Raw genomic sequence first — 245,517 nt, 5'->3', positions numbered from 1 at the left:
GGCTGTTAAGTGCACTGGCTCAAATCTACCAGCGAGACAGCAAGGGATTTAGACTGGCTCATTACCTCCTTACCTTCATTAGTAGCCTTCTCCAAATTCTTAGCAGTCAAAAAGAGGCCAAGAGTATGAAGCTCCGTTACTCAGCTGTACTATCACTGATTACACATGTTCACTATTGAGGATGTGGTACCCCCATCCCCCTCCAAGCTCCAGTAGGGATACTCAGAATAGAGCTCATTATTAGGCTAGTCCATGGAAGAGCTCATAACACTGTCATGTAGAATCAAAGAATTACAGGAGAGCACTATCTACTCAGAGGTCAGCCTTATCTCACCGAGCAGATCTTCATTTCTTCAGCATGCCCAATTTCCTAAGGGATCAAATCCTAGAATTCAGGAGGCTAAATGAAATTCACACAGGAATTCAGCTTCTGCCTAAATACATAGATTTTTGACCACTGATGTCTCAAAGTAATTTCTAAGTCACTTAAAGCCAAAAGCCAATATGTATGATTTCATTTTCAGTTTTATAAATGAGTGTAAAACATAATAGTGCAGTCATATATTTGGCATTAACTCTTACTAGCCACAGAAAATATGGATCAATACTGGATTTCCCAAAGTTGTCTAAGTAAGACTGGGTTTATCAAAACTTGTCGGTTGCTTTCAAGTGAACACAGCATGTTGGCGGAAATGAAATGTTTAAAAGATAGAAAATAACTCAGTACTATGCAAAAGTAAACTTGTCAGTGAGATCAATATGAACTTACAAGTTAATAGGGATAGCAGAATTTCCTTACAATAAAGGGTTATGCAGGGTAGAGTCGGAATACAACTGTAGCATTTATTCACTTGTGAAAAGCAGAGAGATGTATTTAAATATTATTTTTTGTATCCTTAATGAAAGGCACTGCTTTTTAATATGGAATATTTATACATAAGCACAGTTTTAATTCATAGAATATCATATTAAATTTGCTTAGTTTTTACCAAATGGAAAAAAAAAGGAGCAATGGATCCAGCATCATAAAATTTCAAAAATATCATGAAGTTCTCAGCTTTCTCTATGTTGTGTTTCAGAGAATTTGACATTGTGGATGAAATCAGTAAAAAAATTTGAAGAAGAAAACAATAGCAGAAAGAACTTTCTTGGGGCTTCCCACTGCATTTATTTAAAATTTTTAAAAACATACATCACTGTTTGAATACATAAAATGCCAGTGCTTTGCAACAGTTTTGTTACTGCATCTCTTGACTTAAAAAGAAGAAGGAGGAGGAGGAGGAGCAAAGGAGGAGGAGGCGGAGGCGGAGGAGGAGGACGAAGAAAAAAAAGAAGAAAAAATAAAATAAAAACAGGAAAAATACATTCAAAAAGCCAGGCTGTTCTGCTTCTGCACGGGCAGTGGCTTTGGAAAGCTGCCGTGTACACTGTGTGTTCAGTGGCACTGCTAAGCGTCAGTCAGCTATCAATGAAAAGTTGCACATAAAGCATTAAAGGATACAAAGAACAACTGAGTAGGGAGCAGCAGAGGAGTGGTAAATGAAGAAAAATGCTGCATATGCTATTGGGGTGGTAGGTAGAATCAGGAAGACATAAGCAGGAAGACTAATGCATTTGGGAACCAGACTTATGGAAAAAGATGGAGGAAAATAAAGTGATGTGTTTCACAAGCTATACTGTGTGTGTGTGTGTCCACTTCAAATTTCTACTTTCCAAGACAAATGTAATAAAACTGAGGTAAAAATGAATGTAGGATCAATACAGCCCAGATTTTAAAATGAGAAGCAAAATTGCACTGACAAGAGAGGAGTCAAAATGAAGGAGAGGGGATGCAGGCATTCTTTGTGGATAAATATGTGAGTTGGTTGTTTTTTGTTTTTATTATTTAATTATTTGTTTGTTTTGGTTGCTATCTTCTGCATTCTATCAAACAGCACGGCAAACCTATAAGCTAGATTAGTGAAAAGAATGACACCATTCCCAGCAGTTTTAAGACAGAACTTGCAAACCACCACCACCACCACCACCACCACCACCACCACCACCACTACGACCTATGCAGTATAAAATGCAGTCCTAGTTTTTAGGTACTGTGACTCTCAGGGTCCTAAACAGGTTTTGTGGCTGACTGTCCAGACACTAACACAAACGGAGTAAGTAGCTTTCCATTAACCAGTGTACCTTTTAAGAACATTTTCACTTCATTATCAAGGAGCAATGTATGAAGAACTCTTGCAGTTATTGACATAAAGAATTACTCTGCTCTGGTTAATTCCCCATAATTAGTAAAAGAAACAAAAAAAAATTCCTTCCATTTCTACTTTAAATTGTAAATATTCAGTTGTATCACACTTCATTATTTTTCTGGATACATTCAAAGTAATTTTTCTTGCTATTTTCCAATTGTTGAGGTAAACATACATTTTTATATAAAGTAACATTGGAGCCTATCCCATTACTCTCAGCAGTACATAGTGCTTTCAACACATTCCTTTGAGGTACTGTACAAATCACAATCGCTTTCCTGAGTTTTTGCAGACAAGAACATTAAAAGAAATGAACTGCAGAAATTAAGGTCCAGATTACCGTTACCCTGTTTTACCTGTTCTTAGCTTAGTACTGCAGAACAGACAGGATTGAGGAATACTGTTGCTCTTAAAATGGCAAAAATCTGGTTTTCTGTCATAACACAACCGTTCATCTCTTTAGTCCAATAATGTTTGAAGTTAAAGCTCTTTATATTAGCACATGCCACCAATGTAATTGTGAGGCAAACAAAAAAATAAAGCACCACTCCAGGCACTTGACAGCAACTAAATCTCGAGAACAGCAGAATGGAATCAACACACGAGGTTCATGTCCTTCTGAAGTCAACACACTTGCACCTTGCTCCTTGGTGAGTGTTGTCTAGCTTGAACCAAACTGAGCATCAACAGATGCTTTCTGTCATCTGGGGCTTTTGAATCAGAAGCTCTCATTTGACGCATTTTTTTTTCCTTCAAATCTACCGTGACTCTAAAGTTGCAACTTAATCGTCGTCTTCCCCAGTACCCTTTGCAATTTAAACACTACTGGAAAGGGGCTCTATACCCTATGTAGCAGGTTTTGTGTGTGTGTGCCAACATTCATTATACTTTTTAAAGAAGTTATCATTGACTGCAACCAAACATTTTGTTCCATTCAACGTACGTATCAAGCTCTTTTTGAGATATGCTAGGCTGAATCTTGCAGAAAGCATTTTCAAAGTCTTGATATGTAACAGGCCTCAGCTGGCCGGGCATAATGGCTGAGAGGTCTGTGGCTGGCATGGCGTGGAGGGGGCCCACCGCTGCTTCCTGACACAAGTGAGCCACATCTAGTCCAGAAAAGCCTTCTGTGCGCTGGACGAGCAGTGCAAACTCCTTGTCATTGAGACAGTAATTGTGCTGTGAGAGCAGTTGAACTATTATCTGGTGCCTCGCTGTGCTGTCAGGAAGTGGGATTAAAAGTCGTTTCATGAAGTACCTCCGAAGAGATTCATCTATTTCTTCTGGTTTACTGGTGGCACAGATTACTACGATTTGGTCCTCAGCCGATGTTAGTACAGTGTCCAGCTGCATCAGAAATTCGGTTCTCATCCGACTGACTGGACTGTGTTCCTCACTCACTTGAGAGGAGAGAAGCATGTCAATGTCACTGACAAAAATCACCGACGGCTGGCGACACCTGGCCACAAGGAAAGAGGCATGGATAATTTTCTCAGCTTCTCCTACCCACTTGGCAACTAGTCCAGAACCAGTGATTTTAAAAAAGGTGGCCCCCAGCTGACTAGCGATGCATCTGCCCAATAATGTTTTGCCTGTTCCTCGAGGTCCAAATAAAAGGATGCTCCGAGGTAAGGCCGTCAGTCCACTGAATGCATCTGACCTCAACACTGGCCATAGAACCTCCTCTTTAATGACAGCCTTTACCAGGTCAAGACCAGCAATGTCATTCCAGTCCACTGGTGGTCCTTGGGTGATGATCTCATTGGTTACCAGGTCAATGAGGTGCGTGTCAGTATTCTTCAGTTGCTCGTCCACAGAGTGGTTGGATGAGGTAGCTGCACGGAGTCCAGCGCCTTGCATTGGGTGAGAGAGGAGCTGCCTGTGCTCATCCCCATGCTCACTCATTACTGGCGACGTGTACTTCCCAAAGGATTCACTAGATCTTGATCCCAATGAATTTTTAGCAGTACTGTAGGAAGGAGGGGTCAGAGCCCGACTGGACTGGCTGCTGAATTTTCTTTGCTGTTCAGAGGACATTAGCTGCTTCGTTGGCTTAAATGCTAAGGATGATGTTTCAGCACTTCTGTCAAAGCCATTCCCCCGATTTGAGTTTGAAATGCTGTTGTCGGGCATTCTGTACATAGGACTCTGTGTAGATCTCTGTTGGCCATAGCTGTAATTTCCATAACTGGAGTCCATGTCTCCTTGCCCTGCCATATAGAAAGCTTTTCTTTTGAGAGAACTTGCAGAACTGTTTGTCAGGGCCGAGGGTGCGATCGGTGTCAAACCATGACCCTGGTAGGTGTAGCCAGGAACGGTGGTGGGGGGCAGGGGGGTAGGAGCAGGAATTCCTGAAGGCAGGTATGCTGAAGGAGGAGGAGGTGCACCCCCAGGGCTGTACCCAGATCCCACAGCAGTCTGAGGAGGATAGCTAGCAGAGGGATAGCTATAGCTGGAGAGGTTAGAAGTCCCATTGTAGCCTGGGACCAGGGCTGGTGGCGGAGGAGGTGGTGGTGGTGGCTGTAGGAGCCCAGAGCTATGCAAAGGAGATGGATGTGGTGAGGGAAGTGCAGGTGCTGGTTGGCTACTGTACGTAGAATGCAAATATGATCCGTTGTATCCTGGGGCATATTCCTGAGATGGGAGCCCTGCATGAAGACTAGGTACTGTGTGGCTTCCACAGGTACTACTTGAATAACTAGGTTCTGTCAGGTTGCTGGCCACCCCGGGAGAGCTCCCTATACTTGCAGAGACATCTGCTGGAGGGAGGGCTGAACTGACTCCAGCTTTGCTGGCAGTGATAACATCTGGAACACAGTTCATGGGATAAACAGCTTCTGAATTCAAGGAAGGCTGCCAGGGTTCGCTTTCATTTTTCCGACCATTCACTAGTCCTGATGGTGCATCTGAGTAGTTGCTGAGTACGGGTCGGTCCACTGGGCCTTCCAAAATGCCAGAATACTTCTCCGCATACTTTTTTAGTAGGTTGGATGCAGTCAGAGCAGATATGTCATCGTTTGCCCAGGCATACTGATAGGTGCGCTGTAAATGACCTCTGTAGGCTTCGACTTTGTGGGCAGGAGATCGAGTGGTCGAAGTGATGTCAAAGTGCTGTTCTGGCCACTGGGCATGCTCTGGCGTCCACTGCATCTTCAAGCCTAAGAAATTGGAGGGAAAAAGTTAAATTATTTAGATACTCAAAAGAACTATTAAAGCCTCCCCCCACTATAAAAGCTTCTTTTATTTGTTATTTTCCACTAATAGTATCAATGTTAAAATATTCCCCACATTATAATACCTATTATAATCTCTATAATATGAATATTTGAAAATGGATTGAATTTCAGCCCTGTATAAAAAATAAATTCAAATGAAAACTCTGTAGAACACCTAATTTTTTTTCTATTTTTAAGTCATAAGCAAATCTATTTCTGGTAAGCCTATTAAGTCACTTGCTACACACATAGAAACACATATATATGTACACACACATTCCTGTCTAGTTAAAATTCAATCAGAGGTTCTTAGAATAAAACATGCACACATTTTAAATATCTGGCCAGTGATAGTATTAATGCATAATGTCTAGCTATTCTGTCTCTTTACATCACACTTTCTGTTTTATATTTTGACCAATATAAGAATAAGACACAGCTGACAGATCACATCTAGGATACCTCTCTTATTTGGTACTGAACACCTAGTTAGCACAGTATAATGCTCCCTGCACAGAACAATATGACACAGACATAGCAGGTCATTCCATAATCCAACTCTCATCTAAAGTGGTCCACGACAGTTTCAAATCTGCTCCGTGGAGTGCAGCAAAGCAATCTCCCAGGCAGCGCTCCATCGCTTTCATCGCACAAAGCCTACAACTCGGTATGAATTACAACGGGCTCCTTTCTGCCTCTCAGTTCCGTTGTTGAGTCCCTGAAAAAAAACAAGCATCACTTGTCTGTCAGTCTTCTAGCTAGCATTCTCCCTCCTTCTTTTACAATCCCTCTCTCTGCCTTACAGACTCCAGGTTATTAAGAGGAGATATATATGTGGCGAGAGAGAGAGGAAGGAGAGAGAGAAGGAGAGAGGAGGGGGAAACAGGTGAAAGGGAAGATAAGAATAGGTAGAGAATAAGAGAATCTGGATTCGAATTCTGTGTTTCTATGGGAAGCAATGTGTGGCAGTAACTCAAATAGTACAACCAGGTGATGAGATGTAATGGTATGTCTATCGTCTGTTAGATTACTAATTAAAGCAAGGTGACTATGTAGCAAACAATAAAGAGTATTTTTTCATTTAAGAGAAAGTACTAAGAAATTAGCATCAGGGTATCATTTAATTTGTACAGTTTAAAGAGACCTTAAAAATTTCCTTCTTTCACGGATTATAGAACCAGAACCCAAATGGATTCATACGCGCCCTCGAAGACTCACAGGCAGTTAGTTACAGACCAGCACTGGAACCCTATTCTGTTTCCCAGTGCTGGCTTATCCCATTCTGATCTCTGCTTCCCTGGAACACTTCCTATTCTGGTAAACTATATTAAGCAAGGATCCTTAATCTCCTTTGTATTACCCAAAGTGAACTTCGCAAACTGTCTAGTCCTCCCTGGCAGAGATTCTTCGATAAGGAGGAGGCTTGGTCTAAATCAGCCGTTCTCAACCTGTGGGTCACGACCCGGCGGGGATCCAACGACCAAAACACAGGGGTCGCCTAAAGCTATCGGAAATACATATTTTATTTAAAAATGTATTGTATAATAAATATGTATTTTCCGATGGCTTTAGGCGACCCCTGTGTTTTGGTCGTTCGACCCCCCGCCACGGTCGCGACCCACAGGTTGAGAACCGCTGGTCTAAATGAAGCATCTGTGACATCAGCTCTTTAGACTTCCCCAGTCTATTTTGACAGCTCCTACCCCTTCTGCTTTCTTCTTCCAAACCCTTTAGCTCTTCACTGCCTGACTCTGGCTTCCGACACGGCCAGCTTTGACTTACTGAGCTAAACCGAACATAGCACAGAGTTTGGTAACAGAATGGCATATTGATTCCCTTCTGACTCCCTTTTCCTTGTTTGCAAAACCATTGCACCAGACACTGGAAGTTAATTAGCAGGATGATGCTGTGCTAATTGTGTTAATTTACAAGGTTTTAGTCAAAGAGAATCATGCCAGGGCTGGCACTGCTGTCATGCTTCCGACTTAATGATTAAAAAATACTGAAAACAAGGTAGGAAGGATTGCAGTAATTACACAATAAATGAATAAAGCAACAGGATTCATTTGCAAATATATTTTACTTATTTACATTTGAATTTTTAAAAAGGATCCATGTGGATATTCATTTGCAAATCACCATCTCAGTTAAATTGAGTCTGAAAGCTGCACAGTATAACTTAATCAAGCTTTACTTTTTTTAAAAAAAATACTAAAGACCTTGCTTCTCTTTCACATGCATTCTTTATTCACTTTTCCTTACTCCCCCTTAATTTTCATGTTTCTCTTTTCAATTTTCAAAGTCTGTCTTTTAAAAACAATCTCATCAAATTGCAAAAAAAAAAAAAAAAAAGAAAGAAAGAAAGAAAGAAAGAAAGAAAGAAAGAAAGAAAAAAAGGAAAAAAAAGAAAAGCCTGGATGGAGTGCAGCTCGCATTATCATTTCAGTTAGAAGTTCTGGGTGTGTGAGTGCTAGGAAGAACTAAAGTGATATTCTCAATTGTTTCTATTTTCTCAATCATTATTTTTTTAAGGGGGGAGGAAAACACACCGCAAAATGGGTGAAATGACCGAAACCACACTTAAAGGGAAAATATGCAATTTTAATGAAGCAGCATTTCAGGAATCATACTTTCATTAAATTCAACTGGAAATTATTAAGAGCAAATCACCAGGAACCAATCGCAAGTAATCAGTATCTAAATTCTCCCGGTGTCATGGGATTTACTTCAAGCCTTATAAAAAGGAGAGAATATTAATGTGACTGTAATGTAGAACTGTCTAAAAGACCTACAAATTCATTAGGCCTGTAAATTATTTCCAGGGAATTTCTATTAGGATTTTTATAAAGATTATCAAAATACAGAGTTGAGAAAATAAGAACACATGTATGTTATGCATAAGAATTTGATTAGGTTGATACAGTAGAAACATTTAAATAAATGCCTTGAAACATGATTTCAGAAAATAATGTATGGGTCACAGGGAATGGAATTTACTACAAACACAACAGGACACGTTAAAGGGTTTGGCTTCCTTTTAGTTAGCTGAGCTAAGCCACCGTTGGCATGCGTTTAACACACACACAGAACACGAATGATTTTTTAAACTGCCCACTGAAAAGAAAACGTAACTACTGTAGATTTAGAATGATTATTTTTTTTAATGGTCAGTCTTCCACCTGTATTAGCTTAAATTTTTTTCTTATAAAATAATTTTTATAAATATGCAAAAATTATCTTGGTAAGTTATAATCATTATAAGAGACAGGACTAGAAAGTTTAAATAAAGTAGATTGACTGTTTTCACTGGGTATTTCTGCATAGTTTAACTCTAGCAAAACTAATGAAATCTTATAAGATTTCTATTTCATCAAAAATTAAGCAAAGATCTTATCAAAATTATTTATTTGGAACAATTATGGGAAACACTATTGCCTTTTGATTCTCATGTTATTTTTGGATGTGCTTACCAAGATAACTTAAAGTTTATGTATTGATGCATACTTAAATAACAATAACCTGAGCAGGACTGCAAAAGGCAAGATTGAGCTTTGATTAAATGAACTCAAGGGAATGGAATTATTCGCATCCCCAAAACATAAGTACTTACCCAGTGCTTTGAAATCATTAATATTATTTTAAAATTTAAGTTAATAGTTTACCATAAGCTAGTTCTTAATATCAGAAGCAGAAGAAACCAGCATTCGGGAGATTGTCCTAGCCTTGGAAAAACAAAGAGCTTTTTCCTCAGTTTCTTGAATTTTAATACTAATTGAAAGTAGTGCCAAACTTGTTTTTGTTGCTATTATTATTGTTCTGTTTATTGATGGTGATATTTCTGATGTGAAATGAATAGAAAACGTAGAGTCAAATGTTCTTTGTCCAAAAAAAGCATGCTTCTTTTGATTGCCTTGCTGTTATCTGTAAGAAGCAGCAGATGTGTGTCACTTACCTTGGCACCCAAATAATAAGATGGGTTTTAAAAACAGCTTTTATATGGTTTCTCCCTGGAACATGAAGAGAAAAACCTCAGAAACAATACTATTTTAAACATTATTAGAAACGTGACTCCAGAAAAATAACTCTCACTGTTGTTTAGAAATAGCTTAAATAGGTACAATAAAGGTTCAGAAAGCAGTGGAAAGTAAGAAAAAAATAGTTTTTAAAGATAACTGAAGAACTGCTCCAAAAACATCAATTTTTCTTTTTTATGTGATCAGAAAATTCTTAATACAGCTGGCAAATTTTATACTGCAATGTGTTCATTTAAATAAAAAAGTGCAATAGAAAATTGCTTTTAAGATACTTTAACATGTTATACAAGAAAGACAGATAGTAAAAAGCCTGAACATTTTATTGTTATAGGATTAATATATGAATGTATAAATGAAGAATTCTATATTTCCGATAAAACTGGACAGTTTGGATAACATTGTCCATTGCTATCCTTATGACCATTTCATAGTTTAGGTTTAATTACTAAACAGTTGTTCCCGCACTGCATTACTTCCTCCATTGTGCTCTTCTACTAGTTTGAAATGAAACAACTGTAGCATCCTTCAAAGCTTCAAAATTATCAAGAAACTATTGTAGAGGAAAAATGAAGAGTGTAAAAACAACTTTCTGAATGGGAGGAAACTGGAAATAAAAGACTAAGCCTTCTAGACTATTTTTAGAACACATTCCTGGAAATATTAATCTAAGGCACTCACTACTCCACCCCCACCCTTAACACACACATGCTATTCAGCAGTTCATCAGGTCTAAAAAAGCTGTTCTCTTCTTCTACAAGGTTCCCATGGGGTAATTCTGGCTGCTCGGGACTTTGCCTTCATTTGTAGGTTTTCCCAGACTTCCTATGGTCAGGGCCCTGAGGCAAACACCTGCAGCCATGGTGGGCTGCTGGCCCCAGGACAGCTTCACCCCACTCTCACAGGCCTACACAACATCACTACACCTATTACTTTCTTTGGGCTACTGTACCTCTGAAAGTTTTATTATTTTTTTAAACCTATTTTATTTTTTGTGACAGAGATAAAGAGAGAGAGAAAGAGAGAGAGAGACAGGAAGGGAGAGAGATGAGAAGCATCAATTCTTCATTGTGGCTCCTTAGTCTCCTTAGCTGTTCATTGATTGCTTTCTCATATGTGCCTTGACTGGGCTGTGCTAAAGCAGAGCAGAGTGACCCCTTGCTCAAGCCAGCAACCTTGGGTTTCAAGCCAGTGACCTTTGGGCTCAAGCCAGCGACCATGGGGTCATGTCTATGATCCCACACTCAAGCCAGCAACCCCACGCTCAAGCTGGTGAACCTCGGCTCAAGCCGGATGAGCCCAGGCTCAAGCTGGCAACCTTGGGTTTTCGAACGTGAGGAGTCCTCCACATCTCAGTCTGATGCTCTATCCACTGCGCCATTGCCAGGTCAGGCTAAACCCTTTTTTTTTTTTTTAATAATACCAGATTTAACCAAGTATCTCTCTAGAAAATAATCACTACTAGGGTAGTTATAACAAAGTAATAAAGAGTTTCCAACCCCCTCAGCCTAATAATGCAGCAGACTTATCTTCTCCTAGGTAGGAAATGGCAGAACACATAGAGCTTTCAAAATTTTAATTAGAGAGTAGCAAATTCATTGGTTAAAAATACAGGTTTATGCAGTGATGAGCCTTCTGAGAGAGGGCCTACAAACTTCCTGCTACTGAAAATGGGCGCAGTGTAGTGTCTACTTACCGTTATTCAAGGGGACTGCTGACCAAATGGAATGTCTGAGCAGCCTATGCAGTGTTCACCCTCTGTGTACTGACCCTCATAAGCCAGGAGGCTGACAGTTGTATCTAGTATTACTTGAACTAACCCATTTGATCTGAAATCTTCCCCAGAACATTTCCTGATAAATCCTAGCCTGAAAACATGATGTCATATCAGAAAGTAACAGGGGAGAGCGAAGGAAGAAGCACGGAAGTTACATATTCTCTTTAATCTATTTAATTTTAGGTTCCACACTCAGAACACTAAAATTAGAGAAGTCTTTAATAAAATGAATTTGATGTAGGGATTGTTAATTTAGTCGACAAACTGAGTGTCCACTATGTGTAAAGCTTTGTGGGACAATTCTAAGAAGTTAAATCCAGGGGAATCTGTTTATAAATTATCTTTATAATTTTACATTCTAAATTCTCTAAAATTAGACTCTTTTAATTTTAAAGATTAAGAAAACTTCAAAGTGACCTCACCCTCAATACACACAGCCTCAATTACAGTTTGCTACTGTGGGGTTGAATACTATTTTGTCTAGCAGAGTTTTATTTGGGCACAATGCTAGATTGTTGAGATAGAAAGAAACCAGAGAAAACATAAAAAAGGCTCTAGAATTTTGTTTGAAGAGTGATTATGCTAAGATTGAGAACCAGACCACTATCTTTTCTCATCCCATCACTTATTTGTTCTAATCTTGGTGAAGTCAAGCACATCATACTCATGTTTTTCAGCTATGAAATGTGGACGATAATGGTAATATGTTACTAGAATAATAAGTCTATCTAAAGTAATAATATTTGCAAAAATAGTTTGTAACTGTGAACTACTATACAAATATTTTTGTTATTCTTTTATTTGGAAAAAAAAGACAGAGGTGCATTAAAAACAAAACTGACTTGAGAGAGAAAAAAGTAAAATTACTCTTAGAATTTATATATCACTCTTTATGATTCCATGTCAGGACAGCTACTGAAAAGGAATTTTCCAGTGGGAGTGTTGGTTATAAGAAAGGTAGAGAAATTCTTTAATACTCAGCAAAGCACAGAGCATGATCTCTTTAATCAAAAAGATGTCAAAAATTCAAAATTTTTTCATAGCATTTTACTTATTTTTAATGTTATATTTGACTTAACATTGTAGAAACCACAACTAAGCAACAAAGTACTTAGAGGTTTAAAAACAGTTAAAAATTACCTCAAAACCCGCAGTCTCAAATAAGATATTCCAATTATATTAGCAAGGCTGTCAAATGACTTTTCTCTTTAAATCATACTTTTACACCTCAAGACTCCAAATTATAATATATTTTGCCACAAATTGCTCTCTCCCCCATTCTACCTTATTTGCATAAAGCTATCCTTTTTAACAATCATGAAGGCCTTTCTAGCTAAATGGTTCTTAGTAAATAGAGTTCAAATAATCTCACTCTCTAACAGAAAAATTGCCACCTGACAGCCTGAGGGTAGCAGCGTACAGCCGGCCACCATGTTCTGTTTGGCCAGCATAGCATCTCCAAATTAGTCAAGTTTGTAAGAAAAAACAACAAAACACAAAATACTTTATTCCCATATTTGCCATTTTTCAAGACAAGTTGAATGGTCTCATAATATGAGGCCTCATTCCAGCCGGCAACAGTTGGCCAACTCTGCTAACCACCTGCCACCTTTGGACATGGCATGCTTGCCCCTTTTGGTCACAGTGCTCCCCTCCTTATTACAATATCAGGTATTTTTATGGTCTTTACTGGTCATGTAAGCAACTGAATGTATGACTTCACTGTGAAGCTTCAAGCTCCAGTTTTATTACTTAACTACATTTTCTTGAAAACTAGCTGGTGCTCTAAATCTTTAAAAAAAAACGTAGTATTTTTAGAAGACAATTTTTCCAAATATTTTTTATTATATGCATTTCTTCCCTCTTAATCAGGGCACAGAAAAAAATAATTGATATTTTTCTTGTTGATTCAGTGTCATTAGTAAAACATTAAAGAATGATAATGATTAAAAACAACAACAACAACAAAACTGGTTTCCAGATTGCTGTCATTCAGTATTTCCCCCTTTGTTGTGATCTGACAGATACTTTCTCTACATATTTTCCTTAGGTCAATCCATGCCATCCCTAATATGCTCCTTTGAATTTGCCATAGTTTCTGATGCCAGAAACCAAAGCTTCATTTAATAGTAAAGCATCTATTAGTTAATTATAAGCTTTAGTCCAACTTTTGAAGGACTGTTAAAGTTACTCCAAACTTATACTTCTTATTTCCTACAGAAAGCTGTTGGGTGGATGGTACCTGGATGAGACACTGATCTGTGGGCTCGGGCAGAGCCTGGATTCAATGTTACAAGTACCATGACCTGGACTAGACAAGAATATGCCCTACCCTTCAATTAAATTTGTGGATATCTGATACTCTGAATTAGTTTCCCTGAAAGGCATTAAATTTTATTCACAGCAACAAGATATTCACTCATCAAAACGTGACTAAATATAAAAATGACTATTTTGCCAATATTTCATACCGAGGATGAAACTTGGTATGCATGGGTCTGATGGGTCATCATTTTTAACATGCAAGACATATAAAGAAGATGGCTTGCATTTATGAGGCTGAATGCATAAGCACTTATGCAAAGCAAATTACCCTGATGAACGAAATATCACTTTTAGACCACTGAAGTCATATTCAATGTAAGATCAGGATAGATTGTCTATCACTTAAAGCAACCCAAGAAAGCATAATCCTAATTCAAATAAATATATTTTGTTTCTGTAGAGGGTCTTAAAATCTCCATTACTTAAACTATACAAATGAATATATAATCACTCTCATAAAATCTTTATATTTTAAAATTATAATTTAGAATTATGTTAATTTTTTGGCATAAAAAATTGTAGGTTTTACAAAAGTTTATCTGTAAATATTTTTTTTCCTTCTTTTTCCAAGTGAGAGGAGGGGAGGTAGAAAGACGGGATCCACCCAACAACTCCCATCTGGGGTCATGCTTGAACCAACTGAGCCATGGAAGCAGGAGGGGAAGAAAAGGAGAAGGAGAGGGAGAAGGAGAGGGAGAGAAAGAGAAGGGGAGGGGTAGAAAAGCAGATGGTTGCTTCTCCTGTGTGTCCTGACCAGAAATTGAACCTGGGACATTCACCTGCCAGGCTGACATTGGCTAGGGTCTATGCATAAATATTTTTAAATAATAATCTAAATCAAGTAAAAACAGTGTCCAACAGTCTGTGTATATCCTAACAATTAATTCAAGAGAATACACAGCTATGCATATACATGCAATTTAAAATATACGAGTGATTTATACCCACAAGCTTAGTATTTAGTGTCAGGTATCATCAACTATTGCAAGGGAAGGAATTTGAGAGTAAGTAAGAGGACTGATCTTTTTCCGCATTAAGTCAAATGTTATTTTGTTTATCTATGAGAATGATTTTAAACAATTTACAATCAGTTTAATAAGTGGTTGGTAGTTACCCTTTAAACTTGTTACTTTATGGCCTTTCATTTCTCAGGCCTGTCTTCCTTTTTCCATATATGTTTTCAATCCATTACAGCTATATTTCCTTTCCCCTAGTTCCTTTTGTCATACAAAAATCATCAGGATATACCGCAAATGTCCATAGGGACTGCAGTGCTAATAAATATGTATGTTCTGTGTCACAACAGAGCAGTTCCTTGTTCTGCAGGATCAGCCCTCTTATGTGTGTAAATAACAGGTGAGCTGTAGCGTGCAGGGATAAATGGGGTTAAAGCAACCTGATACTAGATTCACAGTATCTGGCCTGTATGACTGATCCAGAAAGAGAAATCCAAATGCCAAAAGTATTGTGCATTTTCTGTGTTTTGCATCTTAATTTTTAAAAAGGACTCTGCTAATATTACCATTGCCTTAAAGTTTGAAGTTTTTCCAGTTGATTCTCATGATACTGTTGTGACGTAAAAAATAAATTTGCACTTTTAATTAACACAACCTAGGCATGGTACCAACCTCATTTATGGCAAGGCTCATTAATTTCCTCATTCACAATCTTAAAATGTTATAGTAATCATTATATGCACATATAACTATTTGCAAATAGTTATTTGTGTGTATGTGTTTGTGTGTGTTCTGCTTTAAGTATATAAACGCAAACCTCAATTTAGTTATATTTAAACTGAACTATATTCACTTTTGCCTAACACATTATGCTGACATCAGTCAATAAACAAATTCAGAATCTCCCAAGCCCTGTGACCTTGTGTTAGATGGAATTTGCATTCGCCCTTTTTCTGTGCTCCCCTGGAAACTTACTCAAAAAATGACAGTTTATATAAAACAAAATAGATAATTAAGGATGCTTAAGATTGAGGACTCCCTCATATAAATTAGACAACGGTGAAGAATACTGTTTAGATATAAGTATGTATATAGCTCTTTAACCATTTTCCTTAAAAACACTTTGCTTAATGTGACTCTAAAGTATGCCAAGCCTCACAAAATTTGTTTGGCTTTTTTTATGCATTTTTCTCTTTTTGGCAACTCGTGCATGAATTTTTAGTGCAGTAGCAAAATAGTGTCTTGGACTTTGATAAGAAATACTCTATAGTCAGGGCTGGGTGACATAGTGCATTAATTCAGTGTCCTTCACTCTTGGGACCTGTGTATAATTTAGTCCAGCCTGAAGAAAATAACTTTGATCTGAAGGCAGTGGAAATAGCTACATATGAAATGAGTCTTGGTAGGTTTAGTGTTGTTTCTTCCATATAAGACAACATATGAAGATAAACTGCCTTAGAATACAATCAACGTGGTCCAGGATTAAAAGTGAAGAGTTCTCAGTAACAGCAGTAATTTCCTTACCTCTCCATTGTCTCCCAACCTGGCCCCATGCTATGGTCTGGTGAAATAAACCTCAGCATCACCTATAATTGGGATGCTCTAATTTCCCGATAAACAGAACAGTGTTAAAGTGCAGTGTGAATGACAGTCCAGTCATTAGTGTGCTGGCTCTTCCATTTATAAAAACAAAGAATGCTGCATAATGAGACAGAAGCAGAAGATGAAGATAGCAGCATCCTCAAAGAAAGTGGCATTTCCAATCCTGGAGAGGGTGCCCAACAATCTCACTCTTTGGGAAATGCTAACAAGAAATTGTTTCTTCAAATTCCATTTTGATTGCCCTTTCTATGACAATATTTAACTGCACAATTTCATCTAATGTTATAATAGACAGTGTCATGTTAAAAAATAAAAGTATAAATCTTTGGCAGATTTGAATAAAATGTTTAATCCAGTTGCATTAATCACAAGAAATATAGATTTCCCCTTCTTCTTGTAATTCTACAATTCATTTCAATCCACTGTCTTCTACAGTGAATAAACATGCCTTACTCTGTCTCTAGTATAACAAACTTAAAAATACAGTTGCTCTCATACTGTCAATAGAATTAAAGGCCATATGGATGTTACTTGTATGTGGTTTAAACTATTCTATAATTTTATACGTACTGATGAACATGAACTATTTTATTAGCTGCCTTAGCTATGGGTAAACTCGGATATTTTTTACTAGTCTTCTCCAGTCACATTTTTTTTAATTAGCAGGTAACTTGAAGGAGATTTAATTCTCAAGTTTCTAGTTTCAATTGCTCACATGAAAAGAGTAAATAAGTCATATCTTCCTGCTACTTCTTCAAATTGTGTGTATTCTATTTACACAAAGTCCCTAAACAACAGGAAGACCAGAACTCTGCAAGTTATGAGTGTAAGCTACACAGTAAAATCAAATCTTGGTGCCAGCATATGTGTATGCAAGTGTGATGTCTGTAGCTGCAGAAAGGACATAGAAACAAGTGAGGTAAAATTGATAGAGAGAAGGAAAGAGATTTTTAAATTGCTTTTATGCTAAAAATAATCTGTTTTACTAGCTTTATTATTAATAATCTCAAAATTCAAAGCACATTCTAAATTATTTAACTAGATGGTACACATATTTTTTAAATCAAAAGTAAGCATTACTTGAGGTTTCCTTTCACTAAATTTTATTATTTGTGGCTTGAGCCAAGTTATATACTTCAAAAAATTTCTATACTTATAAAACTTGTAAATCTATGGCCTCAAAATATACTTTGCACACTCATTTTCTTAATTGAGTTTTCTCTTTTAGTGGGTAAATGTTACATGTGTAAAGATTTTTTTCTAAAAAAAAAACATAAAAATTTCATTAAGTACTAAAACATTCTTTTTTTTCTTTATTAATTTGAAAGAGAGAGGGATGAAGGGGAAGAGAGAGAAAGAGAGAAAGACAGAGAGAGAGAGAGAGAGAGAGAGAGAGAAACATCAATTTGTTGTTCTATTTATTTATGCATTCATTGGTTGATGCCTTGCCAGGGATTGAAACCACAACTTTGGTGTATGAGGACAAAACTCTAATCAACTCAGCTCCCTGACCAGGAAACACTTTTTTTCAATTGCATACACAAAAAAACATATGAAATCATTTGAGTTGAAATGTTTAAAAAATTCTTGAAAAGCAATTAACTTATATAATAATACTTAGGAAAGCACCCCAACTGTTAATTTAGAACTTTTTTGTTTTGTTTTTACAAAAAAAGAATTTTTCTTTAAAGCAGAATAGAGAATTCATAGACATAATGATGAATCACAGGCCTAAAAGTACATTCCTACTTACTGAACTGACATACCTAGAACTGGTCTTTTAAAGCAAATCTTTTGAAACTAGCTGAATGCCTATAAGAACATTCGTTTATATTTGAGTTTCATCCTTATAGCCACTACACGATCACTTAGCTAACTTGTAAAGTAACTGGCGAGGATGTTTTATTGTGCCCTCTTTGTTTCAATGCGTCTACATCCAGCCACTGTTTTCATATATTACCTTAAAAATTATTTAATCCTGTTCAGTGTCAAATGACACTGTATATTTAAAAGAATCCACTCAGAAAATAGAGCGCAAAATAGTGGATTGCATATTTGGCCATAGCTCCAGTAGCATTAAAATGTTACTAGAGTACCCGAATGACAGCAATGACAGCTTAATCACTTAAAGGCTTTTTACATTAACAGTTTTTTCTTTCAATATGGGCAGTAATATTCAGGCATGATTTAATAGGAGGTTAGCTGTTAACTGTGGCTAAATAACATACTTTTCAAAATACCAAAATCAAGTTTAGTGTCCAACAAACATTCTTTTACACTTTCTGAAACATCAGTACACATTTCATAAAGCTCGGTTTCTTTTTGTCCCCTCCTAAAATGTATATTTTAAAAAAAATCTGATAATTAGCATGCATAGTCCAACAGCTTCCTGTATTGTTATAATTTTAAGTAGAAGATCCATGGATAAAACATAATTGAAAGGTGAGCCTATTAATCTGGAGAATAACCTCCACAAACCAAATAGGAATGAATCATTTTTTAAGTCTCCAATTCATTTACAGCTTTATATTGCTAAGGAAAAAAAAAAGAAACTAAAGGTGACCTTATTTAGACATATTAGTCAAGGCAGCCTTTGCTGTTTTTAAGCAAACATGATTGTGACTCCACTCTGTCCATCCAGTTTCCCAGTGTGTAAATTGGATGATGACTTGAACAATTCTCTCTTCATTAGTGAACCGTGGAAAGGAAATATAGAGGTGGCTTTTTATTTTTTAAACTGCAGTGTCTTGTGGCCAGATTCCAAAGCATCAAGGGAAATTTTTTTTTTTTTTTTTTGTCTAGACAAGCTGTCGTAATTGAAATGAAGTCTAATCAGACTCATTACTGTTTTCAGCAATTTGCACCACCAAAGATGCTTATTAGGTAACTGTGTTTAATAAACCACTCTTTAGAAAAATACCAGTAATGAGCTCTTAACAGCCAATCTTTAGTATGAATGTAATGTGAAAAGTGTTCCTAGCGCTGAATAGATTTTCACATTTAGTAGTGTCATAATTATGTTCCATGAATTGGTTGCTGTGATATTAGATTTATTGCAATGATCTTATTTTTTTTTCTATTTTAAATATACTTAAAAATACAATCATCTTCTATTAGAGTTGGGATTATATTCATTGCACAGCAAATTTTAAGCTAGTGCCAAACTGGTCAAAAGGTTTCTTTAACGGAGCATTTTTTAACAAATGATAAGCAAAGATTTTATAACCGATAATTGATGCCAGCTATCAAGTCCTTCCTCACCAGTGTCCCCACACCTCGGAAAAAAAATCTTCCTGTCATTTCATTATATATGAAAAGTCACCCAAGATATAAATATATTGTGATCATTAAAAAAAACTGCTTTTTTATTACTAAGTTAAAACATGGAAAAAAATGAATATTCTGAAAGGAATATTAGAAGAAATGTTGCCCTACCATTAAGAACAGTACTGCCAATGTACATTATTTATAAGCACTAAGGGTGATTATGAGAGTTAGCTCGGCTTCTTATTGATAAGGGAAAAAATATTACATACTTCTAAGGACAGGAGTTAGTTCCATATAAGATGATGAATATGCTAAAATAAGTATATACTGATTAATCCATCAATAGAGTGTAGCCTACATATAATAATTATATAGAAGGAATTGAAAATATATTTTGGGAACATCTAAATAAGACATAATCATGAAATGTCTCACAAAAGATGATACAGAGTTTTGTCTGTAAAACACAACCCAAAAGATGGTACAATCAGCTGTGAAATGAAATTCCAGACATTCTGAAAGAGATCCATGAAGATAATCCAGAAATGAAAAAGTACAAAAATAACATGAGACCAAGAGTTTATACTCATTCATGATAAAATGATTCCTTTCCCAATACACTCTCATTTTTTTCTAACCTCAAGCTTCACAATCCCTAATTGAAGCCAATAAGTCTCCATAACTGTTTTCAGCTTTCTGAATCAATAGGGCTGTGAGAACTGAGACTATCAAATTAATGCTTGTTTCACCTGATTTTCTGAAATGCACTTCTTTGCATTACAAGGTAGAGAAGAAACCAAACTCATTCCCTTGTGAATTCATATAGCTTTTATATCAAAATATCTTCCTATTTCTTTAAGTCTTCACTTAATTCATACTCAGAACCACAGGAAAAACCAACAGTATATAAAACTGAAAATCTAAATCCTGCATTTTTAAATGACTCAAAAACAAAAACTAAGATGGTCCTTTCATTGCTTTTGGAATGTCGTATCACAGTGCTGAATAACTTGATTTATGAATCATATAATTTATCAAGGTTTTATAAAAGAGAACACATGTTTCACACAGTTGAATTTATTACAACTGAGAAGCTCTGAGATTCCAAATAATACACTAATAATAATGATAAAATCATTCTTGGTGAGCTTTTAAAATAACTTCAATTAATGATAAAGCCATAGTTTTACTTATAAATTTTAATTAGGAATTGAGTACTGAATTGAAAGAAATTAAAGCCAAGACAAATTCTGCTAACCTTCTATAACTCAGGGTTAAATTTATGTAAAATATCTATTAATTTGAAGAAACACAAGCTAGGGAACATACATATATGCATAGATAAGATTCCAGTGCACAGATTTAATACATAAATACTTATATAAATATAAGATACAGTTAATAGGGTATAACAAAGTGGTAGTGGTAATGGGGAGACTTGTATTTATTAGGGAAGAAAGACTTTGGGGAGAAAGGTGGGTTTTAAACTTTAGTTTGTGCCACACCATTTAGTCATTGGTCTAAAGATGCAGAGAAGTCATATCCTAAGCTTGTAAATGATTTTGAAATAGAATCAGGGCTTCTTCAACACATCCTGCCCCTTCTCTCCACCTTTTCACTCTGGCATATGGGCCCATGAGTTATTTTTTCTTTTCTTCTTTCCTTCTTTTTCTTTTCAAGTAGTTTGTCAGTTATGAGAAAGTAGGTTGCAGAGAAAATATATTTTAAGTCTCAAAACTAGAATCTCTTAAAAATGTTCCTTAAGCCCTGGCTGGCTGGCTCAGTGGTAGAGTGTCAGCCCAGTGTGTGGAAGTCCTAGATTCGATTCCCAGTCAGGGGCACACAGAAGAAGTGCCCATCTGCTTCTCTACAATTCTCCTTCTCCTTCCTCTCTATCTCTTTCTTCCTCTCCCGCAGCTCCATTGGAGTAAAGTTGGCCCGGGTGCTGAGGATGGCTCCATGGCCTCTGCCTCAGGTGCTAGAATGGCTCTGGTTGAAATGGAGCAATGCCCCATATGGGCAGAGCATCACCCCCTGGTGGGCTTGCCGGGTGGATCCTGCTGGGTGCATGTGGGAGTCTGTCTGACTGCCTCCCCACTTCTAACTTCAGAAAAATACAAAAAATTAAAATAAAAATTTTCTTGGAACCTCTGAATTTTGATAACTTTTGCTATCACTAGAAAAAAGCGAGTAAGACCAATTGGCTAATCTGTTGAAAATATGATAATGGCATTCATGCTCTAATAACATCTGAGTGTCTACTTGATGAGCTTAGAAAACATTTGAGGATTGACTTGAAGGTTTCTTCCCTAAGTGCTAGGGAACCCTGACTGAACTTATAGTCTGTCTTTAGTCGTGATTTACCAAAGAAAATATTTAGTTCTAAACTTGTTAGGGACAAAGGACTAAATAGAGGAGTTAAAAGTTGAATAGAATTTTACCAGTTAAAATAGAAAGAGATGAGTTTTCTTGCCTGAGACTAAACTTAGTTAATACCACACATGAAGCAAAGAGTACCTGTCACATTTGGGAAATGGTATCTTGATATGGTTAGAAAATAGGAGGGAGGTATACATCTATGCATAGGATAGGATGGAAGTAGATGAGGCTTGAATTCAAACTGAGAAGGGACTTGAATGTACTTGAGTATACTAACAACATAAAGTGTTTCCCTCATTGGTGCTGCAAAAAAATATTGATAATAATAACAGAGAGAACACAATAGAGGGGTAAGTAGGGCCTGAACTTGAGCAAAAAGAAGAGAAAAATCTTAAACAGATTTTACAGAGAGTAAAAAGGATAAGATGACCAGTTAGGTTTGGAGGAATGAAGAAAAGGAATGGATACATTCAAAGGATATCACATTTGTTAAATATCTGTCAACAAATGAATAAAGAGAGTATGGTGGATATGATATTTAACACACCAGAAGCTTAGTGAGGGATCATTATTCCCTTTCATATATACTGGAACATATTCTACAAAACTAAGCAGTATTCCCAAGGCTACCCCAGAGTCAGTATGGCAACTTGGATTATGTGACACAAATTGCAATATTTTTGTCTCGTCTTGAAGAACCTCCAAGGCTTTTAGCTTGAACAACTAATGAGTTTCCTTCTTTAAGTTTCCTTCTTTTGAAATGCAAGGAGTCAATGCTCTTCAAGGACATTTGGAAGTCGTGCACATATGAGAATTTGCTGAAATTATGGTAATGGAAGACACAACAGAAAGGGTGCACAATGAAATGAGAAGGAAACTCTTGAGTTAAACCAACACTTAAGATGTATGCAATGGGGAGTGAGAGGGCATTTATAGAATAAAAAGAGAAATAGAAAGAGAAACAGAGCCTGATCAAGCGGTGGCGTAGTAGGTCAGACTGGGACGCAGAGGACCTAGGTTTGAAACCCTGAGGTCACCGGCTTGAGCGCAGGCTCATCTGGTTTGAGCAAGGCTCACCAGCTTGAGCCCAAGGTTGCTGGCTTGAGCAATGGGTCACTCACTCTGCTGTAGCCCCCCAGTCAAGGCACCTATGAGAAAGCAATCAATGAACAACTAAGGTGCCGCGACGAAGAATTGATGCTCCTCATGTCTCTCTCTTCATGTCTGTCTGTCTCTATCTGTCCCTCTCTGTCTGTCACAAAAAAAAAGGAAGAGAAACTGAATATGCTGTTGAAAAAGGCAAGTGAGGAATGGTTTTCAAGGACAGTGTTTAATCATAGTATATGCATCAGAGAAGTCAAATAAGATTAGGAGAGAAAATAGGCAATTAGAAGGCTAGAAATATCTGTGAGTGAGCAATATTAGTAGAGTGGTGGGGTCAGAAGCCATGAGTGGGTTATGGAGGAAATGGGTTGTGTGAAAGTGACAATGGAAAGCCTGGAAGAATTTTCCACATTGATAAACACCCTAATAAAGATGAACAGCAGATTATGGGACAAAGAAAAATCGTGGCAAGAGATTTTCTTTTTAAGGGATATGAGGAAACATGATCATTAACAGAGAGCAAACTATAGTAAGTAGGTGAAATCCAGTGTTTCATTTTCTCTGGAAACTATAGTAGTATCGGAACACAGCCACACCCATTTATTTAGGTATCATCTATGATTGTTTTCTACCTACAGGCAGAGAGAAGACATTGGCACAGAGATCATATGGCCCACAAAGCTGAAAATCTTTACCATATAGCCCTTTATAAAAATGCTTGTTAACTCCTGCTTAGGTCAAGTGGAAAGAATTAGTGCAAAAGAAAGAATAGCACACAACACCGTATGGATGTGACAGGAGTGGGAACAGATAGATCAAGGGAATAGATAGATCAAGTGGGAAAGGGAGAATCAAGGGCACACATTTTCAGACATCTAATGGGGGAAAAACAGAAGGCTACTTCTTCATTTGAGATGGTGCAAAGTTTAAGAACAGGTAGAATATATTTTATCTCCGGATCCCCTTTTGTTTCCCTGAAGACACTTGTAGGAGTCAGTATCTTCTATCCTCTAATCAGACAGACGGTAAACCCATGTTCCATGTCTTGTTTCATGGTCCATCAGCTGTACCCCTATTTCAAGTTAGGTGCAAACCCTGAATGTAAGGAGGGACAGGATGAACAAGAGTATGGAAGAATTAAGTCAAATGCATCATCACCATTAGAAAATCACAGGCAAACCATAGTGGACAAGAGTACTGTTGTATATGACAAGAAAGAACAACCTTGAAAAATCAGGCCTAATTGAAGACTGTGTGTCAATTGTAGCAAAGATTTATGTTATCAGAAGGGTGGATAACTGCCTGACCTATGATGGTGCAGTGTATAAAGCATTGACCTGGAATGCTGAGGTTGCCTGTTTGAGAACCTGGGTTTGCCCTTTGCCCTGTCAAGGCACGTATGACAAGCAATCAACAAACAACTAAATTGAAGCAACTATGAATTGATATTTCTCGCTCCACCTCTCCCATAAAATTAGTAAACAAATACATAAAAATCAAAGGTGAAAACTGATAGTCATTACTGAAATATAACATAAGACTTTCAACTTTAAGAAAGAATAACTTTTGAAGAAATATATGCAACTATATGGAAAGAAATGATTACTGCCTAAAGAATCCTTGTCTTTCCCCCAATAAAAAAAAATCTCATTCTTTTTATAATTCATTAAAAATCAGAAAAATGTATCTACAGTACTAAGCAGGTATCTGGTCTTCTTCACACCCTGCTCTGTGCCAAACACAAATAAATTGCTCTCTTTTCATCATTGTCCTCTTCATTTCATAAAGCACATAATTATTAGGTGCCTAAGAATTCTGCCTCTTGTGTAGCTTTGGGTCTTCCTCTTCTGTGAGTTTACTATTGGGCTCTTTATGGTAGGAGAGTTGCACCAAGAGAGTAACTATGTGTGAACCAGAGCTCAAGTTAGGAAGCAACTGCACTAGATAAATGTGTACTTCATATTCATTTTACATTTGAACTTCTCCTGGTTTATTTGTAAAACAAAAGATGGCATTATGCTTTAGTGACTAATTTTTAAGATTAGTTTGATTTTAGTATATTTTTTATATCTTATGCTTACTATAATTATATGATATATCATGTATGCATACATTTGCATAATGCAAGTGTTTTAATAATTAAAAACATGTAATTTTGTTATTTATGAAATGTGCAAAGTTTATTCCCCAAGTTTATCATCCATATCAATCTTACTCAGAAGTTAAAAGTTAAACTGTCCTGGTTTGGGTAGGAAGATACTTTATTCCTAAGATAATCTATTTTTAGGTGTCAATATTTTACTCTTAGCTTAAGGATTCTCATTCTTACTCTTCTTTTCACTATTATTATGGCTTCATCTAGGAAGACTCCCCAGATATTACAGCCTTCCCTACTCTTTACCATTTTTCGTATCACCTGGTACTTACACTGCATTTTAGTATATATATATATTTTTTCAATTTCATCTGTATCATTTAATATATTAATCTTTTGGGGACTAGAAATCTATACTATTAGAATAGGACAGGGACCTTGTCTGTATTGTTCATAACTACATGTCCAGTGATCCAGTGATAGAGTATTAAGACAAAGTAGGTACTTCCTGGCAGGATGGATCAGTGGGTAAAGAGTCAACCCTGCATGCCAAAGGTCGTGGGGTCTACCCTGGAGTCAGGGCACATACAAGAAACAATCAATGAGTACATAATTAAATGGAACAACTAAGTGAAACAAGTTGATGCTTCTTTCTCTTTCTCTCTCTTCTCCCCCTTCTTCTTTCCTCTCTCTATCAAATCATTGGAAAAAAAAAAAGACAAAGTAGGTTATATATCTGTATCTGTAGGTATAGATTACATCCATATCTGTATATTTATCTATATATTTATCTGTATCTATTTAGAAAGATTTGCTTTATGCAGGCTTTAACAAATACCATATGGCTAAATATTTAAGCTACTTATAAAGTTATAATTTATTTTGAAAGTTATAAACAACAGAAAATGTTAAATAAAATAGGTTTTTCTTTCTACTTTGACAATTATATTTTGGAAAGCTTGTTCAAATTTAGAATTTTCTCTCTTTCTTGCATCATCAGAGCTGTTTCACAACAAGAAAGGCTGACCTGTGGCTGGCTCTTTTATTCTTGCTCATTAGCATCTCACGATAAGGGGCTTTGCGTGCAACATGAACGTTCCATCCATTCCTTACTATTTCCCTACCCGCTGCTTCTTGGCTTTACATTGGGCCTAGAAGTGCACACACTGTGGGCATTTTTTTACTTGGGAGAGGACAGATCCAGAGAATAGTCTTCCATGCATTTTGGAAGTAGACTTAGGGAATGTCAGATGCTTGGAACATGGTCTAGAAGGACAGCGTGGGTTCCATGTGGGCATGTTCCCATGACCCATAGAGTCCTCACAATAAAGTAAGGGTAAATACTAGACCTTCTAAAACAGGTAGCCCTTCTTGTTTTAGGTTAAAAGATGGTTGTAGTGACTTGTATCAATCATTTTGTTGTCTCCAAAATTAAAAGAAACATTAAGTTCATTTTACCTTCTTTTAAACATAATAAACTATGTAAGTTGCAAAAAGACATACATTTTAGTACTATTTCCCTAGTCTAAAGACCAACCTCTGAATTTAAGATTTCTCACTATTCAATTCTGCACAATTTTATGTATGCAATGAATAAATTATTACATAGTTAGCGGTTGGCAGAATTAGAGCCAGACTTAAGTTTATATTTTTAATTTTAATGGTATTATTACTCTATTCCTTTTTACTAAAATCATCTATATTTTCCACACATTGGCTTTGGTACTGCCTTCCAGGCCAACAATGAACAAGTTATTTCCCATATACAAAACTGTCTTTCTAGCTTTACCACCCAGAACAAGTTGATCTTAGTCACTCTATTAGGGCTTGCTGGTGGCCATTTTCATGAGTACTCATCTCTGAGATGAAGGAAGTATAACCAAGAAGTACGATTCTTGCCCTCTCTGTATTTTCTGGATCTCTTACTAACTTCTACCCATATAATATCCATTGTCATTTTATGTTAAAAGTATACCTTTTAGAATAGGTATATAACTTATAGGGTATAGAAAACAGTAGAGGGCCTCATGGAAGAACAACATATAATTTGCTATATGATGTGGTTACTTGCATTTGTTGAAAGAGCATAATAGAAAATGAAGTCTTTATTTTAGATATCTTACCAATATCATTTTATACTGTTTATAATGTCTTATTCCTCTTATTTTCTTTTACCAAGAAAATGACCTTTAAAATATCATTTTTTATCATATTAAGGATTTTTAATTCAGAAGCAAAACATGAAACACCCTCTGACCCTTCCCCTATTCACTTGTGATTAGGAAGTTTAAATTCCTTTTCTGGCCCTGCCAATAACTTACTGTGTTATTTTATTACAAATATATCCTTTCTACAAATACCTAGTGTTAAGCTCTCAACATATGCAAAGAAAATACACCAATCACCCTTTAAATATACTACCTCTTCTTTTACCTTACATTCAATTAGTGATAAAGTCTCCTCAATTCATCTTGTGCTTTTGTTTTTTAAGAAAGAGAGAGACGGAGAGAGGGACAGATAGAGACAGACAGACAGGGAGGGAGATGAGAAAAATCAGTTCATCATTGCTGCATTTTAGTTGTTCATTGATAGCTTTCTCATATGTCTTCTGACCAGGGGGCTCCAGCCAAGCCAGTGACCCCTTGCTCAAGCTGGATGAGTCTGTGCTCAAGCCGGTAACCTTGAGGTTTTGAACCTGGGTCCTCTGTGTCCCAGGCCAATACTCTATCCACTGCACCATTACCTGGTCAGGATCCTCAATTCATCTTTTAAAAACACTAACATCTAATCCTTCTTCTTCATTCCCATGCTCTTGTTTTAGGTCAGCCTCATATCTCTGTTTGTTTTTATTTCCTTCTAGTTCTTCTTATTTTGTATCTATGCACATATGTATATTTTGATTACTTTTAAAATAAGAAAAATTAGTTTTCCTGATTTAAAAAAATATAATTATTCAAAATATGGAAAATAGAAAAACACAAATAAAAAGTGACCATTATCTGTAATTATGTAGCAATAACCTCCATTAAATTTATTTTTTTCTCTTAAAGTTTTCATTTTTCTGAATATTTGAATATTTGCTTTAAAATTTTCTACATATTTTTAGTTTTTATACTGTTTAAGAGTATGGGGTATATGCACTACCAACATTAAAGCAGTATCTTAGACTTTCTCATTCCTTACATCTTTATATGTGCTGTTCTTTCTGCTTATAATGCCCTTTCTTGCCCCACACCATCTTTTCCTCTGGGCCAACTATGCAGTGTCTGTACGGCTCTCCCACTAGACTGTGCAGCCCTTGCCACCAGTTATTCTCTTTCACTCCTTTCAGTACGTATCATTTTCCTATGAGTGTGCATGTATCAACATTTTATGAACTTATAAATGTGATGCTACAGTGTACCTTTCTCCAAAAAAACATTTATGATAAATTAGTGTGAATGTCATATTGCACAGTGTTCACTGATTAGAATGACATCTAATTACCAGTTACTCATAGTCAGGAAAAAAAAAAAAAGAAAAAAATGATGTTTTGGGAAATTAAAAGGAAGATGTATAATGGTTCATTATAAATTCCTTGTAAGAACCATTCAGTCAACTTTGACACTTTCTTGTACAAAATTGTTTATGAGTTAGTCTTTTTCAGTAGGCTAAGATGTATCTTATTCAACTTACGTTGCCAGCACTTCCCACTATACTTTGCACAGAGCGTGTACTCAATAAATAAGAAAAAAGCTTGGGGAGGGTGGTGGTGGTTAAGAGCACAAGCTCTGAAACCAATCAATAAATAAGAAAAAGAATAAAATGAGTAAAATGATAAAGTACTGATAATACCTTCCCTACTAAATGCTTATAAAAACCAGAGCTGTCAATATTTAGCTAAATCATACCTGTAACTTCTTAAGATAAAATCAGAATAATAGGTATTCCTACTAGTACCTACTACATGTATATGTAATATCAAATATATTTGATAATTATATTTTTAGTTCTCTCAAAAATACATAAAAAACAAGATTTCATTAAAATATGTTACGAATGCTGCTGAAAAAGACTATAATGTAATAAAATTACTATAAATACTTAAACTATATATTTAAATATTATGTTTAAAAAGTTTATATGAGTAACCAGATATCAGAAATAAGCATTATAAATAGACCCTAGGTGGTTGGCTCAGCGGTACAGCATCAGCTTGGCATGTGGAAGTCCTGGGTTGGATTCCCAGTCAGTGCAAAGAAGAAAAGTGAACATCTGTCTTTCTACCCCTCCCACTTCTCGCTCTTTCTTCTCCTCCTACAGCCATGGCTCAGTTTGAGTGGCTTGGCCCTGGACGCTGAGGATGGCTCGCAGCCTACTCTCACTGAATTAGCTCATTGCCAAGCAATGGAACAGCAGCCCCAGATGGACAAAGCATTGACCCCTAGGAGGCTTGCTGGGTGGATGCCGGTCGGGGCATATGTGGAAGTCTGTCTCTCTGCCTCCTCGCTTCTCACTTAAGTAAGTAAGTAAGTAAATAAATAAATAAATAAATAAATAAATAAATAAGATTTTAAATTTCTAACAGTTGAAGTCACATCATTTGCATCCTATTTGTAAAACTTATTAAGAGAGTTTATTCCATGACTATACTAAATGATATTTGATAACTAATCATTAGAGAGCACAGACTAATATTTAAGATACAAGGTTGAACCATGGTAACTTAGATGGTTTATTTTATATTGAGGATAACAGCTATGACATATCTAAAAAGATCTAGATCACTAAAGTGAAGAAATGAGCAATGGGAACTGCTTGTTAGCATAGCTTAAAATATATAGATGTATCTGAAGGGAGAGATCTAAATGGAGAGAGAGAGAGACAGGAGGACAGACACAGAGAAAATGTTATTTTTACCATTTGACAAGAGTCACACTATAAGTGTTTTTCAGTAAATCTAAAAAGAATAGTGGGTACTTCTGAAATCAGTTGTGCAGCTTACTCTTACAATGATGACACAGTCCCTTCAATGTGGTTGATACATTACGATCGGTTCTGGGTTGCTTTAAAACATCACTTGCCCTTTATACAAGCTTGACTATTAGTGTACATTTTCTCTTTTGTGTAAGGTCACTTAGTTAGATTAAACTGTTTGCTACAACACTACTTCTCAAACTACCCATGCCTGCTTTCTAAGGGTGATATTATAATGAAGGTGGTATAAACATACCACTGCACAACAGCTTGTATCCAGTAGACTTCTGAATAGATATGTGTGGTTAGGGTAAAAGTACTTCCACACATTTTTCCCCCAAATGCAATTCTGAGGATGTATGTAAAACTTGTATCTGGAGAAAAATAACAACAACAGTATGTAGAATTTGCCAAGTAAAGCACAGAACACATTTTAAAAAATCAGGTATTAGGGACAAAAAAGCAAAATAAAGAATTTTTAATTTTAAATAAAAGAGAAATACTAAGTATCATTTATTTATCCTATTGATAAAGATTATTGAGTGCCTACTTTGAACCAAGCACTTTTTAAATAAAACAGAAAATTAAAGTGAAAGAAGAAAAATCCACCAGTAGCAATCACAAACTCAAAACTGACAGTTGTTGAAACATGCTTTGGTTCTCTGGGACTTGGAAAGAGACCATGTGGTCTCAACTTTCATCTCCTAAATAGGTTATGTTCTTCCTGAGGTTTTCAAATCTCTCCTCACAAATCTAATTCTGACGGGTTTTAGCTTTGCCCAATAAATTAAAGCACAGTAACATCTCCTATGATAACAGGGGAAATCAAACTGAAGAAAACATCTTCAGTACTGACTTTTGGCATCTGAGATTTAATGGCAACTCTTGTCTCTTTAGTGCCTCTCGTTTAGAAGAGATAGTGCATTTTAGATAGACAACATTGTGGGTTCAGTAATATCAAAATGAGATTTATGCCAAAATAGATCTGGGAATGTCAATAATTGCAGAAAAAATGACAAGTTTTAAACACCTCCAAAGAGGAGTGAATTCAGTAGTTATATAACTTTTTTTTTCTACCACAATGTGGAGCACAATCCTTTCTTACAAAGCTTTAACATTTTATTTTCTTGAGAAAGCTGTAGCTATCCAATAAAATGCTGTAACTCCACAGACAAACACATATCTTGGTGGTTTTTATCCTTCTAGCATATTTTTAGCATGATTTGACTTTTGCCATTAAAAAAAATTAAATGAAAGTGCCACTGATAGAATTTCAAGTAAACAAAGCATCCACAGAAGCACTGCGCCTCAGTGTGCTGAGAGCTCCAACAGACAGTCATCTGCAAATGGCCAACTTTAATTCGATTCCTGGCACCATTGGCCGTGCTGAGAATTCTCCTATCTCTTCACACCAGGGGTTTGCTCTTTTAAGCATTGCTCCCTGAAGGGAAGGAAAAACTAGAGAGAGAGGATTTCCAATGACCCTGCACAGATGAATGGATATGTCAATGATGAATATTGGTTCAGCTTTGAAACAGGGAATCCTGCAGTGGTCTCGCTTCTCCAAGCCCTTCTATGCTAGTGTGATTGTCGCCAAAGACTTGTGTGAGCAGGAATCTTTAAAAGATCAAGACGGAAAATGAGAAAGTAGAAACACAAGCAAAAGAAAAAAAAAGACAAAATGCTTTTAAAAATTAATGATAATTTAAATCTTTGGAAAATTCCATTCTCAAGAGACAAGTCTGAGAGTATTCTCTTGTGTTACTTGCGTTTTACATTTAAAACTTGAGGCTCTGAATGGCAAATTCTGAAACACTGTTTGCTCACAGAGTCAATTAGTAATGTGGTGTCCATCTGATAAGTCTTGAGAAACAAATAAATACTGAAGTAAGCGCTATGTATCCTCTTATTATTTTCCCTGCCACTATTATAAAGAAGGCAAACACAGACACAGCAAAAGGAGGAAATATCAATTCCACTTTGTTGGAAGATGAGCATTTCAGTTACTCATTTTGCAGTGGCGTAGATGCAAAAATTCTGCCTGAGTAACTGTAGAACATGCATTTATTTTCACATACTTTATGGTTAGTTTTCATTCAGCTATCAGTCAATCAATTATGCTGTGACATGATATAATTTCCTAATCAAACTAATATTCCTGCTTTTATCACTATCAAACCTACAGCACATATATTTCAATGAAACAGAAGTCTAATTATTTAAATATGCTAGAGCATATTACATCTCTAAGGCTGTTTTTCTTATGAGTTTTTCTCCCCTAAAAAAATATCTAATTTGATTACAAAGACAAAAGTATATTAAAAAGCATTATACTCCTCCAGTAAGCAAAACTGATATTTTACAGATTCCCATAACTATAGAATTTTTATGGTTTCTTATTTTAAATTAAAGTTTTTGTTTGATTCTGAAAATAACAAAATAGAATCTATGTCACAAAAGAAATGATAATCATACTCAAAGTGAAAGATAAAATACTTTCATTTTATTTTTCAATGCTCTTGACCCCCCAAAATTATAGGGATTAACTACAAATTGCTTTATATCCTAAAAATATGATTTTGCATTAATTCTTAGGACTGGTTTAGTTTGCAAATTTATTTTCTACACTTAAAATTTTTATACTTAAATAATTATATCAAGGTGCCAAATAAAAGTTTATAATTTTTTTAGCAAGACTATATCCCTTATGCATATGTTGCAATCTATTATTACAGTCTCAACTATGCAGATTACATTAAAGGCAATAAATAAATCATCTATATACAGTTAGGTTACACAGGGCAAACATACACACATTCCCTCAGATCTTTATAAGAAAAATAATCAGGCCCTGGCCGGTTGGCTCAGCGGTAGAGCGTCGGCCTAGCGTGCGGAGGACCCGGGTTCGATTCCCGGCCAGGGCACACAGGAGAAGCGCCCATTTGCTTCTCTACCCCTCCGCCGCGCTTTCCTCTCTGTCTCTCTCTTCCCCTCCCGCAGCCAAGGTTCCATTGGAGCAAAGATGGCCCGGGCGCTGGGGATGGCTCTGTGGCCTCTGCCCCAGGCGCTAGAGTGGCTCTGGTCGCAACATGGCGACCCCCAGGATGGGCAAAGCATCGCCCCCAGGTGGGCAGAGCGTCGCCCCTGGTGGGCGTGCCGGGTGGATCCCGGTAGGGTGCATGCGGGAGTCTGTCTGTCTCTCCCTGTTTCCAGCTTCAGAAAAATGAAAAAAAAAAAAAAAAGAAAAGAAAAATAATCAGACTCAGTTGCCAGTTATGACTCCCTACAATGCTCAGAGGCACACAGTCCACTCAAACCATGAATACAACAGACACATTTTTAATAATACAGCATGTATTTTCAAGAGAGCCATGGAAATTGTGTTATTCTCTTTGGTGGGGAATGAGTATACAGTAGATACATTAAAACCAAATAGCCTGACCAGGTGGTGGTGCAGTGGATAGAGCGTTGGACTGGGATGTGGAGGACCCAGGTTAGAAACTTCAAATTGCCAGCTTGAGTGCGGGCTCATCTGGTTTGAGCAAGGCTCACCAACTTCTGCCCAAGGTTGCTGGCTTGAGCAAGGGGTCACTCGGTCTGCTGTAGTTCTCTCAACCCCCAGGTCAAGGCCCATATGAAGAAGCAATCAATGAACAACTAAGGTGATGCAACAAAGAATTGATGCTTCTCATCTCTCCCCCTTCCTGTCTGTCTGTCCCTCTCTCTGTCTCTCTCTGTCTCTGTCACAAAACAAAAACAAAAACAATTAGGAAAGAGTTATGCCATAAACAACAACTAAAACATCTAAAAGGCATTATTTTTCAACCCATAAAAGTTGTCTTTTCTAAATGTCTCAGGGAAGATAAAAACCCACTAATTTTCCTTTTGTACTTAAGTTGTTTGTTTTTTACGGTTGATGTGATGTTTTAATATTTTAAGTTTTTGTAAATATAAATGTAATTTAGGTTGTGTTTCTTAAATAACTTATTGTTACTATTGTTATCCAAGTGTTGTCTTAGTGCTACAGTTACTTCTCAGTATGCTGAAAAACTATTTCATATGAAGCTACTGATATATACACACACTTGTACATGTATACAGGAAGTGATTCCTGCCAAGAAGTTTTATATTACTTTTTTATTCCCTTATAAAACTAAAAGTTTGTGGAGAAAATTTCCACTTGCTTTAGGATTAGCACAAATTTATAAAATAGTTAATTATGAAAAAAGAATATGTTTAATCAAGTAAATATATACAGAAAATATTGAACTGGCAAATTTCACAACATTGAACAAAGGAACAACAATTCAGGAATTAGAAGATTCCATTCATTTTCAATCATTTTCATGAAAACCTCCTCCTCATTATCTTTCACCAGCACAATCTCTTACCCTGTTACCGTGACTCATTTATCTAGTTATATGTGTGTCTACACATGTATCCCTAAACTTACGTTTCAATTGTTTTTATTTTATACATTTCTGCTCAAGAAACAAATAATCATTTGTAACAACTGACTAAATCTCTTTTACACTTTAAAGAGTCTGTACTTAGAAAGCCATTTGATTCATTTCTATGGAAATGAAGTTTTTGCTATGAGGAACAGCTTCCTTCTGTCCTAGGGTTCCACAATAAATCAAGACCTACTCACTGGGGAAAAAAAATCTAATTGTTTTGAATTTAATGCTAGATCTTTGAGCTTATTTAGTTGCACAAAAGATAGGGCTAATAAAAATACCTGGGCAGAATGGCAGCATCATCTTATGCAAAAATAAAGAATCAAAATAAAATCTCTCAAAATGTACTGGATCAAATATTTAGAATAAAATTGGTATATATGAGTCCTGGAGCCTTTAACCTCAAGTCTCCCAACTAGTGATAAATACCAGGGCTCCCCAAAGAGTCTCTTCCTTTTCCCTGAACAGACTGTTTGGCATCAAGTGCTCAGTGGGCCGGAAACCCACAGCCAGCTAGGGAGGAACAGCACAGGCGGAACCATGTTTACTCTGTCAGAGGCAGCTGATTCGCGTGACACCAACTCTTCACATTAAACCTGCTAAGCAGCGCTTTACCCAGAAGGCATTCTTAAACTCGGAGCATTCACCAATGAAGTTTACCAACTATAATATGTTAATAATAGTAGAGAGTGGGCTGTTTTAGCTTATCTGATGAAGGTGAATTAAGAGCTCTCTGAAAGTGGATTTCCCTCAACGTTCATTTTGAGAAGCTAGAATTGTGCAGTTTGAAGTTATTTAAAGAGAGTATCTTCGGTAGCTTAACCATCTTTTCATGTCTGAGTTATTTTAGAGTCAGGGATTCCTAAAGGAGAATCTCAGAATCAATGGAAAAATTAATAGGAAAAGCTCCAGTTTCATATCACTGAATCATATAGCTTGAAGGGACTTTGGAGGCCATGAGTTCAGCACTCTCATATTATAGTACAGGGGGTTGCGGTCCAGAGTTCCTGCATCTCAGTAGCAGCCCAACAAGGATTAGATAACCAAGACTTCCCCACTGGTCAGGAGCTTTCCACCATCCAATCCCAGCTGCCTTAAATCTTTTCAGAAAATTAAAATTCCACATACTGGAACATCATAATAATTTCAAATATAGTCCTCTAGAGGCAAAGGGGTTGAAAATCTGATGGGCAAAAAGAAAATAGGATTGGTATAGGGTTATAATAGCAGTAAATCCCTTAAAATAAATCAGGTTCACTTGTTACAAAATATTTTCCTCCAAATTATACTATGACCTGTGTTGGTAACAAGTAGGGAGGAGCTTGTTGTTCATGATTCACTTAAAATCTAGTAAAGTCTAAGGTCCATGTATTGTAGAACTCATGTTTTTTAGTTCATTCAGGCTCCAAATAGTTCTAAAAGAATTAATGTTATGTATTTTGATGCTTTTCAGTAATAAAGAACACTTGTTTGTCAAAAGTGCATTATTAATCTGTTATAGTATAATCATATACCAACCTAATCTGGTAGAATCATTTGTTATCCTTTGGGGTGAACAAAATATTCTTTCTCTGTCACTAGGAATATTCTGGCTTAGGTCACCTGGGAATGGCTGAGTCATGACTCCCAGTATGAGAAATACCCATTCAAAGTTTATTTTCTGAAAGTACATTTACTCTCCAGTCATTATGGTATAGTTTCACATACTGTTAGACTAGATTGATGCTAATGATTCAACAGAAATGACTGTTTCCAAAAGCTTCTAGAAATACTTGTAAATCCTGTGGGACAGTGACAAAATGCTAAATTTATAAGTAAAGAAGTCTGAGTAATTAGTCTCAGCTCTACTAATTAGTTGTATTCACTTAGCCCTTTGATCATTTGTTTTCTCATCTACAAATGGAGTTAGCTTACACTACCCTAAATCCTTCCTTAAACCTCTAAAACATCATGCTAAGAAACTAATACTAGGAACTAGAGAAATGGAGAAGTATTTGTATGCTTATCTAAGATAACCTAGAAAGTATAAAACATGCCTGACCTGTGGTGGCGCAGTGGATAAAGCATCAACCTGGAAATGCTGAGGTTGCCGGTTCGAAACCCTGGGCTTGCCTGGTCAAGGCACATATGGGAGTTGACGCTTCCAGCTCCTCCCCCCTTCTCTCTCTGTCTCTCCTCTCTCTCTGTCTCTCCCTCTCCTGTCTAAAATGAATAAATAAAAAAAAAAAGAAAGTATAAAACATTATGGATACTTAGAAAAAAATGCATGTAACGATGTAGAGTTGGTTAAAGATTCTACAAGAACTCTTAAGTTCTCAAAAACAGACACTGAATATAATTCACCTTTATGTCACCAGGAGCTAACACATTTCTTGGCACATAATGGGTCCTCCTTAACTGTATATTAGATGCATAAATAGTCTGAATCTTGTAGTATGAAAAAGTAGCATTCTAGGTAGGTGGAACACTACATGTCAAGGCTTTGCAGGTCTGAACAGATATGGTATGTTCAGGGAAATACATCATGAGGACTGTGTTATAAAAGTGATAGGAAATGAGATTGGTTTCCCATTTAAAAAGGGCCCTTGTATTAGCAACCAAAACACTTTACATATGAGCAGAATGGGGAAAACATTCTCCATTTTGAATGCTTGGCAACATCATTGCAAAAAAAAAAAAAAAGGCTAACAATATAAAGAATATATCTACAGTGCCAAGATATGCCAAATGAAGTGTAGTTGGTGGAAGTAGCACAGCAAATTAAAATGAGAAAAAGGGAATCGGGCATTAGGCTTCCTGGGCAAGATTCTGCACCTCTCCCAAGCTTAGACTGAGCTTAGCCATGGTTAGTAAAGGAGTCCTTTGTATCCTTGACACTGAGCTGCTGCACCTGTTCCCTCTTCCCCACATTCTAGTAGGTATGGGGCAGGTCCTTGTTGTCCGAGACACTTCCTTTTCCTGGGAGATGACACATGGTCGTGTTTCTTTTTTTTTTTTTTTTTTAATGAAGCTGGAAACGGGGAGAGACAGTCAGACAGACTCCCGCATGCGCCCAACCGGGATCCACCCGGCACGCCCACCAGGGGGCGATGCTCTGCCCACCAGGGGGCGTCGCTCTGCCGCGACCAGAGCCACTCTAGCGCCTGGAGCAGAGGCCAAGGAGCCATCCCCAGCGCCCGGGCCATCTTTGCTCCAATGGAGCCTTGGCTGCGGGAGGGGAAGAGAGAGACAGAGAGGAAGGAGGGGGGGCGGGGGTGGAGAAGCAAATGGGCGCTTCTCCTATGTGCCCTGGCCGGGAATCGAACCCGGGTCCCCCGCACACCAGGCCGACGCTCTACCGCTGAGTCAATCGGCCAGGGCCCTTCTAAGTGTTTCTTTACTAATTTCCTCTAATGAGTCTACTTTAAATAATGAAACTTGAGTAAAGATTCTAAAAGCAAATTAACATCTGAGAATAATTCAGACTTGGCGAAAATAATTAACTAATTATAAAAGGAATTAATAAGTAAATTGGCCCAAAGAACCAATCTATTATTACAATACTAGTCACTATGTATGGTACAGCAAACTTTGAAATTGAATGTAAACTGTAAGCAACACTAAATTTATTAGTGCAATCATTAACAGAAATCATTAATTAATCATTAGTTAATCTCCCTGGTTACTACCCTTATCTCTGATGATCCACAACTTTGTGAAAATGTCTCGAGATACAAAACTCATTTATATAGTCTTAGCTTTGGAGGGAAGTTATTTTAAAACTTATTTGTAATAAAGTTATTTTAAAACCTATTTGTAATATTTTTTTCTCCATTTGCTATGTTCTTATTGGTTAAAAAAAAAAACAAATAGATAATGTGAATGTAATGTTTTGGTGTGACTCTATAGTTATTTACATGGAAAAGTTGGCCATTACTAAAAAGGGATACAGTATGCTGTTTCTTCTTTATCCAAGTGTGATGTGGTTTCATTTAAAAATTTAATGAGACAATTCTGTACTTTATGTTTAACTATAGGTATTATTTCAGAAATAAAATATTATACTACTGTGATGTCACTAGCTTATGATACAAGTTAAGAATTGTTTGTCTTCCAAGTGTTCCTTAGGTAGGTCTTCTCACAGAGTTTTAAATTTAATTTAATTTATTATTTTGTGACAGAGAGAGAGGAACAGATAGGTACAGACAGACAGGAAGGGAGAGAGATAAAAAGCATCAATTCTTTGTTGCTTCACCTTAGTTGTTTATTAACTGCTTTCTCATATGTGCCTTGACTGGAGGTGAGGGGACTACAGCAGAGTGAGTGACCCCTTGCTCAAGCCAGCACCCTTGGGCTCAAGCCAGCAACCTTGGGCTTCAAGCCTTTTGGCTCAAGGTAGCAACCATAGGATCATGTCTATGATCCGAAGCTCAAGCCAGCGATCCTGTCTGTGCTCAAGCTGGTGAGCCTGCACTCAAGCTGAATGAGCCCGTGCTCAAATTGGCAACCTCGGGGTTTCGAACTTGGTTTTCTGTGTCCTCGTCCAATGCTCTATCCACTGTGCCACATTCTGGTCAGGCTCAGACATGTCATTTTAAATGCAGTAGTTATATTTGCTTGTGAGTTCACGGAATGATCTATTAAGTACGTTACCTACAGTATTAAGGTTTACTCTAGCTACGCTTGCTCATATAAAAGCAGTGCTTGCATGGAATAGGAGGTCTGAGTTACTATTACTTATGCCTAAAAGATACATGTGATGGAACCCAATATTCAACAGCTATGTAAAAAAAAAAAAAAAAAAAAAAAAAAAAAGGTATATGTCCCGGTCAGTCATTCTCCAATTCCTATAACCTGGAGGGCAAAAGTTTCTTGTACATGTGAGTTGACCCTTTAAACTTCTAACTATAAGAATAAATCATTAGTAAATCCAGAACATGTACAGTACTTGTATATTTAAATTGATCACTGTTATGTATCAATTCCACTGCAAATTAAGGATGGAAATTACTTATCACTTCTGTTCATAAGAGTATTAAAATATATATAGTTTGTTATATGTAGCTTTTGCAAAATAGATGGAAAGCTTCCTTTCTGACTGGAATTTTACTTTACTGTCAAATCAAGAGCAATAAAAGTTGAATGAATTAATCTGCTCCAAAACCTTCAGTGATGTTATAGAACTAATATAGGACTACTGTCTAAAGAAATGCCTTGGTTTTATTGCATTCCTTTTTTGTTAAAAAAACTATATTAACTAAAGTATTGTAATGGGTACCTTAAAGTCACAGTCATTGTTGTCATATTATTAAACTGTTAGAGACTCTAAAGTATAAAGTCTTGGGAATTTATGCATTTCATTGAAAACATACACTGAGGTTATAGGCTGAAAATATATTAGGACTTTATAACCATCAAGCCATAGGAGTCCTGGTATGCCTGAAATTTTACAATGATAAATCTGAACACTTGATCTCATTTCATTTTTTTTATAAAAATAGAGCTGTAGTGTGTCTCAATGAAATGATAAAGTGAAAGTAGTAAGAAAATAAACTTTATTATTGTTCTTTAAGGATTAGCATATGTATGTGCCACTCAGCCAGATAAATATTTCATTATAAACTTTAAGTCAGTTTATATACCAATCTATTGGAACAGGATAAAAAGGGACTGCCACCATCTCTGTTGACAATACACTGATCTCACATTAATTTGATTGAAGGTGGCTTGCCAACACATCTCACTTTCCCCATTTGAGAGCACTCAGATAAGAAAAACACAGTGATGTTTAGCAGATAGGCCTGGTGACACAATAGAACACAACTCATTGAAGAAGTGTAATTATAGTGATTACTTCAGAAAAGAGAGCAGATACACATGATGGGAAGAAGTAAACATTGCCACAATTATGGGAGCGGGGTTCCCTTCTGGTGTAGATACAGGCATCCCAGACGACACCAACCTAGCAATAAGAACACAGAAAGCTCTCCAATTTAACAACATAAAAGCACTAAAGGTTACAAAATGGCCTAAGCCAATCTGCCAAAGTGCTAGAACAAAGGCTCCCTCTGTTTTGTATGAATTCAGTATTTCAAATAGATTAGTCAAACAGAGAAGTCCAAACTTCCACAATTAAAACTAAGTATGAACATCAGGAATGTTTGCCATCCCCCCCCCCAGGAATGTAATCTGCAAATGCTTTTTCAAGCTGTTATTTTGTTGGCTGTAAAAAAAAAATAACATGAGGTATCTATCTAGTTCTCTGAAGTCACAGTCCCATGAGAGCAGCTGTAGAGGCAGGGAGGGTTCATGTATGCAATCAATTAGGCATATAGAAGCCACTAGCATCAAAGCACCCAGGAATTGTTTCTTAATCTGACAAAAACAGGGAAGAACCTCACCTCTCCCCAGTTCATGAGATTAGAGGTACAAATAGAAAAGCAGAGTTTAAAAAGGGCCCCAGAGCTCACCTAATGTGACACCTGCCTGCCATTCCTGTGGAAATGCACTCCAAGAGGTTCCAGGCCTGGCTTCAGACTGCACAGCGAGGGAGTGAAGAACTAGAACCCGAGTCTCCTGACACCCGAGTCCTGTGTTTTCCCACTACAACTTGACTATTTTTCTAGAACAAATCTTATAAATAAGAACAACTGTTTATGTAAATTTATACTGTGAAAGTTATTATAATGTAAAAACCCTAAAATCATCTTTTTTGATTGTCACCAGCACTCTGTGAGACACACAGAAATATTTTTTATGTCCGGTGTGTATGTATACTTGTATGTAGATAAAGAGCCAACATGGGAGAGAAATATATAGAGAGGCTAAGAGAGACAAAGAATGTGGGAGCCTAAGAGACAAGACAATGTGATAGGTGAGTCCAAAAGCCAAAGAAAAAGTGGCAGAGAGACGCACACTGACAGAAACACACACACATGTGCACACACATGTGTGCACAGGCAGACAGAAAAGAGACAGTGAGGGCTTAAGTGATTTGCCCCAAAGAGCTGCACCTCAAACCCAGTTTTGAAATTCAAGTCTCCGTGCTCCCTGCACAAGCCTCAACGAAGGCTCCAAGCCATCAAGAGCAAAAGTGAACCCAAATATAACTAATGTTGGATTTGGGTCTCAAATGGAATGGGTAGAATCTTATTTATTTATTTAGTTTTTGGTGACAGAGACAGAGACCAAGAGAGGGTCAGATAGGGACAGACAGATCAAAAGGGAGAGAGATGAGAAGCATCAATTCTTTATTGTGGCTCCTTAATTGTTCATTGATTGCTTTCTCATATGTGCCTTGACTGAGGGGCTACAGTAGACCAAGTGGTGCTTTGCTCAGGCCAGCAATTTTGGGTTCAAGCTGGTGAGCCTTTCTCAAACCAGATGAGCCTGTGCTCAAGCTGGCAACCTCGGGGTTTCTAACCTGGGTCCTCCAGGTCCCAGTCCGATGCTCTATCTACTGCACCACCACCCGGTCAGGTGGGTAGAATCTTCTTAATAAAATCAAAGTACTGGCTATTGTCTTAGCTGAGTGTCACATTTTTAATTTTTTTTATATACCATCATCTAAGCCCTGCCTTAGGAAATAAAATATCAAGAAAAACATCTTTTTCCTGTCATTAGGGATGCAATGACCTCTATGACATGGGATTCATGGGAGCATTTGACTGTATCTTTAAACCCTTGATACTGTATGCAAAATTTAGAACATATATTCAATTTCTAGAAAGAGGGTCTATCTGATTCACAGAGGCCCCTTTCTCATAAATATCAAGCCATTGCTTTATAAGTTTGTGAAAGGACCAAAGAAATGTATACTTTTATTTGTACATCAAAAATGGTCCACCTGAATAATCTAGACAAAAACAACTCAATTTAGAAACCAATTGTAATTGATATTCAGCATTCCCACACCCATTTTAGATTAGTTTTGGGTTTAACTGCAAAATACTTTCCCGTTCTTTTTGCTCCAGGCACTTTTAATATGGAACTCTGTCTATAGTGATAACATCCACCCAGTAGGCTTCTTCTTAAAAAAAAAAAAAAAGTAAATCCTATATAAAAGAAACGCAATTAATTTAAGTAATTCTTAATGGGATACTCTATCCATCAACATTGGAACAAACTGTGTTTTACAACTGGAACAAATGCAACCATCACATATGTCGATACCTATATAATTGCCAGCATTCTTTGCTTCCAAATTTAAGGAGAATTATAAAGAGGACTCTCCCAGACTGCTAAAGTATAATACAACACTACCTAAGTCATGGGATAAAGAATTATAAAAACAATACTGTGGTAGCTAGTTTCCAAAATGGCCTCCAATGCATCACACTTCCCAGACTTCTTTTGGTTCTTCCCACAGGGGCTGAGTCAGATCCTTATTCCCTTTCCCCAGTAGAATGAACAGAAGCAGCCCTGAGCCAGTTCTACCCACAAGCTTTTCTAGTTTGGGGGGCCTGATCTTTAACGTAAGAAGTCTGCCACCTCATTGAAGAGGCCACTAGGGAGGCTATGTGGAGAAGACAGAGAAAGGGGCCCTGAGACGGACACAGAGAGGTCCAGCTGTGCAGTTTCACAGCTGAGCTCAGCCTCCCTGCAGCCCTGCCAACGTACCAGACATATGCATGATCATAGTGGATATTACAGCACATGAATTTTGTCATGGCTGCAGCTTCAACCAATATCATGTTGAAGAACTCCTCAGTTTTGCCCAGTCAACCCACATTATCATAAAAAATAGTAAACTTTTATTGCTTAAAGCTACCAAGTGTGGGGGCAATTTGTTAAGCAGCAATACCAAAATCGAAACTAAGGGTTATAAGGCATGAATAGTGGGTGTACAAGAAAAAATTTAGAAGATGATAAAGTATAACTCCAGCTTATCCTTGTTCGCACCCATTTTTCTCATTAAACCTCATCATTTCCCTGACAAAGAGAATCTGAATAACACTGTTACCCAAGTTCATGAAGCTAGAAAGGGGGAAAGCCAGAACTTGAACACCTGTGATTTCACGGCTTCCTGTACTCACTCCATGTACTCACAGTCTATTTTCCATGTAGACTGTGAAGAGGGAGGGAGGGAGGGAAGAAGAGAGGGAGACTGACATGCAGAGAGGCTTGACAATTAATTATGTGTGATGAAAACCATTCTGAAACATAGCCATACTTTTAAAATAGAGTGTGCACCATTATTTAACCTGTTTTAATGAAGATTCACCATTATTACTTCTATCTACATTGCAATGCATTGTGCTGTCATAGAATAAGCACTTGGAGACATTTAGGATTACTTGATTCTATATTAAAATGATCCCCAAATTTTACACATATACAGAGATGGACAAAAGCAGGTTTATAGTTGTGAGTATGTGAAAAACAGCTTATTCTTGTATTTAATATTTATTAATTATTGCATTATTTTCCATATGAACTGTAAAGCTGCTTTTGCCCACCCTGGTATATTTATTTCCTTTCTCTAATTTTTATTTATTTTATTTTTTTGTTTCTCTCTTACAGTTAGCCTGTCTCTTGTCTCTAGGAGGCACAGACAAGGAAATAAACAAAGCTTGTGTGATCTCTGTGAAAAGAGAAGATGGCTTCTAAGTGAGAGCTTGCAGGCTTTTCTTTACGTCTTCTAACATAAAGTTTAATGTTCTGGGTAGCTGTATAAGTAAATTCTAGATGAGAAAGTTTCTATTTAATTACTAATTTCCTTATAACATTATTAAAACAGAACTAAAGGATTAATTTCTGCTCTAAAGAGCTCTTAGGCCCTGTGGACAGCCTGGAGATTTTCAAACTGGGCCCAGGTGGGAACGTAAGGATCTGCACCGACCCAACAAAAGATATTTTACAGATACCACAGTTAAGTATTTTCTGGCAAATGCTAAAGACTTAAAACTAATCTTTCATTGCTTTTACTCATTTTATAGTTTGGGGTGGGTTCTGAGTTTGAAAACAAAGTTTCTATTATTCAAATACTTTTAAAAGAGTGATTTCGGGAGATGCATTGTGGTTGTAGAAGGGTGATGATAGAGCTGTGGGTCACCTGGCCAAAAGGACTTAATATTTTGCCTATTTTTATGTTCTCTATGCAGTAAAAATATAATGCTTGCAAAAATGAGAGCTAACTTTTACTAAAAAATATTTACATGTTAAAACTCTGCTGGTGACTCCCTGACTCACACAGCTACAGTGTTTGGCAGCATCTCTAAGCTCAATTTATTTTATTTAGGAGATTTAAAAGACTTTTGATGGCAAGTCATTACATCATCATAGGCAAACGTTTACGAAGTATGTATAACAACACTAGGCCATGTTACTGTTAGCATAAGACATTCAGCAGGTTAAAGTTCCCCAAGAAGTTTCTAAAATGCCAATTTTAAAGGAATCAATTCAAACAAAACTTATACCTAGTAATAAGTGCTTCTTTCAAAGTGAACTAGGGTATTTATTGATCAAAATGTGTACAGGTATCCTTTGAGTTCATACACAATTACTGTTGTCATAACCTCCAGTTAGGCACTTCAAATTACTTAATACTTTGGGAAATAACAACTTGGGTATGTTTGAATGAAGGTCTCTTGCCCCTTCATTCACATCTCATATAGCACCTTTTATACATCTATCTTGGAGTCCTTTACAAAGAACACTAATCAAGACACAAAATAACATTATAGCAAATAATCTTGTCACAAATTCCATTACTCAGAAAAAGCTAAATAAAAAATAACAGCTTTTCAGCCCACATTTAAAAATTTGTATCACTTAGTGTCAAGCAATTCAGAGAAGAGAATTCTACAAAGAAGAGGAAGGTGACAGGAAAAGAGCTATTAACTACACACACTCTCTCTCTCTCTCTCTCTCTCTTCACCAAATAAAAATGTTAAGAATAAACCTAAATAATCAGTAAAGATAGAATTTTCCTTTATTGTTTTAATATAGTTTATCAAAAAATTAGATTAATTAATAAACTGACTATGCTGAAATGACCATGAGCAAATTTAGGCAATAACACATCTCAATTTAAATTTACACATTTAAAATTCTTTCTTTGGTTAGTTAGCATGTGTTCTGATAAAGAAGTTGATGTACTTCTCCTTGTTAAAGAAGAAAAGTATGAATTATTCCCACTTATATCTCATAGGCTTCACAAATACCTTTTGAACCTCCATAACCCTATAATCTACAATTTAAAAAAAAAATCTGTATTTGGTAAATAATTTTCACTGGTTTCCATACAAACTAAATTCTAATGATCATTCCTGTTTTATAGATTAAAAAGCTAGGAGCTGAAGAAAAGGAATGATTTTAGCAAAACAAACAACAGTACATGTAGGAATGGACTAATATTACTAGGGCCCCAGAAATATTAATTGATTTTGCCTGAAACTTAAATTCTTAAATTTTAGATATAAAATTGAAGGCAATATCTGACTTTATTTAAAGTTTCATATATTGCTGCTTCTCTTACAGATAAAATTGTGTGACAATAACATTATCAATTTTTCTAGAACCAAATTATGGCTTCAGTTTACTTTATGATTTATTGATTACCTTAAGGCATTAGTATTAATATTTTAAAATATCCTTGGTAATGTTTTATATCAAAGTTATCTATTTTAAGCGTATGATTTTAAAATATTCATGTGATCTTAGTCCATTCATAGAGTTCCTCCCCCTCTCTGATGAAGAGATCCCTAAAATGGAAGGAAGTCAGTGCAAAAGGCCAAATATATAGATTGTGTGCAGCAAAAAGTTACTTTTTAGGTTTTTCTTTTTTCTATATTTTCTATTTATTTTAAGGACTTTATTTTTTTTGCGAGAAAGACAAACAGACAGACAGGAAGGGAGAGAGATGAGAATTATCAACTCATCGATGAACTTTAGTTTTTCATTGATTGCTTCTCATATGTGACTTGATGGGGGAGGAGTCCAGCTGAGCCAATGACCTCAGGGTCAAGCCAATGATCTTGGGTTTCAAGCCAGTGACCTTTTGGCTCAAGCCAATGACCATGGGATCATATCTACGATCCCACACTCAAGCTGGTGACCCTGTACTCAAGCCAAATGAGCCTGTGCTTAAGCCGGTGATCTCAGGGTTTTGAACCTGGGTCCTCGGTGTCCCAGGTCAATATTCTATCCACTGTACCACCACAAGTCAGGCTAGGAACATTTTTTTACAGATACTTTTTTTCTTTGTTTTAAAATAACATAAAGGCAAAAGATGATTTTAAGGTCTATGTCTAATATTATCTAAACAATCTATGGTTGAGAATTTAAGTTACATAGATAGCTTCTAAACTAAAGTCAAGAGCTAATGTAAATATAAGAAAAACCTGAATGCTGCAGTGTCTACAGGTCTCATTCTGAAGAGGTGAGAGTACTGACCTATGAATAATTAGGAGGATTGGGAGAACGGTGGAAAATAGGAGCTTTCCCATAATTTCAGTAACTGCCATTTTCATTCCCATGAAATTACTGATTTTATTCCATTTCTAGAATTATCATAGAGATTATATTATTGAATCCTGAACAGAACATTGTAAAATATTTCATACCATATAATAATTTGTTTGTAGAGGGAGAGTATATTTGAATGATCAAAAGTACCTGTTAAATTGTAATTGTTTATAAGCAAGAACCTCCTGTTATACGGCTTTAACTTTGGCACATTACTTAGTACTAGATGGGCTAATAGATGTTATTGGCAAAGATAATGACATCCTTAGGGATCAGGATTTCTCTCACCCTCAAGAGCACTAATGATCCATTCTAGATAACTACTTGTTTAGGGTAGTTGGGACCCACATTTGATCCACATTTAATCTTAGTAGTATGAATTCAGGTATAATTCAGTGTTGTATTTAACATCTAAGCACCAAGTAGATCAGCAGGAAATTGATTAGAGTAGCTTGGTAAAGAGAAAGGGGGAAGGCAGGAGAACAAGCCTCCATGTGCTGGTCTCCATGCCTAGTTATTTTTCACAGGCCCTCACAGTTAATCATTTTACTTACAAATGTGAAGAAAAGAGAGAGGTAGGGATATTTTATTAATTCACAAAGGAGAAGAGTTCCAGCAGGTGACTAATATATTATAGATGGCATTCCATTCTGGGATGAGACGTTGAATCTAGATATCCACATGAGAGTTTACCTCTGTTATATGACTGTATGCTGAAACATGCCACATGTTAAAAATATGTACATATTTACACATACTCACACATACATACATAGTATATCCTCTAGATACTTTTTATTCTTTTCAGAACTGGCTTTCAACTAGAAAATACAGTATCTCAGGCTATTATCTTCTCTTAAGCTGAAGTAGCCTACACTAAACAAACCATGCTTCAAACCATGGCAGCTCCAATGACTCCTAAATATTTATTTTACAAACTTCATGTATATAGAGCACCAATATTTGCCAGGTTCCAGAGATACAGAAATAACTTTAAAAGCTTCATAGTCCAATTTTGTAGACAAGATCACAATTAATTATTAGATGATGTTGTAAGAGGTGTAGCAGAAATTGATGACTAATAGCCTTATAGCATGATAGGCTGTTAGTTGACATTAGAAATACAAATACAGAGTTTGGAAACATCTTTATACCACATCCCATCCATGTTCTTAGCCTCCACCATCATATGCTACCACCAGCTTTTCTAACTAATCAGATTCTTATCACTGAAAAGGGTAATCATATTTTTATGATTCATGACTGATGAATCCATTTGGTATGTTGTATTGGAAAATCAAGACATTGTCCAGACTCTGGAGGTTGATGCTATCCATAGCTTGGTTTCTCAGAAAGAAATATATGATTTAAGGTCTAATGTTTATAATGACTCCTTAATGATATATACACACCACACACAGACACACATACACTCACACACATTCTGAGATCTAAAATTGCAAAGATATTGCCTAAACACTCTAGGTAGCAAAGACATTTTCAGGACCTACTAATATTCTGGACATAGTAACACAGTAAGTGACCTGAGCTAAGAAAACTTTCATTGCTTCTTTGACATCATTTATAACTCTTTCAACAATGTCAAATTAGATCAAGGCTAAGAACACTGTTTTGAATTACATGATTCATATTAAGAATACATAGAAGTTTCTTTGAAGAAATAATGGTAAGACTGAGGTAAAAAAAAGGATACATAGTTGTAGTTTTCCTTTTGCAAATAATCAGACACATAACTAGTGTTACCTACAAAATATGCCATATCATCAAGATTATTCATATAGAAAATAAATGTTTAAGATTATTAATATAGATAGTTGATTAATCAATTAATATTTACTGTCTGCTGACTTTTACCCATAGAGATATCCAGAGATCATTTTGGAACTGCATAAATTTTTTCTTGATGCTGATGATCACTTTATAACTGTTTGTTGAATATCAAGAGTTCTGAATACCCAGAAACTTTAAGGCAAGCATTGTGTCATGACATCTAGTTCTAAATAAAAACTAGATTAAAAGTGAAATTTTTATAGTTATAATTAAATAGTGATAAAAATAGGAAGGTATTCCATAAAAGCATAAAACAGAAGACTAAACTTGTGCTTAACAACTACAATTCAACCCCTGGCTGTTGCCCACCAAGTCAGGCCTTACTCCTACAGGGCTCATCAAGTCAAATTTCTGTTGTGTGCCAAGCCTGTGAAGATTAGGCTGTCTCAACCTGCCCAATCTGAGACACTGGGACACTAGATCTGATATGAGAGTTGGATTAAAAATCTACTGAGGAGTCAGAAGCTAAGCTACCAAAATTAAAATCGCTTCTAACGGGTATTATTTTTCACTGTTTCATCAATAAGGAAGCAGGTGCCTCTGTACTAATTCACAGGGTGGGAATGCTTTCTGGAGTTAGATTGTCAAGAGCTGCTTTTTAAAATAGCAATACTCTTATCACAGTGAAACTTGCCTGCTGAGTCCAAAGGAAAGTTGGCTTCATCTACCTTTAGAGCCCAGGAGGAATTTAAAATGTAAAGAAGCCTAGCATGATTCCAGCTGTTAGCTACTACAGATACTTTTAAATATCCACGCTTTTATTGATCTGAAGGTACATGGGTAAGCAGGTATATACTGCAAATGGAAAACAAAAAGAAGGCCATCTGTAAAAGTCCAATTTACTGAAAGCAAACAATAAGAAACCTGTATTTTTCTTCTGTCCACCCAAAGAATCTGGCTTTACTAGACCCCATACAGGGAGAAAAAAAAGAAGCACACGAATGAATGCCAAGGCAGATTTCATTCCTTATGATGATGAAGGGAAAAAAAGTTCCAAAAAAAGAAATAATAGTACCAATGATGATGTTAAATCTTCTGCTATTTTGATGTCAAAACCACCTTTCACCTAATCCCGTTGATTTTTATTCAGCTAAATTTGAAGCCATTCTAGAACTCAGCTTTATAAATTCTCCTCATCTCAACACATTTAATTAGCAGGGATGATACAATAGCTTCTGTAGTGGTAAATGGATAGCCTGGAAATGTAACCATTGACAAATTCCAATGGAACATTATGGCATAAAATGCATAAACAGTGCCAGAAAAGGCATATCCTTGCATAATATCGGAGTATGTCAAGGATCAGGATGTCAGACAGATCGGTATATGTCTGTGTGTGCGTGTGTGCATGTGTGTCTGTTGTCTGGAAATTCCAAGAGGACTTCTATATAGAAACATAGACAAAGGAGAAGACTAGTATAATTAAGGGAAGCCTATAAGGCCTTTATGTAACCAGCAATGAGTTCTTTCACTTAGCCAGACTACAGTAGTAAGAGGAAGGTACAACTTCTTATTACATATTTATCACAGCTCATGACAAATAATGTATGAAATAGATAAATATTCATACTGCAATAAGTTTTCCCAAATATGTAATAGAAATCACAGTGCACAATGTATTCAACTTGAAAGTCTGAAAATTTTAGATATCTATGGAAGTTTGTGATTTGAAAGCTTAAGAATGAAGTGAAAACTGAGCTCATTTTCCAGGGTTAATATAAACTTCCAAGCTGGCAATAACAGCACTATTTGCTTATCCCACGAGTTGCCTGCGAGGAAACGACTGTAGGAGCTACCAAAAGACTAAAAAATCACCATTGGGATTTTTGTGTTTTTTTTTTTTAAGTGAAAGATCCTGGTACACACTTTCTTGGAAAGAATAATTTGTCTTCTGGGGAAAAGATATTCCTGAGGTAGTCTTAGGGAGCCCATTACTGGTAGCCAGTAACTTGTCCCTTAAAAAGCAGAGAAACTCTCGAGTCATCTCACAGGGCCATCTGGGAGATGTTTGCCTCTGTGTATGGGGACTGAATGCTAGGACCCAGCCTGTGACAATCCAAGGTTCTGGCCTCCGAGGCATATGGGCACATCGAGCATATTAACAGCCATTTTGGGGAAACATCTCCCCTTTTTTTTCCTCTCATTTGTCCTTATATGCCACCGGTGAGAAAAGAGTGAGCCACTCTTAGGTGAATCAATTTTTTCAGGCTGAAACACATTATGCTGTGAGTATTCTTGCACATTCAACAACTCCCTGTGCCCAACACATTGCTTCATAGCTTAGAAAGAGGTCAAAACAACCACATCACCTAAACCACATCCCCTATAGCTGACTCTGAGTCAAATTTCTTTTTCCCTATTAAATACCTAAAAAGTCTATGGGTCTATGGTAATTACGCAGATAAATTAATAAATAAATAAATAAATAAATAAATAAATCTAAAGATGGAATGAGAAATAAATTGAACAGATTTTTTTTAAAACCCAAATTAGGTTTTTGGAAACAAACTGAAAGACAAGATGAAAACCAGAACAGAACCAACTAAGAAGAAATATTTTGCATCAGAGCCCCTGAAAGAATTTGGAACGTACCCTGGCTTTTGTCACAGCCATCATTTGTTCAGTAATTTGAGATGAACTCATATAGCAACCCCAACTGCTAACCTAAATTTCTAGGATATTCTGTCTTCAGGAATATTCAAAGCATTTTTTAAAGGCATTGCCAAATGCATTTCTATATGCGAAATCGAACTACATACTCCTTGGACTCCAGAGTCCTCATGGTCACACAGAACCTTTGCGGAGCACAGGTGTGCACCTAGGCTATTCCCAGAAGTTGAAACAAATCCCAAGTGTAATAAAATAAAAACTGTTCCTTGAGTTAGTACCAGAACAGCATCTCAAGTGGCCTGAATACTTTGGTCACATTATGAGGGGGAGAAATCCCTGGTTTCTGGGAAAGTAAAAAGAATAGACTAACTTTTAAAAGGCATTTGTTACCATGGTAATTAGATGATTATCATTAGTTGAGTATCAAAAATCAAATTGAACATTTTCTTCTCCTAAATTAGCAAAATTAGCAAATTGTCACTGAAACTCCTAATATGTCTAATAACTCTGTGCAGTATTAAATCCCAATTTCAGTCATGTTATCAATACACCAAGATAGAAAATAAACTGCAGAACTCCTACTGGCAATTGTGCATGTACTAATAAACAAGAAAATCACCAGTAAAGAGAGCAGAATATTATAATATTTTTAAAAAGAATCACACAAAAAATAACCTGTCACGGTTTGATCTTATTGTGTAAAAGGGGTCCACTCCCTCCTCAGAGATTTATCACTTCTCTCAGGGCCTCTGGGTGGCCAAATGGTTCTGTAGTGCTATATTACTCCAAACTTCCATAACTATATTCAATGCAGCATAATGCAATTTAGACGCAAAGAATTGATGTACCTCGTAAGAGTTGCTTCACTCTCTTTTCACTGATGGTATCTGATCTAATAGGTAGAGAAATGTGCTGAATTGTCACAGCATACATTTCAATGAGAAAAATCACTACAGCATAGAAATATTTATGGAAGTGCTGACAACATATCAATTAATAATGCCTGCAAGATACAAAGAGAGAATATTCTATCCTTTACAAGTTGAGAAAGAGCCAAGTGAAGACTTAATTTCATGCAGCCTCTCATATTGCAACATAGCAAATAATTTCACCTCTGGCGAAATAGTCAGACCTGACTGAGATTTTGCTAATAGGTGGAATGAAGGAGAGCAATAAGAAAAGCTGGGGGTGTTGTGTGCTACAATCTGTGTAAATCAGGAAAGTGAGGAGGATATATGCAGAAACATTTGTGTGTCCCAGGAATGTTTACCCTAGGAAGAAAACCTAAGCTACTGGGAAAATAGGTACCACCAAGGTTGGATACCAAGGTCAGGAAAGGATGTAGAGTTATTTGCACTATATACTCCTTTCTGCTGTTTGAATTTCTTCTTCTTTCTCTTCCTCTTCTTAAACCATGAGTATGTTTTAAGTACGTTAGAAATATTTCTTTTTAAAGAATGGCTGAAGAACATATGAAGAATAAATACATTATAGAAGAGTAAGGTTACAGCTGTTAAAGAGCAATTCTGATTTCAAATGTCAGAAAAAAGGAGAAGATAGCATATTCTTTGTCCTATACACAAAGTGACTTCTGAGTTGTAACAAAGATATTTTAATGACTGAACATGACTTGAGAAACCCCAGTTCTGTCTTTATTAGTTGTCTATCCTTAGGTGGGATTGCCATATATGCCCTTATCTGTGACTGGGGGTAGTTAGCTGCATGTGCATGTGTATCTGTGTAAGGCAGGGGTCAGGCTGGGTATAATCAGGACTGGCTACCTGGAGGAGGGGGTAGGTCTCATTAACTAAAGGAGTGCATCCCCTGCACTCTACAACAAGGGACTTACACTCTGGTAGGATTTTGAAGATGGTAAATGCCCAGTTTAAAAAGCAAACAGGGCAAGGAGAATTGCAGATCTCTATGCTATGATGTTTCCTTCCTCTAGTCTCCTTCAGCGGGGTGCCAGTGCTGCTTCACCTACGTACTCTTCTTCAGTTATGGAGATGTTGAATACTTTTGTATATTTCCATGGGCCCATGTTTCTGAAAAGTTATCAGAATTGTTTATTGTTGAATAAACTCCAATATATACATTTTACAGCTAACTTACAATTTTACTGACATAAAACCTCAACCAGCCATTAGCACTTCCCCCCTACTTATTCATTATAGATGTCCTTCCAAAACAATCTAAATTTCTATTCATTTTATCTATACAAGCAGGCAGTAGTAAAAAAAAATCATTCCTTTTCCTGTTTTCCTCTGCTTAAACCAGCTCTAAATCTGTCTCTGGGCCAAAGAGCTGCAAGTTGAGTTCATAAAATAGTGCAGCCCCAGCAAAACTCTACTCAACCTGTCTTTAATCTTTAGGAAAGATTAACTGTTACCTCAGGTTTAAAAATTAAGCTATGTGAGTCAACACGATAACCACAAAGATGAATCAGACAACAGATACCTTTTTGAATGAATTAGGTATTTTGTAGCAAGTTCAGCAAACCAACTACGTGAGCTCTCACACTGCGCCACACCAATCCAATGGCCAGTTGATGGATGTAACCTGAAAGTAAATTGAAACAACTCCCCAGTCTAAGCTGACTGTCTCCTGTGTGGGCACTTTTCCACTATAGGCTGGCAAAATGAACTGTAGTTTTTATAGTACTTCAGAAGATAATTGATTATTTGCCAGTAGTCTGTTTTTGAGTTGCCGCTTATTATGATTTGTTTTTTACCCACTCTAGGGACACACTTTCAATTTCACAGTCTTTTGCACATTGCGGACAGTGGCTTTAATTTCTTACAGGAAAGTATGCATTCTCTATTACAGTCTGCCTCGTGGCTCTGCAAAGAGCAGGCAGGGAACTTTCCATCCAGGGAGGAAATGTCTATGCTCGTGTTGGCATGCTCACTCCATCTGTAGAGTTGTGGCTTAAGAGCTGGGAAGGGAATCAAGTAAGATTTCTTCATCTAACGATGGACACCTCTGTGTCTCACAATCTTAGACGTTCTGTCTAAGGGATAGTAACATTACTCAAAGTACCATTCTTTAAGAGTTTATGGATTATTTCTCTTTTTTCTCCTATTAAAATAAGAGTTTCTGGCACAGTTAAAGAAAATCCTATCAGGAAACAGTTGTTTTCCTCCTGCAGACTAACATTCCTGCAGGCAATGCAGCAAATTAACCAATATAAATGTTTCCTTCAAAACACAGAAATCTTTTATCTATTTAGGAAGAGATCACACAATATAACATGTTGAACTATTTCTATTAAGCCCAAAGATGACAAAAAATTGAAAAGAATAAATCCATTATAAAGAATTCATATCTGCTGCTTTGTGAGCAATCCATAATACACCGCATTGTGCAAACTATAGGAGATGATGACCTAACAATACAGAATGTAGAGAGGGCTTTTGACAACAGAAAAGCATAAGAGAGAGTATCATTTAATGGAGAGTGAAAAAAAAAGGATCCTGGATTCTTTTTCCTCCTTTATTTGTTGTGTCACTTTGTAAAACCTCTCTATGCTTTGCTCTCTTCATCAGAAAAATGAGACCTATGGTTTTATTTTTTATAAAGTGCTTTAGGATTTAGGAGAACCCCGAATGCATTCTAGGATGAAAGCTGCCATGGTGCACATCATGTGACTACAGCAGAAAGGGATCTAGAGACCAAAAGCAAAACATGAATCAGCAATGAACACTCATTTTGTTTGTTTAAAACCCCAGGAGGTGCAAATATATGTCAGAATTGAAGTTCATCCTCTTCCTTTATAATCACACATTACTATATCTGGGTCTGGTTTTGAAACTTGAATTTAGTAGAAAGAATATGAATGAAGGAAGGAATAAGGAGCAGGGTTTCTCTCAAGCAAATGCCAAGTCACTAGAGATGTCAGCAAGAGCTATACTAAGCCATGCTCAGTTCCCCCAAAGGACCAGAGATACAGGGCACTGGTTTTCTCTCTTCCCTCTTCTTCAGCATACTGTTATTTCCAACAGAGTTATGCACTGGAGAGACAAATCAACAAAGGAGAACCTGACTCTTCAAACTGGCCAAAGTTACATGAGTTTTTAGGACCACAGGAAAGTCAAAATGAGGAATAAAGTGGATCGTCGCTTTGAGACATACGTCAAGATAGTGTTAGAAATTAGGAGTTTTAGGTTCCAATGCTTATTTCAACATAAACATAAGGCATTATCTTCAACAAGCCAAACTCTTCTGACTTCTGTTTTCTCAACTGACATTAAAGGTGAGAAAGGTAGGGGGTTGGAAGGAAATCATTTAAACCAACCCCCTACAAATGATTTCCTTCCAAGACCTAGAATTCTTTTATTCTTTGAGTGCATGAATAATGATTATAGACCTGGAATATATAATTGAGGGGTAAATGTTGAAAGCATCAAGGTAACTTTCTCTGGAAATAAAATCTTTTTGGTATCAGGATGATAGATATGAGAAAACAACAAGATAGAGAAACACCACAATCATACAGTTAGCTAGTAGCAAAATTAGGACTAGAGTTTGAGGTTTGAACATGAATCTTGACATTTTTTATAGCACAATAGATTTCCTATAAGCTTCCCAACTTGAGACGTCTAAAACTGAGTATATATATAAAAAGAGAGATTCCGAAGCACATAAACACATATTTTCTGTGTGTGTGTGAGTCTTTGTCTGTCTCTATGAACAATGTGGGAGTTTTGGGGGCATTGACTCCTCACAGAGTGAAAATCTGTGTATAATTTTTGACTACCCCCAAAATTAACTACTAATAGCTACTATGGACCAAAGCCTTGCCAATAACATAAACACTTGATTAACACATATATTGTACATTATGTGTATTATACAAAGTGGTGCCTTGACACATAAGCACTTTAAATCACGAGCAATTTGAGAGATGAGCAGTCACTCACGGGATTTTTTGCTTTAAGTCATGAGTGGGTATTTAAATCACGAGCTTCTACCTCCTCCACTAGATGGCCTGTTGAATGTTCTGAAAGGGAGGAAGAAACAAATTTCCATGGAACGGTTTTTTGTTGAAACGTCCTCTAAGTAAAAGTGAGGAAAGTGTGGTGAAAAAGCCAAAAAGTCAGTGAAGAAAATGTAGATTTTTGGGCAAATGAGTTTGTAAAATTTGTATTTTCTGAGTTTGCTCACTTTTATTGTTAAAAATGGTACTGGGCAGCTGTCTGTGAAATTGCTAATTACCTTCCTGCTTGGGAAGGGCCATTGTTTTGCTAATATCTCCTCCCCCTCCACCAGCATCTTTTCCTGACCTGAAGGTAAATACACTTCATAAACCAGTTTATTTCTTTACATTCTCTCATTATATATGTATATTTACATATATGTATTTGTTATTTATAAAGTACATATTTTTATTTAAAAGCATATAAAACAAATAATTCATGTGGTTTTGGGGGGCCGGAGTAGATTAATTGCATTCCCATTAATTTAAGTGGGGAAATTCGATTTGACACACGAGCACATTGAGTCACGAGCTCGGCCATGAAATGAATTAAACTCATGTGTCAAGATATCACTGTACTATATTCTTACAGTAAAATAAGCTAGAGAAAATAAAATTATATGTTACTAAGAAAATTATAAGGAACAATCATAAGGCAGAGAAATGCATCTGCAATACTGTACCTAATTTTTTAAAAATAAAATCAGTGCCTAAGTAGACCTACACTGTTCAAACTTGTAATGTTCATGGGTCAACTGAACAATATATATAACAATATGTATTATATTAAGCAAGAGTATACTTTCCCATATAAACCTGTTCTCCTTTCTGTACCCTCTGTTCTGGGTATCACCCCATAGGCCTAATATCCAAAGAAGAAAGAAACAATGACTTTCTCCTGTTTCCTTCATTCCCACCCTGAATCACTTTGCATTCTCACAGACCACCAAATACAACTGACTTCCCCTCTGACTTTACACTCTTTTCTTCATCCCCAACATGTTTGCATCATTCAGGCCTTCATCTGTTGTCTTACTCTGCCCTTCTAACTGGTCTCTTTGACCATACATAAATCTCTCTTCCATACATGGGCTTACAAATTCTTTTAAAATTAAAATGTAAACAAAACTCTTACCTGCTTAAAAACTGTCACAATTCATTAGTTTATCCCTAGGATGAAATCTAAGCTTCCTAGTAGAAAAAACCCAGGCCCTGCTGCCCACAGCCTGACTTTCCAGCTCAACTCCCTCCATTCTCCACACACACTGCATGCTTCAGTGAGAACAAATGCTGGCAGACACTCCCCGGGCACTGCACAGCCCTGTACCCTGGCATATGCTAGGATCTCAGTCTGCAAATCCCTATGCTTTTCCATTGTTTACTTGAAAAATCCCATTCATCTTTTTAAAATCCAAGTAAATCATTCCTCCATGGGGATCCTTGCAGCTCTGCACTTTCTTTATAATTAACCATATCCTGTTCTAAGCAGCTCCTGTACTTTGGACAGGCTTTCACTGTGCATTCTTCACACTGTATTATAATTGTTTACTTGTACAGCTCCTCCATTACTAAATGTGAAACTTTTGAAGGCAAGAATGTATCTTAATCACCTTTATCTCCTTAGCACAGTGTCTAGAACACGGAAGGTCCTCAATATGTATTTAGAACTATGAGTGAATAAACAAATGAGTGAACATTCACTCGACAACTATTTTACTAAATGTCTCAGAGTTCAAGGAGATAAAAAAAAAAAGTCCATTAATGACCAACAAGAAAAAAACCTGGTAAAGATGAAAGCTATTCAGACCATTAAACTGGTATGACAGAATGGAAAATGACTGGGTGTTGAAATTGGTTCACATGGTCAGGAAAGGCTTCTTCAAACCTGTGAATGACAGAACTGTCTCACATGCTTTGCCAAAAGAACAGCTATTGTCCTGATGGATTAGCTGCAGCTCAAACCCAAGAAAAGAGAGTAATCAAGCATACCTCAGAGGGTTTTGGTTTTAGCAACTGAGTAATTAGGAGCACTATAAACTCTACTAGGGTATACTTGGAGAGGTGCAAGTTTGGAGGACAAAATTAAAAGTTACCATTTGGGGCCCTGGCCGGTTGGCTCGGTGGTAGAGCGTCGGCCTGGCGTGTGGAGGACCCGGGTTCGTTTCCCGGCCAGGGCACATAGGAGAAGCGCCCATTTGCTTCTCCACCCCCCCCTCCTTCCTCTCTGTCTCTCTCTTCCCCTCCCGCAGCCAAGGTTCCATTGGAGCAAAGATGGCCCGGGCGCTGGGGATGGCTCCTTGGCCTCTGCCCCAGGTGCTACAGTAGCTCTGGTCGCGGCAGAGCACCCCCCCCCCGGAGGGGCAGAGCATCGCCCCCTGGTGGGCAGAGCATCGCCCCTGGTGGGCGTGCTGGGTGGATCCTGGTCGGGCGCATGCGGGAGTCTGTCTGACTGTCTCTCCCCATTTCCAGCTTCAGAAAAATACAAAAAAAAAAAAGTTACCATTTGGCCTCTTAAATTTGTAAATTCCTACTGGACATCTAAGTAGAGTCCAGTAGGCACTTAGATATAAGAATCTGGTGTTTTAGAGGGTATTGTGACCAGAGAAAAAGATACGAGAGCCTTCAGCTCCCCCAAAATGGTATTTAAAGATACCATCAGGCTGGCTAACATAATTTAGGGAAGTGTGTAGATTAAGAAGGGCCAAGCCTTGCCTGACCTGTGGTGGCACAGTGGATAAAGCGTCGACCTGGAAATGCTGAGGTCGCTGGTTCGAAACCCTGGGCTTGCCTGGTCAAGGCACATATGGGAGTTTATGCTTCCAGCTCCTCCCCCCTGTCTCTCTCTCTCTCCTCTCTAAAATGAATAAATAAAAATAAAAAAAAAAGAAGGGCCAAGCCTTGGGAGACATTCTAACATTTAGAGCTCAAAAAGATGCACCAGTAAAGGAGAGAAGAAGGATATATACTAAGTCAAAAGGAAATCTAGGAGATCATGGTCAACCATGAGAAGAAAGTATATAAAGGAGGCAATCAATAGTCAACTTTATTGAACTTTGAAGATCAAGTAAGATGAAAATGTTCAATCAACAACATCCAAGGAGGTCCTGGCTGGTTGGCTCAGTGGTAGAGTGTCGGCCTGGCGTGCGGAAGTCCCGGGTTCGATTCCCAGCCAGGGCACACAGGAGAAGCGCCCATCTACTTCTCCACCCCTCCCCCCTCCTTCCTCTCTGTCTCTCTCTTCCCCTCCTGCAGCCGAGGCTCCACTGGAGCAAAGATGGCCCCGGGCCCTGGGGATGGCTCCTTGGCCTCTGCCCCAGGCGCTAGAGTGGCTCTGGTCACAACAGGGTGACGCCCTGGAGGGGCAGAGCATCGCCCCCTGGTGGGCAGAGCATCGCCCCCTGGTGGGAGTGCCAGGTGGATCCCAGTCGGGCGCATGCGGGAGTCTGTCTGGCTGTCTCTCCCCATTTCTAGCTTCGGAAAAATACAAAAAAAAAAATAATAATCCAAGGATATTGGTTCACTAGTTAACACGCTAAAAGTTGAAATAGGCATGAAGCCTTAATTTAAGTTGAAATTCAGCTCTGTGAAAAAAACCATGAAAAGATATATTACACAGTAATAAAAAAATGTTTTTTTTCTGTATTTGATTAAAGCAAAGCTTAAAATGGGTAATACTTTTCGGAGAGAGATGAGAAGCATCAATTCTTCATTGCGGTACCTTAGTTGTTCATTGATTGCTTTCTCATACGTGCCTTGACCACCAGTGACCCCTTGCTCAAGCCAGTGACTTTGAGCTCAAACCGGCAAACTTGGGCTTCAAGCCAGTGACTTTTGACTTTTGGGCTCAAGCCAGAGACCATGGGGTCATGTCTATGATCCCACACCCAAGCCAGAGACCTGCACTCAAGCCTCAAGTTAATGAGCCCATGCTCAAGCCTGCAACATTGGGGTTTTGAACCTGGATCTCCTGGGTCCCAAGCTGACACTCTATCCACTATGCCACCACCTGATCAGGCAAAATGGGTAAAAGTTTGATGAGATTTAGGATCAATTGCAGGAAGAATTTCTTAGCATCACAGTTAAGAACAACAACAAAATAATAATAATATAACTTCCTATCATATATTTCAAGGAAAGGAGAGACTCTCATCCTTTTGTACTAATCAATTTAATCACTTCTTTTGCTATCTCTATTTTCAAAACTGAAAAAATAGGTAAAAAATCACTCGAAATATGATTGCCACTTTTCTCACATTAGGGATAAATTCTCTTATAAATCTATAGACCTAATAACAACTAAACATACACTTCAGAAACCAAGAAATAAGGGTGATGTATTTGACTTCATATACTATATTATGTGAATTAATAATTGTTAAATTAACTGGTTAGAAAGAAAATCTATTTCAAAATTTGTAGACTGAAGATAAAATGAATTGGCACATTCTACAATTAAGCTGTCAGTAACAACAAAGCTGAAGGAAATAAGACTATTTCCTTTTACAAATTCTACATTTCAAGTTATTCTTGTGGCTTTCTTCCAGAGATGACAAAGTTTGCACAAGTCATAATCTGCTCAGTAAACTCCCCCAAAAAACAAAGTTAATTCATATCAAGGTGATACCCTCTACTTCTCTAATAGTAAAAAAAAAAAAAAAAGTGTTCTTTATTCTCTTCTAATTACTTATGACTTCTAAGATTAAAAAGTGGTTATCTTTACAACATGGACATGTATTGTGTAATAGAAGAAGGAAACAAATTTATACTCATACCCTACTTGTGTTTAATGAACTATTGACACCCTACTTTTACAGGGAGCAAAGGATGTGCAAACATTTTCTACATTAATAAAATATCTAAGTGAAAACAGGAATGAATATCATTGGCTTATCTTATTATATAGAAAAAGATGTGCAAAAAAGTAATTCTGATGGACAGAAAAGCTCGGCTTTAGCAAAACTAGAGTGATCCACTTGGGTGCACCACAATAATTTTATAATTATCTTAAAATAAATGTGATCTCTTTTAAATTTTAGCTGCCACAAAGCATTATGTCAAATATTAAAATGATGCAGTGTTAATACTACGGCACACAACGTGGTTGGCACCTTTGCGTTACAATATAGAATAAGATGGCTTTTCAAAATGAATTTTGATTGTTTAGAAGCAGACAAAATAAAACAAAACCTTATAAAAATAAGTGTCTTAATTGCACAAAGTAACTACTTAATTGTTTTTACTGATAGACAAACAGTGTAATGATGCCAGCATGCATATTTATTTTTTATGAATGAAACATTTTCAGCAACTTAATACCTTCCTCCAATCAGACTAAAAGGTCACCTACTATATGGGCACAATTTAGTAAAACAAATTTATCCAAGAAGTAAGATTTTTGGCCTTTATGACAAGACTGCTGTCTGTAGTTCTATTTATTTTTGGAGAGTTTTTAACAAATGCTATTGGTTTATTTTAGGAATGTGATTAATACATTATCCAGTGTATCATCAATATTAGACTGTAACAGCAATACATGATGATTTGCATTATCTATCCAGCTGGCCTGACTTGGCAAACAGTATTTTACAAGATATTGCATCAGCTTGAGATCACCTGAAGATGCAATGTGCCCACTCTTTGAGTGCTGAAGGCATGGAATGTAAACTCTGTTAACTGCCATCATTCATTTTTCTGCACCCTAGCGATTGGCAAACATTCCATGTGTAGCACAGTTGGGGGTTTATTAATAGAAAACTGTAAGGAAAAAAAAAAAGCAGAGACAAAAGGGAATCAACCTTCATAGCATACTAAACACCAAGCACATTGGAGGCTCCAAGTAAGATACAGGCAGTGCTATGAGATGTGTTGCATGCTATAGACAACAACAAACAAAACATGCAGAAAAGAAACTTATGACCATGAACATAGATCCTCAAATAAGCATTTAGTGTGGGACATTTGTATACTTTGAACTCAGAGTTGTATACAGTTCTACTTTCTGACAAACTGACCTATTGTTTGGCTCATGATTTCAGAACAGAATTGTAGATTTATACTATTTATGAAATTAACTATCACCTGTCTATGATGAGTCAATGTCTCAGCAAATGAAGGGTAACTGCCAAAATGAGTCAAGCAATTTTCAAAGGTGAGCACCCACGAGCATTTTCAGGAAAGTAACCAAGAATCAAACCTTCACTTATCTAAATTTTCTTATACTTTTTATAACTGAGGAAAAAATAGTTTAAGCATCATTTAACGTGGTAAGTATCCCAAAGAATTACTCACAGCTTCTGACTCACATTAATATGCATGGGCTGATATCAAGCCACAAAATAGGTGAGTGTTAACACGACAAGGTTATGAAACATGAATATAATAATTCTGAAGTTTTCATCATTACTTCTCTCAGATAAATTTAGTATAAGTTCTTCATAACTCTGTGAGTCATTGGCCAACTCATTACAATAATATAATCAATATATTATTGAGACAGAAATATCCTGGCAATACGGCAAGACTCTAGAGAAGCCAGTTTCTAAATTAATGTCAAAGCATTACACATGTGTCATAAATGGCTCACTAAGGGATGCCAAATCATCCCTGTGGCTGAGATAATTGTTATACTTTGAAGTTTCTTATGATCGATTGTGTTAGTTCCCAGGTCAGAGCTATCTCCCTCTCTCCTTTTTTCTTCATTCTTCAATCATAATATAGCATTAAAGTTATTTGACAATGAGATAACTGAAGTTATTTCAATGGTTCTAATGTTGCAAGGTGTTTTTTTTATTGTACTAGATTGCATTTGTTAAAGAAGAATCCTTGATTTGCTTGCCAAGATTTATTATAGGAATTTTGCATATCTTATGGTTCTATGCTAACCTTCAGAGAGCTAAGACACTAAAGAATGAGCTACGGACATATTTATAGAATGAAGTGCCCTATTAAAAATCTGTGAGAATGACTTTATGCCTTAGTTATACTTTCAAGTATATATTCCGTGTCTCCTCAAATTAGACTGTAAGCTCCTACAAAGATTTAGTACACTGTCTTATACACAACAGGTGCTTCACAAACATTTGAAGATGAACTTATTGAAAAATCATCCATATATGACCTCATGGAAATTCAAGAAAAAACACTATGTGGAAAAACAAAGTGTTGTAGTCACTGTTTCATTTCCCTGCTTCTGCCAGCCAGCATAACAAAGCAAGAAAGTAACAACAGAAAAGAGCAATGATGATTCTTACCATTAAGCTTAAATTCTTCCATTGTTCCTAGAGTCAAATATTATACATTTTTTCTCTTGGGTGTAGACTCTTCAGTATCATCTTTGTACGGATCAAATACATTTGGAGAACTAACTTGTATAAACTGGTTTATTCTCTCGGATTTTGCATATACCCTTTTTTTGAGACTTTTCTTTTATTTGTCCTTTTTTGCTTAATTCCTCCACCCCCTTCATCACCCTCCCCCCTCCCCCCATGGCTGTAGGCCTGCTCTCTATGAGTCTGCCTGTTTTGCTTGTTAGTTTATTTTGTTCATTAGATTCCTTGGATATGGGATTTATTTATTATTAATGACTTTAAATCATCATCTCTGTATCTTACTGAAGTGGAAAGAGATACAGTGAAATACAATAGGGGAACCAGAAAGTTACATTTTACACTGTTGCTGTCTTTCAATGCCAGTGCATACCTGGTTAGAATTTCTGGTTAGAAAATATAAATATGTGTTAAGGACAGGAATGAAACCGCTTATTATAGGGAAACATTATTCAAAATAAAACAAAGCCCTTCAGAGGAGATGCAAGTGGGCAGTACTAGAATTAATTTGCCCATATGTGGAGCTATGGAACTGGATCTGCAAAGTGTAAATAAACATCTACTCTGGGATGTGGGATTCACTTAAGGATTTCTTCAAATGGAAATGTACTTGTTGTGAGACACTGAGTCCCTGAGGAGAGAAAGCTACAGAAACAGACTTCATTTCTACTGTTTCCTGTAGTAAGTTGAATCTGACAGCTGATTTTCCTCTAGACAAGGAAAATTTTTCAGCCAAGAATATAAACATGGTCCATTTTTCTGTCTTCGTCTCATCCTGGATGGTGCCTTATCCCGAGATTTCACTGCATGAACTCAAGTTCAATGACTGTCCAAGATTACTATGCATTTCCTAAAGAGACGTTCAAAAATTACTCTGCCAATTCCATGTACTAGTTTCATTAAAGTCTTTATTTAATTGCCTGGGATTTATGAAAGATTTTGTGACAAAGCCATGCTGTGCCATAACTTATCCCAGCCTGCAAAGAGAAAACTGAAGCTCAGATACGTTAAAACTATATGCTCTCCAGGGCAGGGACTATATCCTTTTTGCTCCTCATTGTATTTTCATGGCCCTGCAAACTGTACTGAAGTTGCAGTATAGGACGGGAGTGAAGAGCTTAGGGTCTGCAGTCAGACAGACCAGGCTGGAAGACCCCAATCCCAGCTCTAGCAATTTCAAGGGTGACCTTGGAAATGTTGTTTCACCATATCTGAACCTCAGTTTCTTTACCTGTTAAAATGGATATAATAATAATATTTACCTTATAAAATGTTGGATAATTAAAAGAAGTAATATACATAACATAATTAAATAGTGTCTTCTAATTAGGTAACACTTAATATATTAATATATTGTTTGTTTGTTTTTGTTTATTTATTTATTTGAGGGTGCAAAGAAGGGAAATAGAAAGATAGACTCCTGCATGTGCCCCAACCAGGATCCACCCAGCAACACCCCCCCCATCTTGGGCCGATGCTCAAGTATCGAGCTATTTTTAGTGCCTGTGGCTAATGCACTACAACAGAGCTATCCTCAGCACGCAGGGCTACGCTCAAACCAATCACTCAAACCAACTGAGCCATCAGCTGTGGGAGAGGAAGAGGGAGAGAAGGGGGAGACAACGAGGTGGAGAAGCAGATGGTTGCTTCTCCTGTGTGCCCTGACCGGGAATTGAACCTGGGAATCCACATGCTGGCTGACACTCTATCTACTGAGCCACCACCCAGGACCATTAACATGTTATTAATAGCATCCTCATTTTCATTGTCTGGCACATAGGAGATATCTGATATTATATGGAATGCATGAGTGAAAGTAGCTATTAAGCACCAAAATGGAGCTGTGATTTTCTCATTTCCCTCTCAGTCCCTTTCTCCCTAAAATCATATTATATATGTAAGTGGAATTGTCCTATAAGGTTTGATGAATTTAGTTTTACTAACTCAAATTCAGTATCTCTTGCAGGTATGTGGGAAGGAGGAAATTTTCATACTTATATTTGGTACCAGCTGAGGGTATTATTTCTTCAGTTTTTTTTAAACAAATGAATTAATCTTTTCTAATATAGAGATTTACTAATGAGAAGATGCCCCATTTCATGACTTCTCCATCATTTTTAGCATTCAAGAAATGTTATTGCTGATATCCTGCAGAGTTTTTATACGGAGAAAAATCTGGATAAAAATAACATTGTTCCAAAGCTGTTTTCAGTCCTGCATTGCTACTAACTGCTTTAAGAAGAGACTGAGTATGTTTACTGTGGGAACCCTTCCCGCCAACCCAAGCTCCCACCCAACTTTAGAACACATGAATAGAGACCCTAGAGAGGGTTGATTAGGTCTAGAACATTCATAAAGATTTAATCAGCTTTGGAAAAGGGACTAGAAACTGTTATAAAAGGAAAGTTTTTCGTGCACAGCAGCACTTGACTAGGAGATATCAAAATTAAATGCTACTCACTAGAATGGGGCCTACTTTAAACAACCACACACAGATCTACAAAGTCATTCCCTCCTATCCAAAATACTAGTCTTCAATTATTAATTAGAATAATTACCATTCCCATGCTTTCTAGTACTAGAAAACCAGACTTTCCTTTCTTGATAATCACTGAGTGAGTTTCTTTACTATGTATCTTGCCTGGCATATGAATAAAAAATTAATAAAGCCAGGTTTGTTGGTTTGTTTTTTTTTAAGAGTTGCCCTGACATTAAAATGGCAACTTTAACCAAAAATCAGAGTAATGTAGGCAATTGTTTAATTTTACAAAACTGAAATGATTTTGTGGGCTATGGCAAAAAGACTTGGAACAATTCAATGAAGTTGAAGAATATTTAATTTTTTAATATAAACAAACCTTGGGAGAGCTGATGAATTTTATAGGATACTAAATCTCAAGACATTATAATGCAGTTCTTTAGATCTCTTAAGTGTCTTCCTATTCATAGTGATGACCAACACATGTACGGTTGTTCTATACAACATTCCTGACAAAAATTAAGAAGACTATGATCTTTTTATATATAGAGAGAGGGATGTAGATATAAAAGTTGAGGCACTGAGTATTTAAATGGTTTTCTGAGAAGTACAGTTAGTTCCTGAAGAGGGTTGAGTAACTAGAATCTTTGGTTGAATTCTACTACTCCTGATGGATTTATAGTAACTTCTGAACATGACCCGTTAGGGTACCTATAATACATTTTCACCTTAAACTCTGTTTACATAAGTGTTCTTAGATTAATTCTTAGAAAATTTTATTTACTCTTTTTTTTTCTTTACAGGAAGAGAGAGAGAGAGGGGTAGACAGGGACAGACAGACAGGAACGAAGAGAGATGAGAAGAATCAATCATCAGTCTTTCATTGCAACATCTTAGATGTTCATTGATTGCTTTCTCATATGTGCCTTGACTGCAGGCCTTCAGCAGACCGAGTAACCCCTTGCTTGAGCAAGCGACCTTGGGTCCAAGCTGGTGAGCTTTTTGCTTAAGCCAGATGAGCCCGCACTCAAGCTGGCAACCTCCGGGTCTTGAACCTGGGTCCTCCGTATCCCAGTCCGACGCTCTATCCACTGCACCACCACCTGGTCAGGCAATTCTTAGAAAATTATATAAAGGCAAGGCAATGAGTTCTTCTTCATGATACATTTGGTTTCTTCTTATTGGCCCAAAAGAACTGGGGCAATATAAATAGCAATGTATATAATAGAGCCTGAATAAACCCCAGTTGCTCTGAATGAACTGAGAGAGTATGTTTGTAAGTGATTTGTAAGATATGAGTCACAATTTTCATACAGCAGAAACAGTAAGACATCACACAGTAGGACCTAACTATTTATAATCTATAAATTCTTATAACAGACCAGTGATTCTCAGTATATTCCCAGCAGCAGCAGCAGCAGCAGCAGCAACAGCAGCAGCACAGGGAAACTTGTCAAAAATAGAATTTCTATAGAGCCTTACTCAAGATCTACTAAGTCAGAAATTCTAGGTGGAGCCCAGGCATCTCTATTTTAACAAGTTTCTGGGTTATTCTGATAGTATCTAAAGCTTGAGAACCACTGACCCAGACTCAGAGCTCCTTGATCCAGACAGTTGCATATTTGCATGCCCAGCAGCTGTTTCTAGCACCACTCTTTCTACTTGCCAAGTGCTATGCTTGAATGCTTTATTTTTTTACTTGCCAGTGTCAGCCTGTTCTTCCCAAATGTATGGAACCGCTGCCATCTGTATGTGATAGGACGCAAGATGGGTAGGAGATAGTCAATATAAATATTCACATAGATGTGCAGATTATTGCTTTTAGAGTCAGTATCAAAAAGCAAGGATACACATGAATAGAAAATGTTTAAGATGAGAGTATTCAATGATGTTGGAAAGTTTTCCTAAAGATTAAACTATTCACAATTATAACCCCCAAATTAAATGGCAGTTCACAAAATATCTCATGTCTCCTTCAAGAACCCTGCCCTTTCCCCATGAATCCCATCCTGTAAGCACCGATCAAAATGTCTAACTTTCATCTAAGAGTTGTTTAATATTATGGTCTTACAGAACTATTTTTTACTTAAAAAATAATTCAATCTCTTATATTCTGAAGGGAGTATGAATACAAATCACCAAGGCAATACTGTTGATTACTATGAAAAATTCTGCAGAGCACTTTGTAATACAATAAACTATATGACACTGAATTTCTGACTTTTTTTCATTTCCTTTTCTATTGTATTACATTAATATCATCACCATGTTTACTTCTTTGAGTCTTTTTTCTGTGACAATGACAGACAGAGACAGAGAGAGGGACAGACAGACAGGAAGGGAGAGAGATGAGAAGCATCAATTCTTTGTTGCGGCAACTTAGTTGTTCATTGATTGCTTTCGCATATGTGCCTTGACCGGGGGGCTACAGTAGACCAAGTGACCATTTGCTCAAGCCAGTGATCTTGGGCTCAAGCTGGTGAGCCTTGCTCAAACCAGATGAGTCCACGCTCAAGCTGGCGACCTAGGGGTTTTGAACCTGAGCACTCCGCATCCCAGTTTGACGCTCTATTCACTGCGCCACTGCCTGGTCAGGCTGCTTCTTTGAGTCTTGACTCAAAAGGATACCTAGATTCTGCCTTCATTTTCACAGGATTAGAACTGTGATATATAAAATATATTTTAAAATATTCACTCAAGTTTCTTTTTGCCAGTGGGCCTCAGTAGCAGCAAAATCTTGTTCAGAAAAGCACATACCTGGGAAAGTTAGATGGAGTGAAGTTTGTTTTATAAAACAAAAGGTTATCAACAGACATAATCCACAAGACCACAGTGGCTTCAATGTATGTGAACAAATGCATTAAAATAAATACCAGAAGTTTATACCAGATTGTAATCAAATTAACATTCAAGATAATAAAAGCTGAAAGTCTAACTCTAGATAAATCGTGCTGAAAAGCATGCATATGAGTTTGCTTTCTCTTGTTTAAATTCATTTTATAAGGTTTCTAAACTTGGTAACATATAAATTCATTTTCAAAGGAAAAATTATTTTGAAACTATCATGGGTTACAAACCTAATGACCCTTGGGGAAATACTAACTAAATTAAGTAAAAGTTTATTTTTAAAAAGTTTATTTCCTTGAAAACTTTATCAAATTTTATGGGGCCCTGGCTGGTTGGCTCAGTGGTAGAGCGACAGCTGGCTTGTGGATATTCTGGGTTTGATTCCTGGTCAAGGCACACAGGAAAAGTGGTCATCTGCTTCTCCAACTCTCCCCCCACCTCTGTCCTCTTTCCCTCTTGTGGCCACAGATTGATGGTTACAGAGATTTGGCCCTGGGTGCTGAGGATGGCTTCATGGCCTCTGCTTCCAGCACTATAAATAGCTTGTTTGCTGAGCAACAGAGCAATGCCCCAGATGAGCAGAGCATTGCCATTAGGGGCTTACTGGGTGGATCTTGGTCGGGGCACATGCGGGAGTCTGTTGGCCTCCTCTCCTTTCACTTTTTTTAAAAGAAGAATTAAAAATTTTTATGTATATTCCAATAAAGAATTTTTTGTTTTATCATTAAAATAAAAATATATAATTAAAAATTCTCATGGATTTCAGGAATACAGTTAAACTAGAATCTGTGCAACCCAGTCTGAGAAACATTGCTTTATACTAATCAGTGCCATCCTTCTCAGTCATATAAACATCTAAAGTAAAATATATTCCCAATAATATATAGTTTAAAGTAATATTACTTTGCATGAACTATCAAGAAATTTAAAATTATTTCAGTTTACATTTTGAAGACAAATATCAGCTGTTTTAAAAAATAAACCCCCAATTTTATTTATACAATCAAATTCATGTTTTTATGAAATGTATTTGATCAATACTTGAGGTCACCCTTTTGAGAGCCCTTAGCTTAAATTATCCAAGATATGCACTCTTATCCCAATATAGAGGATATTCAGAAATTGAAATTTCATTGGTTACAATATAAAAAATTACACTCAAAATATTTATGCAATGAAATATTTATAAATACCACATCTTATAATATATTGATGACCAAGGGAGAATATATTTTAATGGAAGGAGGAAAAGACAACTTTCAAATTCTTACAGACAGTGTCACTCACTCTGCTTGTGTGCTAAATTTTGTTGATAGCAGTAATATCTTTGTTGACTCTTGCGGCTCTACTTTAAGCCAAACATTTGTTCTCAGGAAGACTATGAACCCTCGAGGTTGCAGAATGAACATGGCTGTCAGAGTCTTAACCTATCTGAAAAGATGACAAAGCTTATTCCCTGCATAAAATAGGAAATAAAAAGTACGAAACAGAAAACTTGAAGGTTTCAAAGTTTGAGTTTCTTGAATTTCCAAGTAAAGCATACAGATAACATGACTATAGGTACAACATCTAAAACCAAATATGAATAATTACATCTCAAATTACTTAACTCCAATAGCTCCTTAATTAGCACAGAATTCAGTGCTATCCAATAGAGTTTTCTGTGAGGATGTAAATGGTCTGTATTTGTGCCATCCAATGTGGTAGCCACTATCCACACATGTTTATTGAGCACTTGAAATATGGCAAGAGCAAATTAAGAACTGAATCTTTACTTTGCTAGTCAAAATGTGCATTTTGATATTAAATCTACTTCTTATTTAAAAAATATTCTTTCTAAATTAAGTTATCTCCATTTATAATTCAAGTCAGTTTCCTTTTGTTTTTCTATTTCATTACCTATTTGTGAAAGCCTATCATAAATTTAGAAACAATTTTCTAAACTTTTCACACTATTCTCTTTGTTAACCAAGATAAGTTTAACTCATTAGACATTGTTTGAGCAAATTTATGACTGAGTTGTTAATAGTTGAGAGAATAAAAATAAAATTAATTTTAAGATTAAAGGGATAGTATTTCACCAAAAAGCCTGGTGAGCATACCTTGCCAGAGACCATTACAAATAACACCAATTAAGCTGAACCATAGCTTGAAATATCCCTGGGAGACTTTCTTAGATACATGTAAATCATGGCTAACTACCCAAGGGAGCTAACCATGCCCTCTTGAGTGAGAACCAACACAACAATAAAACAGTCTCAAAATTTTATGTCCAGTTCATTGCTGACATTCTGTGAAATTCAAGATTACTATGTTATACTTTCTCACCCTCTACCTCTCCCCACCCCAAACACACAAAAAATTACCTGTCATTTTACTATGAATGGGAATTGAATTTGTCTGGATTAATTTGTTCTCAAAAACTATTCTGTGCTACATAGTAATTTATGTTATTCTATACCACAGGTAGTCAATCTTTTTATACCTACCGCCCACTTTTGTATCTCTGTTAGTAGTAAAATTTTCTAACTGCCCACTGGTTCCACAGTAATGGTGATTTATAAAGTAGGGAAGTAACTTTATAAACTTTATAAAGCAGAGTTACAGCAAGTTCAAGCATATAATAATAATTACTTACCAAGTACTTTATGTCGGATTTTTGCTAAGTTTGGCAGAATAAATTTTTATAAAACAACTTACTATAGTTGAATCTATCTTTTTATTTATACTTTGGTTGCTCTGCTACCACCCACCATGAAAGCTGGAATGCCCACTAGTGGGCAGTAGGGACCAGGTTGACTACCACTTTCTATACCATTGCAAACAGCAATTGGATAGTGTATTCTTATGTATATTTTTATACATTTAAGTTGAACATTGAGCTTTTGTAAAACAGTGGGTATTTACAAAGACAGTATCTAACCAACACATGACAAAAGGGAATATAGTTTAATGGAAGGAAGGAGAAATGGCTTTCAAATTTTTAAAGACAGCATCACCTATCTTGCAATCCCTGTGTGACCTACAAAATCAGTTACTGGCTATTGGATAAAAAGTAGAAGCTTGAAAAGAATCTTAGATTGTATCCTCTTATTTGAGCTAATTTGTTGATTCCCCCTTTTAAAATGCAGCTTTAGTCTAACTTAGTTCCTCCCTGAAGGTGGTTTTACCTTGCTCCCTCTTTTATAATAGTTTTATTCTATATTTTTATACCAACGTTTCCATGTTATTGGGTGTGTATATGAGGAGATAGGAGGTTTAAAGATTCAATTTTTCTTGGTTCCTTGCTATCACTGAACATAATTTTTTTAATGATTTTAGAGAGAGAGACAGACAGAAACATCAATCTATTTCTGTATGTGCCCTGACCGGGAATCAAACTCGCAACCTTTACATATTGGAACGCTTCAACCAACGGAGCTATCTGGCCAAGGTAATCACTGCACATAAAGGTTATTTCCCCACACCTCTTAAAATGCCATTTCTTTCAGTTTCTCAGACCTTAATAAAGGATGGGATTTTTCATGTATCATCTGCCTCAATTTCTATGTTCAGTGAAAGATCCAACATGCTATTGTTTTTCCTTTTTCCTTCTTTCCTTCTTTCTTTCTTCCCTTCCCTTCCTTTCCCCCCCTCCCCTCCCCTTCTCTTCCTCCTCCTCCTCCTTCCTCTTCCTCTTCCTCTTCCCCTTCCTCCTCCTCCTCCTCCTTCTCCTCCTCTTTTTCTTCTTTTTCTTCTTCTTCTTCTTCCTCCTCCTCCTCCTCCTCTTCTTTTCTTTTCTTTCTTTCTTTCTTCTTTCTTTTAATAATTTATATTTAAGAAACTTTGAATTATAGAATTTCAGAACTGGAATCAACGTCCCATTATCTGATGCATGCCCTTGATTGACACAGGAGAAATCTGAGGTTCAATACTTATGGAAAGTCACAAAGTTTGTCAGCAGAAGAGTCAATTCCAGATCCAAGGTATCCTAAGCCTAAGGTATGATGTATGGAATGATTCCTTTGCAATACACTCCTTCTTCATTTCATCAAAAGCAAGTTTACTCAAAGGGAATTCATTCTTAAAATTCCAAGAGCACTATGCTAAAAGGGTACAATCTTTGAGCCTCAGTATGGTCTCTGTAGGCATCAGGAAAAGATTGTGGTGAGTGTAACTATTAAAATGTGTAGTATAGCTCCAAAAGTAAGGAGGAAGAGTCTCCTTCCACATACTATCTAACTCCTTTTGTCCTTGCATTCAGTCTTTCCAGACCATTTCTTATAAAAGCCATCCTCTCTTGAGGTTCTGCATTTTCTTTCTTGTGGAAATAAATGATACCACACACAACAAGGCCTCACTTTCTCACTGCTGCCAATAGCTCTGGACTCCCTTTCTTGGCTTATTTACATGTTCTTTAGCAGTAGCAAGTCCTGGAAGACAGTTGAGGGAGCAGACTGACTTTACTACAGGCTCAATGTCATCTCCCATCACTCCCTCACACTACAAGCATGTATGCTGACTTGCTCTTCCTACATTACAGCACTTTCCTTTGTGCTTCTGGGCCTTTGCACATGCTGCTCATTCTCATTTCACCTTACAGCCTTTTACTTGCCAACTACCTACATGTTCTTCAAAATTCAGATAAACCATCACCTTTCTGTGCTTTCCCCTCTCCAAAGCTGGATTCATCACCCTCTTCTGACTCCCACAGCGCATTGTTTGTAATCTATTATGGTCCTTGTTATACTGTATATGGTAAGAACACACCCACCTAGATGTCTCCCCCACTGGTCTTGGAGCCCCCTAGCAGGCTACCTAGCACAGAAGAGGCTATAAAATAATTCAATTTTTGACTACATACCATGTGCCATACACCATGCTAAGTAATTTCTAGGAATTATGTATTCCTCACAATGGTCTTAAGCATAGCACTGTTATTATGATCACTTTACAGGTTATAAAACTGAAATCTGAAAATGTTGAGCAAATTGCCTCTATTCAAGCATGAATTAAATTTTAAGACCTTAAATATAAGCTAACTCTAAGTCTATTTTCTTAAATATTTTCTTGCTTCTCGGGAGGGGGGTGTCAATAAATAATTGTTGAATGAACTAGGGCATGAATGTCAATGAATAAATGAAAAAATACTATCTGAAAGCAAATGATGTCAACAATCCTAAATGTTTTAGCTGCTTGTCATGGACTCTTAATGTGTTGACTGGAATGTTCTCCCCCAAAAAGAAAGGGATATTTAGTGGGAAGGCCATCAGCACGTAAGTTTCTATGGAACACTACATGCATCTGAATATTTTTCCAGGGAAAATGATAGACTCACTTTTCCTACAGGCTTGTGAACAACTCTGTGGAGAAGGCTAGAATGACTGCTGTGAGGAACAGAGCCTGAAACCAATCCAGGAACACTCTTGTCTTCAAAAGAAAATTCCAGCTGATCCAGCCAGGAAATGTGGCTTTGAACAAGGAAGGCAACTGTGAGTTGGCTCACACAGGATTGGACATTTCCCAAGTTGCTTTCCCATGAAGCTGCAGTTTGGCCTTGCTTTAAGGGGTTTGAATGCCAAGTGACCAGGACTGAGAGGACTCAGAGACCTCAGGAAAAAAATTTCTGGCAGGCAACAAATTATTTAATCTACTTTCTTTTCCTGTTGCAATGTTTGTTTAAAATTAAAAAAAGGTAAAAAATGAAAAGAATGTGAGTTTATTTTAATGGGAAAGGCATTTTGTGGATATAAAGATTCAATTTATATAATTTATTAACCAAAGGGCATTTCTTATACTTAGTAAAATTTCAAACTTCTTATTTTCAGAGATTTGATTCTACTGTGTTTTAATTACTTATCAGGCGCACAGAAACGAGGCTATAGCTTCAGGGTAATCCAGTAATCCAACTCAACAAATATGTACTAAGCTTTGTCTATGCTGAAAGACATAGTATATGCAACAAGGGTCCTCTACTTTAAGACACAGACATACAATACTGTTAAGGAAAAGAGACACATCCAGAAAACAATTAGAGAATAAGACAGTAAAAAAAGGGCTAAAATGTAATCCTCTTCATTTGCTTTACAATCATGGGTGTAGGGAAAGATTCTGAGGTACAAGTAGGATGAGACATGCCTTGAAGGATTGATTTTATAGGTGAAAGAAGAATTTACAACGAAAAAGGGAAAGGTTTTCTTTCAGTAACTATGGGAGCAAAAACAGAAAAATACAAAATATCATTCATTCAAGTGTTCATTCAACAAATATTTGCCAAACACCTGTATGTATAAGGCTCTGTGTCAAGAGCTAGCATGACATTAGTTCTTATTTTTCAGAGAGAGTGAAGAGATCACAGTAGCAGAGACAAAGGGCAAATTTCAGCAATATGATGTTGGATGAGTCACTTAACTTCATCCTGAGTCTTAGTTTCCTGCCATGTGAAATAAGATTAGCTTGCAGTAGTGTTTTTTGGGGGTTTTTTTCTCCTCCTTTTAGCAAAGAAACTGTTTATGGTTCTAATAAAATCGTAAAAACAACCCCAATAGATTAAGGAACCAGAATGGACCTGCTCTGGCTGCAGTAGGAGGAAGGGGGTGGGAATCCGAGCCCTGATGGGCCTCTGGCTCTGCACTTCCGGTCTGCACTTCCGTCTCCGTCCCACCCAGTGCCCTCCCCAAGGCTCCTTTTGAGAATCCCAGGATGACAGGAAAAATTTCTCAAACAGTCCATTTCATGATCCCTCAACTCTGTCCCAATTATAAATGTTTCAAGAGGAAATATAAGCAACCAGAAGATCCATTGTTAAAAAATAGTTTGGTTATACAGGATCCTGGATTCCAGGATGCCAAAGCAGTATAACTTCATAAGTGAAATGACAAAATTGTTGTTTGAAAAGCTGTTCTTTGGAAGTGTCTTGTAATGCCATTTAGGAGGGACTGGAACAAAACAAAACAAAACAAAAAACAACACTAGATATTAAGCTAGGAAGGCCTTGGCGAGACTAGCATTACTGGGGACAGTAAGGGTCAAACCAATACGATGAAGGGAGAATCTGCAGAACTTGGTAAGATTAAATAGGGAGGAAGGAGACAAAGAAGGAGTCAAAACAGCATTCGAGTTGTAAATCAAATATGGGACTACAGATAGATATGGGGAAGTGCATTTCAAACTTAGTGTACTCTGGAATTACCAGGGAAGCTTTAAAAAATACTGATAACTTGTTCTCACCCGCAGAGATTCTGAATTAAATGGTTACGGGTGCAGCTTGGGCATTGGAATGTTAAAGCTCCCCAAGTAATTGTATTTAGCTGCGGTTGAGAACCACTGAATTAGAAGGACAGGGAATTATGGCAGGCCTGAAGGATATGCTTTAATGAACTATTTCTGTTGTTTTTATGATACAGGTAATTTTTTTTATTAAAGTCAATTTTTAAACTTCCTTGCCTAATATTAAATACTAACCATGTAATTATAGAAGTAGCATTTTTTCTATATTATGTCTATGCTATTTTGAAGGACACTAAACTCTATGTTTTTTCAATTTTTAAAATTAATTATTTAAAAATCTCTACTAACAAAAAAATGTGTGTGCATTTAACTATGTGTGTAAAGACTGTCACTTCAAGAGTTTTCCTTAATAACAAATTGTTATTACAGGATCATAATTGTGCTTCTCCCAAAATTAACTTTCCTTAGAATACATACAAACAGAAACATACACATAGAATGCAGAGACTTATAAACAGCATAATATTCAGGCACCTTTATCTTGAAATACTGCTTAGTTTCTATAAGGGTATTACTTAAAGTCAAAAGCAAGATAAATGAAAATTTAAGTCACAGCAATTGTTATTATCTGCATAGCCTTTTTAAGTATTTTAAACCCTTCTACAAACATCATCCAGATAGATCCTAACAATAATTCTATTATTCAACCATGACAGATACTGTAATTTTCTTTTTCTACATGAGAGTAGGTAGGCCCAGAAGTTAGGCAGAATCTAACATATTAAACTGCATGCTCTTCCTTTCTTTTTTCTTTTTCTATTCAGTGAGAGGAGGGGAGGCAGAGACAGACTCCCACATGCACTCTGACCAGGATCTACCCAAAAAGTCCACTAGGGAGCGATGTTCAGCCCATCTTAGCAACTGAGCTCTTCCTAGCACCTGAGCCAGAAGCCATGAAGTCATCCTCAGTGCCCAGGACCAACTTGCTCCAATTGAGCCATAGCTGCAGGAAGGGAGAGAGAGAGAGAGAGAGAAAGAGAAGCGAGAAGGGGAGGAGGAGGGGGAGAGGGGGAGGGGGAGGGGGGAGGGGGGGAGATGCACATGGGCGATTCTCCTGTGTGCCCTGACTGGGAATCGAACCTGTGACATCCAAATGCTGGGCCGACTCTCTACCACTGAGCCCACTAGCAAGGGCATCATTTTCTTTTTCTTTTTAAATTTTATTTAGAAAATTAACAGGGTGACATTGATCAATAAGAATATATAGGTTTCAGGTAAACATTTCTATAACATTTGAACTGTTGATTATTTTGAACATCTATCACTCAAAGTCAAATCATTTTCTGTCACCGTATATTTGTCCCTCTTCCTTCTCCCTGTCCCTCCCCCACACCCCCCTCCCCCAAGTAACCACTTCACATTTATCCATGTTTATTAGTCTCAGTTTTATATCCCACCTATGTGTGAAATTATACAGTTCTTAGTTTTTCTGATTTACTTATTTCATCCAGTATAATGTTCTCAAGGTTCATGCCTGTTGTCATAAATGGTAATATTTCATCATTTTTTATGGCTGAGTAATATTCTATTGTACATATGTGCTACATCTTCATCCAATACTCTATCGAAGGGCACTTTGGCTGTTTCTATGTCTTGGTGACTGTAAATAATGCTGCAATGAACATGGAGGTGCACATGTCTTTACAAACCAATGTTTGTTAGTTTTGGGGGTAGATATCCAGTAGGATTGCTGGGTCATATGGTAGCTCTATTTTTAATTTTTTGAAGAACCACTATACTTTATTTCCATAACGGTTGTACTAATTTACATTCCCACCAACAGTGAATAGGGTTTCTTTTTCTACACAGCCTCTCCAACACTTATTACCTGCCTTATTGATAACAGCCAATCTAACAGGTGTGAGGTGGTATTTCATTGTAGTTTTGATTTGCATTTCTAGAATAGCTAGTGAAGACGAACATCTTTTCATATATGTGTTGGCCATTTATATGTCTTATTGGGAGAAGTGTCTGTTGAGGACCATTTTCTAATTGGATTGTTTGCTTGTTTTTTTGCTGAGCTTTGTGAGTCCTTTATATTATATATTTTGGACATTAATTCCCTATAAGAGCTGTTTGCAAATATCATCTCCCATTTGGATGGCTGCCTATTTGTGGTGTTGTCAGTTTCTTTTCTGTGCAGAGGCGTTTTAGTTTGATATAGTCAGGTGCACATCCCCCATTTAGGTTCCATGTCCTACAAGGTTTTATCAGTACAATCTATAAAAAAATATTTTCTACTTTTATCAGGACTATAAAAATGCTTATTTTCATTTTTAACTATAAGCTTCTTGAAGGCTGGGCCCATGAATGATTATTAGGGTCTTGTTTCCTATCCCCCAAGTACCTAATGCACTTCCATGCCCTTAACCAGCTGTGGGGATACACTTTCTCATGGCTATATCCCATTTTAACACAATTTGTTAGACTTTGAGTTCAGAATCAGAAATATGATTTTCCAAATTAATGTCCACTCCTGTGCCATTCTCATGTAATGCATACAGAACCTGTCTACTATCCTATATGGCAAACAGCTCTTCAAATAAGGAAACAATTATTGCCATATCTCCCTAAAGTCGTTTTTCCGATTGCGGTGCCAAAATTTCCCAGTTTATTTAATAATTTAAAGTTAGCAAGAGTTTTTTAGATCATTTACTTTTTCTGACAATGTCCCTTGGACAAATTTAATGTTTGGCATGGGGACTCCAGGACTAAAGTGACACGATCCTCGTAGGGCTCAGAGGACCCCGCCCTCCCTTGGCAGGGACCAGGATTTTTAGATCAAGGTTATGTTGGCTTTCACCGCCATGACCACTCTTCACTTGCAGGCTGAGCCGGCTTTCCTCCTTGGTCAATATTAATGATCTAACAGTGTCATTATCTGAAGGAAGTGAGAGAATAATTTGTGTATCTGAGCCCTAAAATGTTTTTTCTTGAGATATGAAATCCAGTGGCACTTGATAGAAAACTAGGAAGCTAAATCAGTGTTTGCTCATGGGCAGCCTGGGTCTTCCTGGTGACTATTAGAAAAGGGTTTTACCAACAATGAGTTTGTAGTACTACATTAAAGACACAGGACATAAACTACCAACTGAAGACCATCATGCAAATATAGAAACACAACAATACTTCTTTTAAAACAGCTTTATAAAAAAAATCATGTGTCAAATCTATCAAGGGAACAAAACTACTATATTTGAGAGAGTCATCAGGTTTGGACTTCTTCAGTTTGGCATTAAACCTCATAACTTCTCCATTGTTAAGACCAACGTGATAATTAAAACAGTACAAAAGCAGTGACAGAAATAGTGTCACAACATTTTAAAGTGATGGAAATTCTAACAAGTTATATGTGAAGTTCCAAATATATTACAACTCTAAATCCTTCAACTAGAAAAAGATGAGTAACCATCCCCCCACCCTAATTTATCCTGACATAAATAAAAGGAGGGTGAATTTCAAATTACCTCTACTCATGACAGTTTTATTCTAGACAAAGTTCCTGTCACAAAACAGAGGGTGAAGGACTTCTAGAAGAGCTGTAATTGCCATAATGTTGATTAAATGTACACTTAACTCAGAGGAAAGCTATTCTGTGGCAGGGCAGAGCAGTCTTTCTAGTGCCATTAAAAAACCCTTCAAGTACAATCTTCTAAAAGTGGTACTTTGATGAGCAATACAACAACATACCTGAAGTTTCATTGCTATGTAAAGCGGAGGTTGGAACTCTAAAGCAGCAGGAAAGGTGGGGGAGACTGCCTTACTTATACTATAACATCACACATATTTCTAGTTAAGAACCACACGAGAAAACAAGGTTTATTTTATAGTTATAACTCTTATGAGGCCAAATATCAATCTCATTTGATCAATTCTCATCATACCTCAATTACTAGGCTTGGCTCCAAGGGACAGTTAGCTATTTCCCCAATTCATATAATATATATTCTTAAGGGACAGTGTTGCCAACACTAAAGATAATCAGAAGAAAATACATGGGAAAGAATGTACTCCCTAAGCAAGAGGGACAAATGTCCTTGGAAGGGCAGAATACATATTTGCATTTGTTGGGTATGGGCTGAAGCATTTGTTATAATTTAAAATCATCTGTCATTACTTAATCATTACACATTTCATATTATGATGTGTGTGTGAGATTTTTTACACACAACTTAGATGCAGTCAGCAAGATCTTTTTGGGTTAAGCAAAATGATATTCCCAAAATGAGAGACAAAGTTTATGATTCTTAGAGGCATTTGTAAAGCTTAGAGAAGAAGAGAGAATGATTTTCTGAACAGTCAAGATATGTGAGGGGTTTCCTTCACTACTGTCCTCTGAGCCTACCCTACATCCTTTAGACATAATATTGAAGGAGTAGCATTTGCATATCTTAAACTAGTGTCAGTCTGAGCTAGCAGGACAAGCAGAAAGCCTCCTCCAGAGCGGTCATGAAGGAATGGTGGCGGTAAGCTAACCCACTAGTCTTCAAGTGCTAGTTTAGAGAGCAGAATACTGTCAATTGACACTTGCCTTTTACAATTTGAACACAGTCAGGTCACCTGACCCCCCAGCCTCATACACCGCTTAGTAAACTGCATTGCTCCCCAAAGAATAATTTATCTTTTCTTTTTCAGAGTGCTAGACTTCACTCCAAAATGAGGTAACTGAAAGTGGTCAACTGACTTCACATCATAGCACTACTCTTTGACAAAGAGAGTCAAGAATAGAGAATCTAGTCAGAAAAGCAATTAGTTTACATTTTTTCCATTTGATTAAGTACCTGTCTACCTTGGGAACAAAATGTTTTGCATTGTGACTAATGATGCAAACTTAAAATGTAGCAAAATATTAATTCTTTATTCTAATACTAGTTTTTCTTTTTTTAAAAGATTTTTATTTCTTGATTTTAGAGAGCAGAGAGAGACAGTTGGGGTGGGGGAGTAGGAAGCATCAATTTGTAGTTGCTACTGTATGTGCCTTGACCTGGCAAGCCCAGGGTTTCAAACCAGCAACCTCAGCATTCTAGGTCGATGCTCTATCCACTGCACCAGCACAGGTCAGACAATACTAGTTTTTCATCATCTGTTTTTAGTAGTAGTCCTCTTTTTAAAGTAGAAATTAAAAAGTAAATAACATGCAGAGTTAAATCGAGGCTAAGCAGTCCTCACAAAGGTTTAGTTAGAAAGACCACCATGCCTAACCAAAACCAAAATCAACTCAGATCAGTATGTTAGGAGTAGGAAACAAATGTCTGTCAGGTATCAACCATTTTAGTGAAAATTACATAATGTTACAATTATACTTCACAAAGTAAATGTTCAGTAAATTTTTAAGGATTGGATTTTTAGTATTTACTAGTCTCCAAAAATGAAATTTGTCATACTATCTTTGAGCATACAACTCCACTTTACAGAGAAGATATTTACGTGATGTTCTCTTTCACTGAGATGAAACATTCTAAAACCAACGTTTTATGCTCATGCCTGCTTATTATAGCTATTTCATGTTAAAGAGCCAGATCAATGACCATGAAGTGAGCATTTAGTGACCTACTGTGTGCTTAACATGTGTGAACCTTGTGGTAGAAGACACGGTCCTAAGGCTGGCAGTGCAGTTGTAAAAGAGCAAACAAAAATAAGACATAGGCTCACGCAGAACTAAACTAAATGTTTCAAAGAAAGAAAAAGATTAGAAGTGAAAGATAGCAGCAGCCTGAAACAGTTTTATACAAGAAGACCCTTGGTGTTGGCTGTAGAGAATAAAAAGGATTTGGAACATAAAAGCAAAGGTAAATGGAGAAAGTTTGTATATTATGTCTATGGGAATGTTAAAAAAAAAAATCCCTGCTTAGAATGGTAGACTGGATGAAATTTTTGTGGATTTAGAAGTTAGGGAAATTGTGACTTAGCACAGTGAAAGTTAGAGGCTTCGGAAGTCTCCCGACAAAGAGGTAGACCTGTTGAAGGTAGTGTTCATCTGAATATTCAGCCAGGATAATAAAAGTGGGAAGGGGAACCTAAAGCCAAAGCTAACGACTTCAGAATCTTCTTTCATTTAACAGAATAGTACAGCAAATACGAGGGAGTTTCTGTCCATGTTTTCAGAAAGGTATAAGCAGGGTCTAATAACTGTTTGTGAAAAGAGAAGCAGACTATTTGTGGAGCAAGAAACAGAGAGAGCAAGTGGCATCCAATGATGAATACAACAGTGAGATTATGAGATGTTGGAAAGAAATCGTTGCTCTGGCACCAAGTCTTTCAAATAACATGTCAGAGACAAGGCTGTATCTTAGAAGTCTGAAAGTGATACTCATCCTTTTATGACTGGTTTCATGGGTCCTACATATCTATCTTGGTCTCATAAAGAGTTTAAATTTCCTACCTTATAAATTATCAGTAAATTATCACCCTTTCTTTTGCCTAGTCTTATGCTTGATTCACCTCAGACATGCCTTAGACAAATCAGAAAAACAAATTTAACTAAGAAAAAGTATGAATAACTAATATAGAGATTGAACAATACCATAAAATGGAAATGATGAACCTTTTTTAAAAACAATAGAGAATTTCAATCGACTAGTGTTCAAAGTATTGAGTCACTCTGAATTATACAGAGCCTTGACCAATATTTATTGCTACATGTTTTAGAAGCAATTTCCATTTTGATGGGTTGCTTCAGAAGTGGTATTCTGAAGCAGTTAGGTAACATAAAAATATAGGATCAAGATTATGTCTGTCAGATGAAAATATAGCATTTATGTAGCATTATATAATCCATTCGCTGGGTTATGAGCCCAAGGTCCCCATGGGAGTGCCACAAACTCACATAATATGCTTCGGGGTTATATTTTGCATTGAAAATCCAAATGAGCAGAAAATATTTTCTAAAACCACAAGTGTTACTAAAATACTTGTACTTGATACCATGAAAGAATTCCTAAATTACAAATAATTTCACTTTGGCAGCTTAATATGTCCTCAATTTGGGTGACCCAGACATTAAATGCATGTACTTTTCTTCAGTATATTAGTACCCCTCAATTGTTAAGATACATAGCACATAAATCAGATGGCCAAATTGGGCTTATGAAAGAACAGTTACCAATGATTCAATGTCAAGGAAGCCTACTACAGTGTTCCCCAAGGATGAGGCCAGTATTTCTTAAACACTCCGGCTAACTGCCTTCAATAAAGAAAGAACACATGATACTTAATTTCAAAGATGACATCACACCAAGGATAGATAGCTGGTGTGGCAAACTCAAAAATGGACGTAACTAAAATTCAAAACAAAGGGTTCTATCATGAACATAAATTGTAAAATAAAATAAAGTCTAGAGACAAGATTATACATTTATGGGAGAAAAAAATGCAATGATACAGCAATCTCTAGCAGCAGAAACAATGTATAAAACAGATGTAGAGCTAGAAAGAAACCAAAAACTAATACTGATTTGTAATAAAACCATTTTCAAAAAGTATATCTAATCTGGATAAATATACACAATATGTAAAATTAGTAAAGCAGTTATGTAATTCTTTAATAAGTATGCTTATTATTAATACCAGTTCTGTCAGGAAAAATACAAAAAAATTAAAGTGTGTAAAACAGGATTGATGGAAATATTAAAGAAGTTTGAATTATTTAATCTAGAGAAGTACAAACTGAAGGTGGTTCGGTGAGTTTTGAATATATAAAAGATTATTTTGTACCTATTTAGTTGCTTTATATTCTCAAGGAAGAACAGAAAGAATGCAGTTTATTTTGCAAAAACAAATTTATACTAAAAATAAAATTTTATACCTTTAAAGTTTTGAAATAGGTGACAAAAGGTAAAGTTCTCTGGGGTTCTTTATAGACTCCATCCTAATTTACGATTTTTAAAACTGTAGAGTTACTCTAACACTGACGATTTCACTAGACAATACTAGGAATTGACTTCCAAGTCAACATTTTCCAACATGCTTTTGGGTGACCTGTCAACCCAAACTGTCTACCAGTCTTTTGCTTAGACCATGGGACTCAAAATTAAACATTTTCCCAAAGGAACTGAACTACTGACCATTGACCACAAAATTAAGAATACTGTGCACATTGTTTTCAATATAACACTAAATTTATTTTTCAAATTGACAGGGTTTTCAGGTCACAAACTGACAGTCCATGTGCAAAGTGCAGATTGTATAATGTTTATAAAATCTTTTACTAGTTACCTAATAATTTAAAACATTGATACAACCCACAGAAAAGTGGGTATCTGGTATATCAAGAAAAGGAAAGGAGAGAAAATCTGGCAACCACGTGCCTTTATTTTCACAAGTCAAAAATCTGCTACTGAGTGCTCAGTGGCGACAAAAAAGGAAGGATCTTGATGTCTGTCCTTCTGCACTCATTTCTAACCCATCTGGTCTAGGACTAATTTGAGTTTGTTGTGCTGGGTTTATAAGCGTGAACATTGTCTTACTTAGCTACATGATGGGATCTATTTGAAACAGTGACTTCTGGCATGCCTAGCATATAGTGCAGCACATCCATTAATGCAAGAGTAACTTGACACCAGGAATTCAGTGAGTGGCAGCCTTTAATGAATGGTTCAGCAGTTTTTCTATCTAGCCAGATTTCATCTGTTTACCAAATATTTTATTTTACCTACACTAAAATAGGTTATTGACAATCAAATCTCACTCTCTTTTCAAGAAGTGAGGACAAAAATTAACCCTGTTAAAAATTAAAAATAAAGAAATCCAGGGTGGGTATTGTGGAATAAGGAAGAGGGAAGTACATCCTGTAGCCAGGGCCAGATGAATCTGCAATTACAATAAAGAACAAAATGTTCTGTCCAAGGAAAAGACAAATCAAAAGGCTTATTAAATTTGTTTCCAAGGATTCTCTCCAAGATGTGAATAAAAATCCTAAACAAGCTCTTCTTTTTTTTTTTTTTTTTTATAAATTTTTATTAATGGTAATGGGATGACATTAATAAATCAGGGTACATATATTCAAAGAAAACATGTCTAGGTTATTTTGTCATCAAATTATGTTGCAAACCCCTCGCCCAAAGTCAGATTATCCTCCGTCACCCTCTATCTAGTTCTCTGTGCCCCTCCCCCTCCCCCTAACTCTCTCCCTCCCTCCCTCCCATGTCCTCCCTCCCCCCCCACCCTTGGTAACCACCACACTCTTGTCCATGTCTCTTAGTCTCATTTTTATGTTCCACCAATGTATGGAATCATGTAGTTCTTGTTTTTTTCTGATTTACTTATTTCACTCCTTATAATGTTATCAAGATCCCACCATTTTGCTGTAAATGATCTGATGTCATCATTTCTTATGGCTGAGTAGTATTCCATAGTGTATATGTGCCACATCTTCTTTATCCAGTCTTCTATTGAAGGGCTTTTTGGTTGTTTCCATGTCTTGGCCACTGTGAACAGTGCTGCAATGAACATGGGGCTACATGTGTCTTCACGTATCAATTAAACAAGCTCTTCTTTACAAATTTTAAACAGTCAATCAAATTCATCTTAAGCGTCTATGGCAATTGTTTTGTTATACTTACAAAAAAGTAATGCCTGTCTTAACAAACAAGGCCATGATTTACAAAAATAAAATGTTCTATTTTGCATCATTACTAGAAATTATGAAAAATAAAATTTTTGAATTCGAAATATAAACTGAACTTTTAGCAGGAAGTTCTAATCATGTTTAAATTGGAGGATGTGATATTGTCAGTAACTTGTTCAGATACATAGTATCATATTAGAATGTGATTCAATAAGGAGGGAAGGCAGGCCCAGAGCTGGTCTTTTAGATGCATCCAGGAGATTAAGTGAAGTACCAGTAGAGGTTGGTGCCTTTCATAAGGTAAAAATTGTCTACGGCCATACCACCCTGAACGCACCCGATCTCGTCTCATAAGGTAAAAATATTTTTAGCTATGCTCTTTAATATGGTGTTAGAAACAAGCTCAACAATATACAGTAATATGATTTCAAATGTATTTTCTTTTAAGGACCTAGAAGCACCTCACATGCTTAAAATATAATCTATGTTATACATGGCAAGGAGGCTAAAATACCTCTTCAATTAACAGAAATGGCCCAAATTTGAAGCAATGAAAAAATCAGAAGAAAAAGGTTTAAAAAAATGTCAATCTACTATACAGGCCTTTCTACCAAAGATTATAATTCCTCAAGGGGTTGGAAAGTCTATCCTGAAAGGTAGAGGAGACCGACTTTTATTAACGTCGTGTCCTCTGACATCTAGCCTAGTCTGTGAAAATAAGAGCAGAGAGCATTAACTTTCAGTAGTGGACATGTTAAAAAGAAAAATAAGAAAAACCAATGAGCAAATTCTAAATAGCTATGTGAAACAAGGTGACCCAGCCTGGTTTAACAGAGAACCAAAATGTAATCGAATGAAACCTACAACCTTTGTACCAGAGATAGTGAGGGAGACAAGAAGGCAAACACAATTTAAGAATCTGTGAAGAAAAATTAAAAGATGTCACGTATGTGTACATTTCACTGACTGTCTGAACAATAGGCAGTCCCTGAAACAACTTCAGATCTGAAAAGAGCCCACAAGCCCCGTTAGTACTTCCTTTAACCACAGTTGCAGCATCTTCCCATGATCCATATTCATTTCCTAAGCAAACTGAAGGCAACTAAAAAACAACAGGGCAGAGTGAACCAGAGCTATGTGAACTCAACACGAACCACCTGAAACCACGCCTCTAGTTTCCAAGTGAAAGCGAATCCCAGTGACTTAGTTTCTAAGCAGATTCCACAAGTGGCACAGACCCTCTTATCTAATCAAGTGTCAGTGCGCGTGTGTGTATGTGTGTGTGTATGTGTGTGTGTGTGTTTGTGTGTGTGTGTGGTGTTTCTGTCTGTCTGTGTGTATGTGCTCAGGGGAGCAAGGGCTAGCCAGGGAGATCAGAAGAGGAGGAAGGGGTTGAATCCTGCAGCAGAACCACAACAGCAAGAAGAATGAAAACAAGAAAAGGACATAGACTGTGTCCCATTCTCTCTCTCCAGTGCCTAGCACAGCGTTTAGGTACTCAATAAAAAGACTAATGAATGAATCAACAAAAACGATGTATTGTTTAAATTTGCATGTTCACAAAGTCTTACACAATATTAGCTATTATGGAAGAAGTCCACTTGGTCATGATAATCACGGCCTAAAGCACCCAAAATTAGAGTGGTTAAGTCAATAAATAAACCTATACATACAGAAATTAATAATATGGAATAATCACTCAAGTTATAAAGGAGAACTGAACCCTGGCTGGATAGCTAGGTTGCTTGAAGCATTTTCTGGAAGCACAGAGGCTATTGGTTCAATCCCCAGTCAGGGCACATACAGGAACAGCTCAGTGTTGCTCGCTCTCTCTCTCTCTCTCTCTCTCTCTCTCTCTCCCCACCCCCTTTCTCTAACACTAACGTCAATAAATAAAAAAAGAAAATTGAAAAAGAATATATAAGAAATACTACTAAAAATAAAAATAGTTTTATTTCTGGAGAGATGCATTATTGCCAGAGTACTTTTCTTTTTTGAACAATAACTAAATATCATTTTATATGTAACTGAAGTGATAAGAAATAAAAACATTAGATGATATTGTAGACTACAATGACCTAAATATTATATAAACAAACTAAGGCACATTATTCCATATTCCTTTCCTTAGCTATTTCATAAATTTTGAAGTTACACAGGTAACATAGGACCTGTAATGGCGGCCTTCCTTATAAGCACTTGATAAGCTTATATGGCTTTCCCTTCAGTGTATCTAAGGGAAGGCGAGAAGGTCCAGGAGCAATCTGCTGTCATCTCAAATCAATAATGCCTAGACCAGGCTGTATGCTTTATTACTGCCAATATTCTGTATGGTCAAGTTATTTTCTTCTTCTTCTGATATTGGAATGAAATAAATAATTTCCAAGCAAACATCATGCTCACTAGAGACAAGAGCCATTATGCAGTTAGTCCTGTTAAATTAATATGGGTTAAAACTTTTTTATAAACAATTTGGAAGAGTAAATGCCTAGATTAATGTTTCCCATAGTATGTCCCATGAAACACTAGATTATAGAGCTTGGAGAATGTTTATAGTATAATCTTCTTTTCGAGATTTTCAATACACATTGGCATTCTAGAAGCTCTGATAGGTCCTAATGTAAAGAAATCTGTTTAACTGTAACCGAAACTTATTTGACCATGGCACCATCTCATTAGAAGGATTGGCCAGGGTGGGAGGGGTACGAGGAACTGACTTAGTCTCATAACATTTTGATAAAATGCAGAACCATGACTGGATGGAAACCAAACTGGATTAGAATCTCAATCCAATCCCTCACTTTAGACTTGCAGAGATTGAGGTCAAGGACAGTACAATCACGTGGCCAGAATTACCCATCCATTGTCCACACTGAGAGCAAAAGCATTAGCCATTTCCTTTCGCTGCTGTGCTTGATCACTTCACAACTTCAAATAAAGAAAACGTCAGGGTAGATGTGTCCACAAGCCCATGCTGTAACTTCTTCATCTTCATCATCTCCTTCTTTTTCATAGGTCAGCCCTTCTGAAAACTGAACTGCATCTTTCCCACCCCCTTTGGAACCTCAGGCCCTCATTTAGCCACTTTCTTCTGTGCTTTTTCTCCCTTTCTCTTGTTTCAGCATCAATTTTAAGAATGGACAATTTCAGCCTGACCTGTGGTGGTGCAGTGGATAAAGTGTCAACCTGGAATGCTGAGGTCACCAGTTCGAAACCCTGGGCTTGCCTGGTCAAGGCACATAGGGGAGTTGATGCTTCCTGCTCCTTCCCCCTTTTCTCCCTCTTTCTCTAAAATGAATAATAAAAGAAAAAAAGGGAAAAATTCTATCTATCTTTATGTCTAACTACCTCCTTAGTCATTCATTCCCTTCTTTGCCAAATGCCTTAAAAGATGTCTATAGTTAACATTTCAACTTCTTTAAATTTTATTCACTCCTTAATCATTAAAATCTGGTTTTATTCTCTTCTATTTTTCTACTGTTCTAATTTTCTCCCCTACTACATAATCCCACGCCCTGCAGTCTTCCAGAGACCAGGGAATTTTCATTTGCCACTGCCTCCTGAATACTTAATGCCCTTCTACCTCTCATCTCTAGCTTAAGTAAAATGCACTTTCTTCTTTCTTCTGCCTCCCTTGGCTGAAATGCAACACGCTAAGCATTTACCTCAGCTCAAATTCACATTTTCTAACAAAATTTTCTTTGAGTCCTTAGAATTTGCCACCCTTCTTTCAATATACATGCAAAACACACATACTTTAACTCAAGTGAACATAAAATTTGTGTTCAAGTAGGACACATTTGAGAATGATAGGAGACTATTAGTAATCATGCCAAGACAAGAGGTATAAACTGTTTCCATCCCAGGCAAACTAGGATCAATATTCCCCACAGTGACAGCACTTACCAGTTCATACTATAATTTACTTGTTCACATGTGTGAACAGACTACAACTTCCCCGAGGACAGAAACTTTTTCCCAGCCATCATAATGCTTAGTCCGTCTTAGATTCTTAATAAATAATGTTTCTTGAAAAAAGAAACTGAATAAAGATACTAAAAGAAATAGTGTTCTAAAAAGAGGAGGACAGTTAAGGATCACAGTGGTTCCTTTAGCAGGAATGAATTCCTAATAAGAGCAGATGTGAAGAGACATGCATAATCTTTCACAAAATTAGCATGAAACCTGGCAAGGTATTTCTGAAACGCAGAATACTTCCTGGATACCCTTGAAATATACTAGAAAACAAGGAAACTTAGCACCCCCTTTCCATCTTTTCTTCTCGCCAGTAAATCTTTTATCATTTTAAGACCGAGCTTTAGTGCCACTTTCTTGATAAAATAGTCCTCAAAGTCTTCAAGTAGTTAATTGCCTCCTCTTCCATGCTCCCCAAACACTTTGTTCAGATTGAGCAATTTATTGAGTATCTATCATGTGCCAGATTGTTTCATGCACTGTATCATTTAAGTTACCTAATAACCCTGCGAGAAACTATTATACTCATTTTAAATGTAAAGAACTAGACACAGAGGATTAAGAAAATTCCCTAAAACACAAGGTAAATGATGGAACCTATATCCAACATTAGGGCAGCTGCTTAAGCCCTGTGCTTCCCCTGATACAGCGCTAAGCACATTTTGTGTCATGATTATGCATGTCTATTTCCACCATAAGCTTGTCCAAGATCTCGGAGCAGGGGATCTATTCACCAAAGTCTTCTAGCACTGCACTAGGCACATTAGCAGATACTCAGAAAAGGTTGGGGCGAGTGAGTAGTTTAATAGAATCAGTTTGACCTCTGATACCCTTTAAAAAAAAAGAGCATCATACAAGCCAGGAAATACTTAATTTTGTGACAACAGGAAGGTAGTTTTTAATTTATTCATTTTAGAGAGGAGAGAGAGAGGAAGAGAGAGGAGAGAGAGACAGGGAGAGAGAAGGGGGGAGGAGCTGGAAGCATCAACTCCCATGTGCCTTGACCAGGCAAGCCCAGGGTTTCGAACATGCGATCTCAGCATTTCCAGGTCAACGCTTTATCCACTGTGCCACCACAGGTCAGGCAAAATTATTTTTATTTATTTATTCATTTTAGAGAAGAGAGAGTGAGAGAGAGAAGGGGGGAGGAGCAGGAGGCACCAACTCCCACATGTGCCTTGGCTGGGCAAACCTAGGGTTTTGAACCTGCAACCTCAGTGTTCCAGGTCGAGGTTTGATCCACTACGCCACCACAGGTCAGGCAGGAAGGTAGTTTTTAATGTTGTATGAACACCACACAAATAATATTGCAAGAGTTTGAATTCATTCAACTCTTTTTTTTTTAAATTTTTTTTTTATTTTGAGAGAGAGAAAGAGAGAGAGAGAGAGAAGGGGGGAGGAGCAGAAATCATCAACTCCCATATGTGCCTTGACCAGGCAAGCCCAGGGTTTTGAACCAACGACCTCAGTGTTTCCAGGTCGATGCTTTATCCACTGCGCCACCACAGTTCAGGCAGGATTCATTCAACTTAAGTCAGCAATGGGTGGTGATTTACTCAAACATTCTAAGAGTCTTAAACAGTGAGATTCAAACATAAAAACCATTTAAGATTTCACTGGTTTGTTTATTAATATCTAATGCCCATGTGGCTGGATTCTATCTTCCTGAGTCTATTTGCCTCACACTTGAGATGTGTTTATTAAATAATGAACTAAATTTCACAAAGCACAGACCCATTACTTGATAATCCCCTCTTCCTAATTAGCCTCATCCATCCTTTCTCTAGGTCCTGTTTGTAGCAGATCAATTCCATCTCTGTTTATGCTTGTATTTTGAAAATATTAGGATTACTAGTAATGAGTCAGCCCCCAATCCCACATACATATTTCTCATATATGAAGAACTCCCAAGCCACTGGGTGGGTTTCCCATGCAGAGTCGAGACAGGAGTCCTCTTGGAGGGAAGTGGGAATGTCTGGGTTTAACATTGGCGGGAAAAATGGAAAGTAGTAAGTAGATAAAAAAAGGATATACCAAGCTGCATTTTTCCTAACACATGAACACACAGACATTCTTCCTGTGCCTGTCACCTTCCAGCCTGGGTTGGCAGAGATGGAGGATGAGAGAGGGGGAGTGAGAGAGCAGTTACAGAACTCAGACTTAGAAATCTCACAGAGCTGGGTGTGGAGCATTGGTTCTACTACAAACTAGTCAGGAGATCTTGGGCAAGTTACTCGTCCGGAGCCCAAGGGTGCCTGTGCATAAAATGAGACAATAACTGCTTAACCTCACAGAGTTGAGGTGACTTGTACTAAAATAGCATAGGTGAAAGCATTTAAAATTGTGTTAACCAAATCATATGTGGTTGTTTATTATTAATATTGTTTTCCCTTCTCCTTCACCTGCAATCTCTCCATTTTCATTGTTACTCCATTTCCTTAGCATCTTCTTTAGAAGAGATAAAGAGAAAGAGAAGTAGAAGGAAGCGGGCATTTTTCCTGCTCCTGGTTTAAAGCCACGTAGCACGCCTGAGAGAGCGTAAGCTTTTGAATGCGAAAGACATGCTTTTGAATCTTGCTTCACCCCTTACTAGCTGTGAAACTGTAAGCTGCTTATTTAACCTCCTGGAGGCTCATTTTCAAGTTCTATAAAAGGGATCTGTTCATCCCCCCAACATATAGGGGCTTGGGTTAGGATTAATGTTATTCTTGCCCTCTCTTGGTCTTTCCTGGGAGATTCTCTAACAGCCCATCCCAAACCTTTTCAATAAATTGAGAGAATGGGATTGAGAGAGGATGGCGAAGTAGGGAAGAAGAAAGATAGGAGGCATGGACAGCCTGTACTCGTTACCGACCCCTCCCTCCATTGCTGTTTACACACATCTCTCCTCTGCTGCCTCTGCAGCTTCCCCACAGCACTCTGAATCCCTGCCCAGGAGAGGGGAGCCCAGAAGCTGAAACAATGCAGGTCTTATTTCCAGGGCTCGCCCCCCAAGGACACAGTGAATAAAATTCTCCCCTCTTGTCATTTGGAATGGAGAGGAAAAGGGTCCACACTCCCTGCTTGCTAATTGCTAATTTGAAACTCAGAATACGCATGATTCATGATAGATGGTGAAGTCTCTGAATACCATAATTCAGGCAAACGAAGCTTTTGTAGACAGAACAGGAACCCTAACCACAGTGAAAACTGTTATTTCTGTAGGATCTTGCATTTTACCTTTTAATCCCATGCAAATAAATTGTTGGAACATGTTGAATTTTCACCCAGAGCCTGACCGTAATGTGGAGTTAAAACAGTGTAAGTTCTTGTCAGCATGAAGGATGCTTTTTCAGGGAACTTAAAAAGAAAGTTGTCTTGTTTTATCAGAGAAGAAACAAAATACACTGAAGGAAATTTGGTTCGTTTTTGTCCCTGTAGTAGAGGCAATCTGATGTTGACAAAGTAATGGAGAGTTTCACTCAAGCCCTAGGGAGGTGAAAGTGCTCTAGAGGTCAGGCAGTCCCTCCCCTGCCTCTAGGAGGGATGTACCTAAACTTGCCACAAAGAACCCTTCAGGCATAAATGTGTTAAAGCACCATCTAAAAATTTAACAATAGCTATGTCATGGAAAATGTTTAAATTAAAGAGCTTTGTGAACACAAATATCACAAAGCACAAATGAAGAAAGAAGACAAAAATAGGACAGAATGAGATAAGTATGAAGAAATGGTTTTGACAGGTATTTTCAGTTTTATAAAATTAAAACACACTTTTAAAAACCAGAATAGTTTTGTCTACCCAGGCAGTGATACAGTGAATAAAGCATTGGCCTAGAATGCTGAAGACTCAGATTCAAAACCCTGAGGTCACTAGCTTGAGCTCAGGCTCATGTGGCTTGAGTGCAGGCTCACCAGCTGCTGTGTGGGATCACAGACATGACCCCATAGGTGCTGGCTTGAGCCCAGAGGTTGCTGGCTTGAAGCCCAAGGTAACTGACTTGGCTGGACACCCCCCCCCGTCATGGCACATATGAGAAAGCAATCAATGAACAACCAAGGTGCCACAATAAACTGATGCTTCTCATCTCTCTTTCTTCTTGTCAGTCCCTGCCCATCCCTCTCCCTTTACCTTTCATTAACAACAAAACAAAACAAAACATAAAACACCAGGACAGCTTTTAAAAAACCATAAAAAAACAAAATGCCATCTTATACCAGTTTTTCTTAAAAAAAAATAAAAATAAAATGAAAGGATATGTGAACCATGTACACATTCAGAACCACACAACTATTTAATTCTCCTTTAGAAATATGTGATCTAAACATCAAAAATTGGCCCTGCCAGTTGACTTAGTGGTAGAGTATCAGCCCAGCGTGTGTATAGTTAGGATTCAATTTCCAGTCAGGACACACAGGATAAGCACCCATCTGCTTCCCACCCTCCCCCCTTTCATTTCTCTCTCTCTCTCTCTCTCTCTCTCTCTCTCTCTCTCTCTCTCTCTCTTTCCCTCCTGCAGCCATAGCTCAACTGGAGTGAGTTGGCGCTGGGTGCTGAGGATAGCTTCATGGCCTCTGCCTCAGGTGCTAAGAAGAGCTCAGTTGCTAAGCAATGGAGCAATGGCCCAGATGGGCAGAGCATCGCCTCCTAGTGGGCTGGCTGGCTGGATACCAGTTGAAGCACATACAGGAATCTGTCTCTGCCTTCTCTCCTCTCACTGAATTAAAAAAAAATTGTGGAGCAGATAAAATGATACAATTTTAGCTTAGTGTTTTTTCAAAGATAGGGCATTCTAAGTACATTGGATTCAACATATGTTCACGTTTTACAATTAGAACATAAAAAAATAAAAAAATTACTGTTTTTTCTAATGGTCTATTTTCCCTGGGAATAAGGGTTCATGAAAATCCTATTCAGGAAGAAAATTAAGATTCAATTAAAGTTTTTGCATTAGTTTAAGAAGGGAAACTTAACAGAGTCTATAGTGCAATTTTTTGAGGAGTACAGCTATTGCCAAATAGGTGTACATAATATTTATCAGTAAATCTGATAACTTTAGTACACTAGAGACACATGATATTCAGAAGACTACAAAAATTATAAAATTAATGAATGATGTATAATATATGACTATGTTTTGTCATCCACTTAAACATTGGTTTATGTATACTGAATTTTCAAGTGTATAGTGTGAATTCACCTACTCTTGGAAACATGCCTTTTTTTTAGGCATTACCCTCTTTGACTGTAGAAAATTAAGCAAAGGGTATAGGAAGAGAAAAAAATAAGAGTAGTAGAAGGAAAACAAAACAAAATGTAGCACTGGGCTCAATGCAGGTTATAGAAACTTTACAGCCAGACCTTGGTGGTCAGAAACTGATGCTAAAGTACGGGAAACCATCATTCTTTATACTCTCATCTTGTAATAGACACATACCTAGTAAGCTGCTGATTCTGTTTTAATTGTAAAGCTGGGAAAACGTTTTTTGTTCTTTTTGAAACAAAATACAGAAAATAATGACACTAAATTCATATCAGGAAGGTAGACTTCCCCATCTAACTGACAAAGAAGGGCAGCTGTTCGAATCATTTGGAATGCTGTTCAAGGTGCAGATTTGGAAGCATGTGAATAATGAGGGCTCTGAGCACTTTCCCTTGAAGAAGAACAAGGAGGAAGGGGGACACTGGGGCAGGGATCTGAAATTTAGTTTAATAGGATAATAAGAAGTGGAGTTTATGGCAGAGTGGCCACGGTGAGAACTCAGAAGAGTCTGGAAGCTCTAGTTTCTGAACACATCAGCCGATGAGAGAGGATGAAATCCAGAATTGAGAGACTGGGTTACAGCAATGTCATAAATAGGCTATATTGTGGGAGTGGTGACTAGCAGATTTATAGAGAACACAGAAAGGGAAGAGTTCAGTCGAGGTTACAAGCAATGGAGGCAATTGGAAGAGGAAAATGGAACAGCGTGGTTTGTGAAGATGTTCCATTTAAGGAAAAAAAAATGCTTCTGAGTCTGGGATCGCATTTTGTGAAAGCAGAGAAGTAGAGAATCGAAAACTGCTGATGGCTTTTCCTCTGATAGTTCTATCTTGTCACTGAAGTATGGCCCAAAACAATGCAGTCATTATCATGAATTAATACAGTGCTCTGATACAGGACCCTGCCCTCTCTAGGTGCTTGGGAGATTACATATATATATATATATATATATTACATATATATATATAGATTACATATATATATAGTATAATATTATATATAGTATATTATACTATATATATATATAGTAACCAATTCATATTTGTGAAACACTGATTAGATACACAGCTCTTCACTGGGTCCTTTTTTTAGATACTTGCTTAACACTTACAGTATAGTTATTTGGGCAATATATAACTATTTATAGATGTATGTATATTTAAGGGAAAAAATATATATTTGCATTTCTTATCTCGCCAATAAGTTGCAAGCTCTGTGTGATGATTAAAAACATCTCTATTGAGTCAGCATCTCAGAGCTCAGGTCTTCATCCTGCCACTTCTTTATTGTACAACCTGTCGCAAGCCCCCAACCTCAGTTTTATCATCTGTAAAATATAAATTATAACATTTACACTGCTTACCTCTCAGGTTTGTAAAAAGTAAGAGACATAATGGATACAAAGTATTTTATAAATTATAAGCAACTACGCAAAAGTAAAGATGGTATTATTATCATCTTTAACATATTTGTATACCCTACAGTTAGTCAAAATATATGTGCTGATAACAAGAGACACAAGAGAGCACAGACACAGCGAACAACGAGCAGAATGAATGACTGGTACAACTGGATGCTAAGAGTGTGAAATCACCTACACACCAGAGCGCTCGCTCATGATTCCCTGGAAACCAAAGTGCTACAAGAGAAGCTACTCTAGATATCAGAGGCTTTATTTAGCATTCAGGTTCCCAGAAGACTGAAAAGTGGCAGGGTCCTCTGTGACCCTGAGGAGCAGAAGGCAGCCAGATGAAGGATATCACCCTGATTGATATTTTTTAGTTCCCACTAGAATGTCAACACTAACCAACATTTCCCTGCCTTAATTATTGCTACTAAAGCCCACATTTTCATTAATTTTCCAACAACTTGAGCTGGTTTTGTCCTCTCTTTCCTGTATGACTGACTTCTTTAAGATGAGTTCCACAGAATTCAGTATGTGTGATCAAAGAGTTTAGCACCTTTGGGTAGAAACATCATCTATCAACCGGGGCATAAAAATTTCTACTGTTGGAACTGGGTCATTCAGATTTTGTTACCTCACCCCCAATCCGTGTGATAGTTAACATCAGTGCCAGAAATAGAGAGTAGTACTTGCTAATGTTTCTAAAAATAAAACCAATCCTATCCTCTCACCCACAAACATCTCCCAATACAAATTAACGAATACGATCAAAATGAAGCCTTCAAAACCCATTCTCAGTTAAAACATATGAAATCAGCAGAGGCAGTTCTACCATGAATCTTCAGGAATCTTCACTAGCCCTGGCCCCTTCCAACTCTCATACCTACTTTTGTATTTTTCATTTGGACTATTATTCTTAAAACAGGGCCCCATGTTGTGTTAGCTTCAGGCCTTACTAAACTGGGATATGCTCCTGATAATCAATACATAAAGAGCAACAGATCACACATCACTTGTTCAGACATACCCTTCAGCATCACCTTCATATACAAAAGGACAAAGTCTGCAGAGGGGGTAAATTTCCAAAGCAGCACAGAACTATTAACAGGGTCACATTTCACATCACCACCATTCATAACACTGTGAATCTCTCACTGCCTTCTCTCTCTAGGCCAGTGCACGTGAGGGCAGCAGTCCTGGTCTCTATTTCTCAAAGAAAGTCTATGGTTGTAGCTCCCAATCAAATGCTACTCTGAAAAAAAGAAAAAGAAAAAAGAGAAAGGAAAGAAAAATAAAAGGCCCCTATAATGCACTTGTCAGAAACAAAGCAATTATGAGCAACATATGATTAAAAAGAAAAAGAAAAGTCATTTAAATAATGAACTCTGACTTGACTATTTAGCAATTCACTATTTAGCAAGTTGCTATTTTTATTACATTTTAAATCAATCCATCTACCACAGAAACTCTCTCAACCTCACATAGTCCTAATTCATTGCTGTATACCTATATTTCATGGCAAGACAATATCTTTCTATAATAAAATGGTAATAAAAAGAGTACCAATTATCCCAGTATTTTCGCAAAATAGGTAGACTTTCTTCATGCCTTAATTTTATGTTTTCCTTTGCCCCATACTAAAAGCTCGGCATAATTATCCCTGAGCAGGTTGAGCAAGGTCTCGGCAAAATCTGCTCAGGGTGATTATTTAGCTTTTTTTTTCTGTTATTTGCAGAATTTAGCTGAGAGTGTTGGAAGCAGTTTATCAAAATAAATGCTTGATTGGCTTTAGCAGTTTTTCGTAATTGAAAAAATAAAGAAAGAAGAGTTTTCTAATAAATGGAGGGAGAGAGAGGTTAAACACTTTAATTACTAACTTGCAAAAAGATTTCCATTTGAATATGGAAACAATGTGATGGGGTCCCTAATTTTTATGGGACTGGAATGACTCCAGAGGATTTAATGATACTGCTGGGAAACGCAAACTGTACAACTGAATAATGTGATTTCTAAGCATCTTTCCTTAAAATTTAATAGTGCTAGGGAATATTTAAAACAGGTCCTTTTAAAAGGAGAATTGGGGATGCAAATTTGTATGAGGGGGGCTGAAATTAAGAAAACTGACTTTTCTTTTTAATGTTGCATTTCTATCTTAAAATGATGAACAGTTACCTCTGAGTCAACAGGCATGTGACAGAGTTATGGATGGATTTTCCCACCCATTATTGCTAGGCATTAACTGAAGAGCTCAGGTAAATATGTCTATCTCTTCTAAAGCATACTTGACATTTCTGATCTTTGAACTCTGATTTTCACTATTTGTAGGGCTTCTTAGTAAAGTTTTGAGAAGCAAAGGTCTTCTTGAGTTCAAATGCCCCACATCACTTCCTGACACTAGTCATATTTGGGCACTGTGTTGTGGGAAAGCCATATTAACCAGATTTCAAGGATCTGTCCACTTCAGCTATATATTGTACTTCAACAGATTTCATAAACAAAGGAATCTTCCTTCTAAGTATCAGCTAATTCCACCTAATCAGATCTATTATCAGCACTAATCTGAACACAGAGATTACCTGCATTACAAAGCAGCCATTACTAATTAGCCGTCCTGCCTAATACCACTAGCCCAGGAAAGCCAAGCCATATTACTATATTAAAAGAGAGGCAATTCTGAATTGCTATTTTGTTTGGAAAGGGAGAAAAAAAATCTGTGTTCCTTTCCAGCTGGCAGTTTTCCTAAATTACATTAACTTTTAATTTAAATTAAAACAATTTAAAAGCCTTACACAAAGAGATAGTAATTGCCCATTTGAAACACCCAAAAAAAAGTGATTGAAGGGTACAGTAATATGCTTACATGAATAATAAATAATACTTAGCATTTAGATAGAGCTTTCCCCTCATCAAGTCACTTCTTCATGAGCATTAACTAGTTCACAAATTATCCTAGCAAGAAAATTAAATTAAATGATAAAATGTTTTTCTATTTCAAAGTTGGGTAAACTGAGGCAAAGGGGGCAATTCTGTCCTAATGATAACATGTGGGTTTCAGAATGTGGACCATATTGTCCGAGTTTTCTTGTGGGATCTTTATGTGCCATTAAGCTTAATCTGAAATTAATTACTGCCATAGGCTCTATGTGGGCTCTGATGATATTACACAGGCTAATTTTGATTCCGATCTCTGCCAATGGCTCTGATGAGTTGGACAAGATAGCCAAAATCTTTTTGCCTTAATATCCTCATCTATAAAATGGAAGAAATCATTTACATACTCTCTATACACACATGCAAACACACATACCACACATACACATGCATAGTAAACACTCAACAAATGGCAGTCACCATTCACCATTAGGAGGAGTTTATAACACAACTACTATCAGTAAGCTAATGAAATATTTCAAGTATTCAAGGAAGTTCAGCATAATCCCAACTAGGTATTCAAATGGAATAAACCATTCCAAAACTCTTGGAAAAATACTGATGCCACAACTTTGAAGGCAATGCTTAGTAGTTCTTATTACATAGAGTTAAGGTCCTGCCACATTCATCTCAAATTACTGGTTTCCACCCCTTAAAATGTTTTTTAAAACCCCATAAATTCAAGATACTGATGTCACTTATAGCATCCACTAATGGAGAAAATGACTAAACTACAGTGAATTTTGTGACACTCGTGTGACATTTCTAAACGTGTATGTTTTATTCTAATCACAAAAAACACCACATATACCAAAAGCACCCACTGTGGAACTTGTGTGACAGATATGTGTTTGATGCACATGTGAATGAAATAAATCTTTACAAATAGTCTGAGCTTCATCACAGGTTTGCAGCCCACAGTGTGGGAGCCTCTCCTACAGGCTACAAAATAACATTATGTTCAACATTCTGTGTTGTACAGCTGATATCTATCAGAAAAACTGTGTGGTGCAATCAGTTTCCATATTTTTAAATTTTTCACACGCAACTTTGTAGAATGTTCTTCCTAGTGGTTTAAAGCTGGAAGATAATTTAGAAATCTTCCAATGCAAGTCATCCATTTAAAGAGAAAAAACACTGAGATCCAGAGAGCCTGTTTTTACCTCTCTGACTACCAGATAATGGCAGAACTCAATTCTTAAAGCTTTAATTACAACCCACTGTGCGTGTGTGTAAACTCCTTGGTTGTTTTCCTCCCCTAATCCCAACAGATGTGATGCAAGATTGTTCCCCAGGACTCTCAAGAAGCACTCAAAATCTTTCATTATAATGGTTTTCTTTTACTCTTCTTTATCTCTTCAACCTTTTCCCCATTAACACAGTGACAAGACAGGGGCACTATGTACATGTCTGGCTTTTAACATAACTGGTTTAACATAAAATCCAGTTAAGATATGCCAACCTACACTACAGAGAAAATACAAACTTTAAATTTATTTTCATTACACTCACAAATGTGTGCATTTTGAAACTGCTGGAATTTTAAAAAATATTTTCATTTCCCTTCACCTGGGGAATTTACATGGTTGCAAGAAAACCTTGTAGAAACCTTATTTTGGTGTACATGGAACATAATCTCAACATCTCAGGCAGCCCGAAGAATCCTGAATTACATTCGCAGCTTTCACTGGGGCTCTGCGAAGCTGTATTAGTATTGCATATTACACATATGTTACTTTTAATACTCTTCCATGCCCTATTAAATGCTACACAAACTTCTTCGTGTTCTAATGTTTAACTTACCTACCAGTAATTTTGAACCCACATACTTGTTCATGTTGGTGATTTCCACTCTTTATTATTTCAAAATGAGTTGTGTTTTTTTTTTTAGAACTTGATTTTGATTAATAGCATTTATTGATTGTGTACATAAAAATAAATGCCTTGAACCTTTGTCCCAGACATTCAACAAGGTAAAATCAACAATGTAAAGGTGGTGGCTTAATAGTTTTATTGAGCCTGACCTGTGGTGGTGCAGTGCATAAGACCTTGACCTGGAATGCTGAGGTCGCTGGTTTGAAATCCTGGGTTTGCCTGGTCAAGGCACATATGAGAAGCAAAAGAAGCAACTACTACTGTGAGTTGATGTTTCCTGCTTCTCCCCCATGTCTTTCTCTCTCTTCTCTCTAAATAAATAGTTTTATTTAATCTGTGACATCATTAATAGGCACAAACAATATATCCAAATATTGTGTATCAAATGTGACTATTGTACTTATCAAAAAATTTAAGTACCTTTAAGTTAAAAAGCATAAACATGATTCAAACAGGTGAAAATGATTGTATTTATTTCAGGTGCAGACTATGCTAATTTTTCTTTTTGTAAGGTGACCTAAAATACATCATTTACAATACAAAATTCCCAATACTATTCTTTGTATAAGATGTCACAGAATTAAATTGAGAGTCCATCTTTTTGATTGATAGAATTTTGTCCTGAGCTACATACAACCTAAAAATCATGGTCTTTGTGGAAGAGAAATGTTGAAATATTAGTTAATGCACATCACAGAGAAAATCTTTGATGGCTGAAATTCTTACAACATTATATTTTCAAATAGGTTTTTATTGTTTTTTTAGAACAATCTCATTTAAAACAAAAATTATATATATAACATATATATATATTGCAAATATGCCCAAAGTTATAAACAAACTCATGAAACCTATAGCAATGGTAGCATCAGTTATTTGAGGTAGGAGAAATCTGAACATCATTCCTGTTTTCAATGCTTAACATTAATTGTACAACTGAACAATTATTACAAAATTATTCTTAGTTTCTGTTTAGGAATAAAATTTTAATAATTTTTATTTCAGAATAATAAAAATATTATGAAAACAACCAGCCTTACCATGTTTTGTTGTTGTTTTTTGTGACAGAGACAGAGAGAGACAGAAAGAGGGATAGGGATAGACAGACAGGAAGGGAGAAAGATCAGAAGCATCAATTTTGTTGCGGCACCTTAGTTGTTCATTGATTGCTTTCTCATATGTGCCTTGACCGGGGGGCTACAGCAGAGTGAGTGACACCTTGCTAAAGCCAGTGACCTTGGCCTCAAGCTGGTGAGCCTTGCTCAAACCAGATGAGCCTGTGCTTAAGCTGGCAACCTCAGGGTTTCAAACCTGACCCAGTCTGACGCTCTATCCACTACACCACCTCATGGTCAGATCCAGCCTTACCATATTTATCTGTCAGAAGTACTTACTCTCTTCAACAATTTAAGCTAATTTTATTTTAGTAGGGAAACTCTCTCTGTTACCAGGTTATTTCAAAGACACAGAGACAAAACAAAAACAAAGAGATTAAAACCCTAGAAATGACAGAATTTGGAATTTAAGAGTTTTAAGTAGATTAATTTTTGCAGAATCATTCAACTACAGCTAAGTGCATATCAAACATTTAGAAAATAACATTGATATTTTGTCATCACTGTAAAATTCATAAAAATGAGATTTCCAAGGATACTGGCCTTTTATTTTACCTTAATTTTCAGGCAACTTAACAGTGACCTATTTATGGCAAAAGCTTTGCTAAGGAGATAAAAGTATTATTTGTGAAAAGAAATGAGCAGTAGACATTTATTTTCTTTTCATGTAAATTTTACAGTGAAGAAATGTATACATTTGCAGTTAAGAAACCTGTATATTGAAGAGATATATCAATTCTTGATATAATCATAAATTTATAAGCACTCTCAAAAATACTATTTTAGTTATTGTTTTTAAAATAAAATTATATTTAAGATTACTTAACAATTATTTCAAAAGAAAAGGCCACATTTTGATACAGACTTTATGTGTTTGTGTATTACGACAGCACACATTTTTCACCATTGGAAAAAAGACTTCTGTGAAAAGATGACTCAGTCATTGGAAATTCTCAAAAAGCATATTAATATGACATCATCAGAATAATTGAACCTTGAGCACTACACACCGTTATCTTGATAAAATCGTTAGAAAACTGCAGGGAGAGAAATACCAAAGAAAACATACTTGACATACAGACACCCCCATACTACCTCGTGTTCAATATTTCTACTACCAATAAGAACGATGCATGTGATAGCTGACCCTAACCAATGCCTTAATTAACTGGTGTTATGTGGTAATTAAGACTAGTCCAATTATCTTTTAATTTTAAAAAATTTAGTACAAACTCAGTCATTCAATAAAGAGTTGTAGTCATTTGGTGTGTTTCTAGGCACAGAATATAGCAATTTACTATTGACAAGCACTAACGGACGAGGTCATTTCACAAGTATAGTGTGGACAAAGGTGAACCGGGCAACTGATGAAATCTGTGGCCAAGGCGAAATAGCAATCTCTGAGCCAAATGGTAATAAAGTTACTGAAACGAAGCAATGTAGTTTCTAAACTGAACTGTCATAAAGGAGGATATGTGCTTCAAACTGGCATGTCAGTAGTAATTAAAATATTATTTTTCTTTTTAAAAAAGTTCCAAATGGTTTTAGTCTTACTGATTTTTATTTTATTTTATTCCAACAGCTAAAGTGCGGTTAGGAGGAGGCAAGTGGGAGGGACTGCAGGGAAGGAGCCGTGGTGTAGAGGTTTGGAGGGAAGGAGGTAAGATCTGTAAGGGCAGAAAAAGAACAAGGAAATAGACATACAAACACACCGGAATCCATGAATGCTTAAAAAACAAACAAACAAACAAACAAACAAACAAACAAAAACACTGTATTACCGCAGAGTAAAAAAAGCCAAAAAGATAATCTAGTAAAAAAGATATATACAATATGGATGCTTTATAAGTGATGGCGGGATAAAGACTCTTCCTGTTCACAAGGATGTGGGAAATTTCTGTGAAGCAAAAGTCAGGTTCTCAAAATAGAGTTCTCTTGAAGAGTCTAAGGTAATCTCTGAACAAGCCTCTGACTGAGCCACTTGTTGAAATGACTAGTTTTCCCAGTCAAACACTTGGTCGATTTATTCAGGAAGGATGTGACTATTATGTTAGGTGACTGTGTAAACAAAGCTTTAAGAAAATGCTTTTGTTTTGCGTGCCTAACTTTCCCCCACTAGCAGGGATTGAGCTCTCTAACAATGAGAGTAATACCTGTGGTAGCTACTGTTGGTACCATTTTTGCTCTTCTCATATTGAAAATAACACAGATCATTTATCTGTGTGTGTGTGTGTGTGTGTGTGTGTGTAAGAATGATTTAATAAGACGTTATAGAATCATAGAATTATAGAATTTGTGGCTAGAAAGAATCAAAAGATCATCAGATTCAGGATCTTATCTTACTTGAAATAGCAGTAGTGAAAAACTTTAGAGAAAAAGGGCTGTTAACATGGAGACGTGTGTTTTTCCATACATATGTTAGAGTGTAAGTATTCATACAAACTGAGGGCCATCTTGGGACTAGACTTCCTCATAAAGCAATGTCCCATTTGCACCACATAATCTGGCGCTTGGCACCAAGACACAGAGAAGGAATATATTCACCTTGCAGTAAATTAGCTGTGCCACCCAAATCCGAATCCAGACTCTGTAGCAGCCAATACATTCCTCTCCACAGGGAAAGCCTTCCAGAAAAGTAATACTGAGCCTCCACACAGCCTCCATACCAATTCTTCATGGAATCTATCTTATGACTAATTACATGTGATTATCTTTCACTTAATTGAACCTACACTCACATTAGTCAATAAATAGATGATTTATCTAAGCTGAAATATAAAGCCCAAAGAAATTACCAGGAACCTCAGTCCAGATCAGCAAATCAGAGGGACCTGAGCTTCAGTATATAGGAGACAGGACAAAAGTTTGGAAATTTCTATAATGTTTTCTGTTCCCTTTGAAGTGTGATCCTACTTTACCAACCACAGCAGTCCCCACCCCACATTAGAAGCCCAAGACAGTGATTTGCTGTGTGATCGAGGATCCATCTGCTCAGGACTTTACAGACATCAGATCCCGTTACCTGAGAAGCCTCTTCTTGCCTGTACCAGCCCAGCCCCAGTAAAGCAAAATAAACAAATAACACATGCTTTGGGAATAAAAGTTAGCTTTTCTTCTTATATCTATGAGCAAAAAATAGAATGGTGTTTTAAAATGGACAGGCTGATCAATTTATTTTTTTCCTCTCACTCTTGGAAGCTCCGGTGGGGGGGGGGAGGAAGAACAACTAGCCAGATGTAAACTGTTATTTATATTTATTTTCTTTTTGCTTTACAAGTGTTAACATATGCTGTCATATGACATTCCATATGGAAAAGAACAATACAAATATTAAATGAGTAATACTGTTCAATTAAAACTAATAAACAATCGACTATGACTGTTTCTATATTATGAAGCAAATGGCAAGTATTTGTAAAATATTGGCTGAAACTGTGTGCCTGCTACACAGATTTTTAAAATTCTGTGCCACAGTAGTGATTATCAATTAATGTCCCAGTAGTAATCACTAGAGTTCTGGCAAATAAAATGCCCTCCCGATGCAGAAAGCAATTGGGTCAATGGACAATGCCCATTTCTTCAGGATAAGGGTCAGAGTCATCCACACAACTATCCAAAACCATGGCATTTCAGCCTGGAGGTCTTTGGTACTTAAGAAGAAACAGAATATCAAGATTTAGCAAGGATACAAGCTACCCATTAGTGAAAAATATGAAGATTATGTAACCTCTGGTCTGTCCCTGGTTTATTTTGCTTTTTATTTTGGTAAGGCTAAATGAGCTTCCTCCACAGGAAATAAATCTGGAAGGAGCTGAAAATCATAAGTAATTAGTGCACTGACCAAAAAGAGAGTCTTTCCGAATTATAGCTGTGGATGTGTCGAATACAGGTGGAAATGCATCTGTGAAAAGCAAGGCAAAGCAAGGCAAAGCGAAGAACAGACAGACTTGCCCGACTGCTGGGAAACGGAAGTGAGTTTCGTTCTGTGCAAGATTCGTGCTGCCTATGACATAATAGTGTCAGTGGAATGAAAGATTGCAGTTAGCACCAATTTGAACAAAATGTAATTCTTAACTTATGACTCAACAGGGATTTGGAAGTCTTCCTCGACACCTTTAAAGGAAGCAAACCAGAATTGAGCATGAGATGAAGGTGCTATTTCATCTTGTACAGTTCCTACCCTCATCCTAGGTAATAATTTATTTATTGGTAAAATAAAGACCCATAGCATTAGTTAAAGAGACACAATTACAAGATTACACAGTGTTTATCTGTACAGAATGGTTTGTCTAACTACAAAGAGCCATCCGTTTCATATCTTTTCATTTATACAACTCTTTATTGCTTCACTGAAATGAAAATTTATCTACACATGGTACACACACACACACACACACACACACACACACACACCGTGAGGTGGGAAAAGAACATTCATTTCTAACCCAAAGAGCTGCAATAAAATCAAATATCCTTTTTATACCAAAAGCATCACCTGGATTAGAAGATGCTTGTCGCTTCTCAAAGCAAGTCCAGTTACCATAACAAATGTACATTTTACCAGACTTGGAATTCTAATTGTGTTTAATACAGTTTCATGTTGCATCAAAGTACAAAATCAATACCATTTGTCCAGCACACAGGAAAAATGGAATCTATAAACGGCTCTTATTGAGTAATTAAACACCTATTATTGTCATGGGCAGTGAAACAATGAATATGATAAGATAAATTTTTGCAAGAAAATACTGCAGTGATTAATACCTCCCTACGTATTAAATAAAAATGACTGCCTTTTGTGCAGTACTGCTGGCAGAAGAACGGGGACGCGAGAAGTAGTTGCCAGTGCCACAATAACAGGCTAACCTTGAACTGAACTCCTTCCTCCAGAAATTAAATGCTGTAGCAGGACTTTAAATCCCCCCACTTAGAGCTCATTGTGTGCCATGTAACCTGCAGTTCCTGAAAAGAACTCATTATCTTCAAAAGGAGAATCCCTTTATAATTTCTTTATGAATGTGTATATTGTTTCTGCAAAAAAAAAAAAAAAAAAAAAGTATTTCAGTGTCCAAAAAGGATAAGAATATTAACAGTGTAAGCAAGGCAAAGAGACTTGTACCAATCAGATACAATTTCTACTTCTAGAAATTCAAGTGCAAAATACAATCTGTTATGGAAAACTGAACATTAGATTGAGAATGAGGTTAGAGGAAATGCATATTTAGAAAAAGAGATTAATCTGTTATATGGATGCTAAAACTCCTGGTTATTCTATTGCTAGATAGAGTTCCTGTATCTTTCTCGGTCTCTGTCTCTCTCTGACATGAGCATGAAACCTTTATTCCACAAATCCCAGCCCCTGCACACATGCACTCGTGCACATGCACACTCACAAACACTCTCTTTCTCTCTCTCTCTCTCTCTCTCTCTCTCTCTCTCTCCCCCAACCCACCACATGTTCCCTTCATCACTTTTCTTTTTTTTTTTAACTTAAGAATGATGCACCAGGAACAACTACAAAGTAAAAAGATGAATCTATGGATGTGACACTTGTAAAGGGTAACCCTATTTCACAAGTGAGATGGGACAAAAAAGAAAGAAAAAAGGCCACTGAAGCAATAACTGCTCACTGAATTACCATTAAATTGTAAGATTTACAATCCAATGTACAGAAAGCGCATATCTAATGCAGTTTGTCCTCTAAAAGAATATAAAGTGAATCTTCACAGCACAAGATGTGTGTAGGTGATGTATGTTTCTTTTGATCTTGTTTTAAAATTGAAAATAAAAAAAGTTCAAAACCCACAAAAAGGACACAATGATGCAACACCAGTGATACCCCGAGGCAAACTTGGAAGCTTACTTCATTTTAAATGCACTTTATACTAACTACTCTAATTTTCTATCAAACTAAATTCACTTCTCCGAATAAAAGGGAAGACAAATAACTAAATAAGTATATTAAAACAGATGCCATGCAATCTCCTTCACAGAGCATTAATATATGAACATTTAAACATTTTGAATCATTAGTTATATTAAAAAAAAAAACCTTACTCCAAATGATTGATTATAATTTTAAGATTTTTTGCTGAAAGCAAAAACAAGAAAGTTTATTAGTACTTTTGTGGCATTTAATAAAGGCAAATAAATTCTATGTTGACAAAGTGGTGGGAATTCAAATATGATTCTAATGTAGTCAAATAACAACAATAACTATGTTCATTTTTATTAACACAACTCACAAAAAGGAATTGACTATTTTGGAGCCTAAACTGCTTACAATACACTAATTTTTAACAATCATTAAAAGCAAATTATTTCTCTGTGCTGCTTTCTAAAGTAAACAAATTCATGAAATAATACCTATTTTCCCCCTCATCACAAATACCTAAATAAAATATTTAGTCAAAGATTCATGCACCTGGATAAAACTTTAGCAAATATTTAGCCTGTTTCTGAGAGAGGGAAATTGAAACAAGTAGCTTCAGCAATATTATAAGAAGATTCATTTATTTTATTTAGATAAGTAGGTGTCATTTTTAAAATAGTATTTCAGAAGTCACTGTCATTGAATTAAGTAAAATGTAAAACTATTGCGCAGATTCCGCAAACCTAGGCTTTGCTCTTCTCACCTTGCCAGCACGATCTGAATTTTATTTTAAAGGATTAACAAGTAACACATTTGATCAGCAATGATATCCTTGTTCTTTTAAACCTTGGTGAATCAAGTTCGCAAAAGGTGAAGTAGTGGAATTATCCATACAAGTGGCTATGTCATCACAGCCTTCAAAAAGGTGCTCTACAGAAATGCCTAAATAAACAGCAGCATAAAGGATTTTGTATATGAGATATATATGCACAAACCTCTCTCTCTCTCACACACAGACACACACACACAGACACAGACACAAACACACACACACACAGCCTCATCATTAAAACTATAAAATAGATTCACTACTGTATAAAAACTAAAAGGCATTTGTAATCTCTCACATTAATTTTAGCATCAATGCTAGTTTAAATGATGTATCATTTTCTGCCTCCCCCCCTTTGCCAAGATATTTGAAAGATATCTTTAAAAAAGCAGTTGGTTAAAGCCCCTCTCTATGCTACAGTGAGCCGAAGAATTTCCAGCATCTGATGAAGGCCAGCGGACCACCTGATACTTTTTCAGCAGGGTGATAAAATTAAAAGATGGCTTTGATTTGCTTGAAGGATTACTTCCTTTACTTAATTGTTTAAAGTGCACAGTATTAACACAAAGAAGGGGGAAGGAGAAAATTAAGAAGGTGACTGTAGAGCCTGAGCTAATTGCAAGCTGATTAGATTGTGCCATGGGAGAGCTCTCCCTCCGTTACATACCATCACAAGCTCTGGTCTTTTCCACCCTGCTGCTGCAGCAAACAAGCTGATTTGCTAACAAAGTGGTCAGCCTGGGCACTTGCACGGCACTCACAGGGTCCACAGACGGCTGCTCTCCATGCAGAGAATCTCAAGCTCCATTTTCCAATCTGATTACACGGCTCCTTGTTCCAGCAGCCTTAAACCTTCATGGCAGTTTACCAACATTTTCATCACTTTTTTCTTTTACAAAGCAAAAGAACTGATAAGCTCTCAGGTACCCAGGATTTCATAGTCAATGGCTGGCCAGCAGCCAGCATTCCCTCACCACACAACTGTTTCAGGCCACACTGCATAAAGCAGACAGGATTTACCAGACAACACAGAACTATTAGAATTTTGCCGTGTGTACAAGTAAGCAGCATGTTTCTGTCCTTACAGATGTCGACTATTGTGTCTAATCACATCTAGGAAGTACAGGGACCTAATAAGTGCCCTGTCTGCCCCCACCCTCATAAAAAAGAGGCAATGCGCAGCAAATCAATGAACAAACGCCCATGAATTCACTGTTACTCTAACTAATGTGCTCAGGGACTCTGCCTGGTAAATGCAAAGCACTAATAACCGGTTTTAAAAGTCCGAGTCTGATGACCTAGACCAGTTACCTCGATTATCATGAAAATGATCCTAGTGACTTTTCATTAAAATCTTAAATTTTGTGGACAACATAGAAAAACTGAGTGCATCTTAAAACTTTGGCCATTCCCTAGAACTTTAAAAAAGACAAACCAAAAGATGCAGAAATGGAGCACAAAATTTATCATCTAAAGCAACCCCATGAGAATTCATCTTACTCCATGTAGTTCCCGGAAATCACATCATGCAGTTAGCGAGAGTGTCAGTGTAATATATTTGTAATTAAAAAGTTTAAAACAAGGACTGTGATAGCATTTCAAGTACAACACCTGTGCAACCCTTTCTCCTAGGTAATAGTTTTAAAATTCATTTTTACCTATAGCCCATGGGCCTAAAATGCAAAATAAACACGGGCCTAAAATGTGGACTTTACAGTGAGATAATGTAAATGCTCATTCCCTGTATGCTCCATTCAACCAAAACCCCCCAAAATAATAACAGAGCCTCGTTCGGCCATGGTCAATAACTTTCTAACAAAGATAGCAAAAACGAAAATGGCTTTTAATGGCTGTAGCTATTCCTGGTTCATTTTTGTATAATATTGATCTATAATAAAGGGTTTGGGAGGGGAGGGGTGAGGAAAGAAAGGAGCCTACAGTTATAGGGGAAAAAATGTACAACTCGGCTCGCACAATGCCTCAGTACTCCAGCTCAGCAGTGCGCTGACCCTCTGCATCTCGGAGTCATTAGCTGGAGCCCCAGCCCTGCCTCCAGGAGGGGGAATTTGAACTCACACACTGAAGTGGGGAGATTGGGGATTTTGAGCATGCCAGACAGAAGGGTCATTCCTCCTAGCTGATGAAGAGGATGCTTGTCCCCTGGGGAGGGGAAAACTGGATGAGTGACTGTCGTAAGATTCAGGCAATGGACGTGCTGCTGCTGACTCAGGAATGGACTCTGACAGCCATCCTGCTTCAGTCCAGCCGCTCTGAGTGGGAGCGGTTTTAGGGCAGCAGCACTGACAGGTACATGCAGAAGTTAGGGGAGAATGGCAGAGAGAGGAAGGAGGGAATGAATGGACAAATGCAACAGCAACATATGAATACAAGAAATAAGCATTTTTTTCTATTGCAAGTTGATACTGCCCAACAGAAAAAAAGACATGTTGGTGGATATGCATATTTAAAACACTCAAAACATTTCTGAATGGACTTTAAAAGAGAACATGCATTTTACAAAGTGATAAGACTAGGCATGGTAAATATCCACATTTACAATAATGCAAAACCCCATAAACTCACAGAAAGTATACACATACACCCATATATGTATTTGCATGTGGGTGGTATTCTGCATAAATGACTGTCAACTTAAAATGCCATTCTCTAATTTATATGCAAATTCTACCTCTGGTAAAATAAAAACATATTTTAAGCAGCTTATAGTGCCAACACATTATTCCCATGAATGATTCCTAGTAAACTATTTATGCCAACTGTGGGCTGGGTTGTTTTTTTTTTTATGATTTATTGGATGGTGAACGAAACCACTTAAACTATAGTTGTCTGTATGAATCAGTAATTTTCATGTTTCTAATTAAAATGTAAACAGCGTAATGAAGACATCAAGTTTTTAGGCAAATGTCTCCTCCAGTGCCACTTGGGGTATGGTAATTACTGGAGCAGATCTATGGATGCTCCAGAATCCTCTACAAGTCCAGATTAAAAGCATTACTGCTAAACCTGGCTTTTTACACGAGGGAATAGTGTGTACTCTAACCCATTCCCAGTCTGCTTACAGATGCACATTTGCACTACCTTTAAAACCTGGTCATTAAAAAAAAATCAAAATGGAAAATAACAAATGAAGTAATTTATATTTAAAATGTTGATTATAAAACATTTACTGGCAATCAAAATGCTGAAACTAGATCTATTTGGATTTGATTCCCTGCATTAGCTTCTTGAAAAGCGGAATAGAAATGAAATGAAAACAATCACCAAGCAGTATCTACCTTAAATTTCTAGAGGCCAAACGTGGGTCGAGGGTAGAGGAATAAGCTGATTCCAGATTCAAAAACAATGTTAATTTTCAGGATTTATTTTGTTTAAATGAACAGTTTAAATGAAATAAATTCACAACATAACAAATTAGCAAAATTTAAAATATATAATCCCTGGAATAAAACATGTCTTCCCCCACCCTCCACCTCATTTTCAAGAATGTAAAAGTGACTTTGATATGAAGCCGTAATCTGTTTTTATTTTTATTTCAGCATCTATTTCTCTGGGAAATTCACCAAAATTTATCCTAAAGCAAATGACCTCTTGCATGTGCTGAAGAAAGACATCACCTCTTCTACCTACAACTGTTAATTGAACTTCTCCCTGAAGCCTATTTTTCCAGGTTAACCAGCAAGCTTGCTTTACATATTTACTACCTAGCACTTGAACAGTTTTATTAAAAATATATATAATTCTACAACACCCCTCCCTCCACACACCACTTAGAACTATTGTAGCCACACTTGCAGCTGAGTAGTTATAGCTGAAATGTGCAGTGATATGAAAAGTCTAAAATGCATGATAAAAGGAGGATTCTCCTTCCTCCCATCCCACCCCCACCCCTGGACTCAAAGTCCAGAGACAGACTGATATGGCCCATTTTCATATTATTTTTACATAAATGCTAGACAAGCATGTTGCTGAGGTTTGCAGTGGAATAGAAAATGTATAAGAAATGTGAGTGAGTGTGGGGGTGACACGAGGCAGAGAAAGAGAGCAATTTTTTGCACTGTTATGTTTTATCACTGAAGTAATGCAGACAAATAAATGTATATCCACCACCATCCTGAGGTCAGAAGACGTGTTTAATCCTGAAAGCATTTTCTATCTACCACTTTTTCTATCTGAAAAACATGTAGCTCTTTTCCCCCTTCCTCTTTGGTCACAGAGACATGGTATTTTGGGGTGGGGGAGGGGTGGGACATGGAGAAAAAGAGGATTTTAAAAAGGCATATTTTGGTGATGTTTAAATTTCTTTTTTACACCTCTGGGGGTTTTCCAAGGGAAAGAAAGCTGATTAAACAAGGCCAAGTGTTTCGTCGGCTTAAGGGTGATATCATAGTTGTGTTCAATATCAGAAGTGTTGCCAGTACAGGCATCATTTCTATCCGCTTTGTGGCAGAAAGGTAAACACTGGATTGCATTGTGGATTAAAACAATAAGAAATCCCTTTCCTCCCAGGCTTTCAAGGCCGTGTTAATCGGGTGTAATTTTTAATGAACACTAGCTGCTTGGTACTCATTCAAGACATTTCATTAGACTGTTATTCATTTAAAAATCAACGTCTCAACCATATCAAGCTGTAACCTTTCTTGAAATGTAAATGAATGGTTTAAATGAGAAGATTAATAAAGAAGGGATGTTCCAATTCCAAGCATGGCATGCTATGTATTTTTAAATTTGTCTATGCCAGATGCTGTCAGTCAGAACAAAAAACTGTCCAAGCAGACAATCTGTGCGTCTGAATGTTGATCATGTTGGAAAGTACAGGGGGGAGGGGGGGAGTGTGTCAAGGATTCATGGTCCTTCATCTTTGCAGTAGAGCAAACACGTCTCTCAGTATAGCGACAGACAGCTGCTTCCACTTTCTAATGTGCCCTAACTTAGATCACTGAAAGAATTGTCAGCACTCAGAGAAACACACAAAGATAACACAGCCAGCTGCCATGGAGGGGAAAAACAGCACAGCTCAGAAGAAATGGGATTTGTTCCATTTGCATGATGCTGCCTCCCCTGGGCCCCTTTCTTTCAAATCTAAAGCACAAAAGACAACACTTAACATATTTGCTTAAAGATGACAACCTCATGTTGATTTCATTTGGATGTAACAGTGTCAGGATTACAGATAGAAGAATATATTATATCTGTAACAGAGACTGACAAATGTACCCATCAGTGGAACTGTCTGATTCATCTGCTTATACAGCCATTTTACCATCCCAAGGGTGCCATCTAAGTAGTAACTTTAGAAGACTGAAGGTCTAATTTTATTACACCACATTTCAACCTACTAAACAATATTATTTCTAAAATAGATCATTTTTATTGGAAGTCTCCCTGATGAAAAATCCAGTAGACACCAGAGAATTTATGAACTGTATGGGTCCTTTGAACTCAATATACTGCCCATTTTAAACAACTTTTCTTGCTGTATGGCAAAATCCCAGTATCAAATAAGTGACAGTTAGAGAGAATATGTATGTTTTCAGTGTCTACGTATATTGATATAGTAAACACATGAGAGAGAGAGAGAGAGAGAGAGAGAGAGCTTGATTATATGGACAACTATAAAATCAGGCCTTACCTGGTCCATTTGAATAAATTCTTTGTAACCACTTACTTCTGTCTATTCAATTATGTCTCCCCTCAATACAGCATCCATACTTCAACAGCAACTATATGAATAATCATTGCTTGTCAATATCTTTTAGACATATACTCGATCTGATTTCCAGTTAAGGTTTTCTTTAGGCAGAGGATAAGACAAGAGAATGATTTAAAGCTACACTGGCTAGTCACCGGTCATTGTAATATGCACAACTTAGGAAATCATGATTCTGATCTGAAGCCTACATACTTTTATAAATCTTTATTCCTTATGACTTTATGGGTTTTGACTTTATATTTTAAGCAAATAAATGGATGTACAATGGTGTGACTGAATTGATTTATTTGCATCTACATTACTCTGATTTACTTGATTGGAATTATGGGGGCAAGAATAGAGACACAAGGAGCAGGTAGAGAGGAGACAGCCATTCTCTTCACATATGCAGAACAGACACATGGACTCATATACCAACACACACATAAATAAATGCCTGGGCACATTCAGCGCCACAGCCCAACAAACTGGTTTCCCATAATGAAATGCTGGCTCCCTGTGCTCCTGCTTTCTCCAAAGGCAGCTCCACTGCATGTTGCTATTTACTGGCAACAGCATAATTCACTCATTTGGTCTTGTTTTATAAAATAGAGTTAACTGCTATATGTAAAATTTCTGCACAGCAGATGGTTACCAATCATTATTTTCCATTTGTTTAGTTTCTAGTAAGAACAAGAAAAACCGTGGAGTAGAAATGAAAACTAGCAGCCTGCAAAATAACCCAACCAGTGCCAGAAGATACATTTTAAAAAGTCACTTTTATCACATAGTATATCAAAGCTAAATATAATTTTGAGGGATGGGGGAAGTTATTCATCCTTCCTTCATCCATAAAGGAAAATGCTATTTGAATAATTTATTTTATTTCTTAGTATAAATTCCTCTAAGGTTTAGCCACTATATATATATATTTTTTTAAGTGATCAAAGTTTCTAGAAGCAACTTATTATAACCATTAATGTTTGTCATCACCCAAGCTAAAATCACTTTCTTTACCTCTAAGTGGCCCAGTTGTCCAACAGAAAATGGGAAATAGGAGCCATTTGTGGACAAGTACACGTGCACAGAAAATTAAGCTGTAAATATCTGGACCAGGTTATTACTGGAATCTGGAAACATCTGGGGCTACAGAACAAGCCATGCCCCATTTCCACAATGTCCAGGTAATTGCTTAAATGATTTATACCTTACTGTTTCTATTAAAAATGTCTTTAAAGAGAAACATTTGTAGGCTTGGTTCTGCAATAAAAACCAGTATCTGATTTCACTAGTACAAAATGTTGTGAAAGATGCCCCATTTCTTCAAAGACACATGCATGACTAAACTAAACCCTGGAAAGGACTGAGTGCTAAGAGCAAGCATGGTCAGTCACTCAGAGAAAACAGTCTGATCAGAAAAGCAAATTTTAAGTGGATTATTTATGATAATTTTTATCTTAAAAGAATTCACTTAAAATTTTTTCTCTGTATACATATGACAAATATATTCAAGCCAATATAGAATAAACTGTACCTCAATATCCAGTCTTAATTTCAGTTCTAACTAACTTCTTGTGATATTTGCTGATCTTGAATTGAATACCATGCCAAACCTATCGCTAAGAAATGAATAAATGCCACTTCCAGCGTTACCTCCTGGGCCACTTAGTTAAGAATATGGAGCAAGATTTAAATTGGCTCATTTAGGTGGTGTCTGTTTCGAGCCACCACCTGGCCCACTCAGAATAAAAGAGCCCTGGCTGGGTGGCTCAGTAGCTAAAGCAATTAGTACACCAGAAGTGCAGGTTCAACCCCCAGTCAGGACACCTAACAGAAACAATCAACAAGTACACAACTAAAATAGAACAACTAAGTGAAAACAAATTGATACTTCACTATCACTTTCTCTCTCCCCCTTCCTCTCTCTCTCTCTCAAGTTAATGGAAAAATTCTTTTAAAAATGGAAGAGCTACTAATGCTGACACCTGTTTCATCAGTTGTTCTACTGAATACACAAGACACACACAGCTGTGTTCACTTGAAATAATTTAAATTTCATTTCAGATTTAAGCCAAGAGGACTAATATACCTTCGTATTCTTTAAGAATTGTCACATCTAGAATTAATAAAAATTTTAATTACTAAATCTGTCAACTATGCTTATGAGGGGAAAAAAAAAAAAGGAACAGCCCTGGCCAGTCGGCTAAGTGGATAAGAGCGTTGGCCTAGTGTGTGAAATTCCCAGATTCGATCCTGGGTCAGGGCACATGAGAAATGAAGTGACCATCTGCTTCTCTCCCCACTTCCCCTCATCTTCCTCTTCTCCTCCCACAGCCAGTGGCTCAACTGGTTTGAGCATTGGCCCCAGCACTGAGGATAGCTCAGTTGCTCCAAGTGTCAACCTCACGTGCTAAGGATAGCTTGTTTGATTTGAGCATCCGCCCCAGACGGGGTTACCAGGTGGGTCCCAGTAAGGGTGCATGCGGGAGTCTGTCTCTCTATCCTCCTACTCTCACTTAAAAAAATAAAAAAAGAAAAACACAAGAAAATTGACCACTGATATTTAACCATGGCACATATATTGTGGCCACCAACTTACATTACTATTCTCTTTAGGGAATCATCCAACTGTCCCCTATGAAAGGACTAAAGGAAAAATGGCTGACATTTTAGGTGTGAAGAATCTGTATATAAATTTTTATTTTAGTTATAAACCCCACACATTTCTGACAATAAACCAGGTAGAAGTTTACGCCCATGTCTTTTAAATCTTTCCTTGCTTTAGTTCGGTTGTGGCAAGTCACCATCATAAGGTTTTACCATTTATATTCATTAAAGTCTCATAGATTTTAACATATTTAAGCAATTTTAACTTGCTTGAAGTTAACTGAATGGTTTCCAGGAAACCAACAGTAGATTGAACAAAGGAACTAAATAGAGTGTGTAGTCAAACTGCAAAAATGCTTTTGCTACTTTTAACATATAGTTTCAAAATTCACTATCCTTTTTTTATTTTTGTATTTTCCTGAAGTGAGAAGTGGGGGAGAGCAGAGAGACAGACTCTCGCATACGCCCAACCAGGATCCACCCAGCACGCCCACCAGGGGGCGATGCTCTGCCCATCTGAGGCATTGCTAAGTTGCAGTCAGAGCCATTCTCCGGCTTGAGGTGGAGGCCATGGAGCTGTCCTCAGCGCCCCGGCCAACTTTGCTCCAAAGGAGACTTGGCTGTGGGAGGAGAGGAGAGAGAGAGAAAGAAGAGGCGTAAGGGTGAAGAAGCAGATGGGCACTTCTCCTGTGTGCCGTGGTCAAGAATCAAACCTGGGACTTCCATACACCAGGCCGATGCTCTACCACTGAGCCTCCTGGCCAGGGCCTCACTACCCTATTTTTACTACTCAAATTCTTTGGTGAAGATGTAGTGTGTGCATGCAATTAACTAAGCAACATTTATTTGTCCACTGTAACTTACTTAATGGCATATTTTTACAATAATCCAGGTTGAACATTCAGCCCTGCAGGTATTTTCTTCCAAGTAGAGTTTATAAGATTAATCTAAATTTCAATAGGAAATGGGAAAATAGTATTTAGAACTTGTCCAGTCTGAAGAGCCCAAATTAGAAGAAAAACTACTGAGTTTTCAGTAAATGCTATAGGTTTTCTTTAGTAAAATTACATTTTTAAAAGAATGACAAGAGAGCCTTTGCTTTTTCTGAGTTCTTTCTCGCAACCTTTTGAACAAGCGCTGTTCTCTGGTACATCTATCTTTAAGTTCAAATACATAAATATAACATAGAAACCTTGTAAAGTACTATTGACTAACTCATTACAATTTCAACATTTGATCAACTTGAATTTTCTGTATAAAAGTTTGTAATGCTATTTGTTGTAACACTAGTGGCAGGTTTGAGAAAGAAACTGACCCTTCCACAAGACCACAAACCAAACTGGTAATGCAATCAAACTATTAGAACACAGGGTCATTGGGTATAACTCCAGGTAAATTGTTTACAGGCCAGTATTTAGTACAAAATAAATTAATAGTGTCAGACACTAAATATAGAACAAAATATGTCAGTTAAAACATAACCAGAGATATTCATAAACTATAGTCAAAAAAAGTTATATCACCGTAGATCAACTAGTTTGCATCTCATATCTTATCACCATCATCTTGCAGGAAAATCTGTTTTGAATATGACTAAGTACATATTCGCACACTGCCTATTTGTTTGAGAAAGAATAAAATAGACATACCTTATGAGGTTCTGATTTTCTATATTCAACCAAAAGCTAAATAACCAGCTGTCAATCAATGCTATGTGGCAAGAAGTTGATCTGGAAGTCTCTCTCTTCATCTAATACACTGCTCACAAAAATTAGGGAATTGGGAAACGTGCAGACACTCCATTACTTTCAGCCTTTTATACAGTGTATTTTCATGAATGAAATAAAAGTTGGTTTTATATCTTATTTGCATTATCAAAGAACTTTCTTTGACTTGTCATTTGCTTATCTATCTGATGTTCTTGTTTAATTTAAAAAAATCAAGTGCTTTTTTTATCACTTCATATTCATTTTGAAATATCCCCTAATTTTTGTGAGCAGTATATTTTGTGATTCTATAACTTCAAATGTTTCTGATGGCAAATATACTAGAAAAAAAATTAAATACATAGAGCTTAGTGATTTGAAGCCATTTGTTAGTGCCTATAATCAAAATAGGCTATAGGTTTTTTGTTTTATAAGATTTTTAAAGATATCATTATAATGTTCTGCCTTTATAAAATAGTTTAAATGTGCTCTCCTATCCAGGAATATAAAAATAGAATAAATGACTGCAAGCTCTTTGATATGTACATAATTATAAAACTATTTTTCAGGTTTAAAAAGTCTTTACTTGATAATTAAATTATATAAATATAGAAATTTCATTTTTAAGTAAAATACAAATTTTAACACATCTGTTTCTTAAATATTTTTAAAAGCATTTTCCAACTTTGTAAAAGTAAAATTAATAAAAGATTAAGCAAGTCTCCTATATTTTATCAATTCAAGTCACCAAATATTGGCCTGACCTGTGGTGGCGCAGTGGGATAAAGCGTCAGCCTGGAACACTGAGGTTGCTGGTTCGAAACGTTGGGCTTGCCTGGTCAAGGCACATATGGGAGTTAATGCTTCCTGCTCCTCCCCCTTCTCTTTCTTTCTCTCTCTCTCTCTCTCTCTCTCTCCCCCCCCTCTAAAAATCAATAAATAAAATATTTTTAAAAGTCACCAAATATTTATTGAACACCTATTATATGTCTTGTACTGTATAGGCAAAAAGGAGGTGAAAAATGAAAATGAGACTCTGGTTAGGTAGCTCAGTTGGTTAAGCACCATCTCGATATGCCAAGGTGTGGGTTCAATCCCTGGTCAGGACATATACAAGAATCTACCAATGAGTGTATAAATAAGTTGAAAAACAAATCAATGTTTCTCTCTCTTCCTCTCTCTAAAATCAATGTTTTTAAAAACTGAATTTGGCCCTGGCCGGTTAGCTCAGTGGTAGAGCGTCGGCCTGGCGTGAGGGAGTCCCGGGTTCGGTTCCCAGCCAGGGCACACAGGAGAAGTGCCCATCTGCTTCTCCACCCCTCCCCCTCTCCTTCCTCTCTGTCTCTCTCTTCCCCTCCCGCAGCCAAGGCTCCATTGGAGCCAAGTTGGCCCGGGCGCTGGGGATGGCTCTGTGGCCTCTGCCTCAGGCGCTAGAATGGCTCTGATTGTGGCAGAGTGACGCCCCGGATGGGCAGAGCATCGCTCCCTGGTGGGCGTGCCAGGTGGATCCCGGTCGGGCACATGCGGGAGTCTGTCTGACTGCCTCCCTGTTTCCAACTTCAGAAAAATACCAAAAAAAAGAAAAAAAAAAGAAAAAAAAACAAAAACTGAATTAAATGTGGTCTGCTCTCAAGAGTTTAGATTTTCATAAATGAGAAATGCAAATGTCCAGCAATCTATAGTAGAATAAAGATTATAGCAAATTATTAAAAGGAGATTTTTTAAAAAGTGTTTAGGAAATATCAAGAAATGGATCCTGATTAGGGGGCTCAGGGAAGTTTTCATAGATGGTGCAACATATGAGTTAGATATCAAAGTTCCAGTAGGACTTCAACAGGTGGAGAAGAACATTCCAGGCAGTAACAAGATGAACAAAGCCTGATCAGGTGGTGGTGCAGTGGATAGAGCATCAGCCTGGGACACGGAGGACCCAGGTTCGAAACCCTGAAGTTGCCAGCTTCAGTGTAGGTTTGAGTGTGGGCCCACCAGCTTAAGCACAGGGTCACCGGCTTGCGTGTGGGATCAGAGCCATTACCCCATGGTCACTGGCCTAAGCTCAAATGTTATTGTCTTGAAGCCCAAGGTTGCTGGCTCAAGCAAGGGATCATTGGCTCAGTTGGAGCCACCCTGGTCAAGGCACATATGAGAAGCAATCAATGAACAACTAAAGTGCTGCAACAACAAGGTGATGTTTCTCATCTCTCTCCCTTTCTGTCTGTCTGTCTGTCTCTCTCTCTCTCTCTCCATATCTATCTATCTCGCTATAAAAAAAAGATGATGATGAACAAAGACTAGTGAGAGACACAATAGGGAACACATAAATTGCTTTTGGTTTGATAAAAATCCAACTGTCATATTGATCTATTATATATATACATACATGTGTGGGTATATAATTTTTTTAAGGATTTGAAGTCCCTAACTCCACTACTGTTTAAGTTAATCTATCTGCCTGTCAGTCCATATGTATCTCTTACAAGGAAAAAGCACTGGCTGAGTAATATTCATCAACTCTCAAGATGTAAGACTTGCTGACACATTGCTTATAACCAATTAGTAAGCATATTTAATGAATGGTTGCTATCCTTCCTGAAAGGCTTAACAATGTGACAAATGATCCTTGAGCTTCCTTCATTGTTTTCAAGACAATTTCTGGAATTTCTTAAAGAAAACAAAAAATCTTTTTTATCAGCCACTGGTCACTAGCAAGGTTCCAAGTTAGTCTAGCTCACTAGTGCATGACCAAGCAATCATGAGGTGTATAGAACTGAAAAAAAAAACTTAATAGTCATTTGATCAACCTGCCTTTTATAAAAAAAGTAAACTGAAATTCAGAGATATTGAGTGACTTACCAAAAGTCACAAATATGATAGACTGTTGATTTCCACTGACACTTTTCTTCACCATTGTTACTTTCCTGAGTAACTCTTCCAGCTCGGTGGCAATGTTCTCAAGACTCTTCATAAATTGTTGAACTTTAGCCAGATAATGAACTATCACTAGAACATACATATCATTAGTAAATTCAATTTAGAATAAACATCTCTACGTTTATGATTTCAAACCAGAAAGAACTGTCTTTTTTAAAAAGTCAAAACATTTAATAAAATGTATAAATTCTTAGGAGGTGTGTTTCTCAATTCCAAATTTACATAGAATCACTGGAGGAGCTTGAGAGAAATTGTTCATTTCACAAACTTCTATTTAACTGGTCTGAGGAAGAACTTTGGCAAGATTTCTTATTTGTTTTGTTTTGGTCATTAAAGTACAGCTAGCATTTACAGAGTATATACAAAATTTATCAATCCTTCTCAAGTCAAATCAAATTACGGTATACATCTATTTACTTTAATGACTTGAACTCCTTATAATTTTCCTAAAGAAGCCTTAGAAAAGATATACTCCAACCCTCAAAGAATTTTATTCTGTAATTTCATTTGTGGCCTACCAAATCGAGTGCACTAAAGGAAAGAAAGAAGAGTTTGAGAAATATGAATCATCTTTAAAACCATGTATATTTTGTATACTTTTACACATTATGGGGAAAAGGAGAGGGATAGTTGTTTTAATTGCAGTGACCACAAATTCCATACACTTAAGATTTGATATAGAACCTGCTATTTAAAAAATTGAGAACATAATTTGTTTAAATTATAGTGCTATGTGCTATTTTATATGCATTAGTCACTAATTCCTAATAAATGATCAGATTTCTCATATAATTTTATTAAGACTTTGTTTTTAATTTGCTAATATCATTTTTAGCAAGTCACATGCAAACAGTTCTTGCTCTTAGCTTTCCTCATCAGCTTCCTTATTTCTTTTTCCTTAACTATTTTCTCATTCCCACATGTTGTCTTTCACCTTTGTCCCTCCAAAAACTGCTGCTATAGTTCCTTCTACAACACAATTCAATATCGTCATAATTAATGCTAACTACCTCCTCACAATCTAAGTACCAAATAGCAAGTGAAATTTTATTTTCTAATTATCAAGTAATAATCAGCCCTACAGATAAATGCTAACAAAACAAAACAAAAAAAACTCAACCCCTAAAAACAATACACAGATATAGGTAAGACTGGATCCCAGCAGCAGGAGTATGGATGAGACAGCAAGCTTTGTGATGAGATTGCAATGAGCAACAAAGTAAAAAGACCTCTTTTCCCCTGGCCTGAAGCACAAGGACACCTGGTAGAAATTATAGATAAATATAAAAATATATATGTATTTAGGTACATATATGCATTATAATTATATATCAGCAACACCTCCCAGATGAGAGCTTAGTAATGGTGGCACTCTGGTATAGTAGTGTAGACTTCAAGGAAATAGAAATATATTGGGTAAAAATGGGAATTCTTGCCCATCATTTTAAACAAACCTATACTATATGTTATACTGTTCTCACTGGGTAATTTTTAAAATAAACAATACAAAATAGTTTTCCCTTAGGGTGTTGTTTTATTTCTTTTTACTTTGATGTTAAAACAAAATAAAACAAGACAAAAATAAAAATAAAACAAGCTTTAATGCCTTGTATGCACTTGTTGAGGATCTATTAAAAGAATAAAGAATGATAAAGAACTTTCAATATTATATTTTTCCTGTTACTTCAAATGTTTAAATATTATTGATAAAAATTTCATAGCCATGTTCAAATAAATAATCCCCAAAGGAATTTTACACATATACTGAAATTTGTCTTTCTTGAAAGACACTATCTCAATCTAAGCATCTATTTCTGAAAAAGATTCTTTAGTGCTACACTATTTTACCATCCATAAGTAAATTCATATTAATGACTAGTTGATTATTACCCTTAAAATTACCTAAAACATATTTTTCCAATTTGGAAACACATAATTTAAATGTACATTCTTAGTACATTTAAAATCTTTCCAGAGAAAGAATAAATACTGTTCATGTAGAGATAGATATAAAACTCCTAAACTGGTGGAATTTTATCCTTCTAGTATATCAGACAAGGGTACCAGCCATTCGGGGTTCCCATGGCTATATTTGGGTCATATCAGTATTCCACTCAGAAATCTTTCTTAATCTCCTGAATAATGCAAATGAAAATACCTCTTTAAAGGAGAACTTTGCGCCAACACAACTGCCTAGGATATTGGGGGATGGGAGGTAGGGATTAGACCCACATCTTTTGTAAATTGGGCCTAAAATTGACTCCAGGTTTGTGACTCATGAATGAAAAGTCAGTTTTAATATAGATGTGCTTTAAAAAGTAAAAATGGCTATTATTCTTAACAAGTTACATATTGGGTATTATTCTTTAAAAATGACTCATAAAATATCTTTTTAAGTACTTAAAGTCATGAATATGTTCTGCTCTTTTAGCTCAGCTTGAATGTAATTTTTCATTTTCCAGGAAAGGATACATTTTCTAACTAACCCCGTTAACCTAATTACTCATAAAGAAATACCAAAAGTGTCCTGGACATCGATACCTTCACAAAGAAATGTATCTGGGCACATACATAAGAGCTTATTCCATGGACCTAATCAAAACTATAACTTTTATTTAAAAGATTCCTTTAGATCCTTGTAATTCCTAGCAATAAAATTTATCAAAAACATGGCAAGTTTGCAAACAATAAGACTGCCCTATCATATTACATACTCATCCATATACTTAAATTCAAAAGTAATGACTTAAGCTTAAAAGAACAGTACTCTTTATTTAGTTGTCTTTGTGAGATCTTAAATGGGAGTTGAAATGAAAATGCTTTCTATCTTAAAGGGAACCTTTTGTCCTACTCAGAACAATTATCTTGTAAGATTAAAATCAGTGAATCATACCTAATTAAGATTTATAATTTAGCATCATTCCAGTATAGGATCTAAGAGAAAGAGTTCAGAATCATAACTTCAGTTTGAATTGGAAAGGGTAAAGAAGAGAATAGAAAAGAAATACAACAGCTATTTTGGGCATACCAATGCACTATATTGCCACGTATTTACCTCGACTCCTGGTTTAATCCTTTTTAAAGCCAAACACTTAATATAAAAATAAAGCAAACTAAAGGATAGAAGTAAAGTGGGGAAAAAAAGGGTCCTGATTTAAATTATACTACAAAATTTGTAGATTTGTTATACATACCTTAGAACATTAAAAAATATTTGTTCTGATTAACTACCTATTAAAATATTTCAGGTTGACAATGTCTTTAATGGAAAAGACTCCTAAACTGTGGGGTGAATTTATAATTAAATTGGTCTCTGTTGTAATAGTGATTTGCAAGCCTCCTTTCATTAAAGTACATATCCACTGAGAGAGCAATACCTTGTTATTACACAGGGTGAAGAATTTTCTTCTTAGATGGTCTAATATATAGTATTTCTCTCCACGAAGTCTAACAAGGCATTCAAAATAAGTTCAATTTTTTTTCGTCCTCAGAAATGCCTTTAAAGTGCCCCCCCTTGTCCCAGTCTTGGATTATATAAATGGATAGTTACTTTTCTGAGGTCTTTGATATTTTCTTTCCTGGCAGAGTCATCTGATGTGAGAAATATCTTTTGAAAATAAATGGTACAACTTCAAGTGCACTCAGATCCATTACTTGCTGGACATTCCATCGTATCTGAGTTTTGATTTGAAAAAGCTGCTGGACTTCAAAATTTAGTTTTAGGTATCTCAATATGAAGCTTGATCCTCATTGAGAAGAATCTTGGGAAGCAACAATGTGAATGTTTTGTCTGCCCATCAACACAGACTGTTCACACCAAAGGGGAAAGGAGAGACAGAGGGTAACTACAAGTTCCAGGGAATGGGAAGTTATTCTAATTCAAGTTTAGAAACCAAGTTCACAATCCAATTTGAATATAACATACTGCAAAGTTACATTACATTTATATGAAAAAAAAAGTTACTTTTAATCTGTCACCATGTCTATATAGGTACAATGCCACTTTTTCTGTTAAAATAGTGTTAAAATATCAATACTCTACCTATTATAACAAGATAATTGTTTTTGTGTTTGCCCCTCTTCACTGACTAGCACTCAGTGAGTAGCACTTTTATTTCTAACAGTCAGGATTTTCTCTGTTTTCTAAGTCATTTAGGATTCTACATTAAAAATATTTATTTTCCTTGTGCTTGAAAACAGGTATGATAGTGTTGGTGCATGTCAACACAGAAACTCCCAGGTTCTTATTATAAATCTTGCTAAAATCCTCCCCTCTTCCCAATCACCTTGTGCCTGGGGAATACATATCTAAGTATGCACCTGTATGCACCACAATTACAAAACACCAAATTTCTTTTAAGAACATCTGCAAAATTCATGTCATATATGGGAGCACATGTCAAACAAAAGGCAACATGAGATAAAGAAAATATTTCTGTTACCACTTCAGGTATAGAAAAAGCAGAAGATACCTAAAAGTCCATTTTCCCATCCGTTGTCTGACTCGACAGCCATTAGCATCTCTTTAGACACAGGCACGTGGAATCATCACTAAATAGTCTATGTCCAAATTGGAGAGCCAGTGACTTCCATAAACCAGGCCCTACGTAAAAGTTTGTAGGTCTTGCATCAGGGCGATTTCATTGCCCTGAGTCCTCTGCAGACCCACAGGATCCCCACACACAAGGACCCTGTATTTGGATTCATGCTTTGCTGACACTGGTGTCTCGAATTCTTAATAATTATTGAATGAGGTGCCGCACATTTAATATTGCACCAAGTGTCAGAATTACATAGCCGGTCCTAGGTGAGAGTAACAATGTGTGTTGACAGTAAGGATAATAAATAAATAAATAAATAACAGCAAAAAGTTTACAATAACATTTAGAAACCCATGGCTTCGCATTGCACCACTTTATAATTTTTATTATGAATGCTACCGATTCCATGAATAATATTTCCTTACAAACAAGAGCATGCAAGAAAGGGTCATTCATTCTCAGACAAGTTTACTGTCATATGTATATGGCGTTTAATCAATTGTCAGCTGCTTAAAAAGGGTCCAACTGACATATGACAAACAGTTGAATTGGGGAAAAAAACATTTATTTTTTTGGGTGGGCGGAGAAAAATGCAGTTTCTTTTGTCTTGTCAGAAATATATCCACAAGTGGAACAGAATAACTATATTAATTACCAGCAGAAACCAAGACTCATAGAAAAGGAACTGCGTAAAGCTCCTTTCAACATTAAGATACTGGGGAAAAGAAAACATTTCATAGGCGTTTTACATGATGTATTCTGTACAAAAAAAGCTTCCTTGTAAAGTTATATTATTTCTAATAACTTTTAATAAAAGCTACTCATGATGAAAATGAAAATGAAAACAAAATCCTAACAAACCACAAATTTTCCAAGATTATGAAAAACTACTTTCTAAAAAAGATTTCTAACATAAAATTATAAATACTTAAGTTGTGTTGTAAGGTAAAAAAAAAAAGTTTAATCTTGGGCTTTCACATAATAAACCATCGTTGTACTTTCAAGCTATATCAATTTCAAAAATGATTGGAAGCAGTAATATTAACAGTGCTTTGTGAAAATCAGAGTAGTTCAAATATAAGCAAACATATCCACTATACACATATTTAACATAATGATATCTGAACTGAAATTCTTTGAATTGACTGCTTCTAATATACCCTAAAATGACAGCCCACCATATGCAATGTTAAGCCAAATGTCAATATTCAAGTAACAAGACAACAAGCAAATTTGTTGGATAAAATACGTAAATATTATTAACAAAACCTGCCATATGATATTTCATGTTTGGATGGTTTCTGATCACCTATCTTTTCTGCCACCTCTGTCTCTCAGCAAAGACTACCGTCAACAGGTACCGCACGCATGTGCTGTGCTGAAGCGAAGCTTCCTGAGCAGGCATCTATCTGGGCTGCTGCCCTAAGGACACTTAGCATACCCACCTGCTTTTGATTTGCTTCAAACTTATCAGATTCTTTTTACCCTATTCCTGCCTACTCCTTATTTCTACTATCTGTATTTCTTATTGTAAGCATCCCTCAAGTACAATTCCCATTGAAATGATAATATTAAAAATATCAAAAGGTTCACTAATCAATGATGGTGTCAGAGCACCTGAGCTTGAAATTTCTACTATAAGTTAAATGAAAAGTTAATAATAAAAATGCAAGTTTAGGAGGAAAAGAAGTAATAAAACTGTATGATTCAACCATGAAAAGTACTTGCTAAACAGGAATCTGTTTTCAGTCTTAGAAAAAAAAATGTTTAAAAAAAAAAGCCTTTTGTTTTGAATAGACAAAAAAACTTGAGGTAGAATCCGTGTGTGTGTGTGTGTGTGTGTGTGTGTGTGTGTGTTACAGAGCGATAGATAACAGAAAGATCATTAAAATCCAGAAGAATTTTTGGACTTGTCTTCCAAATAGGACCTAAAAATGTTTTCTAAGTTTAATTGATTTTAATACAACATTAGCTCTTGTATATCCCAAAAAAATGTGACAATTATATTAATCTGTTTCACTAAAAATAAATTTTGCATTGTTTCCTGTGCCATGAATTTAATTCTGGTTTCTCAACAACTCAAGATATAAAAGCAGATGTGCTGATTAACCAAGTATTATTGATCAATAGCATACGTCAATATTTCACACAAATGTCTGCAGAACAACTTTTCCTGATCAAAAATTTATAAATCAATTTAAATTCTTGGTAATTAAATTTATTAGCTCTATAACAATAAACATAGTAAGTAGTATATGAAATCTGTACTCAAGAATATATCGATCAAAGGCAAAACAGCAAACATTTCTGTTAAATCTAGCCCAAGTCATAGAAACAAACTGGAAAGTACAAAACATAACAGCCTGCAATTGTTTTAAATACACCTAGCAATTCTGCTGATTTGGGACCACGGAAACTGATTACTTAATAAGGCAATCATTCAAGGCATCCAAACAGACAAAAATAGGGAATCATTAGCAGAACTGTCTTTACCTTGAGATATAATTTCATTTTAATGTTGCAGACACTTAAACTTTTGGGATCTTACTGCATGCACAAACTAAGCAAAATATTAAAGTCTAAAAGATGATAGCACAAAATTATGGGGGAAAACAAGAATTCACCTATAATATTACTATTATTCATTTACTTTCACAGATAGTATTTTAAACTATCTTAGAAATCTCAAGTTTTATACAGATTTTCTCTACAGATTCTTGGAAGTACTACTTCTTTTCTCCCCTCTGGCCATACTCTTGTGCTGTCTAAAAGCAATTAATTAAATTTCTGCTGTCTTTTAGGTCTGTCATAAGTACCTGCCTACAAAAAGATTTTCAAAGTTCCTGCCTAACATGAATAAAAAAACAAAAACAATTTTCTATGTGTGGAAAAATATGGTACTGGAAACTTAGCCAATGGAGTCTTTAATATAACTAAAGAAAAACATTCTATGTTTTCACTCAGAAAATATCAGAGACAGACAATTTTAAGAATCTCACTGATTTGGTACAGCCAGGAGAAAGAAAACTATTCTGTTAAATAATTAAAATTAAAAAAAAAGATCGTTCCTAAATAAATTCCAAATAGATCCTACAAATTCCCTTTTATTAAGAGAAGAAAAAAGCAAGTCAACTCACATATACAGCTTCCAAACAGAAGTCTTACCCTCTTCTAGGAAAACAACAATGAGACTTTATTACCCTGTTATGATTCTTTCATTTCAGACATGATTAATTAGCAAGTATTACACTTCCCAAAACTCCCACCACACTCTTTGTGGTCTATCAGCCTAGTTATTGATAGACTCATATGAAATAGCAAGTAGCCATCAGCAGTATAAAACAAGTATCCAAAAACTCTATTTCACTGAAGAAACACTTCTCCCATATCTTTGCCTCCCAAAATGAAGTCTGCTTTTAAAAGCCTTTTTGCACACACACAAAAAGAAAGAAACCACATTTATTAAAACTTGGTTATTTTCTCAACAATACCTTGTAACATTTGAATAATGAATGCAACATATTCAATATTCAAGAATACATGGCATATTTAACCTGTTACTTACCTATAGTTTTAAGCTGAAGTTCCGAAAGCCTTGTGAACGCATATAGTTTTTATTAATAACCATCCACATGCACAATTAATAAACAATAGAAATGATTTGAGCAAGCATGTTCTGGAAACTGGTTTTCAATAGAAAAAAAATTTTCTTCTAATAAAAACTATTATGTCACACATGTAATGAAGATAGAAAATAAAAATAAAGGATTAAAGAGAGGAGGCAAGGAAGAGAGCAACTCTAAAATTTGAATGAATGAAAACTCTGATCTCTGCATATTGCTCCACAACACTCTTAAGATAAATTTCCCTCTAATGCAATCTATTTCCAAAATGTCCATGTGAACCAAGAAGCCAGCCATAGCTGAATATACTATAAATATATATTTTAACAACCAGCCATTTATAAAGGCTGGGGTTTCCCCTTCCACCTTTCAACTGTTGTGTCCAAATAACTTCACACATAGTACAATACTAATAAATAGATCTTCTTGGTTCCAGGAAACATTTTAAAAAATCTATTCTGGTCAAAGTATCCTTGCTTTTTTTCTGTTGTATTAAATTTAGGATCAAAAACATCAAAGCAGCTTCCACCTCGGACCTAACTTTCAGAGGATCAATGTGACAAGGCAGTCCCTGATAGATGTTTCTCTTGATAAACGACTTGTTCAAAAGAGACATTGTAGCTTTCATTTCCTGACCACAACACACTTTTAATTTGCAACAGCAGAGCTGCCAGAGTGTGAGCACTTGCCCACTTTCCAGCCTTTTAGGTTTGTAACTTTGGTTCCTTTAGGCCACACATTTGAGACAAAAATAAATGTAAAAATAATCTGTCATAGAATTACAAAATAGGAGCCACTAATGTTACTTTATACATATACACAAGTGTCTACTTCACTGATATGAAATACACACACACACACACACACACACACACACACAAACTTTTTCTCCCAGAATCCTAGTGTATAATAACAAGGCTCCAGAGTGAATATCATTTGCACAACAGGCATTTATACACTCAGGGATATAAATTATGTGTCTATTATTTAATAGTAAGCAGAGCCTGGGTGGCAGGCAATTTACACACTTAAATCTGCTGTTAAATGTCATGAATTATATGATTGCCTAGCCCAATGTGTTTTTACATATTATTGCAATGATTATTATTACTACTACCCAGAAATCACATTTAAGTATCAATAAGGTAAACAGTCAAACCATCCAATTTCTGCTCTCAGCACATTGTCTGAGTTCCGATTTAAAATTTATAAATGTAATATCCTCCTCATCACAGGCAGCAGCCCAATCTGCTCTGAATATATATTACAGCTTTAACATCACAGAGGGAAATCGCCCATCTGGCAATCCCATTCGCTCCAACAGCTCCGGGGGAAAAAAAGCTGTGCTCTCTCCTCCTTAAAACATTTCTCAGGGCAAATTATGTGCATCTAAAATAAACAGTCTTCTTATTGATCGCTTCAAAGTCAACAAGTTCCAAATGCAAAATTCAATCAAATCCTTCCTATCATGTAAGAGCAGTGTGTGCTTAGCTGGATAGTCACCAGAGTCCAACCAGAAGTGTATGTCGCGCAGCGGCTCTTGTGGTCCCTCTCCTTGTATTCACATTTGTGTTATGAGAGAGCAGTAACCACGGCCACATTACAGACCCCTGGCAGCTTTGCCCTGCTGCTATTTGTTTCCTTCATTTTATCCCTTTCCTTCTTTCTCTCTTTTCAAGGTGAACGCATGGTGGTGGGGTAAACGTAACAAAAAAAGAAATAGTTTAAAGTGGACACAGCCTTTGGTTATGCAAAATACTTTTAACATCTTTTTGTTGTTGTTGTTCCCTCTTAGTCTTAATTGAATATCACAAAGTGTACACATGGCACAGTCACAAGAGCTATTGAAAACCCCCTCATTCCATTTATCTGACCTCTTTTTTTTTTTTTGTAAAGAAAGAGGAAAGAGCGATTTCAAACAAAGTCAATTTCAGTGCCTGATTATTTAATTCTGTCACAGGTTAAAAGTAAAAAGCGCTGACAGGCAGACAAGTGAATGGCAATCAAAGAAAATAAAAAAACTACCACTGTTCCTTAAAAGGCATTAAGGACTTTAAGCAATCAAAATATATTTTATTTTCATATAAAAGATATCCCTTCATAACTCACTCCCTCCAAAATATTTTAAAACACACACACACACACACTCAGAAGAACTGATTACTCCACAAAGTGCAATCATTGAGAGAGCCGATAGTCCAACTGCTTTAATAGATTAAAGAAAAAAATCACCCACTTCTGTGCGTGTACATATATATGTGTATTTTCATTAGTAAGCAGTCTTTCCCCACACTCCCGCCCTCACCCCTCTCCACCCAGCCCCCTCCCCAAAAAGCCCCACACCGAGTTTAACTAATTTACATACCATTTGACTTCAGTGGTTATATAGTGCATTACTAGTAACACGCAACTTTTGGGTTACAGTTAAACCGATAAAAGTAGACTACAGTAATCTATTAATCAAAACTGGAATATATAAACAAGTGATAGCAAAAATAAACAGGCATTTGACAGATTAAAATATACATATATATATATAGTAAAAAGAAATATATATCATGAGCATCTGCTTCCCAAGCAGTCTTCAATGGTTTGATCATGCTATTTAATTTTTCTTTCCTATTTAGATGCAAAGGAAGTAAATTCCAAAACTGACATACCATAAACACTGGTGCTACTGATCATTTCTTGCTGGCAGCACAAAAAGCTGAATTGGATTTCTCACAAGCAGGAATTCCAAAGGTTGCTTTTCATTAAAGCCACTTTTCCTCTCAGCTATCAAATGTCACTGCCTTGAAACGTGGGCCCTTTCGTCAGGTATTCATTTAACCTACATGCATATAATTAAGGGGGAAAGCAACATCAACAAAAAGGGGATCTCAGATCACAGGAGAAGAAAGAAAGAAAAAAAGCACATGACCAGGAATGCAAGTCCATGTCAATTTCACTCACTCCCATTGAAACTAACAAGAGCTCGGGGGAGGACGGTAATAGGATCAGTGGATTGTATATACCATTAAATTATACATCTTTCTCTCCCGTTCCTTGCCAACAATACGCCCACCACGCTGTACCCCCTCCAAGATGATGTGCTTACATTTTTCTACAACCGATCTTCTGACATTTTCACGTTCCCCCGGCCACGAGATTGTAATTTAACCTCAACTTTTTGTGTGTGCAAGATTCTTATTTACACTTCTTATTTACTTAGAAGTTAGTTCCCGAAGAAAGTCTAGCCCCACCCTATGGCTCCGCTTTCTTATTTTCTATTTTTGAAGTAAAAAGATAGTAATAAGTAAGCCCAATATAGCGGAAAACGAGATTCTTTCCATCGCGAACTCTTAATCCCACACTATTGTTGCAATGATTAAGCAGCAAAAATATGCATTATAATGTTTCAGGGCTACTTTGTACAGAGAAATAAGACAGCAGGTTGGCGTAGAGAATAGAGAAGAGTGCTAATTAAATTTAATGTTTACGACACAACTCGAAGATCTCTTTTTATTACAGGTCTTGGATTTATTTATATTCTTTTAAAATAAAACAAACAAAAACAAAAACAAATTTAAACAGATGGTGGAAAACTACGAAGCTCCTCTTACCTGAACGCGCAGAGCGAAAAGCCGATAGGTTAGCGTAGCATCGATCCGATGTGTTTGCTGATGAATGGAAGCTAGGGTTAAGTGAAGGTGCCTATGATTTGAAATCATTCCAAGTTTTTGAAGGGAAGACGGACTGCAGCCTCTGCCATGTTGGAATTTCAAACCCAAAACAGCTGCTTGGAAGGAGCCAGCATGCCAGAGGCTAGGCGCAGGCGCAGAGCGCCGCCGAGCCAAATTCAAATCACTTTCACACTAAGAGCCAAAGATCAGTTTTCAAAGGAGAGAGGGAGAAAGAGACGGAGGCTGCCGTGAGGGAGAGAAGACGGGAGGCAGTGGCGAGAGGCGGGCAGTGGAGAGAGACGGGCAGCAGGAAGACCAGGAGGGAGAGGGAGAGGCGCACGGAGCCCGCGGAGCTGGAGGGGGAGAAAGGGAAGCGGGAGGAGAGCGAGCGAGCGAGCGAGCTAGAGACCCGCCAGAGATTCATGGGCAGGGAGGGCTCAATGGCCGCAGCGCGCTGGCCGGCCCGCGGGCCGCTCGGGTCATGTTACACGGCCCCGGCCGCGGCGGCCGCCCAGCCTCGCCGACGAGCTCACGCGGCCCGGAGGGGGCCCCGAGGTCATGATTACGCGCGCGGGGGCCCGGAGTTCTCTCTGCCCTCACTCTCAGGCCGCCCAGCCTGGGAAAAGGGGAGCAATGTCTCACGGGGAAGAGGCCTTTCGTTTCCACGCGCAACCAGCCCACCCTTGCGCTCCCCAGCCAGCCTCGGAGGGCCCCGGACGGGGCTGCGCCGCTCTCCAGTCCTTGGGCCCCTCCCTGCCCGCTCCCGACCCTCAACAGCTGCGGCCCGTCCACCGTTCCCCAGCTCTCTCGACTCCGCGCGCAGGACAAGATCTGGCCCTGGAGATGGGACCTCACCCACACTCTACCCTGGGTCCCCAGCACCAGCCAGAAAATATCTGCCAAGAAGAGGCAACTTCAGGGGTGAAATCCGAATGAACCCCGTTCCCCTCCCCGCCTCCATGTGAATAAATAAAATCATAAGTGTCTAGGTGTGCGGTCCATTCTCGCGCTCCCTGGCTCCCCTCCCTACCTCCCCCAGGCGGCTCGGGCAGGGGAACGCAGCGCCTGGGGGCCCGGTGCGGGCTGCGAGTGGGCAGGCATAGACGTTAGGCTTTTGCTTTCCCAGCCCCCTTCTAGGGAGCAATCTGGGGACCTAAGAGTGGAAAGAGAGTAGGGTCTTTGTAGTGCTGGGAGCTGAGGAAGAATGAAATGTGCAGTTGAGTGTGTTGCTCGCGTCCCAGGGAGCAGTGCAGTGCTGCTTGTCTGTTGCTGAGATAGCCTTTTGTTCAGAACATAAGGTTTAAGAAACACATACATTTTCTAGGGCCTCTTGTTAGATGTAAATGTGCTGCATCCAGACGCTTACTATGCAGTGTAAGCTCAGTTTGGTTTACTAATCACCCCGCCCCACCCCCAAACAACCAGGATCATTTGAATGGGAACCTCATTCAGACTTCTAGGCTTCAAGTATTGCCTTCAACCTATTTCATTCTAGACTAGCCAACCATCCAACTGAGATAATAAAGCAAACAATAACATTTGATCATGATGTCTACGAGATAATGTGCCCGGCAAAGTTCTTCAGGAATTGTAACGAGAAAGAGAGTGAGTAGGGTAATAATTCCTCTTCGTTTTCATTAAATATGACTTTAATAAATAAATGGTAAGTTTATACTTTGGCCCGTTGGACATCCAGCCCTTTATTTTTCAACGAAGCTGAGAATGAAAGAGGCAAATTATATATACGACCAGGAGCTCATCAAGCTGAAAATATTACCTTTGAAGGTTGGGACGAAAATATTCTTGTTTAGGACAGACTCTCCTCACATTTCCCCTGCTTCTCTGCTATAGATTTAATAGACTAACTTGTGTCTCTCCATGATAAAATAAAGCATTTAACAAATACCAAATATATACTTTGAAATTCATTTCTTTCTTCTTTTGTGCTTTTCTTACCTTTGAAAAGGTAGTCATTGAATGAACACATTTAGCTAACAAGATGAGAAAGAAAAATTATTTTAGTTAAATCTAGGCAGATGACAATTTAAAAGACAAAAGAAAAATGATTCAAGATCTTACTAAATATTTCTCAGGAATGAGATTTTTCTTTGGAATGGATTTGACCTTTCTGTGCATTTTTTTTTAACCAGGCTTCAAAATAAAACAGAAGAACTTTATTCTGATGTAACAGAGAACACTGAAGCCCCTTTAGTTATATTTTACAAGCTAGCTTTGAAAATGATATTATGAAAAGTTACCCATTGGGTTTCACCACAAAGAAATAAGTGTAGGAAAATATCTATGGGTCACTGTTGGATTAAGTACCGATGAATTTAAAAAAAAAACCCAACCATGAACATCTTATAATTTTAATTATTGCCCATTTGCAGAATGACAAGAAGTCCTCTGGACACAGCAGATGTTCTGTCCAATTCAAGCACAACTGCTCTGCCCCTGTTCTTTAAAAAAAAAAAAGTTCAAAGCTCATCAATTTTTAACACTAAATTCCCAGTATTTAAATTACAGTTTTCCATATAGACCAAAATACTGTATGAAATATATGTAATTGAATATCCCCTGAGTAAATCATGGTGTATTTTGATGATTGACTTCAAGCAATCCATTTTCAATATCTAAAACAAAGTAAGTTCTACTTTTAAAAGGGAGCAGGGCAGGAAGAAGTGTGGTTTGCAGTAGTTAGTAGTTTATTAATAGATAAGTAATACTTTTTTTCATTTCTCCTATATTAATTTGAAATACATTTTTAAAGATCTATCATTCAACATACAAATGAAGGTAATTAACTTTGGGATCAAAGGATGGGAAACTATTTAAAAGATTATTGCATGTATTTATGCAGAGTCTAAAATTGTCCAAAATTACATATACTCCCAAGAAACAAGGCTTACAAAATAGAATATACAGTATGAAATTGGCATGACTAATAACATCCATGGTGGAGTTTGTCATCCCACTCTTTCTAGCTATCTTTTTTAGATATACATAAAGTTTACTTTTCTCCAATTATTTTTTCCAAAGAAAAGTGAAACTTAACTTTGTTTTTACAAGAGTGCTAAATTAGCATACTGTTTATAGTTTTTGTTGTTTTAATAAAACAATTTTTTTAATAAAGTGGTAATGTTTAAATAGCATTTTACAGACACCATATTTTATCTTTTAAAACTTTTCCTCAAAAGAAATGTTTCTGGTTGTGACTGATATCTATCTCTAAGTATATTTTATTAACTTGTGGTGATGTAATAATAAGAAATTGAGTCTTTAAAGAAAGTTGATTGGCTTAGTCAATGAAAACCTTATTGGGATAATTTTTCCTACTTCATTAATCATATTGCTTACTTCTTTCTTTTATTTTTTTAATGTAGAGAGAGAAAATACAATGAATTTCTAATACACAGCATATTCAGACCTTTTTAAAAGAAAATAAACTTAAGTACTCTTTTATTTTGAAATGTATGTGTATGTGTGTGTTTTTCTCTCAAGCTAATTCAGAGAGGAAGAACTCTTCCACTGTTTCCTGTTGTTTATTCTACACATATAAACAACAACAACCAAAATGAAGGGTAAAGAAATAAGCAAGGTGATATTGAATATGATTTTACAGATGACCAAATGCTTGTCTGCATTAAGCTAAGGTTAATACGTCCCAGGTTAGACACAGAGAGGTGCTTTACCTCTGTGAGTGGAAAAGAAAAGGAAAGTAAGCAAAAGATTAAGGTAGATAATGAATTTCTAATACACAGCACAGTCACATTATTTTAAAAGAAAATAAAATAATAAACATAAGTACTCTTTTAATAACAGAGATGAGAGTGACAAGATGCTTTAAGAAAAAAACATTTGAGGGATGCTTAAAATGATTTTTTTAATGAAATGCTAAATACCATATAACTTAATTTTTAAATAATGCATTATAATTTCAAGCTCATATTAACTATTTTAATAAAACATTAAACTGTTAATACCTTGTTCCAAACCACAGTGTTTCAAAAAAATCTTCCAGGATTTAGTAGCTACTTATTAGACCTAGATATCCTAGACATTTTTGTTATATGTATTGCTCACAAAATATAAAGTAGATTTTACATAATGCAAATTAGTGGTGCAATAATTTTTTAACTGTTTCCATAACGTTCTGTTTTAAGATGCTTTATTTGTACTTCAATTCAACTGAGACTACTGAGAAGTCCTTATTCCCCTCCCACCAAGAAAAAAAAGAGAAGAAAAAAGAAAGAAACCTAGCAGAGATCTTGATCTCATTTTAGTAAAATTACTCAATTTGTTAGAATTACACTTGAATACAGGTACTGTCAAATGGTATTAGGGTGGCCCATATATCTCCTTCATGATCTAACCCTTCAATGGAGAGACAACTGGAAAATTCTGTGATAGGTTCACTTGAGATGTCTTTTGGTATGCAAAAGGGTTTTCTCTTAATAATCTGAAGATTATGGGTTTTTTTTTTTCATTCACTCTTTAAATGGTGGTAGTGTTTATATGTATATACATGCTGCCATCTCTGCCTGATTTTGCATTGTTCTCGATTTCATTTAGAAAATACCTGCTGAGCTTACTATGGTTCAAAGTATTGACAAAGAAAATGCAGAGGATTTATAGAAAATGAACATTAACCATGTTTTGTATGAGACAAGATAAATATAGTTCAAAGTAGATGAGACTCATAAAGGGCTTCTGTCCAGAAAAACATATGAGTTCTTGCATAAAGAGAGCAGTTTTTCTGGCCTTAGTAGTCCCCATCTTTATGCTCCACTTGTAGCTTGCAAACACCATGCTGTTGTTGGTCCCCTGCGCCTTGCTTTTCATTATGCCCTCAGGTTTCCCCTCCTCTTCTGTGGCCTAACTCCCATAAATATTTACCTCCTCCAAGGAGACATCCTGTACTTTCTAGGGGCACTTCCGAATCCTTCTCCTCTTATCAGTCTCCACCTCTCTCTCTCTCTCTCTTTCTCTCTCTCTCTGCACCTACACATCATTTTAAAAGTACTTTTATAACTGTTTGACTTCTGTTAGATTCTAAACTTCTTGAGGGAAGTCAATGACTGTAATTTCCATCTTTACCCCTCCTCCCCCACAGTGACGATGCTAAATAAATGTTTACTGAGGAAATTAATGAGTTGATGTGTAGATGAAATAGGCACACACATACGCAGCAATAAAAGGAAATTATGAGAGCCTTTGCAAGAAGCAGCAGATAATCTGGTCTGATTGGGCGTTTGCTTTATACGGGCACGGGAGGGGAAATAAGAATGGAAATGAGAAGAGGGGACGCTCTGTGCAGGAACTTCATTTGGTCTTTAGTACTAGAGGTTTGCATTTTATTCATAAGTAACGGGACTCTCTGGAAGGTTTTTAAGCAAGAGATTTATGTGATCTGGGCCCTGGTTTAAGAAGACAGAGCTAATAGAACTGGAAACGGGGCCACTAGCTGGGAAACTATTGCAATGGTCTATCATTTTATGTTCCTTCAAACTGCCAATCCTTCGTGTAGGTTTTGGAGATATGCTCCCTTGACTTTTTATAGATGGTCTATTTGTATCGATTGCTCAATATTGCATGTTCATTTTGTAATATTACAAAATGTCAGTGTGTTTAAAGTCATTCACTTAATGTCAAAGATATAAAAGGGACAATACCTTAAAATTGAATTTTTTTTCCCACTCAAACTGAACGTAGTTTTTCTTCTCATTATTTTGCCTCCTTCTCCCCATCGTCACCACCACTTTACAGTTCATTCCACTCAGACGGTGCTTTTGGCTTAGCGGGTATTTCATTTTCAGGAGAAGAAATGCCTGAAGATCAGAAAAATTCCTCTTTGGAGTATGTTTCAGCAGGCAACATAAGCAAAGTGAATTTAGTTTTTATACACTGGATAAAAAGTACAGACACACATTTCTTTCCTTTCCAGTATATTAAAGTTTCATAAACAGGATTTTTAATTCATTGAAAATGGCATTAGGTAAGGTGGGCTGTTGGTGCTTTGAATTAATGTGCAAGCTGTTAATCTCCATAGACTTGGATTTAAAATTAGACAAAGCAATAATTAGTTTGGCACCATCATTTCACTACCCAGAGGGTAATAATGTAGGTCATAAAATACTACAGCCTGGCACAATTTTTTTTTTATACAAAACAAGGATCTACTACTAGGTGGTGTGAAAATTAAAAAAAAAAAAAGGATTATCATTGGAAAATACAATAGCTTCGCCTTTGATGTGTGCCCCACTATTCCTGAAGAGACATAAATTCAGAAATTCTGATCAGGTTTTCTCTCTAAATGATACAAAGAAATCTTCATAGCTTCTTTTCTCAAGAGCTGGGGGATTTTTTCCCCTTTGTAATATCTTTCCACACAGCACTTATGTATTTAGTGACAAAATTAAGCTTTTAATGTGCACTATGCTTTTATTTTGCTGTAGTTACTTTTCCCACCAGTTTGCCATTTTGTTAAATTATAAAAATGTTATACTGTAAACATTTTTTTAATACAAGAGTGTTGATTCAAGAAAATGCTTATCCTACCTACCTTGATTCGTTTTCATGGCAAATGACTACTAGGAATATCAATAATTCAAGAACAGAAACAATGAAAATACAGAGGAATTGCATTTGGATACTTCTTCCTGTCAATCATCTTTGCCAGATTCCTATTTGAACATTTTGAAAATGAGGAAACATCAGATCTAGCCTTAAGTATGGGTAATAGTTTTCTATTTCGTTATATTGCTCACCCCAACTGAGCTTTTCAAGCACAGGAAGCTTGGGTGTCACTGTGTACCTTAATATTTCAAGCTATGAAAATAATATTTTAATATTGTATTGAAAATATATTTCATGCAATATACATGGACAGAGTTTCTATTTTACATAAAGCTATATGCAAGCACCTGTGTGTATCTATAGAGAGTGTTCAATATATTAGATGAGTACATTCACAAATCATTTAAGTTGAGCTTTTCAAGTGATGTGAGCTACTGATACAAACTTGCTAATGATAATTATAGAACTGATGCTGATTTAGTCATTTCAAAAAAGCCACGGAGGCATAATTAGTGTCTGAATGGCCTCAATATTGCATTATTAGGAGGCTAGGGTGAAACTTGAAATGAGAACATCAAGGCTGATAACAGAAAAGAAAACATGAAATACATACATAATTCATTCTGAAATATTATAAAGGTTTATAACCAGAAACAATAATTTGCAGAAAGCATCTTGTACTGGAGCCAACTGCAATCATTTGGTCAACCTGTTAAAGATCAAATAGTATATTCCTAGCTATTCTCAGTGGTGTCTTTGTAATAAAGTAGTAGCAAACAGACACTGTTTGCTTCTGGTCACTTTTAAAGAATGTTCAGTTTATCAGTAGGGACTTTAATCTCAACCTTAATAGAGTACAAAAGCAGCTTTGTTCCTGTGCTTCTCTCCTTAAGGCCACAAGCCATGTGCGTTTTTGAAATTCAAAAGAAGAAGAAGAAAATTCTCCTTCTGAGAACACTAAATACTGTGGGTTTTTCCCCAAAGAGTAATTTTTATTCACCTTTCTTCTCTTAACACTGTTCTTCTCCCTTTTCTTCTTGCTGATAACACAAATGCTCCACCCTACTTCACAGTCATTGCCAGAGTGAAGACATGCAGAATATCTATGAAGTATTCCCTGCCTTGGGCCCCTGCCAGACCAACCATTATCAAGTGACCTGTTAGCTGGTTGACTAGAGCATTATAACTGAAAAGTTCCCCTTTTTGGTACTCTCTCTTATTAGGAGGAAACAGATATGAAGAATGACTTCTAAATCATGTAAAACATAGAAATAAACTGCAATCTAGGAATAATTCTTTTTCCTTAGCATAGATATACAAAAGATCAGACAAAAGCACATTTATATAATCTGTCTGCTTCCAATGAGATTGTTGTTATTATTATTATTAGTGTTTCCAAAATGACAAGTTTTGGTTGTACTGCATAGAAGAAATCTGCATTCTAGTTTAGTGTTTATCATGAATAAATGTGAATAAATGTAGAATGGCTTTAAAGTGTCATCATTCTGTACAATAAATGTCATTCTCTATGATGCGTGATATTCACAGAACAATCAAATTTTCAACTCTTTTGGTAAAGACAGAGTGAAGGAAACCTCAGATAACTAGGATGGTAGTCATGAAAGAATGAAAAGAATGAATCCTAGAGAGCAGGTAAGGATATTCCACAGATCAAATGTGGTTTAGGATCAGACTCTATACTGGTACCCCAAGTGTTACAATCAATTAACTTTATAAAAGAAATGAACTTAATTTATTTACTACAGCCTCCCCATAATCCCATGATAGCTGGTATATATTCAATGATAAATCTGTTCTTAATAAATTCAGTCATTTATTTGCTATCCATTAGTGGGACAGGTGAAAATATCAGATATATATATATATATATATATATATATATATATATATATATATATATATATATATGCACCTTCTGGTTACTAACTCAAGAAGTTGCAATCTTCCTATCCCTCCATTTTTTATACTGATGAATGTAGTAGCAAAATTTATGACTTCCATTAAGGATGCTTTTGGCTGCAAGTAAGAAAAGAAACAACTAACAATAGCTTAAAGTACTAAGGAATTTATTATTTCTCAATAGGAACTTGTCATTGGGGTTGTTCTTGGGCTTCTGCTCTACATCTGGAAAATTTTAGTGCTATTTCCTCCACATTATGAGTTCAACAGCTTCAGACATCACGATAAACAAGATTACATCCAGTGGAAGAAAATGAGTGTTCTACATGTCTTTGTTCATTTCTAAGAAAAATCCTTTCCCAGATGCTATCAGGGGATTTACTCTTAATATTATTGAGTCACATTTCTGTGTTTAAACCATGACTGGTGAGAGAGTGAGACCATTAGGACTGGCTTCAATCAATCATAAATCAGTTCCCGTGCTGAGAAATGGGACATCTATTGATAAACACACAAATAAATTTGAAGTTTTCTCATCAAGGAGAGAGCAGAGATGGTGGTGGTGTCAGAGTTTGTAGAATGACTTTAAAGTGTCATCATTCTGTACAATACCACGAATCCCATTTTACCGTGGTTGCTGTGGATGCAATCTCCTGGAGTGGTTGCACTGAACAGTTAAAGGGTTTGCGCCTGACAATCTGTATCTGAACCAAAACATAGAATCTATTTTACTTGCCACATATTCTAACCCAGCTGTATGGTTCTGAGTCAGCTTTTTTATGATGAAATTTAGATATTTATTTTAAAAACCTACTTTTTCTCAGATTAAAGGCTCATGGCACAGGTATGAATGAGTTCATAATTTCAGAAATGATCCAGAGCCAACAATGTGGAAAATATTATTCTGAACATTAATTAAAATATTTAAATGATTTCAACTTAAGCAAATAAGAAAGATGCTGATTGGGTACATATATTGAAAAATGAATGAAAGCATTCAGATATCAACTTTATTGAAGAATTTAAAGAAATAAGCATTTGGTCAGCCACATGATAGACACTCAGTAAATACTTGCTGAATAAATGAAGTTAAGTGTACCTATGGAAGAAACAACAAAAGAGGTCAAATTAAGGTATTCCCTGATAGTCCAACTAGCCATTCTTAGCACTTTAGAATAAAAGGGAATTTAAAAATGTGACAGAAAATGTTTGTAACAGATACTGTTGCACCAGAAAAAAAAAAGGAAAAACTGGACCATTTACAAATACAGGTACTGAATCTGGGAATTCTGAAGCAAGACTTAACTTTTACCTGTGATGACTTAAAGTCATAGTAAACTTAAACTTACAAAATGTCATTTTATTGTACTGACAAACAGTGAGAAAATATAATGACAGCTTTCACTACAAATAATTTTCCATAGGATCACTATCAATGTTTACCTTTCAAAGGGAAGGAAGAGGAAAGGAGGAGGGAAGGAGGGGATAGAACAGTATAAACACTAAATAACTTAAAATGTATAGCAACATGACTTCAACTTTAAGAAATGCCTACCTATAAATATAGTTTCAAAAGTGAAAAGCACTCTTTTGTTTCTTATAATTATACTTTTTAAAGCTAAATGATCTTGATTTTTTTTCACTTTCATAATGAAACATGATTAGATCTAATTTTATGGCAATAATATTCCACAAGATTGGTATTGGCTTGTGTCATAGTGAATGTAATATTGGAGAACAATTCAGTATATTCAGAAATTCCATGAGGAACCAATATAAATTATTTTTATGATTCTTTGTTGTTAAAATAGTCACCTTGTTAGATCAAGGTAATCTGCCTTTCAGATATCTCTTAGTCTCTTTTAGAGATGTACTCAGTTAATTGAGGACCCTTCCTCTATTCCTTCTTATAGAAGGCACTCTAGGGGCTATTTTTGACATGGAGGATATGGACTATAATTATACTCTGTCTTCAATGGGGCTCAATTCATTCTTCTCAGTCTCTGTGCTTCAACCTTGATCTCAGATATACCTACAGTAGTTATCTATGGTCCTATCACGTGGTCTTCAGCTTGTATGATCCAAGTTGCATCTGGTTAGGGTGTTCTGTCAATATATATGCATGTTTTCTTTTTTCCACTGAAACCCTCTCTTTTTGCCTCCCTCATGTAAGCCATATAATCTTTGAATTATTTCCCTAAACAATGCTCAGTATTTGTTTTCTTGAAATTCTGTTCCAAGACCTAATCCTGTAAGTAGTTTACTCAATCATTGCTCTTATTCCAGAAGGACACCAGGAGTAGCACAAACATTTTTTTGAGAAGACAGAACAGGGAGGGACAAGACCCGAGACCGATAGCTCAGCCTTATTCTTCCATTCTCCCTTTCTGACCAAACCCTCTCCTTCTACCACTCTCCTCTTCCATCTCTTCTTCATTCAATCCAGATGGAGTTTTTAATCATTTTCTGTAACAGGAATATAATCTTTTACTTCACATTGTATCCTTGCCAACTCTGTTATTTTTAGTATGTAGTAGTCCCCCCTTATCTGCAAGAGATTCTCTCCAGAACTGCCAGTGGGTGTCTGACATTCTGGATAGTAGCAAATCCAATTCATATTATGTTTTTTTTTCCTATACATGTATACCTAAGATAAAGTTTAACTTATAAATTAAGCTGAGTAAGAGATTAACACAATTACTACTAATAGAACAATTATGATAATATACTATAATAAAGTTAGGTGAACATGATTTCTTTCTCTAGGATAACTGATCTGAAAACTGAGGTCTCATGTATGTGACTAACAGGTTGTATATACCTCACGTCATAGATATGTTGGACAAAGAATTTGATTGACACTCTGGGTGGGACAGAGTAAGCAGGTATAAGATTTCTTCATGCTATTCAGAATGGCACACAATGTAAAACATGAATTGTTTATTTCTGGAATTTTCCACTTAATATTTTTAGGTGACATTAACTACGAGTAACTGAAACTGTGGAAAGCAAAACCGCGGATAAAGAAGAACTACTGTAAACTCTCTTCCTTTACATCCTTAAGGCTTTTTATTGGTCTTTACTTTCCTGATTATTTGTCTCTATGACTGCAATTCAAAGTTGAGATTTTGCCTTTTTTCTTCCTTTTTGACCCCTCACCTGGAAGGTAATGAATGGTGTCCCAAGGATAACAGCCAGAATGAGGAGGATAGGCTGCCCAGAAGAAGAAATACCATTAATACCTTAGAGTACTATCTTACTAACCAATTATATTAGAATTCAAGAGTGAAAGAAATCTGTAAAAACATCTCAGGCCTATCAGAAAAAAATAGCCAGGTATCAATTGCTCCCACACCTTTTGCAAGCATAGTAGAACAAATTTTGGGTAACATTTTAGTTACAAAGCAGTACCTGAACATAATAACACACATCTCCATTATGTCTTTTTTTATTTTCCGCTGATTGCTTAGGTGTTTGTACCTTCAACATTGTAAAAGTAATGTCCTGGAATGCACAAACTTGAATTTGTTGTCAGTCATCCATTGAGCTAGCTGTTTGCCTAACATGTTTAACACAATTCCCAATTTTGGGGAAGGAGTTACTTTTTTCTCTATTTGCAGATAAGAAAATGGGGTCTCAACGATGGTAAATAATTTGTCCCTAGGGCAAAAGTCTGGTGCATAGCAGAGCTAGGACTTATACCCAGTTCTAGCTCATTCCAAAGTCCTTTAACTTTTTATTACATCTTGCTCTTGTCTTTCTCACTGTTAGTTGGTGTTTTATGCCCCTGTGCCTTTCTGAACTTCACTCTAGTATATACACACCTAGAATCAGTGCCATGACTGCTAGGGGAATCGTTCAATACTTTTCAGGCTTGTTCAGGCAAAATTTCCCATCCTCATTAGATTTGAAGTTGCTCCCTCATGTTGTAAAGCGGAGATGAAACACTGTGAAGCAGAGTTCTTCTTGTTTATTATTCAGTTAAACTGGTAGATCCTGACTACATTGCTGTTTTTTGAAATGTCAACCCCTTATAAAATTGATGAGGGTGAGGAGGTAAAAAGTCAGAAAAAAGGTGATTTTATTTTTCATGCTCAGTTTTTTTTTTTAAGAAGTGTTCATCATTTAAAATATGTAATTTTTTCAATGATTAAGTTTTCACTCCTTGGCTCAAATAAAAATGATACATATTAAAGGTGAACTTCAACTCTTTTCAAATCTAACGTTTCTGTTCCCTCTTCTACTTTTTTCTTCTTTCTTCTCTTTTTTTTTCTTCCTATAATTCACATTTTCTCTTTAATCACAGTCAATCTTTTCAGAAAATGAAGATGTGTAATGTGAAAATCATTCAGGTCTGAGTTTAAAATTGAAAGAGAATTATAATGCATATGCAATATAATATACATATAACAATTCAAAGCCTGTTTCTAAGATCTTTGGTAATTTTAATATGCTTTAGAAAAGTGGGCACTTCCCCTTCTCCACTAAAACAAATGTAGAATTAAATCTCATCTATCTGTAGATAACACATAAGACTGAAAGGAATATTTAAAATTCCTTAAGGTAACATTTCTTTAAGTCTGGTGTGAACCTCAATGTTAAATTAATCTAGGGGAGGTTATTGAACCCTATTTCAGAACAAATTAATCAGAATCTTTTAAGAAGAATCATGGAGTCTACTTTCAAGATGCCCCTTTGTTGATTCCTTTACATACTTAAATTTGAGGACTTCTCCACTATGGCTTTGGTCTAGACCACCCCCACACTCAAGTACAAATCACACTTATAAAATTTCAAGAAGCTTGAATCTATTTATAGTCATTTTTCTTCTTTTTCCTTCCTTTCTTCCTTCTTTCTTTCTTTCTTTCTTTCTTTCTTTCTTTCTTTCTTTCTTTCTTTCTTTCTTTCTTTCTCTTTCTCTCTCTCTTTCTTTCTTTCTCCCTTCCTTCCTTCCTTCCTTCCTTCCTTCCTTCCTTCCTTCCTTCCTTCCTTCCTTCCTTCCTTCCTTCCTTCCTTCCTTCTTTCCTTCCTTCCTTCCTTTCCCTTTCTCTCTCTCCTTCCTTTCTTCCTTCCTTCCTTTCTCTTTTCCATATAGACATATTGATAGAAATATAGATAATGGAAAAAGAGAATATCTATTTTCTACTAGCAGATAAAACAAATACGATCCCTCATTCCCGAAACTTAATGATTTCTCTTGCTCTACCTTGAGTAAAGAAGGACCCTTCATATCTTTACACCCAGCAACACCATTAGGCCCAGCCAACCCTTTACTTCTTTATGGGTTTTTTCCTGTCTTAGTGGCTCTTCTCTTAATCTCTTCTCAAGATATTTGTCCCTCACTTAGTAAATATCAATACTGTGCACAGAGTTATAAAATGCACAGTACTCTTACAAACAGACATATTGGTACCGACATTACATCTTTTATTAAGGCATTTCATAACTGGCTTTTTTTCATAACTGGCATTATATTTTCTCATTATTATCTATTTTGATACCCACTCTTTTTATCTGTCTTTATATTGAGCTACACATGGGTTCATTTGCTGGTGGAGAAGGAGATCATCCATGTGGTGATATTTAGTATCTTCTGAGGTTACTCTTGTTTATTCCTATACACACATGTGCACACACAATTTTGGGTGAATATCAGTAGTCCTTCAGGTAAACAGTTTTGATATTATTCAACCCATAAAGACTTCCCAGATCACCAAGATTTAAGGAATTGTGTGTTTCTTTTATGTATATGCTCCACTATATTGCCATTAAATACATTCTGTTGATATTATTTCTAGTCTTTCACTTTATACTTCAATCACTTAAAGAGCAACAATTATTTTTAATCAGTAATCAGAGCCCAAAACAATTCCTAACACACAGTAGGTATTTATTAAAATCTATGAAGTAAATAATAAAAATAAAATTATTTAAAATAAAAAAATTGTATTGATAAAATTATAGCTATTATTTCTTGAGGATAGGGAATTACTTGTAAATATTTTATTTTATTTTATTATTTTTTTAAATAAATTTTTATTAATGGTAATGGGATGACATTAATAAATCAGGGTACATATATTCAAAGAAAACATGTCTAGGTTATTTTGTCATTAAATTATGTTGCATACCCCTCGCCCAAAGTCAGATTGTCCTCCGCCACCCTCTATCTAGTTCTCTGTGCCCCTCCCCCTCCCCCTAACTCTCTCCCTCCCTCCCTCCCTCCCTCCCATGTCCTCCCTCCCCCCACCCCTGGTAACCACCACACTCTTGTCCATGTCTCTTAGTCTCGTTTTTATGTTCCACCAATGTATGGAATCATGTAGTTCTTGTTTTTTTCTGATTTACTTATTTCACTCCGTATAATGTTATCAAGATCCCACCATTTTGCTGTAAATGATCTGATGTCATCATTTATTATGGCTGAGTAGTATTCCATAGTGTATATGAGCCACATCTTCTTTTTCTAGTCTTCTATTGAAGGGCTTTTTGGTTGTTTCCATATTTTAGATAGTCAATATATATTTGTTGAAAAAATATATTGAGAAAATATATGTTGAGTAAAAGGAAACCTCCTGTACTGCTAGTGGGAATACAGGACTTGTACAGTCCTTGTGGAAAATAATATAGTGTTTTCTCAGAAATTAAAAATGGAACTGCATTATGATTCAGCTATTTCACATCTAGGTATATATCCTAAGAATCTCAAAATACTAATTGAAAAGAAGATATGCACTCCATGTTTATTGCCATGTTGTTTGCAATGGCTAAGATCTGGAAACAGCCCAAATGTCCATCAGTGGACAAGTTGCTAAAAAATCTTTGGTACATTTATGTAATGGAATACTATGTGGCTGTAAAAAAATAAAAAGAAAGAAATCTTACCTTTTGGAAAAGCATGGATGGACATGGAGATTATTACGCTAAGTGAAATAAGTCAGGCAGAGAAAGATGAATACCATGTGATCTCACTTATATGTGAAATCTAATGAACACAATAAACTGAGAAACAAAATAGAAACAGGGGCAGGGTCACAGGTAACAGACAACGGTTAGAGAGAAGGGGAAAGAGGAGATGAGATCAAAGAAGGTGAAGGGATTAGTCAAAATTATATACATACACACACACACACATATATATATAATACATATATATGTCAGACATGTACAAACAACAGGGTGGCAATAACCAGAGGGAAAAAAAGGGTGGAGGGAGTGGGAGAGGGATAAAAGGGAGGAAATGAAGATGGAAAGAGACTTTGCACGGGCTTGTGGGGCACAAAGCAGTGTGTAGAGGGTGTTATGTTGAGTTGAACACTTGAAACCATGTCAACACAATAAATTAAAAATAAAAAATTTTAAAAATCCAAAAAATGAAAAGAAAGTGAACCCAGTATATAAATTGTTCAGAATCATAACTAAATTTAGTTTACTATGAGGGACATCACATTGTTAAACACACAAATGTTATTAAACACATATAGATGCACACATTCATACCTACATATTTTCTTATAATACCTTATTATAAAGCATTACTCTGAATTTTCTTCTTTTTTAACTGTGAAAAGAAAAAATATCATATATAAGTAGCTACCCACTAAAACCATTCAGGATGATTCCACTGTAGTGTGGAATCTGATTTCTAATGGGTGTGTGTATGGATGTGTATACATATACCTATGTTTATGTAGTTTTTAATATATTTGTGTGTGCATACTTATCTATAGATATACATATATTTATGAATATTTGAATGTATATATATTCTGTCTCTATATAGTTTTCTAGAATATATATAGATATTTGTATAAATAGAGGAAGAAGAGAAAATAGCTGTAGTTTTCAGAAACTACAGGAAATTTAAGCAAATTGACATATTTCTTTGTAATGTCCAAATAATGTTTTCTTTAGAATTACTACAGAATTGACTATAAGAATTAATGTTAAAGGATAGTTATAATAGGTTTATATTGTCAAAAAATTTTCTTCCTTTTCTTTTCTTTTTTTCTGGTTTCTTCTGTCTTTTTTCTTTCTACTTATTTACTCTTATGTCTCTTTAAACAATTCTTCACCTCAAATATATACACAAAAAGCATATTGAGACAAAACAATTACTGAGTCATATGCCTTCAGTGAGGCTCCGCGTGCAGCTCTAGTCAAAGGGTGCTTGCTAGAATTCTGAAGGAAACTTGTGTTTACCAGGCCTTTCTTATCATTATATTCTCAGGCAGATGAGTCAATAGAGGTTACCATATCTACATCTAAAGAAAATGAAATCCCATCCCAACACTTGAACCTATTTGTTGGACTGAACCATAGGCAACTCGAGATTTGGTTGGCCCTAAGTAAACAAAGGTGCCAAGTATCCTGACATTGGAATGTATATTTAGGTCCTTTTACCCTACACTAATTATTTCCATGGCAGATATTTGTCTTTGAGCTGAGCCGAAGGTGGCAGGATTTATTCTCTGACTGTTCCTTAATTTTTTCTTTGTAACCAACAAATAAAAATGAGTCAAGGTTTTGAACTAGTAACATTAATTCTTCACAGTGTGTTCTCTATGCCAACCAATGTGATCTCACGTCATGGAATAGATGCAGAGGCATGATCGGGGATTCTGCCTGAGGAGGGCCCGCTCATTGTAGAAAAAGAGAAGGTGCCTGCTTCATTTTGCAGGTTATCACTCTAACCCTTAATATGATTGGCATCTGTGTCCTCCTGAAATGTCTTATTACCTTGTGAATGGCACCATGCCATGCTAGCAGATGGGCATAAAGAATGCCAGAAACCTGGATTTTATATCATTTTTGAGTATTAGTGCCCAGAAATCTATGACATTTTAAATGCAGCATTTGAGCTTGAAGCACACTAGGAGAGAACATTAGGACACTCAGGCTTGTCAAGTAATGGAGAATATTCTAATATGTTGGAGGTGGAGATATTATGATAAGAGCAGGTGTATAGATCTTGTACCTCTCTCTCTTGATCTTGCTATCACCGTCAGGATGTTGCATTTAATTACTGGGAACTTGTCATAACAAATACTTAGGGTCATGTCTTAGGTGGCAAGACATAGGAGAAATGTCATGGGCTTTGTTGACCGTGAACAAATTACTTAACCTCTCTGAACCTAAATTTTATCATTTATAAGATACGAATTTAGGTAACAAATTATGTAGTTTTAGGTTTTCATATATGTGCCTCACAGTTACTGTGCAAATGAAATGTGACACTGCTTAAGAAAATACTCTATAAATTGTACAGTATCATTCAAGTGATAGTGATAAACTGTTTTTTTTTCTTTGACCTGTTATTAGTCCAGCTAACTCTCCTGTGGCTGATTACCATTTTGAGGCAAGAATGTCACAATTACATTGGGCATTGAAGATTTTGCCATTGAGTTGGTGATGAGAGATAACAGTGAACTCTACTTGGGCAGAAATTATTTTTCTCCTATTGGAAAGGGCTAGATCTTCACGATATCTTCTCTGGGCAGAAAAGCAACAGGCGGTTTGTAGACCACATTTATGCTGTCCAAGAAAAAAAGAGAACTGAGAAATTTCCTGGTGATTTTAGGTGTTATAGACAGCTGATGTAGACTACTTGGGTTCCAAAGTGAAATGCTGAGCATAAATTATTCAGCATGGTTCCCTGTGCAGGTCAGTGCCAGTTGACCATAAATTTTCTCAGCCCTTTGCTTCGTATTGGTTTTGGCCTTTTGTGCACAGAAGATTTCTAACATTGTTCAATTTGACTTGTACTCAGATAAAGTTAAAAGAACAAACACATGGAAAATAAAAAGCAGCAATCTGAGGGTATTTTTTTTTACAATTTTTGTGGTTAATAAAATTTACTTAGTTTATTATCGTAGATTAGAATAGTATCACTGAACAACTTGGATCATGATGTTAAATAAAAGAAATCATATGCTACTGTCTATACCAAGCCACACAATGTATAAAGATGAGAAAATATGGCACTGGGTTTCCAGTTTTTTGTTTTTTTCTTCTTCAGAAAAAGCTGTGCTGATTGAGGTAGACTAGATTCTTCTTCTTTTCTTTTGCTAATGAATATGTGTTATGCCTATTAATGAGTGGGAGGGGATGAAGATTACAATGAAGGAACTAAAGCTTGTGTGCATGATGTACTATAAAAAGTAATTTCTCCTTTTTAGTGTAGTTCATCTCAAGATGATATCCAATATTTGACCAATGTAACTGAGACATTGGCACATACTTTAAAAAAAATCTCTCAATATCTCTGAATCTTAAATTGCTATTGTTATCCTTTCTAAAATTTTCCTCATTTTTATTTTATATACCACTTTAAATCTATATTGGTTTGTTTCAATGCTATGAAGTGTTCATACCTAAGACAGAAAATGGTGGGAAAAGAATTTTTATTTTAAGTTTCCCTCTATTTATTAACAGCAAATTTTCCTGATGACAAATTTCCACTGACTAACCTGAGACCAGGGAATCTGAATGGTGATTCTGTGTGAAGGAAATTATTTCTCAAATTCACTATCTTTAAAAAAAATTTTCATCCTGGCCGGTTGGCTCAGCAGTAGATCGTCAGCCTGGAGTGTGGATGTTCCATGTTCAATTTCTGGTCAGGGAACACAGGAGAAGTGAGGATCTGCTTCCCTCCCCCTCCCCATATCTTCTCTTTCTCTCTGTCTATCTCTTCTCCTCCTGCAGCCATGGCTTGGGATGGAGCAAGTTGGCCCTGGGCACTGAGGATGGCTCCATGGCCTCACCTCAGCATGGGAATGATTCGGTTGCTGAGCAATGGGGCAGTGACCCCTGATGGGCAGAGCATCACCCCACAGGGGGCTTGCAGGGTGAATGCTAGTTGTCGCACAAGTGGGAGTCTGTCTCTACCTCCATGCTTTCACTTAAGAGAAATAAATATAATTGTTTTTCAATATTTTTAGAAAACTACATTCATTGAAGTGATAGGATGAGTTTCATATTGAAACAATACAACTCCCCTTTTAAGGAACAAATCAAATCAGAGGATAAAATAATATTAATTATTGAATTAATGATAATGTTTTAAGATTGAGAAAATGTTAAATGCGCTTAAAGCAAAACAGTACTGATTAATATTTTAGAAGTATAATTATAGTGGGAATAGAAATAAATGAGATTAAAACTATACTAGCAGATGACAACCTTAATAAAACTGATGTCACATGTCAATTTATTGTCTGTTTTGACATATTGTCTTTTTACCATTAAAAGCTCCCTCAAGAAAGCATAACAACAATAATGAAAATAACAAAATGTTTAAATATGCCCAACTTATTTCCACAATCTGAGCAATGAGCTTTTTATTAATGTGCCAAAATACTTATGAGGCACTAGAAAACTGCAAACCTGGGGGAGAGGAGGGAGCATTTGTTGCTTTCTAGAAGCCTCCTGTTCGCTTATTTAGCTAAATATTGATAGAACCATTATGAATATTTTTTCTAACTGCTCTAGTGAGAAATTATTTTTATTCCAATTTGTCTCTACTGGTGGGTTAGCCCTGGTGATTAGAAAAACATAAATGTATGTAGATTTAATAATGGCACTGTAAATATTGAGTAGTAGATTTCCACATAGACAATGAGACATGGGCTGTACTGTTCTCAACACTCAATGAACTTTGACACTTCTCCATCAACTCCTATCTAATAAATTTTTAATGACTTCATTCCAAAATGAAACATCTTTGTTTTTTTTTTTAAATCTCTTTTTATTACTATAATACAGTACATGGTATTTCTTCATCACATATACACAGGTTGAAATGAACATATTAGCAGCTGATGTTTGCAGAGTGTTTTAGGGCTTACAAAGATTCTTCATCTACTCCATTCTATTTAAAAAAGAACTAGAGACTCAAGGGAGTTAAGTGATTTGTCTAGGATCTTATAGCTTGGTGAGTGGCACCAAGTGCACTTGACACCTTCTGACCCTGAACTCTAGGCTTTTCTTAGTGTTAAGCCATTTTCCTTGCAGAGTGCTCAAGGGTAAGGACTTTGGGTCAGTTGACCTGGGTTTGAATCTTGACACTTGAATTAGCCTTGATAAGACTTTTAACATCTTATTCCTTGTAAACTGGGGAAACTCTTAGTAACAACCTTACAGGACTGTGAAAATGAGACTCAATACTATATTACTCTATTGCTACTGGCACGGTGCCTGAAACACTGTATTCAATCATTAAATATTATTATTATCAAGTACAGTCATGTGCTTACTTATGTCAATCAGTCATATTTGTATATTTGTGTGTTTTGACTTCCTTCAAATCTTAACTTGTTTCTAAAGTATCTCAAGGGAAAAAACTTTCAATTTGTTTATGTTCTCTGTAGATGCTAGAAAAAGCTTTTGAAATGAATAATGAAATGAATGAAAACAAAGTATTTCAATATGACACTTAAACTATTGAAAGCAATTGGAACCCATTATAAGCATCTATTCTAGAGAATATAAATAAAAAGCTGAATTATTTTCATTTATAGTTCAATTAGTAGTAGTGTTTTCTGAATTATGATGCCAATACTTTAGTTTATTCATTGATGCAGAATCTCTCTGCTTTCACATATAATCATTTCAATTTTTGCATATCTAGGTTTTTATGTTTTGCCAGTTCTCTCAGGCAAATATTCTTATGTATCATTGGAACCACAATTTCAATATCTAATTGAGTTTACCAAATAGCCAAATCTGGCCGTTTATAGATCTTTCACATTTGGTAACATATTTAGAGTTTGGAATGTAATCAGCCACAATGAGTCAAAATCTTGCACTTGCTTTTTTTTTTAAGGCTATGTCATATTAAATAAGAAAAAACAAAAAATAACTTTCTCTAGGCACATGAAGCAATCACAGAAGAGAGAAAAGCAATACGGTTAAAATGTGTGTGTAGCAAGAAGAAAAAAGTGAAAAATGTTATATTTACTTTGGTTAAATAATTTCAAATTAATAAATACATATAATTTCAAAGATAGTTATTGTACTTATCTCTGTATTTTATTGTTATATAATAAATATATATATATATATATATTTTACAGAGACAGAGAGAGTCAGAGAGAGGGATAGACAGGAACGGAGAGAGGTGAGAAGCATCCATCATTAGTTTTTTGCTGTGACACTTTAGTTGTTCATTGATTGCCTTCTCATATGTGCCTTGGCTGTGGGGCTACGGAAGACCAAGTAACCCCTTGCTCGAGCCAGAGACCTTGGGTTCAAGCTGGTGAGATTTGTTCAAACAAGATGAGCCTGTGCTCAAGCCGGCGACCTTGGGATCTTGAACCTGGATCCTTCGCATCCCAGTCCGACGCTCTATCCACTGCACCACCGCCTGGTCAGGCTATAATATAATTTTTATCTCTGAAGAGTTCACCATCCTCACTGCTTCTTCTATACCTGAGGTCATATTCCCTTGCTGTGGGGAGGGTTGTGATGTCCTATAGAGAATAATGATTTAAGCTTAGGTAGAAACAGCAGGAGCTGTCCACTCCTATGTAACCAAGTGCTTGATATCAGGCAAATGTTCTTGGTAACAACACAAAGAACATATAATAAAGGATTATCTATAATTCTTTCAAACTTCCTATACTTTTTTTTTTTTAAATTTTTTTATTTATTTATTCATTTTAGAGAGGAGAGGGAAAGACAGAGAGAGAGAGAGAGAGAGAGAGAGAGAGAGAAAGAGGAGAGGGGAGGAGCTGGAAGCATCAACTCCCATATGTGCCTTGACCAGGCAAGCCCAGGGTTTCGAACCAGTGACCTCAGCATTTCCAGGTCAACGCTTTATCCACTGCGCCACCACAGGTCAGGCCAAACTTCCTATACTTTTTAAAAAATGATTTTGAAAAGAAGAGAAGCATTGAGATGAACACAAAGTGTTAATTTAAAAAAAAATGGCCAGGGATTTGCAATTTAGAAGACTAACTCTCCAAGAGGCTACTCTTTTCCTGGCCTCCAGGAATCACCAGGAATCAATCCAAGATCTATTTTCTTGCTGAGTATCAAAACCATTAGGCAGCTGAAGAGACTGTGAGCAAGATCCATCTGTCTAGGATAACTCCCGGGTCTGCAGAGTCTGGAGATCCACATCAAGCTAGCTCTGAGGCTCTTGTTAATGGAAAAATTGGTTCTGAAGCCCCAACAATAAAGTGAAGGGCAATTTCCTATTCACTCCTAATGGTAGGGAGCTCCAGGGCATTGCAGTGAACCACAAACTACATCCCTGTATCGGAGGGAGTGCTAGATGACTAGAAGATTAATCTTAGTTGTCTTCTAACCAAAATAGCTCCTAATTTATCACACATTGGGGAAAATTTTGCATATGCAGTTTTTCTTGCTCCACAGATGAAAGTTTCTTACACACACAGGTGCACAACTCAAAGCCATATGCATACACATAGGTACATTTAAAGTTCTTTTTTTAGTTTATATACTTTATGTGAAGAACCAGGTGTTGGATTGATTGCAAAAGAATATAAATCATGTCTTCAATGAGATTATATGTAATCATGAAATGTTCTGAGATTTTTAAAAGTGGGTTTGTCTAGTTCTACTCTATCATTTTATAGATGAAGAACCTGAGGCTCAGAAAGATTGAATAACTATTTCACACAGATTAGTAGTAGTTGCCGGCCCTGGACTCCAATACTTGTAACAACAGTTCCTTCAGTGACTTGAATTCTGACTACCACTGCAATAGCTCTAATCCCTACTGTGCGCCAGCCCAATGTTAAGTGTGTTGTATGCATTGTTTCATTTAATGACCCAAAAGGTCAGAGCTACCACTATCTTCATTTTATGGGTCACTCCGTTAGCAATAGGAGAGAAAAAAAATTGGATTTAGTGATGTCTGACTTGGTATCCCATGCTGTCAACCAAAGAGATACCCAGGTGGAATGCCCTTTTCCTTACATGTTTATGATGAAAGAAAGAATAATGAGAGTCAGCATATGCTGAAATGCTAAGTATATTATAATCAAGTGTGCCAAAGCAAGGGTAGAGATAATGGATGCTGTGAACAGTCCAGAAGAAGCCTCCTTTGTCCCTTCATGGAGGGTGTATAAGCATAGTTGCAGAAAGGGTACTGAACATAGAGGGCTGGGGGAGCTAACCTTACTGACAAAGGTGTGTAGTTGGAAGGCTAGCTTACCATTAATGAGGTATGCATGAGGGCCACGGCATTCTCAAGGTGAATGACCACATTTATGGTTATTGTTCTTACTTCAGCTTCGCTGTCTTTTAAACATTAAAGCAGGTATCTCTTTACTTGTTGCTCCAACTGCTCAGAACTTACATAATAATTTGCAAAGTCAGAGAAGCAAGGTACTCTGAAGGGTGATTCCAGAACTAATTGCTTTACGCGACTGTGAATAATGGCATTTTTAGTTTTTCATCCTGAAAATAACAAAACAGAGAGATGAAGTGCCCGGAAATGATCACTGTCTTTGTTTCTACCTTTACAGATGTTTTGGGAAAGTTCTGTATTTGCTTTTCAGAGCTAGAAAATTTTAAATTGATCATGGAAAGGACATTTTAACAAGCCAATGTAGTGTTTAGAAAGTTTTGAAGGAGAGAAAGAAGAATAGTAATGTTACAAAATTATTAAGATCCATCTTTTAGGCCCTGGTGGCTCAGTGGATAGAGCATTGGCCCAGGTTTGATTCCTGGTCAGGGCAAATAGGAGAAGTGATTATCTGCTTCTCCCCACCCTTCTCTCCTTCTTCTCTTCTTCTTCCCCTCCTGCAGTCAGTGGCTTGATTAGTTCAAGTGTGGCCCTGGGTGCTGAGGATAGCTCAGTTGTTCTGAGCACATCAGCCTTAGGTGCTAAAAATAGGTCGGTCCTTGAGCATTGGCCCCACATGGGTTGCTGGGTGGATCCTGGTCAGGGTGCACTCAGGAGTCTGCCTCACTGTCTCACCTCCTCTCACCTAAGACAAAAAATTCATGTTTTATCTTTGAAGTTCAGGCCTGTTTAACTGACCTACTTTACACAGCTGCAGAGGAAATATTAACAGTAGTGGAGCATAAATATTACATCATTCTTCTATACTTGCATTCAAACAAAATAAAGCACTGGTACATTTGCTGTACAGGATGAGAACCCCAAATGCATAGCTCTGTACCACCTGTTTAAAATAATACCTTACATGAGGGAGGTTCCCTTGTCTTTTCTTAAGCTAATTAACTAATTGAGCACTAATATGGGCAATAAAATTGTAACACTGACATAACAGTTTTGGGAAGTCTACACTACTTTTCTATCAAGTTAGACATGGTGGACTTTAATGACCCTGCCACCCTAATGGGTTTTCCTGTGTGTTTCAGCCATTCAGTTACTTCTGGCTTATCCTTTCGGTCTCGCTACTGTTCACTGATGACAATGTAAGCTCAAGGTAAGGTAGAGTGACTTAGCTCCTGAATTCCCTGTAAGAATCAAAAAAGAAGGTTCAGGGTTGATTTTAATAGAGAAGCTAACCTTGCAATTGGCCACTTGACCATCCAACTATATGTAATATGGCTCTGGTTTCAGTATTAAATTGCATACTTAGTGGTGCATACATGACAGGAAGCTCGTTAAATTAATTTCTTTTCTTTTATCGTGGAAGGCACTTTTCTCTCTTCACAGAAGCAGCCCTTATTAAGTGGGGGAAGGAGTATTTGATGCTCTTCACTGTCAGGATGTTCAAATGATGAAAATATCATTTTTGATATGCTCCACTGAAAACGTCTTGTATGTGGAGTAGAAATGCAGATCCCTGGAGAAGGTTGCCCTGTGTTTTAGAGCAGGTAAACAGGCAGGGATGGAGGCATGTCACTGACAATCTCATGTAGCTACACATTGATATACTGGGACTTGAGCCTGATGCTTCCCACACAGGCTAGATGGTGCCCCTTGCTTAGAGTCTGCTACTGACAGGCCACAGGCGGGAGGGTGATTCATGCTGGACTCTGCAGTTCTCTGGCTTTTCTTATTTGACAGATCCTGTTCTCTTGACCTTCAGGACATGGAGCAGAACTCATTGCTTCTACCTGGCCTACCCAAGTAAGTAAAGTTATGCTCCTAGAATACCACTGCCGTAGTTAGTTTAATTTTAATTTATTGCAGGGATGGTTTTATGCATATGACTTTATAACTGTGCACGTACCCTGAGACCTCTGAAGGTCAAATAAATAATAAATGCTCATTAAGAGCTTGGTGGTTTTGCTGAAACTGGCCAACGAAGGTGTCATTGGTGATACTTTCATGTGGATAAATAAAATCTAAGTCAAGTAGGACCTAGTGTTTAACTATAGAGTATATGACTTTATTTCTCTAGAAAATTGTATGTTAGCAATGCCTATCTGGTTATTAAAATAGTGGAGTGGTTTAAAACTGGGACTTAGTTTTTAATCTATTTTCCCTTTATTCTGAATTCGTTTTCTTCACTATGTGTGTGTGTGTGTGTGTGTGTGCGCGCGCGCGCGCGTGTACATTTACACTGTAGAATGGGAATGGAGGTGGAAAGGGGAAAGAGAAAGAATATTAAGTTCTCACATTGCTTAAAAGAAACCCTCCAGTTTTTACATGTTGGAGAAGGAAACTCTAAATTTTACCTGTGCGTGATGAATGGGGTACCAGGTTGACCACAGGCTCAAGTACACGATTCCTGCCATGAAAATCCAGGCATCCAGATGTCGTTTGTTCAGAGCTCTTCAGGGCAGAAGTGCTGCACCCATCTCTGACGTGTTACTTCATTCTTCCTTTTTCCTGTTGCTTCAGTTACTGTAGATTCATCTCTGCTTACTGGAGGCCTAGGTGTGGAGCAGGGAGAAAAAGCTCCATGTTTCCAACCCCTCCCACCTGAAAAATGTGAGATCATTGCACTCTGATTGTGAATGCACTTTAACTCTAAAAGAAACAACATAGAAATATGGCAATCTTATCTAACGATATAAGCTATTCATGTGGTAGGGAATGCTACCTTATAAACTTCAGTGTTGGCTTATCTTGCAAGCACACTTTTCTTGTCGTTAATTTGTTAGGTATATTTATGACCTAATTATGCACATATGTGCTATTCTTTATCCTAAACATATTTATAGTTAAGAAAGAAAATTTAAAACTTAAGCTGACTCTGTTTTTCTCATTGGCTTAAAAATAACTATCACCTTTTTGGAATCTCAGTTTTCCTTTAAAAAGAAAAAAGAAAAGAAGATTATAGCTCTTTTGAGTTTAACAATGTAGGATTAATCTTAACTGGAAAGGGGTAACATCATGGGTTATTTATTACATTCTGTATTTTTTGATGTGTCTCATTCTTACCTTTTCAAGAATTTTTCATGTCAATAACTAAATTCAAATGGAGATAAACTGGTAATTGAAATCTCTTTCCAATTCCTAAATTAAATTTTGGGTCCTTCCTCTACTTTGGAGTTAGTTTTGGCTTGGATCTGGAATGGTGGAGAAGAGAAATGTGGGAAAAGGGTGGAAGAATAAGAAGATACATGCCCAAGGAAATTCTCTTCCTGGCTGCTTCACTGCAGGTATTTACAGGGAGTGCATCTACAGACTTGACTGTGCCTCCCTCCAAAACTTCTGAGATTAGTTTTTATACATTCAAAGTATTCATTTTGTTTTGATTACATTAGAGTTTTCCTTGATGTGGAAAAATTTAATTAATTTTTCTATGGACCAAAAGACCACCATTATTATGATTTATTATTGACTTTCCTTATAAGTTCTACAAGCTAAATCTAAAACTATAAGAGAAATTATTTTATTCCTATCAAGTCCGTGTGGTCCCACTGCCTTTAAACTACCTGTATCGATATACAGTATAGCATTCTTAGTAATATATAATAGCTAGCAAGGTGATTCTTTTCAATCCTATTTTGAAATGATGTTTTGGTCTCACAGATTTCCCAATGCCTAGATAAATATATTCAGGCTGAGAAAATGCAAAATCAAAAATAAATACAAGCTACCATTCACTAAGGACATTTAGTGTTTGGCACTCTTTCGAGTTTTTTACAGGCATTATCTCATTTATTCCTCATGACCACTACCCATGAAAAGTATTAATATTTATCCAGTTGACAGATGAGGAGACTGAGGCAGAGAAAATAACAGATAATGCAAGTGGAAGGGCTGACTAGAAGGGCTGAGATGTTATCCAGGTCTACCTGACTTTAGTTTGTACTCTGAATAAAGCACTTCAATATCTGTAAATCACATTAATTGATAAATAGTGAAAAGGGATGGTGTGAATTAAAAGTAAAAAAAAAAGCACAAAAACTTTTTTTTCTAAAAGAAATCAGTAGTTAGGAAAATGCAGTGTTAAAGTGTAAGTGGCCGCATTTCTGCCAGGCAATCTCTCTCCTATGACTTTAGATTCAATCTACTATCAATATCTTCTGGCAATATTTCTTCCCTTTTACCGCTACATCATTCATAAGGTTCAGTGTTTCCAGAACTATAGCACGCCAATCCTCACCATGCTTTCTCAGCACTACTTGCATTTTAAATTACTGGAACCACTGCAGCCAATCATATTAAAGACAGAGAACACTGTTGTTAATTCCAGGCAATATGTGGAAGAGAGTAAAACCCTTGAGCAAGCTACACAACCATTTCCCAGTTGTTTGTCAGACTGGTCTATATTCTTTAATACACCGCGAAAACAGAGACCCAGAAAAATATCAGCCTTTTTCCTTTTTTATTGACCAAATTCTAGGGGAAAATGTTTTTCTGAACAACAAACTACTATTGAGTGCTTGTAGTTCAATCTATAATATATATTTATTGTAGCTTCTCTGAAATGTGTGTCTTTTGTGTAGGACTTTTGACTTGTTTTATTTTTTAAGCAACACTGCTCAGCATTGCTCCTTAGAGTAATCCATTTTAAAAATACCTTAAATTGAAAAAAATACCCAAAATTGAAGTAAGAAAAAAATTCAAAAGAGAAGGTTTGATATTAGAAAGACAATGAGAATAACAGATATTCTTGTTTAGAAGAGCTCTGATTTATTTAAATCTCTAATTCAGCTTCCTTTAAATGATATTTCTTTAAAAGAAACTCATTTCTTTCTAAGCACTAATTTCCTCTTTTATAAAATTATGATATTCCTTCTCACAAGCTTTTGATTGTGAACAAGTAAGATAATCAGCAATGCATTAAAGGTATAACATTAAAATTTCACTAGTAAAAATGTAAAAAAAAATTCTATATAAATAGATAAAATAAATTTGCCATATGAGCTGTTGCTCCTACAATCAAACTTTTGGACAAACTGAGTTTTGGACAGGAAATCTAGAAGTCAAATTAAGAAAAAAGGTAGAGATGGAAGGGCTGCCAAGAACACATTAAACACACATACCATTTTGTTTTTGACAATTAGATAGGTTTCACATATATCATGGAGAGTTTTATGACTATTATATCTGACACCAGAGGAATAGTCAAATATTTCCCTGAATTACAGCACATTGCCTGGACTATCACAAGTGCTCAATAAATCTCCGCTAATTTGACAAATCCTCCTTTTTTTTCTTTTTAGTAATTAAAAAAAAAATGGGATATACATTTCTGGGGCCTACAGTTAGTAAGTTCCCAGCATAGAGCCATAGTGTTTAATAGCATGGGTCTGACAGAACTGGGTTTAAGTGCAGTTATAATTGGAGCTGTGTGTTGGGGCAAAGTAGAAAATATTTTTGATCCTCAGTCTTCTCATCTGTAAAATAGGGAAAACGATAACAATATTACAGTGCATTTGAGTAAATTAAATTGGATAAACTATTTTAAAGTGTTCAGTGCAGTGCAAGGACATAATGATTGCCCATTAAAGTATAACTATTATTACTCAGGGTGATGGTGATGGTTTTCTTACGGTATTTCTTTCCTTCCTTTCCCTCCTTCCATTCCTCCTTCCATCTTTTCTTACTTGCTTCTTTTTTTCCCTCTTTCTTTCCTTTTTTTCTTTTTTTCCCATTCACAAATAGAAAGGGGTGTCCCAGAGAAATACATTATGAAATACCTCAATTACTATAATGTTCTTACATGGTTAATCATTGATAATATTGAGTACTATCACTAATTATGTTGATGGAGAATTTTAAAGGCCAGGTTTTAGAGATTTTTGGATTATTCTATCACACTTTCCACTCCTCTCACTTAACTAATCACCTATATTTCTCCTAACCCATTTGTGGCACAATAAATTAATCTGATTTTTTACTTTAATTAGTCTCTATTGGCAGAGATTATGTTGCTATGGTGACAAGAGTTAGAGTGGATCATCACACAAAACTGTCACCTGGAACTTTGCTCATTCCCAGGTAAAAACTAGGGACAGCTAGTCTCACTTTATATTTTCTTCTCCTAAGGCTCAGAAAAAAGAAAAAGAAAAATATACTGTCCTAGTTTCCTTGGGCTATTGCAACACAATACAGTAGACTGGGTTGCCTACAACAAGAGAAATTTATTGTCTTACAGTTCTGAGGCTAGAAGTCCAAAATCAAGGTGTTGGCAGAGCCTTGGTTCCTTTGAAACCTGTAAGGAGAGTCTTTCCTTGCTTCTTTCAGCTTCTGGTGTTTGCCAGCAATCTTTGTATTCCTTGGTGTACAGATTCATCCCTCCACCTCTGCCCTTTTCATCCCCTACCCATCTTCTTTTTGTGTGTTCCTTCTCTTTATAAGGCACTAGCCATATTAGACTAAGGGCTCACCATACTTCAGTATTAACCCCAGCTTAACTAATTGCATCTGCAATGACCCTATTTCTAAAAAAGATTACATTCTGAGGTACTGGGGTTAGGACTTCAACATACCTTTTAGGAGGATACAATCCCATAATATGTATATATTATAATGCTTATTCTAACTAAAATACTTTTTGAAATGTTGTCTAGTTCAGATAAAAAGATAATAAAAAGAACACTGAGCCAACAGATATTTACTGAATACTTAATGTGTGTTACCATGTAGAATATTCTTTAAGTATTAGATCATCTACTTATTTGCAAGAAGCTCACAGATGAATTGAAAGATTTTGGATATTATATGTGTTTAGAAGCAAGAGGAGAAATATTCTATAACCTTAAAGTAAAATCAACAATTAAGAAATGAATAAAAATAACTCTGACCAGCCCAAACTGAGATTTCAAAGTCTGTACACTGTATGCATATAGTTTTCTTATTTAAAAAAATAGTCAGTGATAGTCTATTAACTCCTGTTCAACATATAATTATAGCAATCATATTCATTTCATTTTCCAGTCTATCATAGATTATTCAGGCATATTGATGGCAGTGAGAATAACAACTAAAAACCTGGAAACAAGGTAAAAAGAAAGAAAGAAAAAAGAACAAATAGGTAAAATAAAAATGTGTTACTTTTTGTGATCACTTAGTGTAAAGACAATCTTATATGTATAGTTGGGTTTTGTGAATATTATTAATCACATTATGCTATAATAATTTTTTCAATGAAATGAACCAAGGTATTGAAAAACATTTAAATTCTAATAAAAATATTCTATTTATTAAAGCAGACAGATTCATAATATATTTTAAAGTTTGCACTAACATCATTAAAACATTAAATTATAAAACCCAAACTATTACAAAATAAAATCTGCAATGATACAATTCATGAGCATTTTTGAAAAGTTTTATTTAAGAAATACAAATGAGTAGCATATATATATTTAGAATTTCAGTGCAGAAAACAGTTGGAATGGCCATAGATCAGTGATTTTCAACTGGCATGCTGTAGGAATTTTTAAAACATGCAATATTAGACTATTTAATCAGGGACAGTGACCTCTTTTCCCTTAGATTGTCAAGTAAAACAAATGACAACAGCCAACATAACAATAGCCTTCCAGTGTGAATAACCTGTCTAGAATACCCTGTCATGGATTAGTTGCATCTTACTGGTCACATAGCATAATAAGGTTGTGTCTGGTTGATCAATTTTTGGTGCCAGAAATCCTTATATTGTAGGCATAGGCATCTGAGTTTTTTAAAACATAACTTCAGCCTGACCAGGCGGTGGTGCAGTGGATAGAGCGTCGGACTGGGATGCGGAGGACCCAGGTTCGAGACACCGAGGTCGTCAGCTTGAGCGCGGGCTCATCTGGTTTGAGCACAAAGCCTATCAGCTTGAACCCAAGGTCGCTGGGCCCAACAGGGGGTTGCTCGGTCTGCTGAAGGCTCGTGGTCAAGGCACATATGAGAGAGCAATCAATGAATAACTTAGGTGTTGCAACACGCAATGAAAAACTAATGATTGATGCTTCTCGTCTCTCTCCATTCCTGCCTGTCTGTCCCTGTCTATCCCTCTCTCTGACTCACTCTCTGTCTCTGTAAAAATAAATAAATAAATAAAAATAAATAAATAAAATTTAAAACATAACTTCATAGCAAAAAGTGTATTTTTTGGCAGATTGGCAAAAAATAAAGTTTTTAGTGTGCCACAAAATTTTGTAATTAGTTCATGTGTGACATGAGATGAAAAAGGTTGAAAACCATTCCCATAGATAAAGCAAAAAACAATGTCCAGAAGAACTTGGCCCCACATTAGCACTTAGAAATATAACTGGCTTTGATTATGCTCAAGGGTTATGTGAGTTTTGTGAAATGAGCTCTAGAGCCTTTCCCATCATGAGTGGTCCACATGGCAAGCCTGCAGTCATAGCAAATCCTGTGGACTTCAGAGCCTGGGATGGTCTAGGAACTGACAGCTTTCTTCCAGCACAGATTGTAAAATCTAAGAGAGGCATTACAAATTCAAATACCTTCAAGGATTTAGCAGGTAATGCAATTGAATTAAGTGTGCTAAATGTGTGGTATTTTTGGGACAAATTTGGATAGTCTGTGCCCTTCTGAAAGCATTATTCATATTTTCTTTATAATCTGTGTTTTTTAAGTTATCCAGCTTGGAGTTGAATACAGAACCAGAGCTTCTAATTCACAGCCTTAGCATCTCATATCAACCCATCCAGTTCCAGATCCAGTATGACCTTACAGTTCCTTATGGCTCTGGTCTGCCGTCATTCTTTATCTCTTTTTACCCAATGGCCTTGGTATTCAGAAAGCGAAAAGCGAGCTTACAGTCATTTAATGTTTCCCAAAAGACAGTTTTAAGAACTCTGGTTCTGTGAGATAATCCTAAAAATAGGATCTGATTATCAAATAATTTGGGGAAACAATACCTACTGTACTTCTCAAATGATCACAATACACATTCACATAGTGAAAGCTTTGAGAAGTGCTTTAGTTAAGAAAATGGCTAGTAGTTTAATTTAATATTTTGACTCAATACCAACTACACTTAGTTGGTTGTTGAACTCACCTACCCCGCTTTACAATTATATCACACAGAACAATGTGTCATGGAACATACCCAGGAAAACATCAAGGTAGAGAGGTTACCTCTTATGAAACTCTATATTAAATTGTACATATGAATAAAGAAGAATTAATTCTTAAACAAACAGAGTTTACATACAGGATGGGACAAAAGTAGACTGACAGTTGTTCATATGGGAAATAATACAATAATTAAGAATAATATAAGAATAAACTGTGTTTTGCGTACTGACAACTGTATACCTACTTTTGCTCAACCCTGCAAGTTTTATGTATTAGAAGAGTAATGCTTGTTTACTCTAAATTTTTCATACAGGGAAGGAACACTTATCAACGTTGCCCCACTCTGTCACTACAATAAGTGCTAAGGAAAAAACTTTGGCCCCTTTCTCTACCCAAGTATTTCCTTCACCTTGAAGGCAAAAGTGACTTCTCTGACTTGGCCATATCCTAGTTACTAGTGTGTGAGTTTACTCTTTTGCCTATAGCTAAAAACAAGCTATATTTTCTTCTTCTCTCTTGAATCATGAGCTTTTAAGACTGGAAGTCTGTCTTTCCTCTCCCTATGCTGTATCTTTAGAAGGTCAGGTTTTTTGCTTTAGGCAAGTAGGAAGTTCTGCCTCCTTTTCTACACTAGCTTTACTGGCAGCTCCCTACTTAGACAAATCCACATTCTGCCTAATGTGGCTCAAGTCTCAGTTCTTTGTATATGTTCTCAACTGACCAGTGGCAGGATTCAGACAGCAAACCAACTCACATTCTTCAACATGATGCACAGAATAAGAAATTAATTCTACTAACCCATTGCCCAGGTCATTGACACAAGCAGCAGAACCTCTGTGTGTCCTGCTGACCGTTGTGGACCAAGAGAAACAATGATGTTTATCAGAGAGATTACTTACAAAAATCAGTTAGAAAAAAAACCCCTTTGCTTATCAGGCTAAATTTTGTGTTTCAGAAATGATGCAAATCTGCTCTATTTCTAATCTTGAGAACCTTTGGTTTGGGGTATATTTCAATTCTTGATGTTTGACTGATATGAAAATGCCTGTTAGTTCTCAAAATTCAAGACAAAGGTTATTTCCACAAAGCTCAATAGAGAGTAATAAATATCTCTGAAATATAATCTTAAAATAAGAATAGAAAATATTATAACTTGTCAAGCCTCCCAGTCTGTGTCGGCTTATTATCTGCCTCTGTTCTGACATTTCAGCCACCTGGAGAGATTCACTGCTCCTCACCAAACCTTGTTTATCAGAGTTTTAGCCTCATTCTTTCCAAAACTCTTATTCTGTGCTAAGTGCATCTTAATTGTGCTAATTTCCTCTGTTACATCAGTTTGCCAATCGTGATTCTCCATCTCACCCACTGAATTTGCAATATTGGGAATTGTGATAAATAATACATTTCTGATGATATGCCAAGGATATGTGTATGAAGGCAACACTAAAGCTAATATAGCTACAAGAAAAGTCCATCATCAGTTTGAAATCATAGGACTTCTTGTGAGGGATTATTTCTGTAAAATTAATAGCGTGTTGGGATTTGCTCTAGAATGCAAGGGAAATGTAGACTGCTTGCATCTGACTCATTACTTCACAGATAATATTATGGAAGTAAAATGGAACACTTGCTAGTGACTTTAAATACCATCATTGTATTCTTTCCCTTGACATAATAAAATGTTGGCTATATTTGCTACATTATTATATAGCCATATGTTCTATACATAACTAAATAAAGATTCACTTATAGACAGAGAGCAGACTGAGAGCTGTCACGGAGGGCTGGGGGAGGGGATTGGAAGGACTGAGTGAAAAAGAAAAAAAAGGAGAAGAAATTCATGGACGTGGACAACAGTGTGGTGATTGCTGGAGGATGGGAGGTTGGAGACAATACAAGAAGGTATAGGGGGATAGATGGTGATAGGAAGAGGCTTGACTTGGGGTGGTGAACATACAACACAGTGTACAAATGATGTATTGTAAACTTGTGCACCTGAAACCTATATAATTTTGTTAACCAGTGTCACCCCAATAAATTCAATAAAACAAAAAACACACAAATAAAAATAAAATAAAACCATTAGCTCAGCTGTATAGTCTAATAACAACCTGCATCACACATTGCTGTGGCAACAGACATTATATATATAAATGTCGATTTTATTTTTCATTGTGTTTCCATTGTTAAAACAATAGACATAAAATTAAGATAATATAGTCTTTTTTACTGTTTAAAAGGAAAGAACATACTGTAAAAGTCCAGCTGCATAGTTATTTTTCAGCTTTTGTGTACGCAGTGGAAATGTATGCTTTCCACTCCCCTATCCCCAAGTCTTATGCCCCTTGCAGAAAGGTCTGAGATGCAGGGACCCTGTGCTTGAGAGGATTTTTAGAACCTTCATTGTGTTTTGTTTTTACCTGCTAAGATTTTTTTATTGATCCAAAACGTGGTTAACAGTATTTTTTTGTAAACTTTCCCATTAAAATAAAACAACTGCACTATAAAGTAAAGAACATTACCTTTTAAACTAAGGATTGTCCTGCTTTACCAGTGTGCTCTGAGACTTACACCTCTCGAGTGGGCTGACACTCTGAGCACAGAAAATTTTGTTTTGATTCCCAGCATTGGCAGACAAATTGTGGATCATAAACCCTAGTATACAGAAATAGTTTTCTAGATCAACAGGAGACACTCAAGACAAGGAACAGAGAAACAGGAGAGGGGGTACATTCACCTCTCTGTAATCGACAAACCTTTCTGATGCCCTTACAAGGATTTTGAGTGCATTTCTGCCAGTATCAGCAATGGTGAAGTTCACCTTCACTAAAATCTAATTCCAGCACTAACTGGCAGGCCAGCACTAGTGAAAATAACATTCCGGTTTCCTCCATGACCTCAGTCCCGACATGATAACGGGAGCCCTCAACAACTCATTTCTAGCTTGGAATTCTTGATGGTTTATTTAGTTTGACTGACTGTCGGAGATTGCCATTATGAATACAGTTGCTAGGGAAGGCCTGCTGTAGTGCTGTTTGGCTTTTAAAGGGGTCAGGATTTTGCAACATCTCAAATAACACTTACAGCTTAATGTCTGCAAACAATGCAGCATTTAACATTTACTATGCATGAGGAGGATCATAGTTCATCATTTATTATTCAAAAATTATGTAAAATATTTTTATGATGGAATATGAAGAATGTGTTCAAAATATTCATGCACATAAACAACACATAATACATTTACCTTAAAACGTCAATATGTAATCAAAGAGGTATTTGGAATTTTGTGACATGGAGCCAAATTTTAAATATTTCAAAATTTAGACTTCCAAGCACATACTTTTCAAGCAGATTAGACTGAGCTCTGGTACTTTTTAACAAAGTGAACATTTAATTCTTTATTCAGGGAAATTATCATTTTTAGTGGTAGAGAAAGGCTAGGTGGTTGGTTCATCAAATTTAACTATGCAAACTTCTCAATTCAGAGATTGATTGTGTACTCCACCTTCTCATCTTGTGAGTTTCAACAACATATTTTGGTTTCTTATAAAAGGTGATTATGAATATCAGTTCTCGGTGCCTGATAATAATGAACACCATTGTGTTCCAGACAGAGATGGTGTGAACCGTATGGCCAATGTGATTTTTGTCCCTATTTGTCACTTAAGTCTTCAAGCTTCTCTCAAACAGAAGAATACATTTTAATAGACTATGATAGCCAAATTATTTGGGTGAGATGAGAATGGCTTCAACAAGAATTTTCTGTTAATATGATATACAAATAATACAAGTTTAGCTGTTAACTTTGAAATAACACATCTCTTTTTTTAGATGTTTTATTGCTGCGAGTTTATTGCAGTGAGTTTAAATGCTGCATATTTGAGAAGATGGCTATCAAGAGCAATCAAAAGTCTTGGATCCTTTTATAGACTTGCTCCATTTGTTTTGGAAATGAATCATTTCCAAATTATTACTTTAATTATGTATGACACTTAATAGTACATCCTGCAAAAGTGATAAATTCTTCATAATATTTAAACTCATTATAACTCACATTAAATCTTTCTAGGAAAGGGTGACAGTCTAGATTCATAGGAGAATTACAAAAACTGTCAGTTGATGAAGTAAGTCTCTTTCCCTTCCTTTAGCTTCCCTTTCTCTTCTCTGTTTGCTGTCTTCATTTCAGATTGTCCCTATTGTTTGCTTCTAGCATGGTACATTTCAAATACTCATGGGCTTAATAATATTTATTAAGTACCAATTATGTACAAGCATGGTGCTGGGTGCTAAAAAACAATCTCTTAATTAAAACTTTTACTTGCCCAAACTGAAATAGTTAGCTAGAGTTAGATCCTGCAATAGAAACCAGATTTTTGTACAATATCAGCCCATTTTATACTTGGCAACTTTATTTTATAAATATGATAAAAAATTCTACTTTGGTAGAATATTTCATATTTTGACTTAGGAGTTTTGTTTGCTCTCAAATTACACTTATAAAGTTTGAATTACTAGCTGCTATTGACTTTAATTAAACTCATGATGGCCTCACATGCCTGGCACTTGTTAAGGAAGGAAAAGAAAAGCAAGTATAAAAATGAGTCAGGAGACTTGATATAAGGTCTCTCAGGAAATAGCCATAATAAGCCATGCTGGGCCCCAGCTAAGCTAGCAACATGCTACTTGACCCTCAGCCATGGTTTTTATGCTAAAAAATGTGTGTTCATCTTTCTTATTCTTCAATAAAGGATGTACTCTGTTCAAGTGAATGCCTTCAGTGACTTGATTTGAATGGAAGTGCAGGCAAAATGATTCTCTTATTATTTCCTTTATTCAGAATAGGCTCTCATCTAAGGTAAGCAGGAGAAAGACAGTGCTAGCTAATTGGGTCCTTCTTAGTCTATGTCATAAGAATCCAAACACTGTTAGGAAAGAAAAATATCAGCCATACATATGCTCTGGGGGCAGTATGCCACCATCTGCACTTCTGCAGTCATTTGGTTCACTTAGTGTTTTGGATCCATATGGGTGTCTCTCATTGTATAGACCAGGGGTCCCCAAACTTTTTACACAGGGGGCCAGTTTACTGTCCCTCAGACCGTTGGAGGGCCGGACTATAAAAAAAAAACTATGAACAAATCCCTATGCACACTGCACAAATCTTATTTTAAAGTAAAAAAAACCAAAACCGGAACAAATACAATATTTAAAATAAAGAACAAGTAAATTCAAGTCAACAAACTGACCAGTATTTCAATGGAAACTATGCTTTTCTCACTGACCACCAATGAAAGAGGTGCCCCTTCGGGAAGTGCGATGGGGGCCGGATAAATTGCCTCAGGGGGCTGCATGTGGCCCACAGGCCATAGTTTGGGGATCCCTGGTATAGACAATGCAGCTGGGACAGTTTTAAAAATTATTTATATTCAAACTCTCTAATAACTTGAGTGACAGGGCATAGTTGCACCTTTTAAATTAAAAAATGTACTTATGTGTTTTTCATTTAGTATTCCAGTTTCATCATTTCACATATGCTAGAACAGAGGTCCGGGATGGTGAAAAAATAACCGAAAGTTACCTGGACTAGGAAATGACAGACATGATCTTAAACTCAGATGATTTACAATTAAAGTCTCTATTTTCCGTATTCCACTGCCTCGGAGACTACTGTGAGCGTAAGAATACCTATTTGCCTGATATAACATCAGCCACACACTCCAGCAATCCCCGACCTTTCTTATTTGCCAAGCTAGACCAGAAAGATGGTGATGCAACTTCCAATTATATATTGCTTTATAATTTTCAAAGCTCATTTACTCTAGAAAAACTCATTAACTTGTTTCTTCTTGCATGCCTTCATTCAACAAATAGTACTGAGACCTTTTCTGTCAGTGTCCTAAATCCTGTCTCTGTTAGAAATCCATTTCTGCTTCTGGTCTCCTTTTCCATCTTTTTCATCAAACCTCAGCATTTATAATTCTAGTTTAGATGATTTTTAAAAATCTTTTATACATCTTTTTCTCTAAAGTCTAAGTGAAAAAAAGTGATGATGTCAAGGCATAGGGAAAAACTAAATGTATAGGTTATGATCATTAGGTTTCCATGACTTTTCTGTCTATAAACCTTAACTATCTCCTCTTCTATCATCCCAAGGAGAGTGTCATGTGTTTACTTTACTGGTGTGTAGGGTGTGAATATAGGATCACAAGTTTGCACTAAGTTTTCTAGTAATGAGAAGGCAAAGAAATAGCGACCAGGAATGGTAGTAATGGAGAGTCAATTGTTCTTAAATGAAGAGAGTAAGCAGGTTGTGTTAGTTTGTAGAGGAGTAGTGGAGGGGTAAGACTAAGGTAGAAAAGTATACTAATGGTGACTGAAAAAGGTAATGCAATGGAGGTAGCTAGAAGGAGTCTCTTGATCAAAGTTTTACCATCCCAGCCTACAGAGGATCCCACAATAGCTTGCAACTAAAATAAATTATATTCTCACTGCCTGTGGTTGGCATATATTACCAAATACTCAACTTGAAAATTTGAATGACTTTTCCCATGTTTTCGAGAGTTGTTAAATTTTTTAGTGTTATTTATATAATACATCGGATAAATAACAGATTATATAAGCATTGTTTCTTTTGGTATACATGCTTTGAATTCTTAAAAAATTAGTTTTTGGAATACAAACCATTCCTAAAGAGTAGAGGGCCTATATTAGATTTTAGTGTCATCTCTAATTGTAGTGTGTAGACATCTTTGGTCACTATTCAATTTAACACAAACGTCATGGCAAAAAAGATCAGCAGAGTTTTAATCATTAAGGAAAAGTTGATTTTTAACATGATACAAAAAATTGGACTTTGTTTCTTTAGTACAAAAAAGGGTAAACAGTAAGTGACATTTGTTAAGTTCCTACTGCTACCAGGCTAAATGCTAAATGCTTATATTATCTCAATTAATTCTCATAACAATCAAATGAAGAGATTATTACTCTCTCCATTTGCAAATGAAAGAACTGTTCTCAGAGAGAGGGTAGACATTTGCAAAAAATAAAATTAAAATTTCTTCTTGAATGTGTTTATTTGTTTACTGTTTTCTTGTTCACTCTAGAGAGTGGGGTGATTCAACAGGCTATGTACTGATATAGTGCCTTTTTTTCTAGGTCTTGGCCTTAACCAAATCAACCACAAAAAATTCAAATAGGACATCCTAGTTTTCCCAGTCCAATGCCAATGGTGAATTAAATCATTATAAAATCAACTCAATTATCTCATTAAATTATCAGATATAGTTAAATATTTAGAGCAAAGTCATTAAGGAACTTTTATTTTTGACTAATCTTACTTTATTTTTATTTATTTATTTTCATTTAATTTATTGTGGTGACATTGGTTAATATAATTACATAAGTTTCAAGTGTATACTTTTATAATACATCATCTATATATTGCATTGTGTGCCCACCACTCCAAGTCAAATATTCTATCACCATATGCTTGACCCTCTTTATCCTTTACTGCCTCCACAGCTTCCTTCTCTCTGGTAACCATTATATTAGCAGAGTTTATTACAGCCAAACTTCAGAAGAAGACTGAAAACTAAAGTAATCTAGACTTTTCACATTCTGTTTCAACATTTGGTCATGTTTAAAATTTATTTGTATGTGACATCACATTAAGACCAAATAAGAAGTACCGCATATTTAAGTAGAATGAGATATTTCATTCTATGCAAGAGTTTTAGAGCTGTCTGATATACCTCACTTAAATAAGAAAACCTCTCATACCTTGAACCTATTCTTGTTATTGCACAACTAGAATAATTTACAAGTGCCAGATTAGCCATTTTAGTTTGAACTTTTATAAATCAATGTGACTGTAGTAAGGTGCTATTAATGTTAAGTTTAAATTTTATTTTATTTACATGTGATCAATACCAATGGTCATTGGGGATAAGATATACAGTGTTTGAGTATTTACTTTGAGCACTGGATTTTCAATGTTATGGAAATACATCCTTTACCTTTAAATAACATTCCTATGCTTGTAATTTTAATAATTCAGATAAAAGTTCAGAATCAAGAATGAGCTGTAACTTGGGAAGTTATTTTATTTATCATATGATAAATTTTAAATATCCCAAAATTTAAATCCTGTTGCAAACTCTCAGAAACTATCACAAACATAATTTGGCTCATTGTTTCCCCAAGGGCAAAGGAAGTGAGAGAAGTTCAAGAGCATATCAGACTAGAAAGTTTAAGAACACCACGATCTATTAGAAAACCTTCAGCATGTCACTCTAGGTAAACAAAATATATAAATGTACAAGTAAGAAAAATTAGTCAGACCTAGATAATGTGCACCAGCAGATCTCCTGCATAACCACATATGAATGACATGTTTCAATGTTCATGCATAAGGGTTGCATTTCCACACCCTGTGATACCACACCGTCTTGTCCTAAAAGTCACCATTTCCCTGGTCATGACCTATTTTGTTTTTGAGCCTTTCTTTCACTGTCCCTTCTAAAACCCTCTTACTCCACCCCATTTAGTTTTCCCAGTTCAATGTCATTTCAAAATTAAGGTTAGAATAAAGTATTCTTTGAGTACAAGAATTTAATTTTTATTATTTTTTCTAGAAAGGAGTTCTAAACGCACCCTCTAAAATCAAGCAACTGGAAATGTGATCTTAAATGCATCACTAAAACAAGGATAGCTTGTATCTTCTTATGGATAAATCAGATCCCCCCCTTACTAATCTAATCAATGGTGGTTGTTTTTGGTTATTTCTTTAGATTCTCCCACACATGTGCCATCTCATGTGAAAATGAGTCAACTGGGGGATCATTTAATATACTCTTATGAAGAAAATGTTCTTGCATAAGAAAAGTAAGCCACAAGAAAACTCTTATTCATTTGCTCGTCATATTTAGTATTTTAAGTCCACTAGGTGTACAGGTATGTGACTTTCTCATTTGACAGCCTACTCCTTTTCAGTGGGCTCATCTCTTTGTGTTCATTCAGCAACATGTTCATGATTGGTATCTCTTTCTAGCAGAGAATTCTAGTATTTGTATGATGTTTTGTATTATTTCTATTTCTAAAGTTTTCATCAGAATTTAAGAATAAATGAAGTTGTACGCCTTCTGAAGCCTAGAAAACAGATGAGATGTTTTTCCTCTTTCTACTATTTTTGTTTGTTAAGTCATTTTGAATTAGTGTTGACCATGAGACTTCAGTGGATTTGTTTATCTTTTCCGTCTGGATTAACCCCTTTTTATAACCAAGAGGATGTGACGAACCGCCATTTTGTGGCTGTCACTCCTAAAAAGAATGACTTATTGGTACTTCTGACAATGATGATACAAGACTTAAAAACGAAGCCAATTCAATTAAAATGAAATTGATTTCTCTAGATGCCACCTTTGAATATATTGAATAATAGTTATTATATTAGAAAACTCTGAAAACAAACAAACATAAAAAGAGAAGAAGTAAAGCATCTATATAGTGCTCTAGATAACACTTTGTGAGTACAAATTAATAACAATGTTAGGTTACTAATATGTATATATTGTTGCTCTCAGATATATTTATTATAAGATTGACTGACTTTTAAATTGATTTTAAACATTTTAGAAAGGATAATCTTTGAAATCCTGTGATACATCCATTTTACAATAATTGAAATTTGTAGACCTTAGGATTTTTTTTTTTCATTCTTTATAACTGAACTTCCAGTCCTCAAAAATTCAAATAAATTTTAATCTTGATAAATCCTTTATATTTTGAAGATTGTTATCCATTATGGTGGAATAGGGTAGTATTTACATGGGAATTCTATTTTTTCTTTTCATCACTATTTATACAATTTATTCTTCATCAGGCAAAAATGCAAAGTACCTTTTTTTTTTTCCTTTCAGTATGTCTGTTTAGTTTTAGTCAATGATATATTGAAGTATTTGGTTTTAAGTAAGTATACATAACAAAAATTCTTTTTAGCCTTTTTGTCCCACCATTAGTCAAGTATTCATGTCAAAATTTGATATTGCTGGCAAGTCAAAAGAGAGAAGATACAGGGAACTAACATTTATTGAGCTCTTACTCCATGTTTAGACGTTTTTACACAACGTCTCATTTAATCTCCACATGTTATGATACAAACATTATTTAGTTTTGGAATTGAGAAGCAGACATATTAAGAAACATTCCTAAGGAATCCTAACTAACATTTCCAGATCCATGTTTGCCTGTTTCATTCTTGTAATTGTGTCCTACTCTAACACATTTCATTTCCACATGGTTTCTTGCCTTCTGGATCATGAGGCTTTATGGTTTGAATATACAATTACTTATTCTGATTAATTTCTTATTATTTAATCTCTTCTCTCTCACTGTTCAAATTTAGGCAGTTTCAGACTTTCTTATGTTTTTTTTTAGACTTGAATTTAGAATGTTGTGATTTTTATATCTTAAAAATATAGTTGTTGGATTTTTTTTTAATGTTGAACAAGATAGATGCTTAGGTCACTTAGAAGTTTAGATTTTAGAATCATAGTGCTGGAAAAGATCTTAGCAATAATCCTCAGGTCCTAGTCTGTATTCAACATTGCAACCAGATTGAACCTTTAAAAAATTTTAAGAGTATGTCCCTCTTGCTCAAAAACCCCTAGAGGCATCCCGCCTCACTCAAAGGTGAGTACAAAGTTCTCACCTCAAGAGATCTACATACCTCTGCCCTACATGTTCCTGACCCCTCTTCCCTGATTGTGTCACTCTTCTTGCTGTTCCTTGAACAAACCTGTATCCACCCAAAGGCTTTTTTGCTTCAGCTGTTCCTTGTTCTTGGAATACTCTTTACCCCAGATACTTGTGTGGTTCACTTATCGCTCTTTCAGCTAAAAAGTGACCACCTTATTTGCAAGTTTGCATCCTTAGCCCTCACTTGCCATGCCTCTTACCTGCTTTTCCCTGCTCTGTTGTACACAATACACCCAACATACTGTATATATATTTATCTTCCCATTTCCTCCTGTAAATTGTAAGCTCTGTAATAAGTGAAATTTTTGTCTTTTTAGTTTTCACTGAGATCTCCATAGCATCTGGGACAGTGCCTGACACATGGTTAATAGTCAATGGGTATTTGTTAAATGAATAAATAAATGTAAGTTTCTACACATAGTAATCATAGAAAATGCCACATTGAGTTCAATGAAGAGTCATGGAAAAAATATTAAAAAAGAAATCTTCATATTCTATACTTGTTAGTGTTAAAGGACAAGACAAATTTAATCTGAGTCAGCTATGTATTGACAAGTGAACTTGTTCTTAAGAAATAAACCACTTGAGAAAACTCAATATTATTCTAAAATAAAAGATGCTGGTACCTAGATCTTACATATGTTGTTCCATGGGTGGGGAAAGGTGACTGTTGTCACATGTGTAAATTTCATATAATCCATACAAGTCTTTGTGGCTTTAATTAGTTGTTTTTTTTCTTCAGTCTAAGAACACTCTGATGGAAAAGTAAAATGTGTAGGCATTCATGAAGTAACATTGGATCACCACTTTTTTTCCTATCTCAGCATAGTTAAAAGAATTAAACATAAATATTTCCATTCAACCTTCTCCTGATCTCATCACTGTCTAATGAAAAGTGAGTTTTGGTTCTATCGATTGGGTTTTAGAGTAAGGTAGGAAGAAAAGAAGTTGTTTTAATTAAAAATGAAATAACATTGTGTTTATATTTTGTCCTCATTTGAGATATGTCACTTCACGACTCCTGAACTTTCTTTTGTAAATAATTTCACAGAAACACAGTCTATGTGTTTCAAAGAAAGCCAAGGTTTATGTACATTTCTTAATGTCATTAACTTCTTTCACTGGGGAATTGGATTGTGGTAGAGTTGAAAGCAGTTTTTCAAATATTTTTACTTTTTTATTTTTAACTGCAATTTACAATTAGTTTTAAAAGAACATAAACTCAATTTGAGTTTATAAAAAGCTATTTTGGAAAAAATCCATATGTTCGTTGAGCTATATTGTTCACATGTGACTAACAGTGCTGGGGCTATTGAATTTGCTCACTAAATATTTGCTTGATTGTGTAAATAAGTGTGTTAATGATTTTTTAGTTCTCAGAAATGAAATAGGAAGGGAAGAAAATAAAACAGTTTTGTGGCATTCTAAAAAAGACTTGAGCAGCTGAAAAAACAACAACAAAAACATGGCCTAGGTGGAGTGTCCCAGAGTGCATGGAAAGTCTGGACTCCTTCCAGAGTCGGCCCAGGAATGCCAAAAGACCTGCAGGGCAAGACCAGGGCAGCAGTTCAGGCTTGAGACCAGAAGGCCTGAGGCAAGATCAGAGTTTCAACTGGGGGACAGTGGCCATAGTAGGAAACGACGCCTGCAGGTAAGGTTCAAAGGACCAGGCCAGGCTAGGGGCCAATGATCAAGTCTGGCATATCAAGATGGGCAGCAGAATAAAAGGATAAGAGTGCATTTCTTATTTCAAGGTCTGATTAAATTTAGGCATTTAGGAATTCTTAGGTGAGGTATACCAGAGAGTCCGTTTGTAATATTTTTAGAAATATCTAAGTTTTAGGAGAGGGCTTTTTGTAATCACTTCTAATTATTTGCCAATATAGACAGATTTCATGACTCTCTCTGCCTCAGTTAAAATCAATAAATATCAGCATTCCATTTGAACATCTTTGTATTCATTGTCCTCCATTAAATTGATTTTACTTTTCCAGGCAATGTTTTTCCATGAAAGTCAGGATGTAGATGACAGGAGCTAGCACAAGTGTTTCCTTTACTCCTGGCCACGAGACAGAATCAGCTGTGCTCCTGGCTTTCTATGTGGCTCTGGAGACCTCAAAATGCTATTGAGAGCATCTCTCTTTTCTCCCCTAGTGTTGAGCAAGAATTTTATTTTGGGGGTACTGTGTACACACCTGAGTGATTAATATGATAATGCTGAAAAATCAGCTGCAGAGAAGAAGAGCCAGCTGCCGATGTCTTCCTGGTGTTGCTGTGAATTCCTGTGCATGAGCATGTGCTTGCATTGGGGAATGAGGTAAGTTTCATCAAAACAACCTTCAGTTTAGTAATGTGTCTTGTGGCCAATTTCAGTGCAAGAAAAAGCAATAATAATAATAATAATAAGTAAATAAAGGAATTAATCAAAGATACAGAGTCCTAGAACAAAGAGAGAACCAATTAAACTAGCATTATTTCTAGTATTATCAAGTTACCTTAACATTAACAGACAAGTTTCTTGGAATGAGAAAGGAGATAGAGGAAAGTTCCTTTTGTTTCTCCACACACACATGCTCTGTGGATCCTGTGCCATTTATCACATATCTTAAGCAGGAAAGATGTTTAAGATGATTAATAAAAGGATTTCCTTCCCTGTATGATATATAACACAGTCTTTTGGAATACATAACTAATTTTTACTCCTAAACAAAGACAATTAAATTCAAAAATCTACATTTTCAACTTTAAGAGTGCTTTGTGCAAACCAATCTATTTCTTGCAGGTTCTAACTTTCTCACATAAACATAACTGAGGAGTCACGAAAGCAATTAGTATCACATACAGCATGGACTTAATGGTGGTAGACCTAGTTGAATTTGTAACTAATGGGATGCTCAGACTCAAAGGGGAAAAATTAAAGGGCTAATATTTTTCTTTGGTAGGATCTTCAATAGTGAATCATGTGGCCTTTTTGGTAGATTTTAAGATGCCAAAAAGTAAGGTGGGATAGCTAATATACTTTACACCAAATTAAAACCCTTCAAATCAGAGCATCTAATATAACACATTTCAACTTACAGATTTACAGAGTACCATATTTTGAAGAAAAGGGATACAAAAAGGAGAAAAAAATCACTAGAAATAAATATTAAGGCCAAAATGTTGTTAAAAAATCTAGCTGAGAAGACATTCATTAATGGTGATATGAATATCAAAGGTGAAGGGGTTTTAGTTGTCTGTAGGTTGGATTATCATTACAGTGTGGCTGCTAAAGAATAATTAGCTCTGGCTGCCTTAAAGAAAACATAATGACTAGGCCCTGGATGGTTAGCTTACTGGATAGAGTGTTGGCTGGGGTTGTGGATGTTCTGGGTTTGTTCCCCATTCAAATTCGGGACAGTGACCATCTGGTTCTCTCCCCCTCCCTCTCTCCCTTCTCTCTCTCTTCCTCTCTCGAAGCTGGTGGCTTGATTGGTTCGAGTGTTGGTCTCAAGTACTGAGAATAGATTGGTTGATTGGAGCAGCAGTCCCAGACTGGGGTTGCAAGGCTGACCCTGATCAGGGCATATATAGGAGTCTGTCTCTCTATTGCCCCTCCTCTCATTTAAAAAATAAATACAGAAAAAAGAAGACATAATGACTAGAACAAGGAAGGTTATACCTGTACTCATAAAATCAAACCTTGGTAATAAAAATCAGTTCTGGTTACCAAAGTTTAAACTTTGGGAAAGTGGACTACATACAATGAAGAAAATGTCATAGGAAAAAGTTTAATATAATGAATTAGAGTATGAAACTTTATCTCAAACTCAGGCATACAACAAATTTTTTCATCATGTTCTTAATACATAATTTCTGTCTTTTAGCCTCTGTTGTCCTGAGCTGGTAGAAAGAATCCTAGTCCAACTAAGAATACTCCCCTCACCAAGTTGCTATTTAATTCTGGGTTCTTAGGCATGGCTTTTGTGTTGATGATGAGGGCTACACATTTTTCATTTATTGTTCACACAGGTAATTCATGAGATTGTCATTGTTCACATGTGTCTCTCACCTTTGCTATACTTGGCTGGTTCTTTGTCACCTTGGGGCAGAAAAACCTGAGATGTAGCTGATTCTGGTATCGTGTCTTGATAGAACACTCAACTGTTTCTGTTTGGCATCCAGGGTTCTCACAAGCAGTGTGAGGGGGAAGTGAATTATAGGTCTTATCTGCTTTTGGTAACAATAAGTTGTTTCTCTTGCCTTTCCTCTCCCAGATTCTAGAAGAAATCTATCTTCCTTCACATTCTTCAAGACCTTGACTTTAATTCTTCTAAAGTCAAACTTAGTTTTCTTTATTTTATTTAGAAAATTAAATGTGCTTGGCTAGCTGGTGGCACAGTGAATAGGATGTCAGACTGGGGTGCCAAAGACCCAGGATCAAAGACCATAGGTCACCAGCTTGAGTGCAGTCTCATCCTGTTTGAGCACAGGCTCACCAGTTTAAGCCCAAGGTTGTTGGCTTGAGCAAGCAGTCGCTTGGTCTGCTGTAGCCCCCCCAGTCAAGGCACATATGAGAAAGCAATCAATGAACAACTAAGGTGCAGCAACAAAAAATTGATGCTTCTCATCTCTCTCCCTTCCTGTCTCTGTCTCTCTCTGGTTCTGTCATGGAAAACAAACAAAAAAAAAATAAAGAAAATTAAATATAATGGAGTAACATTGAACAATAAGAGTAAATAAGTTTCAGGTAAACATCTCTAGCATTTGAACTATTGATTGTGTTGTGTCCCTATCACCCAAAGTCAAATTATTTTATGTCATCATATATTAATATTTACCCCCTCTTTACTCCTTTCCCCCCACTCTCCTTCTTTCCAAACATCTCTCTGTGATAACCACTTCACTTTTATCTGTGTCTATGAGTCTCATTTTTATATATATCTCACCTATGTGTAAAATCATATAGTTCTGAGCTCTTCTTAATTTTATTATTTTACTCAATATAATATTCTCAAGTCCATCCATATTGTCATAAATGGCAATATGTCATCATTTTTTATGGCTGAATACTTCTCCATTGTATAAAGTCAGGCTTTTGAAAAACAGAGCCATAAAAAATTTTTAAGTTCTATTTTGCCAAATCTTTTTTCCAAAGTCATACTAATATAGAGCTATCACCTGAGAAAAAAGTCATAACTAAAAATAAAAAACAAAAAAATAAACAACTTTATATTTAACCATGTAAACAAGAATTTGGCAATGACAAGCATTATTTAATTAGACAGTGTGATGCCTTTGGTATGAATTTATCATCAGAGGCTATGTTTCCATGGATTCACCTTTTAGTGATGTTGTAGAAACCTTTTAAGTTTTAGATGGCAGATTGGATGGGATAACCTGTAGGAATATTCCTGGTGTGAGAGCCTAGGGCAGACATGGCCAACATACGGCCCATGGGCCAGATCCGGCTCATGTAATGAGTTTATGCGGTCCGCGATTAAATTTTTAATATTCTCCACTACTTTAAAATCTCAGCTACTCAGAAGTAGAAGCGTCTTTGATTATTGGAAATTGAGATATTTAAGAAGATAGTGATACGTGGAAAAGAATTCCATGTGTGACTAATCTAGGGTTAACTTCCAATAATTGGTAGAATGGATTAGCAATACTTCTTTATTTTTTAAAAAAATTCCATTATAAAGATTTACAACTTTTGTACTTGTCTGTACTCGATATGAACTGTTTGACGTTTAGCAGCAATGTAAAACCCACATTCTTTTAGGCAGAGTTTGCCAGTGCGCACCCAGAGTCAAACAATTCATTATTTTTGTGGTCCAGTGTGCTGAATCAAAGTGGCATTGTAGCATAGACAATAGCTGCAGTTGATAACTGAAAACGTGTCCAGGCTGTTTGTAAAATGAAATAATTGTTTTATTTGTGATATAACCCCTTCAAGCTCATTTTATTAATTAAATATTGTTTTGATTGATTGAGATATAGTTTGGGTATTTATACGGTATGTAATTATATTTTTATTAAAATAATACTGTATATTAAAATTTTTTCACTCACTTACATTTATTCATAAACAAATTACATAATAAAATTTTGTTTACTTAAATCATTTTTGTATTTAACATTGTTTATTTTTAATTTTTTGTCTAGCCCATGAAAAAAATTTTCTTTCTAATCTGGCCCCGGGGGCAAAAACTGTTGGACATGCCTGTCCTAGGGTAATAGTAATCCTAAATTTTATGAATGCTATTTTGGAGGTTACAAAGCTTCCAATAAAAGAAGAAAAAATTTAAATTGAAAATATGATAGCAAATGTAAAAGTTTGTCACATGTTAGGTGATTAATATATTGAATTAAATTTTATTGTAGTTTTATAGGATCTGTATCTTTAAGAAAATAAAACCATGTATTATTATAAACACAAGTAAATGTAAAGCATACCTACAAACCATAACCTATTTTTAGGAAAATGAGTTTAGATGACTCATAAAATATTCATGTCATGTTATAAGCAAGAAAATAAAATAAAAATAAGCTCCACATAATGGAAATACTTTAATATGTATAAAATACATTATCTTTTTTTGCTTTCTTTTCATTTTTAGCTTATGCTTTAAAATAACCACAAATAATTCTTTCTAAATTCTTTCCAATAACACACTTGTTTCCATGGTTCAATGTGCTCCATTAAATAATATGAGAGAAATACAGCTAAAGACATAAGTATACAATTCACAATGAGTTGAAATTTAAAATGACTAGAAGTGATAAGATCTGCACTGAATATCAAATTGATCTAATATTTTTGGCCCGTCCTACTTTGCAAGAAGTCTAACTCACAGTTAGTAAAAATTTTGTAAATGCCTAAAGTTACTATTAAATATTAGCTTTTATTGCTGTTAATGGGCGCTGGAAGTTCAAAGGGAAGTAGCGGGGTATCTGGCATTACTGCCTCTCTGCCGTCTTTTCTAAAAAGGGTAGTTAGTTAATGGTGGGTGTGAGATCCTACGAATCTGAACATTGCCTTACATCTTTGAAAAAACAAACTGATCATTTGCCAACTCTACCACCCAAAGTTGTAAATTACTGTATTTTCTCTTCAGTATTTGTGTATAGTTCTATTTGCTGCTAAAGAGTTATGATCTCCTCCACCCACTTCTCGTTAGAGTGGCACTAGTTTTCAGTAATGACTGAAAAATGGCATTGTAGGAAAAATGCAACATTTATAAATGTCCTACTAAATTTCTTTGAATTGAGCTGTGTACAAAAATGGAATTAATAAAAAAGACATTTAAAAGCATTGAAAAACATACAAATCAATCATGTGACTACTTTCTTTCATTTCCTTTCCCCAAATTTGTTCACAAAAAAACCCATGTTCTTTCTTGTTTGATAAGTTTTTCTTTGAATCTTTTGCATCCAGTGAGTTTCTATAAGAAAGAAAGGTGAGAAGTTTGGGTGAGATGTGTTTTGAATAACTTTATTCTGATGACCAATAAGCCCAGAGGAAGCATTGCCCTTTATCTGTAAATTACTTTCCTAAATTTATTTATTCATTAATTTATTTATCCAATAAATACATATTGAGAATCTACTATGTGCCAGGTACTTCATACTGGGGATAAAACAGTAAATGAAATACTACAACAATTTCTGCTCTTGTGAAGCTTATTTATATTCTGATGGGACAAAAACTATAATAAAAAATAAGTCAAATATATGGTCTTTAGATACAATCATTTTAGTCATTGGTTGTAATTTCCCTTAAATTTATCTATTTTAGTTATTATAAATAATTTTGATATAACTCTCTACCAACAAACTTTTCCTCTCTTATCTGTCTTTAATCATCTTACCATTCATTTCTGTTATATTCTGTGCAAACTCACAAGTATTCATTGAGCTATCAAAGTGCTGGATACTTTAATACGTTTTATGGGAATTATGCAAAAAATACATTATCTACCTTTAAAGTACTTTCAATCTGTGGTCGTTAAACTTTGCACAATAGCATTTACACTAATCAGAATATTCTCAAGTGTTATGAACTAGGAGAAGAAATTTGCCAAGGATAAATCACAAAAGATGTACCTGTTAAAGGAGGTACCATGCAATTTTACTATACATTGAAGATAGGTCTTTAAACTCTAGAATATAAGATTAAAGAAAGGAGATTATATCAGGCCACATGAAAAGAATAACTAAAGATATGAATGACTGTTGCATAAAAGGGAGAGAGGAGAAATATGATTGTTAAGTAGATAGTAATTTACAATGCATCTTTGTAAAAAAATGTGGAATGAGGAAGATAAATCAAATTGTTAAATGTTTTAATTTAAGTTGAACATCAAGATTTAAAGAATTTGATCTAACATATTCCCAAGACTGAATTAATTTAGACAAACCCTTTTGGTTCCTCTAGTTGTGTACATACTCTCAGTGAGAAGTAGGTGAGTTAAAAAGTTCTATTAGAAGAATTTTCCAGGATAGTAAGTTTATCAAGAAAAAAGTATCCAGGCTGACCAGGCTGTAGTGCAGTGGAGAGAGCATCAGACTGGGGTGCAGAGGACCCAGGTTTGAAACCCTGACGTTACCAGCTTCAGCATGGGCTCATCTGGCTTGAGAATGGGCTCACCGGCTTGAGCACGGGGTTGCTGGCTTGAGTGTAGAATCAGAAACATGACCCCATGGTCTCTGGCTTGAGCACAATGGTTGCTGGCTTGAAGCCCAACGTTGCTGGCTTAAGATGAAGGTCGCTGGTTTAAGCAAGAGGTCACTCACTCTGCTGTAGCCCTGTAGCTCCCCCCCCATCAAGGCACATATGAGAAAGCCATCAATGAACAACCAAGGTGCTGAAACAATGAATTAATGCTTCTCATCTCTCCCTTCCTTTCTGTCTGTCCCTATCTGTCCCTCTCTGTCTGTCTCTCTGTCTCTGTCAGAGAAAAAAAAAAGGAAGAAAAAGTATCCAGAACTAGGCTTTAGTTTTAAGAAAGCACACTGATGTATATGAGTTGATGTAGCTATTCCTGGTCCTTGAATTAATGTTCACTAAAGATACCAATCTTAATTCAGTGGAATTGGACTAAGGAACAATTTTAAGGACTCGGCCCTGGCCAGTTGGCTCAGAGGTAGAGCATCGGCCTGGCGTGCGGGGGACTCGGGTTCGATTCCCGGCCAGGGCACATAGGAGAAGCACCCATTTGCTTCTCCACCCCCCCTCCTTCCTCTCTGTCTCTCTCTTCCCCTCCTGCAGCCAAGGCTCCATTGGAGCAAAGATGGCCCGGGCACTGGGGATGGCTCCTTGGCCTCTGCCCCAGGCGCTAGAGTGGCTCTGGTCGCAGCAGAGCGACGCCCCTAGGGGCAGAGCATTGCCCCCTGGTGGGCAGAGCATTGCCCCCTGGTGGGCGTGCCGGGTGGAACCCGGTCGGGCGCATGAGGGAGTCTGTCTGACTGTCTCTCCCCGTTACCAGCTTCAGAAAAATACAAAAATGAATATGGCTCGCTCAGCTCAACAAACATTACATGCTTATTAAGTACCATTTTTTTTTGTATTTAGTATTTTATTGGGTGCTGTGAGATTAGAAAGACAGAATATGCCACTTGGTTTTTCCTCATTTATTGTTCAGCATATAAGTATTGAAAAACTTGTATGTTTTTAAAGACTAGTATGTTTTCCAGACCTTGGAAGTACCTAATGATGTTTCCTTAAAACTATCCTTTGCAGCCTGACCAGGTCGTGACGCAGTGGATAGAGTGTCAAACTGGGACGCAGAGGACACAGGTGGGGGTTGCTGGCTTGAGCATGGGATCATAGACATGACCCCATAGTCTCTGGCTTGAAGCCCAAGGCTGCTGCTGGCTTGAGCAAGGGGTCACTAGCTCTGCTGTAGCTCCCTGGTCAAAGCACATATGAGAAAGCAATCAATGAACAAACAATGAAAGAACAACTAAGATGGCGCAATGAAGAATTGATGTTTCTCATCTCTCTCCCTTCCTGTCTATCTGTTCCTCCCTCTGTCTCTCTCTGTATCTATAAAACAACAAAAACAAAACAAACAAAAAAACCCCACCATCCTTTGCAGGTAATTACCCACTTCTATACCTTTATCTTTCCCATCCATACTTCAGAGTTTCATATGTTGTATGAGATAGAATTAGATTTTGTCATTCACATTTATGTTGAAGAAAATGGTAACAAACAAATAGGCATTTGAAAATAATTGCTTCTTCTAATGAAGCCAAAAGAAATTTGGTTTGCTGAAAATAAATTTTAACTACTGATCTCTTGTCTCTTTTTGGTCTTGCCTTAGAGACTAATGTCTCCACTATTTTCCTGAGAGGACAGCTTTCTGGTCTCTTGCCAGTCCTCACTTTAAGTCACTCATTGTGGACTTGGTGATATCATAAGAGTTAAGTGAATTTCACAGTTATTCAAAAGCTGATAGGATGTCAAATCTGAGTGCTTTTATGTTTGTTTCACTCTGAAATGTCATCTTATGTGTGTCAAAAAAAAAAAAAAATAAGAAAAGAATATACAGCCAAAGGAAAAAGGGAAAGAATCAGTAAAACAATATAGAATGGTTACAAATATTTATGCACTGAAATGAAATTGAAAAAATGTATTTCGATTTGGAAAAGAAATACAATAAGTTTGAAAAAAATTTTCCAAGTATATTAAAACTATGCTGACTTAAAACTTAATGAATGTTTACTGAAATTCTCATATACCATATCTTATATTAAGTGTTTTCTTAGGTGTGGTTTTGTCATATTCTTACAGGAAATCTTTGAAGTAGTTAATACAATATTCATATTGTTTCTGTGAAAATTAACATTAGAAAAGTTAAATAAGTCATGCAACTAGTTAGTGACAATGGTGGTTTGGTGGGAAGAATGTAGCTGTCCTGTCACAATGACTGTAGAACAAAAATTTTTAAATGGTAAAAATCAACTTGAGCTTTTAATATACTTTATTATAATAAAGAAGACAGGCATAGCAGCATGAACTGTCAGTACATATTGTTTTGCTGTTACGATGTATTATAATTAAATCCATATTTCATTAATTAAAAATTGACTCTATAAAAATCATAACATTGATCAGCATCATCCTAAACCAAAGGAAAAGAACAGATAAAAAGAAATTGACCATGTAAAATATTTGTGTTGCCATGTAGAACATTTATTGTATCCAACCCAGTAATCTGTTTAGTAGTTAGAAGATGTCAAAGTGTTTACTAATGATTGCTTCTGTATCAGGTCAAATAATGTACCACCTCTTTTGCTACCAAAACAACAACAACAAAACAAAATCTTAAAGCAACAGTACAGTAACTCAGTGTTGGTTGTAACTTTAGATTACAGATTTTGCAAGTCAGAATAGTTTCCTTACCATACTTAGAAGGTTGAGTTGAAGATAAAAATAAAAAAGCTTAAGGTCAAAACTGGCTAACCATGGTAAAAGCAGTTTAGCGACGTAATTTATAAAGACCATGTGATCGTTTCCAGGAGTGACATGCGTCATCTTCCCACATGAAACTATGTAGAATGTAATTTTACAGTTGGGTAAATTTTCAAGGCAGGGTGCAGGATCTGGCTGTGGGATGCCCATTAATGTCAAAAGGAGTCAAGGGGCTCTATTCCTGATGCCCCTCTTAGAGAATGCACCTGTGTTGGCCTGCCTTGATAGAAGTCCATTGCTTTTATGAAAATTCTGCATGCCAATTAAAGCAAGCATCAATTAGAATGTTTATGTAACTTTAGATTGGTTCTTAGATTTGCTTATATGGTCAACGGTGGCATGAAACTGGGGCAGTCATACTTTTTAACCCCACATAATTCTAGATTTATTTTTTTATGAGTATGAAAAAGCTACTGTGGATATAAACATTTAATATTATTTGAAATATGTCATATAATAAAAAATCTATACAAATCAAAAGTTTTAATGTTATGTTGTATAATTATAGTGTTTATAAAATTAAAATCCATAAAGTTTCAGACCCAGAATAATATTGTGGTCAAAAAAAGAAAGTCCATGCAATAATGCATAAATCTGATATATCAAGTCTTTGATCTTATTTTTTCCAAACAGGGAAGGTGGCACATACGTCCTTGTAGGTCTTGCTAAATTCCCATTTTTCTTTTTAAATTTACTACTCTCACATACTTTAACAAACTCTACACTGCTGCCCTCTAAAAATCTCTGTCCTGCTCTGGAGTACTTGTTCTGTGTTTACTTTGTTTAGACTAGATCTGCCTTGGGGAGGGGGCAAGAAACTGAGGTCATGCCATGTTTCTCTATAGCAAAAGATAACTAATTATTAATTCATAATCAGTAGTTCATAATATTAAAAGTTTTTTAAAACACCCATTCATTTTCTAATTTTTACCAGTTTCTGCTATCAAAGAAGGAGTTTAAAATTTAGATGATTGAAATGTTCTACAACATATAGAAGTATGTAGCATTTTTAATAGACACCTGTCATTATTAACTACCTAAAATGTGGCTAGAGTAAGCAAATAATTTAGTTTTGTATTTATATTTAATTTACATGTAAATTTGAAGAACCACAAATTTAAATTTGGATAATCATATTAGAGCACATCTGGTAAATCCAGAAACCCAGTTTGTGAGGTTAAGTACCAACACTTTCAAAATAGGGTTAATGATAAATATATACAAACAAAATTACTTCTCAGAGAAGTGAGATGTCTTAGTTGAGAAAAAAATAAAACAGTTTAATGTAGATTTGAAGGGTGAGGCAGCATCATTTACATAGTGCAAGTGATTTCATAGGTGAATTTAAGGGTAAAGAACACAGTTATATATTAAATATTTTATATACATTTACTCATTAGTTTCTGAAGCTGGAAAATATTGCCTCTATAGCAAATGGAATTGAGACAACAGGGTTAATTAACAGACCCAAGTTCATTTAGCTAGTAAGTGGTGTTTACTAGCTTTGAACTCAAGTCAACTGACTCCTGATCTCAGGTGTGTTCTACCTTATTATGCTGTTGAAGGAGGTGGGGAGAATCAAAGGTGATTCAAGGCTACAAAAAAGGATAAGTTGAGGGTAGCAGTGGTTTAGTCCAGTAAAAGGTTAGCTTGGAGGTGGTAATGGATGTGGAAACTAGTCACGGAGGAAGATACGAGTGAAGATTTGATACCAAGGGGAAAGACTGAGACTTAGGAAGGACCTCTACATTTAGAAACCAACTGCACAATCTGAAAATTGATACTCGAGTGGTTGGTGGATCATCAAAAGAAAGGACGCACAAATAAGGCCATTGATATTAAAATTGTGGGAAATATGACGTACTAGGATTTAGGAAGAGAAGAAGGACTAATTAAAGGATCAGTGGAGTGGGTAGAGAAGTAGGAAGAAGTAATATCAAGTAAGTGGTATCCAGGGTCAAATACTACTCACAGAACAAGGAAGGCAAAAAGAAAGCAAAGAAAATGAAAAGTTTCCTGTTCAGACATTTAGTGACCTTGAAAAAAGAGGAAACAACTGTTTAAGAGCTCTCTGTGTTCCTCAGAATTCATACTTTCCCAAAGCTTTTCCCCTTATGTTCATAAGCATATACTTTCAGACATACTGTGGGGTTATTTATTTGTTATTAAATGTTGAGGTGACATTAGTTAATAAGATTATATAGATTTCAAGTGTACCTTTCTGTGATATATATTCTGTATACTGCATTGTGTGCCCACCATAATTATTTTTTAGGATTTTAGTTGGACAAAGTCTGAGTACTTTTTAAATGAACTTTATGGCTTTCATGAAGCTATATCTGTGTATCTGTCTTTTCTTCTTATCTCTAGCATCCAGTTCTGTGTTGGGACTTAGTAGTACTTAATAAAAATTAGTAGGATGAATGAATGAGACTGGAGAATTTTTTTTCAATGAATATTTTAGCATTTAGGGAGATTATTATTGAATCCCTAGATGCTAAGTATTACAGCATTGGTAATACAAAGCAAATCTAATAAATATTAGATATTATTTTTGTTCTTAAAGAATTTATATCTAGACTGGCCAGGTGGTTGCAGAGTGGATAGAGCATCGGCATGGGATGCAGAGAACCCAGGTTTGAAACCCCAAGGTTGCCGGCTTGAGCACAGGCTCACTAGCTTGAGCGCGCTGTTGCTGGTTTGCACGTGGAATTGTAGATATCACCCTACAGTCGCTGGATTGAATCCAAAAGTCACTGCCTTGAAGCCCAAGGTTACTGGCTTGAGCTCAAGGTCAATGGCTTGAGCAAGGGGTCATTCACTCTGCTGTAGCCCCTTCCCTGTCAAGGAACATAAGAAAAAGCAATCAATGAACAATTAAGGTGCCGCAACGAGGAATTGATGCTTCTCATCTCTCCTTTCTTATCTGTCTGTCCCTATCTGTCCCTCTCTCTAATTTTCTCTCCATCTCTGTTAAAAACAATATAGTCTATATGGAAGAAAGAATATGACAAACATACCCAAGATTATTAGGTACTAAGTTGTGTTAACACAGCACTGACAGCTGGTCATTATGCAGTAGTCCAGCCAAACTAAATCTTAAATACTTAACTCCTTTCTTCTTCTGTGAAACTCCCTGACCACCATTCCCTTCCTTGGAAACTCAGGACATCCTCATATTTTAGAAAATGAATGAGTAAATTTGGCGAAGAAGGGCCTCTAGAACCCTGTTCTAGCAGTATAGCTTGTGTCCATTCTTATTGGAAGAATTTCTTATCTCAATTGGTGAATACTATACTTTGTATGTGTTAATGTGTGTATTTTGGCTTGGGTGCTTTTCAAACACCTTCACCTCCTATGAATTCCTCAATAAAGCCCCACAGGCAAAATGTTTTCATACTTTATACCTAATACCTTCAAATGGTGCTTGTCATCAGGACATTCCTTCTTCCCACAAAGTCCTTTCTTTGTAGCATAGGTTCTCTCTTCTAAGAATCATAATTTGCACATTATAATGCATTGAAACAATCTGAGACATCTTTTCTAATTCCACTTTTCTTTAGAGTTTTTCTGGATCTGAGTATGCTGTAAGGGACCCACACTACATTATAGAGCAAGTGACAAAAACATCTTTAAACATTTTGTCAGATTAATAAACTTTTATGAAGCAAATCTTCTTTATTGCAAAGTCAGTCTTCTCTGTCATTGTCTCCAAAATTTCTTAGCATTTTTAAAAACTTTTTGATCCTAGAAAAAATAGTTCCAATAAAAGTAGCATGCAGTCCACTTTTGATAAAAATCCATATTGCCTGTGGAATAATATTCTCCTGTGTGTATCTGACTTGAGAAATCCCATTCCTTTCTATAGTTCTGTCTCTTTAAAACTTGTTCTTCTTACTTCCCTCCCCCATTTGTCAGTTAAATTGTATTAGCAGCTCATGCAGACTCTTCCATAGCTAGAGTAAGAAAACATATTTTGTTAAGATGTTAGCTGGTACTAAATATAGTTATCATTATTGTGGCCTTTATTTATACATTACAATTTTGTCACAAGCTCAATGTAATATCTAGAAATTCCCTTAAAATAAAAACTAGTGAGTGTGTTATGAAATTACAGCCAGGACAGATGGCCAGATCCTGTCATTGGAAATAAAAGTAATGTTATAAGTGTATAACTCCATTGGGGAAATTGAGTACCATAATAAAGTAGACTTCCACTTTCTGCAATGAAATTCAATGACTGTTGAGGAGTTTAGGGTTTAGAAAATTGAAAAATGAAACCTTTGGTTTTTTGCCGCTGTTTGATGATGTGTAGCAAGTCCCTTTATGGACTGAGGCTAACATCCAAATAGTAACAAGCTTGCAGTGAATAGAGCCCACAGAGGATAAGCTACTAAATCTTGCAATAAAAGCTGTGTGATTTACAGTAAATTCCAGAGGGCTGACAGCACCACAGCTGAGGGCATAAACACTTCTTTCATGGCTGAAGCTTCAGTCAGCTCTGTCTGCTGTGAAGTACAATCGAGCAGCGAGGCATGCTGCTTACCAGCAATGACTTTGATAAATAACTAGGAAGTCCCACTGTTGGCTTAAAACTAGAAGTTGTTCAGTTGCAATTCTGCATTTGTCCTGCTTTAATGGGTATGGAAGTGGCTTTAGCTGTAATCTGTCAGTGATTGATTAGGCCTTGCTGAATCCCCTCTCCACTCCGTTTTCAGCTCCCTGCTTTCCACAGTTAAAACAAAATTGGTACATATGTGACTACCCTCTTATGAGGAAAGTAAACGCTTTTAATTCTGCTCAAGTGAGTATGAGTTAAATGGCCCCAACTGATAAATTGGTGACAGAACAACAAATATCTGCCGAGAAACAGTATTCTACACGCAAAGACATTTGGGATCATGTGTAGTTTTCATTTGCTGCTGGCAGAGTGAGTTGTAGTTAAAAGTCCCAATCACCATCATTTATTTTATGTGCACACATAAAAGCCAAGGAGGAAGTAGGCCACTGTTCTAATCATACAAGTATTGAGATACCAGGCTTAATGCCGGACCCACTCGTAATCACTCTGCGTGTCTAAATTAGTCATGCTTTTAAACAAGTACGTGAATTCCACAACATCCAAGAGAGAATATTGGAGTAGTGCTTGGAGCTATAATTAGGGCAGGGGTATTTACATATTTATTTTAGGAGGTTAATTTCCCATTACACCTGGCTGAAACATAATGTATGTGAGGCTACCAGATGCAAAGGGTGTTTTTTGTTGTTGTTTCAAATAAGACTTTCAGTCAATTGATTAATTTTGTAAGTGGACAAAGGTGAATAAAAGTAATTATTATTGAATTCGAAGAGAATTCATGTCATTTAATGTCAGCAGGGGAAACAAACCTCAATTTCTATCAGTGCGAATCTCAGATGCCACGGCCAAATTTCAAATTGAAACAATGCTGCCTGCCATGAAAAGTACAAGTTCAATGGAACAGAAAATACCAATAAAAAAGAGACTGTGCAATACTTTTCCAAAGATATGACAAAACAACACAGATTAAAAATATTTATTTTAATTCCATGAGTTAGTGGATTGTTGCAAATATGGGTGTTTCATGAAGAAGATGGTAAGAGGAGAAAGAAGGGAGAGAGACTTTTGTCTGTATCATTCATCTCATGGATTTATTAGCAATTTATTGAGTAGCATTAGAATGTGGCTTGCTGTTTAAAACTCAAAGATTTTCACACACAGAAGTGCTAGGGAAGAACTCGGCTGTTCTATAGAGTCATAATGTCTTAAACCAGAGTGAACTGAATTTGTAAATATAAATTAGTGTATGCAGTATAATTTTATTAATAGAACAATGGTGAGTCGTGTCTAATAATGACTACAGTAAGGTAGCTCTACTGCAGTAATATAGCTCCTGCTTTCTCAAGATCCAGTAGGGGGAAAAATCATTTGGAAATCAGACTGTCCATCTATATATGTCATTTTCTCTATTCCTCAAGAACTGCTGAGGGCAGGCAACTTGCATTTTGACACAGGAACATCAATGCTTACATAAAGTGGACAGCCATTGAAAACATATTTTTCCCTTTAACAGTTCACTTTGCATCAAGAGGAGCCTTGACTTTGTGGGGGAAGTTCATGCCCCTTACATTAGATTATTTATGGTTTCTTACTTCACTGGGTGATAATCAACATAAGGCATATTTCTCATGTTTGGGGCTCCTGCTCCTTAATGCAAAACCTGGGAAGACAACATCAGACAAAATCACTTGCCTCTTTTCCCCTTCCTGGCTGCAGTATATGACTTGATTTTAATTTCACCATTTCAATCTTTTTAACCAATTAAATCTGATTCGTCATTCCAGAAACTGTCCACTTCCTGTTGCATGCATCGAATAGTTTCAAAAACATTAAAAGAACAAATTAAGGTTGCCATGAACTTCTTTGCCACCTCAGAGAACTGAGATATAAGGCGTGACTGAGGATAACATCTGATTAACTTGAACATGCTAAAAAAATAATTGGTGTAAGTGTTCCACAGATTTAGACAGCACTATGCTGGAGCATCTGGTGACATTTGCATACCTGAGGGAAGGCAGATCAAACAGCAGAGTGTGAGGTCAATCAGGAATAACTATTTAAGAAATTCTATTTAAGAATAACTATTTAAGTGTTAGCTATTTTCCTCATGCTTTTTTTATACTTATGATTTAATTCCATTTGATCAGACTGCTATTAGCAGATACTGATAGAATCAAAAGCTTAGGTTACATTCACCTGTTAGCTTGTTAAAACATTGTTCTGCTTCTTTAAGGTAAGTACACACATTTGTTTAAAAGAAACACAGGATCCATCCACCTTATAGATATGATAGTATCATAATACTTTCTAATTATCTCAGACTAAATTCTAATGTTCCACTAGTCTTTATGTTTAGTTGCTGGATGATATGCTATCTTGAGGTTTAGTTTGGTTTGTAAAGAGAGGGTTGTCTTCGGCTCAGAGTTTTAGTCCCTAAAAGAGAACGCACAAATAAAGACGAGTGTGGTGTGAGCATCTGGATACTAACTGCAATTTCAGCAAGAAGTTGCTGATCTCCAATTCATTATCTTCATTTTTGTTTTATTCTCTTTCTTGTTTTGTCCATTCCCCTTCCCCTTCTTTCTCTTTTTCCCCCCAAATGGTTATAGGCATCTCCATGAGGACAGATGCTTGACAGGAATCTTGTCGATCACCCTCCATAAGCCCCAGTCCCCTGTCCTTTTTCTTGATTCAAGAGAATCAGAATCTCATGGAAATCTGCCAGGTGCTACAGCCAGTGAGTTGACACTGTCCAGTATAGCTCTAATCTCTGCACTCTACCTCAAAGTGTTTGATTGGCAAGATTGGGAATATAGATATGCAAGGAAATTATAGAAATAGCTAAATGGCAGTCTAGAGGAATATAATCTATGATTTTTTATTGTAACATGAATAATTTTGTTATATTTACATCTATTTAAACTATAATAATCATAACCACAATTTTTTCTTTATATTTCTTTAATTTTTTTTTAATTTTATTTATTCATTTTTAGAGAGGAGAGAGAGGGAGAGAGAGAGACAGAGAGGGAGAGAGAGGAGAGAGAGATAGATAGAGAGAAGAGGGGAGGAGCTGGAAGCATCAACTCCCATATGTGCCTTGACCAGGCAAGCCCAAGGTTTCAAACCGGCGACCTCAGCATTTCCAGGTCGACGCTTTATCCCCTGTGCCACCACAGGTCAGGCTCTTTATATTTCTTTAAAAAAGTTTTTTTTTAAAATTATTGTTCTTTGGGGAATGAGAGAGAGAGAGAGAGAGAGAGAGATTGACTTGTTGCTCCACTCATTCATGCATTTATTGGTTGCTTTTGTATGTGCCCTGACCAGGGATCAAACCTGCAACCTCAGCCTGTCAGGTTGACACTCTAAACAACTGAGCCACCCAACCAGGGCTCTTTATATTTCTTCAAAAAATAATACTCTAAATGAACAGGTTTTTAAAAACCATTCCGTATATATTGACAAAATAAAACACAATGAATATATAGAATATTTTAAAGGGATGCCCCCAAATACTACTAATAACGAATGTTGTAGGAAATGAAAATAAACTGAGTTCTAATCTTAAGTCTGTCACTAACTATCAGTTGAAAATGTTTCATCATGAGCATCTCTAGACCTTGGTTTTCTCATCTGTACAATGATGAAAGTGAATTTAATGTCAGAAAGACCTCTGAGATAAAAATTCCATGACTTCCTTGCTTATGTTTAACAGTATAAAAACGTAATTTGGTAAGATAATCACTTTAAAATTAAGACACAACAATTTCAAGTTGTGCTGTATAGCTGAAGAATTGTGTCAGAGTACAGAAAGAGCATCATTTCTTTCTTCAGATGCTTCTCCAACCTTGATGAGAGACAGTGTCTCACAACTCCACACTCTCATGGCTTCTGTAGCATCAAATACTGAACTTCTCTAGTCAGATTTAGAGAATCCACTTTGACCACCAGAAAGCAAGACTTTTAAGGCTCAATGGCATCTTAGTGTGTTTTACTTTACTCTGAATATAATGCAGATTAATCAACTGAAAACTCTGGATTGGTGTGGCCCATAAAGTAATAACTATTAGCACCTGAAATTATAGATACTGAGCAGTGCACAGCAGGTCATTAAAAATATATGCCAAACAAATGAAAGAGAACACAGCACAATTAATTTACATCGGTCTAAACCTAGGACTTATTAGCTACCAACAGTGGTAGGTGATATCACCAATGCATGGAATGATAAGACATAAGTCTAATACAGTTAAAAACATGTTTTTTAAAAAAGATTTACTATGACCCAATCCTCAGAAGTATATGTAACAACTGGCACTTTAATTGATTTTACTTTTTAAAATTTAATTTCTTTACTCTTTATTATTAGTCATGGATTGCAGCATTGAAATTAACATAAAGGTGAGGATAATACATGATCTTTATATATCATCTTATTAAAATGAAGCTATTTTTAATACTTTTAAGAGGCCTATCAGAAAATACAATTTATATCCTCAAAGTATATTTTGTCAGTTTCAAGTATAATTTTTGCATTTGTATTCTTTTATGAATTTTAATGGAGTCACTTAAATTGTAATTATTCCTCTCAGCTCAAATGCAGGTAACAAATGGAATTCAATCAGTGTTTGCGCATAATGACCATCATTAAGAGAGAAATAATAATGACATTCTCTCTGCATTAAACTTGCAGACTCTTTACACAATGATCTGAATCCCATTATTGATCTCCATGGAGATATGCAATTGTCACCTATTCTGCATAATATCAGAATGTTAAATACATTTGTTTGGAACAAATATTTTAATGAATACAGTCAGTTCCACTTAATTAACTATCTGATAACTGAATATTTTTACTTAATAATTCAAGTTGGAACATCAAAATTGTTCTATTTTTTATTCAAATGCACTTGAGATTAGTTTTAGGTATTCATTTGAATGGTCATAAAATGTATGTGGGGTTTAAAATTCCCCTTGGCTTTCTTTAAAGTACATTCATTAGAGAGACAGTAGAGAGGTGTTTTTTATGTTTGAAATAATTTTTTTCCTTCAGTGTTGTTTAAAATAACCCCTAGAAGCTTACTTGTAAAACGTGTTTTCTGACTAAAATTCTTCTGCCATCTATCTTCCTTTTACCATGGAATTGTGCAAAAAAAATTGCTACTGTTCACATTTACTTACATATATACATTTTTAATGTGGACATTTGGTTTAAGAAAAAATATGAATAAAATATTGAATTTACTTGTGCAGAAAGCTCTAGGAAAGTCATAACTGGTGAATATTTAGCTTATTAGTGGTTTAAGAAAGAGAATTCTAGATAACATTTGTAATAATAATAATAAATATTACAAATAGTGAGTATTTTTTTTTTTTTTGCCATGGGAGGCTGTCACAAACCAACATGGACACTGTGTTTAAGTATTGTTCTGTCAATCAATTCCACAAATATTTGCTGAGTACTGACCCCATGTACATTACATTTAGGAGTAATGAAACCATGAGTAAGACACTAGGCTTGGCCTCAAGAAAATCACTGTCTGGTGAAGAAACCCACTCACACGTTAAAGTTTAACACAAGTGACAAATACTAATGATTTTTTTTTTTTAAAAAAGTGTAGTAGAAGCATGGAGGTGAAGTGCTTGCTCCTATAGACTCAGAGAGATCAGACATCTTTCAAAGATGGCAAACTTCAACTTCTGTGTTTTATAAGATGAACAGCATTTTGCCAGGTTTAAAATATGGTTAGAAGCCCTGGCCGGTTGGCTCAGCGGTAGAGCGTCGGCCTAGCGTGCGGAGGACCCGGGTTCGATTCCCGGCCAGGGCTCCACCCCTCCACCGCACCTTCCTCTCTGTCTCTCTCTTCCCCTCCCGCAGCCAAGGGTCCATTGGAGCAAATATGGCCCGGGCACTGGGGATGGCTCCGTGGCCTCTGCCTCAGGCGCTAGAGTGGCTCTGGTCGCAACATGGCGACGCCCAGGATGGGCAGAGCATCGCCCCTGGTGGGCGTGCCGGGTGGATCCCAGTCGGGGGCATGCGGGAGTCTGTCTGACTGTCTCTCCCTGTTTCCAGCTTCAGGAAAAAAAAAAAAAAAAAAAAAAAATATATATATATATATATATATATATATATATGGTTAGAATAGTTTTATATTAGAAGAAATTACTTGAACAGTGCTTGGAGGCATGAGTATGTGTACCTTTCTGAGTACTACAAGTGGCAGTTCAGTTCAGCTGAAGTCTAGGGTGTATAGTGAGCAGTACAGGGGAGTAAAACTATAAAGGTTATCATAGGGAAGATAACTACAGCTCATTAAGCATTTTCTAGGTGCCAGAAGTTTGGCATATATCTTAAACTTTTGGTAAAACACTGCCCTACATCACTTATACAAACAAGGAAGTCACACTTAGAGATTTTAAGTGACTTGCCTGATGTCACCTAGCCAGTAATTATTTGGTCTGGAATTTCAGACCAGTTCTATTGGTGTTTAAAACCTTTTGAAATCTAAGTGGTATTAAACCAGGTTGGGAGGGCCTTGAATGCATGCTTAAGAAATTAGAGAACCATTGAATCATTTTCCTGAAGAGAATGACATAACCACGTCAATATTTTAGAAACAGAGCTTGGATCATAGTATGAGGATCAAATTAGAAGCAAAGAGATTTGAGGAAAACCTGTAAATTATGAGATTGTGTTACAAGTGCAGGTGAGAGCTTTTCAACAGAATGACAGTGAGAATAGGAAGGGGACAGATTCAGCAAAATTCCTAGAGTAAAATCAACAGGACTTTGTTTCACATTGGGTAATTGAAAATATGTAAAAATCATTGGGAGAAAAAAGAAGAATTTTATGTTCCCCTTTTATACCTCTGGAGAGGAACTAAAGCTTATACTCAACCAGTAGAGTGTCCACAGAGTGGAACTACATTGACTTAAAAATACTTGTTTTATTTCTAGGAAGCCCTAAGAAAATTCAGCAAGACTTCTGTTTTCTTCATCTTAGCTTTCGTTTTAGTGACCATTCTTTCTGATCAATGCTCCTGAGTGTTTGGGCACCTAATGTGAAAAGAGGAAATCTGATTAATTCACATGTAAATACCAGTGACTTAATATGATAATATTTCCAACACAACAAAGAAGATAAAAGAAGATTGTTTTGTGGAGAGCAATATTCAAAACAAGAATTAAAAATGTATCATTTGCCTGACCAGGTGGTGGCGCAGTGAATAGAACGTTGGACTGGGATGTGGAGCACCCAGGTTCGAAACCTTGAGGTCGCCAGCTTGAGTGTGGGCTCATTTGGTTTGAGCCTGCATGAGCCCAAGGTCGCTGGCTTGATCAAGGGGTCACTCGGTCTGCTGTAGCCCCCCCAGTCAAAGCATATATGAGAAAGCAATGAACAACTAAGATGCTGCAACAAAGAATTGATGCTTCTCATCTCTCTCATTTCCTGTCTGTCTGTCCCTATCTGTCCCTCTCCCTCTCTCTGCCACCCCCCAAAAAGTATCATTCACATATTTTTAAATTTTTTGGGTGTCAAGATTGTCCCAGGCTCCTGGGATTAAAAACAAACAAACAGAAAAACAAAACAAAAAACCCAATAGTGACAGAGTTCAGATCAGGTATTCTTCATTTGGGACAGATAAAAAACTTTTAGGAGCCAGAATATGGCCTGAGATAGGCAGAATAATGCTGCCCCTCCTCCATCAAGATGTTTGAGCCCTAATTTCTGTGAACTATGAATATGTTCTGGTATAAGGCAAAAAGAACTTTGAAGTTGGATTTGAAGATAAAGATCTTAAAATAGAAAAATTATCCTAGATTGTCTGATGGACCCAGTGTAGTAACAGGGGCCCTTAAAAGTCAAAGAGGAACACAGAAGTCAGTGGAAAAGGTGCAGCAGAAGAAAAGGCAGAAGAAAGTCCAAACATGAGCAGAGCTCAACCCCATTTCTGGCTTTGCATTTGAAAAAAGATAGCCACAAGCCAAGAAATGTGTGGCCTCCAGAAGCTGAGAAGTTTCCTTCACTGGGAGCTGAGGAAACTGATATATCAGTCCTACAACTATAAAGAATTGATTTCTGTCAACAACATGAACGCACAAGGGAAGAGATTCTCCCATAAAAAATCTGATCTCCAGCATTGTAAGAAGATAAACTTTCAAGTATCTAAGTTTTTTTGTTTTTTGTTTTTTTAGAGAAAGAGAGAGAGAGAGAGAATGAGAGGGAGGAGGACAGAAATGAGAAGCATCAACTCATAGTTGCATCACTTTGGTTGTTCATCGATTGCTTCTCTTATGTGCCTTGACTGGGTGGCTCAAGCTGTGCCAGTGATCCCTTGCTCAAGTCAGTGACTTTGGGCTTCTCGATAGCAATCTTCGGGCTCTAGCCAGTGACCTTAGGATCATATTGATGATTCAATGCTCAATCCCATGATCCCATGCTCAAGCTGGTAAACCGGGGTTCAGACTGATGAACCCACACTTTAGCTGGCAATCTTGGGTTTTCAAAAGGGGCTCTAAACTTCCTGGCTGATGCTCAATCCACTGCACCTCCACTGGTCAGATTTAAGTGGCTAAGGTTTTACTAATTTGTTACTGTAGTAATAGAAAAATAATACAAATTGAAATAAAAGCAATGCTTACCTTAAAGTCATCTAGAGATTATTAAATATAATAATGCATTATTGCGTCTCATATGTAGAAAACACTAGAAGCAATAAGCTATTACATTTGTCTTAGGATTGATTCTAAGGTTAACCTTGGCCCATAAAAATTTTATTTTGTTTTTTTCCCATTTTACTAGGAGTGACATGTGCAATGCCAGTCATTTCTTGTGTTCATGGCCTACTGCAATCCCAGCCTAATTTAAAGACAGACTTCCAAGTCCTCATATTCTTTTGAGACCCACCTCAACCATGACTGATAGTGGTAGTACATTGAAATCTACTTCCTTAGAGAAAAGAGTTTGGTCTTACCGTAGCTTTCTCTCACAAAATGCAATAGCTCTCAGAGATAGCTCAAATACCACTCACAGTACTAAAGAGAACACTCCACTCTTTAGTTAAAGAACATCTGCATTCAGGTCAATGAGTATGTCATGGTTGCCCCAAGGAAGAGTAGACTTAGTGTTGCTTTATGCTCTGGTACCAACGGTCAACTGCAGGTGTTTAGCTGAGACAGGCAGTATGATTTCTTACTTGTTTTGCTATCCAGGCTCTATTCCCTTTAGTGAGGAAATTACACCATATTTTTGCTTTCATGGGGCCACTTGTAGTAGGTGTTACTGAGTCCCAGCACAGGTCATCTTACAGTTTACCAATTGAGAGCATGATGGACTAACTTTCAAGTGCCAGAATCTACAATACATCTTTACCTGAGGGGCTTCCTCTAGTCCATAGAGTTTCTTCTGTCTGGGTCTGGCAGGACAGAGTGCAGGGGAATTAACTTTTTCAGGGGTGTCTCTCAATCAGAGGCTGATTAGAGTTGGGATATACATATCCCATTTTTCTCAGATGGGGTACCTAGTTTTACAGTAGGAATAGGTTTCAGCTACTAATAGCAGCAACTTGCTCACTTAATTACCACTGACTGGTTGCCTTCTCTTTCTGATAAAGCTCACCACTTCTCCATTAGTGTTTCCCAAGATTGCCTTCCAAATAAACTATTTACACTGAGATTTTTGTCTCAAGGTTAGCTTCCAGAGGAAATCCAAATAAGAAACTAACCTTCCAATGTTCCTGTTAGATGTGTTTTGGTTGAAGATGATGGACTTTGTGGTTCCAAGGATGGAATGGGTGATGTAATTACCACACCTGTCAGTGTATTGTATCCTCAATCTCACCTTACCCCTGCCCAGGACTGGTTTAGAGGTAAGAACATGACACCATCAGAGTCAATGATTATAAATTTGTAATCCAGAAAATAAGTATTTTGAACACATATTATGTTCTAGATGTGTTCTGAGTATTATTAAAATAAAATAAAAAAAACAAATTTATGTGGTACCCTATCTGGATTTTACTGTCCAGGAAAAAAAGAATTATTAGACAAATAGTTACTTAAGCAAAATATGTACAGTTATTTTTCTTTTACCCACTGGGGATATATTCCAATATATATTCAGACATCTATTCCATAGATGTCTGAAACAGTAAATAGTACAAAATCCTATATATTTTGTTTCTTCATACATATACATATACTTTATGGCTTCTCTTCAGCATATCCCCATTACTAAAATCTCTATTCTTACGTTTGGGGTGACTGGTTAATAAAATAAGTATTATGTGAACACAAGCACTGCAGTCAATCTGATAACTGACAGATACTAAATGACTCACTGTTGAGTGGCGTATACAGCATGGACACACTGGACAAAGGGGTGACTCACACCCCTGTCTGATGAGCAGGTCGGTGGGTAATTTCATCAAGCTACTATAAACAGCACACTAGTTAGAAATTATGAATTGTTTATTTCTGGAATTTTCCAATTGATCTCTTAGAACTGCACTTGACCGTGGAACTAAAACTGGGGTATGCAAAATTGCTGATAAGGGGGATTACTGTAATTATAGTTGTGATAAGTACTGTTTCAGAAGAAGAGAGCGTATTGTTATTTTTAAATAAAAGTGTTTTTCAGGTTTTAGAAGTTCACTAAGTTTTAAAAAATATTCAGAAGTTTTAGATATGGTAAATTATCCAGTTAATGTACTATTACAAAATAACACAAATAGCATCTTAATACAAACACAACTTTTCACCATAGTTATTTTTCTAATTGCTTAAACTGAGAACCACAAATCGTTTCATAATATGACTATTTTAATACAATGGTGAAGATAACTTTTAGTTTTATTAATAGCCATTGGCCTAAATGCTAAGTAAACATTGGTTATATCTGGCAGGGAACACAGGAAATGATGAGAAAAACTATTTTATTGAATGTACTTATCTTAGACCATTTGGGCTGCAATAATAAAATGAAGACTTGGTGTCTTATAAACAACAGAAACTTATTTCTTAGAGTTTAAAGGCCAGATGACTGATCAGGGTGCCAGCAAGGTTGGATGAAGGCCTTCTTCCAGATAAAATTTTCTCAATGTGTTCTCACATGGGGGTAGGAAGCATGTCGGATCTTTTCTATATGGGAACCCTATTCCCACTTATGAGAGATCCACACACATGAACTAATCATCTCTCTAATGCTTCACCTTAGCTTTCTAACATATGGATTTTGGTTAAACACAAAGATTCACACCACAGCAGTACTTTAAACGAACAATGAAGAATTGATTAGATAAGTGAAAATTGAAGACTGAAAGTGACCATATTGGCTAGAAGTCTCTGATGTTTTGAAGAAAAAAAAAGAAAAAAAGAAAAAGAAGATGTACACAATATCAGGTCAGTTAGGCTCTCCTAACCTTCACCTCCAGAAGGTTAGGCTGTGGTTTACTCTACTGCTACAAAAATTAGCAGATGATTCAAAATGAATATGAAACAATAAAATATCCCCTAATTGTTTGGGCTGTATAGTTAGTTTCTCCTGAGTGCAGGCAGACCTTGTTAAGAAGAACAGAGTTCTGTGACATATTCTAAAATGGTTCATTCTCCTTCCCCCTGCTTGAAGCACAAGGATTTTGTTTTCTCTAATTTATACCGGGTCTACCTGGTCAAGTTCCTGGAGATGAAAATCACAAAAGTGTGGGGTCTGCTCTGACTGGAATCCCTGGGAGTTTCCCACTCTCAGCCTTGTCCATACTGAGTTGACAGGAGGTCAATAATTCTAGTTCAGGTTTTCCTATTCCCCACCCCTGACTGGTTCCCAGGACAAACTCAGTTCCAGAAGCTCTGCTCAGGTAAGCCCTGACACCCTCACTGCCTTTGCTTGCCTTCCCAATCGGGGTGAAAATGGTTTGCTCTGTATCTTCCCCTCTTTTAAGGATTTAAGAAATTTAATTTTTCAGTCAGTTCAACTTTTACTTCTTAGGACAGATTTGCAACTGCCAAGCTCCTTACATATGGATCAGAAACTGGAAGTAGTTTCCTTAAATTTTGATGTTAGTTCCTAAACTTTCTTTCATGTTTAATGTATTTTATTTTTTTAATTGATTTAAATTTATTGTGTTTACATAGATTCTAGTGTCTCCCCGAATGCACCCCCCTCCCCCATATTCCCCTCCACATCTCCCTTGCCCCTTCCACAGCACCCTTCCCCCTTTCCTTCAGGTTTATCCCATCCAATCATCCCCTTTCCCTCTGTCCTCTTTTCCTCTGGTCCCTTTGATCCCTCCTCTGTCTCAATTCCGTTCCTCAGTTCACATTGTTCCTTGGATTTCTCAAATGAGTGAGGTCATATTATATTTTTCTTTCTCTGCCTGGCTTATTTCACTTAACAATAGTTTCCAGGTCCATTCATGTTGTCGCAAAAAGTAAGATTTTCTTCTTTTTCATGGCCCCACAGTATTTCATTGTATATATGTACCACTGGTTTTTAATCCGCTCGTCCACAATTTTTTTTCTTCAAATGATATTAAACTCCAAGATACATTGTTATTTTGTTTTTAACATAAGAATACTCTGGAGAAATTAAAACCTGAGAAAAATTTTCTATATTTCCTCAAATATTTATGATTTCCAAGTTTTGACAGGGATCATTATATACTTCTGACTAAAGAATTTCTTTTAACTTTTCTCATAGTACAGTTTTTCTGGTATTAAATTCCTCAACATTTGTTTGCCTAGAAAAAAATTAATTTTTCATTTTTTTCACTTTACAGATATATTTTTATTGAGCATAGAATTTTAAGTTGGAAGTTTTTATTTTTTCTAATATTTTAATATTGTTCTATTCTATCTAGAATTTAACATAATTTTATTGTCTTCTTGCCTGTATGTTTTCTATTAGGAAGCATGCGCTAATTTTTATTTTTGTTCTTTATATATAATGTGTACTTTCCTCTGGCTGCTTTTAAGATTTTACCTTTATGACTGATTTTCATAAATTTGATATTAATATGTATTCCTGTGGGTCTATCTATATCTATTTATCTATCTACCAGTATCTATCTATCTATCTATCTATCTATCTATCTATCTATCTATCTAAACATCTATCTTCTATCAGTTTACTTATTTTACTTGAGGTTAATTGAGAATCTAAGACTTGTAAGCTTATGTAGTAGTCAAAAATTTTAAAAATATTTCACTGTTGGAGCTGTGGTAGTGCAGTGAATAAGGGATCAACCTGGAATGTTGAGGTCACTGGTTTGAAACCCTAGGCATGTCTGGTCAAGGTACATACAGGAAGCAACTACTATGAGTTGATGCTTCCAGCTTCTATCCCCTCTTTCTATCTCTCTCTTTCCTCTCTCTAAAAGTCAATACATAAAATCTAAAAAAGAATGTTTTACCTATTATATCTTTAAATTTTTGAGCTCCCTGTTCCTTTTTGTACTCATTTTTGTTATATTAATTGTTATTGTCACAAAGATTACTGATACTTTTTATTTTTTATTCTCATTTTTATTTATGCTTCTTTTTGAATAGTATTGTTTATGTCTTTGAGTTCATGGACTATTTCTTCTCTAGAGTCTAATCTACTTGAATCCCATCCAGTGTATTATTCACTTCAGATAGTGAATGTTTTATACCACAAGTTTTATATAACTTTCATTCCTCTTTTTAGTATATGCTTATGTTGTTTTCCACATTTTGAGCATATTTATAAGAGTTTTCTCACATCATGGTCTAGTAATTCTATCATTTCAGTTATTGGGGTCTGTATATAGTTTTTTTCTCCTTCTCATATTTTCCTGAGTTTTTGCATACCTGGTCATTTCGGTTTGTTTGCTGGGAATGATGGACTCTTAGTTGTTGCGTGTTGGGTTTTGTTCTGGCACACAGGTATGTACTCATGAATAAGCATGATCCCTTTGAGACATACTTTTATGTTTTTTCATACCAGGTCCAGAATGGTCTTTACTATGGAGCTAACTTAATTCTACTATTTAATGTGACCTTTCTACGAACTCTATCCTTTATCTTGTGTTTTTTAAGGTCATTCTAGTGTGATTAGTTGGAATAAAACTATCTCTACCTATGTCTGAACTCTGGGAATTGTTAAATCAACTGCTTTCTCACTAGTTTTCCTAGTGATTATTTTCCCAGACTCAGGGACTGCTTTTTCCCCACAAATGGGCAGATCTGCCAAAAGCCTTAAGGAGATCCTCCTGCAGAGTCCCAAGCTCTTTCCTGTTTATTTCTACCACTCCACTATTCTGTCTGTAAAATCTCATTCTTGACCTTCCTGAGCTCTGATAGCGATCCTCTCAACTCCCTGCCCCCACTCCAGACTCTATTTCAGCTTGCTATGCCACCGCCTGGGCTCTGGCTCCAGGTAGTAAACTGGGGTAATCCTAAAGTTTCCCTTCTTTCAGGAAGCCCAATCTGGTACTGCCTATTCTCTTTTGTCTGAAAGTTGTTAATATACATTTTTTTTTAAAAAATTTAGTTTTCTAGTCATTTATAGTGAGATAAAGAAAGTGGAAATGTTGTTTTTTTTTTTATTCTCTGTATTCATTACAACGTCTGTTCCATTAGCCAGCTACTTGTAACAATTTTTCCGCATATTCTAACATGTTCCTTATATGTTGAGCGGCTCTACCCAATGTATTTTAGCACCAGGTTCCCTTTATTTGCTCATGGTATGCTACACCCAGTACAAGGAAGTCCCTTCATTTCTAGATGGCACCTTTACCTTGGAATAAGCTGATAAGATGAACCATTAGAAAGCATATAAAAAGCAAAATTGAAGTTCATGAACATCAGTTTGATGAAACATGATGATGAGACATATATTTTGTCCTGCACTACTTTCTACAAAACACATACACACAAGTCATCTTATACACAAAAAAAACGTAGTTGGTATACACATGTGCCAAAGCTATAGATCCACAGCTGCAAAACTATCTTCCAGAAAATTTGTCTCCGTTTCTACATGTATACTTTCCCTAAACTTTATCCCACTACACTCTCATCAGAAAAAGAGCTCTTCCAACAATTTACCCTTGGAAAAGTTGTAGCTTTGCGAGTGTCACAGTCCTTGTTTATCCCAGCAGCCACCTGCACCCCTACCCTTCTTTCTGCTAAGAAACCACACTTGAGATAATAAGCAGAATTTGTCAGAATCTCCTTTAGTAACTTGATTTTTTTTAACTCCTGTGGAACTGAGGCGTGGTTGCTCCTGCAATTTGATCACCAGTATTTTTCTCTGCCAAAGATTTATGTATTTTCTTCCAAAGGGATGTCTTTTCTTTTTTTTTTTTTACCTATTTCTAGACTAGAAGTTAATTCAAGTTTTGTTATTTCTGAAAAATGTGTTCACTTTTTAAATGAATGTTATAGAGTTACCCTCCAAGATATTGAAATGAGTCTTAGATAGACTTGTAGAAAACATCCTGCTTAATATTGGAAGCACCTGACAGATGCCAGAAAACTAGGTAATTGCAAATAATTTTTTTTAAAATCCTGACCTGACAAAATGTTAGGTAAAGGAAAAAGCAAACTGACATCTTGAGAACAATTCTACTACAGTTGATCAAATATATGCTGTAAACATTTTTAGACAAAGTAGCAAACATTAGAAAGGAAAATAGCTTTAAGAATGTAATTCAGGCTATCTCAAATCAATTAAAAATTATTAAACTGAAAAGGCAAAAATGTTATAAATGTAACATATCTAGATTTAAATTAGCAAGTGAAAACATCTTATGCTATTTCTATAAAAATGAAAAAAAACACTATAGATTTTAAAACAATATGAAAAGACTAGTAGCGGTTTAAATGACTGCACCCACAATTTAATGATTGATGAGTGAATGTTAACATAGAGGGAGGTTGAAAAAGGTATATTATAGCTTGCTGTACTGGGATTTGGTTTATCAATTAATTAGATAAGAACAAACTTGAATACTTCTTAAATTTCTATAGAAGTAATTTGAATATAATGGTGGAAGATGTCTCAGCATTTTTAAAAAAATTTTATTTAGATAATTTTAACGGGATATTATTGATCAAATAGAATACATAGATTCAGAGAAAACATCTCCAGATCATTTTGACATTTGATTATGTTGTATACCCATCACCCCAAGTCAAATTGTCCTCCATCACCTCTTATTTGGTTTTTTATGCCCCTCCCCTCCCTGCATCACCTCTCTCTCATCTTATCTATGTCCATGAGTCTCAGTTTTGTGTCCCACTTATGTATGGAATCATACAGTTCTTAGTTTTTTCTGGTTTACTTGTTTCATTCAGTATAATATTATCAAGGTCCATCCATGTTGTCGTAAATAATCCTGTCATCATTTATTATGTCTGAGTAGTTTCCATAGTATATATGTACCACATCTTCTTTATCCAGTCATCTATTGAAGAGTTTTTTGGTTGTTTCCATGTCTTGGCCATTGTGAACAATGCTGCAATGAACATGAGGCTGCAAGTGTCTCTACGTAACAATGTTTTTGAGTTTTGGGGTATATAACCAGTAAAGGGATTGCTGGGTCATATGGTAGTTTTATTAATTTTGGGGGGAACCACCATACTTTCTTCCATAATGGTTGTACTACTTTACATTCCCATCAACAGTGAATGAGGGTTCCTTTTTCTTCACAGCCTCTCCAACAGTTATTGTTACCTGTCTTGTTGATAATAGCTAACTAACAGGTGTGAGGTGGTATCCTATTATAGTTTTGATTTGTATTTCTCTAATAGCTAGTGAAGATGAACATCTTTTCATATATCTGTTGACCATTTGTATTTCTTCCTGGGAAAAGTGTTCATGTCCTCTTCCCATTTTTTTTTACTTGATTGTTTGCTTGTTTGTTGTTGAGCTTTGTGAGTTCTTTTTATATTTTGGATATTAGGCCCTTATCTGAGTTGTTGTTTGAAAATATAATCTCCCATTTAGTTGCCTGTCCGTTTGTTTTGTTGTCAGTTTCTTTTGCTGTGCAAAAGCTTCTTAGTCTGATGTAGTCCCATTCATTTATCTTTGCCTTCACTTCCTTTGCCTTTGGAGTCAAATTTATAAAATGCTCTTATGGCCAAAATCCATGAGTTTAGTGCCCATGTTTTCTTCTATGTAATTTATTCTTTCAGATCTTATATTTAGGTCTTTGATTCGTTTTGAATGGTACAAGGGGACAAACTGATGTCGAGTTTCATTCTTTTGCATGTGCCTTTCTTATTTCTGGGCTCTCTATTCTGTTCCATTGGTCTGAGTGTCTACTTTTCTGCCAATACCATGCTGTTTTGATTACCGTGGCTCTATAATATAATTTGAAGTCAGGTATCGTAATGCTCCCAGCTTTGTTTTATTTTTCCTTAGAATTACTTTGGCTATTCTGGGTTATTTATAGTTCCATATAAACCTAATGATTTTTTGTTCCATTTCATTAAAAAATGACATTGAAATTTTGATGGGAATTGCATTAAATTTGTATAGTGCTTTGGGTAATATGGTCATTTTAACTATATTTATTCTTCCTATCCAAGAATGAGGAATATTTTTCCATTTCATTCTTTTTTGATTTTCCTTAACAATGCTTTGTAGTTTTCATTATATAGGTCCTTTACATTCTTTGTTATGTTTATTCCTAAGTCTTTTATTTTTTTTGTTGCAACCATAGAAAGGATTTTTTTTTAATTTAATTTCCTGAAGTTTCATTGTTGGCATATAAGAAGGCAATAGACTTTTGTTTATTAATTTTATATCCTGTGACCTTACTGTATTTGTTTTTGTTGCTAATAGCCTTTTGTGTTTTCGATGTACAGGATCATATCACCTACAAAAAGTGAAACCTTTACTTCTTTCCCAATATGAATGCCTTTTATTTCTTTCTCTTGTCTAATTGCTCTGGCTAGAACTTCCAACACTATGTTGCATAAGAGTGGAGAGAGTGGGCAGCCTTGTCTTGTTCCTGATTTTAGAGAAAAAGTTTTCAGTTTTTTTGCCATTTAATATAATGTTAGCTGATGGTTTGTCATAAATGGCCTTTATTATGTTGAGATATTTTCCTTCTATACCCATTTTGTTGAGTGTTTCAAACATAAAATGATGTTGTATTTTATGGAATGCCTTTTCTGCATCTATTGATAGGATCATATGGTTTTTGTTCTTTGTTTTGTTGATGTGGTTTATTACGTTAAACCATAATGTGGTGTATTATATTAAACCATTCTTCTGATTCTGGAATGAATCCCACTTGATCATGATGAATTATACTTTTAATGTGTTGTTGTATTCGATTTGCTAGTATTTTGTTTAGTATTTTAGCATCTGTATTCATTATAGATATTGGTCTGTAGTTTTTTTTGTGTGTGTTGTTCTTGCCAGGTTTTGGCATGAGGGTTATGCTGGCCTCATAAATGTGTTTCAAAGTATTGCTTCTTCTTCAATTTTTTGGAAGACTCTCAGTAGAATAGGAACCAAATCTTCTTTGAATTTTTTGATAGAATTCACTAGTATAGCCGTCTGGCCCTGGACTTTTATTATTTGGGAGGTTTTTGATAGTTGTTTCTATTTCCTCCCTACTTATGGGTCTGTTTAGTCTATATACTCTTTGGGACTCAGTCTAATATGATTAGGAATTTATCCATTTCTTCTAAATTGTTAAATTTGATGGCATATAATTTTTCATAGTATTCTATGATAATTCTTTGTATAACTATGATATCTCTGGTGATTTCTCCTCTTTTATTTTGGATTTTGTTTATATGAGTCCTTTCTCTTTTTTTCTTAGTCTTGCCAAGGGTTTGTCAATTTTGTTGATCTTTGCAAAGAACCAGCTACTTGTTCTATTGATTTTTTCTATAGTTTTTCTATTCTCTATTTCATTTATTTCTGCTCTGATTTTTTATCATTTCCTTCCTTCTGTTGGTTTTGGGTCACCTTTGTTCTTCTTTTTCTAGTTCCTTAAGATGTGATGTTAAGTTTTTTACTTGGGCTCTCTCTTGTTTGTTCATATAAGCCTGTAGTGATATGAACTTCCCTTCTAATACTGCTTTTGCTGCATTCCAGAGATTCTGATATGTCGTATTGACATTTTTGTTTGTCTGTGTATATTTTTTGATCTGTGCTTTTATTTCTTCTTTGACCCATTCATTTTTTAGAAGTATGTTGTTTAATTTCCACATTTTTGTTGGTTTGTTTACTTCTCTTTGCAGCTGAATTCTAGTTTCAAAGCTTTGTGGTCAGAGAACATGTTTAGTATAATATCAATCTTTCCAAATTGGTTGATGTTAGTTTTGTGGCCCAGCATATGGTCAATTCTTGAGAATATTTCATGTACACTGGAGAAAAATGAATACTCTGCTGTTTTGGAATGAAATTTTTTGTAGATGTCTACAATATCCAATTGTTCTAGTGTTTCATTTAAGGCCAATATTTCTTTATTGATTTTCTTTTTGAATGAATGATCTAGTGCCTTCAGCGGTGTATTGAGGTCTCCAAGTATGATTGTATTTTTGTTGGTTTTTATTTTTAGATCAGTTAGTAAATGTCTTATATACTTTGGTGCTCTTTGGTTTGGTGCATATATATTAAAAAGTGTTATGTCTTCTTAATTCAATGTCCCCTTTATCATTATGAAATGACCATCTTTGTCTCTGATTACCTCTGCTGTCTTGTAGTCAGCATTGTTAGATATGAGAATGGCTACACCTGCTTTTCTTTGGATATTATTTGCTTGGAGAATTGTTTTTCCAACCTTTCACTTTGAATGTGTTTTATCCTTGTAGCTTAGATCTATTTCTTGAAAGCAGCATATAGTTGGATTTTCTTTTTGATCCACTGTGCTTATCTGTATCTTTTTATTCATATGTTCAATTCACTTACATTTAATGTAATTATTGACACTTGAGGGTTTTCTACTGCCATTTTATATATTGCTTTCTGATATCTCTATATCTTGTTTGGTTCTTCTCTTTTGTTTTTCTATCATTTATTTTTGTTTGGCTGTATTCCATATTTCTTTCCTCTGTTTCTTCTTTTTTTAAATCATGAGTTTTTATAGTGGTTTTTTCAAAGGTGGTTACCAATAGGTAATAAAAAAGATATATATCATATTCATTGTTGTATGTTATCTTATGAGTGCTTCTGCACTCCATCCTCCTTTGCTACTGTTAATCTTTGTCCTCTCCCCCCCCTTTTATTGTTGTTGTCAGATTAATCTTTCTTTCTTTTTTTATTTTAGAAACAGAGTTAGAGAGAGGGATAGATAGGGACAGACAGGGAGGAATGGAGAGAGCTGAGAGGCATCAATCATTAGTTTTTTGTTGTAGCATCTTAGTTGTTTATTGATTGTTTTCTCATATGTGCCTTGACCGAGGGGCTACACCAGACCGAGTACCATCTTGCTTGAACCAACGACCTGGGTCCAAGCTGGTGAGCTTAGCTCAAACCAGATGAGCCCACACTCAAGCTGGCAACCTTGCGAACTTGGGGTCTCGAACTTGAGTCCTCTGCATCCCAGTCTGACATTCTATCCATTGCTCCACTGCCTGGTCAGACAGATTAATCTTTTTTTAATTGTGATCTTATTGAAGCTTTTATTTGTGATTTTATTTTGTTTTGTTTTTTGTATCTGGTTGGATAACCCCCTTTAGTATTTTCTGAACTGGGGTTTTCTGGTGATTAATTATCTCATCTTTTCTATATCTGTGAATGTTTTTATTTCCCCTTCGTATTTGAAAGATAGCTTTGATGGATATAGTATTCTTGGCTGGAAGTTCCTCTCTTTCAGTGCTTTAAATATTGGGGTCCACTCTCTTCTGGCTTGTAGAGCTTCTGCTGAGATTTGTGAGGATAGTCTAATGGGCTTTCCTTTATATGTTGTATTCTTCTTTTTCCTGGCTGCCTTCAGGATTTTTTCTTTGTCATTGGTTTGTGATAATTTCATTAAGATGTGCCTTGGAGTAGGTCTTTTTGGTTAAGGTAACTCAGTGTTCTCTTTCTTAGATTCAAGGCTCTAATTCTTTTCACAGGTTTGGAAGTTTTTATTAATTATTTGTTTAACTGTGTTCTTCAGGGGTCCCCAAACTACGGTTCGCAGGCCGCATGCGGCCCACTGAGTTCATTTATCCGGCCCCCGCCGCACTTCTGGAAGGGGCACCTCTTTCATTAGTAGTCAGTGAGAGGAGCATAGTTCCCACTGAAATACTGGTCAGTTTGTTGATTTAAATTTACTTGTTCTTTATTTTAAATATTGTATTTGTTCCTGTTTTGTTTTTTTACTTTAAAATAAGATATGTGGAGTGTGCATAGGGATTTGTTCATAGTTGTTTTTTTTTATAGTCTGGCCCTCCAACAGTCTGAGGGACAGTGAACTGGCCCCCTGTGTAAAAAGTTTGGAGACCCCTGGTCTTCTCCATTCCATTTTATCTCTCTCTGATATATGCATTATTCTTATGTTCCTCTTTCTGATGGAGTCAGACAATTCCTGTAGGGCTATCTCATTTTTTTTTAATTTGTGAGATTCTCTTCTTTTTTCTCTGTAGTATCTCTTGTTGCCTGTCTTCTATGTCACTAATTCTCTCCTCTCTAGCTATTCTATTAGCTAAGCTCGTTACCTCAATTTTCAGTTCATGTATTGAGTTTTTCTTCTTTGTTTGGTTCCTTTTTATAATCCCAGTTTCCTTGGTGAAGTATTCTTTTTGTTCATTAAATTTTTTTTGAACTCTCTAAATTGCCTTTCCGTGCTTTCTTGTAAGTGCCTGAGTATTTTAGGACTTAAAATTCTAATTCTCTGTCATTTAACTCCAAGGTTTCCAAACAACTGAATTTTTTTCTTGAGATTTTTCATCATCTATCTGAGCTACATCTCTGTCTTTTGTATCCATGATATTTAATTTTTTCCTTAATGGCATTTGAGAGTGGTATTGTTAATAACACTAATAAGAGATAATTTTAAAAAAGTAAAAAGATACGGTGAAAAAATGAAACTTCTGTAGTGATAAGCTACAGAGAACAAGGGGCTAGAACTAAGGAAAGATGACAAAAGAGATAAAAAATGAAGTAAAAAACACACAAAATGCCACACAAAAAAAGAGATGCATCCAAAATATAGTAATTTGTTGATAAATGATCAAATGGTAGAAAAAGAAAAAAGAAAAAAAATAAAGGTTTTGGAAATGAAAACCTCATAAAAAAACAAAAATAAAAAATGTAACAACTATGGATAATAAAGTTCAAAAGGAAAATTAAAGAATAAAAAGGAAAGGAGATAAAATGACCAAAATGGATAAAGAAAAAGAAAGAAAAAAAATTTTAAAAATGTAAGTTTTTTCTGGTTTTGAGAGAGAGCTTTTTCCTTTTTTTTTTGGCATGTGGTGCTGTACTACAGTTTTTCCCCTGTGGGGCTCTTGGGAAGAGGTTTGCTATTGTGTCACTGTGGCAATGACATAGGCTGGGCCTTAATCCCATTGATAGGTGAGGCTTGTTAGGGCTTGGAGACTCTGACAATGAGAGACTCAGTTTTTCCAGGTGCCTCTCTCACTTCTCTCCCACCTGAGCTAGCAACCTTCAGACTTAGCTGTGATGTTCGCCCCAGCCACTGCTTGCAGAGCAAGAGGCTCTAAGAGCAGCGAGGTCCTTCCTCCAGTATCGCTTAAAGCACAGTTCTGGGTAAGGCTGTGCCAACCAGAGCCGCCAGTGAGAACAGTCAGGGCTGGGAATCCATTGCAGATCAAGTTTCCAAGGGCTCCCGAACGTGTCTAGTACGCTTCACGGGTCTAATCTCCACAGGCTTTTCCCTTGTGCACTGTTTGGTAGCCCAGAGCAAGCCATATGCATGCCCAGCCCCCCTACTTCAGCAGTGCACACAGAGGTCTGCTCCTGCCCACTTAGGCAGATAGCACCTGTGATCTCAGTCAGAGCCGGGAATGTAGGAATGCGCATTGAAGCCTGTATTGACTTGCCAGGACCGTCCCAGGCCCAAGGATCCCAGCCTTTGTGCACGTCCAGTGCTGATGGTGGTGGAGCTGGGAATGTACAAAGGTGGTAGCAACAGCCCACAGAGATGTCTATCACTGATAATCTCAGGCTAAGCTCTCCAGGCTATGAGTGCATGCACACTTGTGCCAGTGTTGCCAGGTGGAGCCACTTATACATCAACCGTGATTGTGGAGCTGGGAATACATAAATCTGCTGCCACAGAGGGTCTAAAAAACTTATTATATTCATTGTCTGATTTGCTAGATGTATGGCACTAGCAATGTACAGTTTTTAAGAGCATGTTAGAGGATAGTCCTGGTATATTTTATGAAGGCATTAAAAATCTCAGAGTATGATAGACCCTTGAAGGATTTGGCAACTAAATAATGGCTGGATAGAGTGTGCAAGAAGGTGAGTGGCATAGAAACCATAGCAACAACTGATAGAAATAAAAAAGAAACTGATAATTATATATCCGGTAAGGAAAAAAAGACATCCTTTTGTTGCTCGAAGGATTGTCACATGAAAGACTGGTACTTTGTGTGAGTCAAGAGAACAAAACTAGTAACATCAGTGAGAAGTTAGATATACAACTTGGGAACTTTCGGAAACAAATCTACAACTTGAGATGCTCAATGTGCATAAACCCTGGTTCTTTCTTGTTTATCCTTGTAACCCCCTGAGTGCAGTGGAAAAGTGAACTTCTGAAATGTCCCTGTCACTACAGGTAGTTCAAGAGTTTTATAGTTTTATCAGATGAACTATAATTTCTTTCAACCAAGATATTTTTTGATTCAGTGGAACACACACAAAAAATTATTCTGGGTAGACTCATCCACAATGGCCTTTACACAATCAGTCATACTTAAAGCCACCAACACTACAGTGTTATTTTTATGAAATCTTTTACATGCCATTTTCCCCTCTACCTATATCTTGTCCATCTTTCAATCCAAACTCTTAATACCTTTAATCTTTGAAGCATTTATTTATTATTCAAGCTACTCCTGAACTCTCTTCATCTGCAACTTTTATTGCAAGTATCACATCTTTTAAAAATTTAATATTTATTTAGCATTGAATTTAAGGTTGGTGATAGAAATATATTGAGAAAATGAAAAATACAAATTGTTCTCATTCTGAAAATTTGGAAAGATTCTGCTTTGCCACAGAAATAGAAAAACACACATACACATTGCACACGCACATACACATACACACACACACACACACACACACACACATGATCTCCAAATTATACTCTTTGAAAGTGAGAAATACCAGATTTCACTAAATATAGAAATGATATAGAGCTAGGAAGAGAGGATAAGGACACCTGAAAAGTAATTTTATTTTTGTTTAACTTTAAAGTTGTTAATCATTTCTTTCCTTGAATAACTTTATCTTCTGTTTGATACCCAGCTACACTCATATTGGAAACTTAATGAAACCTAGTTAGTAATTCCACTTGAAAGTTACAACTATACAACCAAGATGTGTTGGATATAAGCCTATCCATATGCCAGATGAACTTATGAACTCTTAATATCTCCTTTTTTTTTTAAAAAAAAAATCTCTTTCTATCCTGATATAGTTTGATTAAGGGCCAGAAACTTAACTTTTTTAAATGAGACAATAAAAAGTTTTTCCAACTACCACTGCAAATATAAAGTTTTTCTTTCAAATGAAAATCAATTTTCTCAACTGAACAATGAATTCTAGGCTGCTCTGCCTGTGGAGTAACCACTCTTAGTCTTACTGCTTCACTTATAAACTCTCTTTCACTTTAAAGTAAAAATGAAAAAAAAAAACCAAACAATAAATTCTAATTTGATGGCTTTCATTCTTATTGCATCACTTCAAACAGTGAACTATACATTTGTTTAAGCAATAATAATTAAGTTCCTTTTTTAACTTCTTAAGAATAATAAAAAATTAAATTGTTGAAGAGCCTACTTAAAATATTTCACCTTTCCAATAAACTCTCTGCATTCAAATATATGGAAATTTTTTAAATTAACTTTCAAATCTTTCCAGAATTTCTATTTTTTTTAAAAATTGCCATCTTTGAAATAATTTGAGTCAATGCTTTAATAAAAACTTATTCACAAGTCCATATTAGAATAATCAACAAGTCTCCTAAATAAGTTCTACATCAGTTTTCTTGATTTTAAGATTTCAATAGTATGGAAACATTTTTGATATAACAGATCATTTAATTATATCAGTTTTCCTTAAACATACAAATCATTTGATGATAATTGTATCAGTGGTTTCCACTGTTTGGCAGGAGGCTCTTCACCTGAATGCTATCAATGCTTTCATTATATAATTTTTCTCATCAGTCTGAAGAATCACCTTTTTTATTTGGCCTCTGTGAAGGTGGTTTTCTAATTTTTTAACATCTGGTTTCTCTTTAACTGTGGCTAGCTTCTCATTTGTAATCTGCTCTTTATGCTTTTTGTATGCTGCATTTTTAGGGATTTGCTCCAGAACATCAAGAATCTTTGTGTGCAATAGTTTTAGCTTCTCATACAGACTCTCACATTATAACCAATCCCACAAACCCAGTGGTCATGTTCAGGAAGCCCGCCGTTACAGTGTCGATGGTAGGATTCATAATATTTTCTTCTGCCTCTTTTCTGCTCTCTTTGTAACACTTATCACCATTTAACATACTTAGGTTTCACTTTTTTTTTGTTTGTTTATCTTCCCATATTAGAAAGTAAGTTGTCCAAAGGCAGATGAATTAGTTTTTTGGAGCCATACTATGAAAAATCACAACTGGTGACTTTAACAACAGACTGGACATTGTCAGAATTTTAGAGTCCACAAGTCCACAATCAAGGTGTAGGCAGAGGTGGTTCCCACTAGAGGAGCTGAAGAACAATGAGTTCCATACCTCTCTCCAAAGCTTCTGGTGCCAACTGACAACCCTCCAATCTTGGTCTCTGTCTTCACATGGCCTTCTTTCACCAGGGTCTCTGTGTGTTCTCCTTTGCTAGCTCACAGATTATTGAATTTAGAGCTCACTCTAATGTCATATTGAGAACCTTATCATTGCTACATCAAGAAAGGTTACATTCTGGGGTTAATAGTCAATGTATCTTTTGGGAGCCACAATTCAACTCACTACAGCAGGTAAGGCTTACCTGTGTATTCACTATTGTACCTTCAGCACATGGATCATTGGCTAGAATATAGTAAGTGCTCAGTAAACATTTGTTGAGTGAGTGCATTGAGGACCTCCCTCATGTTAGACCTTGGAATTCTAAAAGTAATGCTGTCTGTCTGTCTGTATAGCTGGAATGCACAAATAATAGATATATGAACAGGTAAGAGAATCTCTTAGGATTGCTTTTGATTTGTTTTATCTTGACATGTATATATCTGTAGGGTATTTTTCCCCGCCAAGAAGGAAGGAACGGGTCTCGGAGCCACCAAGTGTGGTAAGTTCAAAAGGCTTTATTCAGTACAGAGCATTCCTCGGACGAGACTCACTGGCCTGGAAGATGGAGGTCAGGAAAATCACACGTGCACGGAGAGACCGCGTAGGTATATTTTAAAAAAGGGGTCCCTCTAGGGAAGTCGGGCTAATATGACATAGAGAAATATCACTGGCTGACAAGTCAGTCGCTTTTTTCCAAGGACTCCTAGGAAGTTTCTTTTTGGCACACTTGGCTGTGGGCGGTCCTAGCCAAAGTTCGCGGGCCTAAGTTCCCCACATGACCATCCCTCTATACACTGACCTTACAATATCTGTTCCTTCTTTCCTGCTTGGTGATAAATTATTTTGAAAGAAACATTCTTGCACCCCTCCCAAAAAGGAAGATTTTTCTATCCAAAAGTACTAATCAAGAATATATGACTCTATGAGAGAAATATGTAAATAAAATCCTATGCGTAAATTATAATACCACGGTTTAGTGACAAACTTTGTTATTAAGATTATTATTAGATATCACACTTACTTAAACACCACATTATATTCAGTTATCTTACTATATATATGTTAAAAACATAACAATTTGAATTTGCAAAATCCAAAAATTATAACAAAAAGAAGTGCATTCAGAAACTGTCACCAATAATTTATCTTTTTCCCATAAATATTTGCTAAAATGCCAAATAACCTAATTTGTTCATTTTATATTCACACCAAATAAGCAGTCCAAATTGCTTATTTTCTCTGTGATTTCTAAAAATTAGGAAAACTAGCCAGCCTTCCACTGTGAATGTTATATGAAATTGAGAGAACAACTTTTTTTTTGTTATGTTATATACAATTGGCATTTACTTACTTAAACAATAAATATAGAGTCTGAAAAATATGTTTAGGACAACAATTCACTCATATAAGTTTAAGAACAAAGTTTAGCATCACACACTCTCCTGAATAAAATCACACTAGAAAAAAAGGTAGGCAACACTTTATAACATTTGAAGTCTACCACCTTACGTTCTTTATCTGTTCTGTAATTTATTTTATGCTTTGAATATGAAATTAACTATTACTGTCCCTAACCTTTATATATATTATAAATATTGTAAAATAGGTATGTGAAAAATTTATTATGCATCTTATATTTCTTTTTTTGCACCATCAGTAACCACTCCTACTCACATCTAAAATGCATATACAATTATGTAAAAAATATCCATGCAATTCATAATGAAACACCACAAATGAAACCTCCCCTTCAAATACTAGCACTCAGTATTCAAAAGCAAAATTACAATGAAGGAGGGTACTCAGAAAAATCTGTGTGGGGAAAAAAAAACGTATTAAGGACTGGCTGATTGGTTACCAGGTCACAAGCCTGATTTTTTGAAAAGTCTTATAGTTCGAAGAATGGCGTCCAGATGCTTTCTTAGGTATGAGTGTCATTATTTTTAGCAAAAGAAACCTTTTCACCCTTAGCCACGTCAAAGCACAAAGAATTCCATAAATCAGTGCCAGGCTTGTTTTTATATCTAAATACCTAACCACATATATGGTTATGTTCTTTAAATTTTAATGCTTTGTTTTCAATAAAGATTTAGAAGATTAAATGGACTTAAAATTCAAATGCATTTTTAGTACTCTTTTCTGCTTTTTTATACATCCCGAAATTTCTTTTAGTTTGAAAATGGAATTGGACAAGTCAGTGTAATTTTTATTGCTAGTTTATTTCACCTCCTAGATTCCAGAGAACAAATCTAATTTACGGTTTTTAGTGAAAATATTGTAAGAAAGTCTCAAAAGACTCATACAACAACTTATGAAGAACCATTTTCTATTTATCATAAGTAGTATAACTTTTAAAAAGATGATTTTTTGATATAAGTCTGAAAGCATGCCCCTTTTGTTATTGGGAAATACAGAAATATTTTAAATTCCCCAGTAATCTTGGGCTCACAAATGGAAACATTTGGTAATGTTCATTCACAAGCACACAGGGTCTGTCTGCTTTTGGTTTTGCATAATTAGAATGTACAGATTTGACATCAAATGTGCTATATTGTTGTTACAATGTAAAGAACTCAGAACAAGTGTGCAAAAGGTTGGATACAATTTAGAGCAGGGGTAGTCAGCCTTTTCATACCTACTGCCCACTTTTGTATCTGTTAGTAGTGAAATTTTCTAACCACCCACCGGTTCCACAGTAATGGTGATTTATAAAGTAGGGAAGTAACTTTACTTTATAAAATTTATAAAGCAGAGTTACAGCAAGTTAAAGCATATAATAATAATTACTTATCAAGTACTTTATGTTGAATTTTTGCTAATTTTGGCAGAATAAATCTTTATAAAACAGCTTACTATAGTTAAATCTATCTTTTTATTTATACTTTGGTTGCTCTGCTACCACCCACCATGAAAGCTGGAATGCCCACTAGTGGGTGGTAGGGACCAGGTTGACTACCACTGTTTTGAGCATAATGTTCTAGATGTGGAGAGAGGAAGAAAAAAATAAACCAAGTGAAATCCCTTGTATCTACACAACAGATCAACACACCAAACAACATTTAGAACTTGGCAATTATCTTACTTTGACCACTTTATAAGGCCTGGCTATGTGAATCAGATCCCAAGCTTCACACTAATGCTTATTATTTATTCTGTTCCTAGAGCAAATTAGCTGGATGACATCCAAAGTTGCATATGACTATGTCCGGTCTATTCACACAAAACCACTATTCAGGTTAAATTGACTGGCTATGAATTAATTGCTCAACAGAATTGAATGCACTGGCAAGATCATTTAGATATATATTAGGAGAACTTAAAGAACTGATAAACAAACAAATGAGAAAAACTGAAAGCTTTCTAAATAACTAGTTCATGTTTTAATTTATCCATGACTTCAAAGATCTTCATTAAATTTACAAATTATACATTTCGTATAAGGCTCTACGCTTATAAGACCCAGTCTGAAATTTTTAGAAATAGATGATGTAGTCACAAAGGATGAAAAGGTAAAAGGAAAAAAATCAAGTTTAAAAATATTTCTGACCTTTAAATAGTTTGATATCTCACATTGCAGTACATGCTACCATCTTTGAGATCATTCTCCAAGTCAGGTTTCTTAAGCAAAGTCCTTTCTTTTTACTAAAGGTTTGAGAGCTTAGCTCAGAAATTAAAAGTCATTGAAAAAAATATTTTCTGGTGATATTTCCAGAGATGATGTGAGTCAGAAAAATGTGGGAACTGATAGTAAGAATAAAAAGTTTGACTTCTTTCAACTAAACACCGCATGATAGAATAGATATTTTCCTAAAATACCAATTTTGTTTCTTGGAAAACTTGCCATTTTATTATCCAAAGTAAAAGTCTAGTTTGTTTATTAATGTTCTATTCTGGCCTTATATATCAAATGTAAATAGCATTCACCACTGAGTATGCCACAATCACAATACTTTCTCAGTTTCTATGATAATTGTGAAAATACTATTCTTATGGAAACCACACTATGACCATAGATCACTTTCCTGATACAGATGAGCCACTTATGAGCAGGAGGGCATATTCTGTAAATTTTCAATTTTAAGTGTGTGTAAACTGCATAATATAAAAATGCAAACAGAGTACATTCTAATTTTAACTTTAAAACTTAAATATACTAAGCCATCTATCTTTAGATAATAATGTGTAAGTGGACATAGAAATGATTTCAAAGGAGAAAATAGTCAAAAAGTAAATTGAGTGAAATTGCAAACATGAGGGAAGAAAGTATTGTGGAGAATCAAACCATAATGGGAAGCCATATGGGTACGACACAAAGAAAAATTATATATGAGGCAGCATCAATATCAGAAACTAGACTAAGGCTAAAGTACAAATTTAAACCCAACCCAACTGGGATCTTATCCTCTTTCTGACTTTATTGTCTATTCTCATAAATTTTTTTTTTGGGGGGGAGCTGAGTTGAACTGAGCTGAACCAATATTGTCATCCAACAAATATGGTCATGGCAGTATTCCAGGGTTCAGTAATAATATATAAGGGGTAGGTCCTGGCCGGTTGGCTCAGCGGTAGAGCGTCGGCCTGGCGTGCGGGGAACCCGGGTTCGATTCCCGGCCAGGGTACATAGGAGAAACGCCCATTTGCTTCTCCACCCCCCATCCCCTCTCCTTCCTCTCTGTCTCTCTCTTCCCCTCCCACAGCCAAGGCTCCATTGGAGCAAAGATGGCCCAGGCACTGGGGATGGCTCCTTGGCCTCTGCCCCAGGCACTAGAGTGGCTCTGGTCTGGCAGAGCAATGCCCCGGAGGGGCAAAGCATGGCCCCCTGGTGGTCAGAGCATCGCCCCTGGTGGGTGTGCTGGGTGGATCCCGGTCGGGCGCATGCAGGAGTCTGTCTGACTGTCTCTCCCCATTTCTAGCTTCAGAAAAAAAATTAATAAAATAATAATAATAATAATAATAATAATATATAAGGGGTATGAATTAGGAAGATGTTACACACTCTTAAGCTATTCTGGAGAGTTTAACCTCAAACCCTGCCTGAGATGAATGGATAATAATTTCAAGAAGCATAAAACTACATCTGTGGTGGTCAGATCAGGTTTATTTGCACAAGATATTATCAGTCCAGAGTAATATAAGCATTTTAAAACTTAAGGTAGAATCACTTCAGATGAGGGTGTGTGGGGAGCCACAGATATTAATTTAAAAAGTTAGGACTGGATTGAGGAAAATCAATTGTCCTATATTGTTTTGCTCTAACATTAAGATGAGTTTAAAAACAATTACATTTATTGTTTTGGCTGTGGTAACAAAACAGTTAATGTTTAATGGATAACTTAACAATGAAAATAGAGAAGGTTACAAAAAATTATAATTTGAATCTTCAATAGCTGGAGAAAAACATTGTTAGTATTTTTCTGTGTAACATTTTTTTTAACTCTCTTAAATACAGTGTATTTATATACTTTAAAAATCATCTAGGATTTTTATAACATGCTTTCACTTAAATTATAAACATTTTTCATATCCTTAAATATGTTTATAAAAGAGAATTTTAAAAATTGCTACCTATAAATACATTTTTTATTTTGTTATTATGAATAACACTCTTCTTTAAAAGCATTTCCCTATGTGTCTGAGTTAAAGTGTATATAATTCTTAAGCTTTGTAAAACTTTAGTAAATATCTTCTAGAAACTGTGTATCAATTTATGTTTATACTAGAATGGTATTACATACCTCTTTTTCACCATCATGGAAACTATGGATAATATCATAAGAAAATCAAACAAACAAACAAACAAAACAGCCCTGGCTGATTGGCTAAGTGGATAAATGTTGGTCAAGCATGCTGATGTCCCAGGTTCGATCCCAGTCAGGGCACACATGAAAAGCAATCTTCTGCTTCTCATCCCCTCCCTCTACCCCTTCTCTTGCTCTTCCCCTCCTGCAGCCAGTGGCTCCATTCGCTCAGCGTTGGCTCCAGGTGCTGAGTTGCTCATTTGTTGGAGCATAGGCCTCAGGCACTAAAAGTAGCTCTGTTGATTCAGGATGTGTACAGGAGTCTGTCTCGCTATCACCCCTCCTATCACTTAAAAAAAATAAAAAGAACAGAAAAGAAAAAAATACTTTGTTCATTTGGTAGGGAAATATGGCATTGTATAGGTATTTTAATTTGTTTTTATTTAATTGTCAGGACAGTTTGAATATTTTAAAAAATGTACTTATTAATCATTTGCAATTTTCCCAAGGGAAAATTAATATTATTTATTATCAGTTAATATTATTCCTTAGAGTTTAGCTAAGGTACTACATGGTATTGCTGCCTTGGCATCTATGTTGTTTGGTCAAGTGGCAGGCAGTGACTTTGTGTGTGTGTGTGTGTGTGTTTGTGTGTGTGTGTGTGTCAGAGACAGAGAGGGATAGAGAGAGGGACAGATATGGACAGACAGACAGGAAGGGAGAGAGATGAGAAGCATCTATTCTTTGTTGTAGCTCCTTAGTTGTTCATTGATTGCTTTCTCATATGTGCCTTGACTGGGGGGCTACAGCAGACTGAGTGACCCCTTGCTCAAGCCTGTGACCATGGTGTCATGTTTATGATCCTGTGCTCAAGCCAGTGACCCTGTGCTCAAGTTGGTGAGCCCATGATCAAGTTGGTGAGCCTGCCTTCAAGTTGGTGAGCCTGCGCTCAAGCATTCTCAGGGTTTTAAACTTGGGTCTTCTTCATCCCAGTCAAATGCTCTATCCACTGAACCACCACCTGGTCAGGTGGCGGTGACCTTTAACCACACTAACTCCTAATGAAAGTTCATGCCCTCCATATCAACCTTAAAAGTCACAAGCAAATGTAAATTCTTGTTATGACCTCCCCAGTAGCTCTGTGATTAGCAGCCTCCTCTGCCTTCCAGGGTCTTCGTATGTGTATCTCCTTTGATAAGACCCCAGGAGACTTACTAAAACCCTGCTTTTTTGGTTTGGATTGACCAATTGGGTTTTCTTGGGACCTAAGCACTTTACTCCCAGATTCTAATAAAAACTTGTTACCTGGATTCTCTCTCTCTTTCTCTTTGTCTGCACCTTTCCTTGACCTCCTCTTGTGGCTCCTCAAGATGTTTCCTCTAGGACTTTTGAGTAATAAACTTCTCTCTTTTGATCTTTCTTTCTTTCCCCTTCCTTCCTTCCTTCCTTCCTTCCTTCCTTCCTTCCTTCCTTCCTTCCTTCCTTCCTTCCTTCTTTTTCTTTTTTGTGACAGAGACAGAGAGAGAGACAGAGAGAGGGACAGACAAACAGGAAGGGAAAGAGATGAGAAGCATGAATTCTTTGTTGTGGCACCTTAGTCATTCATAAATTGCTTTCTCATATGTGCCTTGACTGGGTTGGGGGCTACAGCAGAACAAGTGACCCTATCTCAATTCAGCGACCTTGGGCTCAAGCCAGCGACCATGAGGTCATGTCTATGATTTCGCGCTCAAGCTGGTGACCTCAGAATTTTGAACCTGGGTTCTCCGCATCCCAGTCTGACACTTTATCCATTGTGCCACCACCTGGTCAGGCTTTTCTCTTTCTTTTCTCTTTTTTTCTCTTCTTTTCATTTTTCTCCTTTCTTCTTTCCTTTTCTTTCTTTCTTTCTTTCTTTCTTTCTTTCTTTCTTTCTTTCTTTCTTTCTTTCTTTCTTTCTTTCTTTCTTTCTTTCGAGAGGAAGGGACAGAGAGATAGGATCATGGAGCTGCTCCTATATGTGCCATGACCGGGAAATCAAACTGGCAATGTCTGTACTCCAGACAATTCTACAGCTAACTGAGCTATCCGGCCAGGGCTTATTATTATTATTTTTTAATTTACTGATCAGTTCTAAGAGAGACAGAGAGATAAAGGAAGAGAGAGGGAAAGAGGGAAGGAAGCATTCATCTGTATTCCACTCAGTTGTGCTCTCATTGGCTGCTTCCTATGTGTGCCCTGACTGGGGATCAAACCCGCAAGCTTGACCTTTCCGAAAGATGCTCTTAACCAACTGAGCTAACTGGTCAGGACCTCTGTTTTGATTTCTATTGCAGTCTGTTGTTGAACTCTGACTCACCATCCATTATCTTGTGGTCCTCTTAACAAATGTTAATTTAACAAAACCACAACAATTTCTTTGCCTCTTTTCCTAATGGAATTTTTGCTTTTTTTCTTTATCTGAGTTGTTTGTCTTATGATTGAAAATACATTTTACCGTTATTTTATGTTCATTCTACCTCTGTTTCTGATCTTTTTGATGTATACTAGTTTCTGTGTTTATGTCGCCAAAGGGACATTATTCCCTGTATTTCTTACTCTTTTATATACTTAGTTTTTTTTTTTTACTTTATTCATCTAAGGATAACTGTTCAATTATATTTTACTGATCTATTTTTTAATGCTGTTATTCATCAATAATTTATTCTTATATGTAGTGGGAAATAAATAATAATTTTAATCTCAACATTCCCCCCAAAATAATTAACCTATTTTCCCAGAATATTACTTAATAATAAGCCTTTTCCTTCAGATCTTAAATGCTACTTCATGCGTTATAAAACTAATTACATATATAGCTTTTAAAAATTATCCCCCCAGATATATCAATTCTTATGTTATTATTTCATTGCCTTAATTATTATGATGCCATATGTTTTCCTATCTGGCAATGAAAGTCCTTTCCTTTTATTATTCTTATATAATTTCTGACTTAGTTTTATCTGTTTTAGTTTCCAGTTACATTTTTTAATCACTCTGTTAGCTAAAAATGAGTTGTATTAAATGTATAAATCTATTTGGAGATCATAATAGGATAATACCCCCCCCCAAATGTCCATGTCCTAATCCATAGAACATGTGAATTTGTTACTGTACATGATAAAAGGGACTTTGCAAGTGTGTTTAAATTAAATATCCTGAGAAATTTTTCTGGATTATGTTGGTGAACCCAATGTAACAGCAAGGGGTCCTTACAAGGGAAACAGTAAAGCAGGAGAGGAGATGGTGGAAGAAAGAACAGAGAGGAGACAGATTTGATCATGCCATGTTGCTGGTTTTGCTGATGGAGAAGGGGACATGAACAAGGTAGGCAAGTGGTCTCCAGAAGCTGGAAAAGCAATGAAAGAAATTCTTCTCTTGAGCCACCACAATGCTGCCTAGTGAAGCATTGATTTTAGCCTAAGAAGACTTATTTTGGACTTGTAACCTCTAGCACTATATAATAATACATTTATGTTGTTTTCACCTGTAAATTTTGTGATAATCTGTTACATCAATAGGAAACTAATACAATGACTGACATTGAAATATTTAACTTTTCCTTCAAGAACATCATATGCTACAGCTTTGATTCGGATCTTCTTCTATGCCTCAAGTGTTTGTTTTCAACATAAATGTTCTATATGTTTTTATGAAGTTAATTCCTAATATACAGTTTAGATTCTATGAATACTATTATTAATGCAATGACTTATTATAGGTAGTTATGTATGTTATATAGGAAAGGCATTGCTATTTTTGTTAGTCTCTTTTCCCCATTTTTTCTGATTTTCTGCCTTTTAAAAAATTCCTGCTTTTGTTTATATTAATTTCTGCTTTCTGTAGGTTTATATATATTTAATCTTGATGAATGTCAATTCACTAATATTCTTTCTCATTTAGAAATTGAAAATAGTTGGTTTTATGGTTTGTTTCTGGTAGCTTTTTTATTGCTTTGTGTTTTGATTTGTTAAATTTTTATAATTATTTTTAAGTAATTTTTAATAGAAAGTTTTAATTGACACTGACTATAAATTTATTCATGAAAAATTTTTTATTAATGTTATTTTAAACTTACTTTGCTTCTTTTTTATTGTATGTATAAAAGGGCACATGTATAATTTTAAATTTTTGAAAAATTATGGTAGATATTTTGCTTGTGAGCTAACATTATATCCATGTTTCAAATATTTTATGAGCCCTTGAATAGAACATAATATTTTTTACCTTGATCAAGATTGATTAAATATATTATATTGAGAATATAATACAGATCTCTGATTTATATTTGTAGCTATCAGTTTTATATTTTTCTTATTTTTTTAATATCTTGAGTATTTTAAACAGAGCATAGCTAGATTTATTTTTAACTCATTTTAATAATTTTAAAGATAATGAGACAAGATCAAGTATGGTCAGGGTGGTATGGCCATAGGGCAGTGGTCCCCAACTTCCGGGCCATAGACTGGTACTGTGGACTGGTCCACAGAGAAAGAATAAATACCTTATATTATTTCTGTTTTATTTATATTTAAGTCTGAACGATGTTTTATTTTTAAAAAATGACCAGATTCCCTCTGTTACATCCGTCTAAGACTCATTCTTGACGCTTGTCTTGGTCATATGATACATTTATTCATCCCACCCTAAAGGCAGGTCTGTGAAAATATTTTCTGACATTAAACCGGTCCGTGGCCCAGAAAAGGTTGGGAACCACTGCCATAGGGTTTATAAAGGGTGTCGTATATGTGGTGATTAAAGCAAAGCTCTCCAGCTTGGAATAAAGGTTGCTGGCTTGAGCAGAGGGATTACTTGGTCTGCTGAAGGCCCAGTCAAGGCACATATGAGAAAGCAGTCAGTGAACAACTCAAGTGTCACATCGAAGAACTGATGATTGATGCTTCTCATCTCTCTCTGTTCCTGTCTGTCTCTTCTTGTCTATCCTTCTCTCTGACTCTCTCGCTCACACAGTAAAAGAAAAAACAGAAAAACAAACAAACAAAAAAAACCAAGAATACAATAACTGATGAACTTGACCAGATATAGTTAACAGAGATTTTAGAAGGTAAAATTGACATGACATGATGATTTTGGATGCAACAGGTAGAAAATTCACGAACAACGGCTAGTCTTCAGCTTGCACAGAAGAATGAGTACATCATTATGTGGAGTAGGTAAATAGAGATTTTTTTGTGTGAATTGTCCTTCACTTTTTTTTTTTTAATAAATTTTTATTAATGGTAATGGGATGACATTAATAAATCAGGGTACATATATTCAAAGAAAACATGTCTAGGTTATTTTGTCATTAAATTATGTTGCATACCCCTCGCCCAAAGTCAGATTGTCCTCTGCAACCCTCTACCTAGTTCTCTGTGCCCCTCCCCCTCCCCCTAACTCTCTCCCTCCCTCCCTCCCATGTCCTCCCTCCCCCCAGCCCTGGTAACCACCACACTCTTGTCCATGTTTCTTAGTCTCATTTTTATGTTCCACCACTGTATGGAATCATGTAGTTCTTGTTTTTTTCTGATTTACTTATTTCACTCCTTATAATGTTATCAAGATCCCACCATTTTGCTGTAAATGATCTGATGTCATCATTTCTTATGGCTGAGTAGTATTCCATAGTGTATATGTGCCACATCTTCTTTATCCAGTCTTCTATTGAAGGGCTTTTTGGTTGTTTCCATGTCTTGGCCACTGTGAACAGTGCTGCAATGAACATGGGGCTACATGTGTCTTCACGTATCAATGTTTCTGAGGTTTTGGGGTATATACCCAGTAGAGGGATTGCTGGGTAAGGTAGTTCTATTTGCATTTTTTTGAGGAACCACCATACTTTCCTCCATAATGGTTGTACTACTTTACAGTCCCACCAACAGTGAATGAGGGTTCCTTTTTCTCCACAGCCTCTCCAACATTTGCTATTACCCGTCTTGTTGATAATAGCTAATCTAACAGGGGTGAGGTGGTATCGCATTGTAGTTTTGATTTGCATTTCTCTAATAACTAATGAAGCTGAGCATCTTTTCATATATCTGTTGGCCATTTGTATCTCTTCCTGGGAGAAGTGTCTGTTCATGTCTTCTTCCCATTTTTTTATTGGATTGTTTGTTTGTTTGTTATTGAGTTTTATGAGTTCTTTGTAAATTTTGGATATTAGGCCCTTATCTGAGCTGTCGTTTGAAAATATCAGTTCCCATATAGTTGGCTGTCTGTTTATTTTGATATCAGTTTCTCTTGCTGAGCAAAAACTTTTTATTCTGATGTAGTCCCATTCATTTATCTTTGCCTTCACTTCTCTTGCCATTAGAGTCAAGTTCATAAAATGTTCTTTAAAACCCAGGTCCATGATTTTAGTACCTATGTCTTCTTCTATGTACTTTATTGTTTCAGGTCTTATATTTAGGTCTTTGATCCATTTTGAATTAATTTTAGTACACGGGGACAGGCTGTAGTCGAGTTTCATTCTTTTGCATGTGGCTTTCCAGTTTTCCCAACACCATTTGTTGAAGAGGCTTTCTTTTCTCCATTGTGTGTTGTTGGCCCCTTTATCAAAGATTATTTGACCATATATATGTGGTTTTATTTCTGGGCTTTCTATTCTGTTCCATTGGTCTGAGTGTCTATTTTTCTGCCAATACCATGCTGTTTTGATGATCGTGGCCCTATAATATAGTTTAAAGTCAGGTATTGTAATGCCCCCAGCTTCATTCTTTTTCCTTAGGATTGTTTTGGCTATTCGGGGTTTTTTATAGTTCCATATAAATCTGATGATTTTTTGTTCCAATTCTTTAAAAAATCTCATAGGGATTTTGATGGGAATTGCATTAAATTTGTATATTGCTTTGGGTAATATGGCCATTTTGATTATATTTATTCTTCCTATCCAAGAACAAGGAATATTTTTCCATCTCATTGTATCTTTTTCGATTTCCCTTAACAATGCTTTGTAATTTTCATTATATAGGTCCTTTACATTCTTTGTTATGTTTATTCCTAGGTATTTTATTTTTTTTTGTTGCAATCGTGAAGGGGATTATTTTTTTGAGTTCGTTTTCTAATATTTCATTGTTGGCATATAGAAAGGCTATGGACTTTTGTATGTTAATTTTGTATACTGCGACCTTACTGTATTGGTTTATTGTTTCTAATAATCTTTTTGTGGAGTCCTTCGGGTTTTCGATGTATAGGATCATATCATCATCAAAAAGTGATACCTTTACTTCTTCTTTTCCGATATGGATGCCTTTTATTTCTTTGTCTTGTCTGATTGCTCTGGCCAGAACTTCTAGCACCACGTTAAATAAGAGTGGAGAGAGTGGACAACCCTGTCTTGTTCCTGATTTAAGGTAGAAAGTCCTCAGTTTTATGCCATTTAATAGGATGTTGGCTGATGGTTTATCATATATGGCCTTTATCATGTTGAGATATTTTCCTTCTATACCCATTTTGTTGAGAGTCTTAAACATAAAATTGTGTTGTATTTTATCAAAAGCCTTTTCTGCATCTATTGATAAGATCATGTGGTTTTTGTTCTTTGTTTTGTTGATATGGTGTATTACGTTAACCGTTTTGCGTATGTTGAACCATCCTTGAGATTCTGGGATGAATCCCACTGGATCATGATGTATTATTTTTTTAATATGTTGTTGTATTCGGTTTGCCAGTATTTTGTTTAGTATTTTAGCATCTGTATTCATTAGAGATATTGGTCTGTAGTTTTCTTTCTTTGTGCCATCCTTGCCAGGTTTTGGTATGAGGGTTATGTTGGCCTCAGAAAATGTGTTTGGAAGTATTGCTTCTTCTTCAATTTTTTGAAAGACTTTGAGTAGAATAGGAACCAAGTCTTCTTTGAATGTTTGATAGAATTCACTAGTATAACCATCTGGGCCTGGACTTTTATTTTTGGGGAGGTTTTTAATACTTTTTTCTATGTCCTCCCTGCTGATTGGTCTGTTTAGGCTTTCTGCTTCTTCATGACTCAGTCTAGGTAGGTTGTATTGTTCTAGGAATTTATCCATTTCTTCTAGATTGTTGTATTTGGTGGCATATAATTTTTCATAGTATTCTACAATAATTCTTTGTATATCTATGATGTCTGTGGTGATCTCTCCTCTTTCATTTTGGATTTTATTTATTTGAGTCCTGTGTCTTTTTTCCTTGGTGAGTCTTGCCAAGGGTTTGTCAATTTTGTTGATCTTTTCAAAGAACCAGCTCCTTGTTTTATTGATTTTTTCTATAGTTTTTCTGTTCTCTATTTCATTTATTTCTGCTCTGATTTTTATTATCTCCTTTCTTCAGCTGGTTTTGGGTTGTCTTTGTTCTTCTTTTTCTAGTTCCTTAAGGTGTGAAGTTAAGTGGTTTACTTCGGCTCTCTCTTGTTTGTTCATATAGGCCTGAAGTGATATGAACTTTCCTCTTATTACTGCTTTTGCTGCATCCCAGAGATTCTGATATGTCGTATTTTCATTTTCATTTGTCTGTATGTATCTTTTGATTTTCTGCGCTTATTTCTTCTTTGACCCATTCATTTTTTAGAAGTATGTTGTTTAGTTTCCACATTTTTGTGGGTTTTTCCCCCTCTTTTTTGCAGTTGAATTCTAGTTTCAAGGCTTTATGATCAGAAAATATGCTTGGTACAATTTCAATTTTTCTAAATTTGCTGATATTGTCTTTGTGGCCCAACATATGGTCAATTCTTGAGAATGTTCCATGTACACTAGAGAAAAATGTATACTCTGTCGCTTTGGGATGAAGTGTCCTGTAGATGTCTATCATATCCAGGTGTTCTAGTATTTCGTTTAAGGCCACTATATCTTTATTGATTCTCTGTTTGGATGACCGATCTAGAGCCGTCAGCGGTGTATTGAGGTCTCCAAGTATGATTGTATTTTTGTTAGTTTTTGTTTTAAGGTCAATAAGTAGCTGTCTTATATATTTTGGTGCTCCTTGGTTTGGTGCATATATATTAAGGATTGTTATGTCTTCTTGATTCAACTTCCCCTTAATCATTATGAAATGACCATTTTTGTCTCTGAGTACTTTTTCTGTCTTGTAGTCAGCATTATTAGATATGAGTATTGCTACACCTGCTTTTTTTGGGGTGTTGTTTGCTTGGAGTATTGTTTTCCAGCCTTTCACTTTGAATTTGTTTTTATCCTTGTTGCTTAGATGTGTTTCTTGTAGGCAGCATATAGTTGGATTTTCTTTTTTAATCCATTCTGCTACTCTGTGTCTTTTTATTGGTAAGTTTAATCCATTTACATTTAGTGTAATTATTGACACTTGTTGGTTCCCTACTGCCATTTTATAAATTGCTTTCTGTTAGTTTTGTATCTAGTTTGATTCTTCTCTTTTGTTTTTCTATCATTTGTTTTTGTTTGTTTGTGTTCCATACTTCTTTCCTCTGTTGCTACCTTTTTTAAGTCAAGTGTTTTTGTGGTGGTTTTTTTAAGGGTGGTTACCATTAAGTAATGAAAAGGGTACCTACCATATTCATTGTAGTACCCTATCTTATAAGTATTTCTGCACTTCATCGTCCTTTGCTACTGTTAATCTCCAACCTCTCCCCCCTTTTTTTCCTTTGTTGTCACAGTTTAAGTTTGGTTTTATTGTGTTCTTGGTGGAGCTGTTACTTGTGGTGTTGTTTTCTTTTTTTCTTTGAATCTGGTTGGAAAACCCCCTTTAGTATTTCCTGGAGTGGGGGCTTTCTGTTGATAAATTCTCTCATCTTTTCTGTATTCGTGAATGTTTTTATATCTCCTTCATACTTGAAGGATAGCTTTGATGGGTATAGTATTCTTGGCTGAAAGTTCCTCTCTTTCAGGGCTTTAAATATTGGGGTCCACTCTCTTCTAGCTTGTAGAGTTTCTGCTGAGAAATCTGATGATAATCTAATAGGCCTTCCTTTATATGTTGTACTCTTCTTTTCCCTGGCTGCCTTGAGAATTTTTTCTTTGTCATTGGTTTGTGTCATCTTTATTATGATGTGCCTTGGAGTGGGTTTGTTGGGGTTAAGAAAACTCGGTGTTCTGTTTGCTTCTTGAATTTGAGGCTTTAGTTCCTTCCACAGGCTTGGGAAGTTCTCGTCTATTATTTGTTTGAGTATATTCTCCATTCCATTTTCTTTCTCTTCTCCCTCTGATATACCTATTATTCTTATGTTATTCTTTCTGATGGAGTCAGACAATTCCTCTAGGGCTTTCTCGTTTTTTATTATTTTTGAGTCTCTTTCTTCTTCTCTCTGTTGTGCCTCAAGTTGTTTGTCTTCTATTTCACTAATCCTATCTTCAATCTGGGCTGTTCTGTTAGCTAAGCTTGTTACCTCGTTTTTCAGCTCGTGAATTGAGTTTTTCATTTCTGTTTGATTTGTTTTTATAGTTTCAATTTCCTTGGTAATATATTCTTTGTGTTCATTGAATTGTTTTCTGATCTCCCTATATTGCCTTTCTGTGTTTTCTTGTATCTCTCTGAGTATTTTTAAGATTTCTATTTTAAATTCTCTGTCATTTAGCTCCAAGGCTTCCAATATGTTAAGTCTTTTCTCCATAGATTTTTCCACATCTATTTGTGTTACCTCTCTTTCTTTTGTATCCATAATATTCGATTTCCTCTTTCTTATCGGCATCTGAGGGTGGTCTTGTTGATAGCACTAATTAGAATTAATAAAGAGTAAAAAGTAAAAAAAAAAAAAAGGTAAAACACCCCACAAAAAAAACAGTAATAATTTATTATTTCCCCCTTTTTTCTTTCTTCTCTTTCCCTCCTCTCCCCTCCTAAGGGAAATATCGTGCCTATAATGGAGGGCCTGATTTGGGGTGAAGAGTTCAAGGGGCAAAAAAAAAGGGAGTAGGGACCTATTAAATGCAAAAAAAAAAAAAAAAAGGAAGAAAATCTTAGACAAGCATAAGATGATTTGCTTGTAAGTGATGGTCAACTAAGAGATATAATGAGAGGGATAAGAGGGAACCAGAAAAAAGGACCAAAAAAGAATAATAAAGAAGAGAAAAATAAAAATAATAAGTAAAAATCTGTTGTATTAAGTGGAGCGAAGACTAAATACAATGGAGACCTTGGGTTGGGAGGACCCAAAATGCCACAAAAATAAACAAACAAGAAAAAAATAAAAACAAAACAAATAAGAAAAATAAAGCCAAAAAAAGCCTTGAGTCCCAAATTAACTAATTTGTTTGTGATTGAGGATTAAATGGGAGGAAAGTACAATGAGAGAAGAAAAAACAAATAGAAAGGAAAAAATAAGAAAAAGAGAAAAACGAAGGAAGAAATAAAAAGGAAAAGAAAAAAAAACCAAAATAAAGCAAAACAAACAAACAAACAAAAAACAAAAGAGGAGAGAGTGAGAGTTAAGTGTTTTGGAGTATAACCTTAAAGGAGGGTGAGGATGAAGAAGAGAAATAAAATGTAACACTCATGGGTAGTGTAGTTCAAGAAAAGGGAAGCATAAGATGGGCAGAGAATAGAAGGACCGAGGTGGAGGAAATAAAGGCAATAAGATAGAAGAAACAAACAACAACAACAACAACAAAAAATTAGTGGAACAAGTTGTAAAGTCTGTGGATTTTTCTTGATTTTGAGAGGTTAACTTCTTCCTTTTTCTTTTCTCTCCCTCTTCCTGGTTGGTGACTCTGTACCCCAGGCTCTGCCCCTGTGTCACTCTTAGGTAGGGATTTGCAGTTGATGGGATTCTATGGCAATGTCCTATAATTAGCTTTAGTCTTGCTGGTAGTCAAGGCTTGTTGGCGTTTGCAGGGTCCAACGATGAGAGAGTTTGCTTTCCTGGATTCTCTCTCCTAGTCCCCCCTTTCTGAATTAGCAGCCTGGTGATCCAGCTATAAGGCTGCAACTGCTTCTGCCTGGGGACTAAGAGGCTCAAAGAGCTGGGAAATCCCCACTCTATCCCCACTCAGTGCAAGGCTTTGGGAAAGGCTCTGGTAGTCAGGGCCTCCAGTGTAATCAGGCGGGGGTGGGAGTCAATTGTTGTCAAGGTGACTGTTCAGCGCCTATCATTCAGTTGGACCTCTCAACCCAGGCTTTCCACACTTTGTAGCCTTTTTTTGCTGGGAAGAAGAGGCACTAGTCTCTGCTTGCGACTAGTGTAGTATAGATCTTATTATCTGCCAAGTCCTTCTTGTTAGCATTTATCCCTGAATATGGAGGCTCTATCAATCAGAAGTTGCCCCCGCCCCTTTAGCAAGAGGCACTAAAAAATATCACGCCTCTTGTCTTGGGTCGCTGAACTGAGAGAGATCTTATCAATTAGAACCAAGGGTGCACAGATTTCATGGGTTAAGCTAATTTCAGTGATTGGGTCGCAGCTGTGCTCCCGAAGGTATTTTAGGCTGCCTGCGCGCGCCCCTCCCCCAACGCTTGATTGTTAGCTTGAATGGCTGGGTGAGGTGCCCCGCCCACGGAGAGAATCTCCCAAGTAGGGAAGACCACCCTGGTGCCTCTCCCGCTCGCCCTGCCGCTGGCGGCTGGATCGCACCAGGCGCAGGATAATGGGGCACCCTGGGTGTGCGGGCCAGTAGGGCGCTCTGAGCGCGTGGAATGCCCAGGGCACGCGTGCGAATGGGGTGCTCCGGGCACCGGTGGCTGGCGACTCTCACTTGCAGTGCGCGGGCCGCTGGGAACGTTAGCGCTGCTCGCTCTGCAACCGGACCGGGCGCGCGCCCGCGGCTGCTCTTGGCGGCTCGCGGCGGCGGCTCGCGGCTCCCGAGTATGGGCTGACTCACCACAGGTGCACAACCTCGCGGCTTGAATGAATGCCCCTGCGGTAGCTTCCTCCACACCCTCGTCTCTCAGATTCAAGTGATAACAGTCCTTTCGCTATCAGTTTGTGTGGAACTCCGGAATGCTCCGAGGATAAATTTTTCTGTTTCTAGTTGATAAATTTGTTGTGATTTAGGGGAGAGCTGTCGGACGCGCTGCTCACGGCGCCATTTTTGTGATGTCACCCTGTCCTTCACTTTTTATTCCAGTGATTTGTTACCCCAAGGTAACTTACATGTCTAATTTACCTCTATGAATATTTCTAAATTTCAAGGCTCTAAAATTTATCTGCTATTTAAGGGTTTAAAAATCAAGCTTTTTTCTGTTATTTGCCAAGTAAATTGGAATATTGGATGGACCACTTTACTTTAGAGAGCTGATTCCAGGTGGTCACACAAAACCCTGATAGTGGAGACCTGAAAAGACCAATCCAAAGGCTCTATAAAGGTGAATGCACTGCATAGAGACCTCTTAATGATCATAAAAATAACTGCTATTTTTAGGGTATTTACTAGATTTTGGATTCTATATTATCTTAAGGCAATCAACTGGAAAGCAGGGAACATAGTTCAAAATTCTTTTCTTTGCAAAACAGGGTTTCCAACATACCGTGTTGACCACTTAGCTTTTCAGTTATAGTTTTCATATTTTTAAATTTTTTATTTTATTTTAATTTCTTAGGTGTCATAGGTTCTAGTGTCTCACCAAATACCTCCCCCCTCCCCCGTGTTCCCCAACACATCCCCCTTGCCCTCCACCCTGCAATGTTCTCCCCCCAGCTTTGCTTTTCTGCTCTCATCCCATCCTATCACCCTATCATCCCCTTTGCCTCTGTCCGCTTTCCCTCTGGACCCTTTAATCTTGCCTCTGTCTCTATTCTGTTTCTCAGTTCATATTGTTCATTGGATTCCTCAAATGAGTGAAGTCATATGGTATTTTCTTTCACTGCCTGGCTCATTTCACTTAACATAATAGTTTCCAGGTCCATCCATGTTGTTGCAAAAAAGTAAGATTTCCTTCTTTTTCATGGCCCCATAGTATTCCATTGTGTATATGTACCACTGCTTTTTAATCTACTTGTCCATTGACTGTTTCAAGATCTTGGCTATTGTAAACAATACTGCCATAAACATGGGGGTGCATTTCTCCTTTTCAAATTATTGATGTGGTTTTCCTGGGATATTTCTAAAAGTTGGATGGCTGGGTCAAAAGGCAGTGCCATTTTTAATTTTTTAAGGAATCTCCATACTGTTTTCCATAGTGGATGTACCAGTCTGCATTCCCACCAGCAGTGTAGGAGGGTTCCCTTTTCTCCACATCTTTGCTATCACTTATTCTGGGTTGTTTTGTTGATGAGCGCCATTCTGACTGGTGTGAGGTGATATCTCACTGTGGATTTAATTTGCATTTCTCTAATGATTAGTATGTTGAGCATTTTTTCATATGCCTATTGGCCATCTGTATGTCCTCTTTGGAGAAGTATCTATTCATTTCTTTTGCCTATTTTTTGATTGGATTGTTTATGTTTCTGGTGTTGAGTTTTACAAGTTCTTTATAAATTTTGGATTTTAACCTCTTATTAGATGTATTGTCAAATATGTTCCTCCATTGTGTGGTTTACCTTTTTGTTTTGTTCATATTGTCCTTAGCTGTTCAAAAGCTTTTTCATTTGATATTGTCCCATTTGTTTATCCTGTTCTTTATTTCCCTTGCACGTGGAGATAAATCAGCAAATATGTTGCTGCGAGTTACGTCAGAGACTTTATTGCCTATGTTTTCCTCTAGGATGCTTATGGTTTCACAGCTTACATTTAAGTCTTTTATCCATTTTGAGTTTATTTTTGTGAATGGTGTAACTTGGTAGTCTAGTTTGATTTTTTTTGCAGGTAGCTGTCCAATTTTCCCAAGACCATTTATTAAAGAGGCTGTCTTTACTCCATTGCATGCTATTACCACCATTGTCAAATATCAATTGTCCATAAAGGTGCGGGTTTATTTCTGGGTTCTCCGTTCTGTTCCATTGATCTATATGCCTGTTCTTATGCCAGTACTAAGCTGTTTTGAGTACAATGTCCTTGCAGTATAACTTGATATTAGGAAGTGTGATACCACTCACTTTATTCTTCTTTTTTAAGATTGCAGAGGCTATTCATGTTCTTTTTTGGTTCCATATGAATTTTTGAAATATTTGTTCTATGTCTGTGAAGTATATCATTGGCATTTGAATAGGAATTGCATTAAATTTATAATTTGCTTTGGGTAATATGGACATTTTAATGATGTTTATCTGTCCTAACCATGGACATGGTATATGCTTCCACTTGTTTGTACCTTTCTTGATTTTTTTAATCAATGTTTCATAATTTTCTGAGTACATGTATTTTACCTCCTTGGTTAAATTTACACCTAAATACTTTATTTTTATTTTTTTGTTGCAATAGTGAAGGGGATTGTTTTCTTAATTTCTCTTTCAGACAGATGATTGTGCATAAAAATGCCTCTGATTTCTGAGTATTAATTTTATATCCTGCCACCTTGTGGAATTCATTTATCAGGTTGAGCAGTTTTTTTACTGCAATTTTAGGTGTTTTCTATATACAGTATCACATCATCAGCAAATAATTATAGTTTTACTTCTTTTTTCCCAATTTGGATGCCTTTTCTTTCTTCTTCTTATCTGATTGCCTTTATCATGTTGAGGTATGTTGCATGTTTTTCCACTATTTTGAGAGTATTGATCATAAATGGGTGTTGGAATTCATCAAATGCTTTTTCTGCATCTATTGATATTATCATGTGGTTTATTTCCTTCCTCTTGTTTATGTGAAGAATCACATTGATTGATTTGTGAATATTGTATCAGCCTTGCCTCTCCAGAATAAATTCCACTTGATCATGATATATGATTTTTTTTTATATATTGCTGGATCCAGTTTGCTAATATTTTGTTGAGAATTTTAGCATCTAAGTTCATCAGGGATATTGGCCTATAGTTTTCTTTCTTTGTGTTGTCTTTGTCTGGTTTTGGAATCAGAATTATGTTCGTCTCTTAAAAGGAGCTTGTAAGTTTTTCCTCCTCTTGAATTTTTTGAAATAGCTTGAGAAGGATAGGATTTAGTTCTTTGAATGTGTGGTAGAATTTGCCTATATAGCCATCTGGCCCAGGGCTTTTGTTTGTTGGGAGTTTTTTGATAACTGTTTTTGATCTCCTTTGTTGTAATTAGTCTATTTAGGTTTTCTGACTCTTCCAGATTGATTTTTGAAAGATTGTATTTTTCAAGGAATTTTTCCATTTCACCTAAGTTGTCTAATTTTTTGCCATACAGTTCTTCATAGTATTTTCTTACAATCCTCTGAATTTCTGCTGTGTCCATTGGTACTTCTCCACTTTCACTTCTAATTTTATTTATTTGAGTCTTCTCTCTTTTTTTGTTGGTGACTCTGGCTAAGGGTTCATTGATCTTGTTTACCTTTACAAAGAACCAGCTCTTGTTTTCATTGATCTTCTGAATTTTTTTAACTTCTATGTCATTTATTTTTGCTCTGATCTTTATTATTTCCTTCCTTCTACTTCCTCTGGGCTTTACTTGCTGTTCTTTTTCTAGTTCTTTTAGTTGCAAGGTTAAGTTGTTTATTTGAGTTTTTTCTAGCTTCTAAAGGTATGCCTGTAATGCTATGCACTTCCCTCTCAGGTCTGCTTTTGCTGTGTCGCATCGATTTTGAGTTGTTGTATGCTCATTTTCATTTGTTTCAAGGACATTTTTAATTTCTTCATTGATCTCATTGTTGACCCATTTGTTATTTAATAACATACTGTTTAGTTTCCAAGTGTTTGAGTGTTTTTCAATTTTTCTATTGTAGTTGATTTCTAGTTTCATGCCATTGTGGTCAGAGAAGATGCTTGATATGATTTCTATCTTTTTAAACTTGTTGAGATTTGTTTCGTGCTCTAATATGTGGTCTAGAACAGCAGTCCCCAACCTTTTTTGGGCCATGGACCGGTTTAATGTCAGAAAATATTTTCATAAACTGGCCTTTAGGATGAGATGGATAAATGTATCATGTGACCGAGACAAGCGTCAAGAGTGAGTCTTAGACAAATGTAACAGAGGGAATCTGGTCATTTTTTAAAAATAAAGCATCCTTCAGACTTAAATATAAATAAAACGGAAATAATGTAAGTTATTTATTCTTTCTCTGCAGACCGGTACCAAATGTCCCACGCACCGGTACTGGTTCACGGCCCGGGGGTTGGAGACCACTGGTCTAGAAGATATCTATTAAATCCAGTTGATCAAGTGTGTCTCTTAATTCTGCTATTTCTTTGTTACTTTACTTTCTTGAGGATCTGTCTAGTGATGTTAGTGGGATATTGAAACCCCCTACTATTATAGTATTGCTGTTGATCTTGTCCTTTATGTCCATATCTGCTTTATATATTTAGGTGCTTCAATATTAGGTGCATAGATACTTATAATGGTTATCTCTTCCTGTTGGATTGTTCCTTTTATCATTATGTAGTGACCTTCTTTAAACCTTACTGTACTATTTGTTTTAAAGTCTATTTTGTCAGATACAAGTATTGCTACCCCAGCTTTTTTTCATTTGCATTTGCATTAAATTTATTTTTCCATCTTTTTACATTCAGTCTATGTGTATCTTTTGTTTTGAGGTCTGTCTCTAGTAGACAGCATATGTGCAGGTCCTGTTTTCTTATCGATTCAGCTACCCTATGTCTTTTGATTGGAGCATTTAGTCCATTTACACTTAAGGTTATTGATATGTAGTTGTTTATGTTATTTTTTCTTTAAATCTACATTCCTCTTTTACTAGATTTTTTCCCCTGCTTTGTTCTGTCTACAGCAGGCCCCTTAATATTTCTTGCAATTGGATTGGTTGTGATAAATTTCTTGAATTTTTTGGTTTTTTTGGTCTGGGAAGCTTTTTATTTCTCCTTCAATCTTAAATGATAGCCTTGCTGGATAAAGAAGTCTTGGTTGTAGGTTATTGTTCTGCATTACTTTGAATATTTCTTTCCATTTCCCTCTGACTTCAAGTGTTTCTGTTAAAAGTTGGATGTCATCCTTATTAGGATTCCTTTGTAGGTGATTGACTGTTTTTCTCTTGCAGCTTTTAGTATTCTTTCTTTTTCTCTTCACTTTGGTATTTTGATTATGATGTGTCTTGGTGTCAGTCTCTTTGGGTTGTTTTTTTTTAATGGGGTTCTCTCTGCTTCTTGGACCTGTGTGAGTCTTTCCTACGTCAATTATAGGAAATTTTCAGCTATAATTTCTTTAATCAGATTCTCTATTCATTGTTCTTTCTCTTCTTCTTCAGGAATCTCTATTATGAGGATATTGTTTCTCTTCATGTTGTCACAGAGCTTTCTTAGAGTTTCCTCAGACTTTTTGATCATTTTTCTTTTTGCTGTTCTGTTTTCATGCTTTCCCTTATCTTGTCCTCTAAGTTGCTGATTCAATCCTTTGCTTCATCCAGCTTGCTCTTAATTCCTTCTAGTGTAGTCTTCATTTCTGATACTGTTTGTCATTTCTGTCTGGTTCATTTTATGATTTCAATGTCTTTTTTGACACTTGTTATCTCTTTATTTAGGTGTTCATTATGTCCATCCATTGTTGCTCTAAGATCTTTGAGCATGCTAACAATCATAATTTTAAACTCTGCATCCAATAATTTGGTTATTTCCATCTCACTCAGTTTCTTTTCTGGGGATTTCTCTCATTGATTCATTTGCATTGCATTTCTTTGTCTTCCCATTTTGTCTGTGTATACACTCTTCCATTGGGTGTGTTGTTTGTGTAGCTAAATATGTCTAGGTTTGGTATTGTCTGCTTCCAATTTTCAGTTATGTTGTTTTTAGGTCTTCTTCAGTTGTTGTTTGTAATCTACTGTGGACTACTTATCTTCTATCAATATTCTTTTTTGCTATTTGTGTTGACATTTTCTATGTCTTAGCTGGGTCAGGTGTGTGGAGCCTTTCTATAAGCTACCACTCTAACAAGAGTTGTTAGGTCCTGAACTGATGCTCTCCATATCTTCCCACTGGATGTGCCTGCCCTGGACCTCCCTGGCCGGAGCCTGGTGCAGATCAGTGGGGGTCACTGACTATGATGGGCTCTTATCAATCTTTTTGGAGCTACAGGTTATCCTGATCTTGTGGCTGCCTCTTTTGGGCCCAGGTGTCATCGTAAATATCAGCTGCACTCCTAGGCTAGCTTTTATCTACTCTTGGCCTGGGAGAAGTTCCTTTAATAGTTCAAGGTCTCCTAAGATCTGCTTTCTGCTGCCTCTTATTGCTGGCTACTTGTTGGACTTAGTACTGTAATTCAGTGATTACATACTGTATCGGATGTGGCTTGCCCCTTAACCTCATATGTCTTTCTATCCAGACTTTTTATTTATTTTATTTTGTTTTTTTCTTCTTTTTCAGCACTCAGAAGGGTGTGGTCTCAGGTAGTCAATGGGTGTGGCTTCTGTTATCCCGATGTGTGGTCTGTCTACCTCTTCTGATGTTTGGGTTTGGGCACTGTCAGTGCCAGCCCACCTCTGTGGCTGCTGTGGCTTCCACTGCCCTGGTTGGCCCACATGCACCTGCTTGAACTGCCCCTGAATCGCCCAGGCCACAGCCACCACCAAGGGTGGGCTCACGCCATGGGCTGGATTGCATGCCAGCTTAGACCTCCTCAGTGGTCTGCCACAGTTTCTGCGTCCATGGGTGTACCGGTGTGCTCCAGTTCGAACTGCTTTTGCTGTTGTCCAGGCCTCAGCCTCCGCCAGGGGTAAGCCCACACCATAAGCAGGGTTGCACGTGAACTTGGTCCTCCAAAGCAGCCTCTGTGGCCTCTGCCTCCATGGGTGGGCTTGCGTGCAGTCACTCAGATGCCTCTGCTGTCATCTGGGCCCCCTCCACTTCCAAGCGTGGGCTCGTGCTATGGGCAGGATTGTGCACAAGCTTGGATCACTGCAGCAGCCACAGGCCTATGCATGCCCACTCGAACTGCCTTCGTAGTCACCCTGGTTTGCACCATGGGTGAGCTTGCATGCTTGCTCTTGCTCTGACCTTTGCAGCAGTTGCTGCAGCTTCTACCTTTGCAGGTGAGCCCACATAAGCTCATTTGGACTGCCCTGGCTCCTTCCGGCAAGCTCCGCTGCTGCTGGCCCGCCCTCCCCCAGTGAGCACTCAGCAGCATGGGGGGAGTGGATCTCAGCAGTAGGGACACTACTCTACTTGTGTCCCTAATGTGGTGCCTGCCTCCAAGTGCCTATTTGTTCTGACTGGAACAGGAGAGCCTCTGGTGGGCAGGGTAATTTCTTCACTTTGCTGGTGTTGCTGCTCTGAGGAAAAATGTTCACTTTAGATTTGGGGAGTGATTCAGCCCAGTAGTTAAGGCAGGCATGGCCAACATATGGCCCACGGGCCAGATCTGGCCCGCTTAATGAGTTTATGTGGCCTGCAATTAAATTTTTAATATTTCCGCTACTTTAAAGTCTCAGCTCCTCAGAAGTGGAAGCGTCTTTGATTATTGG

The 245,517-nt window shown here is 36.3% G+C and overlaps 1 protein-coding gene across 3 annotated transcripts; it reads right to left on the bottom strand.

Moving 5' to 3' along the window:
- Positions 1 to 2,063: 2,063 nt before the first annotated feature.
- FIGN (fidgetin, microtubule severing factor) lies at positions 2,064 to 133,989 on the bottom strand. 3 transcript variants are annotated; one of them, XM_066232801.1, is made up of 3 exons: positions 133,743 to 133,989; positions 132,801 to 132,970; positions 2,064 to 5,404 (listed from the first exon to the last, which is right to left on the bottom strand). In XM_066232801.1, exons 2-3 carry the CDS (start codon positions 132,823 to 132,825, stop codon positions 3,150 to 3,152), a joined length of 2,280 nt encoding a protein of 759 aa, XP_066088898.1. In that variant the 5' UTR covers positions 132,826 to 132,970; positions 133,743 to 133,989; the 3' UTR covers positions 2,064 to 3,149. The 3 variants fall into 3 exon arrangements, with proteins under 3 accessions (XP_066088898.1, XP_066088899.1, XP_066088900.1); XM_066232802.1 differs by lacking the exon at positions 132,801 to 132,970; XM_066232803.1 differs by lacking the exons at positions 132,801 to 132,970; positions 133,743 to 133,989 and adding an exon at positions 57,429 to 57,553.
- Positions 133,990 to 245,517: the final 111,528 nt, after the last annotated feature.

Source organism: Saccopteryx bilineata, chromosome 5, assembly GCF_036850765.1.
Source record: "Saccopteryx bilineata isolate mSacBil1 chromosome 5, mSacBil1_pri_phased_curated, whole genome shotgun sequence".
NCBI classification, from domain to species: domain Eukaryota; kingdom Metazoa; phylum Chordata; class Mammalia; order Chiroptera; family Emballonuridae; genus Saccopteryx; species Saccopteryx bilineata.
The sequence above is the reverse complement of the archived record's forward strand: the minus strand, read 5'-3'. Positions and strand labels throughout refer to the sequence as shown.

Bases quoted from the DNA above. Each gene is read 5' to 3' on its own strand.
- FIGN (XM_066232801.1), bottom strand. From the start codon at position 132,825: ATGATCAGTAGCACCAGTGTTTATG. The intron at 5,405-132,800 runs GTATGTCAGTTT...CCAATTTCTTAG, and splicing joins CAGTAGCACCAGTGTTTATG to GCTTGAAGATGCAGTGGACG.